Source organism: Heterodontus francisci, unplaced genomic scaffold (assembly GCF_036365525.1).
Source record: "Heterodontus francisci isolate sHetFra1 unplaced genomic scaffold, sHetFra1.hap1 HAP1_SCAFFOLD_500, whole genome shotgun sequence".
In the NCBI taxonomy this organism is placed as follows: domain Eukaryota; kingdom Metazoa; phylum Chordata; class Chondrichthyes; order Heterodontiformes; family Heterodontidae; genus Heterodontus; species Heterodontus francisci.
This window is the reverse complement of record NW_027142279.1, coordinates 752,951-1,041,308: the sequence shown is the minus strand read 5'-3', so window position 1 is coordinate 1,041,308 and position 288,358 is coordinate 752,951. Positions and strand designations below refer to the sequence as shown.

The window sequence follows — 288,358 nt, the reverse complement described above, 5'->3', positions numbered from 1 at the left end:
TCACTAACGCTGCACATTTCCACCTCTGTAAGATCACCCGAACGCGCCCCAATTTCAGCTGAAATGTGGCTGAAACCCTCATTCAAGACATTGTCAGCTCTGGACTTGACAATGTCAAGGCAGTCCTGATGCTCACCCAATTTCTGTAAACCTGAGGTCATCTAAAACTCTTCTGCCTGTGTCTTAAGTTGCTCCAAGTCCTGATCCCCTGTCACTCCTGCTCTCACTGCCCTACATTGTCTCCCAGTCAAGCAACATCCACATTTTAAGTTTCTCGTCCTTGTCCTCAAATCCCCCATGGCCCTTCCCCTCCCTATCGCGTTGACCTTCTACAGCCCTCCCTATCTCTGTAACCTGCACCAGTCTCTACAACCCTCCCTATTGCGTTAACCTCCTCAGCTCCTACAGCCCTCCCTATCTCTGTAACATCCACCAGCTCCTACAGCCCTCCCTATCTCTGTAACCTGCACCAGTCTCTACAACCCTCCCTATCGCGTTAACCTCCTCCAGCTCCTACAGCCCTCCCAATCTCTGTAACCTCCACCAGCTCCAACAATCCTCCCTATCTCTGTAGCCTCCACCAGTCTCTACAACCCTTCCAATCGCGTTAACCTCCTCCAGCTCCTACAGCCCTCCCTATCTCTGTAACCTCCACCAGCTCCAACAATCCTCCTTATCTCTGTAATCACCACCAGTCTCTACAACTCTCCCTATCTCTGTAACCTCCACCAGTCTCTACAACCCTCCCTATCTCTGTAACCTCCACCAGCTCGTACAGCTCTCCCTATCTCTGTAACCTCCACCAGTCTCTACAACCCTCCCTATCGCGTTAACCTCCTCCAGCTCCAACAACCCACCCTATCTCTGTAACATCCACCAGCTCGTACAGCTCTCCCTATCTCTGTAACCTCCACCAGTCTCTACAACACTCCCTATCGCGTTAACCTCCTCCAGCTCCTACAACCCTCCCTATCTCTGTAACCTCCACCAGTCTCCACAACCCTCCCTATCTCTGTAACCTCCACCATCTCCAACAACCCTCCCTATCTCTGTAATCTCCACCAGTCTCTACAACCCTCCCTATCTCTGTAATATCCAACAGCTCCTACAGCACTCCCTATCTCTGTAACCTCCACCAGCTCCAACAGCACTCCCTATCTCTTTAACCTCCACCAGCTCCTACAACCCTCCCTATCTCTGTAACATCCACCAGCTCCGACAGCCATCCCTCTCTCTGTAACCTTCACCAGCACCTACAGCCCTCCCTATCGCTGTAACGTCCTCCAGCCTCTACAACCTTCCGGAATCTCTGCACTCCTCTAATTCTGGCCCTTTAAGCATCCCCGACCTTAATTGTTCAACCATTGATGGTCACACCTTCAGTTGCCTGCGGCCTAAGCTCTGGAATTGCTTCACTACACCTCTCCGCCTCTCCACCTCACTTTTCAATTTAAAATTCTCCTTAAAACTTACCTCTTTGACTGAGATTTTGATTGTCTGACCGAATCTTTCCTTATGTCACTCAGTTTCATACTGTGTTTATAATGCTCCTGTGAAGAGCCTTGGCAGGTTTTATTACGTTAAAGGTGCGAGAGTATTATAAATTGCTGTTTTGTCCCTTTCCCTGCCTCTGTACTTTATTAACATCTGTACCATCTCTCACCATTGCCGTTCTGAAGAAGGCTGACCAAGCTGAAACGTTAACTCTGTTTCTCTCTCCACAAATGCTGCCAGACCTACTCAATATTCTGTTTGTGTTTCAGAGTTCCAGCATCTGCAGTATTTTCCCATTGGTGCAATGTGTCAGTCGTGGGCGAGGGTTCTCTCAATAACTCCCTCAAGTGGGCAGAATTCATTCATCTTTCTGCAATGTAATCTGGGCAATGCTTGACTGTAAATGCAAATTCATTGCAGTCCCAATGTCAGGGGCACAGCAGCAGGGACATTGATATCTGCTCAGGGGCCTCACAATGTCGCGTGTCCTGCCTACAAAAGCCTTCTCCCAGCTCTCTGGCTTTGCTCATTGTTGTTTGCATATGTTGCTGAATGTGTACCTGTGGCCTGTGGGAGATCTTGTCTGTGCCTCTGATATGAACAGTCCACTGTTCTCCGACTGTGAGCATCTTCTGAAAAACATTTTTACTTTGCAGGTATTTTATCAGCTGCCATAGAGCAGGAAGGACATGGAGGAGCAGAGCTGTAAAGAAATAACTGAGGGGTGAAAAAAATTATGTGATGATTTGAGACTTTAACGACCCTGATATTGAATTGGGCAGTCAGTAAGGTTATAAGAAATGGGAGCAAGGAGTAGGCCTTTCGGCCCCTCGAGCCTGCTCAGCCATTCTATAAGTTCATGACTGATCTGATTGCAGCTTTAACTCCACTTTCCTTTCTGCCCTCTATAACCATGACACCCTTGTAGAATCAAAATCTGTCAAACTCAGGCTTGAATATATTCAATGACCCAGCCTCCGTTGCTCTCCAGAGAACGGAGTTCCACAGACTCACAAATCCTCTGAGAGAAAAATATCCTCCGCATCTCCGTCTTAAATGGGAGACCCCCTTATTCTGAAATTGTTACGCCTCGTTCTAGATTCCCAAACGAGAAGGAACATCCACTCAGCATCTACCCAGTCAAGCCCCCTCAGAATCTTACGTGGCTCATTTTTCTAAACTCCAATGAGTATCTGCCCAACCTCTTCAAACATTCCTCATAATAATCAAAGAATCACAGAATTGTGACCACGCAGAAGGAGGCCATTCGGCCCATCGTGTCTGCACCGGCTCTCTGAAAGTGCAACTCCCTCAGTTCCACTCCCCCGGCCTCTTCCTGTAACCCTGCAAATTCTTCCATTTCATGTAACTGTCTAATTTTATTTTAAATGTTTCAGTTGAATCTGCCTCCACCATGTTCCCAGGCAGCGCATTCCAGACCTTAACCACTCGCTGCATGAAAACTTGTTTCCCCATGTCACTTTTGCTTCTCTTACCAAATACTTTAAATCTGTGCCCTCTCGTTCTCGATAATTTCACGAGTGGGAACAGTGTCTACTCTGTCCAGGCCCCTCATGATTTTGAATAGCTCTCTCAAATCACCTCCCAGCCTTCTCTTCTCCAAGGAAAACAGTCCAAACTTCTCCAATCTATCTTCATAACTGAAATTCCTCATACCTGGAACCATTCTTGTGAATCTCGTCTGTACTCTCTCAAATGCCCTCACATCTTTTCTCAAGTGCAACACCTAGAATTGGAGGCAATACTCCAGCTGAGGACAAACTAGTGTCTTATACGGGTTCAACATAACTTCCTTGCTCTTGTAATCTATGCCCCTATTAATATAGCCCAGGATACTGTATGCTTTATCAACCACTCTCTCAACCTGTCCTGCCATCTTCAATGACTTATGCACTGATACACACAGGTCTCTCTGCTCCTTCACCCCCTTTAGAATTGTAACCTCGATTCTATATTGTCTCTCCATGTTCTTCCTACCAAAATTAATCACTTCAAATTTCTCCACATTGAACCTCATCTGTCACTTGTCCGCCCATTCCACCAACTTGTCTATGTCCTTTTGAAGTTCTACACTATCCTCCTCACAGTTCACAATGCTTCCAAGTTTCGTCTCATCTGCATATTTTGAAATTGTGCCCTGTACACCGAGGTCTAGGACATTAATATATATCAGGAAAAGCAAGGGTCCCAACACTGATCCCTGGGGAAGTCCACTACAAACCTTTCTCCAGCCCGAAAAACATCCATTATCCACTATTCTCTGTTTCCTGTCACTCAGCCAATTTCGTAATCCATGTTGCTACCGTCCTATGCATTCCAAGAGCTACATGTTTGCTCACAAGTCTGATGTGTGGAACTGTATCAAATGCCTTTTGAAAGGTCAGGATTTCTCATTTTGATCTGACAGGCCTTGAATGAGCTGGATTATCCAGGGTGGAAGCACAGACCAGAATAGAATGGAGTAGCACAAGGTTTGGGGAATGCTGGGCAGTCCCACCACGTACAGTCACATCCCTTCTGATCTCAGCACTCAGCAATCATTTAACAGTGAGTATTCCCTCCCAGAACAAAAAAAAAACTGGATTTCCATGATCAGATGGTAAAGCCATTCCAGCAAAATCAATCAGCTTCTTGAGACGGTCAGGTTCAATATTCATAGATATATTTAGCAGACAGAGAATGCAATAAAACTTTAAACACACAGTTTACAATCAGATTTGCAATCACACTGGGTGGTCAGGAAGTCAAACACGTTAAAAAGCCTTTCCATGCTGCAGCTCTCCTTGTTTGAATGTCCATCAATGGAAGATACACAGCCATGTTCACTTATTGCAGACGTTTTACATTGTTACACTAGAGAGCTGTGACCAATGAATCATTTCACAACAGTTCAACAGACTGGTCAGGATGTTAATATTGGGAAATTGGAGAGGAGCAGGGAGTCAGTGAATGGCAATAGTTCCAGGGGTTATGGGTGAACAGGGTTCGGAGTGAGTTAAGACACAGGCAGCAAATGTTTGTATGAGGATCTGATCAGGAAGTGTGAAGGATGTGCGGTTGGCCAGGAGAGTATCGGAATGGTCCAGTCTGGAGGTAACAGAGGCACGGATTAGGGTTTCAGCAGCAGATGAGCTGAAGCAGGGGCGGAGTCGAGAGATGGTATGGAGGTGCAAAATGGACTGTCTTGGTGATGGTGTGGATATGTGGTCGAAAACTCATCTCGGGGTCAAACACAACAACAAAGGCTGAAAACTGTCTTGATCAGTTTCAGACAGGTACCAGAGATGGTGTCAGTGGTCCAAGAATGACATTTGTGTCGGGGACCACAGACAATGGCTTCAGTCTTCCCAATATTTAGTAGGAGAAAATATCTGCTCATCCAGTATTGGATGTTAGACAAGCAGTGTGGCAGAGCAGAGACAATGGAAGCATTCACAGAGGTGTTATTGAGATGGAGTGTTGTCAGCATTAGGTTCCTGAGCTCAGTACAACTCCCTTCCTTTGTTATTAAACATTTGACATATGCCACACATAAATGCTTTGTACTCAATGAAAGCTTTCCTTTTCAATATATTTTGATTCTGCAAAGTTCAGCATCAACCGATCCCCCATTCTGCATGAACCCTCAATTTAAAAGATGTTATCTACCCTGAGGTTCTCCTTGGACAAGGACGAACTGTTTTCCTTGCCCCTATTCTCAGTGCTGACAGCTCCATGAAGCTTAGGGACCTCTACTCAATGGTAGATCTTTAAAGAAACTCCCTCATTAAACCTGAGATCACTTCATCCTGAAAGTGGCCAGAGCTGTCAGGTTAGTCTGGGTTCAGCTGACCAGTGGTCACTGTATACAAATGGGATCGTACTTCTCTATTTAACAAAGCAATAGCTTAAAGCTCCCACACCCCTGCGGTATAAAGAAACACCAATTACAGTATAACATTAGCATACTTCTAGTCGGAGATTAACCCTTTGCTGACAATTTCCTTGAGTTAAACAAGGTGAAGATAAGATGGTACAGTGATTGAGTGAGGATGTAAAACACACAGAGACTGGATCACACGTGTCGGGTGCTTGTTGACATGTCCAAACACCTTCACACTTCCACAGGCTCACTAGCCGAGCACTGAACGTCTTCTGGATCCAATTCGAGCTTCGTGTGTGGACACTGATCCTGGAACATGTGCTTCATCTGCATCGCAGAGAGGAGAAACGATGAGTATTACTGCAAGGGGAGGAGTGAATAGAAATAGACAGAGAGCATACAGACAGAGATCGGGAGAGAGGGTGGGGGCAAGACAGTGAGATACAGGGAGAGGCAAAGATACTCAGATAGAGGGAGAGATGGTGAGGGAGGGTGGGAGAGCTACAGGGATTGAGACAGAGGTAGAGAAACAGAGGGTGTGAGAGCGAGAGGTCGTCAGAGATGCAGTGAGGGACAGACAGAGACAGAAAGCAAGACACAGAAAGAGAAATACAGATTGGGTGAGCGAGGCAGAGAAAGAGACAGAGATAGAAAGGACATAAAGAGAGAATGGGGAGAGTGAGAGGGAAGATCAGAGAGAGGTTACCGTACAACGAGGAGGCCATTCATCCCCTCGAGTCTGTTACACAGGAACAGGAGGAGGCCATTCAGCCCCTCGTTCGAGTTATTACACAGGAACAGGAGAAGGCCATTCAGCCCCCTCACCCCCTCTCCAGCCTTTCACACAGGCTCAGGAGGAAGCCCATTCAACCCCTCACAAGCCTGATCTGGGGGACCAGAAGATAAGCAGAGGGGGAATTAGAGCTGTTTAAATAATGACCTGGAGTTCCCATTCAGTGAATACAGACAGTGAGAGGGAGGATCTGTTGTCTCCCGTGTTTCTCCTCAGTCCAGTGCAGTCTCTCACCCTCTCCACAACGATTCTCTTTGCAGTTTCATCATCCAGATCAGTCATTGAAGTGATCTTCACATTAATCCTCTTGTATTTAGTATCTAAACACAACAGTCACAACATCAACAGGTTGAACACACCCAGAGTTTAGCACAGGGCACGGGACGTATTTCGAATGATCTCTCCTCTCTAATTTAAACTCTCTTTCCTCCAGTTTGTCATCCACTCGTTTGTTCATCTGTCTCTGTTATTCTCTCTATCTCAACTCGTCTTGTCTATAATCTGACCTCTCTGTGTTATCATCCTCTATCCTGCACTCTCTTCTCTGTTGCCTCCTTGTTCCATCTCCCCAGATCATTTGCATTCCGTGTTTACTCCGGTCTCACTGCCCTTTTCTCTGTCTCTGTCTATCACTCTCACTCTCTCTCTCTCTCTCTCTGATGCTCTCTGTCCCTCTGACAAAGACAAAGACAGAGAGACAGACAAAGAGCATCTGTGAGAGAGACAGAGAGAGAGAAAGTGAGAGTCAGAGAGACAGACAGGGAGACAGAACATCAGAGAGAGTGGGAGACAGAGTGAGGTGAAAGAGGGAGCTGGAGAAACTGAGAACCACATAGGAGAGAGGCGGTTACAGAAATGAAATATATTTATATATGCGTGTGAAAGGCAGATAAAGGAGAAACAGAGAGACAGAGATAAAACTGAGAGTTACAGAGAGAGGGATGTGAGATAGAAGCTCAAAGATATTTCTGAAGGAATTTTTGGACGTTTACGTTTCTGTGTTTCCCAATGTATCCAGTCATACTGAACACAAGCGACTGCAATTCTTGTCTGACAGCACAGACAAGACAGAGAGAGAGACAGAGAGAGAGTGAGAACGATGGGTTTCCCTACACAGAACGATCACACAGCTGTTTGGAGGCCCTCGGTCCTGATATATTTGTGCCAGACTGAGACAGGAGGAGGGATTTAATATTCCTGAAATGTGGAGAATCTGAAATGTTCCCACCATCATCAGAAACAGGCTGGGAGTCGGGAGGTTCCTCGGGAGTAGACGGAATCCCCGAGTCTGTGAGGGTCAAATAAAGACAAGAGGAATTTCACTGGGATTCAGAACGCTGGATGAGTGGACAGAAGTGTTTCAACACAGAACCTCCTCTCGTATGTAATCTAACTCCCTCGACACACTGAATCAATGTATACCAGCCTTTACTGAGGGGGGACACAAGATATCATCGGCTGCAGAATCAGTTACTACTCCAACAAGAAACAAAAACTAACAGAGAAAACTCAGGAGATTATCAAAATGATCAGCGAAACGACAGGGGGAAAGTGGAGTCAGAGAACAACAGAGAGCAGGAGTGAGAGAAAAGGAGGGAAGGCGACAGGTGTGAGACAGAAAAGAGTAAGGGAGATCTGGAATGAGTGTGAACAAGAGTGAGAAAAGAAAACAGCACTGTAATGTTCCCCTTAATCAATACTGATACCCCTCCTCCTTTCCTTCCTCCCCTCTCTTTCCTGAACACCTTGTAGTCAGGAATATTCACTACCCAGTCCTGCCCCTCTTCGAGCCAGGACCCTGTAATTGCCACAACATCATATTTCCACGTGGCTATCTGCGCCTGAAGTTAAACAACCTTATTTACCACTCTCATTGCATTCACATACACACACATTAAACTGAATTTACAGCTCATCACCTTTCCTCTTACACTGTCCCCGTCTCATACGATACTCTTATCGACTCCTTTGTTATCTGTCCCTCCTAATTCTCTGTGCATCTATGTTTTGCTCTCTAATAATGCTCAGACCACTGTTGTTCCTGATGTAAATTAATGACATCGACTGGGGCGTACAGGGCACACTTTCAAAATCTGCAGATGACACAAAACCTGGAAGTATTGTGAACTGTGAGGAGGATAGCAATAGACGTCAGGAGGTTATAGACAGGCTGGTGGGATGGGCAGACACTGGCAAATGAAATTTATCACAGAGAATTGTGAAGTGATTCATTTTTGGTCAGACGAACGAGAGGCAATATAAAATAAAGGATACAATTCTAAAGGAGATGCAGGGGCAGAGGGACCTGGGGGGGACATGTGCACAAATCATTGAAGGTGGCAAGACAGGTCGAGAGAGCGGTCAATACTTAGGAGGGATGTTAAGGTATTCGAGAGGGTGCAGAGAAAATTTACCAGAATGGTTCCCGGGATGAGGGACGTCAGTGACATGAATAGATCGGAGAAGCTGGGGCTGTTCTCCCTGGAGAAGAGACGATGAAGAGGAGATTTGAGCAAGTTGTTCATAATCAAGAGGGAACTAGACAGAGTAGTCAGGGAAAAACTGTTCCTCTTGGTGGGAGGATCCAGAACTAGAGAGCAACGGTTTTAGGTGAGTGGTAAAAGTCACAACAGAGGCAGGGAAACCTTTTCACACAGTGAGTGGTTAGGATCTGAAATGCACTGCATGAGAGTGTGCTGGAGGCAGGTTCAATTGAGGCTTTCAAAAGGGAATTGGATAATTGTCCTGGCAGAAAATATCTGCAGGGCGACAGGAAAATGGCAGGAGTGGGAGTAGGTGAGTTGCACTGCCAGAGAGCTGGCACGGTGAAGATGGGCTGAACAGAAACTTTCTGTGCCGTAACCAGTCTTTGATTCCATGATTCTGCGATGATAACCCCACAAAGCAGATACCTTAGCTTCCAGAGCCCGGTGGGTAGTGGATGAAACCTCAGTAGATTCTCTAGTCGATTGTTCCTCGGATTCCTGAGTTTGAGCATCATGCTGCCCTCAGTCTCTATCACACTCCCCTCAGTCACTGCATTACACTCACCTCAGTCACTTTATCACATTCCCCTCAGTCACTGTATCACACTCCCCTCAGTCGCTGTATCCCACTCCCGTCAGTCGCTGTATCACACTGTCCTCAGTCGCTGCATCGCACTCCCTTCAGCTCACTGTATCACAATCCCCTCAGTCACTGCATTATATTCCCTTCAGTCACTGCATTCCACTCCCCTCAGACAGTGTATCACACTCTACTCAGTCACTGTATCACACTCCCCCAGTCACTGTATCACACACCCTTCAGTTCACCGTATCCCACTCCCCTCAGACAGTGTCTCACACTCCCCTCAGACAGTGTCTCACACTCCCCTCAGACACTGTATCGCAGTCCCCTCAGTCACTGTATCACACTCCCTTCAGTCACTATATCCCACTCCCCTCAGTCAGTGTATCACACTCCCCTCAGACACTGTATCGCACTCCCCTCACTCACTATATCACACTACCCTCATTCGCTGCATCCCACTCCCCTCACTGACTGTATCCTACTCCCCTCAGTCACTGCATCCCACACCCCTCAGTCACTGTATCACACTCCCTTCAGTCACTGTATCCCACTCCCCTCAGTCAGTGTATCACACTCCCCTCCGTAACTGTATCACACTCCCCTCAGTCACTGTATCACACTCCCTGAGTGACTGTATCACACACCCCTCAGTCACTGTATCATGCTCCCCTCAGTCACTGCATCACACTCCCCTCACACACTGCATCACACTCCCCTCTGTCACTGTATCACACTTCCTCTGTCATTGTATCACACTACCCTCAGTCACTGTATCACATCCCCCTCAGACTCTGTATCACACTACGCTCAGTCACTGTATCACATCCCCCTCAGACTCTGTATCACACTACCCTCAGTCGCTGCATCACATCCCCTCAGTGACTGTATCATACTAACCCCAGACACTGTATCACACTCCCCTCAGTGACTGTATCATACTACCCTCAGTCACTGTATCACACTCCCTTCAGTCACTGTGTCCCACTCACCTCAGTCAGTGCATCACTCTCCCCTCCGTAACTGTATCACACTCCCCTCAGTCACTGTATCACACTCCCTGAGTCACTGTATCACACTACCCTCTGTCACTGTATCACATCCCCCTCAGACACTGCATCACACTACCCTCAGTCGCTGCATCACACTCCCCTCAGTGACTGCATCATACTACCCTCAGACACTGTATCACACTCCCCTCAGTCACTGTATCACACTCCCTGAGTGACTGTATCACACACCCCTCAGTGACTGCATCATACTACCCTCAGACACTGTATCACACTCCCCTCAGTCACTGTATCACACTCCCTGAGTGAATGTATCACACACCCCTCAGTCACTGTCTCATACTACCCGCAGTCGCTGTTTCCCACTCCCCTCAGTCACCTCATCCCACTCCTCTCAGTCTCTACATCTCACTCCCCTCGGTCACGGCATCCAACTCCCCTCAGTCTCTACATCGCACTCCCCTCAGTCTCTACATCCCATTCCCCTCATTCACGGCATTCAACTCCCCTCATTCACGACATCCCACTCCTCTCAGTCCCTACATCCCACTCCCCTCAGTCACGGCATCCAACTCCCATCAGTCACTACATCCCACTCCCCTCAGCCACTACATCCCACTCCCCTCAGTCTCCACACCGCACTCCCCTCAGTTTCTACATCCCACTCCCCTCAGTCTCAACATCGCACTCCCCTCAGTCATTACATCCCACTCCCCTCAGTCACTGCATCCCACTCCCCTCAGTCTCTACATCCCACTCCCCTCAGTCACTACATGCCACTCCCCTCAGTCACGGCATCCAACTCCCCTCAGTCACTACATCCCACTCCCCTCAGCCACTACATCCCACTCCCCTCAGTCTCTACATCGCACTCCCCTCAGTTTCTACATCCCACTCCCCTCAGTCTCAACATCGCACTCCCCTCAGTCATTACATCCCACTCCCCTCAGTCACTACATCCCACTCCCCTCAGCCACTACATCCCACTCCCCTCAGTCTCTACATCGCACTCCCCTCAGTTTCTACATCCCACTCCCCTCAGTCTCAACATCGCACTCCCCTCAGTCATTACATCCCACTCCCCTCACTCACTACATCCCACTCCCCTCAGTCTCTACATCCCACTGCCCTCACTCACTACATGCCACTCCCCTAATCACTTCTTCCCACTGCCCTCAATCATTACTTCCCAGTCCCCTTAGTCAATGCATCGCACTCCCCTCAGTCACTTAATCCCACTCCCCTTAATTACATCATCCCACTCCCCTCAGTCACTGCATCTAACTCCCCTCAGTCACTGCATCCCACTCCCCTCAGTCACTACATCCCACTCCCCTCAGTCTCTACATCCCACTCCCCTCAGTCACTGCATCCCACTACCCTCAGTCACCCCATCCCACTCCCCTCAGTCACCACATTCAACTCCCCTCAGTCTCTACATCCCACTCCCCTAGGTCTCTACATCCCACACCCCTCAGTCACTGCATCCCACTTCCCTCAGTCACTACATCCCACTCCACTCAGTCCATGCATCGCACTGCCCATGTCACGACATCCCACACCACTCAATTACATCATCCCACTCCCCTCAATCACTGCATCCCACTCCCCTCAATTACATCATGCCACTCCCCTCAGTCCCTCCATCCCATTCCTCTCAGTCACTGCATCCCACTCTCCTCAGTCACCACATCCCACTCCCCTCAGTCACCCCATCCCACTCCCCTCAGTCACTGCAACCCACACCCCTCAGCCACTGCATCCTACTCCTCTCAGTCACTGCATCCCACTCCCCTCAATCAGTGCATCCCACTCCTCTCAGTCACTGCAACCCGCTCCCCTCAGCCACAGCATCCCACTCCTCTCAGTCACTGCATCCCACTCCCCTCAATCGGTGCATCCCACACCCCTCAATCAGTGCATTCCACTCCCCTCAGTCTCTACATCCCACTTCCCTCAATTACTGCATCCCACTCCGCTCAATTACATCATCCCACTCCCCTCAGTCACTGCATCCCACTCCCCTCAGCCACTGCATCCCACTCCCCTCAATCACCACATCCCACTCCCCTCAGTCACCAAATCCCACTCCCCTCAGCCACTGCATCCCACTCCTCTCAGTCACTGCATCCCACTCCCCTCAATCAGTGCATCCCACTCCCCTCAGTCACTGCATCCCACTCCCCTCAGTCACTGCATCCCACACCCCTCAATCAGTGCATTCCACTCCCCAGTCACTGCATCCCAATCCCCTCAGCCTCTGCATCCCACTCCCTTCCGTCACTACATCCCACTCCCTTCAATTACTGCATCCCACTGCCCTCAGTCACTGCATCCCGTTCCCCTCCGTCACTGCATCCCACTCCCCTCAGTCAGTGCATCCCACTCCTCTCAGTCACTATATCCCACTCCCCTCAGTCACTACATCCCAGTCCCCTCAGTCTATGTATTCCACTCCCCTCAATTACATCATCCCACTCTCCTTAGTCACTGCATCCCAGTCCCCTCAGTCACCACATCCCTCTCCCCTCAGTCACCCCATCCCACTCACCTCAGTCACTCCATCCCACTTCCCTCAGTCACCCCATCCCACACCCCTCAGTCACTCCATCCAACTTCCCTCATTCACGCCCTTCCACTTCCCGCAGTCACTCCATCCCACTTCCCTCAGTAAGAGACTGGATGATCTCGAGGACTGATCTTCTATGGTGTAACATTGGGTGTGGAATCTGTTTCGAATGCAACCCACAAGGGGGATACCTGATGTTCCAGACACCGCTGGGGTAGACAATGATCCCCTAGTGGATTCTCGAGTTGTTTGTTCCTCGGGTTCCTCAGTTGCGACAGTCTCTGGATCTGTAATAAAGGAAGAGGGCAGAGTGGAGAAAACCCGAAGAGCTCGTTTATATAGTTCTCTAGTCCAGACAGTGTCAGATTTTCATCTTTATCAAACCCTCGAAGATCCTATCCAACTCCTCGCGAACATTGCTTCTGGGAGAGGGAGTGTGAGGTGCCCAGCACTGCAGTGGGGACCTGACGTGAGCCATGAACACTGCAGGGATCAGAGTGCCTGATAGACAGAGACAGCAGAGTCTGGTTCAGTTCCCTCGAGTTTCAGTGAAGTACACTTTGTGTTTCAGATCCTTTATTCACTGTGTCCCTTACAATAAGGAGGGGAGTGAGTAAACCGTCTCATTTCTGTGGGTGACACGGGACATCCCAGAATCACCCTCTGGATGATATAGAAGCATGAATGTACCTGTACAATACGCAGCGCAATAAAACAGGGACTTCAACTCATAAACGAAGTAACTGCTGCAGTTTTTGATCTTTATCTCATGGACCTTGTCGCAGTGTTTTCTACCCCAGGATAAACAAACTGTCCGTGTTACTTCCCCCTGTCCCACGCTAGGATGGGAACCTGAAATGAGAGTTTATAAATATTGAAGACTGTAACCCATGTGAACAGTGCTGGACAGTGAATGTAAATCTGATATTCTCAAGGCTGAAATTACCATTTAACCAGCCTGTAACATGTGTGGAGCAGTGAAAATCTGGGACAGCAGTCTCCGGAATCTTCCATCCACCAGAACTGAAACAAAAATCACTGAGTCAGTCCCTGAACTGATGGCAAATATTAACTGTTAGAGAGACTGGTACCAGCAGATAGTACCAGAAACTGGGGGAAATCCCTTACTCTGCCCATATTGACTAGATTACCCTGAAATTGTTCCTTTACATTACCTTTTAAATCTGTACCATCCTTGAGCAAGATTATCATCACACTTCTCCTGACCGGAGCACCCAGTGACATCACAATCGCTGCTCCTCCAGGGCTGGTCCAGGACTGTGTGATTTACACACGGGTCAGTGAGTGCAGAGTCTGTGACTGAGTGACAGAAAGATGTTTAATGTTAATATGTGACCTTACATCAGAACTGGGAAAAGTTCTAGTGACAAGTGAAACCGGGGAGAATGTGATGATAAATGGAAGGGATCACACTCCCCTCAGTTACCGTATCACACTCTCCTCAGTCACTGTACCCCACTCCCCTCAGTCACTGTATCCCAATCCCCACAGTCACTGATTCACACTCCCCTGAGTCACTGCATGCCACTCCCCTCAGTCACTACACCCACTTCCCTCAATTACAGCATCCCACTCCCCTCACTCACTGCACCCACTCCCCTCAGTCAGTGCACCCACTCCCATCAGTCGCTACATCCCACTCCCCACAGTCACTACATCCCACTCCCCTCAGTCACTACATCTCACTGCCCTCAGTCACTGCATCCCTCTCCCCTTAGTCGCTGCATCCCACTCCCCTCAATTACTGCATCCCACTCCCCTCAATCACTGCATCCCACTTCTCTATGTCACTTTACCCACTCCACCGAATCACTCTATACCATTCCCTTCAGTCACTGCACCTCACTCCCCGCTTCTCTACATCCTACTCCCCTCAGTTACCACATCACACTCAGTAGTCACTACATCCCACTTCCCTCAATTACAGCATCCCACTCCCCTTAGTCACTACATCCCACTCCCGTCAGTCACTGTATCCCACTCCCCTCAGTCTCTGTATCCCACTCCCCTCAGTCGCTACTTCCCACTCCCCTGTCACTACACCCCACTCTCCTCAGTCACTACACCCCACTCTCCTCAGTCACTACATCCCACTCCCCTCAGTCACTACATCCCACTCCCCTCAGTCACTACATCCCACTCCCCACATTCACTGTATCCTACTCCACCTAGTCACCGCATCTCATTCGCTCAGTCACTGTATCCCACTCCCCTCAGTCTCTGTATCCCACTCCCCTCAGTCGCTACTTCCCACTCCGCTCAATCACTGCATCCCACACCCCTCAGTCACTACCTCCCACTCCCCTGTCACTCCACCCCACTCCCCTCAGTCACTACATCCCACTCCCCACATTCACTGTATCCTACTCCACCTAGTCACCGCATCTCATTCGCTCAGTCACTACATCCCACTCCCCTCAGTCTCTGCAGACCACTCCTCTCAGTCACTGCAGCCCACTCCTTACCGAGCTAGCCGTGTCCTAAAAGACAAAGCTGCTAGTCTGGGACTGCGGTAGGTGATGACAGAACCAACAAGAGGAGAAAATATACTTGACTTCATCCTCACCAATCTGCCTGCCACATATCCATCTGTCCATGACAGTCTTGGTGGGCGTGACCACCGCACAGTCCTTGTGGAGCCAAAGTCCCACCTTCACATTGAGGATACCGTCCATCGTGTTGTGTGGCACTATCACCATGCTAAATGGGATAGATTCAAACAAGTCTAGCAATACAACAATGGGCATCCATGAGGTGCTGTGGGAACAACAGCAGCAGCAGAATTGTACTCAACTACAATCTGTAACCTCATGGTCCGGTATATCCCCCACTCGATCATGACCATCAAGCCAGGAGACCAAACCTGGTTCCATGAAGAGTGCAGGAGGGCATGCAAAGTGCAGCACAAGGCATACCTCAAAATGAGGTGTCAGCCTGGTGAAGCTACAACACAGGACTATCTGCATGCCAAACAGCATAATTAGCATGCGATGGACAGAGCTAAGCGATCCCATAACCAACGGATCAAATGAGTTCCGAAGAAGGGTCGCTGACCCGAAACGTTAACTTTGCTTCTCTTTCCACAGATGCTGCCAGACCCGCTGAGTGATTCCAGTATTTCTTGTCCTGCCACATCCAGTCGTGAATGGCAGTAGACAATTAAACAACTAACTGGAGGAGGTGGCCCCACAAATATCCCCATCCTCAATGATCAGGGAGCCCAGCACATCAGTGCAAAAGATAAGGCTGAAGCATTTGCAAAAATCTTCAGCCAGAAGTGCTGAGTTGATGATCCATCTCGGCCTTCTCCTGCAATCCCCAGCATCACAGATGCCAGTCTTCAGCCAATTCGATTCACTCCGCTTGATATCAAGAAATGACTGAAGGCACTGGATACTGCAAAGGCTATGGGCCCTGACAATATCCCGGAAGTAGTACTGAAGACCTGTGCTCCAGAACTTGTTGCATCCTTAGCCAAGCTGTTCGTGTACAGCTACAACACTGGCATCTACCCTGCAATGTGGAAAACTGCCCAGGCATGTCCTGTGCATAAAAAGCAGGACAAGTCAAAGCAGGGCAAGTTCAACCCACCCAATTACCGTCCCATCAGTCTACTCTGTATCATCAGTAAAATGATGGAAGGTGTTGTTGACAGTGCTATCAAGTGGTACTTACTCAGCAGTTACCTGTTCAGTGATGGTCAGTTTGGGTTCCGCCAGGGTCACTTAGCTCCTGACCTCATTACAGTGTGGTTCAAACATGGACAAAAGAGCTGAACTCAAGAGGTGAGGTGAGAGTGACTGCCCTTCACATAGAGTCTGTCAGGATCCTGCTGCTGTGTCTGACACTCACCAGAAAACCTGAATCTCCTCAATTGCAGACCTGACAGAATACTGCCCAGACATGCCAGCCCTCTCTCCAGACAGCGAGCGTCTGTTTCAGTTCCCTAGAGTTTTAGTGAAGAGTTCACTCTGTTTTACAGATCCTTTATTCACTGTGTCCCTTACAAAAAGGAGGGCAGTGAGTAAACTGTCTCATTCCCATGGGTGACACGGGACATCCCAGAATCACCCATCTGCACCATATACAAACAGCAATCTACCTGTGCAATAAACAGCGTTACAGTCGGGTGGAGGCTTCAACTCATAAACAAAATAACTGCTGCAGTTTATGATCTTTATTTCCTGGGTCCAGTGACAGCGATTTCCAGCCTTGTTAAAACAAACTGTCCTCGTTACTTCCCCCTGTCCCACACTGGGATGGGAACCTGAAATGAGAGTTTATAAATATTGAAGAAGGTAACCCACGTGAACAGTGCTGGACAGTGAATGTAAATCTGATATTTTTAAGACGGAAATTACCCTGTAACCAGCCTGTGGCACGTGTGGAGCAGTGAAAATCTGGGACAACAGTGTCCGGAATCTTCCATCCACCAGAACTGAAACAGTTAATCACAGAGTCAGTCCCTGAACTGATGGTAAATATTAACTGTTAGAGAGACTGGTAACAACAGATAGTGCCAGAAACTGGGGGAAATCCATTACTCCTCCCTCATTAACTGATTTACCCAGAATTTGTTCCTTTACATTACCTTTTAAATCTGTACCATCCTTGAGCAAGATTATCATCACACTTCTCCTGACCGGAGCCCACAGTGACATCACAATCGATGCTCCTCCAGGGCTGGTCCAGGACTGTGTGATTTACACACGGGTCAGTGAGTGTGGAGTCTGTGACTGAGTGACAGAAAGATGTTTAATGTTAATATAAAGTACAGTTAATGTTAAACAGCGCCTTGTACCCTCCCAAAATACCAATAATCTCAGTTTCACCCTCCGCCCTGGTCAAAACCCCCCAGATTAAAGCTGGAAAATGTCCTCCTTCTCTAAATTGGGTTTCCATCTGTCTCCCAGCTCAGCCTCCCCCTCTAACTCACTGCTCACAGACAGTCCTCCCTATTCTAGATTAACCACCAGCTCTCAGGTAGCAGAAAGCAGTAAATATCTCAGCTTCACTTCATCCCAGTTGGAAAGATGTAAAGTGGAGGAGGAGCGAGAACTGCCAGGTGGAGCACAAGCGACCCAGTGTGACTGGTGGGTCCTGGAGAGGGAACGTGTAGTCTCAAAACCAACAACAACCTGCATTTATGTACTGCCTTTGATGTAATAAAATGTCCCAAAGCACTTCATCGGTGTGTTACCATCCCGAACTGACACCGATCCACAGAAGCAGCTGGTCGGGCAGGTGGCCAAATGCTATGTCAAAGAGGTAGGTTTTAAGGAGTGTCTGAAAGGATGAAAGAGAGGTGGAGAGACGGAGAAGTTGAGGGAGAGAATTCCCTTGCGTTAAGCCTCGGCAGGTGAAGGCACAGCTGCCAATAGTGGAAGGGATTCGAATCGGGAATACTCAAGAGGCCTGAATTAGAGGAGCACAGAGATCTCCGAGGGTTGTGGGGCTGGAGATGATTTCAGCGGTAGGGAACGGCGAGGTGATAGAAGGATCTGGAAACGATTGTGAGAATATTGAAATCCAGGCCTTGCTGAACCGGGAGCCAGTGCAGGTCAGTGAGCACAGAGATGAAAGGTGAACGGGACTTGGGCAGTATCATACTGGATGACCAAGATGTACAGAAGGTGGAATGTGAGAGATCAGCCAGGAGATCTTTGGAATAGTCAAGTCTAGAGGTACCAAAGAACTGGTAAAGGGTTTGAGCAGCAGTGAAGCTGCAAGAGCCAAGTCAGGAATACCGTTTCTGATCATCCTTCTCGAATTGTCGGCAGTCTTTGACACAATTCACCACACTATCCATCGCCAACACCTCTCCTTCCATGTCCAGCTGGGTGGAACTGCTCTGGCCTATTTCCACTCAACCCAGTCTAGTCTCAGCCAGAGAACCTCCTGCAATGTCTTCCCTACGCACTCCAGCACTGTTACCTCTAGCGTACCCCGAGAATCTATCTTGTCCCTCTCCAATTTCTCATCAGCTTCTGACTGTGCCCAGCTTCCTTCCCTGTAGCCTCCTCATCACAAGGACATCCAATTACAACCTCCGTAATATCCACCATCACTGATTTTGCCTCAGCCAATCCTCTACCAAAAACCCTCTACCTTCTAGAGAATCAAATCTTCTAATCCACTCCTGGCCAGCCTCCCAGCTTCCACTTTCCAGAAGTCAGGTCTCCTCCAACACACTGCTGTTGCATGTTATCTTGCAGAAAGTTTAAGTCACACATCACCCCTGTGCTCTCTGACCCACATTGGTTCACAGCTGCAAACGCCTTTGATGTACAACTTCCATCTTCCTGTTCAAATTCTTTCATGACCTCTCCACCCTCTCCCACCTCATTTCTGTAATCTTCACCAACTCTCTGTTTCTCTGACCCAAGCCTCCTGTAGAACTTCCCTCCACTCCCTTTCCTCCAGCAGTGTCTGATGTGGCTTCAAGATGTCCAGCCTCCTAAACCTTTCTGCCTCTCCACCTCCGTCTGCTCTTTTAAACTAACAGTTAGCCCTCCAATCATCTCCTTCCCTGCCCTGTCAGACATTTCTTCCATCAGATTTCTGTGCAACATCTTGGGAGATTATTCTATATAACGGTTTGAATAAACACAGCTTGTTCCAGTTGTACTGGGGGTCAACTTTGTCGAGAATGAAAGTTACTCACTCAGGTAACCCAGAATGATCAGCAGAGTCCACATCTTACTGGTGAGATCCTGGAAAGGGAAACACAAGACAAACATTTGAGAGAACTAAAGGAATCGTGCAATTGGAGGGAATATTAAATAAGGAGTTGAAGAGGAGTTTGTCAGTATATCTGTTCAGAGAGGTGAGCTCCATCTATCTCTCTCTCTCTCACTGTGGCTCCTACAGACAGAGGTGAGCTCAACTACATGTTCTTGATAAACATCAGGAACTTGACTCCAATCCTTCACCCTTTCCACTCTCCAAAACTTTTATGAACAAACCACATGTGTTCCTGACTCTCTCCTCCAGGTCTGTCTCCTGCATTCCTGTAACGAACCTCTTTGAATTTCTGACAAAGGTTATTACTGAGGATGGTGTTGTTTCAGGAAAAGCAGGACACATTCCCCCTGGGTCAACACCTAGCAAATGACAAACTCCTGTGCTTTTTCGAGCAGTCCTCCCATACCCGACTGCTTACCAGAGTCTCCAAAGTAGATGTCGCTGGGTGGGAGATGTTGTCGGTTCAGTTCCAGCTGCTTGCTCCTCAGTCTCGGGTCCACTCTGCTGTGAACAGTATCAGTCTCAGTGACAGCTCCAACCCCTATATACACCACGACGGATTGACCAGTGACTGACCGCAGTGCTGGTTGGCTGAAATATTTACATTCAGTAATAATTAATAATATGACATAATCTATGCAAACGAAGGCCTTTCGGTGAAAGGAGCTGCCATAATAAAGCAAGTTAATATTTCTCCTGGGCCTTTGCTAACCAACTGGACTTTGCTGTTGTAACATAACTTGTCGTCACTTACCCAACAGGAAGGGTGTAGGGAGATTGGAGCCTGGGGCTGGGTCTCTGAAAATTATAGTCAGTATTGTGTCGGTATTTTCAAATTGGCTGTGTATATTTGATCTTTCATAGGGACTGAATGTTAGGGAGAGAATATTCCCAGGAGACATGCCTCTCTTATCAGTAGTGGGTCAGTATTGGGGGGATGATGAGAGGGCCAGAGAAACAAGATGCTCCACAGAGACAAATGACATGACATCCATTTTCTTCCTTGAGGTCGTTGGGGTTAAAGTAAATGATTCTGTTTTTCAGAATGTAGTCACAGAATGAGAACAATGAAATCCTCACATCAGCGACAGTGATACCATCTCCTAAATAGCACAGATACAGCGTTAGTAACACATACAAACCAGAATGAGGAGGACATAAATTTCTCAGTGAGAGAGTGTTTGAGTATTCAGGACATGGGATATTGTGAGGGGTCCCTGACCAAATGTTAATGTCTCAGTCACTGACTGCTCCACACCTGCTAACATTAGGATAGCAGTGGGCTTTCGGTATAAACTTCAATACAAGAATCACCGAGAATATTGTTTTATGGAAGGAAAAGTGTTGTATGTAAACTTTATAGAGTTACTGGCAGACCATTGTCCATGACTGACTGAATAATAATAAGCGGGTAATTTGTCCCAGATAGGGGTGGGATTAGTCTTTGATATGTTTGATTTTGACTGCAAGAATGAGGAGAGATGAAACAATACAATTTGTGAAGTGGTGCAAGAACAGAGAGACCTGGGGGATGCTTGTGCAGGAATATTTAAAGGTGACAGGGTAGGTTGAGAAAGCGATCAATAAATCAGATTGGCGTCTGGGCTTTGTAAATAGAGACGTCGAGTACAAAAGTCCGGGAGTCATGCCAAACCTGTATAAACCACCAGTTCGGCCCCTGTTGGAATATTGTGCCCAGTTCTGGGCACCACACTTTCGGAAAGACCTGCAGGCTTTGGAGAGGGTGCAGAAGAGATTTGCTCGGATGGTTCAGTTGGTGAGGAATTTCAGTCAAGTAAAAAGACTGGGCTAGAAAGGGACGTTCTCCTTAGAGCAGAGAAGGTTAAGGGGAGATTCGATAGATCACCAGAGGGCACATCTTTAATGTGATGGGCAAAGGTACCAGAGGTGACATGAGGATAAATGTTTTTTAATATCATGAGTGGTTTGGATTTGGAGGGCAATGTCTGATAGGGTGGTGGAAATTCAATGGTATTATTCAAAAAGGGAATTGACTCAATATTTGAAGGGGAATTAATTGAGGGAAACGGTGAAAGAGAGCGGAGTTGGATGAACTGGGTTGATTTTCGAAAGAGATGACAAACCCTCGATGGGCCGAATGGCCTCCCTCTGTTGTACTATTCTAGGATTTGTTTCTGATGGGGTGGGATTCGTCTGTCCCCACATTTCTCTGTTAGATCATTAGCACATTGGGCAGTGCAGTCAGTCCAGGGTTCTAGATAATATTCCTGTGACAGAATCACAATGTCACTGTCCCCTCAGTAATCACAATCACCTTGCAGCACATTGTTACTCAATGTTACACTGCCTGTGAAAAGGGGCGTCTGAATGTGCATCTCAGTTCCAACCAGCCCATGTCCAACGCCTAGTCCTTGATAGTTTCCACTGTCTCCATTCTCACTGGATTGCTGATTCTGTCAGTGCCCCTGTGTCCATGCCAGGTTCTCAGATATTCATTCAGTCCCACAATGGACCCATTAACACTTCTGAGCCGGCTTTGATATTTGCATTCCCTGGGACTAACAGATTTGAATGTTGTGCCGTGTGTCACTGATAGGAAAATATCAACCTTTACAAAGCAGGAAGCTGTTGTGTTTGTCAAGGACTGAGAACAATAGACTCTTCACATCATAGGCACAGGTAAGATCAGCTGAAGGGCAAAGGTGCACAACTAACAACATAGTCAAACAAACTGAGGAGAGAGAGAGAGAGAGGGAGTGAGAGTTGGGAGTGTGTGTGTGCATGCATCCAGTCATGCATTATTGAACGTGTGATTAATGAAAGAGTCTAAAATACAAAGGGTTTGGAGGTAATGCCACAGTTGTAGGAGGCTCTGGTTAGACTATGTCCGGAATATTGCACTCAGTCTGGACACCTTACCTCAGCAAGCAGCTGTTGGCCACCGACCAGATACAGCTGAGATTCACCAGAATGATACTGGGGTTGACAGTGAATACATTCCATGATCAGTGAGAGATATCACTCTCTCTGTAACCTCCTGCAGCTCCTACAGCCCTCCCTATCACAGCAATCTCCTCAAGGTAATGCAACCCTCCCTATCTCTGCTACCTCCATAAGATAATGCAACCCTTCCGACATCTGTAACCTCCTCCAAACTCCGACAACCTTCCCTGTTTCTGTAACTTCCTCTAGCCCCGACAACCATCCCGATCTCTGTAATGACCTCCAGCCCCGAAAACCAACGCTATGTCTGTAACCTCCCCCAGTCTACAACCGTCCCGATCTCTGTAACCTCGTCCATCCCGTACAACCCTCCCTATCTCTGTAACCTCCTCCAGCCTACAATGCTCCCTATCTCTGTAACCTCCACCATCCCCTACAACCCTCCCTATCTCTGTAGCTTCCTCCAGCCCGACTACCATCCCTATCTCTGTCACTTCCTTCAGCACCAACAACCATCCCTATCTCTGTAACCTCTTTCAGCCGCTACAACCCTCCCTATCTCTGTAGCTTCCTCCAGCCCGACAACCATCCCCATCTCTGTAGCCTCCTGCAGACCCTGCCACCCTCCTTAACACTGTAACCTCCTCCAGCCCCTACAACCCTCCCTATCTCTGTAGCTTCCTCCATCCCGACAACTCTCCCTATCTCTGTAACTTCCTTCAGAACCAACAAGCCTCCCTATCTCTGTAACCTCCTTCGGCCCCTACAAGCCCCTTATCTCTGTAACAGCCTCCAGCCCCAACAACGTCCCTATCTCTGTAACCATCTCCAGCCCCTACAAACCTTCCTATCACTGTAACCTCCTCCAGCCCCAACAACCCTCCCTATCACTGTAATCTCCTCCAGCCCAACAACCCTCCCTATCTCTGTAACCTCCTCCAGCCCCTACAACCCTCCCTATCTCTGTAACTGCCTCCAGCCCCAACATCCCTCCCTATCTCTGTAACCTCCTCCAGCCCCTCAACCCTTCCTATCTGTGTAACCTCCTCTCGCCCGACAACCCTCCCTTTCTCTGTAACCTCCTCCAGCCCCAACATCCCTCCCTATCTCTGTAACCTCCTCCAGCCCCTACAACCCTTCCTATCTGTGTAACCTCCTCCTGCCCGACAACCCTCCCTTTCTCTGTAACCTCCTCCAGACCCAAGAAGCCTCCCTCTCTCTGTAACCTCCTCCAGACCCCTACAACCCTTCCTATCTCTGTAACCTCCTCCCGCCTGACAACCCTCCCTTTCTCTGTAACCTCCTCCAGCCCCAACATTCCTCCCTATCTCTGTAACCTCCTCCGGGCAATACGACAAATGCAACAAAAACCTCAGCACGAAAATCATTAACAAATTCAACAACAACCTCAGCAGGGGAAAACACCAACAATTTGAGAAGCAACGTTGGCAAAAAAAAAGCTCACCAACAAATACAACAACGTCAGGAGGAGAAAGAACATCAACAGAATTCAACAAGTGCTTCAGGAGGAGAAAAGTAATAAATACAACTTCAGCAGGCGAAACACAGCAACAGATGCAACAACATGTCGAACCTGCAAAATCCTCCTTACCAACATTTAGGGGCTTGTGCCAAAGTTGGGAGAGCTGTCAAGCAACAGCCTGACATCGTCATACTCAGGGAATTATGCCTTACAGACAATGTCACACACCTCGTCATCCCCATCCCCGGGTATGTCCTGTCCCACAATCTTCAACTGCTTCATCAATGAACTCCCTTCAATCAAAAGATCAGAAGTGGGGATGTTCACTGATGATTGCACAATGTTCAGCATCATTCGTGACACCTCAGATTCTGATGCAGCCCGTGTTCAGATGTCGCAGGACCTGGACAACATCCAGGTTTGAGCTGATAATTGGCAAGAAACATTCGTGTCACATAAGTGCCAGGCAATGACCATCTCAATTAAAAGAGAATCTAACCATCTCCCCTTGACATTCAATGGAATTAACATCGCTGAATCCCCCACTATCAACATCCTAAAGGGTTACCATTGACCAGAAACTGAACTGGGATAGCCATATAAATATTGTGGCTTCAAGAGCAGGACAGAGGCTAGAAATCCTGTGACAAGCAACTCACCTCCTGACTCCCCAAAGCCTGTCCACCATCTACAAGGTACAAGTCAGGAGTGTGATGGAATACTCTCCACTTGCCTGGATGGGTGCAGCTCCAACAAAACTCAAGAAGCTCGACACCATGCAGGACAAAGCAGTCCGCTTGATTGGCAAACCATCAACAAACTTTCACTCCCTCCACCCATCCACAACTTTCACTCCCTCCACCACCGATGCTCAGTGGCAGCAATGTGTACCATCTACAAGATGCACTGCAGCAATGCACCAAGGCTCCCTCGTCAGCACCTTCCAAACCCTGGACCTCTACCACCTAGAAGGACAAGGGCAGCAGATCCTTGGGAACACCATCACTTGCAGGTTCCCCTCCAAGTCACACACCATCCTGACTTGGAACTATATCGCCGTTCCTTCACTGTCGCTGGGTCAAAATCCTGGAATTCCCTTCCTAACAGCACTGTGGGTGTACTTACCCCACATGGACTGCAGCAGTTCAAGAAGGCAGCTCACCACCACCTTCTCAAGGGGCGAAAAGGATGGACAATAAATGCTGGCCTCCAGCAGCATCGCCCAAAATCTCAAGAATGAATTCAAAAAGAGAAAATAACCTCAGCAGGGAATATAAACGCAAAAAGAAACAACAACAACCACAACATTAAAAAATGCAACAACAAGTTAAGCAGGGAAGGAAACAACAACCTCAACAAAAACCTCAGAAGGGAAAACACCAACCAACACAACAATTACCTCAGCAGGAGAACAACGCCAACAAATTCAACAACAGATCAGCAGGAGATTCAAACACCAACAAATTCAACAACCTCAGTCGGAGAAAAACACCAGCAAATACAGCAACAAATACACCAACAACTTCAGCAGCAGAATGATACCAACAAATTCAACAGCAACGAGTGGAAGCCAATGGTAGAGAAAGGGGCGTGTGTTTCCCATCAGGGAGGGAGGTGTTGTGCAAATTTGAATCACTTCCTTGAGTTTTCATGTGGCTGCACACAAGACTCAACTCTCTTCTTTCCACTGATTTCCCAATTGCAGGATCAGCTTCCAGTGGAAGATGTATCTGTTACTGAGTCTCATGGTCTTATTTCAAAGTAAGGGATCTTTCTCACCACCACCCCACACCCCCATTGTTTGTGCTAACAGCTCTCTTTCTTATTGTCTTTCTCTCTATCTTTCTCTCCTTCCTTCATTCCTCACATTCCAGATTGTCCCTGTTCACTGATCTTCTGCTCTCCCTGTCTCTTCCCCCAGGCACGATCTCAGCGAGGGTCCGTCAGCTTCCACCGCCATCTCCAGACTTCCTAGGGAGGGAGTAGGACTGGAGTGTCGTGTGGAGGGTGAGGGTAACGGTTCCATGTTCTGGTACAGACAGGACAGGCGAAGGAGCCGCGGCTGATGTTTTACTCCTGGGATAATGGGGTTGTCTTCTGAGGAATGGTTGAACAGGTTGGGCCTGTACTCATTGGGATTCAGAAGAATGAGAGGTGATCTTATTGAAATATACAAAATACATAAAGGGATAGACAGGTTCGATGCAGGTAAGATGTCTCCTTTGGTTCGGGAGTCTAGAACCAGGGGACACAATTTCAAAATAAGGGGGAAGCCACTTAGGACGGAGATGAGGAGAAATGTCTTTACTCAGAGGGTTGTGAATCTTTGGAATTCTCTACCCCAGAGGGCTGTTGAAGCTCAGTCATTGAGTATGTCTAAAGCAGAGATTGACAGATTTCTAAATACCAATGACATAAAGGGATATGAGGATAGTCTGGGGAAAAGGCATTGAAATGGATGATCAGCCATGATAGTATTGGATGGTGGAGCAGGCTCGATGGGCTGAATGGCCTACTCCTGTTCCTATGTTCCCATGCTGCTGAAATACTTTATCCAAAACTACCCCATCAGTTCCCCTTAATATCTCAACAACTTTGAACAAATCACCTTGATCCTCCTAACTTTCAGGGAATAAATCCCCAGTTTGTGTAATATCACCTCGTAATTTATCCCTTTGAGTCCAGTTATCATTCTGGTAAATCTACACTGCACTCAAATGGACATGGACCCCCCAAGTCTCTTTGGACCACCAGTGTTTCTTGTTTTTCAGCATTTGTAAAGTACTCTGCTCTAGTATTTTTTACCGACATTGAAATCTATCTACCACAGTTTTGCCCATTTATTTAAGATATTATTATCTCTTTGTAATTTGATGCTTCCAGCTACACTGCTTACAACGCTGCCTATTTTTGTGTCATTGGTGTCATTCTACCCCATCATCTTAAATCGTTCATGAATGCAGCAAAATTGAGACACACACGGGCTTTGCACTAGTAGACAGGAGTGAATCATTCCATCCGAGAGGTTTTTTAATTCCAGATTGATGTTTCTTTTTGAAAAAACAGAATTCAAATTCACAACAGCCCAGTGTGGGATTTGAACTCCTGCTTTTTCAATCATCAGTTCAGGCCTTCAAATTAAAACACATAAAAAGCGATTCATTTTCCTACTGCTGTTGTCTGACTGTCTCAGGTTTTGTATATTGTTCCCTTCTCCTCTTCTTCCATGTGTCTGAATTCTTTGAAGTTTGTCAGACATTGGTAAACTACTTCATGTGGTGTTCTGTAAATACCTTAAATTCTGTGGATCTGCAAGGGAAACAATTCAAATTCTCACCTTATTGCATCAACCAAAACCTGCTGGTCCATTCAAACACCCCTATTTCCTGTCTCTGCAAAGATAGCTCAAACGTCCACAATGCAGGAATGTCTGAATGGAAACAGCTTTTGACACATTTCCCAACACGTTTGTTAACACTTTTCGGGATGAAGCTAGATTCAACTTACAGATTGCAAGCCCCAAATTGAATCTTTAAGATATAAAAAGTGACACAAGTGAAATCCCAGATCTCTTTGTCCCTGCACCCATTTTAACATGATACCATTTAGTTTATATCGCTTCTTCTCAGCCTTCCTTCCAAAATGCATCATTTTACATTTCTCAGCATTGAAGTTAACCTGCCATGAGTCTCACCATTTCACCAGACTGCCTCTATCCAACTGAAGTCTACTACTATTCCCTTCCCTGTTTGTTCCATTGCAGATGGCACAATGTTGAAGTTATGCCCTGTAAACCCAAGTCCAAGTCATTAATATATATCAAAACGATCAGTTGTCCTAATCCAAACCACTGGGGAATACCCCTGTACCACAATGTACACTGTATACAGTGAGTACAAAAGCAGGGAGGTTATGCTGAACATTTATAAAGCTCTGGTTAGGCCCCAATTGGAGAATTGTGTCCAGTTCTGGTCACCACACTTTAGGAAGGAGGGGATAGTCCTTGAGAGGTTGCAGAGGAGATTTAGCAGAATGGTTACTGGGATGAGGGATTTTAGCGACAAAGTTAGGTTGGAAAAGCTGGGTTTGGTCTCCATAGAGCAAAGGAGATTGTGGGAAGAGTGAATAGAAGTGCATAAGATTATTTCAGGGATAGATTCGGACCTCCAGTCTGAACCAACCATTCACCACTACTCTCTGTGTTCTGTCCCTTATCCAATGTTGTATACACTCTGTCCCTCTACAGAACACTCCAGAAGCTCGACACCATCCAGGACAAAGCAGCCCACTTGATTGGCACCCCATGCACCACTTCAAACATTGATCAGATCACCCCTTAACCTTCTAAATTGCAGGGATACAGAGTAAAGCTCCATCTACACTGTCCCATCAAATGCTGCCAAGCTATTAGTTAGCTATTGAGTCAATCTCTGCCTTCTCTGTTCTATCAAACACTCCCAGGGCAGGTACAGTGTGGGGTTAGATACAGAGTAAAGCTATATATGCCTCTCCTTCTCCTCCTCCATCCAGATGGAGAGAGTAACAGTGCGAAAGACAGGGATGGGTATAGAGATAGAAAAGAACAAAGAGAGAGGGAAGGATAGCACTGGGGAGAGAGTACCAGAGAGAAAGAGGAAGAGATTGGGAAGGACAGTGTCGGTCAGTGTTTCCGCAAAACTGTGTGCAGCATCGTTGAAGGTATGAAACGGCTAGAGATTGGGATTGAGAGGGTACAGAGGGAGATCGAGATAGAGAGAGAAGAGGGGAGAGATAAACATGGACAGATTAGCAGAGAGGGGAACTAGTGATTGAGTGAGTAAGAGAGAGGGGAAGACAGAGATGGAGAGAGATTACCAGTAAGAGTAGCTCTCCACTTCTCTCTCCATGCCTATCTCTCCCTTTCTCACTGGTGCCCTCTCTCCATCTGTATTTATCCCTCTCTCCTGATGTTTCTCACTCTAAGCCTATTTCTTGTACATCTGTGTACACAGGATTACATCAAACTATGAATATATTTGACATTTGCCCTTTCGATCTAGCCTAACAACGTGACTGTTCTCCAACATTGTCTCTTTGTCTGTGAACCCCGGGGGGCCTTGAAGTGAATGTTCACTGATTCCTGAGGCTGACAGGACAGGTGGGTAAGCTGGTTAGGAAGGGATAAGGGAGGCTTTCATTTCCCGAGCAGCGGTAACAATCTCTCAGTGTCGATCCTATCCAGTCCCTTTAGAATCTGATATGTTTCAATAGGATCACCTCTCATTCTTCTAAACTCCAGAGAATACAGGTCCAATTTACTCAGCCTCTCATCAGAGGACAAAGGCAGAGAAACTAAACAAATACTTTGTGTCTTTCTACATGTTCTCAGTCATGCTCTGCCATCTTCCTCCAATCATTAAACACTGCAGTTTATGGATATTTCACTGTTTGCTGTAGAGCTGATGAATTTGTTTGATTGGCAGTGATAATATTTTTGGACCATTGTATCGAGTCCAATGGGTTGCAACCAGGATTACTGGGTGACTTCTCTCTGCAACTTTTAATCTTTAATAAAGCTTATCTGGGCCTTAACCTGCAATCTGTTTTTTATATGTCTGACTCCACTCATTCACCCGGGAATAAAGTTACTTTTGTCTGGTTGTGCACCCAATTAAATGACTGATTAACACGGCGAGTCTTTCTATACTATGAACGTGTGCTGATCTCTCTCTCTCTCTCTCTCTCACGCACACACACACTATCTGCCTCTCTCTCTGCCCACATCTATCCCGGAATTCCCCTCTCTCTCTGACGGACACTCATTCATTTTTCGCTCTTTCTGTACACCCTGTGTCTACTCGTTTCCTCTGATTTCTCATTTTCCTTCCCACTCTCTCTCTCTCTTTCACTCTGTTACTCTTTCCTCACCTTTATCTCTCCATTTGTCTGTTTCCTCACTCTCAAACTCTACCAGTCCCTCACTCTCCACCTTCCTTTCTCTTTGATCGCTCTTTACATCTCTCTATCACTCTCTCTCCATCTCTATCCAATTGAGGAAATTCTCCCTCCATTTCTCACCATCTCTTGCTCTCTCACTCTCTCCCCATCACCTATTTTCTCTCAGTCTCTCCATCTCTCTATTATTCTTTCAAGCTCATTTCTCTCTCTCTCTCCCCCATCACTCTCTCTTTTCTATTTCCCTCTCTGTCACTTGCTCTCTCAGTCTCTTGCTCTGTCTGTCCACGTTGGGTCCCTTTAAGAGTTTGGGACAGTTCTGGCGGTGCAGTTTGGTGCTGGCCCCTCCCCCCACATGCGTGCTCACATGTCGCCGAAACCGCGGTTGCGCGGAAGCTGGAGGCAGCTTTTGACCCCTTTGACCTCCAAACATGTGGGGCGCTGCAGCCAATCAGATACTATGTCCCCCCGTGAACGATTTCCTGTCCCTCCAACAGCTTGTGCCATTGCCCAATTTATCGGTGTGTTTTCCCCTTCTGCTGATGTTGAATTTGTTTGTGATTATCAGCTACTGAAGTTGTTGTATTTGTTAGATTTTTTTTGTCCTCACAAAGCTGTTCTTTTCCGGTTGAAATTGTTGAATTTGTTGGTATTTTATCCTGTTGAGGTTGTTTTTGTATTTGTTGGGGTGTTTCTCTGGCTGACGTCGTTGCTGTTGAATTTGTTTGTGTTTTTCTGCCGAAATTACTTTTGAATTTGTTGGTGCTTTTCGCTTGCTGAACTTGTTGTTGAAGTTAACTGTTTTTGCTTCTGCCAAGGGTGGTGTTGTATCTGTTGGTGTTTTTCTCTTGAAGTTGTTGCTGTATCTGTCGGTGTTTTTCACTCGATGTTGCTCGATTTCTTGGTGCTTTTCTCCACCTGCAGTTGTTTTTGAATTTGCTGTGTTTCTCCTGCTGACCGTGTTTTGGAACTTGTCGGTGTTTTTCTCCTCTTGAAATTGATGCTGCAGTTGTTGGTGTTTCTGCCCTGTTGAGGAGGTTTTTGTATTTGTTGGTGTTTTTCTCCTGTTGAGATTGTTGTTGAGTTTGTTGGTTTCTCTGCTGCTGAGGTTGTTGTTCTTTGTTGTTGTTTCCCTCCTGTTGAGGTTGTTGTAGAATTTGTTGGTGCTCGTTCTCTGTTCAAGTTGTTGTTGCATTTGTTAGTGTTTCTCTCCTGGTGAGGTTGTTGTTGAATTTGTTGGTGCTCTTTCCCTGTTCAAGATGCTGTTGAATTTGTTGGTGTTTCTCTCCTGTTGAGGTTGTTGTTGAATTTGTTGCTGCTCGTTCCCTGTTCGACTTGTTGTGGCATTTGTTTATTTCCCTCCTGAAGTTATTGCTGTATTTGTTCGTGTATTTTTGCTCCAGAAGTTATTGTATTTGTTGTTCTTTTTCCCCCTCCTGAAATTACTGTTGAATTCCCCTGTTCCTCCTAAACATGTTACACTCACCACCCCTCATGACTCAGCTTACACTAAAACTGTATCTCTGAGTGAAATCTCTCGAATGTACATGTAATAATTGCTTCCAGCATCTCCCTGGAAGCCTGTTCCATGGAGTGACCTCCCGCTCGCTGAAATAACCTTTCTGCAGATTTGTTTCCAGGTCAAATAATTAAAATGAAGTAACTACTACAACAAAGAATGTTGTCCTTTTTCCATCAAGGAGGCTGGAATAGAAAGCGCTGGATGTTGTGTTACTGTTGTATGAAGCTCTGATTCGACCCCATCTGGAGGAATTCTGTTCAGTTCTGTGCACCTGCACCGCAGCTCAGGAAGGATATCTCAGCCTTGGAGGCAGTGACATCGGGTTTAAAAGGGTTAAATTAGCTTCACAGTTTGTATGGTCATGTGTCATATTCCCTTGAGTATAGGAATTTAAAGGGTGATGTCATTGAGGTAGTCGTTTGGAAGTACAGAACTTGAGTATTGCCGAAAATAGCGACATGTTGTCAAAGCTCTTCATCTTGCACTCACCAGGACAATCCGCAAGAATGCCAATTTTAAATTTTTTGTCAGTGTAATTCTTAGCACATGATTATTTAGCAAATGTTGTCCATTTGCAGAATCACATCTCATGTTGGAAACTGTGTATTTAGTTTTGCAAGCATGGGCTGGTGAGATACGGCCCGTACCTTGCCTGTTGCAAACAGTGGAAGGGATATGTGGGGATTATCCTATAAGCAGAGGTTGAGAAGTCTGCTCTGTGTATGAACAGTGAGGGGGTTCAGTGACAGAGCCATTCCTGATATCAGCAATTAACTCAACAGGAGTTGAACTGATATCATTGCGTGTTTGTTGGCCCCTCGAGCCTGCTCAGCCATTCTATAAGATCATGGCTGATCTGATTGTAGCTTTAACTCCACTTTCCTGTCTTCCCCCTATAACCCTGACTCCCTTGTAGATCAAAAATCTGTCCAACTCAAGCTTGAATATATTCAATGGCCCAGCCTCCGATGCTCTCCGGGGAACCGAGTTCCACAGACTCAACCTTTGAGTTGAGTCGATTTGGCCAAACTCTTCAACCTTTCCTCATAACAATCATAGAATTGTGATAATGCAGAAGGAGGCCATTCAGCCCATCATGTCCACTGGCTCTCTGAAAGAGCAACTTCTTCAGGTCCATTCCCCCGGCTTCCTCCTTTCACCATGCACATTCTTCCTTTTCATATAACTGTCTAATTCCCTTTTGAATGCTTCAATTGAACCTGCCTCCACCACGTTCTCAGGTAGCGCATTCCAGACTCGCTGTGTGAAAAGTCTTTCCTCATGTCACTTTTGCTTCTCTTACCAAATATTGTAAATCTGTGTCCTCTCGTTTAATATTTATTAGAGATACAGCATTGAAACAGACCCTTCGGCCCACCCAGTCATGCCGAACTTCTTCTTTGGCCTCCTTGTCTCGAAGACAATGGGTAAGCGCCTGAAGGTGGTCAGTGGTTTGTGGAACAGCGCCTGGAGTGGCTATAAAGGCCAATTCTAGAGTAACAGACTCTTCCACAGGTGCTACATATAAAATTGGTTGTCGGGGCTGTTACACAGTTGGCTCTCTCCTTGCGCTTCTGTCTTTTTTCCTGCCAACTGCTAAGTCTCTCCAACTCGCCACTCTTCAGACCCACCTTTATGGTTGTCTGCCAGCTCTGGTGATCGCTGGCAACTGACTCCCACGACTTGTGATCAATGTCACAGGACTTCATGTCGCATTTGCAGACGTCTTTAAAGTGGAGACATGGACATCTGGTGGGTCTGATACCAGTGACGAGCTCGCTGTACAATGTGTCCTTGGGGATCCTGCCATCTTCCATGCGGCTCACATGGCCAAGCCATCTGATGCTCCGCTGGCTTATATGCTGGGGATGTTGGTCGTCTCGAGAACGTCTGTGTTGGAGATACGGTCCTGATGCCAAGCATTCTCCGGAGGCAGTGAAGATGGAATGAATTGAGGCGTCGCTCTTGGCTGACATACGTTGTCCAGGCTTTGCTGCCATGCAGGAAGGTACTGAGGACACAGGCATGATACACTTGGACTTTTGTGTTCTGTGTCAGTGCGCCATTTTCCCACACCCTCTTGGCCAGTCTGGGCATAGCAGCGGAAGCCTTTCCCATGCGCTTGTTGATTTCTGCATCGAGAGACAGGTTAATGGTGATAGTTGAGCCTAGGTCGGTGAACTCTTGAAGCACTTCCAAAGCGTGGTCGCCGATATTGATGGATGGAACATTTCTGACATCCTGTCCCATGATGCTCGTTTTCTTGAGGATGATGGTGAGGTCAAATTCGTTGCAGGCAGCCGCAATCCTGTCGATGTGTCTCTGCAGACACTCTTCAGTGTGAGATGTTAATGCTGCATCGTCAGCAAAGAGGAGTTCCCTGATGAGGACTTTCCGTACTTTGGTCTTCGGTCTTAGACGGGCAAGGTTGAACAACCTGCCCCCTGATCTTGTGTGGAGGAAAGTTCCTTCTTCTGAAGACTTGAACGCATGTGTGAGCAGCAGGGAGAAGAAGATCCCAAACAGTGTAGGTGCGAGAACACAGCCCTGTTTCACGCCACTCAGGATAGGAAAGGGGTCTGATGAGGCGCCGCTGTGCTGAATTGTGCCTTTCATATTGTCATGGAATGAGGTGATGATACTTAGTAGCTTTGGTGGACATCCAATCTTTTCTAGTAGTCTGAAGAGACCACGTCTGCTGACGAGGTCAAAGGCTTTGGTGAGATCAATGAAAGAAATGTAGAGGGACATCTGTTGTTCACAGCATTTCTCCTGTAGCTGGCGAAGGGAGAACAGCATGTCAATAGTAGATCTCTCTGCTCGAAAGCCTCACTGTGCCTCAGGGTAGACATGCTCAGCCAGCTTCTGGAGCATGTTTAATTCGACTCGAGCGAAGACTTTCCCTGCTATGCTGAGCAGAGAGATTCCACGGTAGTTGTTGCAGTCACCGTGGTCACCCTTGTTCATATAGAGGGTGATGATATTGGCATCGCGCATGTCCTGTGGTACTGCTCCCTCGTCCCAGCACAGGCAAAGCACTTCGTTCAGTGCTGACAGTATAGCAGGCTTGGCACTCTTGACTATTTCAGGGGTAATGCTATCCTTTCCCAGGGGCTTTTCCACTGGCGAGAGAATCAATGGCATCACCAAGTTCCGATTTTGTTAGCTGTACGTCCAGCTCATCCATGACTGGCAGAGACTGGGCTGCATTGAGGGTGGTATCAGTGACAACATTTTCCCTGGAGTACAGTTCTAGGTAGTGTTCCACCCAGCGGTCCATTTGCTTGCGTTGGTCAGTAATTGTGTCCCCTGATTCAGATTTGAGAGGGGTGATCTTCTTGATGGTTGGCCCAAAAGTTCTCTTCATGCCATCATACATTCCTCTGATATTTCCAGTGTCGGAGGCCAGCTGAATATGACTGCATAGGTGTTGCCAGTAGTCATTTGCGCAGCGCTTCTGGCTGCTTTAAGTGCTGCGGATGTTAACTCGCTGGGGACTTTCTTGGAGTTCAGCAGTGTAATGCGCTTAGTGGCTATGACAGGTTCCAGCTCTTCAATGTGAGATTGAAACCAGCCTGCATTCCGCTTCACACATTTGCCATAGGTGGTCATTGCTGAGTCATAGATGGCGTCTCTGATGTGGACCCTTTTGGTCTCTGCATCCCCTGTGGGAGTGTTTTGAAGGGCTTTTTCAAGTGAATTTAGAAACTTATGTAACCGCTGTGGATGAGAAATTCTGCCAGTGTGATGCGCGGGCAGCCCTTCTGCTTGGAGTGATGCAGCTTCTTTGGTTTGAGTCCAACCTTGCTGCACACCAGGGGCTGGTCGGTGTCGCAGTCCATGACAACAACCCATTAAGACTAACCCTGCATACTCCCTATCACCGACCTACACTCGGGGCAATTTCCAATGGCCAATTTACCTATCAACCTGCAAGTCATTGCTGTGGGAGGAAAACAGAGCAGCCAGCAGAAACCCACACGGTCACAGGGAGAACTTGCAAACTCCGCACAGGCAGTACCCAGAATCGAACCCGGGTCGCTGGAGCTGTGAGGCTGCAGTGCTAACCACTGCATCACTGTGCGCCCTGGTCTTGATCCTTTCACGAGTGGGAACAGTTTCTCTCTATCTACTCTGTCCAGACCCCTCATGATTTTGAATATCTCTCTCAAATCACCTCTCTGCCTTCTCTTCTCCAAGGAAAACAGCCCTAACTTCTCGAATCTATCTTCATAACTGAAATTCCTCATCCCTGGAACCATTCTTGTGAATCTCGTCTGTACTCTCTCCAATGCCCTCACATCTTTTCTCAAGTGCAGCACCCAAAACTGGAGGCAATACTCCAGCTGAGGACGAACTAGTGCCTTGCACAAGTTCAAAATAACTTCGTTGCTCTTATAATCTGTGCCACTATTAATAAAGCCCAGGATACTGTATACTTTATGAACCACTCTCTCAACCTGTCCTGCCACCTTCAATGACTTATGCACAAATGCATCCAGGTCTTTCTGCTCCTGCACCCTCTTTAGAATCGTAACCTCTATTCTATATTGTCTCTCCATGGTCTTCCTCCCAAAATTAATCACTTCACATTTCCTCACATTGAACCTCATCTGTCACTTGTCCGCCCATTCCACCAATTTGTCTCTGTCCTTTTGAAGTTTTACGCTATCCACCTCACACTTCACAATGCTTCCAGGTTTCGTATCATTTGCAAATTTTGAAGTTGTGCCCTGTACACCGAGGTCTAGGACATTAATATATATCAGGAAATGCCAGGGTCCCACCACTGATCCCTGGGGAACTCCACCACAAACCTTCTTCCAGCCCGAAAACATCCATTAATCACTATTCTCAGTTTTTTTGTCACTCAGCCAATTTTATATGCATGTTGTTACCATCCCTTTTATTCAATGAACTACATGTTTGCTCACAAGTCTGTTGTGTGGAACTGTATCAAATGGCTTTTGAAGGGCCAGGTTCATCACGTCAACAGCAAGCTCGAATGGGCCGAATGGTCCACTCCTGTTGCCAGGATTTCTCATTTTCCTCTGTGAGTCCTCAAGTGAGCTGGATTATCCAGGGTGGAAGCACAGACCAGAATAGAATGGAGCAGCATGAGGTTTGGGGAATGCTGGGCAGACCCACTACGTACAGTCACATCCCTTCTGATCCCAGCCCTCAGCAATCATTTAACAGTGCGTGTTCCCTCCCAGAACAAGAAAACATTGGATTTCCATGATCAGATGGGAAAGTCATTCCAGCAACATCAATAATCTTCTTGAGACGGTCAGGTTTAGCGTTCATAGATATATTGAGCAGACAGAGAATGCAATAAAACTTTAAACACACAGTTTACAATCAGATTTACAATCACACTGGGTGGTCAGGGAGTCAAACACGTTAAAAGCCCTTTCCAAGCTGCAGCTCTCCTTGTCTGAATGTCCATCAATGGAAGATACGCAGCCATGTTCACTTATTGCAGACGTTTTACATCGTTACACTAGAGAGTTGTGACCAATGAGTCATTTCACAACAGTTCAACTGACTGATCTGGATGTTAATATTGGGAAATTGGAGAGTAGCTGGGAGTCACTGAATGACAATCATTTCAGGGGGATGGGTGAACAAGGTTCTGAGTGAGTTAAGACACAGCAAATGTTTGTATGAGGATAAGATCAGGAAGTGTGAAAGATGTGAGCTTGGCCAGGAGAGCATTGGAATAGTCCAGGCTCGAGGTAACAGAGACACGGATTAGTGTTTCAGCAGCAGATGAGCTGAGGCAGGGTCGGAGTCGAGAGATGGTATGGAGGTGGAAATGGACAGTCTTGGTGATGGTGTGGATATGTGGTCGGAAACTCATCTCGGGGTCAAACACAACAACAAAGGCTAAAAACTGTCTTGATCAGTTTCAGACAGGTACCAGAGATGGTGTCGGTGGTCCAAGAATGACATTTGTGTCGAGGATCACAGACAATGGCTTCAGTCTTCCCAATATTTAGTAGGAGAAAATATCTGCTCATCCAGTATTGGATGTTAGACAAGCAGTGTGGCAGAGCAGAGACAATGGAAGCGTTCACAGAGGTGTTATTGAGATGGAGTGTTGTCAGCATTAGGTTCCTGAGCTCAGTATAACTCCCTTCCTTTGTTATTAAACATTTGACATATGCCACACATAAATGCTTTGTACTCAATGAAAGCTTTCCTTTTCAATATATTTTGATTCTGCAAAGTTCAGCATCAACCGATCCCCCATTCTGCATGAACCCTCAATTTAAAAGATGTTATCTACCCTGAGGTTCTCCTTGGACAAGGACGAACTGTTTTCCTTGCCCCAATTCTCAGTGCTGACAGCTCCATGAAGCTTAGGGACCTCTACTCAATGGTAGATCTTTAAAGAAACTCCCTCATTAAACCTGAGATCACTTCATCCTGTAACTGGCCAGAGCTGTCAGGTTAGTCTGGGTTCAGCTGACCAGTGGTCACTGGATACAAATGGGATCGTACTTCTCTATTTAACAAAGCAATAGCTTAAAGCTCCCACACCCCTGCAGTATAAAGACACACCAATTACAGTATAACATTAGCATACTTCTAGTCGGAGATTAACCCTTTGCTGACAATTTCCTTGAGTTAAACAAGGTGAAGATAAGATGGCACAGTGATTGAGTGAGGATGCAAAACACACAGAGACTGGATCACACGTGTTGGATGCTTGTTGACATGTCCAAACTCCTTCACACTTCCACAGGCGCACTAGCCGAGCACTGAACGTCTTCTGGATCCAATTCGAGCTTCGTGTGTGGACACTGATCCTGGAACATCTGCTTCATCTGCATCGCAGAGAGGAGAAACGATGAGTATTACTGCAAGGGGAGGAGTGAATAGAAAGAGACAGAGAGGATACAGACAGAGATCGGGAGAAAGGGTGGGGACAAGACAGTGAGAGACAGGGTGAGGCAAAGATACTCAGATAGAGGGAGAGATGGAGAGGGAGGGTGGGAGAGCTACAGGGATTGAGACAGAGGTAGAGAAACAGATGGCGTGAGAGCGAGAGGTCGTCAGAGATGCAGTGAGGGAGAGACAGACACAGACAGAAAGAAAGACAAAGAAAGAGAAATACAGAGTGGGTGAGCGAGGCAGAGAAAGAGACAGAGATAGAAAGGACATAAAGAGAGAATGGGGAGAGTGAGAGGGAAGATCAGAGAGAGGTTACCGTACAACGAGGAGGCCATTCATCCCCTCGAATCTGTTACACAGGAACAGGAGGAGGCCATTGAGCCCCTCTTTCGAGTTCTTACACAGGAACAGGAGAAGGCCATTCAGCCCCCTCACCCGCTCTCGAGCCTTTCACACAGGCTCAGGAGGAAGCCCATTCAACCCCTCACAAGCCTGATCTGGGGGACCAGAAGATAAGCAGAGGGGAATTAGAGCTGTTTAAATAATGACCTGGAGTTCCCATTCAGTGAATACAGACAGTGAGATGGAGGATCTGTTGTCTCCCGTGTTTCTCCTCAGTACAGTGCAGTCTCTTACCCTCTCCACAACGATTCTCTTTGCAGTTTCATCATCCAGATCAGTCATTGAAGTGATCTTCACATTAATCCTCTTGTATTTGGTATCTAAACACAACAGTCACAACATCAACAGGTTGAACACACCCAGAGTTTAGCACAGGGCACGGGACGTATTTCGAATGATCTCGCCTCTCTAATTTAAACTCTCTTTCCTCCAGTTTGTCATCCACTCGTTTGTTCATCTGTCTCTGTTATTCTCTCTATCTCAACTCGTCTTGTCTCTAATCTGCCCTCCCTGTGTTATCATCCTCTATCCTGCACTCTCTTCTCCGTTGCCTCTTGTTCCATCTCCCGAGATCATTTGCATTCCGTGTTTACTCCGGTCTCACTGCCCTTTTCTCTGTCTCTGTCGATCACTCTCACTCTCTCTCTCTCTCTGATGCTCTCTGTCCCTCTGACAAAGACAAAGACAGAGAGACAGACAAAGAGCATCTGTGAGAGAGACAGAGAGAGAAAGTGAGAGTCAGAGAGACAGACAGGGAGACAGAACATCAGAGAGAGTGGGAGACAGAGTGAGGCGAAAGAGGGAGCTGGAGAAACTGAGACCCGCATCGGAGAGAGGCGGTTACAGAAATGAAATATATTTATATATGCGTGTGAAAGGCAGATAAAGGAGAGACAGAGATAAAACTGAGAGTAAGAGAGAGAGGGATGTGAGATAGAAGCTCAAAGATATTTCTGAAGGAATTTCTGAACGTTTACGTTTCTGTGTTTCCCAATGATTCCACTCAGACTGAACACAAGCGACTGCAACTCTTGTCTGACAGCACAGACAAGGCAGAGAGAGAGAGTGAGAACGATGGGTTTCCCTACACAGAACGATCACACAGCTGTTTGGAGGCCCTCGGTCCTGATATATTTGTGCCAGACTGAGACAGGAGGAGGGATTTAATATTCCTGAAATGTGGAGAATCTGAAATGTTCCCACCATCATCAGAAACAGGCTGGGAGTCGGGAGGTTCCTCGGGAGTAGACGGAATCCCCGAGTCTGAGAGGATCAAATAAAGACAAGAGGAATTTCACTGGGATTCAGAACGCTGGATGAGTGGACAGAAGTGTTTTAACACAGAACCTCCTCTCGTATGTAATCTAACTCCCTCGACACACTGAATCAATGTATACCAGCCTTTACCGAGGGGAGACACCAGACATCATCGGCTGCAGAATCAGTTACGACTCCGACAAGGAAAAAAAACTAACAGAGAAAATTCAGGAGATTATCAAAGTGATCAGCGAAACGACAGGGGGAAAGTGGAGTCAGAGAACAACAGAGAGCAGGAATGAGAGAAAAGGAGGGAAGGCGACAGGAGTGAGACAGAAAAGAGTAAGGGAGATCTGGAATGAGTGAGAACAAGAGAGAGAAAAGAAAACAGCACTGCAATGTTCCCCTTAATCAATACTGATACCCCTCCTCCTTTCCTTCCTCCCCTCTCTTTCCTGAACACCTTGTAGTCAGGAATATTCACTACCCAGTCCTGCCCCACTTAGAGCCAGGACCCTGTTATTGCCACAACATCATATTTCCACGTGGCTATCTGCGCCTGAAGCTCAACAACCTTATTTACCACTCTCCGTGCATCCATATACACACACATTAAACTGAATTTACAGCTTATCTCCTTTCCTCTTCCACTGCCCCCGTCTAATACGATACTCTTATCGACTCCAGTGTTATCTGTCCCTCCTAATTCTCTGTGCATCTGTGCTTTGCTCTCTAATATTGCTCAGACCACTGTTTTTCCTGATGTATATATTAATGACATAGACTGGGGCGTACAGGGCACACTTTCAAATTCTGCAGATGACACAAAACCTGGTTGTATTGTGAACTGTGAGGAGGACAGTGATAGACGTCAGGAGGTCATAGACAGGCTGGTGGGATGGGCAGACACTGGCAAATGAAATTTATCACAGAGAATTGTGAAGTGATTCATTTTGGTCGGACGAACGAGAGGCAATATAAAATAAAGGCTACAATTCTAAAGGAGGTGCAGGGGCAGAGGGACCTGGGGGGACATGTGCACAAATCATTGAAGGTGGCAAGACAGGTCGAGAGAGCGGTCAATGCCTCACAAGCCTGATTGAATTCTTTGAGCAGGTGACCAAGCAAGTGGATGAGGGTAAACCAGTGGATGTGGTGTACATGGATTTTAGTAAGGCATTTGATAAGGTCCCCCATGGTAGACTTATGGAGAAAGTCAGGAGGCATGGGATAGTGGGGAATGTGGCCAGTTGGATTAAGAATTGGCTAACTGATAGAAGGCAGAGAGTGGTCTTAGATGGTAAATACTCAGCCTGGAGCCCAGTTACCAGTGGCGTGCCGCAGGGATCAGTTCTGGGTCCTCTCCTGTTTGTGATTTTTATTAACGACTTGGATGAGGAAGTCGAAGGGTGGGTCAGTAAATTTGCAGATGATACAAAGGTTGGTGGAGTTGTGGATACCGAGGAGGGCTATTGTCGTCTGCAAAGGGACTTGGATAGGTTGCAGTGCTGGGCTGAAAAGTGGCAGATGGAGTTTAACCCTGAAAAGTGTGAGGTCGTCCATTTTGGAAGGACAAACATGAATGCAAAATACTGGGTTAACGGTAGGGTTCTTGGGCATGTGGAGGAGCAGAGAGACCTTGGGGTCTATGTGCATAGATCATTGAAAGTTGCAACTCAAGTGGATAGGGCTGTGAAGAAGGCATATGGGGTGTTAGCGTTCATTAGCAGAGGGATTGAATTTAAGAGCCGTGAGGTGATGATGCAGCTGTACAGGACCTTGGTAAGGCCTCATTTGGAGTACTGTGTGCAGTTCTGGTCGCCTCATTTTAGGAAGGATGTGGAAGCCTTGGAGAGGGTGCAGAGGAGATTTACCAGGATGTTGCCTGGAATGGAGAATAAGTCTTACGAGGAAAGGCTGAACATTCTAGGCCTCTTCTCATTAGAAAGGAGAAGGATGAGGGGTGACATGATAGAGGTTTATAAGATGATCAGGGGAATAGATAGGGTAGACAGTCAGAAACTTTTTCCCCGGGTGGAGCAAAGCGTTACAAGGGGTCATAAATTTAAGGTGAAGGGTGGGAGATATAAGGGGGATGTCAGGGGAAGGTTCTTTACCCAGAGAGTGGTCGAGGCATGGAATGCCTTGCCCGGGGAAGTTGTTGAGTCAGAAACTTTAGGGACTTTCAAAAGGCTTTTGGATAGGTATATGGATAAAGGAGAATGATGGGGTATAGATTAAATTGTCCTTGACAGAGGACAAAGGATCGGCACAACATTGTGGGCCGAAGGGCCTGTTCTGTGCTGTATGTTCTATGTTCTAATACTTAGGAAGGATGTTAAGGTATTCGAGAGGGTGCAGAGAAGATTTACCAGAATGGTTCCCGGGATGAGGGACGTCAGTGACATGAATAGATCGGAGAAGCTGGGGCTGTTCTCCGTGGAGAAGAGACGATTAAGACGAGATTTGAGCAAGATGTTCATAATCAAGAGGGAACTGGACAGAGTAGTCAGGGAAAAACTGTTCCTCTTGGTGGGAGGATCCAGAACTAGAGAGCAACGCATTTAGGTGAGTGGTAAAAGTCACAACAGAGGCAGGGAAACCTTTTCACACAGCGAGTGGTTAGGATCTGAAATGCACTGCATGAGAGTGTGCTGGAGGCAGGTTTAATTGAGGCTTTCAAAAGGGAATTGGATAATTGTCATGGCAGAAAAAATCTGCAGGGCGACAGGAAAATGGCAGGAGTGGGAGTAGGTGAGTTGCACTGCCAGAGAGCTGGCTCAGTGAAGATGGGCTGAACAGAAACTTTCTGTGCCGTAACCAGTCTTTGATTCCATGATTCTGCGATGATAACCCCACAAAGCAGATACCTTAGCTTCCAGAGCCCGCTCGGGTAGTGGATGAAACCTCAGTAGATTCTCTAGTCAATTGTTCCTCGGATTCCTGAGTTTGAGCATCATGCTGCCCTCAGTCTCTATCACACTCCCCTCAGTCACTGCATTACACTCACCTCAGTCACTTTATCACATTCCCCTCAGTCACTGTATCACACTCCCCTCAGTCGCTGTATCACACTCCCCTCAGCCACTGCAACACACGCCCCTCAGGCACTGTATCACACTCCCCTCAGTCACTGCATTATATTCCCTTCAGTCACTGCACTCCACTCCCCTCAGACAGTGTATCACACTCTCCTCAGTCACTGTATCACACTCCCCCAGTCACAGTATCACACTCCCTTCAGTTCACTGTATCCCACTCCCCTCAGACAGAGTCTCACACTCCCCTCATTCAATGTATCACACTCCACTCAGTCACTGCATTATATTCGCTTCAGTCACTGCATCCCACTCTACTCAGACAGAGTATCACACTCCCCTCAGTCAATGTACCACACTCCCCCAGTCACTGTATCACACTCTATCAGTCACTGTATCGCACTCCCCGCTGTCGCAGTATCACACTCCCCCAGTCACTGTATCACACTCTATCAGTCACTGTATCCCACACATTCAGTCACTGTATCCCACTTCCCTCTGTCACTGTATCACACTCTCTCAGTCGCTGTATCACACTCCCCTCAGTCACTGTATCACTCTCCCCCAGTCACTGTATCACACTCTATCAGTCACTGTATCGCACTCCCCGCTGTCGCAGTATCACACACCCCTCAGTCACTGTATCCCACACATTCAGTCACTGTATCCCATTTCCCTCTGTCACTGTATCACACTCTCTCAGTCACTGTATCCCACTTCCCTCTTTCACTGTATCACGCTCACCTCAGTCACTGTATCCCACTCCCCTCAGTCACTCTATCACACTCCCCTCAGCCACTGAATTCCACTCTCCTCAGTGACTGGATCATACTCCCCTCAGTCACTGCATCACACTATGCTCAGTCGCTGATCCCACTCCCCGCAGTGACTGTATCCTACTCCCCTCAGTCACTGCATCCCACACCCCTCAGTCACTGTATCACACTCCCTTCAGTCACTGTATCCCACTCCCCTCAGTCACTGCATTCCCCTCTCCTCAGTGACTGTATCATACTCCCCTCAGACACTGCATCACACTACCCTCAGTCACTGCATCGCACTCCCCTCAGTGACTGTATCATACTACCCTCAGACACTGTATCACACTCCCCTCAGTCACTGTATCACACTCCTCCAGTCACTGGATCACACTCCCTTCAGTCACTGTATCCCAATCCCCTCAGACAGTGTATAACACTACCCTCCGTAACTTTATCGCACTCCACTCAATCACTGTATCACACTCCCTGAGTCACTGTATCACACTCCCCTCAGTCACTGTATAATTCTCCCCTCAGTCACTGCATCACACTACCCTCAGTCGCTGCATCCCACTCCCCTCAGTGACTGTATCCTACTACCCTCAGTCACTGCATCCCACACCCCTCAGTCTCTGAATCACACTCCCTTCGGTCACTGTATCCCAATCCCCTCAGACAGTGTATAACACTACCCTCCGTAACTTTATCGCACTCCACTCAATCACTGTATCACACTCCCTGAGTCACTGTATCACACTCCCCTCAGTCACTGTATAATGCTCCCCTTAGTCACTGTATCACACTCCACTCACCCATTGTATCACACTCCCCTCTGTCACTGTATCACTCTTCCTCTGTCATTGTATCACTCTCCCCTCTGTCACTGTATCACATCCCCCTCAGACACTGTATCACACTACCCTCAGTCGCTGCATCGCACTCCCCTCAGTGACTGTATCATACTACCCTCAGACACTGTATCACACTCCCCTCAGTCACTGTATCACACTCCCCCAGTCACTGTATCACACTCCCTTCAGTTCACTGTATCCTACACCACTCAGACACTGCATCACACTCCCCTCAGTCACTGCATCCCACTCTCCTCAGACAGTGTATCACACTCCCCACAGTCACTGTATCACTCTCCCCCAGTCACCGTATCACACTCTCTCAGCCACTGTATAATGCTCCCCTTAGTCACTGTATCACACTCCCCTCAGTCACTCTATCACACTCCCCTCAGTCGCTGCATTCCACTCTCCTCAGTGACTGTATCATACTCCCCTCAGTCACTGTAACACACTACCCTCAGTGGCTGCATCCCACTCCCCTCAGTGACTGTTTCCTACTCCCCTCAGTCACTGCATCCCACACCCCTCAGTCACTGTATCACACTCCCTTCAGTCACTGTACCCCACTCCCCTCAGTCGCTGCATTCCCCTCTCCTCAGTGACTGTATCACACTCCCCTCAGTCACTGTATCACACTCCCCTCAGTCACTGTATCACACTACCCTCAGTCGCTGCATCCCACTCCCCTCAGTGTCTGTATCCTACTCCCCTCAGTCACTGCATCCCACAGCCCTCAGTCACTGTATCACACTCCCTTCAGTCACTGTATCCCAATCCCCTCAGTTAGTGTATAACACTCCACTCCGTAACTTTATCGCACTCCCCTCAATCACTGTATCACACTCCCGGAGTCACTGTATCACACTCCCCTCAGTCACTGTATAATGCTCCCCTTAGTCACTGCATCACACTCCCCTCACCCACTGTATCCCACTCCCCTCAGTCACTCTATCACACTCCCCTCAGCCACTGAATTCCACTCTCCTCAGTGACTGGATCATACTCCCCTCAGTCACTGCATCACACTATGCTCAGTCGCTGATCCCACTCCCCGCAGTGACTGTATCCTACTCCCCTCAGTCACTGCATCCCACACCCCTCAGTCACTGTATCACACTCCCTTCAGTCACTGTATCCCACTCCCCTCAGTCACTGCATTCCCCTCTCCTCAGTGACTGTATCATACTCCCCTCAGACACTGCATCACACTACCCTCAGTCACTGCATCGCACTCCCCTCAGTGACTGTATCATACTACCCTCAGACACTGTATCACACTCCCCTCAGTCACTGTATCACACTCCTCCAGTCACTGGATCACACTCCCTTCAGTCACTGTATCCCAATCCCCTCAGACAGTGTATAACACTACCCTCCGTAACTTTATCGCACTCCACTCAATCACTGTATCACACTCCCTGAGTCACTGTATCACACTCCCCTCAGTCACTGTATAATTCTCCCCTCAGTCACTGCATCACACTACCCTCAGTCGCTGCATCCCACTCCCCTCAGTGACTGTATCCTACTACCCTCAGTCACTGCATCCCACACCCCTCAGTCTCTGAATCACACTCCCTTCGGTCACTGTATCCCAATCCCCTCAGACAGTGTATAACACTACCCTCCGTAACTTTATCGCACTCCACTCAATCACTGTATCACACTCCCTGAGTCACTGTATCACACTCCCCTCAGTCACTGTATAATGCTCCCCTTAGTCACTGTATCACACTCCACTCACCCATTGTATCACACTCCCCTCTGTCACTGTATCACTCTTCCTCTGTCATTGTATCACTCTCCCCTCTGTCACTGTATCACATCCCCCTCAGACACTGTATCACACTACCCTCAGTCGCTGCATCGCACTCCCCTCAGTGACTGTATCATACTACCCTCAGACACTGTATCACACTCCCCTCAGTCACTGTATCACACTCCCCCAGTCACTGTATCACACTCCCTTCAGTTCACTGTATCCTACACCACTCAGACACTGCATCACACTCCCCTCAGTCACTGCATCCCACTCTCCTCAGACAGTGTATCACACTCCCCACAGTCACTGTATCACTCTCCCCCAGTCACCGTATCACACTCTCTCAGCCACTGTATAATGCTCCCCTTAGTCACTGTATCACACTCCCCTCAGTCACTCTATCACACTCCCCTCAGTCGCTGCATTCCACTCTCCTCAGTGACTGTATCATACTCCCCTCAGTCACTGTAACACACTACCCTCAGTGGCTGCATCCCACTCCCCTCAGTGACTGTTTCCTACTCCCCTCAGTCACTGCATCCCACACCCCTCAGTCACTGTATCACACTCCCTTCAGTCACTGTACCCCACTCCCCTCAGTCGCTGCATTCCCCTCTCCTCAGTGACTGTATCACACTCCCCTCAGTCACTGTATCACACTACCCTCAGTCGCTGCATCCCACTCCCCTCAGTGTCTGTATCCTACTCCCCTCAGTCACTGCATCCCACAGCCCTCAGTCACTGTATCACACTCCCTTCCGGCACTGTATCCCAATCCCCTCAGTTAGTGTATAACACTCCACTCCGTAACTTTATCGCACTCCCCTCAATCACTGTATCACACTCCCGGAGTCACTGTATCACACTCCCCTCAGTCACTGTATAATGCTCCCCTTAGTCACTGCATCACACTCCCCTCACCCACTGTATCACACTCCCCTCTGTCACTGTATCACTCTTCCTCTGTCATTGTATCACTCTACCCTCTGTCACTGTATCACATCCCCCTCAGACACTGCATCTCACTACCCTCAGTCGCTGCATCGCACTCCCCTCAGTGACTGTATCATCCTACCCTCAGACACAGTATCACACTCCCCTCAGTCACTGTATCACACTCCTCCAGTCACTGGATCACACTCCCTTCAGTCACTGTATCCCAATCCCCTCAGTCAGTGTATAACACTCCCCTCCGTAACTTTATTGTACTCACCTCAATCACTGTATCACACTCCCGGAGTCACTGTATCACACTCCCCTCAGTCACTGTATAATGCTCCCCTCAGTCACTGCATCACACTCCCCTCACCCACTGTATCACACTCCCCTCTGTCACTGTATCACTCTTCCTCTGTCATTGTATCACTCTACCCTCTGTCACTGTATCACATCCCCCTCAGACACTGTATCACACTACCCTCAGTCGCTGCATCGCACTCCCCTCAGTGACTGTATCATACTACCCTCAGACACTGTATCACACTCCCCTCAGTCACTGTGTCACACTCCTCCAGTCACTGTATCACACTCCCTTCAGTCACTGTATCCCAATCCCCTCAGTCAGTGTATAACACTCCCCTCCGTAACTTTATCGCACTCCCCTCAATCACTGTATCACACTCCCGGAGTCACTGTATCACACTCCCCTCAGTCACTGTATAATGCTCCCCTTAGTCACTGCATCACACTCCCCTCACCCACTGTATCACACTCCCCTCTGTCACTGTATCACTCTTCCTCTGTCATTGTATCACTCTACCCTCTGTCACTGTATCACATCCCCCTCAGACACTGTATCACACTACCCTCAGTCGCTGCATCGCACTCCCCTCAGTGACTGTATCATACTACCCTCAGACACTGTATCACACTCCCCTCAGTCACTGTATCACACTCCTCCAGTCACTGGATCACACTCCCTTCAGTTCACTTTATCCTACACCCCTCAGACACTGCATCACACTCCCCTCAGTCACTGCATCCCACTCTCCTCAGACAGTGTATCACACTCCCGGAGTCACTGTATCACTCTACCCCAGTCACCGTATCACACTCTCTCAGTCACTGTATCACACTCCCCGCTGTCACAGTATCACAATCCCCTCAGTCACTGTATCCCACACATTCAGTCACTGTATCCCACTTCCCTCTGTCACTGTGTCACACTCTCTCAGTCACTGTATCACACTCTCTCAGTCACTGTATCACACTTCCTCTGTCATTGTATCACACTACCCTCAGTCACTATGTCCCACTGCCCTCAGTCACTATATCCCACTCCCCTCGGTCAGTGCAACCTTCTCCCCTCAGTCACTGCATCACTCTCCCCTCAGTAACTATGTCCCACTCCCCTCAGTCCCATTGGTGGGAGGATCCAGAACTAGAGGGCACCGGTTTTAGGTGAGTGATGTAAGTCACAACAGAGACAGGAAAATCTTTTCACACAGCGAGTGGTTAGGATCTGAAATGCACTGCCTGAGAGTGTGCTGGAGGCAGGTTCAATTGAGGCCTTCAAAAGGGAATTGGAAAATTGTCATCGGAGAATCAATCTGCTGGGAGATGGGGAATTGGCAGGACTGGGAGTAGGTGCGTTGCACAGGCATACAGCTGTCACGGTGACGATGGGCTCAATGGCCTCTTTCTGTGTTGTAACCAGTCTCTGATTCCATGATTCTGCGATGATAACACCACAAGGCAGGTACCTGAGCTTCCAGAGCCCGCTGGGGTGGAGGATGAAACCTCAGTAGATTCTCTAGTCGATTGTTCCTCGGATTCCTGCGTTTGGGAAGTCACGGGTTCTGTATTAAAGGGAGGGAGACATTGCAAAGTGAGACATGGAGAAAAACACATCAGGTCAACAGGATGGTGCTCGTGTCAGGAGAATGACAGATAACAATCTTTATAAAACCATTATCTTCCATCCTGTTCACGACATTACTGCGTCACACACCCCTCAGTCACTGTATCACACTCCCAGCAGTCACTGCATCACACTCACCTCAGTCACTGCATCACAATATCTCAGTCACTGTATCAACTCCTCTCAGTCACTGTATCCCACTGCCCTCAGTCACTGTATCACACTCACCTCAGTCACTGTATCCCACTCACCTCAGTCACTGCATCCCACACTCCGCAGTTACCACATCCCACTCTGCACAGTGAATACATACCACTGCCCTCAATCACTATAACCCACTGCCCTCAGTCACTACGACCCACTCTGCTCAGTGACTATCTCCCACTGCCCTCAATCACTGCATCCATATCCCATCAGTCACTATATCCCACTCACCTCAGTGACTATGTCCCACTGCCCTCAGTCACTATGTCCCACTGCCCACAATGACTATATCCCACTCCCCTGAATGACTATATCCCACTCCCCTCAGTCACTATGTTCCGCACCCCTCGATGACTATATCCCACTGCCCTCAATCACTATGTCCTACTGCCCTCAGTAACTATATCCCACTCCCCTCAGTCACTATATCCCTCTCCCCTCACTCACTATATCCCACTCCCCTCATTCACTATGTCTCACTCCCCTCTGTCACGACATCCCACTGCCCTCAATCACTATGTCCAGCTGCCCTCAGTAACTACATCCCACTCCCCTCAGTCACTACATCCCTCTCCCCTCACTCACTATAACCCACTACCCTAAGTCACTCTGTCCCACTCCCCTCAGTCACTACATCCCTCTCCCCTCACTCACTATATCCCACTGCCCTCAGTCACTATGCCCCACTGCCCTCAGTCACTATATCCCACTCACCTCGGTCAGTGCAACCTTCTCCCCTCAGTCACTACATCCATCTCCCCCACTAACTATGCCCCACTCCCCTAAGTCCCATTGGTGGGAGGATCCAGAACTGGAGGGCACCGGATATAGGTGAGTGGTAAAAGTCACAACAGAGACAGGAAAACCTTTTCACACAGCGAGTGGTTAGGATCTGAAATGCACTTCCTGAGAGTGTGCTGGAGGCAGGTTCAATTGAGGCTTTCAAAAGGGAATTGGAAAATTGTCATTGGAGAAATAATCTGCAGTGCGACGGGGAAATTGCAGGAGTGGGAGTAGATGAGTTGCACAGGCATAGAGCTGTCAAGGTGACGATGGGCTCAATGGCCTCTTCCTGTGCTGTAACCAGTCACTGATACCATGATTCTGCGATGATGACCCCACATGACAGGTACCTGAGCTTCCAGAGCCCGCTGGGGTGGAGGATGAAACCTCAGTAGATTCTCTAGTCGATTGTTCCTCGGATTCCTGAGTTTGGGAAGTCACGGGTTCTGTAACAAAGGGAGGGAGACATTGCAAAGTGAGACATGGAGAAAAACACATCAGGTCAACAGGATGGTGCTCGTGTCAGGAGAATGACAGATAACAATCTTTATAAAACCATTATCTTCCATCCTGTTCACTACATTACTGCGTCACACTCCCCTCAGTCACTGTATCACACTCCCAGCAGTCACTGCATCACACTCCCAGCGGTCACTGCATCACACTCACCTCAGTCACTATCTCATACTCCCCTCACTCACTGTATCCCACTCCCAGCAGTCACTGCATCACACTCCCAGCGGTCACTGCATCACACTCACCTCAGTCACTATATCATACTCCCCTCACTCACTGTATCCCACTCACCTCAGTCACTGTATCACACTCACCTCAGTCACTGCATCACACTCCCCTCAGTCACTGCATCACACTCTCTCAGTCACTGTATCACACTTCCCTCAGTCACTATATCACATTCCTCTCAGTCAATGTATTCCACTCCCCACAGTCACTCGATCACACTACCCTCATTCGCTGCATCCCACTCCCCTCAGTGACTGTATCATACTCCCCTCAGTCACGGTGTCACAGTACACTCAGTCGCTGCATCCCACTCCCCTCAGTGACCGTATCCTACTCCCCTCAGACACTGTATCACAGTCCTTGAGTCACTCCATCACACTCCCCTCAGTCACTGTGTCACACTCGTTCAGTCACAGTATCACACTTCCCTCTGTCACTGCATCACACTCCCCTTAGTCACTGTATCACACTCCCCTCACTCACTGTGTCAGACTCCACTCTGTCACTGTATCACACTTCCTCTGTCATTGTATCACACTCCCCTCAGTCACTGTATCACATTCCCCTCAGTCACTGCATCACACTCCCCTCACTCACTGTATCACATTCCCCTCTGTCACTGTATCACACTCCCTCTGTCACTGCATCACACTAACCTCAGTCACTGTAACAAGTTCCCCTCAGACACTGTATCATACTACCCTCAGTCGCTGCATCACACTCCCCTCAGTGACTGTTTCATACTCCCCTCAGACTCTGTATCACACTCCCCTCAGTCATGTATCACATTCCCCTCAGTCACTGTATCGCACTCCCCTCAGACACTGTATCACACTCCCCTCAGACACTGTATCACACTCCCCTCAGTCACTGTGTCACACTCGCTCAGTCACAGTATCACACTTCCCTCTGTACTGCATCACACTCCCCTCAGTCACTGTATCACACTCCCCTCACTCACTGTGTCAGACTCCACTCTGTCACTGTATCACACTTCCTCTGTCATTGTATCACACTCCCCTCAGTCACTGTATCACATTCCCCTCAGTCACTGTATCACACTCCCCTCACTCACTGTATCACACCCCCTCTGTCACTGCATCACACTACCCTCAGTCACTGTATCAAGTTCCCCTCAGACACTGTATCTCACTACCCTCAGTCGCTGCATCACACTCCCCTCAGTGACTGTTTCATACTCCCCTCAGACACTGTATCACACTACCCTCAGTGACTGCATCACACTCCCCTCAGTTGCTGTATTCCACTCCCCTCAGACACTGCATCATACTACCCTCAGTCTCTGTATCCCACTCCCCTCAGTCACTGTATCCCACTCACCTCAGTCACTACATCCCACTCTCCGCAGTTACCACATCCCACTCCGCAAAGTCAATACATCCCACTGCCCTAAGTCACTATATCCCACGGCCCTCAGTCACTACGTCCCACTCCGCTCAGTTACTACATCCCAGTGCCCTCAATCACTATATCCCACTGCCTTCAGTCACTATGTCCCACTGCCCTCAATGACTATATCCCACTCCCCTCAGTCACTATGTCCCACTCCCCTCAGTCACTACATCCTTCTCCCCTCACTCACTATATCCCACTACCCTAAGTCACTATGTCCCACTCCCCTCAGTCACTACATCCTTCTCCCCTCACTCACTATATCCCACTACCCTAAGTCACTCTGTCCCACTCCCCTCAGTCACTACATCCCTCTCCCCTCACTCACTATATCCCACTGCCCTCAGTCACAATGTCCCACTGCCCTCAGTCACTATATCCCACTCACCTCGGTCAGTGCAACCTTCTCCCCTCAGTCACTACATCCCTCTCCCCCAGTAACTATGCCCCACACCCCTAAGTCCCATTGGTGGGAGGATCCAGAACCAGAGGGCACCGGTTTTAGGTGAGTGGTAAAAATTACAACAGAGACAGTAAAACCTTTTCACACAGCGTGTGGTTAGGATCTGAAATGCACTGCCTGAGAGTGTGCTGGAGGTAGGTTCAATTGAGGCTTTCAAAAGGGAATTGGAAAATTGTCATTGGCGAAACAATCTGCAGTGCGACGGGGAAATAGCAGGAGTAGGAGTAGGTTAGTTGCACAGGCATCGAGCTGTCATAGTGACGATGGGCTCAACGGGCTCTTTCTGTGCTGTAACCAGTCTCTGATTCCATGATTCTGCGATGATAACCGCACAAGGCAGGTACCTGAGCTTCCAGAGCCCGCTGGGGTGGAGGATGAAACCTCAGTAGATTCTCTAGTCGATTGTTCCTCGGATTCCTAAGTTTGGGAAGTCACGGGTTCTGTCATAATGGGAGGGAGACATTGCCAAGTGAGACATGGAGAAACACACATCAGGTCAACAGGATGGTGCTCGTGTCAGGAGAATGACAGATAACAATCTTTATAAAACCATAATCTTCCATCCTGTTCAATACATTACTGTGTCACACTCCCCTCAGTCACGGCGTCACGCTCCCCTCAGTCACTGCATCACACTCACCTCAGTCACTATATCACACTCCCCTCAGTCACTGTATCACATTCCCCTCAGTCACTCAATCACAATCACCTCAGTCCCTATATCACACTCCCCTCACTCACTGTATCACACTCACCTCAGTCACTGTATCACACACACGCCAGTCGCTGTATCTCACTCCCCTCTGTCGCTGTATCAGACTCTCCTCAGTCGCTGTATTACACTCCCCTCAGTCACTGCATCACACGCCCCTCAGTCACTGCATCACACTCTCTCAGTCACTGTATCACACTCCTCTCAGTCACTGTATCCCACTCCCCACAGTCACACTATCAAACAGCCCTCAGTCGCAGCATCCCACTCCCCTCAGTGACTGTATCATACTCCCCTCAGTCACTTTATCACAGTACCCTCAATCACTATGTCCCACTGCCCACAGTCACTATATCCAACTCCCCTCAGTCACGATGTCCCATTCCCCTCAGTCACTGCATCCCTCTCCCCTCACTCACTATATCCCACTGCCCACAGTCACTATATCCCTCTCCCCTCAGTCATTACATCCCTCACCCCTCAGACAGTACATCCCACTCCCCTCGGTCATTATATCCCACTGCCCTCTGTCATTTCCCCACACTCCATCAGTAAGAGACTGGATGGGTCACTGAGACTGAGCACGTCAGGTATCACACTATGTGTGTCTATAATATGATTCCAGTTTATTTGGGTCAGATCTGTTCTCACTCTACTGAGATTGGTTCTCCCTCAATGAATTATCTTTCCTCCGGATTTCTCATTGTCCTTTTCCATTGCCAACCTAAACCACATGATATGATGGTCACTGTCCCCTAAATGTTCCCCGACTGACCCATAATTCACTTATCCAACCACATTTCCCAGAACCAGATCCAGCAATGCCTCCTTCCTCGTTGGACTGGAAACAAACTGACGGAGGGAATCCTTCTGGACACACTCTAGAAATTCTTGTCCCTCTCTGCCCTTTACACTATTACTATCCCAGTCTATATTCAGATAACTAAAGCCCAACGATATATCTACACTTTAACTCTTGCACTTCTTGGTTGCTCCATGCAAATCTGTTCCTCTATATCTTTCCCACTACTTGTTGGCCTATAGAATACACCCAGAAAGGTAATGGTATTTCTTTCCTTGTTTCATTCTAATCTGATGGATTCTATCCTTGGTTCCTCTCCGACATCATCTCTTTCCAGCACTGTAATGTTCCTCTTTATCAATACTGATACCCCTCCTCCTTTCCTTCCATCCCTCCCTTTCCTGAGCACATTGTAGTCAGGAATATTCACTACCAGGTCCTGCCCCTCTTAGAGCCAGGACTCTGTTATTGACACAACATCATATTTCCACATGGCTATCTGCGCCTGCAGCTCAACAACCTTTTTTACCACTCTCATTGCATTCTCATATACACACACATTGAACTGAATTTACAGCTCATCACCTTCCCTCTTACACTGTCCCTGTCTAATACGTTACTCTTTTCTACTCCAGTGTTATCTGTCCCTCCTAATTCTCTGTGCATCTGTGTTTTGATCTGTAATATTGCTCGGACCCCTGTTTTCCCTGGTGTATATTAATGACATAGACTGGGGCGTACATGCCACAATTTCAAAATTTGCAGATGACACAAAACCTGGAAGTATTGTAAACTGTGAGGAGGATAGTGATAGACGTCAGGAGGTTATAGACAGGCTGGTGGGATTGGCAGACAGTGGCAGATGAAACTTAACGCAGAGAATTGTGAAGTGATTCATTTTGGTGGGACGAACGAGGAGAGGCAATATAAAATAAAGGATACAATTGCAAAGGGGGTGCAGGGGCAGAGGGACCTGGGAGTACGTGTGCACAAATCATTGAAGGTGGCAAGACAGGTCCAGAGAGCGGTTAATACGTTCGGAAGGATGTGAAGGTATTCGAGAGGGTGCGGAAATGATTTACGAGAATGGTTCCTGGGATGAGGGACGTCAGTTACATGGATACATTGGAGAAGCTGGGGCTCTTGTCCCTGGAGAAGAGAAGATTAAGAAGAGATTTAATCGAGATGTTCAAAATCACGAGGGATGTGGACAGAGTAGACAGGGAGAAATTGTTCCCATTGGTGGGAGGATCCAGAACCAGAGGGCACCGGCTTTAAGTGAGTGGTCAAAGTAGCAACAGAGACAGGAAAACCTTTTCACACAGCGAGTGGTTAGGATCTGGAATGCACTGCCTGAGACTGTGCTGGAGGCAGGTTCAATTGAGGCTTTCAAAAGGGAATTGGATAATTATCACAGGAGAAACAATCTGCAGGGAGATGGGGAAATTGCAGGAGTGGGAGCAGTTGAGTTGCTCAGGCAGAGAGCTGGCACGGTGACGATTGTCTGAACGGCCTCTTTCTGTGCTGTAACCGGTTTATGATTCCATGATTCTGCGATGATAACCCCACAAGGCAGATACCTGAGCTTCCAGAGCCCGCTGGGATAGAGGATGGACCCTCAGTGGATTCTGCAGTCGATTGTTCCTCGGATTCCTGAGTTTGGTAAGTCACGGGTTCTGTAATAAAGGGAGGGAGACATTGCAGAGTGAGACATGGAGGATAACACAATAGGTCAACAGGATGGTACTCGTGTCAGGAGAATGTCAGATATCAATCTTTATAAAACCATAGTCTTCCATCTGTTCACTACATTATTGTGTCAAACTCCCCTCAGTCACGGCGTCACACTCCCCTCAGTCACTGCATCACACTCATCTCAGTCAGTGTATCACACTCATCTCAGTCACCCGATCCCACTCCCCTCAGTCACTGTATCGCTCTCCCCTCAGTCAATGTATCACACTCCCCTCAGTCACTGTTTCACACTCCCCTCAGTCACTGATTCACTCTCCCCTCAGTCGCTGTATCACACTCTCCTCAGTCGCTGTATCACACTCCCCTCAGTAACTGTGTCCCATCCCCTCAGTCACTGTATCACACTCCCTTCAGTCACTTCATCCCACTCCCCTCTGTCACTGTTTTCCAACTGCCCTCTATCATTGCCCCACACTCCATCATTAAGAGACTGGATGCGTCTCTTGGAATGAGCACTTCAGGCGTCACAGTGTGGGAATCTGTAATATGATTCCAGATTATTTGGGTCAGATCTGTTCTCACTCTATTGAGATTGGTTCTCCCTCACTGAATTATCTTTCCTCCGCATTTCTCCTTGTCCTTTTCCATTACCAACCTAAACCACATGATACGCTGGTCACTGTCCCCAAATGTTCCCCGGCTGACCCTTAATTCACTTGTCCAACCTCATTTCCCAGAACCAGATCCAGCAATGCCTCCTTCCTCGTTGGACTTGAAACAAACTGACGTAGGAAATTCTCCTGAACACACTCGAGAAACTCTTGTCCCTCTCTGCCGTTTACACTATTACTATTCCAGAGTATATTCAGATAATTATAGCCCAATGATATATCTACACTTTAACTCTTGCATCTCTTGGTTGCTCTATGCAAATCTGTTCATCTATATCTTTCCCACTAGTTGTTGGCCTATAACATACACCCAGAAAGGTCATGGTATTTCTTTCGTTGTTTCACTTTAATCTGATGGATTCTATCCTTGGTTCCTCTCCGACATCATCTTCTTCCAGCACTGTAATTCTCCCCTTAAACAATACTGATGCCCCTCCTCCTTTCCTTCCTTCCCTCTCTTTCCTGAACACCTTGTCAGGAATATTCACTACCCAGTCCTGCCTCTCTTGGAACCAGGACTCGGTTATTGCCACAACAGCATATTTCCACGTGGCTATCTGCGCCTGCAGCTCAACAACCTTATTTACCACTCTCCGTGCATCCATATACACACATTAAACTGAATTTTCAGCTCATCACCATCCCTCTTGCACTGTCCCCGTCCAATACGTTACTCTTTTCTACTCCAGTGTTATCTGTCCCTCCTAATTCTCTGTGCATCTGTGTTTTACTCTTTAATATTGATCGAACCCTGTTTTTCTTGATGTATATTAATGTGTTGCATTTGTGTGTACAGGGCAGAATTTCAAAAGTTGTGGAGGGCACAAGACCTGGAAGTATTGTGAACAGTGAGAAGGATAGTGATGGACTTCAAGTGGACATAGACAGACCTGTGGAATGGGCAGGCAAGTGACAGATGAAATTTAATGCAGAGAATTGTGAAGTGATTCATTTTGGTCGGACGAACGAGGAGAGGCAATATAAAATAAAGGATACAATTGTAAAGGGGGTGCAGGGGCAGAGGGACCTGGGCGTACGTGTGCACAAATCATTGAAGGTGGCAAGACAGAGAGCGGTGAATACTTAGGAAGGACGTTAAGGTATTCGAGAGGGTGCGGAGATGATTTACAAGAATGGTTCCCAGGATGAGGGACGTCAGTTACTTGGATAGATTGGAGAAGATGGGGCTGTTCTCCCTGGAGAAGAGAAGATTAAGAGAAGATTTGATCGAGGTGTTCAAAATCACGAGGGATGTGGACAGAGCTGACAGGGAGAAACTGTTCCCATTGGTGGTAGAATCCAGAACCAGAGGACACCGGTTTTAGGTGAGTGGTAAAAGTCGCAACAGAGACAGGAAAACCTTTTCACACAGCGAGTGGTTAGGGTCTGGAATGCACTGCCTGTGAGTGCGCTGGAGGCAGGTTCAATTGAGGCTTTCAAAAGGGAATTGGAAAATTATCATAGGAGAAACAATCTGCTGGGTGATGGGGAAATGGCAGGAGTGCGAGTAGGTGGATTGCTCTGGCAGAGAGCTGGCACGGTGACGATGGGCTGAATGGCCTCTTTCTGTGCTGTAACCAGTCTCTGATTCCATCTTTCTGTAATTATAATCCGGCACGGCAGATACCTGGGGTTCCAGAGCCCACTGGGATAGAGGATGAAACCTCAGTGGATTCTCCAGTCGATTGTTCCTCGGATTCCTGAGTTTGGGAAGTCATGGGCTCTGTAATAAAGGGAGGGAAACATTGCAGAGTGAGAGATGGAGAAAAACACAACATTTCAACAGGATGGTACTATTGTCAGGAGAAAGTGAGATATCAATCTTTATAAATCCATCATCTTCCATCCTGATCACGACATTACTGTATCCCACTCCACTCAGTCACTGTATCCCACTCCCCTCAGTCGCTGTGTCCCATGCCCCTCCGTCGCTGTATCCCACTCCCCTCAGTCGCTGTATCCCACTCCCCTCTTTCGCTGTATCCCACTCCCCTCAGTCACTGTATCCCACTCCCCTCAGTCACTGTATCACTCTCCCCTCAGTCACTGTGTTACACTCCCCTCAGCCTGTGTAACCCACAACCCTCGGTCTCTACATTCCACTCCCCTCAGTCACCGCATCCCACTCCCATAGGTCACTACATCCCACTCAGCTCCGTTAGTCCATCCCACTCCCCTCAGTCACTGCATCCCACCTCCCTCTGTCACTACATCCCACTACTCTCAGGCTCTAACTCGCACTCCCACTTCCCTCAGTCACAACATCCCACTCCCTCAGTCAGGCCATCGCACTGCCCTCAGTCACGGCATCCCAAGCCCCTCCGTCACTGCCTCCCACTCTCCCTCACTCTCTGGATCTAATATCAGTCACAGTATTCCACTCCCCTCATTCACTACAACTCACTCCCCTCAAACCTTTCACACAACTCCGCTCAGCCACTCCATCCCAGTCCCCTCAGTCATTGCATTCCATTCACCTCCATCAGTCTATCCCACTCTTCTCAGTCATTACACCCCACCATCCTCTGCCATTACATTGCACTCCCCTTAGTCACTACATCCCACTCCCCTCAGTCAATGCATCCCACTCCCCTCAGTCAATGCATCCCACTGCCCTCAGTCACTGTGAGTGAGAGATAACGTGTGAGAGTTAGAGACAGTGAGAGTGGGAGACAGAGTGAAAGAGGGCAACAGAGGGAGAGAAAAATGAGAAGAAAGAGAGCGATAGAAAATGTGAGAGATCAAGAAAGAGTCCGAGAGTGAGAGCAACAGATACAGACAGCGAGAGAAGAAGCGAAATGGGGAGAGCAGTGAGTTACAGAGATAAAGAGAGAGACAGAGGGAAAACGAAATTGTCAGATAGAGATAGACAGAGACTAAGTGAAAATGGCAGACAGAGAGAGAGAGCAAATATAGAGATATAAAGAGAAAGATACACAGAAAGCAAAAGAGATACTGACAGGAAGTGCAGAAAGAGGCAGTGGGAGAGGAGGGTGGAGAGAGAGGGATAGAAAATAAAACAGTCACAAGTAAATCCAGTGGTGATTTCAGAGGAAGCCTCTTTACTGAAAAGTGCGTCACAGCCCTAGACTCATACAATTATACAGCATGGAAACAGGCCCTTCGGCCCATCGTGTCCATGCCGATCATCAAGCACGTAGCAATTCTAATCCCATTTTCCAGCACTTGGCCCGTAATCATGTATGCTGCGGCGTTTCAAGTGCTTATCTACATACTTATTAAATGTTGTGAGGGTTCCTGCCTCTACCACCTCTTCAGACAGTGTGTTCCAGATTCCAACCACCCTCAGGGTGAAAATCTGTTTCCTCAAATCGCCTATAAACCTCTTGCCTTTTATCTTAAGTCTATTCCCCCTGGTTACTGACCCCTCCGCTAAGGGAAATAGTTTCTTCCAATCTAACCGATCAATGCCCTTTATAATTTTGTATACCTCAATCAGGTCCCCCCTCAGCCTTCTCTGCTCTAAGGAAAACAACCATAGCCTAGCCAGCCTCTCTTAACAGCTGAAATGCTCCAGCCCAGGCAACCTCCTGGTGAATCTCCTCTGCACCCTCTCCAGTGCAATCACATCCTTCCTATAGTGTGGTGCCCAGAACTGTTCTCAGTACTCCAGCTGTGGCCTAACTAGTGTTTTGTACAGCTCCATCATAACCGCCCTGCTCTTATATTCTGTGCCTCGGCTAAGACAGGCAAGTATCCCATATACCTTCCAAACCACATGATCTACCTGTGCTGCTGCCTTCAGTGAACTATGGACAAGTACACCAAGGTGTAGTGAGAATGTAGAATTAATCCTGAATTGTCCAGGGCAATGAAATTTGAGGTAAATCTGGTTAAACACCTGAAGGAGAAAGGAAAAGAGGGATAAGGTTGGATAAAGAGGAGTAGCAAGAGGGGCCGAGTGGCCTCTTACTGTGCGGTAGATTCCATTCACCCAAATCAGGCAGTCAGTGTAAGAATCTACCCGTCCTGCTTGATCAACAAAAAACTGACACCTGAGGTGAAAGTATCGATTGGGTTAGATGGTGATTTCTCAATGGAGTGTGGAGTTGTTTGCTCCTTGGTTCTTGAGGTTGTTGAAGTCTCTGGATGTGTAATAAAGGGAAAGAAACATGGGGGAGAGCAGGAGTGAGAGGAAGCTCGAACTGGATAGATTAGAGTACAGTAAATCACAGATGCTAGTCTATATGAAAACCATTGTGAGACAATCCACTGTCCACACTCACCGCATCCCAGTTGGCACAGGAACTGCATTACATTTTCCCCAGTCATAAAATGTCACTGCCCTCAGTCATTGCATCCCACTCCCCGCAATCACATCTTCTCAATCCCCTTAGTCACTAAATCCCACTCCCCTCAATTACATCATCCCACTCCCCTCCGTCACTGCATCCCACTCCCCTCTGTCACTGCATCCCACTCCCCTCAATTACTTCATCCCACTCCCCTCCTTCACTACATCCCAATCCCCTCAATTACATCATCCCACTCCCCTTAATCACTGCATGCCACTCCCCGCAGTCTCTACATCCCACTCCCCTCAGTCACTACATCCCACTCCCCTCAATCACTACATCCCACTCCCCCTCAGTCACCCCATCCCACTCCCCTCAGTCACCCCATTCCACTCCCCTCAGTCGCCCCATCCACTCCCCTCAGTCACTACATTCCACTCCCCTCAGTCACTCCATCCCACTTCCCTCAGTAAGAGACTGGATGATCTCCAGGACTGATCTTCTATGATGTAACATTGGGTGTGGAATCTGTTTCGAATGGGCCCACAAGGGGGGTACCTGATGTTCCAGACACCGCTGGGGTAGACGATGATCCCCTCGTGGATTCTCGAGTTGATTGTTCCTCGGGTTCCTCAGTTGTGGCAGTCTCTGGATCTGTAATAAAGGAAGAGGGCGGAGAGGAGGAAACCCGAAGAGCTCATGTATTTAGTACTCGAGTCCAGACAGTGTCAGATTTTCATCTTTATCAAACCCTCGACTATCCAATCTGACTCCTCGTGAACATTGTTTCCTGGAGAGGGAGTGTGAGGTATCCAGCACTGCAGTGGGGACCTGACGTGAGCCATGAACACTGCAGGGATCAGAGTGCCTGATAGACAGGGACAGCAGAGTTCAGTTCCCTAGAGTTTCAGTGAAGTACACTTTGTGTTTCAGACACTTTATTCACTGTGTCCCTTTCAATAAGGAGGGGAGCGAGTAAACTGTCTCATTTCGGTGAGTGACAAAGGATATCCCAGAATCAGCCTCTGAATGATATAGAAACATCAATGTACCTGTACAATACGCAGCACAACGAAACAACGACTTCAACTCATAAACGAAGTAACTGCTGCAGTTTTTGATCTTTATCTCATGGACCTTGTAGCAGTGATTTGTACCCCAGTGTAAACAAACTGTCCGTGTTACTTCCCCCTCTCCCACGCTGGGATGGGAACCTGAAATGAGAATTTAGAAATATTGAAGAATGTAACCCATGTGAACAGTGCTGGACAGTGAATGTAAATCTGATATTATAAAGGCTGACAGTACCCTGTAACCAGCTTGTAACATGTGTGGAGCAGTGATGATGTGGGACAGCAGTCTCCGGAATCTTCCATCCACCAGAACTGAAATAACAATCACAGAGTCAGTCCCTGAACTGATGGTAAATATTAACTGTTAGAGAGACTGGTACCATCAGATAGTACCAGAAGGTAGGGGAAATCCCTTATTCTGCCCATATTGACGAGATTACCCTGAAATTGTTCCTTTACATTACCTTTTAAATCGGTACCATCCGAAGTGAAGACCATCATCACACTTCACCTGGCTGGAGCACCGAGTGTCATCACAATCGCTGCTCCTCCAGGGCTGGTCCAGGACTGTGTGATTTACACACGGGTCAGTGAGTGCAGAGTCTGTGACTGAGTAACAGAAAGATGTTTAATGTTAATATGTGACCTTACATCAGAACTGGGAAAAGTTCAAGTGACAAGTGAAAGCGAGGAGGATGTGAAGATAAATGGAAGGGATCACACACCCCTCAGTCACTGTATCCCATTCCCCTCAGTCACTGTATCCCAGTCCCCTCTGTCACTGTATCCCACTCCCCTCTGTCACTGTATCACACTCCCCTCAGCCACAGTATCACACTCCCCTCAGCCACTGTATCACACACCCCTCAGTCACTGTATCCCATTCCCCACAGTCACTGTATCACACTCCCCTCAGTCACTGTATCCCATTCCCCTCAGTCACTGCATCCCACTTCCTTCAGTCTCTGTATCCCACGCCCCTCAATCACTGTATCACACTCCCCTCAGTCACTGTATCCTACTCCCCTCAGTCACTGCATCCCACTCCCCTCAGCCACAGTATCACACACCCCTCAGTCACTGTATCACACTCCCCTCAGTCACTGTATCCCATTCCCCACAGTCACTGTATCACACGCCCCTCAGTCACTGTATCCCACTCCCCTCAGTCACTGCATCCCCCTCCCCTCAGTCACTGCATCCCACTCCCCTCAGTCACTGTATCACACTCCCCTCAGCCACAGTATCACACACCCCTCAGTCACTGTATCACACTCCCCTCAGTCACTGTATCCCATTCCCCACAGTCACTGTATCACACGCCCCTCAGTCACTGTATCCCACTCCCCTCAGTCACTGCATCCCCCTCCCCTCAGTCACTGCATCCCACTCCCCTCAGTCACTGCATCACACTCCCCTCAGTCACTGGATCCCACTCCACTCAGTCACTGGATGCCACTCCCACTCAGTCACTGGATGCCACTCCCCTCAGTCACTGCTTCCCACTCCCCTCAGTCACTGTATCACACTCCCCTCAGTCACTGTATCCCACTCCCCCCAGTCACTGTATCCCATTCCCCATAGTCACTGTATCACACTCCCCTCAGTCACTGTATCACACTCCCCTCAGTCACTGTATCCCACTCCCCTCAGTCACTGCATCCCACTACCCTCAGTCACTGTATCCCACTCCCCTCAGTCACTGCTCCTACTACCCTCAATCACTGCATCCCACTTCTCTATGTCACCACACCCAGTCCACCGAATCACTCTATAACATGCCCTTCATTCACTGCACCTCACTCCCCGCATCTCTACATCCTACACCCCTCAGTTACCACATCCTACTCATCAGTCACTGTATCCCACTCCCATCAGTCACTACATCCTACTCCCCTCAGTCTCGTCATCCCACTCCCCTCAGTCACTGTACCCCACTCCCCTCAGTTACCACATCCTACTCATCAGTCACTGCATCCCACTTCCCTCAATTACAGCATCCCACTCCCTTCAGTCACTACATCCCACTCCCCTCAGTCACTGTACCCCACTACCCTCAGTCACTACATCCCACTCCCCTCAGTCACTACATCCTACTCCCCTCAGTCTCGTCATCCCACTCCCCTCAGTCACTGTACCCCACTCCCCTCAGTTACCACATCCTACTCATCAGTCACTGCATCCCACTTCCCTCAATTACAGCATCCCACTCCCTTCAGTCACTACATCCCACTCCCCTCAGTCACTGTATCCCACTCCCTTCAGTCACTACATCCCACTCCCCTCAGTCACTGTATCCCACTCCCTTCAGTCACTACATCCCACTCCCCTCAGTCACTGTACCCCACTCCCCTCAGTCACTACATCCCACTACCCTCAGTCACTGTACCCCACTCCCTTCAGTCACTACATCCCACTACCCTCAGTCACTGTATCCCACTCCCTTCAGTCACTACATCCCACTACCCTCAGTCACTGTATCCCACTCCCTTCAGTCACTACATCCCACTCCCCTCAGTCACTGTACCCCACTCCCCTCAGTCACTACATCCCACTACCCTCAGTCACTGTATCCCACTCCCTTCAGTCACTACATCCCACTCCCCTCAGTCACTGTACCCCACTCCCCTCAGTCACTACATCCCACTACCCTCAGTCACTGTATCCCACTCCCTTCAGTCACTACATCCCACTCCCCTCAGTCACTGTACCCCACTCCCCTCAGTCACTACATCCCACTACCCTCAGTCACTGTATCCCACTCCCATCAGTCACTACATCCTACTCCCCTCAGTCTCGTCATCCCACTCCCCTCAGTCACTGTACCCCACTACCCTCAGTCACTGTATCCCACTCCCATCAGTCACTACATCCTACTCCCCTCAGTCTCGTCATCCCACTCCCCTCAGTCACTGTACCCCACTCCCCTCAGTTACCACATCCTACTCATCAGTCACTGCATCCCACTTCCCTCAATTACAGCATCCCACTCCCTTCAGTCACTACATCCCACTCCCCTCAGTCACTGTATCCCACTCCCTTCAGTCACTACATCCCACTCCCCTCAGTCACTATACCCCACTCCCCTCAGTCACTACATCCCACTACCCTCAGTCACTGTATCCCACTCCCCTCAGTCACTGTATCCCCCTCCCCTCAGTCGCTACATCCCACTCCCCACATTCACTGCATCCCACTCTCCTCAGTCACTACATCTCATTCCCCTCAGTCACTACATCCCACTGCCCTCAGTCGCTGCAGCCCACTCCTGACCGAGCTGCTAGTCTGGGACTGCGGCAGGTGATGACAGAACCAACAAGGGGAGAAAATATACTTGACGTCATCCTCACCAATCTGCCTGCCACATAACCATCTGCTGATGACAGTATTGGTGGGAGTGACCACCGCACAGTCTTTGTGGAGACGAAGTCCCGCCTTCACATTGAGGATACCGTCCATCGTGTTGTGTGGCACTATCACCGTGCTGAATGGGATAGATTCAAACAAGTCTAGCAAAGCAACAATGGGCATCCATGAGGTGCTGTGGGAACAACAGCAGCAGCAGAAATGTACTCAACCACAATCTGTAACCTCATGGTCCGGTATATCCCCCACTCTATCATGACCATCAAGCCAGGAGACCAAACGTGGTTCAATGAAGAGTGCATGCAAAGTGCAGCACAAGGCATACCTCAAAATGAGGTGTCAGCCTGGTGAAGCTACAACCCAGGACTATCTGCATGCCAAACAGCAGAAGCAGCATGTGATCGACAGAACTAAGCGATCCGATAACCAACGGATCAGATCTAAGCTCTGCAGTCCTGCGACATCCAGTCGTGAATGGCAGTAGACAATTAAACAACTAACTGGAGGAGGTGGCCCCACAAACATCCCCATCCTCAATGATCAGGGAGCCCAGCACATCAGTGCGAAAGATAAGGCTGAAGCATTTGCAAAATTCTTCAGCCAGAAGTGCCGAGTTGATGAGACATCTCGGCCTTCTCCTGCAGTCCCAAGCATCACAGATGCCAGTCTTCAGCCAATTCGATTCACTCCTCTTGATATCAAGAAATGACTGAAGGCACTGGATACTGCAAAGGCTATGGGCCCTGACAATATCGCGGAAGTACCTGTGCTCCAGAACTTGTTGCATCCTTAGCCAAGCTGTTCCAGTGCAGCTACAACACTGGCATCTCCCCTGCAATGTGGAAAACTGCCCAGGCATGTCCTGTACATAAAAAGCAGGACAAGTCAAAGCAGGGCAAGTTCAACCCACCCAATTACCGTCCCATCAGTCTACTCTCTATCATCAGTAAAATGATGGAAGGTCTCATCGACAGTGCTATCAAGTGGTACTTGCTCAGCAATCGCCTGTTCAGTGATGGTCAGTTTGGGTTCCGCCGGGGTCACTCAGCACCTGACCTCATTACAGTGTGGTTCAAACATGGACAAAAGAGTGGAACTCAAGAGGTGAGGTGAGAGTGACTGCCCTTCACATAGAGTCTGTCAGGATCCTGCTGCTGTGTCTGATACTCACCAGAAAACCTGAATCTCCTCAATTGTAGACCTGACAGAATACTACCCAGACATGCCAGCCCTCTCTCCAGACAGCGAGCGTCTGGTTCAGTTCCCTAGAGTTTTAGTGAAGAGTTCACTCTGTTTTACAGATCCTTTATTCACTGTGTCCCTTACAAAAAGGAGGGCAGTGAGTAAACTGTCTCATTTCTATGGGTGACACGGGACATCCCAGAATCACCCATCTGCACCATGAACAGCAATCTACCTGTACAATAAACAGCTTCACAGTCAGGTGGAGGCTTCAACTCATAAACAAAATAACTGCTGCAGTTTTTGATCTTTATTTCCTGGGTCCAGTGACAGCGATTTCCAGCCTTGTTAAAACAAACTGTCCTCGTTACTTCCCCCTGTCCCACACTGGGATGGGAACCTGAAATGAGAGTTTATAAATATTGAAGAATGTAACCCATGTGAACAGTGCTGGACAGTGAATGAAAATCTGATATTTTTAAGACGGAAATTACCCTGTAACCAGCCTGAGGCACGTGTGGAGCAGTGGCTATCTGGGACAACAGTGTCCGGAATCTTCCATCCACCAGAACTGAAACAGTTAATCACAGAGTCAGTCCCTGAACTGATGGTAAATATTAACTGTTAGAGAGACTGGTAACAGCAGATAGTACCTGAAACTGGGGGAAATCCCTTACTCCTCCCTCATTAACTGATTTACCCAGAATTTGTTCCTTTACATTACCTTTTAAATCTGTACCATCCTTGAGCAAGATTCTGATCACACTTCACCTGATCAGAGCACTCAGTCCCAGTACAATCGATGCTCCTCCAGGGCTGGTCCAGGACTGTGTGATTTACACACGGGTCAGTGAGTGTGGAGTCTGTGACTGAGTGACAGAAAGATGTTTAATGTTAATATAAAGTACAGTTAATGTTAAACAGCGCCTTGTACCCTCCCAAAATACCAATAATCTCAGTTTCACCCTCCGCCCTGGTCAAAACCCCCCAGATTAAAGCTGGAAAATGTCCTCCTTCTCTAAACTGGGTTTCCATCTGTCTCCCAGCTCAGCCTCCCCCTCTAACTCACTGCTCACAGACAGTCCTCCCTATTCTAGATTAACCACCAGCTCTCAGGTAGCAGAAAGCAGTAAATATCTCAGCTTCACTTCATCCCAGTTGGAAAGATGTAAAGTGGAGGAGGAGCGAGAACTGCCAGGTGGAGCACAAGCGACCCAGTGTGACTGGTGGGTCCTGGAGAGGGAACGTGTAGTCTCAAAACCAACAACAACCTGCATTTATGTACTGCCTTTGATGTAATAAAATGTCCCAAAGCACTTCATCGGTGTGTTACCATCCCGAACTGACACCGATCCACAGAAGCAGCTGGTCGGGCAGGTGGCCAAATGCTATGTCAAAGAGGTAGGTTTTAAGGAGTGTCTGAAAGGATGAAAGAGAGGTGGAGAGACGGAGAAGTTGAGGGAGAGAATTCCCTTGCGTTAAGCCTCGGCAGGTGAAGGCACAGCTGCCAATAGTGGAAGGGATTCGAATCGGGAATACTCAAGAGGCCTGAATTAGAGGAGCGCAGAGATCTCCGAGGGTTGTGGGGCTGGAGATGATTTCAGCGGTAGGGAACGGCGAGGTGATAGAAGGATCTGGAAACGATTGTGAGAATATTGAAATCCAGGCCTTGCTGAACCGGGAGCCAGTGCAGGTCAGTGAGCACAGAGATGAAAGGTGAACGGGACTTGGGCAGTATCATACTGGATGACCAAGATGTACAGAAGGTGGAATGTGAGAGATCAGCCAGGAGATCTTTGGAATAGTCAAGTCTAGAGGTACCAAAGAACTGGTAAAGGGTTTGAGCAGCAGTGAAGCTGCAAGAGCCAAGTCAGGAATACCGTTTCTGATCATCCTTCTCGAATTGTCGGCAGTCTTTGACACAATTCACCACACTATCCATCGCCAACACCTCTCCTTCCATGTCCAGCTGGGTGGAACTGCTCTGGCCTATTTCCACTCAACCCAGTCTAGTCTCAGCCAGAGAATCTCCTGCAATGTCTTCCCTACCCACTCCAGCACTGTTACCTCTAGGGTACCCCGAGAATCTATCTTGTCCCCCTCCAATTTCTCATCAGCTTCCGACTGTGCCCAGCTTCCTTCCCTGTAGCCTCCTCATCACAAGGACATCCAATTACAACCTCCGTAATATCCACCATCACTGATTTTGCCTCAGCCAATCCTCTACCAAAAACCCTCTACCTTCTAGAGAATCAAATCTTCTAATCCACTCCTGGCCAGCCTCCCAGCTTCCACTTTCCAGAAGTCAGGTCTCCTCCAACACACTGCTGTTGCATGTTATCTTGCAGAAAGTTTAAGTCACACATCACCCCTGTGCTCTCTGACCCACATTGGTTCACAGCTGCAAACGCCTTTGATGTACAACTTCCATCTTCCTGTTCAAATTCTTTCATGACCTCTCCACCCTCTCCCACCTCATTTCTGTAATCTTCACCAACTCTCTGTTTCTCTGACCCAAGCCTCCTGTAGAACTTCCCTCCACTCCCTTTCCTCCAGCAGTGTCTGATGTGGCTTCAAGATGTCCAGCCTCCTAAACCTTTCTGCCTCTCCACCTCCGTCTGCTCTTTTAAACTAACAGTTAGCCCTCCAATCATCTCCTTCCCTGCCCTGTCAGACATTTCTTCCATCAGATTTCTGTGCAACATCTTGGGAGATTATTCTATATAACGGTTTGAATAAACACAGCTTGTTCCAGTTGTACTGGGGGTCAACTTTGTCGAGAATGAAAGTTACTCACTCAGGTAACCCAGAATGATCAGCAGAGTCCACATCTTACTGGTGAGATCCTGGAAAGGGAAACACAAGACAAACATTTGAGAGAACTAAAGGAATCGTGCAATTGGAGGGAATATTAAATAAGGAGTTGAAGAGGAGTTTGTCAGTATATCTGTTCAGAGAGGTGAGCTCCATCTATCTCTCTCTCTCTCACTGTGGCTCCTACAGACAGAGGTGAGCTCAACTACATGTTCTTGATAAACATCAGTAACTTGACTCCAATCCTTCACCCTTTCCACTCTCCAAAACTTTTATGAACAAACCACATGTGTTCCTGACTCTCTCCTCCAGGTCTGTCTCCTGCATTCCTGTAACGAACCTCTTTGAATTTCTGACAAAGGTTATTACTGAGGATGGTGTTGTTTCAGGAAAAGCAGGACACATTCCCCCTGGGTCAACACCTAGCAAATGACAAACTCCTGTGCTTTTTCGAGCAGTCCTCCCATACCCGACTGCTTACCAGAGTCTCCAAAGTAGATGTCGCTGGGTGGGAGATGTTGTCGGTTCAGTTCCAGCTGCTTGCTCCTCAGTCTCGGGTCCACTCTGCTGTGAACAGTATCAGTCTCAGTGACAGCTCCAACCCCTATATACACCACGACGGATTGACCAGTGACTGACCGCAGTGCTGGTTGGCTGAAATATTTACATTCAGTAATAATTAATAATATGACATAATCTATGCAAACGAAGGCCTTTCGGTGAAAGGAGCTGCCATAATAAAGCAAGTTAATATTTCTCCTGGGCCTTTGCTAACCAACTGGACTTTGCTGTTGTAACATAACTTGTCGTCACTTACCCAACAGGAAGGGTGTAGGGAGATTGGAGCCTGGGGCTGGGTCTCTGAAAATTATAGTCAGTATTGTGTCGGTATTTTCAAATTGGCTGTGTATATTTGATCTTTCATAGGGACTGAATGTTAGGGAGAGAATATTCCCAGGAGACATGCCTCTCTTATCAGTAGTGGGTCAGTATTGGGGGGATGATGAGAGGGCCAGAGAAACAAGATGCTCCACAGAGACAAATGACATGACATCCATTTTCTTCCTTGAGGTCGTTGGGGTTAAAGTAAATGATTCTGTTTTTCAGAATATAGTCACAGAATGAGAACAATGAAATCCTCACATCAGCGACAGTGATACCATCTCCTAAATAGCACAGATACAGCGTTAGTAACACATACAAACCAGAATGAGGAGGACATAAATTTCTCAGTGAGAGAGTGTTTGAGTATTCAGGACATGGGATATTGTGAGGGGTCCCTGACCAAATGTTAATGTCTCAGTCACTGACTGCTCCACACCTGCTAACATTAGGATAGCAGTGGGCTTTCGGTATAAACTTCAATACAAGAATCACCGAGAATATTGTTTTATGGAAGGAAAAGTGTTGTATGTAAACTTTATAGAGTTACTGGCAGACCATTGTCCATGACTGACTGAATAATAATAAGCGGGTAATTTGTCCCAGATAGGGGTGGGATTAGTCTTTGATATGTTTGATTTTGACTGCAAGAATGAGGAGAGATGAAACAATACAATTTGTGAAGTGGTGCAAGAACAGAGAGACCTGGGGGATGCTTGTGCAGGAATATTTAAAGGTGACAGGGTAGGTTGAGAAAGCGATCAATAAATCAGATTGGCGTCTGGGCTTTGTAAATAGAGACGTCGAGTACAAAAGTCCGGGAGTCATGCCAAACCTGTATAAACCACCAGTTCGGCCCCTGTTGGAATATTGTGCCCAGTTCTGGGCACCACACTTTCGGAAAGACCTGCAGGCTTTGGAGAGGGTGCAGAAGAGATTTGCTCGGATGGTTCAGTTGGTGAGGAATTTCAGTCAAGTAAAAAGACTGGGCTAGAAAGGGACGTTCTCCTTAGAGCAGAGAAGGTTAAGGGGAGATTCGATAGATCACCAGAGGGCACATCTTTAATGTGATGGGCAAAGGTACCAGAGGTGACATGAGGATAAATGTTTTTTAATATCATGAGTGGTTTGGATTTGGAGGGCAATGTCTGATAGGGTGGTGGAAATTCAATGGTATTATTCAAAAAGGGAATTGACTCAATATTTGAAGGGGAATTAATTGAGGGAAACGGTGAAAGAGAGCGGAGTTGGATGAACTGGGTTGATTTTCGAAAGAGATGACAAACCCTCGATGGGCCGAATGGCCTCCCTCTGTTGTACTATTCTAGGATTTGTTTCTGATGGGGTGGGATTCGTCTGTCCCCACATTTCTCTGTTAGATCATTAGCACATTGGGCAGTGCAGTCAGTCCAGGGTTCTAGATAATATTCCTGTGACAGAATCACAATGTCACTGTCCCCTCAGTAATCACAATCACCTTGCAGCACATTGTTACTCAATGTTACACTGCCTGTGAAAAGGGGCGTCTGAATGTGCATCTCAGTTCCAACCAGCCCATGTCCAACGCCTAGTCCTTGATAGTTTCCACTGTCTCCATTCTCACTGGATTGCTGATTCTGTCAGTGCCCCTGTGTCCATGCCAGGTTCTCAGATATTCATTCAGTCCCACAATGGACCCATTAGCACTTCTGAGCCGGCTTTGATATTTGCATTCCCTGGGACTAACAGATTTGAATGTTGTGCCGTGTGTCACTGATAGGAAAATATCAACCTTTACAAAGCAGGAAGCTGTTGTGTTTGTCAAGGACTGAGAACAATAGACTCTTCACATCATAGGCACAGGTAAGATCAGCTGAAGGGCAAAGGTGCACAACTAACAACATAGTCAAACAAACTGAGGAGAGAGAGAGAGAGAGGGAGTGAGAGTTGGGAGTGTGTGTGTGCATGCATCCAGTCATGCATTATTGAACGTGTGATTGATGAAAGAGTCTAAAATACAAAGGGTTTGGAGGTAATGCCACAGTTGTAGGAGGCTCTGGTTAGACTATGTCCGGAATATTGCACTCAGTCTGGACACCTTACCTCAGCAAGCAGCTGTTGGCCACCGACCAGATACAGCTGAGATTCACCAGAATGATACTGGGGTTGACAGTGAATACATTCCATGATCAGTGAGAGATATCACTCTCTCTGTAACCTCCTGCAGCTCCTACAGCCCTCCCTATCACAGCAATCTCCTCAAGGTAATGCAACCCTCCCTATCTCTGCTACCTCCATAAGATAATGCAACCCTTCCGACATCTGTAACCTCCTCCAAACTCCGACAACCTTCCCTGTTTCTGTAACTTCCTCTAGCCCCGACAACCATCCCGATCTCTGTAATGACCTCCAGCCCCGAAAACCAACGCTATGTCTGTAACCTCCCCCAGTCTACAACCGTCCCGATCTCTGTAACCTCGTCCATCCCGTACAACCCTCCCTATCTCTGTAACCTCCTCCAGCCTACAATGCTCCCTATCTCTGTAACCTCCACCATCCCCTACAACCCTCCCTATCTCTGTAGCTTCCTCCAGCCCGACTACCATCCCTATCTCTGTCACTTCCTTCAGCACCAACAACCATCCCTATCTCTGTAACCTCTTTCAGCCGCTACAACCCTCCCTATCTCTGTAGCTTCCTCCAGCCCGACAACCATCCCCATCTCTGTAGCCTCCTGCAGACCCTGCCACCCTCCTTAACACTGTAACCTCCTCCAGCCCCTACAACCCTCCCTATCTCTGTAGCTTCCTCCATCCCGACAACTCTCCCTATCTCTGTAACTTCCTTCAGAACCAACAAGCCTCCCTATCTCTGTAACCTCCTTCGGCCCCTACAAGCCCCTTATCTCTGTAACAGCCTCCAGCCCCAACAACGTCCCTATCTCTGTAACCATCTCCAGCCCCTACAAACCTTCCTATCACTGTAACCTCCTCCAGCCCCAACAACCCTCCCTATCACTGTAATCTCCTCCAGCCCAACAACCCTCCCTATCTCTGTAACCTCCTCCAGCCCCTACAACCCTCCCTATCTCTGTAACTGCCTCCAGCCCCAACATCCCTCCCTATCTCTGTAACCTCCTCCAGCCCCTCAACCCTTCCTATCTGTGTAACCTCCTCTCGCCCGACAACCCTCCCTTTCTCTGTAACCTCCTCCAGCCCCAACATCCCTCCCTATCTCTGTAACCTCCTCCAGCCCCTACAACCCTTCCTATCTGTGTAACCTCCTCCTGCCCGACAACCCTCCCTTTCTCTGTAACCTCCTCCAGACCCAAGAAGCCTCCCTCTCTCTGTAACCTCCTCCAGACCCCTACAACCCTTCCTATCTCTGTAACCTCCTCCCGCCTGACAACCCTCCCTTTCTCTGTAACCTCCTCCAGCCCCAACATTCCTCCCTATCTCTGTAACCTCCTCCGGGCAATACGACAAATGCAACAAAAACCTCAGCACGAAAATCATTAACAAATTCAACAACAACCTCAGCAGGGGAAAACACCAACAATTTGAGAAGCAACGTTGGCAAAAAAAAAGCTCACCAACAAATACAACAACGTCAGGAGGAGAAAGAACATCAACAGAATTCAACAAGTGCTTCAGGAGGAGAAAAGTAATAAATACAACTTCAGCAGGCGAAACACAGCAACAGATGCAACAACATGTCGAACCTGCAAAATCCTCCTTACCAACATTTAGGGGCTTGTGCCAAAGTTGGGAGAGCTGTCAAGCAACAGCCTGACATCGTCATACTCAGGGAATTATGCCTTACAGACAATGTCACACACCTCGTCATCCCCATCCCCGGGTATGTCCTGTCCCACAATCTTCAACTGCTTCATCAATGAACTCCCTTCAATCAAACGATCAGAAGTGGGGATGTTCACTGATGATTGCACAATGTTTAGCATCATTCGTGACACCTCAGATTCTGATGCAGCCCGTGTTCAGATGTCGCAGGACCTGGACAACATCCAGGTTTGAGCTGATAATTGGCAAGAAACATTCGTGTCACATAAGTGCCAGGCAATGACCATCTCAAATAAAAGAGAATCTAACCATCTCCCCTTGACATTCAATGGCATTAACATCGCTGAATCCCCCACTATCAACATCCTAAAGGGTTACCATTGACCAGAAACTGAACTGGGATAGCCATATAAATATTGTGGCTTCAAGAGCAGGACAGAGGCTAGAAATCCTGTGACAAGCAACTCACCTCCTGACTCCCCAAAGCCTGTCCACCATCTACAAGGTACAAGTCAGGAGTGTGATGGAATACTCTCCACTTGCCTGGATGGGTGCAGCTCCAACAAAACTCAAGAAGCTCGACACCATGCAGGACAAAGCAGTCCGCTTGATTGGCAAACCATCAACAAACTTTCACTCCCTCCACCCATCCACAACTTTCACTCCCTCCACCACCGATGCTCAGTGGCAGCAATGTGTACCATCTACAAGATGCACTGCAGCAATGCACCAAGGCTCCCTCGTCAGCACCTTCCAAACCCTGGACCTCTACCACCTAGAAGGACAAGGGCAGCAGATCCTTGGGAACACCATCACTTGCAGGTTCCCCTCCAAGTCACACACCATCCTGACTTGGAACTATATCGCCGTTCCTTCACTGTCGCTGGGTCAAAATCCTGGAATTCCCTTCCTAACAGCACTGTGGGTGTACTTACCCCACATGGACTGCAGCAGTTCAAGAAGGCAGCTCACCACCACCTTCTCAAGGGGCGAAAAGGATGGACAATAAATGCTGGCCTCCAGCAGCATCGCCCAAAATCTCAAGAATGAATTCAAAAAGAGAAAATAACCTCAGCAAGGAATATAAACGCAAAAAGAAACAACAACAACCACAACATTAAAAAATGCAACAACAAGTTAAGCAGGGAAGGAAACAACAACCTCAACAAAAACCTCAGAAGGGAAAACACCAACCAACACAACAATTACCTCAGCAGGAGAACAACGCCAACAAATTCAACAACAGATCAGCAGGAGATTCAAACACCAACAAATTCAACAACCTCAGTCGGAGAAAAACACCAGCAAATACAGCAACAAATACACCAACAACTTCAGCAGCAGAATGATACCAACAAATTCAACAGCAACGAGTGGAAGCCAATGGTAGAGAAAGGGGCGTGTGTTTCCCATCAGGGAGGGAGGTGTTGTGCAAACTTGAATCACTTCCTTGAGTTTTCATGTGGCTGCACACAAGACTCAACTCTCTTCTTTCCACTGATTTCCCAATTGCAGGATCAGCTTCCAGTGGAAGATGTATCTGTTACTGAGTCTCATGGTCTTATTTCAAAGTAAGGGATCTTTCTCACCACCACCCCACACCCCCATTGTTTGTGCTAACAGCTCTCTTTCTTATTGTCTTTCTCTCTATCTTTCTCTCCTTCCTTCATTCCTCACATTCCAGATTGTCCCTGTTCACTGATCTTCTTCTCTCCCTGTCTCTTCCCCCAGGCACGATCTCAGCGAGGGTCCGTCAGCTTCCACCGCCATCTCCAGACTTCCTAGGGAGGGAGTAGGACTGGAGTGTCGTGTGGAGGGTGAGGGTAACGGTTCCATGTTCTGGTACAGACAGGACAGGCGAAGGAGCCGCGGCTGATGTTTTACTCCTGGGATAATGGGGTTGTCTTCTGAGGAATGGTTGAACAGGTTGGGCCTGTACTCATTGGGATTCAGAAGAATGAGAGGTGATCTTATTGAAATATACAAAATACATAAAGGGATAGACAGGTTCGATGCAGGTAAGATGTCTCCTTTGGTTCGGGAGTCTGGAACCAGGGGACACAATTTCAAAATAAGGGGGAAGCCACTTAGGACGGAGATGAGGAGAAATGTCTTTACTCAGAGGGTTGTGAATCTTTGGAATTCTCTACCCCAGAGGGCTGTGGAAGCTCAGTCATTGAGTATGTCTAAAGCAGAGATTGACAGATTTCTAAATACCAATGTCATAAAGGGATATGAGGATAGTCTGGGGAAAAGGCATTGAAATGGATGATCAGCCATGATAGTATTGGATGGTGGAGCAGGCTCGATGGGCTGAATGGCCTACTCCTGTTCCTATGTTCCCATGCTGCTGAAATACTTTATCCAAAACTACCCCATCAGTTCCCCTTAATATCTCAACAACTTTGAACAAATCACCTTGATCCTCCTAACTTTCAGGGAATAAATCCCCAGTTTGTGTAATATCACCTCGTAATTTATCCCTTTGAGTCCAGTTATCATTCTGGTAAATCTACACTGCACTCAAATGGACATGGACCCCCCAAGTCTCTTTGGACCACCAGTGTTTCTTGTTTTTCAGCATTTGTAAAGTACTCTGCTCTAGTATTTTTTACCGACATTGAAATCTATCTACCACAGTTTTGCCCATTTATTTAAGATATTATTATCTCTTTGTAATTTGATGCTTCCAGCTACACTGCTTACAACGCTGCCTATTTTTGTGTCATTGGTGTCATTCTACCCCATCATCTTAAATCGTTCATGAATGCAGCAAAATTGAGACACACACGGGCTTTGCACTAGTAGACAGGAGTGAATCATTCCATCCGAGAGGTTTTTTAATTCCAGATTGATGTTTCTTTTTGAAAAAACAGAATTCAAATTCACAACAGCCCAGTGTGGGATTTGAACTCCTGCTTTTTCAATCATCAGTTCAGGCCTTCAAATTAAAACACATAAAAAGCGATTCATTTTCCTACTGCTGTTGTCTGACTGTCTCAGGTTTTGTATATTGTTCCCTTCTCCTCTTCTTCCATGTGTCTGAATTCTTTGAAGTTTGTCAGACATTGGTAAACTACTTCATGTGGTGTTCTGTAAATACCTTCAATTCTGTGGATCTGCAAGGGAAACAATTCAAATTCTCACCTTATTGCATCAACCAAAACCTGCTGGTCCATTCAAACACCCCTATTTCCTGTCTCTGCAAAGATAGCTCAAACGTCCACAATGCAGGAATGTCTGAATGGAAACAGCTTTTGACACATTTCCCAACACGTTTGTTAACACTTTTCGGGATGAAGCTAGATTCAACTTACAGATTGCAAGCCCCAAATTGAATCTTTAAGATATAAAAAGTGACACAAGTGAAATCCCAGATCTCTTTGTCCCTGCACCCATTTTAACATGATACCATTTAGTTTATATCGCTTCTTCTCAGCCTTCCTTCCAAAATGCATCATTTTACATTTCTCAGCATTGAAGTTAACCTGCCATGAGTCTCACCATTTCACCAGACTGCCTCTATCCAACTGAAGTCTACTACTATTCCCTTCCCTGTTTGTTCCATTGCAGATGGCACAATGTTGAAGTTATGCCCTGTAAACCCAAGTCCAAGTCATTAATATATATCAAAACGATCAGTTGTCCTAATCCAAACCACTGGGGAATACCCCTGTACCACAATGTACACTGTATACAGTGAGTACAAAAGCAGGGAGGTTATGCTGAACATTTATAAAGCTCTGGTTAGGCCCCAATTGGAGAATTGTGTCCAGTTCTGGTCACCACACTTTAGGAAGGAGGGGATAGTCCTTGAGAGGTTGCAGAGGAGATTTAGCAGAATGGTTACTGGGATGAGGGATTTTAGCGACAAAGTTAGGTTGGAAAAGCTGGGTTTGGTCTCCATAGAGCAAAGGAGATTGTGGGAAGAGTGAATAGAAGTGCATAAGATTATTTCAGGGATAGATTCGGACCTCCAGTCTGAACCAACCATTCACCACTACTCTCTGTGTTCTGTCCCTTATCCAATGTTGTATACACTCTGTCCCTCTACAGAACACTCCAGAAGCTCGACACCATCCAGGACAAAGCAGCCCACTTGATTGGCACCCCATGCACCACTTCAAACATTGATCAGATCACCCCTTAACCTTCTAAATTGCAGGGATACAGAGTAAAGCTCCATCTACACTGTCCCATCAAATGCTGCCAAGCTATTAGTTAGCTATTGAGTCAATCTCTGCCTTCTCTGTTCTATCAAACACTCCCAGGGCAGGTACAGTGTGGGGTTAGATACAGAGTAAAGCTATATATGCCTCTCCTTCTCCTCCTCCATCCAGATGGAGAGAGTAACAGTGCGAAAGACAGGGATGGGTATAGAGATAGAAAAGAACAAAGAGAGAGGGAAGGATAGCACTGGGGAGAGAGTACCAGAGAGAAAGAGGAAGAGATTGGGAAGGACAGTGTCGGTCAGTGTTTCCGCAAAACTGTGTGCAGCATCGTTGAAGGTATGAAACGGCTAGAGATTGGGATTGAGAGGGTACAGAGGGAGATCGAGATAGAGAGAGAAGAGGAGAGAGATAAACATGGACAGATTAGCAGAGAGGGGAACTAGTGATTGAGTGAGTAAGAGAGAGGGGAAGACAGAGATGGAGAGAGATTACCAGTAAGAGTAGCTCTCCACTTCTCTCTCCATGCCTATCTCTCCCTTTCTCACTGGTGCCCTCTCTCCATCTGTATTTATCCCTCTCTCCTGATGTTTCTCACTCTAAGCCTATTTCTTGTACATCTGTGTACACAGGATTACATCAAACTATGAATATATTTGACATTTGCCCTTTCGATCTAGCCTAACAACGTGACTGTTCTCCAACATTGTCTCTTTGTCTGTGAACCCCGGGGGGCCTTGAAGTGAATGTTCACTGATTCCTGAGGCTGACAGGACAGGTGGGTAAGCTGGTTAGGAAGGGATAAGGGAGGCTTTCATTTCCCGAGCAGCGGTAACAATCTCTCAGTGTCGATCCTATCCAGTCCCTTTAGAATCTGATATGTTTCAATAGGATCACCTCTCATTCTTCTAAACTCCAGAGAATACAGGTCCAATTTACTCAGCCTCTCATCAGAGGACAAAGGCAGAGAAACTAAACAAATACTTTGTGTCTTTCTACATGTTCTCAGTCATGCTCTGCCATCTTCCTCCAATCATTAAACACTGCAGTTTATGGATATTTCACTGTTTGCTGTTGAGCTGATGAATTTGTTTGATTGGCAGTGATAATATTTTTGGACCATTGTATCGAGTCCAATGGGTTGCAACCAGGATTACTGGGTGATTTCTCTCTGCAACTTTTAATCTTTAATAAAGCTTATCTGGGCCTTAACCTGCAATCTGTTTTTTATATGTCTGACTCCACTCATTCACCCGGGAATAAAGTTACTTTTGTCTGGTTGTGCACCCAATTAAATGACTGATTAACACGGCGAGTCTTTCTATACTATGAACGTGTGCTGATCTCTCTCTCTCTCTCTCTCTCACGCACACACACACTATCTGCCTCTCTCTCTGCCCACATCTATCCCGGAATTCCCCTCTCTCTCTGACGGACACTCATTCATTTTTCGCTCTTTCTGTACACCCTGTGTCTACTCGTTTCCTCTGATTTCTCATTTTCCTTCCCACTCTCTCTCTCTCTTTCACTCTGTTACTCTTTCCTCACCTTTATCTCTCCATTTGTCTGTTTCCTCACTCTCAAACTCTACCAGTCCCTCACTCTCCACCTTCCTTTCTCTTTGATCGCTCTTTACATCTCTCTATCACTCTCTCTCCATCTCTATCCAATTGAGGAAATTCTCCCTCCATTTCTCACCATCTCTTGCTCTCTCACTCTCTCCCCATCACCTATTTTCTCTCAGTCTCTCCATCTCTCTATTATTCATTCAATCTCATTTCGCTCTCTCCCCCCATCACTCTCTCTTTTCTATTTCCCTCTCTGTCACTTGCTCTCTCAGTCTCTTGCTCTCTCTGTCCACGTTGGGTCCCTTTAAGAGTTTGGGACAGTTCTGGCGTTGCAGTTTGGTGCTGGCCCCTCCCCCCACATGCGTGGTCACATGTCGCCGAAACCGCGGTTGCGCGGAAGCTGGAGGCAGCTTTTGACCCCTTTGACCTCCAAACATGTGGGTCGCTGCAGCCAATCAGATACTATGTCCCCCCGTGAACGATTTCCTGTCCCTCCAACAGCTTGTTCCATTGCCCAATTTATCGGTGTGTTTTCCCCTTCTGCTGATGTTGAATTTGTTTGTGATTATCACCTACTGAAGTTGTTGTATTTGTTAGATTTTTTTTGTCCTCACGAAGCTGTTCTTTTCCGGTTGAAATTGTTGAATTTGTTGGTATTTTATCCTGTTGAGGTTGTTTTTGTATTTGTTGGGGTGTTTCTCTGGCTGACGTCGTTGCTGTTGAATTTGTTTGTGTTTTTCTGCCGAAATTACTTTTGAATTTGTTGGTGCTTTTCGCTTGCTGAACTTGTTGTTGAAGTTAACTGTTTTTGCTTCTGCCAAGGGTGGTGTTGTATCTGTTGGTGTTTTTCTCTTGAAGTTGTTGCTGTATCTGTCGGTGTTTTTCACTCGATGTTGCTCGATTTCTTGGTGCTTTTCTCCACCTGCAGTTGTTTTTGAATTTGCTGTGTTTCTCCTGCTGACCGTGTTTTGGAACTTGTCGGTGTTTTTCTCCTCTTGAAATTGATGCTGCAGTTGTTGGTGTTTCTGCCCTGTTGAGGAGGTTTTTGTATTTGTTGGTGTTTTTCTCCTGTTGAGATTGTTGTTGAGTTTGTTGGTTTCTCTGCTGCTGAGGTTGTTGTTCTTTGTTGTTGTTTCCCTCCTGTTGAGGTTGTTGTAGAATTTGTTGGTGCTCGTTCTCTGTTCAAGTTGTTGTTGCATTTGTTAGTGTTTCTCTCCTGGTGAGGTTGTTGTTGAATTTGTTGGTGCTCTTTCCCTGTTCAAGATGCTGTTGAATTTCTTGGTGTTTCTCTCCTGTTGAGGTTGTTGTTGAATTTGTTGCTGCTCGTTCCCTGTTCGACTTGTTGTGGCATTTGTTTATTTCCCTCCTGAAGTTATTGCTGTATTTGTTCGTGTATTTTTGCTCCTGAAGTTATTGTATTTGTTGTTCTTTTTCCCCCTCCTGAAATTACTGTTGAATTCCCCTGTTCCTCCTAAACATGTTACACTCACCACCCCTCATGACTCAGCTTACACTAAAACTGTATCTCTGAGTGAAATCTCTCGAATGTACATGTAATAATTGCTTCCAGCATCTCCCTGGAAGCCTGTTCCATGGAGTGACCTCCCGCTCGCTGAAATAACCTTTCTGCAGATTTGTTTCCAGGTCAAATAATTAAAATGAAGTAACTACTACAACAAAGAATATTGTCCTTTTTCCATCAAGGAGGCTGGAATAGAAAGCGCTGGATGTTGTGTTACTGTTGTATGAAGCTCTGATTCGACCCCATCTGGAGGAATTCTGTTCAGTTCTGTGCACCTGCACCGCAGCTCAGGAAGGATATCTCAGCCTTGGAGGCAGTGACATCGGGTTTAAAAGGGTTAAATTAGCTTCACAGTTTGTATGGTCATGTGTCATATTCCCTTGAGTATAGGAATTTAAAGGGTGATGTCATTGAGGTAGTCGTTTGGAAGTACAGAACTTGAGTATTGCCGAAAATAGCGACATGTTGTCAAAGCTCTTCATCTTGCACTCACCAGGACAATCCGCAAGAATGCCAATTTTAAATTTTTTGTCAGTGTAATTCTTAGCATATGATTATTTAGCAAATGTTGTCCATTTGCAGAATCACATCTCATGTTGGAAACTGTGTATTTAGTTTTGCAAGCATGGGCTGGTGAGATACGGCCCGTACCTTGCCTGTTGCAAACAGTGGAAGGGATATGTGGGGATTATCCTATAAGCAGAGGTTGAGAAGTCTGCTCTGTGTATGAACAGTGAGGGGGTTCAGTGACAGAGCCATTCCTGATATCAGCAATTAACTCAACAGGAGTTGAACTGATATCATTGCGTGTTTGTTGGCCCCTCGAGCCTGCTCAGCCATTCTATAAGATCATGGCTGATCTGATTGTAGCTTTAACTCCACTTTCCTGTCTTCCCCCTATAACCCTGACTCCCTTGTAGATCAAAAATCTGTCCAACTCAAGCTTGAATATATTCAATGGCCCAGCCTCCGATGCTCTCCGGGGAACCGAGTTCCACAGACTCAACCTTTGAGTTGAGTCGATTTGGCCAAACTCTTCAACCTTTCCTCATAACAATCATAGAATTGTGATAATGCAGAAGGAGGCCATTCAGCCCATCATGTCCACTGGCTCTCTGAAAGAGCAACTTCTTCAGGTCCATTCCCCCGGCTTCCTCCTTTCACCATGCACATTCTTCCTTTTCATATAACTGTCTAATTCCCTTTTGAATGCTTCAATTGAACCTGCCTCCACCACGTTCTCAGGTAGCGCATTCCAGACTCGCTGTGTGAAAAGTCTTTCCTCATGTCACTTTTGCTTCTCTTACCAAATATTGTAAATCTGTGTCCTCTCGTTTAATATTTATTAGAGATACAGCATTGAAACAGACCCTTCGGCCCACCCAGTCATGCCGAACTTCTTCTTTGGCCTCCTTGTCTCGAAGACAATGGGTAAGCGCCTGAAGGTGGTCAGTGGTTTGTGGAACAGCGCCTGGAGTGGCTATAAAGGCCAATTCTAGAGTAACAGACTCTTCCACAGGTGCTACATATAAAATTGGTTGTCGGGGCTGTTACACAGTTGGCTCTCTCCTTGCGCTTCTGTCTTTTTTCCTGCCAACTGCTAAGTCTCTCCAACTCGCCACTCTTCAGACCCACCTTTATGGTTGTCTGCCAGCTCTGGCGATCGCTGGCAACTGACTCCCACGACTTGTGATCAATGTCACAGGACTTCATGTCGCATTTGCAGACGTCTTTAAAGTGGAGACATGGACATCTGGTGGGTCTGATACCAGTGACGAGCTCGCTGTACAATGTGTCCTTGGGGATCCTGCCATCTTCCATGCGGCTCACATGGCCAAGCCATCTGATGCTCCGCTGGCTTATATGCTGGGGATGTTGGTCGTCTCGAGAACGTCTGTGTTGGAGATACGGTCCTGATGCCAAGCATTCTCCGGAGGCAGTGAAGATGGAATGAATTGAGGCGTCGCTCTTGGCTGACATACGTTGTCCAGGCCTTGCTGCCATGCAGGAAGGTACTGAGGACACAGGCATGATACACTTGGACTTTTGTGTTCTGTGTCAGTGCGCCATTTTCCCACACCCTCTTGGCCAGTCTGGGCATAGCAGCGGAAGCCTTTCCCATGCGCTTGTTGATTTCTGCATCGAGAGACAGGTTAATGGTGATAGTTGAGCCTAGGTCGGTGAACTCTTGAAGCACTTCCAAAGCGTGGTCGCCGATATTGATGGATGGAACATTTCTGACATCCTGTCCCATGATGCTCGTTTTCTTGAGGATGATGGTGAGGTCAAATTCGTTGCAGGCAGCCGCAATCCTGTCGATGTGTCTCTGCAGACACTCTTCAGTGTGAGATGTTAATGCTGCATCGTCAGCAAAGAGGAGTTCCCTGATGAGGACTTTCCGTACTTTGGTCTTCGGTCTTAGACGGGCAAGGTTGAACAACCTGCCCCCTGATCTTGTGTGGAGGAAAGTTCCTTCTTCTGAAGACTTGAAAGCATGTGTGAGCAGCAGGGAGAAGAAGATCCCAAACAGTGTAGGTGCGAGAACACAGCCCTGTTTCACGCCACTCAGGATAGGAAAGGGGTCTGATGAGGCGCCGCTGTGCTGAATTGTGCCTTTCATATTGTCATGGAATGAGGTGATGATACTTAGTAGCTTTGGTGGACATCCAATCTTTTCTAGTAGTCTGAAGAGACCACGTCTGCTGACGAGGTCAAAGGCTTTGGTGAGATCAATGAAAGAAATGTAGAGGGACATCTGTTGTTCACAGCATTTCTCCTGTAGCTGGCGAAGGGAGAACAGCATGTCAATAGTAGATCTCTCTGCTCGAAAGCCTCACTGTGCCTCAGGGTAGACATGCTCAGCCAGCTTCTGGAGCATGTTTAATTCGACTCGAGCGAAGACTTTCCCTGCTATGCTGAGCAGAGAGATTCCACGGTAGTTGTTGCAGTCACCGTGGTCACCCTTGTTCATATAGAGGGTGATGATATTGGCATCGCGCATGTCCTGTGGTACTGCTCCCTCGTCCCAGCACAGGCAAAGCACTTCGTTCAGTGCTGACAGTATAGCAGGCTTGGCACTCTTGACTATTTCAGGGGTAATGCTATCCTTTCCCAGGGGCTTTTCCACTGGCGAGAGAATCAATGGCATCACCAAGTTCCGATTTTGTTAGCTGTACGTCCAGCTCATCCATGACTGGCAGAGACTGGGCTGCATTGAGGGTGGTATCAGTGACAACATTTTCCCTGGAGTACAGTTCTAGGTAGTGTTCCACCCAGCGGTCCATTTGCTTGCGTTGGTCAGTAATTGTGTCCCCTGATTCAGATTTGAGAGGGGTGATCTTCTTGATGGTTGGCCCAAAAGTTCTCTTCATGCCATCATACATTCCTCTGATATTTCCAGTGTCGGAGGCCAGCTGAATATGACTGCATAGGTGTTGCCAGTAGTCATTTGCGCAGCGCTTCTGGCTGCTTTAAGTGCTGCGGATGTTAACTCGCTGGGGACTTTCTTGGAGTTCAGCAGTGTAATGCGCTTAGTGGCTATGACAGGTTCCAGCTCTTCAATGTGAGATTGAAACCAGCCTGCATTCCGCTTCACACATTTGCCATAGGTGGTCATTGCTGAGTCATAGATGGCGTCTCTGATGTGGACCCTTTTGGTCTCTGCATCCCCTGTGGGAGTGTTTTGAAGGGCTTTTTCAAGTGAATTTAGAAACTTATGTAACCGCTGTGGATGAGAAATTCTGCCAGTGTGATGCGCGGGCAGCCCTTCTGCTTGGAGTGATGCAGCTTCTTTGGTTTGAGTCCAACCTTGCTGCACACCAGGGGCTGGTCGGTGTCGCAGTCCATGACAACAACCCATTAAGACTAACCCTGCATACTCCCTATCACCGACCTACACTCGGGGCAATTTCCAATGGCCAATTTACCTATCAACCTGCAAGTCATTGCTGTGGGAGGAAAACAGAGCAGCCAGCAGAAACCCACACGGTCACAGGGAGAACTTGCAAACTCCGCACAGGCAGTACCCAGAATCGAACCCGGGTCGCTGGAGCTGTGAGGCTGCAGTGCTAACCACTGCATCACTGTGCGCCCTGGTCTTGATCCTTTCACGAGTGGGAACAGTTTCTCTCTATCTACTCTGTCCAGACCCCTCATGATTTTGAATATCTCTCTCAAATCACCTCTCTGCCTTCTCTTCTCCAAGGAAAACAGCCCTAACTTCTCGAATCTATCTTCATAACTGAAATTCCTCATCCCTGGAACCATTCTTGTGAATCTCGTCTGTACTCTCTCCAATGCCCTCACATCTTTTCTCAAGTGCAGCACCCAAAACTGGAGGCAATACTCCAGCTGAGGACGAACTAGTGCCTTGCACAAGTTCAAAATAACTTCGTTGCTCTTATAATCTGTGCCACTATTAATAAAGCCCAGGATACTGTATACTTTATGAACCACTCTCTCAACCTGTCCTGCCACCTTCAATGACTTATGCACAAATGCATCCAGGTCTTTCTGCTCCTGCACCCTCTTTAGAATCGTAACCTCTATTCTATATTGTCTCTCCATGGTCTTCCTCCCAAAATTAATCACTTCACATTTCCTCACATTGAACCTCATCTGTCACTTGTCCGCCCATTCCACCAATTTGTCTATGTCCTTTTGAAGTTCTACACTATCCTCCTGACAGTTCACAATGCTTCCAGGTTTCGTATCATTTGCAAATTTTGAAGTTGTGCCCTGTACACCGAGGTCTAGGACATTAATATATATCAGGAAATGCCAGGGTCCCACCACTGATCCCTGGGGAACTCCACCACAAACCTTCTTCCAGCCCGAAAACATCCATTAATCACTATTCTCAGTTTTTTTGTCACTCAGCCAGTTTTATATGCATGTTGTTACCATCCCTTTTATTCAATGAACTACATGTTTGCTCACAAGTCTGTTGTGTGGAACTGTATCAAATGGCTTTTGAAGGGCCAGGTTCATCACGTCAACAGCAAGCTCGAATGGGCCGAATGGTCCACTCCTGTTGCCAGGATTTCTCATTTTCCTCTGTGAGTCCTCAAGTGAGCTGGATTATCCAGGGTGGAAGCACAGACCAGAATAGAATGGAGCAGCATGAGGTTTGGGGAATGCTGGGCAGACCCACTACGTACAGTCACATCCCTTCTGATCCCAGCCCTCAGCAATCATTTAACAGTGCGTGTTCCCTCCCAGAACAAGAAAACATTGGATTTCCATGATCAGATGGGAAAGTCATTCCAGCAACATCAATAATCTTCTTGAGACGGTCAGGTTTAGCGTTCATAGATATATTGAGCAGACAGAGAATGCAATAAAACTTTAAACACACAGTTTACAATCAGATTTACAATCACACTGGGTGGTCAGGGAGTCAAACACGTTAAAAGCCCTTTCCAAGCTGCAGCTCTCCTTGTCTGAATGTCCATCAATGGAAGATACGCAGCCATGTTCACTTATTGCAGACGTTTTACATCGTTACACTAGAGAGTTGTGACCAATGAGTCATTTCACAACAGTTCAACTGACTGATCTGGATGTTAATATTGGGAAATTGGAGAGTAGCTGGGAGTCACTGAATGACAATCATTTCAGGGGGATAGGTGAACAAGGTTCTGAGTGAGTTAAGACACAGCAAATGATTGCATGAGTATAAGATCAGGAAGTGTGAAAGATGTGAGCTTGGCCAGGAGAGCATTGGAATAGTCCAGGCTCGAGGTAACAGAGACACGGATTAGGGTTTCAGCAGCAGATGAGCTGAGGCAGGGTCGGAGTCGAGAGATGGTATGGAGGTGGAAATGGACAGTCTTGGTGATGGTGTGGATATGTGGTCGGAAACTCATCTCGGGGTCAAACACAACAACAAAGGCTAAAAACTGTCTTGATCAGTTTCAGACAGGTACCAGAGATGGTGTCGGTGGTCCAAGAATGACATTTGTGTCGGGGACCACAGACAATGGCTTCAGTCTTCCCAATATTTAGTAGGAGAAAATATCTGCTCATCCAGTATTGGATGTTAGACAAGCAGTGTGGCAGAGCAGAGACAATGGAAGCATTCACAGAGGTGTTATTGAGATGGAGTGTTGTCAGCATTAGGTTCCTGAGCTCAGTATAACTCCCTTCCTTTGTTATTAAACATTTGACATATGCCACACATAAATGCTTTGTACTCAATGAAAGCTTTCCTTTTCAATATATTTTGATTCTGCAAAGTTCAGCATCAACCGATCCCCCATTCTGCATGAACCCTCAATTTAAAAGATGTTATCTACCCTGAGGTTCTCCTTGGACAAGGACGAACTGTTTTCCTTGCCCCAATTCTCAGTGCTGACAGCTCCATGAAGCTTAGGGACCTCTACTCAATGGTAGATCTTTAAAGAAACTCCCTCATTAAACCTGAGATCACTTCATCCTGTAACTGGCCAGAGCTGTCAGGTTAGTCTGGGTTCAGCTGACCAGTGGTCACTGGATACAAATGGGATCGTACTTCTCTATTTAACAAAGCAATAGCTTAAAGCTCCCACACCCCTGCGGTATAAAGACACACCAATTACAGTATAACATTAGCATACTTCTAGTCGGAGATTAACCCTTTGCTGACAATTTCCTTGAGTTAAACAAGGTGAAGATAAGATGGCACAGTGATTGAGTGAGGATGCAAAACACACAGAGACTGGATCACACGTGTTGGATGCTTGTTGACATGTCCAAACTCCTTCACACTTCCACAGGCGCACTAGCCGAGCACTGAACGTCTTCTGGATCCAATTCGAGCTTCGTGTGTGGACACTGATCCTGGAACATGTGCTTCATCTGCATCGCAGAGAGGAGAAACGATGAGTATTACTGCAAGGGGAGGAGTGAATAGAAAGAGACAGAGAGGATACAGACAGAGATCGGGAGAAAGGGTGGGGACAAGACAGTGAGAGACAGGGTGAGGCAAAGATACTCAGATAGAGGGAGAGATGGAGAGGGAGGGTGGGAGAGCTACAGGGATTGAGACAGAGGTAGAGAAACAGATGGCGTGAGAGCGAGAGGTCGTCAGAGATGCAGTGAGGGAGAGACAGACACAGACAGAAAGAAAGACAAAGAAAGAGAAATACAGAGTGGGTGAGCGAGGCAGAGAAAGAGACAGAGGTAGAAAGGACATAAAGAGAGAATGGGGAGATTGAGAGGGAAGATCAGAGAGAGGTTACCATCCAACGAGGAGGCCATTCATCCCCTCGAGTCTGTTATACAGGAACAGGAGGAGGCCATTCAGCCCCTCGTTCGAGTTCTTACACGGGAACAGGAGAAGACCATTCAGCCCCCTCACCCCCTCTCGAGCCTTTCACACAGGATCAGGAGGAAGCCCATTCAACCCCTCACAAGCCTGATCTGGGGGACCAGAAGATAAGCAGAGGGGGAATTAGAGCTGTTTAAATAATGATCTGGAGTTCCCATTCAGTGAATACAGACAGTGAGAGGGAGGATCTGTTGTCTCCCGTGTTTCTCCTCAGTACAGTGCAGTCTCTCACCCTCTCCACAACGATTCTCTTTGCAGATTCTTCATCCAGATCAGTCATTGAAGTGATCTTCACATTAATCCTCTTGTATTTGGTACCTAAACACAACAGTCACAACATCAACAGGTTGAACACACCCAGAGTTTAGCACAGGGCACGGGACGTATTTCGAATGATCTCTCCTCTCTAATTTAAACTCTCTTTCCTCCAGTTTGTCATAAACTCGTTTGTTCATCTGTCTCTGTTATTCTCTCTATCTCAACTCGTCTTGTCTCTAATCTGCCCTCCCTGTGTTATCATCCTCTATCCTGCACTCTCTTCTCTGTTGCCTCTTGTTCCATCTCCCAAGATCATTTGCATTCCGTGTTTACTCCGGTCTCACTGCCCTTTTCTCTGTCTCTGTCGATCACTCTCACTCTCTCTCTCTCTCTGATGCTCTCTGTCCCTCTAACAAAGACAAAGACAGAGAGACAGACAAAGAGCATCTGTGAGAGAGACAGAGAGAGAGAAAGTGAGAGTCAGAGAGACAGACAGGGAGACAGAACATCAGAGAGAGTGGGAGACAGAGTGAGGTGAAAGAGGGAGCTGGAGAATCTGAGAGCCACAGAGGAGAGAGGCGGTTACAGAAATGAAATATATTTATATATGCGTGTGAAAGGCAGATAAAGGAGAAACAGAGAGACAGAGATAAAACTGAGAGTTACAGAGAGAGGGATGTGAGATAGAAGCTCAAAGATATTTCTGAAGGAATTTCTGGACGTTTACGTTTCTGTGTTTCCCAATGTATCCACTCAGACTGAACACAAGTGACTGCAACTCTTGTCTGACAGCACAGACTAGGCAGAGAGAGAGAGAGAGTGAGAACGATGGGTTTCCCTACACAGAACGATCACACAGCTGTTTGGAGGCCCTCGGTCCTGATATATTTGTGCTAGACTGAGACAGGAGGAGGGATTTAATATTCCTGAAATGTGGAGAATCTGAAATATTCCCACCGTCATCAGAAACAGGCTGGGAGTCGGGAGGTTCCTCGGGAGTAGACGGAATCCCCGAGTCTGAGAGGGTCAAATAAAGACAAGAGGAATTTCACTGGGATTCAGAACGCTGGATGAGTGGACGGAACTGTTTTCACACAGAACCTCCTCTCGTATGTAATCTAACTCCCTCGACAAACTGAATCAATGTGTACCAGCCTTTACCGAGGGGAGACACCAGACATCATCGGCTGCAGAATCAGTTACTACTCCGACAAGGAAAAAAAAACTAACAGAGAAAACTCAGGAGATTATCAAAGTGATCAGCGAAACGACAGGGGGAAAGTGGAGTCAGAGAACAACAGAGAGCAGGAGTGAGAGAAAAGGAGGGAAGGCGACAGGAGTGAGACACAAAAGAGTAAGGGAGATCTGGAATGAGTGAGAACAAGAGAGAGAAAAGAAAACAGCACTGCAATGTTCCCCGTAATCAATACTGATACCCCTCCTCCTTTCCTTCCTCCCCTCTCTTTCCTGAACACCTTGTAGTCAGGAATATTCACTACCCAGTCCTGCCCCACTTAGAGCCAGGACCCTGTTATTGCCACAACATCATATTTCCACGTGGCTATCTGCGCCTGAAGCTCAACAACCTTATTTACCACTCTCCGTGCATCCATATACACACACATTAAACTGAATTTACAGCTTATCTCCTTTCCTCTTCCACTGCCCCCGTCTAATACGATACTCTTATCGACTCCAGTGTTATCTGTCCCTCCTAATTCTCTGTGCATCTGTGCTTTGCTCTCTAATAATGCTCAGACCACTGTTTTTCCTGATGTATATTAATGACATAGACTGGGGCGTACAGGGCACACTTTCAAATTCTGCAGATGACACAAAACCTGGTTGTATTGTGAACTGTGAGGAGGACAGTGATAGACGTCAGGAGGTCATAGACAGGCTGGTGGGATGGGCAGACACTGGCAAATGAAATTTATCACAGAGAATTGTGAAGTGATTCATTTTTGGTCAGACGAACGAGAGGCAATATAAAATAAAGGATACAATTCTAAAGGAGATGCAGGGGCAGAGGGACCTGGGGGGAACATGTGCACAAATCATTGAAGGTGGCAAGACAGGTCGAGAGAGCGGTTAATACTTAGCAAGGATGTTAAGGTATTCAAGAGGGTGCAGAGAAGATTTACCGGAATGGTTCCCGGGATGAGGGACGTCAGTGACATGAATAGATCGGAGAAGCTGGGGCTGTTCTCCCTGGAGAAGAGAAGATTAAGAGGAGATTTGATCAAGATGTTCATAATCAAGAGGGAATGAGACAGAGTAGTCAGGGAAAAACTGTTCCTCTTGGTGGGAGGATCCAGAACTAGAGAGCAACGGTTTTAGGTGAGTGGTAAAAGTCACAACAGAGACAGGGAAACCTTTTCACACAGCGAGTGGTTAGGATCCGAAATGCACTGCATGAGAGCGTGCTGGAGGCAGGTTCAATTGAGGCTTTCAAAAGGGAATTGGATAATTGTCCTGGCAGAAACAATCTGCAGGGCGACAGGAAAATGGCAGGAGTGGGAGTAGGTGAGTTGCACTGCCAGAGAGCTGGCACGGTGAAGATGGGCTGAACAGAAACTTTCTGTGCCGTAACCAGTCTTTGATTCCATGATTCTGCGATGATAACCCCACAAAGCAGATACATTAGCTTCTAGAGCCCGCTGGGGTAGTGGATGAAACCTCAGTAGATTCTCTAGTCAATTGTTCCTCGGATTCCTGAGTTTGAGCATCATGCTGCCCTCAGTCTCTATCACAGTCACCTCAGTCACTGCATTACACTCACCTCAGTCACTTTATCACATTCCCCTCAGTCACTGTATCACACTCTCCTCAGTCGCTGTATCACACTCCCCTCAGTCACTGCAACACACGCCCCTCAGGCACTGTATCACACTCCCCTCAGTCACTGCATTATATTCCCTTCAGTCACTGCACTCCACTCCCCTCAGACAGTGTATCACACTCTCCTCAGTCACTGTATCACACTCCCCCAGTCACTGTATCACACTCCCTTCAGTTCACTGTATCCCACTCCCCTCAGACAGAGTCTCACACTCCCCTCATTCAATGTATCACACTCCACTCAGTCACTGCATTATATTCGCTTCAGTCACTGCACTCCACTCCCCTCAGACAGTGTATCACACTCTCCTCAGTCACTGTATCACACTCCCCCAGTCACAGTATCACACTCCCTTCAGTTCACTGTATCCCACTCCCCTCAGACAGAGTCTCACACTCCCCTCATTCAATGTATCACACTCCACTCAGTCACTGCATTATATTCGCTTCAGTCACTGCATCCCACTCTACTCAGACAGAGTATCACACTCCCCTCAGTCAATGTACCACACTCCCCCAGTCACTGTATCACACTCTATCAGTCACTGTATCGCACTCCCCGCTGTCGCAGTATCACACTCCCCCAGTCACTGTATCACACTCTATCAGTCACTGTATCCCACACATTCAGTCACTGTATCCCACTTCCCTCTGTCACTGTATCACACTCTCTCAGTCGCTGTATCACACTCCCCTCAGTCACTGTATCACTCTCCCCCAGTCACTGTATCACACTCTATCAGTCACTGTATCGCACTCCCCGCTGTCGCAGTATCACACACCCCTCAGTCACTGTATCCCACACATTCAGTCACTGTATCCCACTTCCCTCTGTCACTGTATCACACTCTCTCAGTCAATGTATCCCACTTCCCTCTTTCACTGTATCACGCTCACCTCAGTCACTGTATCCCACTCCCCTCAGTCACTCTATCACACTCCCCTCAGCCACTGAATTCCACTCTCCTCAGTGACTGGATCATACTCCCCTCAGTCACTGCATCACACTATGCTCAGTCGCTGATCCCACTCCCCTCAGTCACTGCATCCCACACCCCTCAGTCACTGTATCACACTCCCTTCAGTCACTGTATCACACTCCCCTCAGTCGCTGCATTCCCCTCTCCTCAGTGACTGGATCATACTCCCCTCAGTCACTGCATCACACTACCCTCTGTCACTGTATCACATCCCCCTCAGACACTGCATCACACTACCCTCAGTCGCTGCATCGCACTCCCCTCAGTGACTGTATCATACTACCCTCAGACACTGTATCACACTCCCCTCAGTCACTGTATCACACTCCTCCAGTCACTGGATCACACTCCCTTCAGTCACTGTATCCCAATCCCCTCAGTTAGTGTATAACACTCCACTCCGTAACTTTATCGCACTCCCCTCAATCACTGTATCACACTCCCGGAGTCACTGTATCACACTCCCCTCAGTCACTGTATAATGCTCCCCTCAGTCACTGCATCACACTCCCCTCACCCACTGTATCACACTCCCCTCAGTGACTGTATCCTACTACCCTCAGTCACTGCATCCCACACCCCTCAGTCTCTGAATCACACTCCCTTCGGTCACTGTATCCCAAACCCCTCAGACAGTGTATAACACTACCCTCCATAACTTTATCGCACTCCACTCAATCACTGTATCACACTCCCTGAGTCACTGTATCACATTCCCCTCAGTCACTGTATAATGCTCCCCTTAGTCACTGTATCACACTCCACTCACCCATTGTATCATACTCCCCTCTGTGACTGTATCACTCTTCCTCTGTCATTGTATCACTCTCCCCTCTGTCACTGTATCACATCCCCCTCAGACACTGTATCACACTACCCTCAGACACTGTATCACACTCCCCTCAGTCACTGCATCCCACTCTCCTCAGACAGTGTATCACACTCCCCACAGTCACTGTATCACTCTCCCCCAGTCACCGTATCACACTCTCTCAGCCACTGTATCACACTCCCCTTAGTCACTGTATCACACTCCCCTCAGTCACTCTATCACACTCCCCTCAGTCGCTGCATTCCACTCTCCTCAGTGACTGTATCATACTCCCCTCAGTCACTGTAACACAATACCCTCAGTGGCTGCATCCCACTCTCCTCAGTGACTGATTCCTACTCCCCTCAGTCACTGCATCCCACACCCCTCAGTCACTGTATCACACTCCCTTCAGTCACTGTACCCCACTCCCCTCAGTCGCTGCATTCCCCTCTCCTCAGTCACTGTATCACACTCCCCTCAGTCACTGTATCACACTACCCTCAGTCACTGTATCACACTCCCCTCAGTGTCTGTATCCTACTCTCCTCAGTCACTGTATCACACTCCCCTCAGTCACTGTATCACACTACCCTCAGTCACTGTATCACACTCCCCTCAGTGTTTGTATCCTACTCTCCTCAGTCACTGTATCACACTCCCCTCAGTCACTGTATCACACTACCCTCAGTCACTGTATCACACTCCCCTCAGTGTCTGTATCCTACTCTCCTCAGTCACTGTATCACACTCCCCTCAGTCACTGTATCACACTCCCCTCAGTAACTGTATCACACTCCTCTCAGTGTCTGTATCCTACTCTCCTCAGTCACTGTATCACACTCCCCTCAGTCACTGTATCACACTACCCTCAGTCACTGTATCACACTCCCCTCAGTGTTTGTATCCTACTCTCCTCAGTCACTGTATCACACTACCCTCAGTCGCTGCATCCCACTCCCCTCAGTGTCTGTATCACACTCCCCTCACCCACTGTATCACACTCCCCTCAGTCACTGTATCACACTCCCTTCAGTCACTGTATCCCAATCCCCTCAGTCAGTGTATAACACTCCCCTCCGTAACTTTATCGTACTCCCCTCAATAACTGTATCACACTCCCGGAGTCACTGTATCACACTCCCCTCAGTCACTGTATAATGCTCCCCTCAGTCACTGCATCACACTCCCCTCACCCACTGTATCACACTCCCCTCTGTCACTGTATCACACTTCCTCTGTCATTGTATCACTCTACCCTCTGTCACTGTATCACATCCCCCTCAGACACTGTATCACACTACCCTCAGTGACTGTATCATACTACCCTCAGACACTGTATCACACTCCCCTCAGTCACTGTATCACACTCCTCCAGTCACTGGATCACACTCCCTTCAGTTCACTTTATCCTACACCCCTCAGACACTGCATCACACTCCCCTCAGTCACTGCATCCCACTCTCCTCAGACAGTGTATCACACTCCCGGAGTCACTGTATCACTCTACCCCAGTCACCGTATCACACTCTCTCAGTCACTGTATCACACTCCCCGCTGTCACAGTATCACAATCCCCTCAGTCACTGTATCCCACACATTCAGTCACTGTATCCCACTTCCCTCTGTCACTGTGTCACACTCTCTCAGTCACTGTATCACACTCTCTCAGTCACTGTATCACACTTCCTCTGTCATTGTATCACACTACCCTCAGTCACTATGTCCCACTGCCCTCAGTCACTATATCCCACTCCCCTCGGTCAGTGCAACCTTCTCCCCTCAGTCACTGCATTACTCTCCCCTCAGTAACTATGTCCCACTCCCCTCAGTCCCATTGGTGGGAGGATCCAGAACTAGAGGGCACCGGTTTTAGGTGAGTGATGTAAGTCACAACAGAGACAGGAAAATCTTTTCACACAGCGAGTGGTTAGGATCTGAAATGCACTGCCTGAGAGTGTGCTGGAGGCAGGTTCAATTGAGGCCTTCAAAAGGGAATTGGAAAATTATCATCGGAGAAACAATCTGCAGGGAGATGGGGAAATGGCAGGAGTGGGAGTAGATGAGTTGCACAGGCATAGAGCTGTCAAGGTGACGATGGGCTCAATGGCCTCTTCCTGTGCTGTAACCAGTCACTTATACCATGATTCTGCGATGATGACCCCACATGACAGGTACCTGAGCTTCTAGAGCCCGCTGGGGTGGAGGATGAAACCTCAGTAGATTCTCTAGTCGATTGTTCCTCGGATTCCTGAGTTTGGGAAGTCACGGGTTCTGTATTAAAGGGAGGGAGACATTGCAAAGCGAGACATGGAGAAAAACACATCAGGTCAACAGGATGGTGCTCGTGTCAGGAGAATGACAGATAACAATCTTTATAAAACCATTATCTTCCATCCTGTTCACTACATTACTGCGTCACACTCCCCTCAGTCACTGTATCACACTCCCAGCGGTCACTGCATCACACTCCCAGCGGTCACTGCATCACACTCACCTCAGTCACTATATCATACTCCCCTCACTCACTGTATCCCACTCACCTCAGTCACTGTATCACACTCACCTCAGTCACTGCATCACACTCTCTCAGTCACTGTATCACACTTCCCTCAGTCACTATATCACATTCCTCTCAGTCAATGTATTCCACTCCCCACAGTCACTCGATCACACTACCCTCATTCGCTGCATCCCACTCCCCTCAGTGACTGTATCATACTCCCCTCAGTCACGGTGTCACAGTACACTCAGTCGCTGCATCCCACTCCCCTCAGTGACCGTATCCTACTCCCCTCAGTCACTGTATCACAGTCCTTGAGTCACTCCATCACACTCCCCTCAGTCACTGTGTCACACTCGTTCAGTCACAGTATCACACTTCCCTCTGTCACTGCATCACACTCCCCTTAGTCACTGTATCACACTCCCCTCACTCACTGTGTCAGACTCCACTCTGTCACTGTATCACACTTCCTCTGTCATTGTATCACACTCCCCTCAGTCACTGTATCACATTCCCCTCAGTCACTGCATCACACTCCCCTCACTCACTGTATCACACTCCCCTCTGTCACTGTATCACACTCCCCTCAGTCACTGTATCACAGTCCCCTCTGTCACTGTATCACAGTCCCCTCTGTCACTGTATCACACTCCCTCTGTCACTGTATCACACTCCCTCTGTCACTGCATCACACTCCCCTCAGTCACTGTATCACATTCCCCTCAGTCACTGTATCACACTCCCCTCACTCACTGTATCACACTCCCCTCAGTGACTGTATCACACTCCCTCTGTCACTGCATCACACTAACCTCAGTCACTGTAACAAGTTCCCCTCAGACACTGTATCATACTACCCTCAGTCGCTGCATCACACTCCCCTCAGTGACTGTTTCATACTCCCCTCAGACACTGTATCACACTCCCCTCAGTCACTGTGTCACACTCGCTCAGTCACAGTATCACACTTCCCTCTGTACTGCATCACACTCCCCTCAGTCACTGTATCACACTCCCCTCACTCACTGTGTCAGACTCCACTCTGTCACTGTATCACACTTCCTCTGTCATTGTATCACACTCCCCTCAGTCACTGTATAACATTCCCTTCAGTCACTGTATCACACTCCCCTCACTCACTGTATCACACTCCCCTCTGTCACTGTATCACACTCCCTCTGTCACTGCATCACACTACCCTCAGTCACTGTATCACACTCCCCTCACTCACTGTGTCAGACTCCACTCTGTCACTGTATCACACTTCCTCTGTCATTGTATCACACTCCCCTCAGTCACTGTATCACATTCCCCTCAGTCACTGTATCACACTCCCCTCACTCACTGTATCACACTCCCCTCTGTCACTGTATCACACTCCCTCTGTCACTGCATCACACTACCCTCAGTCACTGTATCAAGTTCCCCTCAGACACTGTATCACACTACCCTCAGTCGCTGCATCACACTCCCCTCAGTGACTGTTTCATACTCCCCTCTGTCACTGTATCACACTCCCTCTGTCACTGTATCACACTACCCTCAGTGACTGTATCACACTCCCCTCAGTTGCTGTATCCCACTCCCCTCAGACACTGTATCATACTACCCTCAGTCTCTGTATCCCACTCCCCTCAGTCACTGTATCCCACTCACCTCAGTCACTACATCCCACTCTCCGCAGTTACCACATCCCACTCCGCAAAGTCAATACATCCCACTGCCCTAAGTCACTATATCCCACGGCCCTCAGTCACTACGTCCCACTCCGCTCAGTTACTACATCCCACTGCCCTCAATCACTGCATCCCTCTCCCATCAGTCACTATATCCCACTCACCTCAGTGACTATGTCCCACTCCCCTCAATCACTATGTCCCACAGCCCTCAGTCACTATATCCCACTGCCTTCAGTCACTATGTCCTACTGCCCTCAGTAACTAAATCCAACTCCCCTCAGTCACTTTGTCCCACTCCCCACAGTCACTATATCCCTCTCCCCTCACTCACTGTATCCCACTGCCCTCAGTCACTATGTCCCACTGTCCTCAATGACTATATCCCACTCACCTCAGTGACTATGTCCCACTCACCTCAGTCACTATGTCCCTCTGCCCTCAGTCACTATGTACCATTGCCCTCAGTCACTGTGTCCCACTGCCCTGAATGACTATATCCCACTCCCCTCAGTCACTATATCCCTCGCCCCTCACTGACTATATCCCACTGCGCTCAATCACTATGTCCTACTGCCCTCAATAACTATATCCCACACCCCTCAGTCACTTTGTCCCACTCCCCACAGTCACTATATCCCTCTCCCCTCATTCCCTATGTCTCACTCCCCTCAGTCACTACATCCCACTGCCCTCAATCACTATGTCCAACTTCCCTCAGTCACTACATCCCACTCCCCTCAGTCACTATGTCCTCCTCCCCTCAGTCACTACATCACTCTCCCCTCACTCACTATATCCCACTCCCCTCAGTCACTATGTCCCACTCCCCTCAGTCACTACATCCCTCTCCCCTCACTCAGTTTATCCCACTGCCCTCAGTCACGATGTCCCACTTCCCTCAGTCACTATATCCCACTCCCCTCGGTCAGTGCAACCTTCTCCCCTCAGTCAATGCATCCCTCTCCCCTCAGTAACTATGTCCCACTCCCCTCAGTCCCATTGGTGCGAGGATCCAGAACTAGAGGGCACCGGTTTTAGGTTCGTGGTAAAAGTCACAACAGAGACAGGAAAATCTTTTCACACAGCGTGTGGTTAGGATCTGAAATGCACTGCCTGAGAGTGTGCTGGAGGCATGTTTAATTGAGGCTTTCAAAAGAGAATTGGAAAATTGTCATAGGAGAAACAATCTGCAGTGCGACGGGGAAATGGCCCGAGTGGGAGTAGGTTAGTTGCACAGGCATAGAGCTGTCACGGTGACGATGGGCTCAATGGCCTCTTCCTGTGCTGTAACCAGTCTCTGATACCATGATTCTGCGAAGATGACCCCACAAGACAGGTACCTGAGCTTCCAGAGCCCGCTGGGGTGGAGGATGAAACCTCAGTAGATTCTCTGGTCGATTGTTCCTCGGATTCCTGAGTTTGGGAAGTCACGGGTTCTGTTATAAATGGAGGGAGATATTGCAAAGTGAGACATGGAGAAAAACACATCAGGTCAACAGGATGGTGCTCGTGTGAGGAGAATGACAGATAACAATCTTTATAAAACCATTATCTTCCATCCTGTTCACTACATTATTGTGTCACACTCCCCTCAGTCACGGCGTCACGCTCCCCTCAGTCTCCATCACACTCCCCTCAGTCACTGCATCACACTCCCCTCTGTCACTGTTTCACACTCCCTCTGTCACTGGATCACACTACCCTCAGTCGCTGCATCACACTCCCCTCAGTGACTGTATCATACTCCCCTCAGACACTGTGTCACACTCCCCTCAGTCACTGTATCATACTACCCTCAGTCGCTGTATCCCACTCCCCTCAGTCACTGTATCCCACTCTCCGCAGCTACCACATCCCACTCCGTGCAGTGAATACATACCACTGCCCTCAATCACTATGTCCCACTCCCCTCATTCACTATGTCTCACTCCCCTCAGTCACGACATCCCACTGCCCTCAATCACTATGTCCAGCTGCCCTCAGTAACTACATCCCACTCCCCTCAGTCACTACGTCCCACTCCCCTCAGTCACTACATCCTTCTCCCCTCACTCACTATATCCCACTACCCTAAATCACTGCATACCTATCCCATCAGTCACTATATCACACTCACCTCAGTGACTATGTCCCACTGCCCTCAATGACTATATCCCACTCCCCTCAGTAACTACATCCCACTCCCCTCAGTCATTATGTCCCACTCCCCTCACTCACTATATCCCACTCCCCTCATTCACTATGTCTCACTCCCCTCAGTCACGACATCCCACTGCCCTCAATCACTATGTCCCACTCCCCTCATTCATTATGTCTCACTCCCCTCAGTCACGACATCCCACTGCCCTCAATCACTATGTCCAGCTGCCCTCAGTAACTACATCCCACTCCCCTCAGTCACTATGTCCCACTCCCCTCAGTCACTACATCCTTCTCCCCTCACTCACTATATCCCACTACCCTAAATCACTATGTCCCACTCCCCTCAGTCACTACATCCCTCTCCCCTCACTCACTATATCCCACTGCCCTCAGTCACAATGTCCCACTGCCCTCAGTCACTATGTCCAACTGCCCTCAGTAACTACATCCCACTCCCCTCAGTCACTATGTCCCACTCCCCTCAGTCACTACATCCTTCTCCCCTCACTCACTATATCCCACTACCCTAAGTCACTATGTCCCACTCCCCTCAGTCACTACATCCCTCTCCCCTCACTCACTATATCCCACTGCCCTCAGTCACAATGTCCCACTGCCCTCAGTCACTATATCCCACTCACCTCGGTCAGTGCAATCTTCTCCCCTCAGTCACTATATCCCTCTCCCCTCACTCACTATATCCCACTGCCCTCAGTCACAATGTCCCACTGCCCTCAGTCATTATGTCCCACTCCCCTCAGTCACTATATCACTCTCCCCTCACTCACTATATCCCTCTCCCCTCACTCACTATATCCCACTCCCCTCATTCACTATGTCTCACTCCCCTCAGTCACGACATCCCACTCCCCTCAGTCACTATGTCCCACTCCCCTCAGTCACTACATCCTTCTCCCCTCACTCACTATATCCCACTACCCTAAGTCACTACATCCTTCTCCCCTCACTCACTATATCCCACTACCCTAAGTCACTATGTCCCACTCCCCTCAGTCACGACATCCCACTGCCCTCAATCACTATGTCCAGCTGCCCTCAGTAACTACATCCCACTCCCCTCAGTCACTACGTCCCACTCCCCTCAGTCACTACATCCTTCTCCCCTCACTCACTATATCCCACTACCCTAAGTCACTATGTCCCACTCCCCTCAGTCACTACATCCCTCTCCCCTCACTCACTATATCCCACTGCCCTCAGTCACAATGTCCCACTGCCCTCAGTCACTATATCCCACTCACCTCGGTCAGTGCAACCTTCTCCCCTCAGTCACTACATCCCTCTCCCCCAGTAACTATGCCCCACACCCCTATGTCCCATTGGTGGGAGGATCCAGAACTAGAGGGCACCGGTTTTAGGTGAGTGGTAAAAATTACAACAGAGACAGTAAAACCTTTTCACACAGCATGTGGTTAGGATCTGAAATGCACTGCCTGAGAGTGTGCTGGAGGTAGGTTCAATTGAGGCTTTCAAAAGGGAATTGGAAAATTGTCATTGGAGAAACAATCGGCAGTGCGACGGGGAAATAGCAGGAGTGGGAGTAGGTGAGTTGCACAGGCATGGAGCTGTCACAGTGACGATGGGCTCAACGGGCTCTTTCTGTGCTGTAACCAGTCTCTGATTCCATGATTCTGCGATGATGACCCCACAAGACAGGTACCTGAGCTTCCAGAGCCCGCTGGGGTGGAGGATGAAACCTCAGTAGATTCTCGAGTCGATTGTTCCTCGGATTCCTGAGTTTGGGAAGTCACGGGTTCTGTAATAAAGGGAGGGAGACATTGCCAAGTGAGACATGGAGAAAAACACAACAGGTCAACAGGATGGTGCTCGTGTCAGGAGAATGACAGATAACAATCTATATAAAACCATTATCTTCCATCCTGTTCAATATATTGCTGCGTCACACTCCCCTCAGTCACTGTATCACACTCACCTCAGTCACTGTATCACGCACACGCCAGTCGCTGTATCTCACTCCCCTCAGTCGCTGTCTCAGACTCTCCTCAGTCGCTGTATTACACTCCCCTCAGTCACTGCATCACACGCCCCTCAGTCACTGCATCACACTCTCAGTCACTGTATCACACTCCTCTCAGTCACTGTATCCCACTCCCCACAGTCACACTATCACACAACCCTCAGTCGCTGCATCCCACTCCCCTCAGTGACTGTATCATACTCCCCTCAGTCACTTTATCACAGTACCCTCAATCACTATGTCCCACTGCCCACAGTCACTATATCCAACTCCCCTCAGTCACGATGTCCCATTCCCCTCAGTCACTGCATCCCTCTCCCCTCACTCACTATATCCCACTGCCCACAGTCACTATATCCCTCTCCCCTCAGTCATTACATCCCTCACCCCTCAGACAGTACATCCCACTCCCCTCGGTCATTATATCCCACTGCCCTCTGTCATTTCCCCACACTCCATCAGTAAGAGACTGGATGGGTCACTGAGACTGAGCACGTCAGGTATCACACTATGTGTGTCTATAATATGATTCCAGTTTATTTGGGTCAGATCTGTTCTCACTCTACTGAGATTGGTTCTCCCTCAATGAATTATCTTTCCTCCGGATTTCTCATTGTCCTTTTCCATTGCCAACCTAAACCACATGATATGATGGTCACTGTCCCCTAAATGTTCCCCGACTGACCCATAATTCACTTATCCAACCACATTTCCCAGAACCAGATCCAGCAATGCCTCCTTCCTCGTTGGACTGGAAACAAACTGACGGAGGGAATCCTTCTGGACACACTCTAGAAATTCTTGTCCCTCTCTGCCCTTTACACTATTACTATCCCAGTCTATATTCAGATAACTAAAGCCCAACGATATATCTACACTTTAACTCTTGCACTTCTTGGTTGCTCCATGCAAATCTGTTCCTCTATATCTTTCCCACTACTTGTTGGCCTATAGAATACACCCAGAAAGGTAATGGTATTTCTTTCCTTGTTTCATTCTAATCTGATGGATTCTATCCTTGGTTCCTCTCCGACATCATCTCTTTCCAGCACTGTAATGTTCCTCTTTATCAATACTGATACCCCTCCTCCTTTCCTTCCATCCCTCCCTTTCCTGAGCACATTGTAGTCAGGAATATTCACTACCAGGTCCTGCCCCTCTTAGAGCCCAGACTCTGTTATTGCCACAACATCATATTTCCACATGGCTATCTGCGCCTGCAGCTCAACAACCTTTTTTACCACTCTCCGTGCATTCATATATACACACACATTGAACTGAAATTACAGCTCATCACCTTCCCTCTTACACTGTCCCTGTCTAATACGTTACTCTTTTCTACTCCAGTGTTATCTGTTCCTCCTAATTCTCTGTGCATCTGTGTTTTGATCTGTAATATTGCTCGGACCCCTGTTTTCCCTGATGTATATTAATGACATAGACTGGGGTGTACATGCCACAATTTCAAAATTTGCAGATGACACAAAACCTGGAAGTATTGTAAACTGTGAGGAGGATAGTGATAGACGTCAGGAGGTTATAGACAGGCTGGTGGGATTGGCAGACAGTGGCAGATGAAACTTAACGCAGAGAATTGTGAAGTGATTCATTTTGGTCGGACGAACGAGGAGAGGCAATAGAAAATAAAGGATACAATTGTAAAGGGGGTGCAGGGGCAGAGGGACCTGGGCGTACGTGTGCACAAATCATTGAAGGTGGCAAGACAGGTCCAGAGAGCGGTTAATACATTCGGAAGGATGTGAAGGTATTCGAGAGGGTGCGGAAATGATTTACGAGAATGGTTCCCAGGATGAGGGACGTCAGTTACATGGATAAATTGGAGAATCTGGGGCTCTTGTTCCTGGAGAAGAGAAGATTAAGAGGAGATTTGATCGAGGTGTTCAAAATCACGAGGGATGTGGACAGAGTAGACAGGGAGAAATTGTTCCCATTGGTGGGAGGATCCAGAACCAGAGGACACCAGCTTTAAGTGAGTGGCAGAAGTAGCAACAGAGACAGGAAAACCTTTTCACACAGCGAGTGGTTAGGATCTGGAATGCACTGTCTGAGAGTGTGCTGGAGGCAGGTTTAATTGAGGCTTTCAAAAGGGAATTGGATAATTATCATCGGAGAAACAATCTGCAGGGAGATGGGGAAATGGCAGGAGTGGGAGTAGGTGAGTTGCTCAGGCAGAGAGCTGGCACAGTGACGATGGGCAGAACGGCCTCTTTCTGTGCTGTAACCAGTTTATGATTCCATGATTCTGCGATGATCACCCCACAAGGCAGGTACCTGAGCTTCCAGAGCCCGCTGGGATAGAGGATGGACCCTCAGTGGATTCTGCAGTCGATTGTTCCTCGTATTCCTGAGATTGGGAAGTCACGGGTTCTGTAATAAAGGGAGGCAGACATTGCAGAGTGAGACATGGAGAAAAACACAACAGGTCAGCAGGATGGTACTAGTGTCAGGAGAATGTCAGATACCAGTCTTTATAAAACCAAAATCGTCCATCCTGTTCACCACATTACTGTATCACACTCCCTTCAGTCACTGTATCACATTCCCCTCAGTCACTGTGTCACACTCCCTTCAGTCACTGTATCACACTCCCCTCAGTCTCTGTTTCACACTCCCTTCCTTCACTCTATCCCACTCTCCTCAGTCACTGTATCCCACTCTCCTCAGTCACTGTATCCCACTCCGCTCAGTCAATACATCCCACTCCCTTCAGTCACTACATCCCTCTCCCCTCAGTCACTATATCCCACTGCCCTCATTCACTACGTCTCACTCCCCTCAGTGACAACATCCCACTCCCCTCGGTCACTGCATCCCTCTCCTCTCAGTCACTGGATACCACTCCCCTCAGTCATTACAACCCACTCCCCTCAGTCACTATGTCCGTCTCCCTCAGTCACTACATCCCTCTCCCCTCAGTCACTACTGCCCACTCTCCTCAGTCACTAAATCCCACTCCCCTAAGTCAATAAATCCCACTGCCCTCAGTCACTCCGTCCCACCCACCTCAGTGACTACATCCCACTGGCCTCAGTCACTGCAACCCACTCCCTTCAGTCACTATGTCCCTCTGCCCTCAGTCACTGTATTCCACTCCCCACAGTCACTGTATCACATTCTCCTCAGTCTCTGTATCACACTCCCCTCAGTCACTGTATCACATTCTCCTCAGTCTCTGTATCACATTCTCCTCAGTCTCTGTATCACACTCCCCTCAGTCACTGTATCACACTTCCCTCAGTCACTGTATCACACTCCCCTCAGTCCCTGCATCCCACTCCCCTCAGTTACCACATCCCACTCCACTCAGTCAATACATCCCACTCCCTTCAGTCACTAAATTGTACTCCCCTGAGTCACTAAATCGCACTTCCCTCAGTTACTACGTCCCACCCCCCTCAGTCACTACATCCCACTGCCCTCAGTCACTGCATCCATCTCCCTTCAGTCACTATATCCCACTGCCTTCAGTCGCTATGTTCCACTGCCCTCAGTCACTATATCCCACTCCCCTCGGTAACTGCATCCCTCTCCCCTCAGTCACTACATCCGTCTCCCCTCAGTCACTACATCCCACTCCCCTCAGTCACTATGTCCCAATGCCCTCAGTCACTACATCACTCTCCCCTCAGTCACTGAATCCCACTCCCCTCAGTCAATACATCCCACTCCCCTCAGTCACTATGTCCCACTGCCCTCAGTCACTACATCACTCTCCCCTCAGTCACTGAATCCCACTCCCCTCAATAAATACATCACACTCCCCTCAGTCAATACATCCCACTGCCCTCAGTCACTATATCCCACTGCCCTCTATCATTGCCCCACACTCCAGTAAGAGACTGGATGGGTCTCTGAGACTGAGCACTTCAGGCGTCACAGTGTGTGCGTCTATAATATGATCCCAGTTTATTTGAGCCAGATCTGTTCTCATTCTATTGAGATTGGTTCTCCCTCAATGAATTATCTTTCATCCGGATTTCTCTTTGTCCTTTTCCATTGTCAACCTAAACCACATGATATGATGGTCACTGCCCCCTAAATGTTCCCGACTGACCCTTAATTCACTTGTCCAACCTCATTTCCCAGAACCAGATCCAGCAATGCCTCCTTCCTCGTTGGACTGGAAACAAACTGACGTCGGGAATTGTCCTGGACACACTCTAGAAACTCTTGTCCCTCTCTGTCCTTTACACTATTACTATCCCAGTCTATATTCAGATAATTAAAGCCCAAAGATATATCTACACTTTAACTCTTGCACCTCTTGGGTGCTCTATGTAAATCTGTTCCTCTATATCTTTCCCACTAGTTGTTGGCCTATAGAATATACCCAGCAATGTCATGGTATTTCTTTCGTTGTTTCACTCTAATCTGATGGATTCTATCCTTGGTTCGTCTCCGACATCATCTCTTTCCAGCATTGTAATGTTCCCCTTAATCAATACTGATACCCCTCCTCCATTCCTTCCTTCCCTTTCTTTCCTGAACAGCTTGTAGTCAGGAATATTCACTACCCAGTCCTGCCCCTCTTAGAGCCAGGACTCTGTTATTGCCACAACAACATATTTCCACATGGCTATCTGCGTCTGCAGCTCACCAACCTTATTTACCACTCTCTGCGCATTCATGTACACACACACTAATCTGAATTTGCAGCTTATCACCATCCCTCTTACACTGTCTTACATCCCCGCCCAATATGTTGGTCTTTTCTTTTCCAGTGTTATCTGTCCCTCCTAATTCTCTGTGCATCTGTATTTTGTTCTCTAATATTATGCGGACACCTGTTTCTCTTGATGTATATTAATGACATAGACTGGGGCGGACAGGCCACAATTTCAAAATCTGTAGAAGACACAAAGCATGGAAGTATTGTGAACTGTGAGGAGGATAGTGATAGACGTCAGGAGGTCATAGACAGGCTGGGGGGATGGGCAGACAGTGGCAGATGAAATTTAACGCAGAAAATTGAGAGGTGATTCATTTTGGTCGGCCGAACCAGAGGCAATATAAAATGAAGGATACAATTCCAAAGGAAGTGCAGGGGCAGAGGGCCTTGGGGGTACATGTGCACAAATCATTGAAGGCTGCAAGACAGGTCGAGAGAGCGGTTCATACGTTCAGAAGGATGTTAAGCTATTCGAGAGGGTGCGGAAATGATTTACGAGAATGGTTCCCGGGATAAGGGACGTCAGTTCCATGGATTGATCAGAGAAGCTGGGGCTGTTCTCCCTGGAGAAGCGAAGATTAAGAGGAGATTTGATCAAGGTGTTCAAAATCACGAGGGATCTGGACAGAGTAGACAGGGAGAAACTGTTCCCATTGGTGGGAGGATCCAGAACCAGAGGACACCGGTTTTAGGTGAGTGGTAAAAGTAGCAAAAGAGACAGGAAAACCTTTTCACACAGCGAGTGGTTAGGGTCTGGAATGCACTGCCTGAGAGTGTGCTTGAGGCAGGTTCAATTGAGGCTTTCAAAAGGGAATTGGATAATTATCAGAGGAGAAACAATCTGCAGGGCGACGGGGAAATGGCAGGAGTTGCTCTGGCAGAGAGCTGGCACGGTGACGAGTGGCTGATTGGCTTCTTTCTGTGCTGTAACCAGTCTATGATTCCATGATTCTGCGATGATAACCCCACAAGGCAGATACCTGAGCTTCCAGAGCCCGCTGGGGTAGAGGATGGACCCTCAGTGGATTCTGCAGTCGATTGTTCCTCGGATTCCTGAGTTTTGGACATCACGGATTCTGTAATAAAGGGAGGGAGACATTGAAGAGTGAGACATGGTGAAACTCACAACAGGTTAACTGGATGGTACTTGTGTCAGGAGAATGTCAGATAGCAGTCTTTATAAAACCATAATCTTCCATCCTGTTCGCGATATCACTGTATCACACTCCCCTCATTCACTGTATCACAGTCCCCTCAGTCACTGCATCACACTCCCCTCAGTCACTGTATCACACTCCCATCACTCACTGTAGCCCACTTCCCTCAGTCACTGAATCCCACTCTGCTCAGTCACTGAATCCTACTACCCTCAGTCACTACATCCCACTCCCTTCAGTCACTACATCCCTCAGTCAATACATGGGGCGGCACTGTGGCACAGTGGTTAGCACCGCAGACTCACAAGTCCATCAACCCGGGCTCAGTTCTGGGTACTGTCTGTGTGGAGTTTGCAAGTTCACCCCGGGACCACGTGGGTTTCCGCTGGGTGCTGCAGTTTCCTCCCACAGCCTAAGACTTGCAGGTTGATAGGCAAATTGGCCATTGTAAATTGCCCCGAGTGTAAGTAGGTGGTCGGAAAATGATGGGGATGTGGTAGGGAATATGGGGTTAATGTAGGATTAGTATAAAATGGGTTGTTGGTCAGCACAGACTTGGTGGGCTGAAGGGCCTGTTTCAGTGCTGCGTCTCGAAATAACAAATAAAATGTCTCGCCTCTCAGTCAATACATACCACATCCCTCAGTCGCAATGTCGCTCTCCCCTCAGTCACCACATTCCACTTCTCTCAGTCACTGCACCACTCTCCCCTCCGTCTCTACATTCCATCTCCCTCAGTCTCAACATCCCACTCCCCTCTGTCAATACATCCCACCTCCCTCAGTCACTCTGTATTAATTGCCTCTGTCACGACATCCCACTCATCTCAGTCACGGCGTCCCTCTCCCCTCATTCACTGCATCCCACTCCCTCAGTAAGAGAATGGATGATTCCCAGGACTGATCCGTTATGGAGTCACATTGTGTGAAGACTTTGTTTCGAATGGACCCCACAAGGGGGATACCTGATGTTCCAGACACCGCTGGGGTAGACGATGATCCTCTAGCGGATTCTCGAGTTGATTGTTCCTCGGGTTCCTCAGTTGCGACAGTCTCTGGATCTGTAATAAAGGAAGAGGGCAGAGTGGAGAAAACCCGAAGAGCTCATGTGTTTAGTACTCGAGTCCAGACAGTGCCAAATTTTCATCTTTATCAAACCCTCGACGATCCAATCCTACTCCTCGTGAACATTGCTTCCTGGAGAGGGAGTGTGAGGTGCCCAGCACTGCAGTGGGGACCTGACGTGAGCCATGAACACTGCAGGGATCAGAGTGCCTGATAGACAGGGACAGCAGAGTTTGGTTCAGTTCCCTAGAGTTTCAGTGAAGTACACTTTGTGTTTCAGATCCTTTATTCACTGTGTCCCTGACAATAAGGAGGGGAGCGAGTAAACTGTCTCATTTCTGTGGGTGACACGGGACATCCCAGAATCGCCCTCTGGATGACATAGAAGCAGCAACGTACCAGTACAATAAGCAATGCAGTAAAATAACGACTTCAACTCATAAACGAAGTAACTGCTGCAGTTTTTGATCCTAATCTCATGGGTCCAGTAGCAGTGATTTCCACCCCAGTTAAAACAAACCGTCCTCGTTACGACCCCCTGTCCCACACTGGGATGGGAACCTGAAATGAGAGTTTATAAATATTGAAGAATGTAACTGATGTGAACAGTGCTGGACAGTGAATATAAATCTGATATGATAAAGCCTAACAATACCTTGTAACCAGCCTGGGCTTGCTGTGGAGCAGTGATACACTGGTACGCTAGTTTCTGGAATCTTCCATCCACCAGAACTGAAACAACAATCACAGAGTCAGCCACTGATCTGACGGTAATTATTAACTGTTCGAGAGACTGGTACCGGTAGAGAATACCAGAAACTGGGGACAATTCCTCACTCCTCTCTTATTGACTAGTTTATCCTGAACTTGTTCCTTTACATTACCTTTTAAATCTGTACCATCCGAAGTGAAGACCATCATCACACTTCCACTGAGTTTCAGTAGAATCGATGCTCCTCCAGGGCTGGTCCAGGACTGTGTGATGTACACACGGGTCAGTGAGTGCGGAGTCTGTGACTGAGTGACAGAAAGATGTTTAATGTTAATATGTGATATTACATCTGAACTGGGAAACGTTTGAAATGTAATAGGTTTTGAGCAGGTGAAAGTGGGAAGGATGTGAAGAAGAACCAAAGGAAAGGTCTGTGATAGGATCGAGTGCAGGTGAGAATAAATTACAAAATATCAGATGGTGCAAGGCTATATCGAGTGTCCAGTCAAAAGATCAAACACGATCGGGACCCATTTATCCTCACCTTTCACCCCACCAGCCTTCTTAATCAATGGAACATCCTCCCCCAATTCAGTAACCTCCAACTTGATGGCACCAAACACATCCCCCCTCCCGTTTCTGCATTCCAAAGGGCCCATTCCCTCCGAGACTCCCTGCTTCACATCTCAGTCTCTGTCAACAGCCTTCCCCTTTCTGAATGCAGAATTCCATGCAAGCAGAGGAGATTCAGCACTTTTACCTCCTCTCTCTCCATATTGTTCAGGCCACAAAAATCCCTTCCATTACTTTGGACTTCCTTTAATTTAGTCTTGTTTTGACCAAGGCGGTGGTAATGCACTGTTAATTTAGTCCTGCTACTCCACAGGTCACAACATATTGTTAAAAGTTCCCACCAGCCAGAAAGTAGCCAAATTAAACACGCTATTTGTCCCCCAGAATAAAACACACCAAACCAGGTTTCTTGAATGAATAAAAATCAACTATTTATTAATATACCAAGTCTTAAACAATAATGAGATAATTGCGTGTGAAAGGACACCCGTGTCTCACTGCACCTCCCCTTTCCCAACCTATCACCGTTCAGATAATAATCTGCCTTTCTGTTTTTGCCACCAACTTCTCATTCTTCCTAACATTCATGCACACACACATACATTCAAAAAGTTAACTGGGGAGATTTACAGCTGTTTCTTCAGAATAAAAAGGAGAAAATAAAGTGATTGAGTTTATTCCATTCTGATAGGATGCTTCCAGTATGGTGAGCTGTCCCAGAGTCAAATAGCCAGATGCCACTCGAAGTCTCTCCAGGCGAGTTTGTTGAGCAGTCTATGATGGATAGGCGTTCAAAGCAATTTGTCTGCAGCAGGCGTCACACAGGTCTTTCAGAAAAGGGTGCAGCAACACGTGCACTTGGGTTTTGAAGTATCAGTCCAGCAATGGATTCTTTCTTGCGATTTCAGGATCTCCCAAAACACAGGGTGCATCAGGAATCGCTCTTGAGGCAGGGATTCATCATAGAAATATAGAAAGCTGGAGCAGGAGTAGTCCATTCAGCCCTTCGAGGCTGCACCGCCATTTAATACGATCATGGCTGATTATCCAAATCAGTAGTCTGTTCCCGCTTTCTCCCCATATTCCTTGATTCCTTTAGCCCGAAGTACTATATCTAGCTCTTTTTTGAATATATTTAATGATTTGGCCTCAACTGCTTTCTGTGGCAGAGAATTCCTCAGGTCACCACCCTCCACATCTCATTCCTAAATGGGTTTGCCCTTTATCCTTAGACTGTGACCCCTGGTCCTGGACTCCCCCCGCCATTGGGAACATCCTTCCTGCATCTAGTCTGTACAGTCCTGTTAGAATTTTGTAGGCTTCTATTGATACCCCCTCTCGTTCTTCTAAACTCTAGTGAATACAAGCCTAATCGACCTAATCTCTCTTTCTACGTCAGTCCTGCCATCCCAGGAATCATTCTGGTGAACCTTCGCTGCACTCCCTTATAGCAAGAACATCCTTCCCAAGATAAGGGGACCAAAACTGGATAAAATACTCCGGATGTGGTCTCACCATGGCACTGTATAACTGCAGCAATACATCCTTGCTCCTGTACACGAATCCTCTCGCTGTGAAGGCCAACATACCATTTGTCTTCTTAACTGCCTGCTGCACCTGCATGCTTACTTTCAGCGACTGGTGCACTAGGACACCCAGGTCTCGCTGCACCTCCCCCTTTCCCAGTCTATCACCGTTCAGATAATAATCTGCATTTCTGTTTTTGACACCAAAGTGGATAACCTCACATTTATCCACATTATACTGCATCTGCCATTATTTGCCCACTGACTCAACCTGTCCAAATCTGCTCACATCATCCTCACAGCTCGTACTCCCACCCAGCTCTGTGTCATCTGCAAACTTGGATATAGTGCATTTAATTCCCTCATCTATATAATTAATATATATTGTGAATAGCTGGGATCTCCAGAGACTAGAGGCAATAGGAATCTACCACCTTTTGAATGCAATGGCTTCCTTTCATCAAAATAGTCTTCCTCCACAGATAGTAACAACTCCTCTTTTCCTGGGTCATATATACCCAAAAACCTCATGATTTCACGCTTAGTTTTAGGGATAGGGAACTCCACTAATGCTTGCACATTTGCAGTTCTTGGCAGCACAACTACTATATGTCCAAGGTCGGTCACTCATACTTTGCGAATTCACTTTTTGCCAGACTTACCACCAAATCAGCGGCTTTTAATTTTTTAAACAGCGTTTTAAGTGTTCCTTCCTAGGGTTACTGTATGGTTACTGTAATGGCATTTCTCAGCACTGATAAACACCATCTGGTGTGACAAAAGCTGACATTTCTTTTGCTCGAGGTGTCAAAGGAACTTGGTAGTATCCCTTTAACTGATCTATCTTTATAAGAAATATGGCACTGCCCATTCTGTCAATACAGTCTTCGAAGTTAGGATTGGGTAGAAGTCTGCCTTTGTTACTGCACTGACTTTTCTGTAGTCTATGCAAAGTCTGATCGACCCATTAGGTTTCGGCACTAATACCATTGGTGAACTCCAGCTGCTTTGACTAGATTCAAGTAAGTTGTTCTCCAACATGTATTAGATTTTAGATTAGAGATACAGCACTGAAACAGGCCCTTCGGCCCACCGAGTCTGTGCCGAACATCAACCACCCATTTATATGAATCCTATATTCCTACCAAACATCCCCACCTGTCCCTATATTTCCCTACCACCTACCTATACTAGTGACAATTTATAATGGCCAATTTACCTATCAACCTGCAAGTCTTTTGGCTTGTGGGAGGAAACCGGAGCACCCGGAGAAAACCCACGCAGACACAGGGAGAACTTGCAAACTCCACACAGGCAGTACCCGGAATTGAACCCGGGTCCCTGGAGCTGTGAGGCTGCGGTGCTAACCACTGCGCCACTGTGCTGTTTTTACTTAGGCCTGTTTGCCTGGACTTACGCAGTATGGATACTGTTTTAAAGGAACTGATGAGCATCCACATCATCTGTGGCTAAGGTTATATATCCTGGCTTATCCCTACAGACTCTTTTAAATGTTGTGAGTAGCCTCGTTGTTCTGCATGTAAGTACGAAAGCATGTTGTCCAATTTTCGTAGACATTCTGTATTATCTAACCGGATAGTAGGAGGTTCAATCTGAGAATTCTCGAGGCCTCCTTCTGCCTCATCGTCTCTATTCTTTTCCTTCTCAACATTCCCCATTACCTGACATATCTGTACTCTTACAGGAGAAAGAGGTCTAGGGTTCCCTATTAACCTTCACCTTGACTTTCTGTAACAGGTTTACTTTTAAAAAAACACTATGTTTTCAGCTCCCCCTTGGTGAATAATTTTTCACTGCTTTCCAATTATAAGGCAAATAAACCTGCACAACAGGTTTTCTCAGCTTTAAAGAAGAAAAGTGAAATTGTATTAAACTGAAACTTAACCTCTAATTCGGTTAATGCCATGGGATACTGGACGCGCCCATACTAACACACACATGCAATACCCACATGCAGAGAGAGACAGAAAGAGAGTGAATAAAGTGGAAAAGTTTGAGGCAAAATCTGAAGAAGTTTTTTGTGTTATGGTTCTGCGAGCTCACTGTAGAGTCCTTGATTGTTGGCAGGTCTTGCTTTTTGTTGGGGCCAAGTATTCTTCTTAAACCTTGTTCGCTGTAGGAGACTTTTCTCTCTTGTCGTTCATGCATCTTCAGTGGATTTGGAGTTCTGTGAGAAAGAGATGGGAGCAGGCAGACAGGAGAGGCTGTGGCAAGCCAGCCAGGAGCGATCTTCTCACACCAGTGGCAAACGGACATGCTCGCTGAGTTCAAACTGGTTGTACAATTCAGAAAAATCCCGGTTGCCAAGCTGGTTAGTCATGTGATTAATTGATCTGACCACGTCTTGGATTGCAGCAGCCTCTGGAATGCTCCTCTTACACACAATACCTGGTGATCAAGGACCATTGTGGGTTGAATGTGTTAGGGAATGGCCCTTTGTCCTTCCAATCACCACCTGTTAATATGCAAATGTCTTTTCCAGGCACGGCCGATCTGCTGAACAAGTCCTTTCTTCACTCCAGTAACAGTTTAAAATCAATGTTCATGACAACATTAATGTGCCTCATTTATAGCAGGTGGGGGCCTAGGATGACAACTGGTTTATCCTCCTCCCTGTGATAATTTTGTTTTCATATATTGATATGACACAAGCCCTTTTTCTGGTGGTCACGGATGTCAATCAAGCAATTTACCTTAATTATTATTTTGACCACTTTATACAGATCACTGAACCGAGCTTTTAATACTTCGCCCTGCAATGGTAATAATATTAATATTTCAGCCCTGGGTTGAAAATTTCGGATCTAAACGTTTTGTCGTATTGGCTTGGGATGCTTTAAGGTGTTCCTGAGCCACATTGCAAGATCTGTGAGCTTTTCCCAGAACACAGATACATGGTCTAGTATTGAAGATTCATCCCTTCACTCTGAGAACCTGTCTTTGATGTGTTTTAGAGGATCTCTTATTTCATGTCCATAAACCAATTCGAAAAGGCTGAAATCTGTAGACCCATTTGGTGAATCTCTCCTGGCAAATTAAAGTAATCCAAATCATGGCGAATTCATGACAGTATGCTCGAATTATTGTTTGGAGAGTTTGATGGTACCTTTCTGGAGCTCCCTGTGTCTGTGGGTGATATGCTGAAGATTTTAACTGTTTGATGTCCAAATTAACCATGACTTCTTGAAATATCTTCGACATGAAATTAGAACCTTGATTCGATTGAACTTCAAGTTGTAATCCATATCTCGTAAAGAATTGGGTTAACTTTCCTACTACTACTTTAGGAGTAATTGTCCTCAAGGGAATGGCCTCTTGGATTGAGTAGCCATATCCATGATAGTAAGTATATATTGCTGTCCTGATTTTGTTTTTGGCAATGGCCCTACAAAATCTACCAATACCCTACTCAATAACTGATAGGGGAATTAGGAGTGCCGGTTTTATGATAGGTTACAGTTTTCCCACCATTTGTCACGTCTGGCATGTCCTAAAAAACTGTCTTACGTCCTTTTCAAGGCCTGACCAGTAGTAATGTTGCCTTTTTTGTGATTTGGTCTTGCAGATGCCATGTGTCATGCTCGTAAAATGTCTTTTGCCAACCCTAATAATTCCTGGCGATATTTAGGTGGCACCACTACCTTTTGAACAACCTTCCAGTTTTCCACAAGTCCATGAGGTGGTCTCCATTTCCTCCTAAGAACCCTGTCTTCAGCATAATAGCCTTCTGGAACTCATTTTGTCTCTGATTCTGTCAGAGCCGACTCTGTTATTCCATGTAACTCTGGATCAGCTTGCTGTGCTGCCTTTATAGATGATTTGTTAAACATCTCAGTTGAATTATCTAAATCCCCAAGGAAAGTTTCAGATACCCAGCTATCTGTTTGTGGTGCCAATGTTATCTCCGACAATGGAACTTGCTCGGGTTACTACTCACGCAGGAAATATTCCTAGAACTTGTTCCTGTAATTGATATGTTTCTCTAACTTCACATGGTTTCCCTTTGACTATGGAAGAAGCTGATATTCCTTCTCCGGCCAAACCATTCCCCAGGGGTAGGTCAATTCCGTCTCCCAGCAATCTATGGACAAGTACGACAGTTACCTTCCCCAACATTAGCTTGCACCCCAGGTGCACATGATACAACGGAAGGGTATATGCTCCCCGCCAATACCATTAACTAAAGCTTTAGCATTCAGTGCGCTCTCTGGTGGAAAGGTTATACCATCCCCCAGCAAAAGAGTTTGGGTTGCTCCTGTAACCCGAAGTATAACGATAGGTTTGCCTTCCTCACTTGAGGGGTATAGAGTTGCTTTTCCTTCAGACAAGTATTTATAATAACTTCCAGGTACCTATTCTCAACCCCCACACTCACTTTTTTTTGCATCTGCTTTTTACAGCTGCCGTTAAAGCTACAGCCTGCTCTGCTGTACTCTCAGTCCGAGCCCCTGTCTCTGCATTAGCTTTGTTTACCCCAACAAGTCCTTTGGGTTTACATCGCAACTTCCAGCATTCTAAGCGAAGCTGTCCCACCCTGTGGCAATGATAACACTTCGGCTTGTGGACTTCACTCCTACCCTCAGCACCTTCCTTTCTGGCCTGAAGAGGGGATCCTGGGGCGTTACCAGCTGTTCCTTCTTGTCCCCGAATACTTCCTCCCTTTCACTCTTGCACCCTCTATGCTTCTCGGGTCTGTGGTGCTGACAGACAAAGGGTATTAGCTTATTCACAAGCTGAAAATCATCAGCACTTTCCACTGTTTGCCTGGCTTTTAAAACTTTCAGGTTATCTACATGAGTTCTCACGACTGGAGTGAGTGAACATTAAATTCTTCCAGGAGAATTAGTTCACTTAGGTTCTCATACGTGGCTTCTATCTTTACTGCCCGTATCCAATGATACAAATTAATTTTCTTTGCCCTATAAAATTTTATATAAGTCTGCCCAGCCAATCTCTGGAGGTAACAAAACTTCTGTCAGGAAGCTCCAGGGACTAACTCAGACGCATCGAGAATAGCATTTTTTGTCATCTCATAACCTGCAGAAGCCTCTTCAGGAAACATGGCATAAAGCTCATGAGCTCTGCCCATTAACCTGTTTTGCACAAGCAGTATCCAGCTTTCCTTTGGCCATTTCATTCGTTTGGCTATTTAAAAAAAAATGCCTCTACTTCCCTTTCCTCAAACTTAGGGAGAGCTTGTATAAATTTAAACAGCTTTTCACTGGGTCCTGCGCTGGATTAAGATTCTTCCTGGCCATAATGTTCCCTTGAGTCAAGACTACCCTCTTGTACTCGTTCCATCTCTCTTAATTTGAATTCCCTTCCTCTCTTTCACTTTCTCTCTGAAATGCTCTATTATATCTCACACTCCTGCTTTCCCTATTCATGTTTTCGTACTCTTCTCACGATCAATGGGCACGGGAAAGGGAGCATACAGGTACAGCCCTGCACCCTGGAACCTTCACGATCCATGGGCACCGGAGAGGGAGTTTGGTGTGCAAAGATCTCTCCCTGTTCCTGCTCCAGCTCCAGTCCATCAGGACCCTGCTGCTATGTCCGACACTCATCTGAGAACCTAAAGTACAATCCTGACGGAAAAATCCCGAGACATTCCAGCCCTCTCTCCAGACAGCATCATCTGATTCAGTTCCCGAGAGCTTCAGTGAAAAGTTCACATTGTGCTACAGATCCTTTATTCACTGTGTCCCTTACAATAAGGAGAGCAAGTCAACAGTCTTATTTCTGTGGGTGACACGGGACATACTAGAATCACCCAACTGGGCCATATAGAAACAGCAATCTACCTGTACAATAAGCAGCGTCACAGCCGGGTGGAGGCTTCAGCTCATAAACGAAATAACTGCTGCAGTTTTTGATGCTTATCTCCTGTGTCCAATGGCAGCGATTTTCATTCCAGTTAAAACAAATGGTCCCCATTACTTCCCCTTGTCCCACACTGGGATGGGAACCTGAAATGAGAGTTTATAAATATTGAAGAATGTAACCGATGTGAGCAGTGCTGGACAGTGAATGTAAATCTGATATGATAAAATCTGACAATACCCTGTAACCAGCCTGTGCCATATGTGGAGCACTGGCGCGCTGGAACAACAGTCTCTGGAATCTTCCATCCACCAGAACTGCAACAACAATCACAGAGTCAGTCCCTGAACGGATGGTAATTATTAACTGTTAGAGAGACTGGTAGCGGCAGAGAGTACCAGAAACTGGGGCAAATCACTTACTCCTCCCTATTGATCATTTCACCTGAAATTACACCTGTAATCACAGAATCACAGAATCGTTACAATGCAGAAGGAGGCCATTCGGCCTATCGTGTCCGCACAGGCTCTCTGAATGAACAATTTGTTCTGTTCCATCCCGCCTTCTCCCCGTAACCCTGCACATTCTTCCTTTCCATATAACTGTCTAATTCCCTTTTGAATACTTCAATTGAACCTGCCTCCACCACTTCCCAGGTAGCCCATTCCAGACCTTAACCACTCGCTACGTGAAAAGGTTTTTTGTCTCTTACCAAATACTTTAAATCTGTGCCCTCTCGTTCTCGATCCTTTCACGAGTGGGAACAGTTTCACTGTATCTACTCTGTCCAGACCCCTCATGATTTTGAGTGCCTCCACCAAATCACCCCTCAGCCTTCTTTTCCCTCAGGGCAAAAGTCCTAACTTCTCCAATCTATCTTCATAACTGAAGTTTCTCATCCCTGGAACCATTCTTGTGAATTTTTTCCATACTCTCTCCAATGCCCCCGCGTCTTTCCCAAATTGCGGTGCCCAGAATTGGACGCAATATTCCAGCTGAGACCAAACTAGTGTCTTATGCATGTTCAACTTAACCTCCTTGCTCTTGTACTCTAAGCCCCTGTTCATAAAGCCCAGGATTCTGCAGGCTTTATTTAACCACGCTCTCAACCTGTCTCGCCAACTTCATTGATTTATGCACATATACACCCAGGTCCCTCTGCTTATGCACCCCCTTTAGAATTGTACCCTTCATTTTTCATTGTATCTCCATGTTTCTCCTACTAAAATGAATCTTCGCTGCATTGAACTTCATGTGCCACTTGTCCCCCATTCCACCTATCTATGCCCTTTTGAAGTTCTACACTATCCTCCTCATATTTCACGATCCTTCCAAGTTTCGTATCACCCACAAATATTGAAATGGTGCCCTGCACACCAAGGTCTAAGTCTTTAGTATATAGCAAGGAAAGCAAGGGTCCAATACTGATCCCTGGGGAACTTCACGACAAACCTTCCTCCAGCCTGAAAAACAATCATTAATCACTAATCATAATAGAAAATGCAGGAAATACTCAGTAGATCTGGCAGCATCTGTGGAGAGAAAGCAGAGTTAATGTTTCAGGTCAAAGAACAAAGAACAAATAAAAGTACAGCACAGGAACAGGCCCATCGGCCCTCCAAGCCTGCGCCAATCCAGATCCTCCATCTAAACATGTCGCCTATTTTCTAAGGGTCTGTATCTCTTTGCTTCCTGCCCATTCATGTATCTGTCTAGATACATCTTTAAAGATGCTATCGTGCCCGCGTCTACCACCTCCGCTGGCAACGCATTCCAGGCACCCACCACTCTCTGCGTAAAGAACGTTCCACGCATTTTCCTTCCTAAACTTTTCCTCTCTCACTTTGAACTCGTGACCCCTAGTAATTGAGTCCCCCACGCTGGGAAAAAGCTTCTTGCTATCCATCCTGTCTATACCTCTCATGCTTTTGTACACCTCAATCAGGTCCCCCCTCAACCTCCGTCTTTCAAATGAAAATAATCCTAATCTACTCAACCTCTCTTCATAGCTTGCGCCCTCTATACCAGGCAACATCCTGGTGAACCTCCTCTGCACCCTCTCCAAAGCATCTACATCCTTTTGGTAATGTGGCGACCAGATCTGCACGCAGTATTCCAAATGTGGCCGAACCAAAGTCTTATACAACTGTAACATGACCTGCCAATCCTTGTACTCAATACCCTGTCCGATGAAGGAAAGCATGCCGTATGCCTTCTTGACCACTCTATTGACCTGCGTTGCCACCTTCAGGGACCAATGGACCTGAACACCCAAATCTCTCTGTACATCAATTTTCCCCAGGACTTTTCCATTTACTGTATAGTTCACTCTTGAAATGGATCTTCCAAAATGCATCACCTCGCATTTGCCCTGATTGAACTCCATCTGCCATTTCTCTGCCCAACTCTCCAATCTATCTATATTCTGCTGTATTCTCTGACAGTCCCCTTCACTATCTGCTACTCCACCAATCTTAGTGTCGTCTGCAAACTTGCTAATCAGACCACCTATACTTTCCTCCAAATCATTTATGTATATCACAAACAACAGTGGTCCCAGCACGGATCCCTGTGGAACACCACTGGTCACACGTCTCCATTTTGAGAAACTCCCTTCCACTGCTACTCTCTGTCTCCTGTTGCCCAGCCAGTTCTTTATCCATCTAGCTAGTACACCCTGGACCCCATGCGACGTCACGTTCTCCATCAGCCTACCATGGGGAACCTTATCAAACGCCTTACTGAAGTCCATGTATATGACATCGACAGCCCTTCCCTCATCAATCAACTTTGTCACTTCCTCAAAGAATTCTATTAAGTTGGTAAGACATGATCTTCCCTGCACAAAACCATGTTGCCTATCACTGATAAGACCATTTTCTTCCAGATGGGAATAGATCCTATCCCTCAGTATCTTCTCCAGCAGCTTCCCTACCACTGACTTCAGGCTCACCGGCCTATAATTACCTGGATTATCCCTGCTACCCTTCTTAAACAAGGGGACAACATTAGCAGTTCCCCTGTCCTCTGGGACCTCACCTGTGTTTAAGGATGCTGCAAAGATATCTGTTAAGGCCCCAGCTATTTCCTCTCTCGCTTCCCTCACTAACCTGGGATAGATCCTATACGGACCTGGGGACTTGTCCACCTTAATGCCTTTTAGAATACCCAACACTTCCACCCTCCTTATACCAACTTGACCTAGAGTAATTAAACATCTGTCCCTAACATCAACATCTGTCATGTCCCTCTCCTCGGTGAATACCGATGCAAAGTACTCGTTTAGAATCTCACCCATTTTCTCTGACTCCACGCATAACTTTCCTGCTTTGTCCTTGAGTGGACCAATCCTTTCTCTAGTTACCCTCTTGCTCCTTATATATGAATAAAAGGCTTTGGGATTTTCCTTAACCCTGCTTGCTAAAGATATTTCATGACCCCTTTTAGCCCTCTTAATTCCTCGTTTCAGATTGGTCCTACATTCCCGATATTCTTTCAAAGCTTCGTCTTTCTTCAGCCTCCTAGACCTTATGGATGCTTCCTTTTTCCTCTTAGCTAGTCTCACAATTTCACCTGTCATCCATGGTTCCCTAATCTTGCCATTTCTATCCCTCATTTTCACAGGAACATGTCTCTCCTGCACGCTAATCAACCTCCCTTTAAAAGACTCCCACATATCAAGTGTGGATTTACCTTCAAACAGCTGCTCCCAATCTACATTCCCCAGCTCCTGCCGAATTTTGGTATAGTTGGCCTTCCCCCAATTTAGCACTCTTCCTTTTGGACCACTCTCGTCTTTGTCCATGAGTATTCTAAAACTTACGGAATTGTGATCACTAATCCCAAAGTAGTCCCCTACTGAAACTTCAACCACCTGGCCGGGCTCATTCCCCAACACCAGGTCCAGTATGGCCCCTTCCCGAGTTGGACTATTTACATACTGCTCTAGACAACCCTCCTGGATGCTTCTTACAAATTCTGCTCCATCTAGAATTCTAACACTAAGTGAATCCCAGTCAATGTAGGGAAAATTAAAATCTCCCATCACAACCACCCTGTTGCTCCGACATCTTTCCATAATCTGTTTACATATTTGTACCTCTATCTCACGCTCGCTGTTGGAAGGCCTGGAGCACAGCCCCAACATTGTTACCGCACCCTTCCTATTTCTGAGTTCTGCCCATATTGCCTCACTGCTCGAGTCCTCCATGGTGCCCTCCTTCAGCACAGCTGACATCCTCTTTGACCAGTAATGCAACTCCTCCACCCCTTTTATCTCCCTCTCTATCCCGCCTGAAGCATCGATATCCTGGGATATTTAGTTGCCAATCATGCCCTTCCCTCAACCAAGACTCAGTAATAGTCAGTGACCTTCCATCATATGCCTGTTTTTTATGTAGACAGAGCTGCTCATTATTCTGCCACTCTCTCTGGACTAATGCTTTGTATTTCACCACAAACATTAACACACTCTTTGCCTATGTCCCATGACAGCTTTGTTGTTTAACCTCTCCTGCCCTCTGTCCTATCACACACCTTCCTTTTTGTTCTTATCCCCGTCATCCCCCGCCCCGCCCTTCACTTGCTTAAAACCGAATTCTTTTGTCACCTTTGCCAGTTCTGATGAACGGTCACTGACCTGAAACGTTAACTTTGCTTGTCTCTCCACAGATGCTGCCAGACCTGCTGAGTATTTCCAGCACTTTCTGTTTTTAGTTCAGATTTCCAGCATCTGCAGTATATTGTTTTTATCCATTAACCACTACTCTCTGTTTTTGGCCATGCAACCAACTCTTTATCCATGTTGCTACCGTCCCTTTTATTCCATGAGCTACAAGTTGGCTCACAAGTCTGCTGCGTGGCACTGTATCAAATGCCTTTTGAAAGTCCATGTGCACTACATCAACAGCATTGCCCTCATCAACCCTTTGTGTTACATCTTCAAAAAAGCTCCAGAATATTAGTTAAACATAATGTTTCCTGAACAAGTTTGTGCTGGCTTTCCGGAATTAACCTGCATTTGTCCATGTGACTATTAATTGCGTCCCGAATTATTTTTGATAGAAGTTAAACTGACTGGCATGTAGTTGCTGGGCTTATCTTTACACCCTTTTTTGAACAAGGATACAATATTTGCAATTATCCAGTCCTCTGGCAACACTCCTGAGTCTTAGGAAGACTGAAAGGTTGTGGCCAGTGCCTTCGGAATTTCCACCCTCACTTCCCTCAGGATCCTTGGATCCATCCCATCCTGTCCTGGTGCTTTATCAGCTTTAAGTGCAGAAACCCTATCTAATATCTCCTGCTCATCAAGTCTGAATGATTCTATTTTTAAAAATTACCTCCTGTTTCACTATGGCCTGGGTAACATCTTCTTCCTTGGTAGCAACAGGTGCAAAGTATTTATTTAATACCTCAGCTATTCTCCCTTCCTCCATGTTTAAAACCCCTTTCTACGGCCCTACTCCTCTTTTTACCAACCGTTTACTATTTATATGCATATGGAAGACTTTGGAATTCCCTTTTGTGTTCGCTTCCAGTCTCTTTTCATACTCCATTCTTGCTTCTCCATTTTATTTTTCACTTCCCCTCTGAGCCTTCCATATTCAGCCTGGTTCTCCATTGTGTTATCTGCCTGACATCCATCAGAAGCACGCTTTTTCTTCTTCATCGTCATCTCTATCACTTTCGTCACCCAGAGAGCTCTCGATTTTTTTACCGTATCGATCCCCTTCGAGGGAACATACCTTGACTGTGCCCGAACTATCTCTTCTTGGAAAGTAGCTAATTGTTCAGCAACCGGTTTTCCTGCCAACCTTTGATTCCAGTTTATTTGCCCCAGCTTCATGCTTATCGAATTTAAGTTGTCTTCCCCCTAGTAATTAGTTTCAGTCTAGATTGTTCTTTGTCCTTTTCCACAGCCAAACTAAACATGATGAAACAATGATCTCTGTCCCCTAAATGTTGTCCTACTGATATTTGATCTACTTGGTCCACCTCATTCCCAAGAACCAGGTCCAGCAGTGCCTCGCCGGTCCTTGGACTGGAAACATAGTGTTGAAGAACATTTTCCAGAACACACTCTAGGAACTCTTGCCCCTCACTGCCTTTTATGCGACTATTGTCCCAGCCAATATTCCAGATAATGAAAGTCCCCCATGATAACTATTCGATAATCCTTGAACCTCTCTGCAATTTCCTTGAAAATTAGTTCCTTTCCACTAATTGGTAGCCCATACACTACACTGAGCAACGTAATTGCACCTTTTTTTGTTCTGTACCTCTAGCCAAATAGATTCTGTCCTTGACCCCTTGAGACATCCTCTCTCTCCAACACCGCAATACTCTCCTTAATCAATACTGCCACTCCTGCCCCTTTTCTTCATCTCATATCTATCTTCAACACCTTGTACCCAGGAATATTTAACATTTAGTTCTGTCCTCTTAGAGCCAGGACTCTGTTACAGCTACAGCATCATATTTCCACAAGTCAGACTGCGCCTGTAACATGCCAATCTTATTAACCACATTCTGTGCATTCACATACAGTCAAATTAACACTGATTTAGACTTTGTTACTTTCTCCCTCACTCTGACCCCACCTAATAACTAACTATTCCCTACTCTATGGCTATATATCTCTCTCAGTATTCTGTGCACTGTGGTATTCCTCTCTGATAATTCCTCCTGGTTCCCATACCCCTGCCAAGCGAGTTTAAACCGTCGCCGATAGCACGAGCAAATCGGCCTGCAAGGAAATCAGTCCCAGCTCTATTTAGGTGCAATTCATACCTGCTGTACACTTCCCATCTCCCCCAGAGCAGGTCCCAGTGTCTAGGGATCTAAAGCCCTCCATCCTGCACCATCTTTCCAGCCACACATTCATCTGCACTATCCTCCTATTTCTAAACTCACTTGTGTATGGTACTGGGAGTAATCAAGAGATGACTAATTTTGAGGTCCTTCTCGCTCATATCGTACCCAGCTCCCTGAATATTGACTGCAGGACCACATCCCACTTCCTAGCTATTTCATTGGTGCCAATGCAGACCACGACTGCTAGCTGTTCACCCTTCCCTCTCAGGGGGCTCTGTCACCGCTCAGTGACATCTTTGACCCTGGCACCAGGAAGATAAAACAACATCCTGGATTCACACCTGCAGCCGAAATGCTTGCCAATTCCCCCAACGATGGCATCTCCTATCACTGTTGCTCTTCCAGTCTTCGCTGTAATCCCGAAACAGCTGGGTCACCCGTGGAGCCATGGCCTTGGGTCTGGCTGCACTCCCCACGTCACTCATTTCTCTCATCAGTAATCGGACCTTATTGACTGCCACTCTTTCTGAGTGAATCCTCACCCGCCCCGCTCTGTTTTTAAGCCCCGCTCTACTCTTGTTGTTTACCACCCTTCTCAGAGTTACCTTTTAAATCTGTACCACCCTTGAACAAGATTTGTATCACACTTCTTCTGCCCGGAGCACTCAGTCTCAGTACAATCGATGCTCCTCCAGGGCTGGTCCAGGACTGTGTGATTTACACACGGGTCAGTGTTTGCGGAGTCTGTGACTGAGTGACAGAAATATGTTGAAAGTTAATAAAAAGTACAGGTAATGTTACACAGCGGCTTGTACCCAACCAAAATACCAATAAACTCAGTTTCACACTCCTACCCTGACAGAAAATCTCCCAGATTAAAGCTGGAAAATTTCCAACTTCTCTAAACCAGGTTCCCAGCTCAACCTCCCCCCTCCACTCACTGCTCAAAGACAGTCCTCTCTATTCTAGCTTAACCATAAGCTCTCAGGTAACAGGAAGCAGCAAATATCTCAGTTTAACTTCATCCCAGCAGCAAAGCTGCATAGAAAAGCAAAACACTGCGGATGCTGGAAATCTGAAACAAAAACAAGAAATGCTGGATTCACTCAGCAGCTCTGGCAGCATCTGTGGAAAGAGAAGCAGAGTTAACGTTTCGGGTCAGTGACCCGAAGAAGGGTCACTGACCCGAAACGTTAACTCTGCTTCTCTTTCCACAGATGCTGCCAGACCTGCTGAGTGAATCCAGCATTTCTTGTTTTTGTTGCAAAGCTGCAAATGTTCAGTGTGAGATAACATGTGGTACCTCAATTCCCGGGTGAACACTGAGTAGAGACAGTGAGAGACACTCGATGGTCAGTGTGAGATATCAGGGGTATCTCAGTCCCCAGGTGAACACTGAGTACAGACAGTGAGAGACACTCGATGGTCAGTGTGAGATATCAGGGGTATCTCAGTCCCCAGGTGAACACTGAGTACAAACAGTGAGAGACACTCGATGGTCAGTGTGAGATATCCTGTGGTATCTCAGTGCCTGGGTGAACACTGAGTACAGACAGTGAGAGACAGTCGATGGTCAGTGTGAGATATCATGGGGTATCTCAGTCTCCAGGTGAAGAATGAGTACTGGCAGTGAGAGACAGTCTATGGTCAGAGTGAGATATCATGGGGTATCTGAGTCCCCGGGTGAACACTGAGTACTGACAGTGAGAGACACTCGAAGGTCAGTGTGAGATATCACGGGGTATCTCAGTCCCCGTGTGAACACAGAGTACAGAGAGTGAGAGGCACTCGATGGTCAGTGTGAAATATCTGGGGTATCTCAGTCCCCAGGTGAACACTGAGTACAGACAGTGAGAACCACTTGACGATCAGAGTGAGATGTCAGGAGTATCTCAGTCCCCAGGTGAACACTGAGCACAGACATTGAGAGATAATCGATGGTCAGCGTGAGATATCATGGGGTCTCTCAGTCCCCAGGTGAGCACTGATTACAGACAGTGAGAGACACTCAATGGTCAGTGTAAGATATCATGGGGTATCAGCGACTCCGAGTGAACACTGAGTATAGACAGTGAGGGACACTCGATGGTCAGTGTGAGATATTATGGAGTATCTCAGTCGCAGGAGAACACTGAATACAGACAGTGAGAGGCACTCGTTGGGCTGTGTGAGATATCATGGGGTATGTCAGTCCCCAAGAGAACAATGAGTACAGACATTGAGTGACACTCGATGGTCTGTGTGAGATATCACGGGGGATCCCAGTCCACGGGTGAACACTGAGTACAGACAGTGAGAGACACTGTGGGCAGTGTGAGAAATCATTTGCGATCTCAGTGTCCGGGTGAACACTGAGTATGGACAGTGGACGATGTTGGATGGTCATTGTGAGATATCAGGGGTATCTCAGTCCCAAGGTGAACACTGAGCACAGACAGTGAGAGATAATCGATTGTCAGCGTGAGATATCATGAAGTCTCTCAGTCCCCAGGTGAACTCTGATTACAGACAGTGAGAGACACTCGAAGGTCAGTGTGAGATATCATGGTTTATCTGAGTCTCTGAGTGAACACTGAGTACAGACAGTGAGAGACACTCGATGGTCAGTGTGAGATATCATGGGGTATCTCAGTCCCCGGGTGAACACTGAGTACAGACAGCGAGAGACACTCGATGGTCAGTGTGAGATATCATGGGGTATCTCAGTCCCAGGTGAACACTGAGTACAGACAGCGAGAGACACTGGATGGTCAGTGTGAGATATCATGGGGTATCTCAGTCCCAGGTGAACACTGATTACAGACAGTGAGCGGCACTCATTGGGCAGTGTCAGACATCATGGGGTACCTCAATCCCCAGGTGAACACTGAGTACAGTGAGTGAGAGATGTTCGAATGTCAGTGTAAGATATCACGCGGTATCTCAGTCCCCAAGACAACACAGAGTACAGACATTGAGATATATTCGATGGGCAGTGTGAGATATCATGGGGTATCTCATTCCCCAGTTTAACACTGAGTACAGACACTGAGAGGCAATCTATGGTCAGTGAGAGATATCAAGGGTTATCTCAGTGGACAAGAGAACACTGACTACAGACAGTGAGAGACACTCGATGGGCAGTGTCAGACATCATGGGGTACCTCAATCCCCAGGTGAACACTGAATACAGACAGTGAGAGACACTCGATGGTCTGTGTGAGATATCCCGGGGTACCTCAGTCTCGAGGTGAACACTGAGTACAGACAGTGAGAGACACGCGATGGTCAGTGTGAGATATCATGGGGCATCTCAGTTCCCGTGTTAACACTGAGTACAGACAGTGAGAGACACTCGATGGTCAGTGTGAGATATCACGGGGTATCTCAGTCCCCAAGTGAACAATGAGTACGGACAGTGAGAGGCACTCTATGGTTAGGGTGTGATATCATGGGGCATCTCAGTCCGCAGGTGAACACTGAGTAAAGACAGTGAGATATGTTCGATTGTCTGTGTGAGATGTCACGGGGTATCTCAGTGGACAAGAGAACACTGAGTACAGACAGTGAGAGACACTCGATGGTCAGTGTGAGATATCATGGTGTATCTCAGTTATCGTGTAAGCACTGAGTACAGACAGTGAGAGATGTTCGATGGTCAGTGTGAGACATCATGGGTATCTCAGTCCCCAAGAGAACACTGAGTACAGACATTGAGAGACACTCGATGGTCAGTCTGAGATATCATGGGGTATCACAGTCCCCGGGTGAACACTGAGTACAGACAGTGGGAGATGTTCAATGGTCAGTGTGAGATATCATGGGGTATCTCAGTCCACTGGTAAACACTGAGTACAGACAGTGAGAGACAATCGATGGTCAGTCTGAGATATCATGGGGTAGCTCAGTCCCCAGGGGAACTCTGTGTACAGACAGTGAGATATGTTCGATGGTCTGTCCGAGATATCAAGGGGAATCGCAGTCCACAAGAGAACACTGAGTTCAGACAGTGAGAGACACTCGATGGTCAGCGTGAGATATCATGGGTATTTCAGTCCCCGGTGAACACTGAGTACAGACAGTGAGAGACACTCGATGGTCAATGTGAGATAGCAGGGGTATCTCAGACCCCAGGTTAACACCGATTGCAGACTGTGAGTGACACTCGATGGACAACGTGAAATATCATGGGGACTCTCAGTCCCCAGGTGAACACTGATTACAGACAGTGAGAGACAGTCGATGGTCTGTGTGAGATATCACGGGGATCTCAGTCCACAAGGCAACACTGAGTACAGACAGTGAGAGACAATCGATGGTCAGTGTGAGATATCATGGTGTATCTCAGTCTCTAGGTTAACACTGAGTACAGACAGTGAGAGGCATTCTATGGTCAGAGTGAGATATCATGGAGTATCTCAGTCCGCAGGTGAACACTGATTACAGACAGTGCGATATGTTCGATGATCTGTGTGCGATATCATGGGGTATCTCAGTCCCCGGGTGAAAACTGAGTACTGACAGTGAGAGACACTCGATGGTCAGTGTGAGATATCATGGGGTATCTCAGTCCACGGCTGAACACGAAGTAAAGACAGTGAGAGTCACTCGATTGTATGTGAGAGATATCATGGGGTATTTCAGTCCGCAGGTGAACTCTGAGTACAGACAGTGAGAGACATTCGATGGTCATTGTGAGATATCATGCGGTATCTCAGTCCACGGCTGAACACGAAGTAAAGACAGTGAGAGTCACTCGATGGTCAGTATGAGATATCATGGGGCATCTCAGTCCCAGGTGAACACTGATTACAGGCAGTGAGAGGCACTCGTTGGGTATTTTGAGATATCATGGGTTATCTCAGTTCCGAGGGGAACACTGAGTACGGAGAGTGAGAGACACTCGATGGTCAGTGTGAGATATCACGGAGTATCTCAGTCACCAGGTGAACACTGAGTACAGACAGTGAGAGACACTCGACGGTGAGTGTGAGATATCAGGGGTATCTCAGTCCCCAGGTGAACACTGATTACAGACAGTGAGAGACACTCGATGGACAGTGTGAGATATCACGGAGTATCTCAGTCACCAGGTGAACACTGAGCACAGACAGTGAGAGACACACGATTGTCAATGTGAGATATCATGTGGTATCTCATTCCCTGGTGAACACTGAGTACAGACAATGAGAGACACTCGACGGTCAGTGTGAGATATCAGGGGTATCTCAGTCCCCAGGTGAACACTGATTACAGACAGTGAGAAATGTTCGATGGTCTGCGTTGCATATCAAGGTGTATCTCAGTCTACAAGGGAACACTGAGTACGGAGAGTGAGAGAAGTTCGAATGTCAGTGTGAGATATCACGGAGTATCTCAGTCACCAGGTGAACACTGAGCACAGACAGTGAGAGACACACGATTGTCAATGTGAGATATCATGTGGTATCTCAGTCCCCGGTGAACACTGATTACAGACAGTGAGAAATGGTCAATGTGAGATATCATGGGGTATCTCAATCCACTGGTGAACACTGTGCACAAACAGTGAGAGACAGTCGATGGTCAGTATGAGATATCATGGGGTATCTCAGTCCCCAGGTGCACACAGTGCACAGACAGTGAGAAATGTTCGATGGTCTGCGTTGCATATCAAGCTGTATCTCAGTCTACAAGGGAACACTGAGTACAGAAAGTGAGAGACACTCGATGGTCAGTGTGAGATATCAGGGGGTATCTCATTCCCCGCGTGAACACTGAGTACTGACAGTGAGAGACACTCGAAGGTCGGTGTGAGATATCACTGGGTGTCTCAGTCCCAGGTTGACACTGAGTACAGACAGTGAGACACACTCGATGGTCAGTGTGAGATATCAGGGGTATCTCAGTCACCAGGTGAACACTGAGCACAGGCAGTGAGAGACACACGATGGTCAAAGTGGGATATCAGGGGTATCTCATTCCCCAGGTTAACACTGATTGCAGACAGTGAGGGACACTCGATGGACGACGTGAGATATCATGAGGACGCTCAGTCCCCAGGTGAACACTGAGTACAGACAGTGAGAGACACTCGATAGTCAGTATGAGATATCATGGGGAATCTCAGTCTAGAGGTGAACACTGAGTACAGACATTGAGAAACACTCGATTTTCAATGTGATATATTAGGGGTATCTCAGTCCCCAGGTGATCACTGAGGACAGTCAGTGAGAGACACACGATTGTCAATGTGAGATATCATGTGGTATCTCATTCCCAGGTGAACGCTGAGTACAGACAGTGAGAGACAGTCGATGCTCAGTGTGAGTTATCACGGGGTATCTCAGTCCACGGGTGAACCTTGAATGCAGATAATGAGAGACACTGGATGGGCAGTGAGAGAGATCATGGGCGATTTCAGTCTCCAGGTGTACACTGAGTACAGACAGAGAGAGACAGTCCATGGTCAATGTGAGATATCATGGGGTATGTCAGTCCACTGCAGAACACTGAATACAGACAGTGAGAGATGTTCGATGATCAGTTTGAGATATCATGGGGTATCTCAGTCCCCAGGTGAACACTGAGTGCAGACAGTGAGAGAAAGTTGATGGTCAGCGCCAGATATCATGGGGTCTATCAGTCCCCAAGTGAACACTGAGCACAGACAGTGAGAGGAACTCGATGGTCAGTATGAGATATCATGAGGTACCTCTGTCCCCAGGTGAACACTGAGTACAGACAGTGAGAGGAACTCGATGGTCAGTGTGAGGTATCGTGGGGTATCTCAGTCCACGGGTGAACACTGAATACAGATAATGAGAGACACTCGATGGGCAGTCTGAGAGATCATGGGGCATCTCAGTCCCCAGGTGAACACTGAGTACAGACAATGAGAGGCACTCGATGGTCAGTGTGAGATATCAGGGGGTATCTCAGTCTCCAGGGAAACACTGAGTACAGACAGTGAGAGATGTTCACTGGTCAGTGTGAGATATCATGCGGTATCTCAGTCCACTGGTGAACACTGAGTACAGACAGTGAGACACAGTCGATGGTCAGTGTGGGATAATATGGGGAATCTCAGTCCCCAGGTGAACACTGTATACAGAAAGCGAGATATGTTCGATGGTCTGAGTGAGATATCAAAGGGTATCTCAGTCTACAAGAGAACACTGAGTACAGACAGTGAGAGACACTCGATGGTCAGTGTGAGATATAATGGGGCATCTCATTCCCCAGGTGAACACTGAGTACAGACAGTGAGAGACACTCGATGGTCAGTGTGAGATATCATTTGCTATCTCAGTCCCAAGGTGAACACTGAGTACGGACAGTAGACGATGTTGGATGGTCAGTGTGAGATATCACAGGGTATCTCAGTCACCGTGTGAACACTGAGTACAGACTGTGAGAGACACTCGATTTTCAAACTGATATATCAGGGGTATCTCAGTCCCCAGATGAACACTGAGCACAGACGGTGAGAGACACACGATGGTCAATATGAGATATCATGAGGTATCTCAGTCCCAGGTTAACACTGATTGCAGACAGTGAGTGACACTCGATGAACAGCGTGAGATATCATGGGCACTCTCAGTCCCCAGGTGAACACTGATTACAGACAGTGAGAGACAGTCGATGGCCAGTGTGAGATATCATGGGGTATTTCAGTCTCCAGGAGAACAATGAGTACAGACAGTGATTAGCACTCTATGGTCAGTGAGAGATATCATGGGGTATCTCAGTCCACTGGTGAACACTGAGTGCAGACATTAAGAGACACTCGATGGGCACTGTGAGATATCATGGGGTATCTCAGATCCCAGTTTAACACTCAGTGCAGACAGAGAGAGACAGTCGATGGTCAGCATGAGATATCATGGGGTCTCTAAGTCCCCAAGTGAACACTGAGTACAGATAGTGAGAGAAACTCGTTGGTCAGTGTGAGCTATTAAGGGGTATCTCAGTCCACGGGTGAACATTGAATACAGATAATGAGAGACACTCGATGGGCTGTCTGAGAGATCATGGGCTATCTCAGTCTTCAGGTGAACACTGAGTACAGACAGTGAGAGATGTTCGATGGTCAGTGTGAGATATCATGGGCTGTCTCAGTCCCCAGGTTAACACTGAGTACAGACAGTGTGGGACATTCGATGGTCAGTGTGAGAGATCATGGGGTATTTCATTCCCGGGTGAACACTGAAAACAGATAATGAGAGACACTCGATGGTCAGTGTGAGAGATCATGGGGTATCTCAGTCTCCAGTTGAACACTGAGTACAGACAGTGAGGGACACTCGATGGTCAGTGTGAGATATCATGGGGTATCTCAGTCCCCTGGTGAACAATGAGTACAGACAGTGAGAGACACTCGATGGTCAGTGTGTGATATCATGGGGTATCTCAGTCCACTGGTGAACACTGAGTACAGACATTAAGAGACAGTCGATGGTCAGTGTGAGGTATCATGGGGTGTCTCAGACCACTGGTGAACACTGAGTACAGACATTAAGAGACAGTCGATTGTCAGTGTGAGATGTCATGGTGTCTCTCAGACCCCAGGTTAACACTGATTACAGACAGTGAGAGACACTCGATGGTCAGTGTGAGATATCAGGTGTTTCTCAGACCCCTGTTTAACACTCAGTGCAGACTGAGAGAGAGACACACGATGGTCAATGTGAGATATCATGAGGTATCTCAGTCCCAGGTGAACACTGAGGACAGACAGTGAGAGACACTCGATGGTCAATGTGAGATATCAGGGGTATCTTATACCCCAGGTTAACACTGATTGCAGACAGTGAGTGACACTCGATGGACAGCGTGAGATATCATGGCGACTTTCAGTTCCCAGGTGAACACTGATGACAGACAGTGAGAGACAGTCGATGGTCAGTGTGAGATATCATGGGGTATCTCAGTCCCCAGGTGAACACTGAGCACAGACAGTGAGAGACACTCGATGGTCAATGTGAGATATCATGGGGTATCTCAGTCCACGGGTGAACACTGAATACAGATAATGAGAGACACTCGACGGGCAGTGTGAGAGGTCATGGGCTATCACAGTCTCCTGGTGAACTCTCAGTCCAGACAGTGAGAGATGTTCGATGGTCTGTGTGAGATATCGTAAGAACATAGAACATAGAACAGTACAGCACAGTACAGGCCCTTAGGCCCACGTTGTTGTGCCGAACATTTAACCTACTCTAAGATCAAACTAACTGCCCACTCTTCATTCTACTATCATCGATGTACCTATCCAAGAGTCGCTTAAATGCCCCTAATGTATCTGCTTCTACTACCACCGCTGGCAGTGCATTCCACGCACCCACCACTATCTGTGTAAAGATCCCACCTCTGACATCTACAAAACCTCCTCCAATGACCTTAAAATTATGCCCCCTGGTGGTAGCCCTTTCCACCCTGGGAAAATGTCTTTGACTATCCGTCTATCTATGCCTCGCATCATCTTCTACCCCTCTATCAAGTCAACTCTCATCCTTCTTCGCTCCAACGAGAAAAGCCCTAGATCCCTCAATCTTTCTTCGTAGGACATGCCCTCCAGTCCAGGCAGCATCCTGGTAAATCTCCTCTGCACCCTCTCTAAAGCATCCACATCCTTCCTCTAATGAGGCAACCAGAACGGAATACAATTTTCCAAGTGTGGTCGAACCAGGGCCTTATATAGCTGCAGCATAACCTCGTGGCTCTTAAACTCAATCCCCCTGTTAATGAAAGCCAACACACCATACGCCTTCTTAACAACTACATCAACTTGGGTGGCAACTTTGAGCTATCTATGGACATGGACACCAAGATCCCTCTGTTCCTCCACACTACCAAGCATCCTGTCTTTAAGCCTGTATTCTGCATTCAAATTCGAGCTTCCAAAATGAATCACTTCACACTTTTCCATGTTGAACTCCATCTGCCACTTCTCAGCCCAGCTCTGCATCCTGTCAATGTCCCGTTGCAACCTACAACAGCCTTCCACACTATCCACAACTCCAGCAACCTTCGTGTCATCGGCAAACTTGCTAACCCAGCCTTCCACTTCCTCATCCAAGTCATTTATAAAAATCACAAAGAGCAGAGGTCCCAGAACAGATCCTTGTGGAACACCACTGGTCAGCGAGCTCCATGCTGAATACTTTCCATCTACTACTACACTCTGACTTCGATGGGCCAGCCAATTTTGTATCCAGAGAGCCAACATTCCCTGAATCCCATACCTCCTTACTTTCCGAATGAGCCTCCCATGGGAAACCTTAACAAACGCCTTGCTAAAATCCATATACACCACATCCACTACTCTTCCTTCATCAGTGTGTTTTGTCACATCTTCAAAGAGTTCAATAAGGCTGGTGAGGCATGACCTGCCCCTCACAAAGCCATGCTGACTGTCTCTAATCAAACCATGCTTTTCCAAATAATCATAAATCCTGTCTCTCAGAATCCTCTCCAATGATTGTCCATGACCGATGGAAGACTGACTGGTCAATAATTCCCAGGGTTATCCCTATTCCCTTTCTTGAACAAGGGAACAACATTTGCCACCCTCCAATCATCCGGTACTCCTCCAGTGGACAGTGGATCACGGGATATTTCAGTCCCCAGATGAACACTGAGAACAGACAGTGAGAGACATTCGATGGTCAGTGTGAGATATCATGGGGTATCTCAGTCCCCAGATAAGCAGTGAGCAAAGACAGTGAGAGACACTCGATGGTCAGTGCGATATATCATGGGGTATCTCAGTCCCCGGGTGAACACTGAGTACAGATAGTGAGAGACACTCAATTGTCAGTGTGTGAAATCAGGGATATCTCAGTCCCCAGGTGAACACTGAGTACAGAGAGTGAGGGACACTCGATGGTCAGTGTGAGATATCATGGGGTATATCAGTCCACTGGTGAACACTGGTTACAGACAGTGGGAGGCACTCGATGGTCAGTGTGGGATATCATGGGGTAACTCAATCTCCAGGTTAGCACTGAGTACAGACAGTGAGAGATGTTCGATGGTCAGTGTGAGAAATCCTATGGTATCTCAGTCCCCAGGTGAACACTGAGTACAGACAGTGAGAGACATTCGATGGTCAGTGTGAGATATCATGGGGTAACTCAATCTCCAGGCGAACACTAAGTACAGACAATGAGAGACATTCGATGGTCAGTGTGAGAGTTCACGGGGTATCTCAGTCCCCAGATGAACACTGAATAAAGACAGTGAGCGGCACTCAATGGGCAGTGTGAGATATCATGGGGTATCTCACTCCCCAGGTGGACACTGATTAAACGCAGTCAGAGACACTTGATGGTCAGTGTGAGGTGTCATGGGGTATCTCAATCTCCAGGTGAACACTGAGTACAGACAGTGAGAGACACACGATTGTCAGTGTGAGATATCATGGGGTGTCTCTGTCCCCTGGTTAAAACTGAGTTCAGGCAGTGAGAGACACTCGATGGGCATTGTGATATGTCATGGGGTATCTCAATCTCCAGGTGAACACTGAGTACAGACAGTGAGAGACACTCGATGGTCAGTGTGAGAAATCAGGACTATCTGAGTCCCCAGGTGAACGCTGACTGCAGACAGTGAGAGACACTCGATGGTCAGTGTGAGATATCGGGTGTATCTCAGTCCCCTGGTGTACACTGAGTACAGACAGTGAGAGGCGCTCGATCGTCAGTGTGAGATATCACGGGGTATCTCAGTCGCCAGGTGAACACTGAGTACAGACAGTGAGAGACACTCGGTGGTCAGTGTGAGATATCATGGGGTATTTCAGTTCCCAGGTGAACACTGATTAAAGACAGTGAGAGACACTCGATGAACAGCGTGAGATATCATGGGCACTCTCAGTCCCCAGGTGAACACTGATTACAGACAGTGAGAGACAGTCGATGGCCAGTGTGAGATATCATGGGGTATTTCAGTCTCCAGGAGAACAATGAGTACAGACAGTGATTAGCACTCTATGGTCAGTGAGAGATATCATGGGGTATCTCAGTCCACTGGTGAACACTGAGTGCAGACATTAAGAGACACTCGATGGGCACTGTGAGATATCATGGGGTATCTCAGATCCCAGTTTAACACTCAGTGCAGACAGAGAGAGACAGTCGATGGTCAGCATGAGATATCATGGGGTCTCTAAGTCCCCAAGTGAACACTGAGTACAGATAGTGAGAGAAACTCGTTGGTCAGTGTGAGCTATTAAGGGGTATCTCAGTCCACGGGTGAACATTGAATACAGATAATGAGAGACACTCGATGGGCTGTCTGAGAGATCATGGGCTATCTCAGTCTTCAGGTGAACACTGAGTACAGACAGTGAGAGATGTTCGATGGTCAGTGTGAGATATCATGGGCTGTCTCAGTCCCCAGGTTAACACTGAGTACAGACAGTGTGGGACATTCGATGGTCAGTGTAAGAGATCATGGGGTATTTCATTCCCGGGTGAACACTGAAAACAGATAATGAGAGACACTCGATGGTCAGTGTGAGAGATCATGGGGTATCTCAGTCTCCAGTTGAACACTGAGTACAGACAGTGAGGGACACTCGATGGTCAGTGTGAGATATCATGGGGTATCTCAGTCCCCTGGTGAACAATGAGTACAGACAGTGAGAGACACTCGATGGTCAGTGTGTGATATCATGGGGTATCTCAGTCCACTGGTGAACACTGAGTACAGACATTAAGAGACAGTCGATTGTCAGTGTGAGATGTCATGGTGTCTCTCAGACCCCAGGTTAACACTGATTACAGACAGTGAGAGACACTCGATGGTCAGTGTGAGATATCAGGTGTTTCTCAGACCCCTGTTTAACACTCAGTGCAGACTGAGAGAGAGACACACGATGGTCAATGTGAGATATCATGAGGTATCTCAGTCCCAGGTGAACACTGAGGACAGACAGTGAGAGACACTCGATGGTCAATGTGAGATATCAGGGGTATCTTATACCCCAGGTTAACACTGATTGCAGACAGTGAGTGACACTCGATGGACAGCGTGAGATATCATGGCGACTTTCAGTTCCCAGGTGAACACTGATGACAGACAGTGAGAGACAGTCGATGGTCAGTGTGAGATATCATGGGGTATCTCAGTCCCCAGGTGAACACTGAGCACAGACAGTGAGAGACACTCGATGGTCAATGTGAGATATCATGGGGTATCTCAGTCCACGGGTGAACACTGAATACAGATAATGAGAGACACTCGACGGGCAGTGTGAGAGGTCATGGGCTATCACAGTCTCCTGGTGAACTCTCAGTCCAGACAGTGAGAGATGTTCGATGGTCTGTGTGAGATATCGTAAGAACATAGAACATAGAACAGTACAGCACAGTACAGGCCCTTAGGCCCACGTTGTTGTGCCGAACATTTAACCTACTCTAAGATCAAACTAACTGCCCACTCTTCATTCTACTATCATCGATGTACCTATCCAAGAGTCGCTTAAATGCCCCTAATGTATCTGCTTCTACTACCACCGCTGGCAGTGCATTCCACGCACCCACCACTATCTGTGTAAAGATCCCACCTCTGACATCTACAAAACCTCCTCCAATGACCTTAAAATTATGCCCCCTGGTGATAGCCCTTTCCACCCTGGGAAAATGTCTTTGACTATCCGTCTATCTATGCCTCGCATCATCTTCTACCCCTCTATCAAGTCAACTCTCATCCTTCTTCGCTCCAACGAGAAAAGCCCTAGATCCCTCAATCTTTCTTCGTAGGACATGCCCTCCAGTCCAGGCAGCATCCTGGTAAATCTCCTCTGCACCCTCTCTAAAGCATCCACATCCTTCCTCTAATGAGGCAACCAGAACGGAATACAATTTTCCAAGTGTGGTCGAACCAGGGCCTTATATAGCTGCAGCATAACCTCGTGGCTCTTAAACTCAATCCCCCTGTTAATGAAAGCCAACACACCATACGCCTTCTTAACAACTACATCAACTTGGGTGGCAACTTTGAGCTATCTATGGACATGGACACCAAGATCCCTCTGTTCCTCCACACTACCAAGCATCCTGTCTTTAAGCCTGTATTCTGCATTCAAATTCGAGCTTCCAAAATGAATCACTTCACACTTTTCCATGTTGAACTCCATCTGCCACTTCTCAGCCCAGCTCTGCATCCTGTCAATGTCCCGTTGCAACCTACAACAGCCTTCCACACTATCCACAACTCCAGCAACCTTCGTGTCATCGGCAAACTTGCTAACCCAGCCTTCCACTTCCTCATCCAAGTCATTTATAAAAATCACAAAGAGCAGAGGTCCCAGAACAGATCCTTGTGGAACACCACTGGTCAGCGAGCTCCATGCTGAATACTTTCCATCTACTACTACACTCTGACTTCGATGGGCCAGCCAATTTTGTATCCAGAGAGCCAACATTCCCTGAATCCCATACCTCCTTACTTTCCGAATGAGCCTCCCATGGGAAACCTTAACAAACGCCTTGCTAAAATCCATATACACCACATCCACTACTCTTCCTTCATCAGTGTGTTTTGTCACATCTTCAAAGAGTTCAATAAGGCTGGTGAGGCATGACCTGCCCCTCACAAAGCCATGCTGACTGTCTCTAATCAAACCATGCTTTTCCAAATAATCATAAATCCTGTCTCTCAGAATCCTCTCCAATGATTGTCCATGACCGATGGAAGACTGACTGGTCAATAATTCCCAGGGTTATCCCTATTCCCTTTCTTGAACAAGGGAACAACATTTGCCACCCTCCAATCATCCGGTACTCCTCCAGTGGACAGTGGATCACGGGATATTTCAGTCCCCAGATGAACACTGAGAACAGACAGTGAGAGACATTCGATGGTCAGTGTGAGATATCATGGGGTATCTCAGTCCCCAGATAAGCAGTGAGCAAAGACAGTGAGAGACACTCGATGGTCAGTGCGATATATCATGGGGTATCTCAGTCCCCGGGTGAACACTGAGTACAGATAGTGAGAGACACTCAATTGTCAGTGTGTGAAATCAGGGATATCTCAGTCCCCAGGTGAACACTGAGTACAGAGAGTGAGGGACACTCGATGGTCAGTGTGAGATATCATGGGGTATATCAGTCCACTGGTGAACACTGGTTACAGACAGTGGGAGGCACTCGATGGTCAGTGTGGGATATCATGGGGTAACTCAATCTCCAGGTTAGCACTGAGTACAGACAGTGAGAGATGTTCGATGGTCAGTGTGAGAAATCCTATGGTATCTCAGTCCCCAGGTGAACACTGAGTACAGACAGTGAGAGACATTCGATGGTCAGTGTGAGATATCATGGGGTAACTCAATCTCCAGGCGAACACTAAGTACAGACAATGAGAGACATTCGATGGTCAGTGTGAGAGTTCACGGGGTATCTCAGTCCCCAGATGAACACTGAATAAAGACAGTGAGCGGCACTCAATGGGCAGTGTGAGATATCATGGGGTATCTCACTCCCCAGGTGGACACTGATTAAACGCAGTCAGAGACACTTGATGTCCAGTGTGAGGTGTCATGGGGTATCTCAATCTCCAGGTGAACACTGAGTACAGACAGTGAGAGACACACGATTGTCAGTGTGAGATATCATGGGGTGTCTCTGTCCCCTGGTTAAAACTGAGTTCAGGCAGTGAGAGACACTAGATGGGCATTGTGATATGTCATGGGGTATCTCAATCTCCAGGTGAACACTGAGTACAGACAGTGAGAGACACTCGATGGTCAGTGTGAGAAATCAGGACTATCTGAGTCCCCAGGTGAACGCTGACTGCAGACAGTGAGAGACACTCGATGGTCAGTGTGAGATATCGGGTGTATCTCAGTCCCCTGGTGTACACTGAGTACAGACAGTGAGAGGCGCTCGATCGTCAGTGTGAGATATCACGGGGTATCTCAGTCGCCAGGTGAACACTGAGTACAGACAGTGAGAAACACTCGGTGGTCAGTGTGAGATATCATGGGGTATTTCAGTCCCCAGGTGAACACTGATTAAAGACAGTGAGAGACACTCGATGAACAGCGTGAGATATCATGGGCACTCTCAGTCCCCAGGTGAACACTGATTACAGACAGTGAGAGACAGTCGATGGCCAGTGTGAGATATCATGGGGTATTTCAGTCTCCAGGAGAACAATGAGTACAGACAGTGATTAGCACTCTATGGTCAGTGAGAGATATCATGGGGTATCTCAGTCCACTGGTGAACACTGAGTGCAGACATTAAGAGACACTCGATGGGCACTGTGAGATATCATGGGGTATCTCAGATCCCAGTTTAACACTCAGTGCAGACAGAGAGAGACAGTCGATGGTCAGCATGAGATATCATGGGGTCTCTAAGTCCCCAAGTGAACACTGAGTACAGATAGTGAGAGAAACTCGTTGGTCAGTGTGAGCTATTAAGGGGTATCTCAGTCCACGGGTGAACATTGAATACAGATAATGAGAGACACTCGATGGGCTGTCTGAGAGATCATGGGCTATCTCAGTCTTCAGGTGAACACTGAGTACAGACAGTGAGAGATGTTCGATGGTCAGTGTGAGATATCATGGGCTGTCTCAGTCCCCATGTTAACACTGAGTACAGACAGTGTGGGACATTCGATGGTCAGTGTAAGAGATCATGGGGTATTTCATTCCCGGGTGAACACTGAAAACAGATAATGAGAGACACTCGATGGTCAGTGTGAGAGATCATGGGGTATCTCAGTCTCCAGTTGAACACTGAGTACAGACAGTGAGGGACACTCGATGGTCAGTGTGAGATATCATGGGGTATCTCAGTCCCCTGGTGAACAATGAGTACAGACAGTGAGAGACACTCGATGGTCAGTGTGTGATATCATGGGGTATCTCAGTCCACTGGTGAACACTGAGTACAGACATTAAGAGACAGTCGATGGTCAGTGTGAGATATCATGGGGTGTCTCAGACCCCAGGTTAACACTGAGTACAGACATTAAGAGACAGTCGATTGTCAGTGTGAGATGTCATGGTGTCTCTCAGACCCCAGGTTAACACTGATTACAGACAGTGAGAGACACTCGATGGTCAGTGTGAGATATCAGGTGTTTCTCAGACCCCTGTTTAACACTCAGTGCAGACTGAGAGAGAGACACACGATGGTCAATGTGAGATATCATGAGGTATCTCAGTCCCAGGTGAACACTGAGGACAGACAGTGAGAGACACTCGATGGTCAATGTGAGATATCAGGGGTATCTTATACCCCAGGTTAACACTGATTGCAGACAGTGAGTGACACTCGATGGACAGCGTGAGATATCATGGCGACTTTCAGTTCCCAGGTGAACACTGATGACAGACAGTGAGAGACAGTCGATGGTCAGTGTGAGATATCATGGGGTATCTCAGTCCCCAGGTGAACACTGAGCACAGACAGTGAGAGACACTCGATGGTCAATGTGAGATATCATGGGGTATCTCAGTCCACGGGTGAACACTGAATACAGATAATGAGAGACACTCGACGGGCAGTGTGAGAGGTCATGGGCTATCACAGTCTCCTGGTGAACTCTCAGTCCAGACAGTGAGAGATGTTCGATGGTCTGTGTGAGATATCGTAAGAACATAGAACATAGAACAGTACAGCACAGTACAGGCCCTTAGGCCCACGTTGTTGTGCCGAACATTTAACCTACTCTAAGATCAAACTAACTGCCCACTCTTCATTCTACTATCATCGATGTACCTATCCAAGAGTCGCTTAAATGCCCCTAATGTATCTGCTTCTACTACCACCGCTGGCAGTGCATTCCACGCACCCACCACTATCTGTGTAAAGATCCCACCTCTGACATCTACAAAACCTCCTCCAATGACCTTAAAATTATGCCCCCTGGTGGTAGCCCTTTCCACCCTGGGAAAATGTCTTTGACTATCCGTCTATCTATGCCTCGCATCATCTTCTACCCCTCTATCAAGTCAACTCTCATCCTTCTTCGCTCCAACGAGAAAAGCCCTAGATCCCTCAATCTTTCTTCGTAGGACATGCCCTCCAGTCCAGGCAGCATCCTGGTAAATCTCCTCTGCACCCTCTCTAAAGCATCCACATCCTTCCTCTAATGAGGCAACCAGAACGGAATACAATTTTCCAAGTGTGGTCGAACCAGGGCCTTATATAGCTGCAGCATAACCTCGTGGCTCTTAAACTCAATCCCCCTGTTAATGAAAGCCAACACACCATACGCCTTCTTAACAACTACATCAACTTGGGTGGCAACTTTGAGCTATCTATGGACATGGACACCAAGATCCCTCTGTTCCTCCACACTACCAAGCATCCTGTCTTTAAGCCTGTATTCTGCATTCAAATTCGAGCTTCCAAAATGAATCACTTCACACTTTTCCATGTTGAACTCCATCTGCCACTTCTCAGCCCAGCTCTGCATCCTGTCAATGTCCCGTTGCAACCTACAACAGCCTTCCACACTATCCACAACTCCAGCAACCTTCGTGTCATCGGCAAACTTGCTAACCCAGCCTTCCACTTCCTCATCCAAGTCATTTATAAAAATCACAAAGAGCAGAGGTCCCAGAACAGATCCTTGTGGAACACCACTGGTCAGCGAGCTCCATGCTGAATACTTTCCATCTACTACTACACTCTGACTTCGATGGGCCAGCCAATTTTGTATCCAGAGAGCCAACATTCCCTGAATCCCATACCTCCTTACTTTCCGAATGAGCCTCCCATGGGAAACCTTAACAAACGCCTTGCTAAAATCCATATACACCACATCCACTACTCTTCCTTCATCAGTGTGTTTTGTCACATCTTCAAAGAGTTCAATAAGGCTGGTGAGGCATGACCTGCCCCTCACAAAGCCATGCTGACTGTCTCTAATCAAACCATGCTTTTCCAAATAATCATAAATCCTGTCTCTCAGAATCCTCTCCAATGATTGTCCATGACCGATGGAAGACTGACTGGTCAATAATTCCCAGGGTTATCCCTATTCCCTTTCTTGAACAAGGGAACAACATTTGCCACCCTCCAATCATCCGGTACTCCTCCAGTGGACAGTGGATCACGGGATATTTCAGTCCCCAGATGAACACTGAGAACAGACAGTGAGAGACATTCGATGGTCAGTGTGAGATATCATGGGGTATCTCAGTCCCCAGATAAGCAGTGAGCAAAGACAGTGAGAGACACTCGATGGTCAGTGCGATATATCATGGGGTATCTCAGTCCCCGGGTGAACACTGAGTACAGATAGTGAGAGACACTCAATTGTCAGTGTGTGAAATCAGGGATATCTCAGTCCCCAGGTGAACACTGAGTACAGAGAGTGAGGGACACTCGATGGTCAGTGTGAGATATCATGGGGTATATCAGTCCACTGGTGAACACTGGTTACAGACAGTGGGAGGCACTCGATGGTCAGTGTGGGATATCATGGGGTAACTCAATCTCCAGGTTAGCACTGAATACAGACAGTGAGAGATGTTCGATGGTCAGTGTGAGAAATCCTATGGTATCTCAGTCCCCAGGTGAACACTGAGTACAGACAGTGAGAGACATTCGATGGTCAGTGTGAGATATCATGGGGTAACTCAATCTCCAGGCGAACACTAAGTACAGACAATGAGAGACATTCGATGGTCAGTGTGAGAGTTCACGGGGTATCTCAGTCCCCAGATGAACACTGAATAAAGACAGTGAGCGGCACTCAATGGGCAGTGTGAGATATCATGGGGTATCTCACTCCCCAGGTGGACACTGATTAAACGCAGTCAGAGACACTTGATGGTCAGTGTGAGGTGTCATGGGGTATCTCAATCTCCAGGTGAACACTGAGTACAGACAGTGAGAGACACACGATTGTCAGTGTGAGATATCATGGGGTGTCTCTGTCCCCTGGTTAAAACTGAGTTCAGGCAGTGAGAGACACTCGATGGGCATTGTGATATGTCATGGGGTATCTCAATCTCCAGGTGAACACTGAGTACAGACAGTGAGAGACACTCGATGGTCAGTGTGAGAAATCAGGACTATCTGAGTCCCCAGGTGAACGCTGACTGCAGACAGTGAGAGACACTCGATGGTCAGTGTGAGATATCGGGTGTATCTCAGTCCCCTGGTGTACACTGAGTACAGACAGTGAGAGGCGCTCGATCGTCAGTGTGAGATATCACGGGGTATCTCAGTCGCCAGGTGAACACTGAGTACAGACAGTGAGAGACACTCGGTGGTCAGTGTGAGATATCATGGGGTATTTCAGTCCCCAGGTGAACACTGATTAAAGACAGTGAGAGACACTCAATGGTCAGTGCGAGATATCATGAGGTATCTCACTCCCCAGGTGAATACTGAATACTGACAGTGGGAGATGTTCGTTGCTCAGTGAGAGATTTCATGTTTTTTTGCCAATGTGACAGACTTCTCGAGGACTTGAGCAGCCGTTATAATGGTTCAGCAAAGGACAGATGGAGCTTCGTGCAGATCAGTGTGAAGTGATGCATTTTGGAAGGAATGAGGAGGAGAGTTAATTGAAATGAAGTTGTATCATTTTAAAAAGATTTCAGGATGAAAGAGACCTGGGGTGGAATGGACACAGGTCACTGAATTGGCAGGAGAAAGTGAGAACCTTATTAAAAAGCAAACAGGATCCTTGATTTTAAGTAACAGAGGAGTGGAATACAAAAGCAAGGAAGTTATGCTGAACCTTTATAATTCACTGGTTAGCCCTCAGCTGGAGTCATGGAATCATAGAGTTATACCACACGAAAACATGCCCTTCGGCCCACCGTGTGCATGCCGGCCATCAATCACCTATTTATTCTGATCGCATTCTCCAGCACTTGGCCCGTAGTCTTGTATGCTATGGCGTTTCCAGGGCTCATCTAAATACTTCTTAAATGTTTTGAGGGTTCCTGCTCTACCACCTCTTCAGGCAGTGCGTTCCAGATTCCACCCACCCTCAGGGTGAAAAAGTCTTTGCTCACATCCCCTCGAAACTTCCTGCCCCTCACCATAAATCTGTGCCCCCTGGTTATTGACCCCTCCACGAAGGGAAAAAGTTTCTTCCTATCTAACCTATCAATGCCCTCATTAGTTTATGTATCTCAATCATGTTCCCCCTTCGCCTTCTCTCCTCCAAGGGAAACAACCCTAGCCTTTTCAGTCTCTCTTCATAGCTGAAATGCTCCAGCCCAGGCAACATCCTGGTGAATCTCCTCTGCACCCTCTCCAGTACAATCACATCCTTCCTGTAGTGTGGTGACCAGAACTGTACACAGTACTCCAGCTGTGGCTGAACTAGCGTTTTATACAGCTTCCATCATAACCTCCCTGCTCTTATAGTCTGTGCGTTGGATAATAAAGGCAAGTATCCCATACGCCTTCCTAACCACCTTAGCTACCTGTGCTGCTGCCTTCAGTGATCTATGGACAAGTACACAAAGATCCCTCTGACACCCTGTCCGTCCTAGGGTCCTACCATCCATTGTATATTCCCTTGCCTTGTTAGTCCTCCCAAAATGCATCACCTCACACTTCTCAGGATTAAATTCCATTTGCCACTGCTCTGCCCATCTTACCAGCCCATTTATATCATCCTGTAATCTGAGGCTTTCCTTCTCACTATTTACGACACCAACAATTTTCGTGTCATCTGCCAACTTACTGATCATACCTCCTATATTCACCTCTGAATCAGTAAAGTACACTACAAACAGTAAGGGTCCCAGCACCGATCCCTGCAGTACACCACTGGTCACAGGCTTCCAATTTCAAAAACAACCCTCGACCATTACCCTCTGCCTCCTGCCACTAAGCCAATTTTTGATCCAATTTGCCAAATTGCCCTGGATCCCATGGGCTCTTATCTTCTTGACCAATCTCTCCTGCGGGACCTTATAAAAAACCTTACTGAAGTCCATGTAGACTACATCAACTGTTTTACCCTCATCTACACATCTAGTCATCTTCTCAAAAAATGGAATATTGCGTCCAATTCTGTGCACCACACTTTCAGAAAGATATCCATGATCTAGAGAGGGAGGGTTGGAGATGGACTGGTTTGGAATTCGGGATGTGGGAATTCAGGGATGTGGATGGACGACAGAGGTTGGGGTCAGAACAGGGAAGTTGAAGTGGGGGCCTGTTGGAGGCGATCAATATTATGAGGAGTTTTGATAGAGTCGTTGGGGAGAAATTGTTTCCAATGCATAAGGTTTAAGGGGATTGACAAACGAACCAGCGAGTACAAACTATTTTGTGCAGAGAGTTGACACGGTCTGGAAAAAATGGAGATGGGGGCATTGCAGTGATATCACTGAACTAGTAATCCAGAGGCTCAGGCTAATGCCCTGGGGAAACGAGTTCAAACGCTACCACGGCAGCTTCTGGAATTTAAATTCAATTGCTTCATAAAAAAATCGGGAATTGAAAGCTTGTCTCGGTAATGGTGCCATGCAACCATCATCGATTGCCGTAAAAACCCATCTGGTTCCCTAATGCCCTTTAGGGAAGGAAATCTGCCATCCTTACCCGGTCTGGCCTACATGTGACTCCAGACCCACAGCAATGTGATCGCCTTAACTGCCCTCTGAAATCGCCTAGCAAGACATTCAGCCATCAAGGGCAATTGGGGATGGGCAGCAAATGATGGCCTGATCAGTGATGCCCACATCCCATGAAAGAATAAAAGAAATACTGTTTGAAGCAGATGTCGCAGTAACTTTGAAAATGGAATTGGATAGATATTTGAAAAGGAAACATCTGCGGGGCTATGGAAAAACAGCTGGAGCTATTGGGAACAATTGGGCAGCTCTTTGTCAGAGCCAGTACAGGCACGAAGGGCCGAATGGCCTCTTTATGTCCTGTACGATTCTACGATCTCAGTTCCCAAGTGGAATTAGATCAAGAATAACGTTCTGCTTATGGTGTTCATTGAACAAACCATTCAATGATATATTCATGAATAATGAACATTTTAATATTGAGCCTATAAACAAGTTGGAGGCTGAATTAAAATAGCATTTAATACCACATTTTATAAACACGATGATAAGAATACTGAGAGTATGTACAAGAAATATAAACATTAAGGAATAAAGAACTTAATTGAATCATAATTAAATTAAAACAAGAAATCGAAGCTAAAAATTGAATGAAACCTAAATGTATAAATCTATAAAAGTAAATATTAAATTTATCGAGCAAACACATTTCGCTAAATATTGGAGAGAAATATATAAATATAACTGGAATATATACAGTATTATCAGCTTATTTGTGTAAATAAAGAACAATAATTTCAGGGCATCCCAAGGATTACAATCTACCTCAATTCTCTTGAGGTGAAAATAGATTCCAAAAATAGGAAAAGTAATAATATTAATTACTAATGCAAATATTGAAGATTGATTAGAAATGCAGACATTTGAAATGATCAAAAGTATAAACGATAGGAATTGAAGCACTTAAATGTAAATTCCATTTTGAAGCTTTTCAAGCTGGTTTCCACCCCTGTCACAGCTCCTGAATAAAATCCTTATAAAAGAGGCAAATGATATCCTCTGTGTCCGTGGTCTGTTCCTGATCATCCTACTCGAACTGTCAACAGTCTTTGACACAGTCCAATACATTACCCTCCGCCAACACCTCTCCTTCCTTGTCCAGCTGGGTAGGACTCCTCTCGCCTGCTTCCACTCAACGCAATCCCGTCTCAGCCAGAGAATCTCCTGCAGTGTCTTCCCGACCCACACGAGGGTATCCCAAGGATCTATCCGTGTCCCCCTCTTATTTCTCATCAGCACACGGCCCTGCTGCTGACTGAGTCCAGCTTCCTTCCCTGTAGCCTCTTCACCACAAAGGCTGTCAATTTCACCTTCCTTAATATCCACCATCACTGATTTTGCCTCAGCCAATCTTCTACCTAAAACCCTCAACCTTCTAGAGAATCAAATCTTCTAATCCTCTCCTGGCCAGCCTCCCAGCTTCCACTTTCCAGAGGTCAGGACTCCCCCAACACTGTATGTTATGTATGTTATGCTGCTGTATGTTATCTTGCTGAAAGTTGAAGTCACATATCACCCCTATGCTCTCTGACCCACATTGTTTCACAGCTGCAAATGCCTTTGGCCTACAATTTTCATCTTCTTGTTCAAATTCTTTCATGACCTCTCCCGACATCTACCAGCTCATTTCTGTAATCTTCACCAACTCTCTGTTTCTCTGACCCAAGCCTCCTGTATAACTTCCCTCCACTCCCTTTCCTCCAACATTGCCTGATGTGGCTTCAAGATGTCCAGCCTCCTAAACCTTTCTGCCTCTCCACCTCTGTCTGTTCTTTTAAACTAACAGTCAGCCCTCCAATCATCTCCTTCCCTGCCCTGTCAGACATTTCTTCAATCAGATTACTGTGGAACATCTTGGGAGATTATTCTGTGTAACGGTTTGAATAAACACAGCTTGTTCTGGTTGTACTGGGGGTGAACTTTATGAAAGTTACTCACTCAGGTAACTCAGAATGATCAGCAGAGTCCACATCTTACTGGTGAGATTCTGGAAAGGGAAACACAAGACAAACATTTGAGAGAGATTACCGAGTAGGGAATTGGAGGGAATATTAAATAGGGAGTTGCCGAGGAGTTCGTCAGTATATCTGTTTTAGATAGGTGAGCTCCATCTAATTATCTCTCTCTCACTGGGGCTCTGACAGACAGAGGTGAGCTCAGCTACATGTTCTTGTTAAACATCAGGAACTTGACTCCAATCCTTCACCCTTTCCACTCTCCAAAGCTTTTATGAATAAACCACATGTGTTCCTGACTCTCTCCTCCAGGTCTGTCTCCTGCATCCCTGAAACAAACCTCTTTGAATTTCTGACTAAGGTTATGACTCAAGATGATGTTGTTTCAGGAGAAGCAGGACACACACCCCCTGGGTCAACACCTAGCAAGTGACAAACTCCTTTGCTTTTTCTAACAGTCCTCCCATACCCGACTGCTTACCAAAGTCTCCAAAGTAGATGTCGCTGGGTGAGAGATGTTGTCGGTTCAGTTCCAGCTGCTTGCTCCTCAGTCTTGGGTCCACTCTGCTGTGAACAGTGTCAGTCTCAGTGACAGCTCCAACCCCTATATACACCACGGCGGATTGACTGCAGTGCTGGTTGGCTGAAATATTAACATTTAGTAATGATGAATGACATGACATAATCTATGCAAACGAAGGCCTTTTGGTGAAACTATCTGCCATAATAAACAACATTAATATTTCTCCTGGGCCCATGCTAACCCACGGAGCTTTGCTGTTGCAACATAACTTGTCTTCAGTTACCCAACAGGGAGGGTGTAGGGAGATTGGAGCCTGGGGCTGGGACTCTGAATATTAAAGTTAGTATTTGCCAGTTGGCTGTGTATATTTGATATTTCATAGACACTAAGTATTAGGGAGAGAATATTCACAGGAGACATGCCTCTCTTATCAGTAGTGGGTCAGTATTGGGGGGATGATGAGAGGGGGCAGAGAAACAAGATGTTCCAGAGAGACAAATGATCAGACATCCATTTTCATCCCTGAGGTCGTTGGGGTTAAAGTAAATGATTCTGTTTTTCAGAATATAGTCACAGAATGAGAACAATGAAATCCTCACATCAGCGACAGTGATACCATCTCCGAAATAGCACAGATACAGCGTTAGTAACACATACAAACCAGAATGAGGAGGACATAAATTTCTCAGTGAGAGAGTGTTTGAGGATTCAGGACATGGGATATTGTGAGGGGTCCCTGACCAGATGTTAATGTCTCAGTCACTGACTGCTCCTCAACTGCCAACATTGAGATAGCAGTGGGCTTCAGGTATAAACTCCAATACAAGAACCACCGAGGATGTTGTTTTTTGGAAGGAAAAGTGTTGTATGTAAACTTTATAGAGTTACTGGCAGACCATTGTCCATGACTGACCGAATAATAATAAGCAGGTAATTTGTCCCAGATATGGGTGGGATTAGTCTTTGATATGTTTGATTTTGACTGCAAGAATGAGGAGAGATGAAACAAAACAATTTGTGAAGTGGTGCAAGAACAGAGAGACCTGGGGGTGCTTGTGCAGGAATATTTAAAGGTGGCAGAGGAGGTTGAGAAAGCGATTAATAAATCATATTCCAGTCTGGGCTTTGGAAATAGAGAGGTCGAGTACAAAAGTCCGGGAGTCATGCCAAACCTGTATAAAACACCAGTTCGGTCCCTGTTGGAACATTGTGCCCAATTCTGGGCACCACACTTTGGGAAAGCCTGTAGGCTTTGGAGAGGATGCAGAAGAAAATTTCTCGGATGGTTCAGTTGGTGAGGAATTTCAGTCAAGTAAAAAGACTGGGCTAGAAAGGGGAGTTCTCCTTAGAGTAGAGAAGGTTAAGGGGAGATTCGATAGATCACCAGAGGGCACAGCTTTAATGTGATGGGCAAAGGTACCAGAGGTGACATGAGGATAAATGTTTTTTAATATCATGAGTGGTTTGGATTTGGAGGGCAATGTCTGATAGGGTGGTGGAAATTCAATGGTATTATTCAAAAAGGGAATTGGCTCAATACTTGAAGGGGAATTAAATGAGGGAATTATGTGTGAAAGTGTGGGGAGTTGGATTAACTGGGTTGATTTTCGAAAGAGATGACAAACCCTCGATGGGCCGAATGGCCTCCCTCTGTTGGACTATTCGAGGATTTGTTTCTGATGGGGTGGGATTCGTCTGTCCCCACATTTCTCTGTTAGATCATTAGCACATTGGGCAGTGCAGTCAGTCCAGGGCTCCAGATAATATTCCTGTGACAGAATCACAATGTCACTGTCCCCTCAGTAATCACAATCACCTTGCAGCACATTGTTACTCAATGTTACACTGCCTGTGAAAAGGGGCGTCTGAATGTGCATCTCAGTTCCAACCAGCCCATGTCCAACGCCTAGTCCTTGATAGTTTCCACAGTTTCCATTCTCTCTGGATTGCTGATTCTGTCAGTGCCCCTGAGTCCATGCCAGGTTGTCAGATATTCATTCAGTCCCACAATGGACTCATTAACACTTCTGAGCCGGCTTTGATATTTGCATTCCCTGGGACTAACAGATTTGAATGTTGTGCCGTGTGTCAACTAGGATAATGTGAACTTTTACAAAGCAGGAAGCTATTGTGTTTGTCAAGGACTGAGAACAATAGACTCTTCATATCAGAGGCACAGATACGATCAGCTGAAGGACAAAGATGCACAACTAACAACATAGTCAAACAAACTGAGGAGAGAGAGGGGGTGGGGGAGAGAGAGTTGGGAGTGTGTGTTTGGTGTATGCGTGCATCCAGTCATGCATTATGGAACGTGTGATTAATGGAAGAAGCTACAATACAAAGGGTTTGGAGGTAATGCCACAGTTGTAGGAGGCTCTGGTTCGACTACATCTGGAATATTGCACACAGTCTGGGCACCTTCCTCAACAAGCAGCTGTTTGCCTTAGACCAGATACAGCTGAGATTCACCAGAATGATACTGGGGTTAACACTGAGTACACTCGATGAACAGTGACAATTATCCCTGTCTCTGTAACCCCCTCCAGCCCCCGACAAGCTTCCCTATTTCTGTAACCTCCTCCAGCCCCGACAATGCTCTCTATCTCTGAAACTTCCTCGAGCCCTACATCCCTCCCTCTCTCTGTCACTTCCTCCAGCCCCTACAATACTCCCTATCACTGTAACCTCCTCCAGCCCCTACAATACTCCCTATCACTGTAACCTCCTCCAGCCCAACAACCCTCCTTATCTCTGTAACCTCCTCTGGGCAATACAACAAATGCAACAAAAACCTCAGCACGAAAAGCATCAACAAATGCAACAACAGCCTCAGCGAGGGAAAACACCAACAAATTCAGAAGCAACGTTGGCAAAAAAAAGCTCACCAACCAATGTCAGGAGGAGAAAAAAACACCAACAGAATTCAAGAAGTGCGTCAGGAGGAGAAAAGCAACAAAGACAACTTCAGCAGGTGAAACACAGCAGCAGATGCAACAACATGTTGAATCTGCACGGTCCTCCTTACCAACATTTCGGGCCTTGTGCCAAGGTTGGGAGAGCTGTCAAGCAACAACCTGACATAGTCATACTCAGGGAATCATGCCTTACAGACAATGTCACAGACCTCGCTATCGCCATCCCCGGGTACGTCCTGTTCCACCATCTCCAACGGCTTCATAAATGAAATTCCCTTCAATCATTAGGTCAGAGTGGGGATGTTCACTGATGACTTCACAATGTTCAGCATCATTCGTGACAGCTCAGATTCTGAAGCAGCCTGTGTTCAGATGTAGCAAGACCTGGACAACATCCAGGCTTGGGCTGATAAGTGGCAAGTAACATTCGTGCCACACAAGTGCCACGCATTGACCATCTACAACAAGAGAGAATATAACCATCTCCCTTTGACATTCAATGGCATTACCATCGCTGAATCCCCCACTATCAACATCCTGGGGATTGCCATTGAACAGAATCTGAACTGGAGTAGCCATATAAATACTGTGGCTACAAGAGCAGGTCAGAGGCTAGGAATCCTGCAGCCAGTAACTCACCTCCTGACTCCCCAAAGCCTGTTAACCATCTACAAGGCACAAGTCAGGAGTGTGATGGAATACTGTCCATTTGCCTGGATGGGTGCAGCTCCAACAACACTCAAGAAGCTCGACACCGTCCAGGACAAAGCAGCCCGCTTGATTGGCACCCCATCTACAAACATTCACTCCCTCCACCACTGATGCTCAGTGTCAGCAGTGTGTACCATCTGCAAGATGCACTGCAGCAATTTCCAAGGCTCCCTCCGTCAACACCTTCCAAACCCGCAACCTCTACCACCTCGAAGGACAAGGGCAGCAGATGCATGGGAACACCACCACTTGCAGGTTCTCCTCCAAGTCACACACCATCGTGACTTGGAACTATATCGGCTGTTCCTTCACTAACTGTGGGTCAAAATCCTGAAACTCCCTTCCTAACAGCACTGTGGGTGTACCTACACTACATGGACTGCAGTGGTTCAAGAAGGCAGCTCACCACCACCTTCTGAAGGGGCAATTAGGGATGGACAATAAATGCTGACCTCAACCAGCATCGCCCAAAATCCCATGAATGAATTAAAAAAGAGAAAATAACCTCAGCAGGGAAAGAAAAACACCAAAAATACAACAACAACCTCAGCATGCAAAAACCGAATTGAACAACAATTTAAGCAGGGAAGAAAACAACAAGTACAACAAAAACCTCAGCAGGGAAAACACCAACCAACACAACAACTACCTCAGCAGGAGAACAAGGCCAACAAATTCAACAACAGATCAGCAGGAGATTCAAACACCAACAAATTCAACAACCTCAGCCGGAGGAAAACACCAGCAAATACAACAACAACCTCAGCAGCAGAATGATACCAACATTTGCAACAGCAACTACTGGCAGCCAATGGTAGAGAGAGGGGCGTGGGTTCCCCATCAGGGAGGGAGGCGTTGTGCAAACCTGAATCACTTGCTTGAGTCGACAAGTCAGTGCCGACCACCAACCACCCATTTATACTAATCCTACACTCATTCCATATTCCTACCACATCCCCACCTGTCCCTGTATTTCCCTCCCACCTACCTATACCACGGGCAATTTATAATGGCATGTGGGAGGAAACCGGAGCACCCAGAGGAAAGTACGCAGACACAGGAAGAACTTGCAAACTCCACACAGGCAGTACCCAGAATTGAACCTGGGTCGCTGGAGCTGTGAGGCTGCGGTGGTAACAACTGGGCCACTGTACCGCCCTTTTCATTGGTGCTTTTATTTTTACTGTTGAAGTTATTGTTGAATTTGTTAGTGTTTTTTTCTGCTGCAGTTGTTTTTGTATTTTTGGGGGGTTTTCTCCTCCAGGGGGACAGCAGTGGGCGAGCAAGCACCAGGAAACACATCAGACTTCACCAATATTGATTATAAAAAACATCGTTTACATTGTTCTGTAAAATTGTTTCCTTACTCTCTCTCGTCATGTCTGTTTCTCTGTCTCTGTTGGTCTTGTTATCTTTCCTCTCTCACACACACTCACTCTCATTCTCTTTCTTTATCCCTGTCTCTCTTTCCTTCTCTCATTTCCTCTCAGCTCTGATGCTTTTTCTGTCTCTCACACACACACCCATTCTCATTCTCTCTCTTTATCTCACTCTCTTCTTTCCTTCCCCTCTCTTTCTCGCCTCTCATTTCCTCGCTTACTCTTGCTGTCTGTCTCTATTCCTCTCTCACACGCACTCAGTCTCATTCTGTCTCTCTGTCTCTAATTAATTCTGCCTATCTCCTCTCATTTACTGTCTCTGTGTCGCTCTGTCTCTGTCTCTCCCTGTCTGTCTCTGCACCTCCTATTGCCTCAATCTCTCCATCTGTCACTAGTTCTCTCAATCTCTCTCTCTCTTTCCAACTAATTTTCCCTGAATCATTCCATCTCTCAGTGGCTGTGTTGATCAGTCTGTCTGTCTCTCTCTGCCTTTGCCTCACTCTACCTCTCCCTTGCTCCCTCTCAGTTGTTCTCTCTCTCTCATTCTCTCTTTATTTCTCCCTATGTGGGGTTCCCCGGGATGGCCTCTGCCTGTCCGGCTCTGTTCCCCTCTAAGGTTTTGTTGGTATGATGTGGTCAGAGGGTGCTCTGCAAGGAATACAACGCCAGTGACACTGGTTATTTGACCTATCTGCAGTTTCCACAGCAGCAGGGGCGGTTTGATCACACTGCTTATAACGAGCCTCCTCCTCTGAAAAGAATCTCAATGTAGTTTGAGATCTGCTTTCCATATTCCTGCTTTCCAGCTTTAAGACAGGAAACACCACTGTCCCCATTTAGTCCCATTGTTGATGAAATTAATGTTCGTAATAGTTACTTTATGCATTGCTATACATAATCTCCTCGTCAACCAAATTGAAATAATTTACTGTTCCTTGATGTGAACAGCAGTTAGGATTATTCTGACAGAGTATCATCATTAAACATTACCAATTTTCTTTTTTCTCAGATGCAGACTGAATTGGTTTGTATTCATCCTTCCGAGTTTGGTGCATTTATAGTTTTATCAATGTAATAAATCTGATTTATAATTGGGCTTAACCTGTGGAGCAAATATAAGTATGAATGTAGCAGCGTGACTCTAGAAGAATAATTTGTCTCCTTCTTATTCCCTCTCTTCCTCTTTTGCCTCTGTCCCTCCCTGTAACCCTGTATCATTCTCTCCCCATTGATCTGCCATCCTGTGTGAAGAATCTTGTTAGATGTTAGATGGTTCTCCAGTCCCCAGTGGTCAATGCTCTGGTTCCCGTGGAGGAACCCACGTTCCACAGACGCATTGGGCAGGGCAACATGACTGAGTGTTGTTTGGACTGGTAATTGCAGTTTGGTGACTGCCTGGAATTGATCAGATAGAGTGTACTTTCTGCATCGAACTACAGGAAAAGGATTGAAACCCAGCACAAGACTCAGGCCAACACTTTCACTCTGTCCTGGAAAAGCTCCCGAGTCCAAGACAACAGCACTTACTACTGCGGGGCTCACAAGGATACACACAGTGTACCTAGAATGCAAGGAAACACGGCAAAAACTTGGGAATTGTGTAATACACCTTACCCCAGTCTCTGGGGGTACGGTAGCATTACTGTTATGTTACTGGGACTAGTAATCCTGAGGCTTCGGCCGAATGATCCAGAGCACAAGAGTTCAAATCCCAGCACAGCAGCTGGGGGAATCTAACTAAACAAACACCACCTTAAATATTCACTCCCTCCACCACCAACGTACAGTGGCAGCAGTGTGTACCAGCTACGCAATGCACTGCAGTAACGCACCAAGGCTCCTTCGACAGCACCTTCCAAACCCGCGACCTCAATCTAGAAGGACAAGTGCAGCAAACGCATGGGAACACCACCACCTGCAAGTTCCCCTCCAAGTCACACACCATCCTGACTTGGAACTGTATCGGCCACACCTTCACTGTCGCTGGGTCAAAATCCTGGAACTCCCTTCCTAACAGCACAGTGGGTGTACCCACCTCACATGGACTGCAGTGGTTCAAGAAGGCAGCTCACCACCACCTTCTCAAGGGCGATTAGGGATGGGAAATAATTGCTGGCCTGGCCAGTGACTCCCACATCCAATGAAATAATAAAAGAATGTTTGCAGATGTCACTAAAATCTTTGCACGAGTTAAGACAGTAGAGGGGTCCTGTGGAATCCAAAGTGATTTACCTGTGGCAGGGGATTAGGCCACACAATGGCAACTGGCATTAAATTTAGGCAGATGTTGTGTTATGTACGTTGATGGGGCCAGAAATGAATCCAATTGCAGGGAAGACACTGAAAGAGGCCAGCAGAGAATTATTCTGGTCTGATCAGTGAAGGGTGAAGACTGATGTAAAGAGCCTGCAGTTAAAGTTAACGGGTTTTTAGATTGTGTTAATGGAATCATCATGAATCAAATGACTAGATTTCAGAATAACATGAGAAATCGGAGCAGGAGTAGACCATTCGGCCCGTCGATCCTGCTCTGTCATTCAATACCATCATGACAGATCCTCTAACTCAACTCCACTTTTCCACCCGCTCCCCATATCCCTTCAGTCCCTGAGTGACCACATATCTGTCTATCCCAGCCTTAAATATATTCAATGATGGAGCATCCACCACCCCCGGGGGTAGGGAATTCCAAAGATTTACCACCCTTTGAGTGAAGAAACCTCTCCTTATCTCAGTCCTAAATGCTTGGCCCCTTATCCTGAGGCTGAAATAGATTCCCCAGCCAGGGGAAACAACTTCTCAGTGTCTACCCAGTCAAGCCCCTTCAGAATCTTGCATGTTTCACTGAGATCACCTTTCATTCTTCTAAACTCCATAGACTACAGGCTCTCTCATCATAGGACAAACCTTTCATCCCAGGAACCAATGGAGTGACCCTTCGCTGTACTGCCACCAAGGCAAGTGTAGCCTTCCTCGGATGTGGAGACCAAAACTGTGTACAGTAAAGCAGGTGTGATCTTACCAAAGCGCTGGCCAATTGTAACAAGACTTCCTTATTCCTGTACTCCAATCCCACTTGCAATAAAGGCCAACAGGCCATTTGCCTTGCGAATTTCTTGCTGCACCTGCATGTGAACTTACTGAGTCTCATGTACTGAGAAACCCAAGCCTCTCTGAACATCAACATTGAGAAGATTGACGCCTTATAAAAAACTATATTCTTTCAACCAAAGTGAAGAACCTCATTCTTCCCCACATTATACTCCATCTGCCAATCACTTATTTTGAAATTATGCTGCCTAGTTCTAGATTCGCCCACCAGGGGGAAACATCCTCTCGGCTTCCACGCTGTCAATCCCCCTTAAAATATGACATGTTTCGATAAGATCACCTCTCATTCTTCTGAACTCCAGTGGGCATCGGCTCAAACTGCTCAACATTTCCTCATAAGACAATTATGCAGACCAAAACAGTCCACATTACTCCAGATGTGGTCTAACTAAGGCCCTGTACAGCTGTAGCAACACTTCCCTACTTTTGAATTCGATTCCCCTTGCAATAAACAACAACATTTCATTTGCCTTCCTAATCACGCGCTGTACCTACATGCTGACTTTTTGTGATTCACGTACCAGGACACCCAGATCCCTCTGTACTGTGGAGTCCTGCAGTCTCTCTCTATTTAAATAATATTCTGAATTCCCATTCTTCCTGCCAAATTGGGCAATCTCACATTTGCCCACAGTATACTCCATCTGCCAATTTTTTGCCCAACTCACTTAACCTATCTATAACCCTCTGCAGACTCTTTGTGCCCTCCTCACAATTTGTTTTCCTACCTAACTTTCGCATGGTCAGCACGTTCCTGGCCAATCAAAAAATAAGGCAATATTCCATCGAAGGAAAGGTGGGAATGTTGGGAAGGGAAGAGGGAAAGTCGGGCTAAGGGGCTTGCAGCAATCTGCATAAATAACAGCAATGTTGCCGAGGGAAGTGCTCCTCATTTGTTCACTCTGCTGACAGGCGTGGTCGAGGTACAGGATGGGCGGCCAATCGTTCCACTCTCTGAATCACAACCGGTGGCATTTCCATTTACCAGGCGCTGGCTTGTTGCTCAGTAAGGGCTGCCTCTCTGCTTCTGAGAAGGGCGATGGCAGTCTCAGCTAAAAACATCTCAATCTTGGTCAGCTTATTGCTTGGACATTGGATTTGGTGTAAGTGGTATCCCTTCAGCAGGAGGAAGTAGATTCAATAGTAATCTCCCAAATGGCTATTGGATCAGGGCTTGGAGCGGGGAAATTGGGAGGGCAATGGGGTAGGAGCGGGGGCAAGTGAGACTAACTCGACAGCTCTTTCAAACAGCAGATACGATGGGCAGAACGGCCTCTTTCTATTCTGTTAGATTTTATGATTTATGCTACCATTTTCCTTCCATGATTCTGAATTACTTTCTTTTATGGAATGTGTTCCAGGGGTTCAGTCTGCACCCACTGTGATCCAGACTCCAGCCGCGGCTTCTATTCGACCGGGGAAGCCCCTCGCCCTTGGCTGCAGCTTGAAGGGAGCCAGCATGGGCAGCTACACCATGCACTGGTACAGGCAGGAGGGGAAGGCAGTAAAGTGGATGTGCAATGAGCACGGCAGCTGTGGGCCAGGCTTTGAGAAGCGGTTCACTGTGCAACACGACGCTGCAAGCAACCGATTCTCCCTGCAGCTGTTCGACCCCCAGCCGACAGACACTGCGACCTACTACTGTGCAGCGAGTATGGGCACAGCGATACAACCCTGCGGCAGAGTGAGACAAAAACATCCTCACTCTCCCAACCTGCCCCTAAAACACCCACCTGTGAGCAGCATCGTCTGGAAAGCTCAGCAAACCATCGAGCCCCTGTGTATCCCTATTGGTGACCTTTGCAACACCATGTCATCTGAAAACACTTTACAGCCAGTTAGCCAGAAAGTCATACAGCCTGTATGGTACAGAAGGAGGCCATTCTTCCCATCGAGTCCATGCAATCCAGTCAGTCCCATTCCCCCTCTCTATCCCTGCGGCCCAGCAAGATTATCTCCTTCAGGTATCCATTCAATTTCCTTTTGAAATCATTCATTGTCTCCACTTCCACCACCCTGGTAGGCAGTGAATTCCCGGTTATTACCACTCACTGTGTATAGAGGTTCTTCCTCAAATACCCCAGTATCTATTGTCCAGAATCATCAATCTGTGACCAATAGTCCTTGCACCATCCACTAATGGGAACAGGTTTACTCTGTCTACCTTAACTAACACTGTCACAATCTTGTTTCCTCTATCAGATCTCCCCTCAATTGCCTTTGCACCAAGGTAAACAACCCCAGATTCTCCAAAATAACCATGTAACATCACTGGAACCATTCTGGTAAAATCTCCTCTGCACCCTGTCATGGACACTCACATCCTTCCTGAAGTGTGGTGACCAGAACTGAACGCAAACTTCCAGTTACAGCCTAACCAGAGCTTTGGAAATGTTCATCATAGCTTCCCAGCGCTTGTGCTCCATGCTTCCATTTATAAAGCCCAAGAACCCGAGTGCTTTACTAATCCCATATTCGTTGCTAGTACTTCTTCAAAGTGCAGCCACTGCTGCAAGATAGGAACAGTGGCAGCCAGTTTCTACAAAGCAAGATCCATCAAACAGGCAATAATGTCCAGATCATCTGTGGTTATTGTCGGAGCAATTTTGATTGGAGGATAATCATTGCTGAGGATTGCCCCCTCTGACTGTGCAGTTCTGCCCTTCTGGACATCAGAGGTTGTTCTCTGCACAGTCCCAGGATGTCACCAAAACAAAACCCAATACTAGCCAATGAAATGTTTCTCATTTGTTCAACACATTGACCTGTGTAGTCTAAGCACATGCTTTGTTGTTGGATCATTATGCATAGTTCCTTACATCCGGTGGCATCTGTGCCGAGGAGGACAATATTATTGGTAGCAAATTGGCCCCCTCTAACACTGCATCGCAGGAGTAAAACAGCAACAAATTCAAGAAAAACACAAACAAATTCAACAACAACTTCAACAGGTGAAAAGCACCAACAAATTCAACAACTTCAGCAGGAAAAAAAAAATCAACGATTACAACAACAACTTCAGCAGGAGAAAAACACACAAATTCAACAACAAAGTCAGCAGGGATTAAAGAACACGAACAAATTCAACAACAACTACAGCAGGGAAAAAAATATCAATGAATACAACAACAACTTCAGCAGGAGAAAAACACCAAAAAATTCAACAACAAAGTCAGCAGGCAGTAAAGAACACCAACAGATTCAACAACAACATCAGCAGGAAAAAACATCAACGAATACAACAACAACTTCAGCAACAGTTAAAAAGCCCCACAATTCAACAACAACTTCAGCAGTAGAAAAACACCAACAAATTCAACAATAACTTCAGCAGGAGAAAAACACCAACAAATACAACAACAACTTCAGCTGCAGTAAAACAAAACCCAACAAATCCAACAATAACTTCAGCAGGAGAGAAAAACACCAAAAATCCAACAACAACTTCAGTCGGAAGAAAGCACCAACAAATTCAACAACAACTTCAGTCAGAAGAAGGCACCAACTAATTCAACAACAACTTCAGTCAGAAGAAGGCACCAAGAAGTTCACCAACAACTTCAGTCGGAAGAAGACACCAACAAATTCAACAACATCTTCAGCAGGAGAACAACACCAACATTTAGGGGTGTTGAAAGGGATTGGTGAAGTAGGTGGAAATAACACAGCCGGCACATGAGCATTTTGTGGGAGTTTAGGATGGAGGGTTGCTGGGGAGTGTTAATGAGGGTTGCTGGATGGGAGCTCAGCCAAGTAACTGTGCATGTATCGCTTGCATGGAGGAGGCTGGGGTTAGCTACAGAGCAGTGAGGGGAAAGATTGAAACAGACCAGATGATGTGTCTGGGGGTGAGGACAGGCCATGCAGTGTACACACACCCGTGTTGAGGTCTCTATTCAATTATATTTCTCAATCTCTCTATCTGCTTTCATTCACAGGATGTGGTTGTGACACTGTTATGCAGAATTCAGTGCCCACCACCTCACCGTCCTTGAGAAGATGGCGATGAGCCAACCCCCATTGCTGTCTGTTCCCGTCACAGCTTTTGTACGACCGACTGTCTTGCCCGGCCAATGCAGAGGGCCTTTTAAGAATCAACCATATTGTTGTGGGACTGGAGTCACCTCTTAGGCCAGACCGGATAAGGATGGCAGGTTTCTTTATCTCAGTGACGATGAGTTTTTTGTCCAATACTGTAGGTTATGACTGAGAGCAGCTTTTCATCAATTCCAGCTTTATCTAATGAAGGAAATTGAAATAATCCAGCATGCTGGGATTTGAATTCACATCTCCAGGTTATTAGCCCAGGCCTTTACATTAATAGCCCAGGAACATAACACTTTGCTACCTTACCCTTTAACCTACTGTTTTGCCTCAGGCCCAGGAGTGGAAAAATACAAATGTGTGCAGGGCAAACCCACAAAACAGGCTGTTTTTTTTTCTTGCTGCATCCGTGAACATGTTGAAACATTTACAGCTGCACTCTGATAACCACACATACTAACGGTGCCTTCCCTGTCTCTGTGTCTCTCTGTACAATGCGATTCTGTTGCTGTGTTGTGCTGACAAAGTCCTTCCACAAGAGCATGCGAAGGAAACAGCGCAGAGGAATTTGCAGGTGGTTATGGCGACAAATTGAATTGACAGGAGAGATAGGAGGAGTTGCACTAGCTGGGTTGATCTTGCAGAGAGCTGGCATGGACTCGATGGGCCGAATGGCCTCCTTCTGTACTGTAACCAGTCTCTGATTCTCTGATCGATTTCCTGTGTTCGGAGTTTCTGAAAATATCTTTGATCAGTTAATCAAGTGTGAAGGAAATGCAGCACCCAACATGTTTACATTGCTTGTTCTTTATTCCCTCGGGTAGAGAAGATTAAATGGTGATTTGACTGAGGTGTTTAAAATGATTGAATGGGTTGATCGGCGAGATGGAGATAAACTGCTTCCTCTTGTTGGGGGCGGGGCACGGGGGTAGAACAAGGTGGTCTAAACCCAAAATTCGAGCCAGGCTATTCAGGAGTGATGTCAGGAAGTACTCCTTCACACAAAGGGGCGGGGGAATCTGTTTCCTGTGTGCAGATTAGTGTTTGGAAGGTAAATAAAATGTATTCATTTTGTACAAATGGTTTGATAGTGAATCCTTCAGAACAACAGTACTTTATTTTTAAGACTGGCAGCTAAACTATAAAAGCACGTGTTAGAGTGATATTTACCCCATACATGACAGTATTGTTGTTCATTACACCTCTGGATTTATCAGAATGTCTATTGCACCATCTATCTCTCAGTATCTCCCTTTCTCTGAATCTATCTATCTATGAATCTGCATATCTAACTTTATATCTATCTATCTCTCCGTCTATTTATCTGTCTCTCCATCCATCACTCTATCTATCTGTCTATCTATGTTATCTAATTATCTGTATATCTGCCTATTTCACTATCTATCTATATAGAATCTCTATCTATCAATATTTATTTACATATCTCTTTCTCTCTGTCTAACGATATATGTACCTCTATGTCTGTCCCTCCCACTCTCCCTTTCTCTCTGTCTCTCTTTCTCTCTCTCCCTGTCCTCTGAGCTCCTTCACGTCTGTTGTCCATGTATAGATTGTTCCGAAGAAGGGTCACTGACCCGAAACGTTAACTCTGCTTCTCTTTCTACAGATGCTGCCAGACCTGCTGAGTGAATCCAGCATTTCTTGTTTTTGTTATAGATTGTTGTTGTTTTTCTCCCTCTGTCTGTGTGCTTCCCTCTCTCTCTTACTCTCTCTCTCTGTCTCTGCTTCTCTCCTTTTCTCTCACTCTATATCATTCTATGTCTTTCTCTGAGTCTCTCTCTCTCTGTGCATCTCTCCCTCTCCCACCTCTCCCTTTTTACAATGAAACACGGGACATTTTCTGTAGCATTCACTGTGGTAATGGAGAGGGATAGGTATGTGCAACAGGGCAAGGTTTACAATTGGGGGAAGGGTAGATATGATGCTGTCAGGCAGGAACTGAGGAGCATAAGTTGGGAGCATATGCTGGCAGGGAAGGGCACGGTCGAAATGTGGAACTTTTTCAAGGAGCAGATAGTAGGGGCCATTGATAAGCATGTCCCTGTCAGACAGGGAAGGGATGGTCATGTGAGGGAACCGTGGTTGACAAGAGAGGTTGAGAGTCTTGTTAGGAAGAAGAAGGATGCGTATATAAAGTTGAGGAAAAAGGGCACAGGCATAGCTCTGGAGGGATACAAGATGGCCAGGAAGGATCTGAAGAAAGGGATTAGGAGAGCTAAGAGAGGGCATGAAAAATGCTTGGCGGGTAGGATAAAAGAAAACCCCAAGGCCTTTTACGCGTATGTCAGAAATATGAGGATGACTAGGGGGACCGTAGGTCCGGTCAAGGACAATAGCGGGAGACTGTGTGTTGAGCCGGAAGAGATAAGTGAGGTTTTGAATGAGTATTTCTCTTCGGTATTTACGAATGAGAAGGGGTGTATTACTGAAGAGGACGGTGGGAAGCAGACTGGTAAGCTCGAGGAAGTGCTCGTTAGGAGGGAAGATGTGTTGGGGTTTTTGAATAACTTGAAGATAGACAAGTCTCCCGGGCCTGACGGGGTATATCCAAGGATGTTATGGGAAGCAAGGGATGAAATTGCAGAGCCGCTGGCAATGATCTTTTCATCTTCTCTGCTGACGGGGGTGGTACCAGGTGATTGGAGGGTGGCAAATGTTGTGCCCCTGTTCAAGAAAGGGAATAGGAACAACCCTGGGAATTACAGGCCAGTTAGTCTTACTTCGGTGGTAGGCAAGTTGATGGAAAAGGTGCTGAGGGATAGGATTTCTGAGCATCTGGAAAGACACTGCTTGATTCGGGACAGTCAGCACGGTTTTGTGAGGGGTAGGTCTTGCCTCACAAGCCTGATTGAATTCTTTGAGCAGGTGACCAAGCAAGTGGATGAGGGTAAACCAGTGGATGTGGTGTACATGGATTTTAGTAAGGCATTTGATAAGGTCCCCCATGGTAGACTTATGGAGAAAGTCAGGAGGCATGGGATAGTGGGGAATGTGGCCAGTTGGATTAAGAATTGGCTAACTGATAGAAGGCAGAGAGTGGTCTTAGATGGTAAATACTCAGCCTGGAGCCCAGTTACCAGTGGCGTGCCGCAGGGATCAGTTCTGGGTCCTCTCCTGTTTGTGATTTTTATTAACGACTTGGATGAGGAAGTCGAAGGGTGGGTCAGTAAATTTGCAGATGATACAAAGGTTGGTGGAGTTGTGGATACCGAGGAGGGCTATTGTCGTCTGCAAAGGGACTTGGATAGGTTGCAGTGCTGGGCTGAAAAGTGGCAGATGGAGTTTAACCCTGAAAAGTGTGAGGTCGTCCATTTTGGAAGGACAAACATGAATGCAAAATACTGGGTTAACGGTAGGGTTCTTGGGCATGTGGAGGAGCAGAGAGACCTTGGGGTCTATGTGCATAGATCATTGAAAGTTGCAACTCAAGTGGATAGGGCTGTGAAGAAGGCATATGGGGTGTTAGCGTTCATTAGCAGAGGGATTGAATTTAAGAGCCGTGAGGTGATGATGCAGCTGTACAGGACCTTGGTAAGGCCTCATTTGGAGTACTGTGTGCAGTTCTGGTCGCCTCATTTTAGGAAGGATGTGGAAGCCTTGGAGAGGGTGCAGAGGAGATTTACCAGGATGTTGCCTGGAATGGAGAATAAGTCTTACGAGGAAAGGCTGAACATTCTAGGCCTCTTCTCATTAGAAAGGAGAAGGATGAGGGGTGACATGATAGAGGTTTATAAGATGATCAGGGGAATAGATAGGGTAGACAGTCAGAAACTTTTTCCCCGGGTGGAGCAAAGCGTTACAAGGGGTCATAAATTTAAGGTGAAGGGTGGGAGATATAAGGGGGATGTCAGGGGAAGGTTCTTTACCCAGAGAGTGGTCGAGGCATGGAATGCCTTGCCCGGGGAAGTTGTTGAGTCAGAAACTTTAGGGACTTTCAAAAGGCTTTTGGATAGGTATATGGATAAAGGAGAATGATGGGGTATAGATTAAATTGTCCTTGACAGAGGACAAAGGATCGGCACAACATTGTGGGCCGAAGGGCCTGTTCTGTGCTGTATGTTCTATGTTCTATGTTCTATTTCGGGCACACAGGAGATCGTTCGGCCCATCGTGCCTGTCCCCTCATCGTGGCCGATGTCCAATTTAAATCTTGTCCCTGGGTGTATCTCTATCTTTCTCTCTCTCTCTCTCTCTCTGTTTTACAGATGTAGGGGCCGTGCTGAACCAACAGTCTCCCGCTTCCATATCCCATTCCCCAGGCTGTCCAGTCAATATCCAGTGTATTTACACAGAAGCAGTAGCTGACTCCGCATTCTACCGGTACTGGTGGTATCTGGACCATAAGCCCGAGAACCTTTTCTATTCCACCTCTGCCGGAACGGTCATTCACTCCGGTGAGGTGGACGGTTTCACCGCCAGGAGACCCGACAACACCCATTTTCACCTGGAGTCCTCCAGCCTGTGGGCGAATCAATCAGCCGTGTATTACTGTGCCTGGAGTCGGCACAGTGACTCAGAAAGGCGCCGGAGTTCAGCAAAAACTCTAAAGGAGGAGGAAAGCACTTGTGGGACATAAACCTGTCTGTCTATCTCAGTGTCTTTCTGTCTCTCGGACTATCTGCGAGTTTCTGTGTCTCTTTGTGCGTCTCTGCATCTATCTATCTGTCTATCTGTCTATCGATCTGTATCTATCGATGTCTATCTATCTTTCTATCTATCTATGTGTCTATCAATCTATCTATAAATCTATCTGTGTCTATCTATCTTTGTGTTTGCCTGTCTGTCTCTCTGTCTCTCACAGTTTCATCTTCTTGCTCTCCTTCGACTCAGAGTACATCAATACATTATGAATTATTAAAAATGCTGCAGCAATGTGCTCAGATCCTTCTCGTTCAGGCAGCCTCTACCTGTAAAGAACAGATTCCGAGGTGGGGTACATGGGTTCATGGTCCTGTTGAATGAGCTGTCGGTGGTATGTGACAAGAGTTACACATAGCTCCCTGTTGTACATGTCCCCAATGATTCATACAATGCAAAAGCGAGACACCTCCCCAGATAGGTCTCTCACTGGAACACCTGCCTCCTGACGGCGGTTTGAGCATCTGTTTAAAACAGTTAACCCACTTCTTCATGACACTGTCGCTTTTCAAAGTATCTAACATTTCACCCCAATGTAAAACATAGCCCTTGAATTGTCGTTTAGCAAAGGGGAAATAAATCTTTATCTGCCTAATATAAACAAGCCACTTGATGTGTCTTATATATTTATAGACTCCTACAGCTGAGCCGAGGCCATACAGCCCATCGAGCCTGGCCTGGCTGTTCGCAAGAGCCACGCTATACAACACCAATCAGACACAACCAACGAGAGCCAGATACAGACGGGAAGCAGTTCCTTATTCAAGCTCCTTCCGACCAGGGGGTGTTATTATTCTGTCATACCCAGAAGTGAGGGGTCAGAAGGAAACCCTGTTTCCAGTGCTGTCATTTCCACTCTCTGCTTTATCTTCAGCCGCCTGATATTGGTTCATGAACAGATTCAGCCCCCAGTCTGCAGGATGCAGTTAGTCAAACTCTTCCTAATCGTCTGTTCACTTCTTCCATGTAGGTATTCATTGTTCATAAAGATACCTCTGCTAAATACTTGCTGTGTTTTCATTCACTACTAACTTCTATCAAACTAGATTGATAAAACATCATTGCAGTCGATTTTCTGTCATTTCTTAAACTACATACTTTACTTCCACTGTAAATAATATTGGCTTAATGAAATTTTTGACTGAATAAAAGTTACTTATATTTTCGTGACGCTACTACAGCTATCTTTAACCGATAAGTTTGCCCTAATTCTGGGTTAATTTGTCTGTCTCATATCACTTGCTACATTATTTTTCAATCTCTATATCTATCTGTTTATTATCTATATATCTACCAATATATCATTTAACTATATATTGTCTGCCTATATAGTTATCTAGTATTATCTACCTATCTTTTTGGATAGTTATAGTTGGTTATCATATGTCACAATATGTTCTAAACCTTTTTTAACTATTCTCCTTATTTCTCAAGGCAAAACTCTAGCAGAGGTGATACACCAGTGGCCAACTCTGGTCGTGATGAAGAGAGGTGAACCAGCAGAATTAAATTGTTACCAGAATGATAGTAGAAAGAGCATTATGCTGTGGTATCGGCAGTATGCCGGGCAGGGGCTCACCCTAATGGGTCATTCTTACACTGGAAGGGCACCCATTTACGAAGGAAAATTTGAAGAGGAGGTGAAGATTTTAAGGCCCGAGGAGAGACGATGCAGCCTGAGGGTCCTCAAGGTTAAGGTTGCGGATGCGGCGGTGTATTACTGTGCAGCCAGTGAGCACAGCGCTGCAGACTGCCTTAGTGCCAGTACAAAAACCAACAGGGTGACCAACACAACTGACTGACATACAGGAGCAGTGACAATGGTTAATGTCTCTCCCTGCCACACCGGCCGTTTTCCAAGCTGGTGATTCCCGGATTCCACAACCTTCATCAAGGGCTGAATGACAGGGAATAGCAGAAGTTACGAGGAAGAGACAGAAGGAAAGAGAGAGAGCTGTGTCTCAGATTCTCAGCAAAATTTCAAAGTCCTCGTCTACACCGTTTAATTTCTGGCACTGAGTATGTTAAAACTGAGTCACAGTCACTGTCTCATACTTGATTAATTAGAAGGTTAATTAATGATCTAAATACGACAGATAGTTAACATCACCATTGTGAAGTGATGTATAGAGTATCAATCATCTACAAGGCACAAGTCAGGAGTGTGATGGAATACTCTCCACTTGCCTGGATGGGTGCAGCTCCAACAACACTCAGGAAGCTCAACATCATACAGGACAAAGCAGCCCTCTTGATCAGCACCCCATCTACCACCTTCAACACTCACTTCCTACACCACAGTGGCAGCAGTGTTTATCATCGACAAGATGCACTGCAGCAACGCACCAAGGCTACTCAGACAGCACCTTCCAAACCCACCAACTCTACCACCTAGAAGGACAAGGGCAGTAGAATCATGGGAACACCACCACCTGCAAGTTCCCCTCCAAGTCACACACCATCCTGACTTGGAACTATATCGCCGTTTCTTCACTGTCACTGGGTCAAAATCCTGGAACTCCCTTCCTAACCGCACTGTGGGTGTACCTACCCCACATGGATTGCAGTGGTTCAAGAGGGCAGCTCACCACCACCTTCTCAAGGGCAATCAGTATTGTGAAATAATTGCTGGTCTTGCAAAAGAAATACACGTCCCATGAACGAATAAGAAAAACAAATTATATCAGGTCTTCCACGACTTCACGACGCCCCAAAACAGTTAACAGCCAATTAAGAACTGGAAATTGATGGTCAGATCCTCTGAAACTTCTTCCCTTGCTTTGATTTTTAAAAAATTCATTCTGGGGGCCTGGGTCTGAGAAGGTCAGTAGTTATTCATCGTCACTTATTGCCCTGGAGAAGGTGTGTGTTGCCTTGTAGATAACTGAAGGGTTTGCTAGGTCATTCCAGAGAGCAGTGTACTTAAAACACGGAAGCCAATTGGTTCACAGCACCATGTCACAGGCAGCATAGACAGGCAGATAGATAGATAGGTAGTTAGATAGATAGATAGATAGATAGACAGATAGATAGATAGATAGATAGATAGATAGATAGATAGATAGATAGATAGATAGATAGATAGGTTGGAAGGCAGACAGACAGACATTAGATAGGTAGATAGACAGGCAGACAGGCAGACACATAATCAAATAGATAGAGAGACAGACGGACATGCAGATAGGTAGATATAAAGACAGACAGACAGACAGACAAATAATCAAATAGATAGAGAGACAGACAGACATGCAGATAGGTAGATATGAAGACAGACAGACAGACAGACAAATAATCAAATAGATAGAGAGACAGACAGACATGCAGATAGGTAGATATGAAGACAGACAGACGAATTCATACAGATAGAGAGACAAATTGACACAGATAGACAGACAGACACACAGCCATGCAGCTAGATAGATAGAGAGAAAGATAGACAGATAGCTACAGAGATAGATAGATAGCTATATCGATAAACAGACAGAGATCCTTGCGTTGTCTGCATACATTTGGATTATGCCCCCCTACATTTACAACCAAATCGTTAATAAATACCACAAAAAGCAGGGAACCCAGTGCTGAGCCCTGTGCAACGCCACTGGCAACAGCCCTCGAGTCGCTAAAACACCCATCAACAATTACCCTTTGTTTCCTGCCACTGAGCCAATTTTGCATTCACCTTGCTGCATTTCCCTGAATCCGATGGGATTTTCTTTTTTTGAACCAGTCTGCCATGTGCAGCCTTTTCAAAAGCCTTGCAAAAATCCAGGTCGACCACGTCAACTGCACTACCCTCATCTATCTTCCTTGTTACTTCTTCAAAAAATTCGATCAAGTTGATCAAACAAGATCGTCCCTTAACAAATCTATGCTGACTATCCTGGATTAATCTGTGCCTTTCTAAGTGACAGTTTATCCTGTCTCCCAGAATAGATTGCAATAATTTGCTCATTACTGAGGTCAGACTGACTGGACTGGAAGTAGTCAGTCTATCCTTCTCTCCCTTTTTAAATGGAGGCACAAAGTTAACAATTCTCCAATCCTCCGGCACCACACCTGTAATCAGTGAGGACTGCAAAAAGATGGTCAGACCCTCTGCTATTTCTTCTCTTGCTTCTTTTTGCAGCCTAGGATTCATTTCATCCTGCCCTGGTGATTTATTAACTTTCAAGGATGCTAATCCCATTAATGTTTCCTCCCTCAGCTTCGCTCCCTTAAACCCAGAGCAACCAGCAGAAAGTGTCTTAGATCCACCGCAAACATGCCATTCAATTTCATCGACGTTTGCTATTTTCCTTCTGTCACTGAGTATGTTTAAATTCTGTCACAATCACTGTTTTACATTTGATCAACTGATTAATGATTGCAACAAGACTGTGCGGCGGTGACTTGTGAAATCAGCAATCAATTATTGAATATAAGATAGTGAACTCATTAATCTGTTCCCCTTTTTTGGCAACAAAAGTGTTAAGAATATACTGTTAACCATATAACATCGACACCCACTTTTACTCATGTAGATTTCACTCTTCTGCTTTACATCTGTACAGATACTGGCAGGAAATTAGGACAAAGACTGAATTTGTATCGTTAATTCTGCGGGTAATAATCCTCTGCAGGAGAGGATGAAACACTGAGAAGGAGGATGAATTTCAGGAAGTGACTTGAAGAAGCCCATAGCATGGGTTTCACTGGGAAAGTAACAAACACAGCTTGTTGCAGTTGCACCATGCTGCCACTGGTCGGCGCAGTGGCTCCACTATATTTCGCGCCACCACAGGCTTTGGCGCCGCTGATCAATGAGTCAATTCCTCTGCTTCTGCAATCTTTTCACTTTAAAGGCTAAACGCACTTAGATTGCCACTTTACAGTGATGTTATATGAGCCGCCTCCGCTGCCATCGAACTATTCCCCTTCTCTTCCTCCACTACTGATTTTAATTTCCAAAAGGATGTTAATAATCGCCTGTTCTGCACCGTTACCTCTGGAGTCACCCAAAGCAGCTATCGTTGCACCGCACCTTGTTTTTTTCACCTACCCTCTCCAACACCTCGCTACCTTCAGAATTCCCCTCGCCTCGGCATGACAGCAAGCTCACAAAGGGAAGAGAGTGAAGACATTTGCAGCAGAGTAGAAAGTGGGGTGGAAGGAGGGAAATGGAGACAAGAAACAAGTGGAAAGGGGAGGAAGGAAACAAACAAAAGAATGGGGGAACAACTTAAAAAGTAGGGGCGGGGACCATCTCAATGACGTTCTGCACCAGGTGAACTACAACTGCCTCTCACCCTTAAACCAGCGGAACCAACTGAAAGTGCCTCAGATCCGCACCAAACATGCCTTTCAGTTTCATCGTCTTTGCTATTTCCCTTCTGGCGCTGAGTAGGTTAAAATTCTGTCCCAATCACTCTTCTACATTTGTTTAACTGAAAAGGATGATTAATGATCTCAATAAAACTGAGTGGCGGTGACTTGTGAAATCAGTAATCGATTGTTTAATAGAAGACAGTGAACTCATTCATCTGTCCCCTAGTTTGGGAAGACAAGTGTTATTAATATGATGTTAACTCTTTAATGTTTGCACCCACTTGCAAACTTGTGGATTCCACAATTCTATTTTACATTTGTAAAGATCCAGGTGCTTGTAGGAAATTAGGACACAGACCGAATTTCCGTCGTTAATTCGGTGCAACACCGACACCCATCGTCTCAATTGTAACTCCATCGATACTAGTTCATTCCCTCTAATTTCTCTTTCTAGGTGTTTGCCGGGGTGATGTGATACATCAATGGCCTCAGTCACTGGCTGTTAAACAACCAGGACCAGTGGAAATGAACTGTCTGCAGAAAGGAACAGTTCGCAGCTACATGTACTGGTATCGTCAGTCCCCCTACAGAGGATTCCTGTTAATCGGGTTTACCTATACAGCAGGTGAACCTCAGTATGAAGAGGGTTTTAAGAGCGGGTTTGTTATTACCAGGACTCTGGACAATAAGAAATCCACTCTGACGATCGAGAGTGTGAACGCCACGGACGAGGCGGTGTATTTCTGTGCAGCTGGTGATGGGACACAGCGGTTCAGAGTCATTGGCCGCCTTGACAAAAACCCTCACACGTCTCCCTTCTAACGGGGGCATTTAACCCATCATTCGGTGAAGAGCAGCCCTGGGTGATCGGATGCGGAACTGCATCTGTTCAGTGCCCGTTCGAGTCGCAGAACTCCCATGTTCTAACTCTCCACAGCCTCCAGACAGGCATCACACACTGTCTGTGCCCACACCTGAATAATGGTTCATAGAACGGCTCTTCAACACGTACCTCGGTTCGACCACACCTGGTGCACTGTGCACAATTCTCAGCTCTATATGCCTTGTGTAGACGACACCTGAAGTGCTGGGGACAGTTCTGACTTCCAAATACCTTACTTAGAGCGCTTCTGGAGCCCTGTGTACAGTTCTGGTCTCCATCAATCTTAGTTGGACCAAATCCGCAGTGCTGTGTAGAGTGCCCTACCTGCTGAGTGGTTCCAGCATTTCTTGTTTTTATTTCAGATTTCCTGCATCCGCAGTATTTTGCTTTTATTATAGTGCTGTGCAGAGTGCTGGTCTCCATATTACACAGAGTGGTACGAGCAGAAGTGCAAAAACGATTTACAAGAATGATACCAGAGCACAAAAGGTTATAACTATCAGGAAAGATTGAAAAGTCTGGGATTCTTTTCCCCAGTCAAGAGAAGGCTGAGGGGTGACCTGATAGAGGTGCTCAAGATTATGAAGGAATATAATAGGGGAGAGGTAGAGAAGATGCCTGCACTTGCAGGGAAGGTCATGAATACATCATACTCACTAATAACTCCAAGAAATGAATTTACACAGAGTGGTAAGAATGTGGAATTCGCTAGCACACAGAAAAAATGATGTGTATAACCAGATATATGTAAATGGATGCTGGATAAAAACATTAGGGAGCAGGAAATAGCACGTCATACTGATAGGGCTGGTTGAAGACATTGTTCATGTTCTTTCATCGGATGTGGGAATAAAATGTGAGAATATGCTAAGCGGAAATCTCAAAACAGATGGTCGGAGCTATTAGATTAAAAGCAAGAGAGTAGCTCAAGCTGACGTTGGTTCCTTAGAGGTAAAGGCAGGTGAAATCATCATGGGGAATGGGGCAATAGCAGGGGAATTGAACTAATATTTTGTGCCTGTCTTCACAGTTGAATACACAAGTTCCATCCCAGAAATAGGCAGTTATCTGGGGCCTAAAAAGAGTGAGGAAATTAAGGATATTCATATCAATTGAGAAAAACCGTTGGAGAAACCTGAGGGATTAAAATCTGACAAGTCCCCTGGAACAGATGGATTATATACCAGAGTTCTAAAAGAGATAGCTGCAGAGAGAGTGGGGGCGCTGGTTATGATTTTCCAGAATTCCTTAGATTCAGGAATGGTCCCATCGGATTGAAAGCTAACAAATGTTCCACGGCTTTTTAAGAAAAGAGGCAGTGAGAAATCTCAGGATAAGGGATCAGTCATTCCGGACTGAGATGAGGAGAAATGACTTCACTCAAAGGGTTGTGAAACTTTGGATTTCTCTACCCCAGAGTGTTGTGGATGCTCCTTCACTGAATACATTTAAGGCTGGGATTTTTGATCCCTCAGGAAATGAAGGGATATGGGGAGCAGGCAGGAAAGTGAAATTGAAACCCAAGATCCGCCATGATTGTATTGAATGATGTAGCAAGCTCGATGGGATATATGGTCTGCACCTGCTCCTATTTCTTGTGTTCTGTGGGTCTGGAGTCACATGCAAGCCAGACCAGGTAAGTGCGGCGGATTCCCTTCCCTAAAAGACATGAGTGAGCCAGCTGGGTGTCAGGGCGCCTTAACTGAGACCAGCATTCAATTGCAGATTTTCCAATGAAATAATTGTATTCATTCATTAATTGAATTTAAATTCCACCATCTGACCTGGTGGGTTTCGAACGCATTTCACCTGGAGATTCTCCCCAGCCTCTGGTTTACTGGCACAGTGATATGCCAACTACACTGCCATCTGCCCCAGCCTAGTCTGGAACATGGACCCATCGGGCCGAATAGCCTGAATCTGTGCTGCAAATTCTATCTAATTCGATGTCACCAGCGTCACCAACTGCAGCAATGGATAAAAAATGGGAAGACGGAGCAATTTCAAAGCATGTCTTCATAATGCCTATTTTATCAATTGCACTGTGCAAATCTCAGGTGCCTGTAGTTACACATTGCAGCCACGAGATGGGGATGGAGCTCCACCGCAGCCTGAGTCCCACTCGCTTCTGGAAAGACTGAGCAAGCAAAGCAGCAGTGACTTGACCAATCTACCAAATAGTCAATTCCACTAACACTGAAACAGATTAGAATCATAACCATTCCACACAAAATAGACAACTGGATTTCCCCAAGTCTGCACGTTCATAGTGACTGGTTTGAGCAAACACTTGTGATATACTAAAACAGATGATCTGAAGGAAGTAAAGAGGGGAAGCAAAGTCAGTAAACAGTGAAAGAAAAATGGAGAAGGAGGAATTTCATATAAAGAAACACATTCAGGGATGTGCACATCACTGACAAGGTCAGCATTCATTACCTGTGCCGAATTGCCCTTAACTTGCTCGCCCATTTCAGAGGCAGTTAACAGTGAACTACATTGCTATCAGGTGATGCATTTTGGAAGAAGGGAGACAGAGAGGAAATACAGACTTAATGACACAGGCCTGAAGAGTGTTCAAGGGCAGAGGGACCTGGGGGTTAATGTGCATAGATCTTTGAAGGTGGCAGGACATATGGAGAGAGAGGTTCACGAAGCTTATGGGATCTTGGGATTCATGAACAGAGGTATAAAGTACAAAAGCAGGGTGGTTGTGCTCAACATATATGAGGTTCTGGTTAGGCCCCAACTTGAGTACTGAGCCAGGTTCTGGTCACCACACTTTAGGAAGTATGTAGGGTCCTTGAAAGGGTGCAGAGGAGATTTACCGGGATGGTTCCAGGGATGAGAGATTTTAGCTACATGGTTAGTTTGGTGAAGCTGGGGTTGTTCTCCTTGGAGCAAAGGAAATTGAGGGGAGATTTGACAGAAGTGTACAAAATGAAGAGAGGTTTAGATAAAGTAGACAAAGAAAAACTGTTCCCATTAGCTGATTGTACAAAGACTAGGGGACGAAGAGGATAGGAATAAAACAGAGAATAAACGCTGAGAAAAACTGAAATCCGATAAGGAGTTGAGGAGAATTCTTTACCCAAAATACAGAATTCAATGCCAGCAGAAACTGCTAAGACAAAGGCAGGAACAGGAAGGGGCCATTCAGGCCCTCAATTCTGTACCACCATTCAATGAGACCATGGCTGATCTATGATCTAACTCCATATTCCCGCCTTTGCCCCATATCCCTTAATATTTATTTTGGATCACAAAAACCTATCCATCTCCGATTTCAAATTAACAATTGATTCAGCATCAATTTCCGTTAGCAGAAGAGAGTTCAAACCTCTCCACCCATTGTGTGTAAAAGTGTTTCCTAATTTCACTCCTGAAAGGTCTGGCTCTAATTTTTAGTCTTGGCCTCTTAGTCCTAGATTCCCAAACCAGCGGAAATAGTTTTTCTCTATCTACTCCCAAAGACTAAATAAATACGACTTCAAACTGGAGACCTCCAGCCTGCGGGATAATCACTCAGCCGTGTATTTCTGTGCCTGGAGAGATCACAGTGACTCAGAGAGATGGAGCCGTTCAACAACAACCCCAAAGGCAGCAGGAAACACCTGTTTCAGATAAAATTGCTCAGTGCCTCGACCTACTGTTCCCTCATGCAGAGTGACAGTGTTTATTGCAATAAAAAGAGTTGAGTTATGATTGTAGTGACACACTAGATTTACAGGTGCTGCCGAGGGTGCAATGAACGATTAATAAGGATGTCACGAGATCTCAGAATGTAACTATCAGGAATCAATGACAATAATCTGGGTTTTTATGACCCTGTGTTTACCTTCTCCACAGGGACAGCAGAGGGGGATCCAGGACCATGGAACGGACAATAGCTTTGAGAAGAATTTAGTGAGAAAATTGAAAGAGCAGGAGATCCATGTAGATCCAGCTTGACATACATCAACAGGACAAGGACACCCACTTCATTAGAGAGAGAAAGAGTGCGTGTGTGAGAGAGAGATCTAGTGAGAGAGAGGAAAAACGGCAGACAGTGTTAAAGAGACTGAGACAAAGAGGGAGACAGAGCTGGAGTCAAAGACAGCGAGACAGCAAGAGACACATAATGAGAGACAGAGGGAGAGAGGGACAGAGAGAGAGAGAGAGAGAAAGAGAGACTGAGATAAAGAGCCTGCGGCAGATAGGGAAATAGATCTCGAGAGAGACAGAGAAAGAACTAAAGAGATAGTAAGAGTAAGAGAGAAGGAGAGTCAGAGAGAATGAGAGAGTGGGAGACATGACCCGAGATACATGAGTGGAGAGGGAGAGTCAGAGAGAGAAAGTGAGTGAAGATAGACTGAGATAGAGAGGGAGAGAGAGTCTGAGAAAGGAAGAGAGTGGGAGACATAACCCGAGACACATGAGGAGAGACAGAGAGAGAGCGCAAGAGAGCGGAAGGTAAACTGAGATAGAGAGAGAGAGAGACAGAGAGAGAGAAGGAGATTGGCAACCAATTCAATTCTGATTTGTTGACCTGGGGGAATGGGCGTCACCAACATTGTATCACTTCCTAATGCTCTTCATGTTCCTCCGAATGATTTGTCAAGAGTGGATTTGGACCCTCACAAGACTCTAAGCTCCTGCTCTCACTCCTGTGTCTATTAAGAGAACAGGTTATAGTGAAAGATGTATCAGTTACTGGGTCTGATAATCCTGTTTCACTGTAAGTGAGTGTGAAATACAAAAACTATCTTTAATAACCTTCCTCTCCTCTCCCTGTCTCCCTTTCATTCCTAGAAGTTCCCTGTTTACTGATCTCCTCCTCTCTCCATCTCTCTCCCAGATGTGAACTCACAGACGATCCACCAGATTCCAGCCGCTGTCTCCAGATTGCGTGGAGAGGCAGTGGAACTGAGGTGCACTGTGGAGGGCACCAGTACTGCTAGAATGTACTGGTACAGACAATACCCGGGGAAGGAGCCACTGTTGATGTTTTATTCCAATACTGCTAACTATGTGGATCCAGAGGGGATGGTGGACGGTTTCACAGCCGAGAGACCGACTGACTACCAGTTCAACCTGGAGTCTTCCAGCCTGCAGGAGAATCACTCTGCGGTGTATTTCTGTGCCTGGAGTCCTAACAGTGACTCAGAGAGATGGAGCAGTTCAATAAAAACCCCAAAGGCAACAGGAAACACCTGTTTCAGATAAAACCAGGCGGTGCTGCACCCTGTTGGGTGTTTTTATCAATGGGAACATGTTTTTCACAAGAAGACAGAGCGGATTGAAATAGAAAGAAATTAGATTCAGAGACAGTGGAAAATTGTGAGATACAATTTAGAGGAATGATACCGGTACTGAGAAGTTATAACGATCAAGGAAGTCTGAACAGGCTGGGGGATCGTTTCTCCAGAAACGAGAAGACTTCAGGATGAAACTTTAGAGTTCATAGAGAGATTATGAAAGGGTTTCATGAGTGAAGAGCTGATTAGGTACATAGATAGATAGATAGATAGATAGATAGATAGATAGATAGATAGATAGATAGATAGATAGATAGATAGATAGATAGATAGATAGATAGATAGATAGATAGATAGATGGATAGATGGATAGGTAGATGGATAGATCGATAGATAGATGGATAGATAGATAGATAGATAGATAGATAGATAGATAGATAGATAGATAGATAGATGGATAGATAGATAGATAGATATGTAGGTAGACAGATATGTAGATAGGTAGATAGGTAGTTAGGTCGATAGGTAGGTAGGTAGGTCGTTAGGTAGGTAGATAGATAGATAGATAGATAGATAGATAGATAGACAGATAGATAGATAGATAGATAGATAGATAGATAGATAGATAGATAGATAGATAGATAGATAGATAGATAGATAGGCATGCAGGCAGGCAGGCAGGCAGACAAGTAGGTCGATCGGAACAGAGACAGATAGGTAAATAGATATACAGACACTGTTGTGTTTTATTCACTGACTGTGTTGTCTTTATCCAAAGGGACAGCAGAGGGCGGTGTAGGACCGTGAAAAGTATCAGATTATTGATGATGTTTCAATAGGGACTTTGAAACTTGTCTATGAACCTCTCCTGATAATTAAAGAACTACATCCCGGTTACAGTCTGGTGAACTGAACACAAGATACCGCAGATGCTGGATGGTTTAGGTTCTTGGGGCTCTGTCACTATATTGGTGCTCATTGCGTTTCTGGGTTATAAATAAATAAGGATGGAAATACTAATCAGGTCAGACAGCCTCTGTGGAGGGGGAAAAATTAACATATCAGGTCCTAGATCATTCAGCAGAACTGGAAGGATTTAGAGGTCTATCAACTTTTAAGCAGCACAAAGCCAGGGAGAGGGAGAATCGGAGGAATGCAGGAGAGATTTAATAACAAAACTAAGGCTGGTGCAAGACAAAGGGGATGTTAATGGGTCAAGTAAAGAACAAGAGATGGGTCTAGTGGAGATGGAAATGGCAGAAACACAATCATTACCAACAAACCTCTGCCCATATAAACTGGAGCAGTGGTTATGATCAGAAATTGTTTAACTCACTGTTGAGCCCAGAAAGCTGTAAAGAATCCAATTGAAAGATGAGGTGCTTTTCTTCGAGTTTCTGTTGAGCTTCACTGGAGCAGAGAAGGAGGTCGAGGACAGAGAGGTCAGGGTGGGAGTGGGAATGAGAATTAAAAGTATCCGCTAACCAGAATCTCAGGGTCACACTTGCAGCCTGAATGCAGGATGTTCCACAATGCTGTTAGCCTGTTGCTGTATTTGGTCTCTGCAGCTGGTCCCACTCCCCCTGCCCTTTCTACATAACACTGCACATTTTCCTTACACATAATTATTCAAAATTCCTTTTGAAAGCCACGATTGAATCTGCCTCCCCCGCACTCTCAGGTAGTGCATTCCAGATCCTAACCATTCACTGTGTCAAAACGTTTCCTCAGTTCACCTTTGGATCTTCTGCCAATTACCTTCAATAAATGACCTCTGGTTCTCAATCAATCCGGTGATGAAACATAGAGACAGAGAGGGTGAATCAGGGAGACGTCGTGAGGAAAAGCTCAGTGGAAATGAACGGGACAGAGGGAGACAGAGACAGAAAGATGCACACACACACAAACACACACAGATACAGAGAGAGAAAGAGAGTGAAAGAGTTGTAGACATAAAGCTGGATATATGCAAATAGAGAGAGAGAGAGAGACATTGTCAACCTACTCCACTCTGACTTGTTTACCTGGGCGTCACCATCTCTGCATCACTTCCTAATGCCCTTCCTGTTCCTCCCAATGATTTGTAAAGAGTGGGTTGGTTATTGACAACACTCATCGCTCCTGCTCTCTCCCCTTTGCTGATTCAGAGGGCAGCTTAAAGTAAATGATGTATCCGTTACTGACTCTGATCAACCTGTTTCACCGTAAGGCATTTTATTGAAACAATAATTCTACTTAACATTTCTTTAGGTGATGTTTTTATTTATTTATTTCTCTCTTTCTCTCTCCCACTGGACTGAAGTTCCCTGTTTACTGATCTCCTCCTCTCCATGTCTCTTTCCCAGATGTGAACACACAGACTATCCACCAGACTCCCGCCGCTGTCTCCAAATTTTCTGAGCAGCAGGTGAAGCTGAAATGCACCGTGCAGGGCAGCAGTAACCCTGACATGTTCTGGTACAGACAATACCCGGGGAAGGAGCCACAGTTTATGTTTTACTCCACAGGTACTGATCACATAAATCCGGAGAAGGCGGTGGACGGTTTCACCGCCGAGAGACTGACTAGCTCCCAGTTCAATCTGGAGCCCTCCAGCCTGCGGAAGAATCACACGGCAGTGTATTTCTGTACCTGGAGAGATTACAGTGACTCAGAGAGTTGGAGCAGTTCAACAAAAACCCCAAAGGCAGCAGGAAACACCTGTGGAGGGTAAAACTGCCCGAAGCCTCGAATTTCTTTTGTTTTGCAGAGCGAAAGTGTTTATGATAACAAGAAGAGATGGGTCAGAGTGGTAGTGAGAGATTAGATATACAGGTAGTAGAGAATGTGCTAAGAACAATTGACAAGGATAACACGAGATCTGAGGTTCTAACTATCAGGAAAGATCAATTATAAAACGACTTGAGTTCTTCTGCATTGACACTGAGTTTTCCTCCTCTGTAGGGTTAACAGAGGGTGCTCTAGGACCATGAATACACAATGGCCTGGCAAACATTTAATAGGAAAACAGAAAGAGGCAGAGATCATACAGCCCTCGAGCTTCATACACATTGACAGGAGAAGCACATTCATCACCTTCGAGAGGGATACACACACACTCAACGAGAGAGACAAAGAGAAGGAGACCGAGTGTGTGAGAGAGGGATAGAACAAGATTGAGAGGAAAACTGACAGCGACAGAGAGACTGAGACAGAGAGACAGAGACTGGGACAGATAGACTGAGACAAAGAGACAGAGAGACTGAGCCTGAGACAGAGAGAGACTGAGAGAGAGACTGAGAAAGAGAGATTGAGACAGAGAGGAGAAGAGAGAGGAGAGCGAGGAGGACAGAGAGGGGGAACAAGAAAGAGCGAGAGGGAAAACAAAAAACACAGAGGAAGAGACTGAGACAGAGACACTGAGACAGAGAGACAGAGAGAGAGACTGAGAGACAGAGCGAGACAGAGAGTGAGAGAGGGACAGAGAGAGAGAGCGTTAGAGAGACTGAGAGAGAGAGACTGAGAGAGAGAGACTGAGAGAAAGCGACTGAGGGAAAGCGACTGAGACATAGAGACAGACAGAGGAGAGAGAGGAGGACAGAGAGGGGGAAGAAGGAAGTGCGAGAGAAAAGCAAAAAAAACACAGAGGAAGAGAGTGAGACAGATTGGGTGACAGACACACACACACACAGAATGAGACAGGGAGAGAAAGACAGTAAGCACTAAAACAGAGGGAGACAGTGAACTAAAGACAGAGCGAGTGAAAAACACACGCACACACATGCACAGCTTTGTATCCGTGCCCATTCATCTTCCAACTCATTGAATAAGAATATCCCGTGATCTCAGGATTGTAACTATCAGGAAAGAATAACAATAAAAGGACTGGGGCCGTTATAGACTGACACTGTTTATGTTTTGACCACAGGGACAGCTGAGGAAGCTCTAGGACCATGTGATGTACAATGGCTTTTGAGAAGGAGTTCACAGGAAAACTGAAACAGTGAGAGAACATACAGTCCTCCAGGTTGATATACATGACCAGGAGAAGGAAATCCACATCCTTAGAGAGAGAGAAGAGAGAGAGAGACACACACACAGCGAGAGAGACAGAGAGACAAACAAAGAGAGAGAGAGAGACCTAATGTGTGTGTATCTGTGAGAGAGAGACTGAAATAAACAGACTGAGACATATAGGGAGGCATAGAAGAGAGACAGAGAGGAAGAAAGGAGCATCACAAGTAAAGGACAGGGAGAGACAGAGAGAGAGAGAGAAAGTGGGACATTGGCAACCAACTCGATTCTCATTTGTTGATGTGGGAAATGAACGTCACCATCTCTGCATCACTTCATAATGCTCTCCCTGTTCCTCCCAATGATTTGTAAAGAGTGGGTTGGTTATTGAAAACACTCATCACTCCTGCTCTCTCCCCTTTGCAGATTCAGAAGGCAGCTTCAAGTAAAAGATGTATCTGTTACTGACTCTGATCACCCTGTTTCACCGTAAGGGATTTTATTGAAACAATAATTCTACTTAACATTTCTTTAGGATATGGTTTTATTTATTTCGTTCTCTCCTACTCTCTCTTTCTCTCTACCCACTGGACTGAATTTCCCTGTTTATTGATCTCCTCCTCTCCCTGTCTCTTTCCCAGATGTGAACTCACAGACTATCCACCAGACTCCCGCCTCTGTCTCCAAATTTTCTGAGGAGCAGGTGAAGCTGAAATGCACCGTGGATGGCACCAGTAACCCTTACATGTACTGGTACAGACAATACCCGGGGAAGGAGCCACAGCTGATGTTTTACTCCCTAACTGCACAAAGGGTGAACTCAGAGGGGACACTGGATGGTTTCACCGCCGAGAGACCGACTGACTCCGAGTTCAACCTGCAGTCCTCCAGCCTGCGGGAGAATCACTCGGCCGTGTATTTCTGTGCCTGGAGAGATCACAGTGACTCAGAGAGATGGAGCAGTTCAACAAAAACCCTAAAGGCAGCAGGAAACACCTGTGGAGGGTAAAACCGTTTGGTGCCTCTACCTGTTGTTTCCTTATGCAGAGTGAAAGTGTTTGTTACAATAAAAAGAGTTGAGTTATGATTGGAGTGACACACTAGATTTACAGGTACTGCCGAGGGTGCAATGAACGATTAATAAGGATGTAACGAGATCTCAGAATGTAACTATCAGGAATCAATCATTTAATCTCGTCAGTAATTTGCTGAATTAGTAACCCTACAACCATCATATTAATCATTCACTGTAAAAAACACAGCTGTGCAACAGTTGGGACCTAAAAAGCTTTGCAGGATTTCTGCCACTATTAGTGCCTAATTGCTTAAAAAATAAGCAGATTGGCAGCCAATTCAATTCTCATTTGTTGAATTGGGGGAATGGGCGTCTCCATCATTGTATCACTTCCTAATGCTCTTCATGTTCCTCCCAATGATTTGTAAAGAGTGGATTTGGACCTTCACAAGACTCTAAGCTCCTGCTGTCACTCCTGTGTCCATTAACAGAACAAGTTGAAGTGAAAGATGTATCTGTTACTGTGTCTGATAATCCTGTTTCATTGTAAGTGAGTGTGAAATACAAAGATTATCGTTAATAACCTTCCTCTCCTCTCCCTGTCTCCCTTTCATTCCCAGATGCTCCCTGTTTACTGATCTCCTCCTCTCTCCATCTCTCTCCCAGATGTGAACTCACAGACTATCCACCAGACTCCCGCCGCTGTCTCCAGATTTCCCGGGAAAGGAGTGGAACTGAGGTGCACTGTGGAGGGGAGCAGCAGTAACATCTACATGTACTGGTACAGACAAGAGCCGGGGAAGGAGCCGCTGTTGATGTTTTACTCCAGTATTGCTAACTATGTGGATCCAGAGGGGACGGTGGATGGTTTCACCGCTGAGAGACTGAATGAGTACGAGTTCAACCTGGAGACCTCCAGCCTGTGGGAGAATCACTCGGCCGTGTATTTCTGTGCCTGGAGTCTTCACAGTGACTCAGAGCGATGGAGCATTTCAACAAAACCCCCAAAGGCAGCAGGAAATACATGTTTCAGATAAAACCAGGCGGTGTTGCGTCCTGTTGGGTGTTTTTATCATTGGGAACATGTTTTTCACAAGAAGACAGGGCGGATTTAAATAGAAATTGAGAGGTTAAATATAGAAACACAGGGGAATTGTGAAACAGACTTGACAGGAATGATATCAGAACACAGAGGTTAAAGTTATCAAGAAAGTTTGAACATCGGGGGATTATTTCTCCAGAAAGGAGAAGACAAGAGTAAACTTTCAGCGGTCTTAGAGAGATTATTAAAGATTTCAATATCTGAAATGAAGATCAGATAAAAACAGACAGGCAGACAGTCAGATAGACAGAAAGATAGATACGGTGTGGTTTTATTTCACTGCGTTTTCTTTCTCCAAAGGGACAGCAGAGTGCGCTGTTGGACCATGATAAACATCAGAGTCTGGAACACAGTTTAACAGTGACCTGGGAACACAAGGAGAACTTTCATCACCTCGAAAACACTCCGCCCTTCAATGAGTTCGTGACTTATCAATAACTTTCTGTCGCTCCCTCTCTCCATCCCTCTCTCTCCATCCCTCTCTTTCCATCCCTCTCTCTCCATCCCTCTCTCTCCATCTCTCTCGCTCCCTCTCTCTCTCTATTCCCCACTCTACCACTAGTTCCAAAGCCGGCGTAAAATGGTCGAATGCGAATTAACATTCCTGTCTTTTACAGGGGCAGTGACTGTCTCTCTATGTAGCTCGCTATTTCTCTACCTGTCTGACTTTCCCTCCAACTCTCTATTTCTCTACCTCTCTCTCTATAAATCTATCTCTCTACCTGGTGATCTATCTCTCTGTCTCTCTATCTATCCAACTCTATCTTCAGGTGATTACACTTTGTATGAACTAATTAAACATGCTGCACTAATATAATGAATGACCATCATTTCCGGGATTTTCTATACATTGACCAGTAGATGATGTGTTTTGTCATCAATTATCTATCAAAATCTTTTATCATCTTCAATATCTGTATCACATCAACCATTAAACGTCTCTGCTCTCAGGAGAGAAACCCCCAGCTTCTCCAGTCTCTCCAAAGTAATTGAACTCCCTCATCCCTGGTACCAGTCTTGTTAATCTCCCTCTAACCTTCACTACACAGAGGCGAACAACCCATCAATGAACAGGAACTAACTCAGCTCGATACCCTTAACCATCTGAGCGCTGTTTCACACTGTTCAAAGGCGAGATCCCTCTCCAGATAACTTCATCTCTGGGACACCTGCCTCCTGACAGCGAGTTCAGAAGAGCACAAGTGTCCTTCTAGAATAATGGTACCACATTCGCTGTCCTCCAGTCCTCTGAGACCACTCCTGTGGCCAGAGGGGAATTGAAAATTTGTGTCAGAGGCCCTGAAATCTCCTCCCTTGCCTCACATAACAGCCTGGGATATGTCTCATCCGGGCTGCGGTCTTATCCACTTTTAAGTCTTCTAAAACAGCTGATACTCCTCCCTTTAAAAGCAAATATGTTCAAGTATATCACAACCCCCCTCCCTGATATCTACACCTACATCATCCTTCTCCATAGTGAACATAGTGAAATATGCCGTTCTTACACGGTCTGGCCTATATGTGCCTCCAGACCAACAGCAATGTTGTTGACTATTAACTGCCCAGCAGGTATTCCCGAAGATGGTTCACCACCACCTTCTCAAGGGCAATAAGGGATGGGCACACTCTTTGGGTCCAGAGGGTTGTTTCCCTGAATTGTACTCTATCAAATCCCTTTCTGAAATGTGAACACCTCTATTCAATCTCCCCCTATCCTCCTGTGTTGTATCATTCTACAACATTGCTACGGAAAGTAATGGGGTGGAGCAGAGTGTCGCAGTAAGTGACTGCCAATCACAATGACAACCGGATGCTGGGTATTTAATTGGATACAATATAGAAACTGCCTGCAAGTGTGTTGTTGAAAACTCCACACGTTCACACATCGAGTTCGTATCGAATGAAGAAATCATGTTGCATGAAGTTCTCAGTCTAATCTTGATGGCTGCACTCTTCCCACGTAAGTCAAAGTCAGAAACTGTGTCGAATAATGTATTGTAATGTCAGCGGTGATTCTGTTCCATAACACTGCTGTGTCAGAGTCTCACTCCAGAACACTTGAGCTCAAAGTCAAAACTAACACCCCAGGTGTCAGGGCTGAGGGAGTGCTGGACTGTCGCAGAGGCAGTACTGCGGGTGTGCTGCACTGCCGCAGAGGCAGTACTGCGGGTGTGCCGCACTGTCGCAGAGGCAGTCCTGAGGGAGTTACTACATTGGTTGCAAAGCCCTTTCTGATGCCCTGAGGTCCTGAACGGCGATATATTAATGTAAGCCCTCTCTTTCTTGTAATGCAGCCTCTGCTCCAATCCATTGTTGACTGAAATAATAATCTAATCGATGTTCCGTCCAACAGGAATACTCGCCTCCTATGTGGAACAGTCACCCTCTATCCTATCACTTTCCGCAGGAGAGTCGACAACACTCAGATGCACGCTGAAGAATACTGGCTACACATTAATGTCCTGGTACAGACAACAACCAGACAGGGCACTGGAAGCTCTGTTCTATTCTGCTGGAACAGGGTCTGTCACCAATTACACGTCCGAGTCATTTAAGGCAGACAGAGCCAGCAATACACTGTTTACTTTGGCACTGAGAGACGCCGCTCCATCTCACACCGCTGTCTATTTCTGCGCTTGTAGTATCGCACAGTGTTTGAGAAAGCGGATCAGCAGCTGCAAAAACCTGCAGCGGATGAACGGGAGTTCAGTGCTCATCTTCAACTGGCAGGGGTCAGCAGTAGATTGAAGCTTATTGTTCATATCTATCTGTCCACCTGATTGTTTATCTCTCTGTCTCTCTATCTATCTATCACTTTACCTGGTTATCTATCTCTCTGTCTCTCTGTCTATCTAAATCTATCTTTAGGTAATTAAAGTTTGTATGAACTAATTAAACATACTGCAGTAATGTAATGAATGACCATCTTTTCATAGATTTTCTATATATTGACCAGTAGAAGATGTGATTTGTCATCAATTATCTATCAAAATCCTCTATGATCTTCAATATCTGTATCACATCTACCATTAACCTTCTCTGTTCTAAGGGCAGAAACCCCCAGCTTCTCCAGTCTCTCCACAGTAAATGAAGTCCCTCATCCCTGATACAAGTCTGGTTAATCTCCCTCTAACCTTCACTACACAGAGGTGAACAACTCCCCAATGCACAGAAACTAACTCAGCGCAGAACCCTGAACCATCTGAGCGCTGTTTCACACTGTTCAAAGTCGAAACCCCTCTCCAGATACCTTCATCTCTGGGACACCTGCCTCCTGACAGCGAGTTCAGAAGCTGCTGAAAACTCTTTACCCACTTTCACCTCAGACTCGAGTCACATTTAATGTGTTCTTCAAAGAAACTAGCAGTTCAGACCAGTGAACAATTTAACCATTTAACTCCCATTCACCACGGAGGTTCGGCAGCAGAGCAGTTATGTTACTGGGCTAGTAATCCAGAGGCCTGGACTAATGATCCCCAGACTTGAGTTCAATTCCCACCGGGGCAGAAATGCAATTTAAATTCAATTAATTAAATAAATAAAAATCTGTCATGGAAAGTATGAGTAATCCTGAACATGGAGTGTCTTAAAAACCCAGCGTCTTCATTGATTACCTTCAGGGAAGGAAATCCGCCATTCCTACCCGGTCTGGCCTATATGTGACTCCAGACCCACAGCAATGTGGTTGACTATTAACTGCCCTCTGATATGGCCCAGCAGGTATTCCCGAAGATGGTTCACCATCACCTTCTCAGGGGCAATAAGGGATGGGCACATTCTCTGGGTGTAGAGGGGCGTTTCCCTGAATTCTACTCTATCAAAGCCCTTTCTGAAATGTGAACACCTCTATTCAATCTCCCCCTATCCTCCTGTGTTGTATCATTCTACAACATTGCTATGCAAAGTAATGGGGTGGAGCAGAGTGTCACAGTAAGTGACTGCCAATAACAATGACAACCGGATGCTGGGTATTTGATTGGATACAATAAAGAAACCGCCTGCAAGTGTGTTGTTGAAAACTCCACACGTTCACACATCTGTCTAATCTTGATGCCTGCCCTGTTCCCACGTAAGTCAAAGTCAGAAACAGTGTCGAATAATGTATTGTAATGTTAGGGGTGATTCTGTCCGGAACACTCCTGTGTCTGAGTCTCACTCCAGAACATTTGAGCTCAATGTCAAGGCTGACAAACCACGTGTCAGGACTGAGGGAGTGCTGCACTGTCGCAGAGGCAGTACTGGGGAAGTGCTGCACTGTCGCAGAGGCAGTACTGAGGGAGTGCTGCACTGTCGCAAAGGCTGTACTGAGGGTGTGCTGCACTGTCGCAGAGGCAGTACTGAGGGAGTGCAGCACTGTCACAGAGGCAGTACTGAGGGTGTGCTGCACTGTCGCAGAGGCAGTACTGAGGGAGTGCAGCACTGTCACAGAGGCAGTACTTAGTGGGTGCTGCACTGTCGCAGAGGCTGTACTGAGGGAGTAACTACATTGGTTGCAAAGCCCTTTCTGATGTCCTGAGGTCCTGAATGGCGCTATATCAATGTAAGCCCTTTTTTTCTTGCAATGCAACCCCTGCTCCATTCCATTATTGACTGAAATGATAATCTAATCGATGTTCCATCCAAAGGAATACTCTCCTCCTATGTGGAACAGTCGCCCTCTATCCTATCGATTGCAGCAGGAGAGTCGACAACACTCAGATGCACGCTGACCAATACTGCCTATTCCTTTCTGTACTGGTACAGACAACAACCAGACAGGGCACTGGAAGCTCTGTTCTTTTCTGCTCCAGAAGGGTCTGTTACCAATTACACGTCCGAGTCATTTAAGGCAGACAGAGCCAGCAATACACTGTTTACTTTGGCACTGAGAGACGCCACTCCATCTCACACCGCTGTCTATTTCTGCGCTTGCAGTGTCGCACAGTGTTTGAGAAAGCGGATCCGCAGCTGCAAAAACCTGCAGCGGATGAACGGGAGTTCAGTGCTCATCTTCCACCGACAGGGGGCAGCAGTAGATTGAATCTCTGTGCTCATCCTCCCCCGGCAGGGGGCAGCAGAGAATGAATCTCAGTGCTCATTTGTCGCCAGCAGGTGGCAGCAGTAGATTGAATCTCAGTGCTCATTTTCCGCCAGCAGGTGGCAGCAGTAGATTTGAGCCACCCTGATGGTTATGGGCCCAGTAATGAGCACAGACCGAGCTGTCGAATAGATCAGCAGCCCAGTGTGACCCAGATATTGTTGAACCTACTTCCCTTTGGCCAGTGTTGCAGGAAATGATTGCCAGGACTCCCAGCTGACTATTTGTGAATCAACATCGGCCTGTTTTTCTTAATTCGTTCATGAGATGTGGGCCTCGCCAGCGAGGCCAGCATTTATTGCCCATTCCTAATAGCCCTTGAACTGGATGACTTGCTTGGTCATTGCAGAGGGCTTTTAAGAGTCAACCACAATGTGTGGATCTGGAGTCACAAGTAGGCCAGACCAGGTGAAGGAGGCAGATTTCCATCCCTAATGGACATCAGTGAACTAAATGGATTGCTGCAATTTCATGATCTGTATTGGTGGGATTCACCCTCACGTTACGAAAACACTAGCTGAGGCTGTGGATGAGGAGTCTAGTTAAATTAGCAACACACGAATACATCCTCCACAGGAGCAGATCATTTGGAATCCAGATGTCTATCATTGGGAATCTACATGTGGCTAATTTGGGAATGCCGATGAGGTTCATTTGGAATCTGGATATGAACAGTTGGAGATTTCTAATCAATAAGTTAGGAACTGAACAACAGACACCCTTGTTGAGGATGTTAACAACACTTAATCCAGTCACTCAGCCATCATAAGCAACCACGTCCATTCTGATTGGTTGGGTGGTGGAAGGGGGCGTGTCCAACACTGCATCACGTCTTCATGCCCTTCATGTCTTACTCAATGATTTGTCAGGAGCGGATTGGTTAGCCACAGAACTGATCTCATCTGTTCCACTGCCTTTGCTGTTTGACAGGGCAGTGTCAAGTGGGAGATGTATCTGTTCCTGGCTCTGATAATCCTGGTTCAACGTAAGTGCCAAATACAAAGATTATCAGTCAGAACCTTCCTCTCCTCTCCCTGTCTTTCTTTCATTCCCAGAAATTCCCTGTTTACTGATCTCCTCCTCTCTCCATCTCTCTCCCAGATGTGAACTCACAGACTATCCACCAGATTCCCGCCGCTGTCTCCAGATTTCCCGGGAAAGGAGTGGAACTGATGTGCACTGTGGAGGGGAGCAGCAGTAACCTCAACATGTACTGGTACAGACAATACCCGGGGAACGAGCCGCTGTTGATGTTTTACTCCAATACTGCTAACTATGTGGATCCAGAGGGGACAGTGGATGGTTTCACCGCCGAGAGACAGACTGATTCCCAGTTCAACCTGGAGTCCTCCAGCCTTCGGGAGAATCACTCGGCCGTGTATTTCTGTGCCTGGAGTCTTCAGACTGACTCAGAGAGATGGTGCAGTTCAACAAAAACCCCAAAGGCAGCAGGAAATACCTGTTTCAGATAAAATCAGGCGGTGCTGCATCCTGTTGGGTGTTTTTATCATTGGGAACATGTTTTTCACAAGAAGACAGGCGGATTTCAATAGAAAGTAACAGGTTAGATATGGAAACACATGAGAATTGTGAAATCGACTTCACAGGAATGATATCAGAACACAGAGGTTAAAGTTATCAAGATAGTTTGAACATCAGGGGATCTTTGCTCCAGAAAGGAGAAACTGAAGGGTAAACATTCAGCGTTCTTAGAGAGATTATTAAAGATTTTAATATGTGAAATGAAGATCAGATAAATACAGATAGATAGAGAGATCGATAGATAGAGAGATAGATACATACGTTGTCGTTTTATGTCACTGTGTTTTTTTTCTCCAAAGGGACAGCGGAGTGCGCTGTAGGACCATGATAAACATCAGAGTCTGGAACACACTTTAACAGTGACCTGGGAACACAAGGAGAACATTCATCACCTCGGAAACACACCGCCCTTCAAGGAGATCATGACTGATCAATAACTTCCTGTCGCTCCCTCTCTCCATCCCTCTCTCTCCCTCTCTCCATCTCTCTCTCTCCCTCTCTCCAACAGTCTCCCTCCATTCCTCTCTCTCCCTCCCTCTCTTTCCCTCTCCCTCCATCCCTCTACCTCATTCTAGTTACCAAGCTGGTGTAAAATGAGAGAATGCCAATTAACATCCCTGTCTTTTGCAGGGGCAGTGACTGTCTCTCTGTCTGGCTCGTTATTTCTCTACCTCTCTGAATTTCCCTCTATCTCTCTATTTCTCAACCTCTCTCTATATCTATCTGTCTACCTGACTGTCTCTCTATCCAGCTTGCTATTTCTCTACCTATCTGAGTTTCCCTCGATCTACCTCTCTCTCTCTGTATCTACCTGTCTACCTGACTGTCTCTCTATCTATCCATCTCTCTAACTGGTTATCTATCTCTCTGTCTCTCTATCTATATATCTCTCTAACTGGTTATCTATCTCTCTGTCTCTCTATCTATATATCTCTCTACCTGGTTATCTATCTCTCTGTCTCTCTATCTATATATCTCTCTAACTGGTTATCTATCTCTCTGTCTCTCTATCTATATATCTCTCTACCTGGTTATCTATCTCTCTGTCTCTCTATCGAAATATCTCTCTAACTGGTTATCTATCACTCTGTCTCTCGATCTATATATCTCTCTAACTGGTTATCTATCACTCTGTCTCTCTATCTATATATCTCTCTAACTGGTTATCTATCTCTCTGTCTCTCTATCTATATATCTCTCTACCTGGTTATCTATCACTCTGTCTCTCTATCTATATATCTCTCTACCTGGTTACCTATCTCTCTGTCTCTCTATCTATATATCTCTCTAACTGGTTACCTATCACTCTGTCTCTCTATCTATATATCTCTCTAACTGGTTATCTATCACTCTGTCTCTCTATCTATCTATCTCTCTACCTGGTTACCTATCACTCTGTCTCTGGATCTATCTATCTCTTACCTGGTTATCTATCTCTCTGTCTCTCTATATGTATATCTCTCTAACTGGTTATCTATCCCCGGAACAGGATCCTATCTAAATACCCCCCCCAGGAACAGACTCCTATCTAAATACCTCCCCCCCCGGGAACAGACCCCCATCTAAATACCCCCCCCCCCGCCCAGGAACAGCCTCCTATCTAAATACCCCACCACCCCCGAGGAACAGACTCCTATCTAAATACCCCACAACAGACTCCTATGTAAATACCCCACCGGGAACAGACTCCTATCTAAATAACCCCCCCCCCCCGGGAACAGACTCCTATCTAAATACCCCCCCCCCCGGGCCCCGGGAACAGACCCCCATCTAAATACCCCCCCCCAGGAACAGACTCCTATCTAAATACCCCACCACGCCCGAGGAACAGACTCCCATCTAAATACCTCCCCCAGGAACAGACTCCCATCTAAATACCTCCCCCAGGAACAGACTCCTATCTAAATACCTCCCCCAGGAACAGCCTCCTATCTAAATACCCCACCACCCCCGAGGAACAGACTCCTATCTAAATACCCCACAACAGACTCCTATCTAAATACCCCCCCCGGGAACCGACTCCTATCTAAATACCCCACCGGGAACAGACTCCTATCTAAATACCCCCCCCGGGAACAGACTCCTATCTAAATACCACCCCGCCCCCCGGGCCCCGGGAACAGACCCCCATCTAAATACCCCCCCCAGGAACAGACTCCTATCTAAATACCGCCCCCCCCACCCCCGGAACAGACTCCTATCTAAATACCCCCCCCCCCGGGAACAGACTCCTATCTAAATACCACCCCGCCCCCCGGGCCCCGGGAACAGACCCCCATCTAAATACCCCCCCCAGGAACAGACTCCTATCTAAATACCGCCCCCCCCCACCCCCGGAACAGGATCCTATCTAAATACCCCACAGGGAACAGACTCCTATCTAAATACCACCCCCCCGGGCCCCGGGAACGGACCCCCATCTAAATACCCCCCCCAGGAACAGACTCCTATCTAAATACCCCCCCCGGGCCCCGGGAACAGACCCCCATCTAAATACCCCCCCAGGAACAGACTCCTACCTAAATACCCCCCCCCCCGGGCCCCGGGAACAGACCCCCATCTAAATACCCCCCCCCCCCCAGGAACAGACTCCTATCTAAATACCCCACAACAGACTCCTATCTAAATACCCCACCGGGAACAGACTCCTATCTAAATACCCGCCCCGGGAACAGACTCCTATCCAAATACCCCCCCGGGCCCCGGGAACAGACCCCCATCTAAATACCCCCCCCAGGAACAGCCTCCTATCTAAATACCCCACCACCCCCGAGGAACAGCCTCCTATCTAAATACCCCACCACCCCCGAGGAACAGACTCCCATCTAAATACCTCCCCCAGGAACAGACTCCTATCTAAATACCCCCCCCCAGGAACAGACTCCTATCTAAATACCCCCCCACCCCCGGAACAGGATCCTATCTAAATACCCCACAGGGAACAGACTCCTATCTAAATACCCCCCCCGGGCCACGGGAACAGACCCCCATATAAATACCCGCCCAGGAACAGACTCCTATCTAAATACCCCCCCCGTGCCCCGGGAACAGACCCCCATCTAAATACCCCCCCAGGAACAGACTCCTTTCTAAATACCCCCCCGGGCCCCGGGAACAGACCCCCATCTAAATACCCCCCTCCCCCAGGAACAGACTCCTATCTAAATACCCCACCACCCCCGAGGAACAGACTCCTATCTAAATACCCCACAACAGACTCCTATCTAAATACCCCACCGGGAACAGACTCCTATCTAAATACCCCCCCACCGGGCCCCGGGAACAGACCCCCATCTAAATACCCACCCCCAGGAACAGCCTCCTATCTAAATACCCCACCACCCCCGAGGAACAGCCTCCTATCTAAATACCCCACCACCCCCGAGGAACAGACTCCCATCTAAATACCTCCCCCAGGAACAGTCTCCTATCTAAATACCTCCCCAGGAACAGCCTCCTATCTAAATACCCCACCACCCCCGAGGAACAGACTCCTATCTAAATACCCCACAACAGACTCCTATCTAAATACCCCCCCCCCCGGGAACAGACTCCTATCTAAATACCCCACCGGGAACAGACACCTATCTAAATACCCCCCCCCCCCCCGGGAACAGACTCCTATCTAAATACCACCCCCACCCCCGGGCCCTGGGAACAGACCCCCATCTAAATACCCCCCCCAGGAACAGACTCCTATCTGAATACCCCCCCGGGCCCCGGGAACAGACCCCCATCTAAATACCCCCCCCAGGAACAGCCTCCTATCTAAATACCCCACAACAGACTCCTATCTAAATACCCCACCGGGAACAGACTCCTATCTAAATACCCCCCCCCCCGGGAACAGACTCCTATCTAAATACCCCCCCCCCGGGCCCCGGGAACAGACCCCCATCTAAATACCCTCCCCCCAGGAACAGCCTCCTATCTAAATACCCCACCACCCCCGAGGAACAGACTCCTATCTAAATACCCCACAACAGACTCCTATCTAAATACCCCAAGGGGAACAGACTCCTATCTAAATACTCCCCCCCCGGGAACAGACTCCTATCTAAATACCCCACCGGGAACAGACTCCTATCTAAATACCCCCCCGGGAACAGACTCCTATCTAAATACCCCACCGGGAACAGACTCCTATCTAACTTCCCCCCCCCCCGGGCCCCGGGAACAGACCCCATCCAAATACCCCCCCCAGGAACAGACTCCTATCTAAATACCCCACCACGCCCGAGGAACAGACTCCCATCTAAATACCTCCCCCAGGAACAGACTCCCATCTAAATACCTCCCCCAGGAACAGACTCCTAACTAAATACCTCGCCCAGGAACAGCCTCCTATCTAAATACCCCACCACCCCCGAGGAACAGACTCCTATCTAAATACCCCACAACAGACTCCTATCTAAATACCCCCCCCCCCCGGGAACAGACTCCTATCTAAATACCCCACCGGGAACAGACTCCTATCTAAATACCCCCCCCCGGGAACAGACTCCTATCTAAATACCACCCCCCCCCGGGCCCCGGGAACAGACCCCCATCTAAATACCCCCCCCCCCCAGGAACAGACTCCTATCTAAATACCGCCCCCCCTCCCCCGGAACAGACTCCTATCTAAATACCCCCCCCCCGGGAACAGACTCCTATCTAAATACCCCCCCCCCCACCCCCGGAACAGGATCCTATCTAAATACCCCACAGGGAACAGACTCCTATCTAAATACCCCCCCCCCCCCGGAACAGACTCCTATCGAAACACCCCCCCCCCGGGAACAGACTCCTGTCTAAATACCCCCCCAGGAACAGCCTCCTATCTAAATACCCCACCACCCCCGAGGATCAGACTCCTATCTAAATACCCCACAACAGACTCCTATCTAAATACCCCCCCCAGGAACAGACTCCTATCTAAATACCTCCCCCCCCGGGAACAGACCCCCATCTAAATACCCCCCCCGCCCAGGAACAGCCTCCTATCTAAATACCCCACCACCCCCGAGGAACAGACTCCTATCTAAATACCCCACAACAGACTCCTATGTAAATACCCCACCGGGAACAGACTCCTATCTAAATAACCCCCCCCCCGGGAACAGACTCCTATCTAAATACCCCCCCCCCCGGGCCCCGGGAACAGACCCCCATCTAAATACCCCCCCCAGGAACAGACTCCTATCTAAATACCCCACCACGCCCGAGGAACAGACTCCCATCTAAATACCTCCCCCAGGAACAGACTCCCATCTAAATACCTCCCCCAGGAACAGACTCCTATCTAAATACCTCCCCCAGGAACAGCCTCCTATCTAAATACCCCACCACCCCCGAGGAACAGACTCCTATCTAAATACCCCACAACAGACTCCTATCTAAATACCCCCCCCGGGAACCGACTCCTATCTAAATACCCCACCGGGAACAGACTCCTATCTAAATACCCCCCCCGGGAACAGACTCCTATCTAAATACCACCCCGCCCCCCGGGCCCCGGGAACAGACCCCCATCTAAATACCCCCCCCAGGAACAGACTCCTATCTAAATACCGCCCCCCCCACCCCCGGAACAGACTCCTATCTAAATACCCCCCCCCCCGGGAACAGACTCCTATCTAAATACCCCCCCCCACCCCCGGAACAGGATCCTATCTAAATACCCCACAGGGAACAGACTCCTATCTAAATACCACCCCCCCGGGCCCCGGGAACGGACCCCCATCTAAATACCCCCCCCAGGAACAGACTCCTATCTAAATACCCCCCCGGGCCCCGGGAACAGACCCCCATCTAAATACCCCCCCAGGAACAGACTCCTACCTAAATACCCCGCCCCCCGGGCCCCGGGAACAGACCCCCATCTAAATACCCCCCCCCCCCCAGGAACAGACTCCTATCTAAATACCCCACAACAGACTCCTATCTAAATACCCCACCGGGAACAGACTCCTATCTAAATACCCGCCCCGGGAACAGACTCCTATCCAAATACCCCCCCGGGCCCTGGGAACAGACCCCCATCTAAATACCCCCCCCAGGAACAGCCTCCTATCTAAATACCCCACCACCCCCGAGGAACAGCCTCCTATCTAAATACCCCACCACCCCCGAGGAACAGACTCCCATCTAAATACCTTCCCCAGGAACAGACTCCTATCTAAATACCCCCCCCCAGGAACAGACTCCTATCTAAATACCCCCCCACCCCCGGAACAGGATCCTATCTAAATACCCCACAGGGAACAGACTCCTATCTAAATACCCCCCCCGGGCCACGGGAACAGACCCCCATATAAATACCCCCCCAGGAACAGACTCCTATCTAAATACCCCCCCCGTGCCCCGGGAACAGACCCCCATCTAAATACCCCCCCAGGAACAGACTCCTTTCTAAATACCCCCCCGGGCCCCGGGAACAGACCCCCATCTAAATACCCCCCTCCCCCAGGAACAGACTCCTATCTAAATACCCCACCACCCCCGAGGAACAGACTCCTATCTAAATACCCCACAACAGACTCCTATCTAAATACCCCACCGGGAACAGACTCCTATCTAAATACCCCCCCACCGGGCCCCGGGAACAGACCCCCATCTAAATACCCACCCCCAGGAACAGCCTCCTATCTAAATACCCCACCACCCCCGAGGAACAGCCTCCTATCTAAATACCCCACCACCCCCGAGGAACAGACTCCCATCTAAATACCTCCCCCAGGAACAGACTCCTATCTAAATACCTCCCCAGGAACAGCCTCCTATCTAAATACCCCACCACCCCCGAGGAACAGACTCCTATCTAAATACCCCACAACAGACTCCTATCTAAATACCCCCCCCCCCCCCGGGAACAGACTCCTATCTAAATACCCCACCGGGAACAGACACCTATCTAAATACCCCCCCCCCCCGGGAACAGACTCCTATCTAAATACCACCCCCACCCCCGGGCCCCGGGAACAGACCCCCATCTAAATACCCCCCCCAGGAACAGACTCCTATCTGAATACCCCCCCGGGCCCCGGGAACAGACCCCCATCTAAATACCCCCCCCAGGAACAGCCTCCTATCTAAATACCCCACAACAGACTCCTATCTAAATACCCCACCGGGAACAGACTCCTATCTAAATACCCCCCCCCCCCGGGAACAGACTCCTATCTAAATACCCCCCCCCGGGCCCCGGGAACAGACCCCCATCTAAATACCCTCCCCCCAGGAACAGCCTCCTATCTAAATACCCCACCACCCCCGAGGAACAGACTCCTATCTAAATACCCCACAACAGACTCCTATCTAAATACCCCAAGGGGAACAGACTCCTATCTAAATACTCCCCCCCCCGGGAACAGACTCCTATCTAAATACCCCACCGGGAACAGACTCCTATCTAAATACCCCCCCGGGAACAGACTCCTATCTAAATACCCCACCGGGAACAGACTCCTATCTAACTTCCCCCCCCCCCGGGCCCCGGGAACAGACCCCATCCAAATACCCCCCCCAGGAACAGACTCCTATCTAAATACCCCACCACGCCCGAGGAACAGACTCCCATCTAAATACCTCCCCCAGGAACAGACTCCCATCTAAATACCTCCCCCAGGAACAGACTCCTAACTAAATACCTCCCCCAGGAACAGCCTCCTATCTAAATACCCCACCACCCCCGAGGAACAGACTCCTATCTAAATACCCCACAACAGACTCCTATCTAAATACCCCCCCCCCCGGGAACAGACTCCTATCTAAATACCCCACCGGGAACAGACTCCTATCTAAATACCCCCCCCCGGGAACAGACTCCTATCTAAATACCACCCCCCCCCCCGGGCCCCGGGAACAGACCCCCATCTAAATACCCCCCCCCCCAGGAACAGACTCCTATCTAAATACCGCCCCCCCTCCCCCGGAACAGACTCCTATCTAAATACCCCCCCCCCCGGGAACAGACTCCTATCTAAATACCCCCCCCCCCACCCCCGGAACAGGATCCTATCTAAATACCCCACAGGGAACAGACTCCTATCTAAATACCCCCCCCCCCCCCGGAACAGACTCCTATCGAAACACCCCCCCCCCCGGGAACAGACTCCTGTCTAAATACCCCCCAGGAACAGCCTCCTATCTAAATACCCCACCACCCCCGAGGATCAGACTCCTATCTAAATACCCCACAACAGACTCCTATCTAAATACCCCACAGGGAACAGACTCCTATCTAAATACCCCCCCGGGATCAGACTCCTATCTAAATACCCCCCCGGGCCCCGGGAACAGACCCCCATCTAAATACCCCCCCCAGGAACAGACTCCCATCTAAATACCCCACCACGCCCGAGGAACAGACTCCCATCTAAATACCCCACCACGCCCGAGGAACAGACTCCTATCTAAATACCCCACAACAGACTCCTATCTAAATACCCCACTGGGAACAGACTCCTATCTAAATACCCCACCACGCCCGAGGAACAGACTCCTATCTAAATACCCCACAACAGACTCCTATCTAAATACCCCCCCCGGGAACAGACTCCTATCTAAATACCCCCCCGGGAACAGACTCCTATCTAAATACCCCACAACAGACTCCTATCTAAATACCCCCCCCCCGAGGAACAGACTCCTATCTAAATACCCCACAACAGACTCCTATCTAAATACCCCCACCCGGGAACAGACTCCTATCTAAATACCCCCACCGGGAACAGACTCCTATCTAAATACCCCCCCGGGAACAGACTCCTATCTAAATACCACCCCCCCCCCGGGCCCCGGGAACAGACCCCCATCTAAATACCCCCCCCGGGAACAGAGTCCTATCTAAATACCGCCCCCCCCACCCCCGGAACAGACTCCTATCTAAATACCCCCCCCCCCGGGAACAGACTCCTATCTAAATACCCCACCGGGAACAGACTCCTATCTAAATACCGCCCCCCCCCCACCCCCGGAACAGACTCCTATCTAAACACCCCCCCCCCCCCCCGGGAACAGACTCCTATCTAAATACCCCACAGGGAACAGACTCCGATCTAACAGACACTCTTGTTGGGGATGTTAACAACACTTAATCCAGTCACTCAACCATCATAAGCAACCACGTCCATTCTGATTGGTTGGGTGCTGGAAGGGGGCGTGTCCAACACTGCATGACTTCCTCATGCCCTTCATGTTTTACTCAATGACTTGTAAAGAGCGGATTGGTTAGTCACAGAACTGATTTCCTCTGTTCCACTTCCTTTGCTGTTTGAGAGGGCAGTGTCAAGTGGGAGATGTATCTGTTCCTGGCTCTGATAATCCTGGTTCAAGGATACAAAGATTATCCTTCAGAACCTTCCTGTCTTCTCCCTGTCTCCCTTCCATTCCCAGAAGTTCCCTGTTTACTGATCTCCTCCTCTCTCCATCTCTCTCCCAGATGTCAACTCACAGACTATCCACCAGACTCCCGCCGCAGTCTCCAGGTTTCCCGAGAAATGAGTGGAACTGAGGTGCACCGTGGAGGGGAGCAGCAGTAACCTCTCCATGTACTGGTACAGACAATACCCGGGGAAGGAGCCGCTGTTGATGTTTTACTCCAGTACTGTTAACTATGTGGATCCAGAGGGGACAGTGGGCGGTTTCACCGCCGAGAGACCGACTGACTCCCAGTTCAATCTGGAGACCTCCAGCCTGCGGGAGAATCACTCGGCCGTGTATTTCTGAGCCTGGAGACTTCACACTGACTCAGAGAATTGGAACAGTTCAATAAAAACCCCAAAGGCAGCAGGAAACACCTGTTTTAGATAAAACCAGGCGGTGCTGCGTCCTGTTGGGTGTTTTTATCATTGGGATCATGTTTTCCGCAAGAAGACAGGGTGGATTTAAATAGAAGGTCGCAGGTTAGAAAGAAGAACAGGGAAATTGCGAAATACACTTAACATGAACACAGAGGTTAAAGTTATGAAGATTAATTTGAACATTGGGGGATCTTTGCTCCAGAAAGGAGAAGACTGAAGGATAAACACGATAGACAGACAGACACAGATAGATAGATAGATAGATAGATAGATAGATAGATAGACAGACAGACAGATAGATAGATAGATAGACAGACAGACAGACAGATACGGTGTGGTGTCATGTCACGTGTTTCCTTTCTCCAAAGGGACAGCAGAGTGCACTGTAGGACCATGATAAACATCAGAGTCTGCAACACACTTTAACAGTGACCTGGGAACACAAGGAGACCATTCATCACCTCGGAAAAACTCCGACCTTCAATGAGATCAGGAATGATCAATAACTTCCTGTCGCTCCCTCTCTCCATTGCTCTTTCTCCATCCCTCTCTCCATCCCCCTCTTTCCCCCTCTCGCCATCCCTCTTTCTCCATCCCCACTCTCCCTCTCTCTCCCTCCCTCTCTCTCCCACTCGCTACAAAGCCGGTGTAAAATGAGAGAATGCCAATTAACATCCCTGTCTTTTACATGGGCAGTGACTGCCTCTCTATCTAGCTCGCTAAATCTCTACCTATCTGACTTTCCCTCTATCTCTGTATTTCTCTACCTCTCTATATATCTATCTGTGTACCTGACTGTCTATCTATCTATCTCTCTACCTGATTATCTATCGCTCTTTCTCGCTATCTATCTAACTCTATCTTTAGCTGATTACAGTTTGTATGAACTGATTAAACATACTGTAATAATGTAATGAATGACCATCTTTTCAGAGATTTTCTATATATTGACCAGTCGATGATGTGGTTTGTCATCAATTATCTATCAAAATCCTCTATGATCTTCAATGTCTGTATCACATCTACCATTAACCTTCTGTGCTGCAAGTAGAGAAACCCCCACATTCTCCAGTCTCTCCACAGTAACTGAAGTCCCTCATCCCTGGCACCAGTCTGGTTAATATCCCTCTCACCTTCACTGCACAGAGGGGAACAACCCCCAATGCACAGGGACTCAATACATCCGGTGATGAAACACAGAGACAGAGAGGGTGAATCAGGGAGACATAGAGAGGAAAAACTCAGCGTAAATGAACGGGACAGAGGGAGACAGAGAGAGAACGACACACACACACACACACACACTCACACACACACACACAGACACAGATACAGAGTGAGAAAGAGATTGAAAGAGTTGGAGACATAAAGCTCGATACATGCAGAGAGAGAGAGAGAGAGAGAGATAGAAACAAAGTGTAAGAAAGAGAGAGGAAGGCGGATTGAGATAGATAGAGAGAGAGACGTTGTCAACCTACTCCACTCTAATTTGTTGACCTGGGCGTCACCATCTCTGCATCACTTCCTAATGCTCTCCCTGTTCCTCCCAATGATTTGCAAAGAGTGGGTTGGTTATTGACAACACTCATCACTCCTGCTCTCTTCTCTTTGCTGATTCAGAGGGCAGCATAAAGTAAAAGATGTATCTGTTACTGACTCTGATCACCCTGTTTCACCGTAAGGGATTATATTGAAACAATAATTCTACTTAACATTTCTTTCGTTGTATTTATTTTTGATTCTCTCTCTCTCTTCTCTCTCCCCAAGGCACTGAATGTCCCTGTTTACTGATCTCTCTGTCTCTTTCCCAGATGTGAACTCACAGACTATCCACCAGACTCCCACCGCTGTCTCTAAATTGCCTGGTGAGAGAGTGGAACTGAACTGCACCGTGCAGCGCAGCAGCACCAGTATCCTATACATGTACTGGTACAGACAATACCCGGGGAAGGAGCCGCAGATGATGTTTTACTCTATCGCTGCACAAAACGTGAAATCAGAGGGGATGGTGGACGGTTTCACCGCCGAGAGACCGAGTAACTTCGACTTCAACCTGGAGTCCTCCAGCCTGCGGGAGGATCACTCGGCCGTGTATTTCTGTGCCTGGAGTCTTCACAGTGACTCAGAGAGATGGAGCAGTTCAACAAAAACCCCAAAGGCAGCAGGAAACACCTGTGGACTTTAAAACTGCTCGGAGCCGAGAACTTCTTTCGTTTAGCAGAGCGAAACAATACTGAGATTCAGGCTACTCGGCTAGATGGGATTGAGGTTCACAAGGAGGAGGTGTTAGCAATTTTGGAAAGTGTGAAAATAGATAAGTCCCCTGGGCCAGATGGGATTTATCCTAGGATTCTCTGGGAAGCCAGGGAGGAGATTGCAGAGACTTTGTCCTTGATCTTTATGTCATCATTGTCGACAGGAATAGTGCTGGAAGACTGGAGGATAGCAAATGTTGTCCCCTTGTTCAAGAAGGGGAGTAGAGACAGCCCTGGTAATTATAGACCTGTGAGCCTTACTTCGGTTGTGGGTAAAATGTTGGAAAAGGTTATAAGAGACAGGATTTATAATCATCTTGATAAGAATAAGTTCATTAGAGATAGTCAGCACGGTTTTGTGACGGGTAAGTCGTGCCTCACAAACCTTATTGAGTTTTTCGAGAAGGTGACCAAACAGGTGGATGAGGGTAAAGCCGTGGATGTGGTCTATATGGATTTCAGTAAGGCGTTTGATAAGGTTCCCCACGGTAGGCTATTGCAGAAAATACGGAAGTATGGGGTTGAAGGGGATTTCGAGCTTTGGATCAGAAATTGGCTCGCTGAAAGAAGACAGAGGGTGGTGGTTGATGGCAAATGTTCATCCTGGAGTTTAGTTACTAGTGGTGTACCGCAAGGTTCTGTTTTGGGGCCACTGCTGTTTGTCATTTTTATAAATGACCTGGAAGAGGGTGTAGAAGGGTGGGTTAGTAAATTTGCAGATGACACTAAGGTCGGTGGAGTTGTGGATAGTGCCGAAGGATGTTGTAGGGTACAGCGGGACATAGATAGGCTGCAGAGCTGGGCTGAGAGATGGCAAATGGAGTTTAATGCGGAAAAGTGCGAGGTGATTCACTTTGGAAGGAGTAACAGGAATGCAGAGTACTGGGCTAATGGAAGATTCTTGGTAGTGTAGATGAACAGAGAGATCTTGGTGTCCAGGTGCATAAATCCCTGAAGGTTGCTACCCAGGTTAATAGGGCTGTTAAGAAGGCATATGGTGTGTTAGCTTTTATTAGTAGGGGGATCGAGTTTCGGAGCCACGAGGTCATGCTGCAGCTGTACAAAACTCTGGTGAGACTGCACCTGGAGTATTGCGTGCAGTTCTGGTCACCGCATTAGAAGAAGGATGTGGAAGCTTTGGAAAGGGTGCAGAGGAGATTTACTAGGATGTTGCCTGGTATGGAGGGAAGGTCCTACGAGGAAATGTTGAGGGACTTGAGGTTGCTTTCGTTGGAGAGAAGGAGGAGGAGAGGTGACTTAATAGAGACATATAAGATAATCAGAGGGTTAGATAGGGTGGATAGTGAGAGTATTTTTCCTCGGATGGTGATGGCAAACACGAGGGAACATAGCTTTAAGTTGAGGGGTGATAGATATAGGACAGATGTCAGAGGTAGTTTCTTTACTCAGAGAGTAGTAGGGGCGTGGAACGCCCTGCCTGCAACAGAAGTAGACTCGCCAACTTTAAGGGCATTTAAGTGGTCATTGGATAGACATATGGATGAAAATGGAATAGTGTAGGTCAGATGGTTTCACAGGTCGGTGCAACATCGAGGGCCGAAGGGCCTGTACTGCGCTGTAATGTTCTAATTCTAATTCTAATAACAAAAACACCAAAGGCAGCAGGAAAGATTTGTAAAGAGTGGATTTGGACCTTCACAAGACTCTAAGCTCCTACTGTCACTCCTGTGTCTATTAAGAGAACAAGTTACAGTGAAAGATGTATCTGTTACTGGGTCTGATAATCCTGTTTCACTGTAAGTGAGTATGAATTGCAAAGATTATTGTTAATAACCTTCCTCTCCTCTCCCTGTCTCCCTTTCATTCCCAGAAATTCCCTGCTTACTGATCTCCTCCTCTGTCCATCTCTGTCCCAGATGTGAACTCACAGACTATCCACCAGACTCCCGCCGCTGTCTCCAGATTTCCCGGGAAAGGAGTAGAACTGATGTGCACTGTCAAGGGGAGCAGCAGTAGCATCTCCATGTACTGATACAGACAACACCCGGGGAAGGAGCCGCTGTTGATGTTTTACTCCAGTACTGCTAACTATGTGGATCCAGAGGGGACGGGGAAAGGTTTTACCGCCGAGAAAATTAATAAGTACGAGTTCAAACTGGAGTCCTCCAGCCTGCGTGAGAATCACTCGGCCGTGTATTTCTGTGCCTGGAGTCTTCACAGTGAGAGATGGAGCAGTTCAACAAAAACCCCAAAGGCAGCAGGAAACACCTGTTTCAGATAAAACCAGGCTGTGCTGCGTCCTGTTGGTTGTTTTTGGCATTGGAAAAGTGTTTTTCACAAGAAGACAGGGCGGATTTAAACAGAAAGTGAGAGGTTAGATATAGAAGCACAGGGGAATTGTGAAATAGACTTGACAGGAATGATATCGGAACAAAGATAGTTTGAACATCTTTGCTCCAGAAAGGAGAAGTCTGAAGGCTGAACATTCATAGTTCTTAGAAAGATTATGAAAGGGTTTAATGTGTGAAGTGAAGATCAGATAGCTAGGGAGATAGGTCGATAGATAGCTGGCAGGCAGACAGACACTGTTGTGTTTTATTCACCGACTGTGTTGTCTTTATCCAAAGGGACAGCAGAGGGCGGTGTAGGACCGTGATAAGTATCAGATTATTGATGATGTTTCAATAGGGACTTTGAAACTTGTCTATGAACCTCTCCTGATAATTATAGAAATACATCCCGGTTACAGTCTGGTGAACTGAACACAAGATACCGCAGATGCTGGATGGTTTAGGTTCTTGGGGCTCTGTCACTATATTGGTGCTCATTGCGTTTCTGGGTTATAAATAAATAAGGATGGAAATACTAATCAGGTCAGACAGCCTCTGTGGAGGGGGAAAAATTAACATATCAGGTCCTAGATCATTCAGCAGAACTGGAAGGATTTAGAGGTCTATCAACTTTTAAGCAGCACAAAGCCAGGGAGAGGGAGAATCGGAGGAATGCAGGAGAGATTTAATAACAAAACTAAGGCTGGTGCAAGACAAAGGGGATGTTAATGGGTCAAGTAAAGAACAAGAGATGGGTCTAGTGGAGATGGAAATGGCAGAAACACAATCATTACCAACAAACCTCTGCCCATATAAACCGGAGCAGTGGTTACGATCAGAAATTGTTTAACTCACTGTTGAGCCCAGAAAGCTGTAAAGAATCCAATTGAAAGATGAGGTGCTTTTCTTCGAGTTTCTGTTGAGCTTCACTGGAGCAGAGAAGGAGGTCGAGGACAGAGAGGTCAGGGTGGGAGTGGGAATGAGAATTAAAAGTATCCGCTAACCGGAATCTCAGGGTCACACTTGCAGCCTGAATGCAGGATGTTCCACAATGCTGTTAGCCTGTTGCTGTATTTGGTCTCTGCAGCTGGTCCCACTCCCCCTGCCCTTTCTACATAACACTGCACATTTTCCTTACACATAATTATTCAAAATTCCTTTTGAAAGCCACGATTGAATCTGCCTCCCCCGCACTCTCAGGTAGTGCATTCCAGATCCTAACCATTCACTGTGTCAAAACGTTTCCTCAGTTCACCTTTGGATCTTCTGCCAATTACCTTCAATAAATGACCTCTGGTTCTCAATCAATCCGGTGATGAAACATAGAGACAGAGAGGGTGAATCAGGGAGACGTCGTGAGGAAAAGCTCAGTGGAAATGAACGGGACAGAGGGAGACAGAGACAGAAAGATGCACACACACACAAACACACACAGATACAGAGAGAGAAAGAGAGTGAAAGAGTTGTAGACATAAAGCTGGATATATGCAAATAGAGAGAGAGAGAGAGACATTGTCAACCTACTCCACTCTGACTTGTTTACCTGGGCGTCACCATCTCTGCATCACTTCCTAATGCCCTTCCTGTTCCTCCCAATGATTTGTAAAGAGTGGGTTGGTTATTGACAACACTCATCGCTCCTGCTCTCTCCCCTTTGCTGATTCAGAGGGCAGCTTAAAGTAAATGATGTATCCGTTACTGACTCTGATCAACCTGTTTCACCGTAAGGCATTTTATTGAAACAATAATTCTACTTAACATTTCTTTAGGTGATGTTTTTATTTATTTATTTCTCTCTTTCTCTCTCCCACTGGACTGAAGTTCCCTGTTTACTGATCTCCTCCTCTCCATGTCTCTTTCCCAGATGTGAACACACAGACTATCCACCAGACTCCCGCCGCTGTCTCCAAATTTTCTGAGCAGCAGGTGAAGCTGAAATGCACCGTGCAGGGCAGCAGTAACCCTGACATGTTCTGGTACAGACAATACCCGGGGAAGGAGCCACAGTTTATGTTTTACTCCACAGGTACTGATCACATAAATCCGGAGAAGGCGGTGGACGGTTTCACCGCCGAGAGACTGACTAGCTCCCAGTTCAATCTGGAGCCCTCCAGCCTGCGGAAGAATCACACGGCAGTGTATTTCTGTACCTGGAGAGATTACAGTGACTCAGAGAGTTGGAGCAGTTCAACAAAAACCCCAAAGGCAGCAGGAAACACCTGTGGAGGGTAAAACTGCCCGAAGCCTCGAATTTCTTTTGTTTTGCAGAGCGAAAGTGTTTATGATAACAAGAAGAGATGGGTCAGAGTGGTAGTGAGAGATTAGATATACAGGTAGTAGAGAATGTGCTAAGAACAATTGACAAGGATAACACGAGATCTGAGGTTCTAACTATCAGGAAAGATCAATTATAAAACGACTTGAGTTCTTCTGCATTGACACTGAGTTTTCCTCCTCTGTAGGGTTAACAGAGGGTGCTCTAGGACCATGAATACACAATGGCCTGGCAAACATTTAATAGGAAAACAGAAAGAGGCAGAGATCATACAGCCCTCGAGCTTCATACACATTGACAGGAGAAGCACATTCATCACCTTCGAGAGGGATACACACACACTCAACGAGAGAGACAAAGAGAAGGAGACCGAGTGTGTGAGAGAGGGATAGAACAAGATTGAGAGGAAAACTGACAGCGACAGAGAGACTGAGACAGAGAGACAGAGACTGGGACAGATAGACTGAGACAAAGAGACAGAGAGACTGAGCCTGAGACAGAGAGAGACTGAGAGAGAGACTGAGAAAGAGAGATTGAGACAGAGAGGAGAAGAGAGAGGAGAGCGAGGAGGACAGAGAGGGGGAACAAGAAAGAGCGAGAGGGAAAACAAAAAACACAGAGGAAGAGACTGAGACAGAGACACTGAGACAGAGAGACAGAGAGAGAGACTGAGCGACAGAGCGAGACAGAGAGTGAGAGAGGGACAGAGAGAGAGAGCGTTAGAGAGACTGAGAGAGAGAGACTGAGAGAGAGAGACTGAGAGAAAGCGACTGAGGGAAAGCGACTGAGACATAGAGACAGACAGAGGAGAGAGAGGAGGACAGAGAGGGGGAAGAAGGAAGTGCGAGAGAAAAGCAAAAAAAACACAGAGGAAGAGAGTGAGACAGATTGGGTGACAGACACACACACACACAGAATGAGACAGGGAGAGAAAGACAGTAAGCACTAAAACAGAGGGAGACAGTGAACTAAAGACAGAGCGAGTGAAAAACACACGCACACACATGCACAGCTTTGTATCCGTGCCCATTCATCTTCCAACTCATTGAATAAGAATATCCCGTGATCTCAGGATTGTAACTATCAGGAAAGAATAACAATAAAAGGACTGGGGCCGTTATAGACTGACACTGTTTATGTTTTGACCACAGGGACAGCTGAGGAAGCTCTAGGACCATGTGATGTACAATGGTTTTTGAGAAGGAGTTCACAGGAAAACTGAAACAGTGAGAGAACATACAGTCCTCCAGGTTGATATACATGACCAGGAGAAGGAAATCCACATCCTTAGAGAGACAAAGAGAGAGAGAGAGAGACACACACACAGCGAGAGAGACAAACAAAGACAGAGAGAGAGACCTAATGTGTGTGTATCTGTGAGAGAGAGTCTGAAATAAACAGACTGAGACATATAGGGAGGCATAGAAGAGAGACAGAGAGGAAGAAAGGAGCACCACAAGTAAAGGACAGGGAGAGACAGAGAGAGAGAGAGAAAGTGGGACATTGGCAACCAACTCGATTCTCATTTGTTGATGTGGGAAATGAACGTCACCATCTCTGCATCACTTCCTAATGCTCTCCCTGTTCCTCCCAATGATTTGTAAAGAGTGGGTTGGTTATTGACAACACTCATCACTCCTGCTGTCTCCCCTTTGCAGATTCAGAAGGCAGCTTAAAGTAAAAGATGTATCTGTTACTGACTCTGATCACCCTGTTTCACCGTAAGGGATTTTATTGAAACAATAATTCTACTTAACATTTCTTTAGGATATGTTTTTATTTATTTCGTTCTCTCCTTCTCTCTCTTTCTCTCTCCCCACTGGACTGAATTTCCCTGTATACTGATCTCCTCCTTTCCCTGTCTCTTTCCCAGATGTGAACTCACAGACTATCCTCCAGACTCCCGCCACTGTCTCCAGATGTTCTGAGGAGCAGGTGAAGCTGAAATGCACCGTGGATGGCACCAGGAACCCTTACATGTACTGGTACAGACAATACCCGGGGAAGGAGCTGCAACTGATGTTTTACTCCCTAACTGCACAAAGGGTGGACTCAGAGGGGACGGTGGAGGGTTTCACCGCCGAGTGACCGACTGACTCCAAGTTCAACCTGGAGTCCTCCAGCCTGTGGGAGAATCACTCGGCCGTGTATTTCTGTGCCTGGAAAGACCACAGTGACTCAGAGAGATGGAGCAGTTCAACAAAAATCCCAAAGGCAGCAGGAAACACCTGTGGGGGATAAAACCGTTCGGTGCCTCTACCTGTTGTTTCCTTATGCAGAGTGAAAGTGTTTGTTACAAAAAAAAGAGTTGAGTTATGATTGTAGTGACACACTAGATTAACAGGTACTGCTGAGGGTGCAATGAATGATTAATGAGGATGTCACGAGATCTCAGAATGTAACTATCAGGAATCAATGGCAATAATCTGGGTTTTTATGCACTGACCCTGTGTTTACCTTCTCCACAGGGACAGCAGAGGGGGATCCAGGACCATGGACCAGACAATGGCTTTGAGAAGGATTTAGTGAGACAACTAAGATAGCAGGAGATCATGTCGATCCAGCTTGATACACATTAGCAGGACAAGGACACCCACTCCTTTAGAGAGAGAACGAGAGTGCATGTGTGTGAAAGAGAGAGCGAGGTTCAGTGAGTGAGAGGAAAAACGACAGACAGAGTTAAAGTGACTGAGACAGAGAGGGAGACGGAGATAGAGGCAAAGACAGTGAGACAGCAAGAGACACATAATGAGAGAGAGACGGAGAGAAAGAGAGACTGTGATAAAGAGCCTGCGATGGATAGGGAGATAGATCTAGAGAGAGGCAGAGAAAGGGAAATAACTAAAGAGATAACAAGAGTATGAGAGAGGGAGAGTCAGAGAGAAGGAGAGAATGGGAGACATAACCTTAGATATATGAGGAGAGAGGGAGAGTCAGAGAGAGAAAGTGAGTGAAGATAGACTGAGATAGAGAGGGAGAGAGAGTCTAAGAAAGGAAGAGAGTGGGAGACATATCCCGAGACACATGAGGTGAGAGAGAGAGAGAGACAGAGAGGGAGTGCAAGAGAGCGGAAGGTAAACTCTGATAGAGATAGATAGATAGATAGAGAGAGAGAGAGAGAGAGAGAGAGAGAGAAGCAGATTGGCAGCCAATTCAATTCTGATTTGTTGACCTGGGGGAATGGGCGTCTCCAACATTGTATCACTTCCTAATGCTCTTCATGTTCCTCCCAATGATTTGTAAAGAGTGGATTTGGACCCTCACAAGAGTCTAAGCTCCTGATCTCACTCCTGTGTCTATTAAGAGAACAAGTTGAAGTGAAAGATGTATCAGTTACTGTGTCTGATAATCCTATTTCATTGTAAGTGAGTATGAAATACAAAGATTATCGTTAATAACCTTCCTCTCCTCTCCCTGTCTCCCTTTCATTCCCAGATGTTCCCTGTTTACTGATCTCCTCCTCTCTCCATCTCTCTCCCAGATGTGAACTCACAGACTATCCGCCAGACTCCCGCCGCTGTCTCCAGATTTCCCGGGAAAGGAGTGGAACTGAGGTGCACTGTGGAGGGGAGCCGCAGTAACTTCAACATGTACTGGTACAGACAAGAGCCGGGGAAGGAGCCGCTGTTGATGTTTTACTCCAATACTGCTAACTATGTGGATCCAGAGGGGACGGTGGATGGTTTCACCGCTGAGAGACCGAATGAGTACGAGTTCAACCTGGAGACCTCCAGCCTGTCGGAGAATCACTCGGCCGTGTATTTCTGTGCCTGGAGTCTTCACAGTGACTCAGAGCGATGGAGCAGTTCAAGAAAAACCCCAAAGGCAGCAGGAAATACCTGTTTCAGATAAAACCAGGCGGTGCTGCGTCCTGTTGGGTGTTTTTATCATTGGGAACATGTTTTTCACAAGAAGACAGGGCGGATTTAAATAGAAATTGAGTGGTTAGATATTGAAACACAGGGGAATTGTGAAATAGACTTTACAGGAATGATATCAGAACACAGAGGTTAAAGTTATCAAGAAAGTTTGAACATCGGGGGATTATTTCTCCAGAAAGGAGAAGACAAGAGTAAACTTTAAGCGGTCTAAGGGAGATTATTAAAGATTTTAATATCTGAAATGAAGATCAGATAAAAACAGACAGACAGACAGACAGTCAGATAGACAGATAGATAGATACGGTGTGGTTTTATTTCACTGCGTTTTCTTTCTCCAAAGGGACAGCAGAGTGCGCTGTTGGACCATGATAAACATCAGAGTCTGGAACACAGTTTAACAGTGACCTGGGAACACAAGGAGAACATTCATCACCTCGAAAACACTCCGCCCTTCAATGAGTTCGTGACTTATCAATAACTTTCTGTCGCTCCCTCTCTCCATCCCTCTCGCTCCATCCCTCTCTCTCCATCCCTCTCTCTCCATTCCTCTCTAACCATCCCTCTGTCTCCATCCCTCTCTCTCCATCCCACTCTCTCCATCTCTCTCGCTCCCTCTCTCTCTATTCCCCACTCTACCACTGGCTGCAAAGCTGGCGTAAAATGGTAGAATGCGAATTAACATTCCTGTCTTTTACAGGGGCAGTGACTGTCTCTCCATGTAGCTCGCTATTTCTCTACCTGTCTGACTTTCCTTCCAACTCTCTATTTCTCTACCTCTCTCGATACCAATCTATCTCTCTACCTGGTGATCTATCTCTCTGTCTCTCTATCTATTCAACTCTATCTTTAGGTGATTACACTTTGTATGAACTAATTAAACATGCTGCACTAATATAATGAATGACCATCATTTCCGGGATTTTCTATACATTGACCAGTAGATGATGTGGTTTGTCATCAATTATCTATCAAAATCTTTTATCATCTTCAATATCTGTATCACATCTACCATTAACCTTCTCTGCTCTCAGGAGAGAAACCCCCAGCTTCTCCAGTCTCTCCACAGTAATTGAACTCCCTCATCCCTGGTACCAGTCTGGTTAATCTCCCTCTAACCTTCACTACACAGAGGCGAACAACCCCCCAATGAACAGGAACTAACTCAGCTCGGAACCCTTAACCATCTGAGCGCTGTTTCACACTGTTCAAAGGCGAGATCCCTCTCCAGATAACTTCATCTCTGGGACACCTGCCTCCTGACAGCGAGTTCAGAAGAGCACAAGTGTCCTTCTTGAATAATGGTACAACATTCGCTGTCCTCCAGTCCTCTGAGACCACTCCTGTGGCCAGAGAGAATTGAAAATTTGTGTCAGAGGCCCTGAAATCTCCTCCCTTGCCTCACATAACAGCCTGGGATATGTCTCATCCGGGCTGCGGTCTTATCCACTTTTAAGACTGCGAAAACAGCTAATACTCCTCCCTTTAAAAGCTAATATGTTCAAGTATATCACAACCCCCCTCCCTGATATCTACACCTACATCATCCTTCTCCATAGTGAACATAGTGAAATATCCCGTTCTTACACGGTCTGGCCTATATGTGCCTCCAGACCAACAGCAATGTTGTTGACTATTAACTGCCCAGCAGGTATTCCCGAAGATGGTTCACCACCACCAACTCAAGGGCAATAAGGGATGGGCACACTCTCCGGGTACAGAGGGTTGTTTCCCTGAATTCTACTCTATCAAATCCCTTTCTGAAATGTGAACACCTCTATTCAATCTCCCCCTATCCTCCTGTGTTGTATCATTCAACAACATTGCTACACAATGTAATGGGGTGGAGCAGAGTGTGCAGTAAGTGACTGCCAATCACAATGACAACCGGATGCTGGGTTTTTAATTGGATACAATATAGAAACCGCCTGCAAGTGCGTTGTTGAAAACTCCACACGTTCACACATCGAGTTAGTATCGAATGAAGAAACCATGTTGCATGAAGTTCTCAGTCTAATCTTGATGGCTGCACTCTTCCCACGTAAGTCAAAGTCAGAAACTGTGTCGAATAATGTATTGTAATGTCAGCGGTGATTCTGTTCCATAACACTGCTGTGTCAGAGTCTCACTCCAGAACACTTGAGCTCAAAGTCAAAACTAACACCCCAGGTGTCAGGGCTGAGGGAGTGCTGGACTGTCGCAGAGGCAGTACTGCGGGTGTGCTGCACTGTCGCAGAGGCAGTACTGAGGGTGTGCTGCACTGTCGCAGAGGCAGTACTGAGGGAGTGCAGCACTGTCACAGAGGCAGTACTGAGGGAGTGCAGCACTGTCGCAGAGGCAGTACTGAGGGAGTGCCGCACTGTTGCAGAGGCAGTACTGAAGGAGTGCTGCACTGTCGCTGAGGCAGTACTGAGGGAGTAACTACATTGGTTGCAAAGCCCTTTCTGATGCCCTAAGGTCCTGAACGGCGATATATTAATGTAAGCCCTCTCTTTCTTGTAATGCAGCCCCTGCTCCAGTCCATTATTGACTGAAATAATAATTTAATCGATGTTCCGTCCCACAGGAATACTCGCCTCCAATGTGGAACAGACACCCTCTATCCTATCGCTTTCCGCAGGAGAGTCGACAACACTCAGATGCACGCTGAAGAATACTGGCTATCCTACAATGTCCTGGTACAGACAACAGCCAGACAGGGCACTGGAAGCTCTGTTCAATTCTGCTGGAACAGGGTCTGTCACCAATTACACGTCCGAGTCATTTAAGGCAGACAGACCCAGCAATACACTGTTTACTTTGGCACTGAGAGACGCCGCTCCATCTCACACCGCTGTCTATTTCTGCGCTTGTAGTATCGCACAGTGTTTGAGAAAGCGGATCCTCAGCTGCAAAAACCTGCAGCGGATGAACGGGAGTTCAGTGCTCATCTTCAACTGGCAGGGGGCAGCAGTAGATTGAAGCTTATTGTTCATATCTATCTGTCCACCTGATTGTTTATCTCTCTGTCTCTCTATCTATCTATCTCTTTACCTGGTTATCTATCTCTCTGTCTCTCTATCTATCTAACTCTATCTTTAGGTAATTACAGTTTGTTTGAACTAATTAAACATACTGCAGTAATGTAATGAATGACCATCTTTTCATAGATTTTCTATATATTGACCAGTAGAAGATGTGATTTGTCATCAATTATCTATCAAAATCCTCTATGATCTTCAATATCTGTATCACATCTAATTAACCTTCTCTGCTCTAAGGGCAGAAACCCCCAGCTTCTCCAGTCTCTCCACAGTAACTGAAGTCCCTCATCCCTGATACCAGTCTGGTTAATCTCCCTCTAACCTTCACAAAACAGAGGCGAACAACCCCCCAATGCACAGGAACTAACTCAGCACAGAACCATTAACCATCTGAGCGCTGTTTCACACTGTTCAAAGGCGAAACCCCTCTCCAGATAACTTCATCTCTGGGACACCTGCCTCCTGACAGCGAGTTCAGAAGATGCTGAAAACTCTTTACCCACTTTCACCTCAGACTCGAGTCACATTTAATCTGTTCTTCAAAGAAGCCAGCAGTTCAGACCAGTGAACAATTTAACCATTTAACTCCCATTCACCACAGAGGTTCGGCAGCAGGGCAGTAATGTTACTGGGCTAGTAATCCAGAGGCCTGGACTGATGATCCCCAGACTTGAGTTCAATTCCCACCGGGGCAGAAATGCAATTTAAATTCAATTAATTAAATAAATAAAAAATTGTCATGGAAAGTATGAGTAATCCTGAACATGGAGTGTCTTAAAAACCCAACGTCTTCATTGATGACCTTCAGGGAAGGAAATCCGCCATTCCTACCCGGTCTGGCCTATATGTGACTGCAGACCCACAGCAATGTGGTTGACTGTTAACTGCGCCCTGATATGGCCCAGCAGGTATTCCCGAAGATGGTTCACCACCACCTTCTCAGGGGCAATAAGGGATGGGCACACTCTCTGGGTATAGAGGGTTGCTTCCCTGAATTGTACTCTATCAAATCCCTTTCTGAAATGTGAACACCTCTATTCAATCTCCCCCTATCCTCCTGTGTTGTCTCATTCTACAACATTGCTATACAATGTAATGGGGTGGAGCAGAGTGTCGCAGTAAGTGACTGCCAATAACAATGACAACCGGATGCTGGGTATTTAATTGGATACAATATAGAAACCGCCTGCAAGTGTGTTGTTGAAAACTCCACACGTTCACACATCGAGTTAGTATCGAATGAAGAAATCATGTTGCACGAAGTTCTCTGTCTAATCTTGATGCCTGCCCTGTTCCCACGTAAGTCAAAGTCAGAAACAGAGTCGAATAATGTATTGTAATGTTAGGGGTGATTCTGTCCGGAACACTCCTGTGTCTGAGTCTCACTCCAGAACATTTGAGCTCAATGTCAAGGCTGACAAACCACGTGTCAGGACTGAGGGAGTGCTGCACTGTCGCAGAGGCAGTACTGAGGGAGTGCTGCACTTTCACAGAAGCAGTACTGAGGGAGTGCTGCACTGTCACAGAGGCAGTACTGAGGGAGTGCTGCACTGTCGCAGAGGCAGTACAGAGTGAGTTCTGCACTGTCGCAGAGGCAGTACTGAGGGACTGCTGCACTGTCGCAGAGGCAGTACTGAGGGACTGCCGCACTGTCGCAGAGGCAGTACTGAGTGAGTTCTGCACTGTCGCAGAGGCAGTACTGAGGGACTGCTGCACTGTCGCAGAGGCAGTACTGAGGGACTGCTGCACTGTCGAATAGGCAGTACTGATGGAGTAACTGCATTTGTTGCAAAGCACTTTCTGATGTCCGGAGGTCCTGAACGGCGCTATATTAATGTAAGCCCTTTCTTTCTTGCAATGCAGCCCCTGCTCCAATCCATTATTGACTGAAATAATAATCTAATCGATGTTCCATTCCACAGGAATACTCTCCTCCTATGTGGAACAGTCACCCTCGATCCTATCGATTGCAGCAGGAGGGTCGACAACACTCAGATGCACGCTGACCAATACTGCCAATTCCTATATGTACTGGTACAGACAACAACCAGACAGGGCACTGGAAGCTCTGTTCTATTCTGCTACAGAAGGGTCTGTTACCAATTACACGTCCGAGTCATTTAAGGCAGTCAGAGCCAGCGATACGCTGTTTACTTTGGCACTGAGAGACGCCGCTCCATCTCACACCGCTGTCTATTTCTGCGCTTGTAGTATTGCACAGTGTTTGAGAAAGCGGATACTCAGCTGCAAAAACCTGCAGCGGATGAACAGGAGTTCAGTGCTCATCTTCCACCGGCAGGGGGCAGCAGCAGATTGTATATCAATGCTCATTTTCCACCAGCAGGCGGCAGCAGTGGATTGAATCTCAGTGCTCATCCTCCACCGGCAGGAGGCAGCAGTAGATTGAATCTCAGTGCTCATCTTCCCCCGGCAGGAGGCAGCAGTAGATTGAATCTCAGTGCTCATCCTCCACTGGCAGGGAGCAGCAGTTGATTGAATCTCAGTGCTCATCTTCCACCGGCAGGGGGCAGCAGTAGATTGAATCTCAGTGCTCATCTTCCACCGGCAGGGGGCAGCAGTAGATTGAATCTCAGTGCTCATCTTCCACCGGCAGGGGGCAGCAGTAGATTGAATCTCAGTGCTCATCTTCCACCGGCAGGGGGCAGCAGTAGACTGACTGCTCATTTTCTGCAACCAGTTCATGGAATCATCTTGGATAACAGAACAGAAGGAGACCATTCGGCCCATCTCCCCCGTACTGGCTTATTTGAAAGAACTGTCCAGTTTATGCTCTTCCCCCCTGCTACTTCCCCATAGCCATGCACATTGATTCCATTCACGTGTGCAATCCATTGCCTTTTGAATGTTCATGTTCAAGGTGCTTCCAACACCCTTTCAGACAGTGCTAGCCACATCATAACAACTCGCTGCTTAAACAAATCATCACATCTCCCCCCTCCCCCCACTTATTCATCTGCCAGTTACATTTAATCAATGTCTCCTGGTTGCCTTCTGCCGAAAGAAGCAGCTTCTGTTCATTTATAGTTTTAAAATAATTATTTATTGAGATGTGAGCATCGCTGACCAGTCCAACATTTGCTATCCATCCCAAGTTGCCCTTGAGAAGGTGGTGGTGAGCTGCCTTCTTGAACCACTGCAGTCCATGTGGGGTAGGTCCACCCACGGTCCTGTTAGGAATGGAGTTCCAGGATTTTGACCCAGCGACAGTGAAGGAACGGCGATATAGTTCCAAGTCAGGATGGCATGTGGCTTGAAGGAGAACCTGCAGTTGGTGATGTTCCCGTGCATCTGCTGTCCTTGTCCTTCTAGGTGTTGGAGGTCGTGGTTTTGGAAGGTGTTGTCGAAGGAGCCTTGGTGCATTGCTGCAGTGCATTTTCTATATAGTACACACTGCTGCCACTGTGCGTCGGTGGTGGAGGGGTGAAAGTTTGTGAATGGGGTGCCAATCAAGCGGGCTGTTTTGTCCTGGATGGTATCGAGCTTCTTCAGTGTTGTTGGAGCCACACTCTAGTGGAGAGTATTCCAACACACTCCTGACTTGTACCTTATAGATGGTGGACAGGCTTTGGGGAGTCAGGAGGTGAGGTACTCAAGACTCAACGTGCGCTGCCTGAGTGGGTAGAACTGTCCTCTCTGAGTTAGAAGGACCCACTCCACAGACTGGAGCCAAGAAAAAGGCTGGCACTTTAGTGCCAAAAAACTGCAGGTAAGTCAAAACAAATCCACCGAGCAAAAATGTCGTACCGAAATGCATGTTTCATACTATTTTCCCTGATTAAGCAGAATTAACGCACACAATTTTGAATGCAACACAAACGCAACAAATTGATGCTAAACCCTTTATAAAAAGCCTGTTTTGGCTTCAACCGGTGTGCTACGTCCACTTCTGTACATGACATTGTTGGGAGGATGCAGAGGGTGCAAAGGAGATTTACAAGGAGGTGACCGGGCGTGAGGGATTTCAGCTATGTGGAGGTGTGGGAGAAGCTGTTCATTGTAACACACAAGGTTCCAAAAAGTCCCAGAACCCTATCCAGAAGGTTAGGGGTGCGATGCTGGACCACACCACTGCTCATTCAATCCACACACATTGGAATGTTTCCCATTCCATCCATGGTCTCCTCACTTCATGTCAAGTGCATCTATGGAATAGTTAACTTGTCACCCCACTCCTGGTCTAACCTTTAACATTTCCATTGTTACCGAGTCCTGATGGATATTTAAGAAAGAAAGTGAACATTTACTCTTGTAACATCTCAGCTTTTCTGAAATGACCCTCCCAGCAATGCACACATCCCATCACTGAATACATTCAGATACAATTGGAAGAGAACAAGCTTGATAATGATGGTGGAGTGAGCATCTTTTCATGGTTATGAGGCTGCTGAGGGTGAGGCTGACACAGATGCTGGCGGTCGGGAGGAGGGTGACAATGTGGCCTCAGATGGTAATGATGAGTGTGAGGATGGTGTCAGGATGAATGTGGTTATGATCAGGGGAGTATTGAAGGTATTGATGATCCCAACACACCCGCTCATTTAATCACCTCTCCACCACAGAAGATAGTTTACATCACATTTACTCCCTTCCTTTCTGCAACTTTCAAAGACATGAAACAGAACTGCAGGCCCAGAAACCGATGAGCTGGGGCTCAAACATTGGTCCCTCCCCAGAAATGACGAGTCCTCGGTGAGCCCATGAGCAAAGATAGAAAGCTTGGCTCCGCCTAGGAAAATGATGAAGATGATGGAGAGAGAAGCTGCAAATTCCAGTCAGTGCCCAGAACTTTGAGATACTCTACAATAAAAGTTCTCAGTCATTTCATATAAAACCACACGGATCCTTCACCCTCCAGAGATGGCTGTGTCTCAGCTCTGGGTTGTGTTGTTGGTGTTAACGGGTAAGGAGGTGCCTGAACTGTGAGGTTACAATGATGTACATGTGTCTCTGCTTCTCAGTCTCTGGCTGTCTTTGTCTCTCTCCTTCTCCCTCCATATTTCGTTCTCTGTCTCTCATCTCTCTCTCTCTGCCTCTCTGCCTCTAACTGGTCCCCACCGCTCTCTCTATCTCTGTCTGTCTGCCCACTTCTACCTCTTCTTGTTGGTAACGATTTGGACATTGTCCCTGGGTTTATCTCTCTATTTCTCTCTCTCTCTCTCTCCCTCTCTGTTTTACAGATGTGGGGGCTGTGTTGATCCAACAGACTCCCGCTTCCATATCCCATTCCCCAGGCTCTCCAGTCAGGATCCAATGTATTTACACAGAAGCAACAGCTAGCTCTGTTTTCTACTGGTACCGATGGCATCTGGACCGTGAGCCTCAGGACCTTTTCTATTCCAGCTACGCCGGAACGGTCAACCCCTCAGGTGAGGTGGACGGTTTCACCGCCAGGAGAACCGAAAACACCCATTTTTACCTGGAGTCCTCCAGCCTGTGGGTGAATCAATCAGCCGTGTCTTACTGTGCCTGGAGTCAGCACAGTGATTCAGAAAGGCGCCGGAGTTCAGCAAAAACTCTAGACATTGTCAGAGCTCACTTATGGGAGATAGACCTGTCTATCTGGGGTGTCATTCTAACACACTGACGATCTGTCAGTTTCTATGTCTACTGTCGAATGAACTGGCTCTTTGACAGAGTTGTCTGACCAGTTCCCATTCACTGACTAGTTCTCCATTGCACTAATAAATCTCCCCATCATCTGCTTCTCCAATTGACATCTGGAAGTTACTATTGGATCGTCTTCCACCGCCCTTTCAGTCAGTGCCCTCCACATGATAACAATTCACTGAGGAGAAAGATTCCACTCATCTCCCACTCTGGTTCCTTTCCCAATTACCTTCAATTCTTGGTCCCTGGTTTATCGACCCTCCTGACAGTAGATACGACCCTCTGGATACAGTTTCTCTTTCAAGACCCTTCTGACAACATCTTTAAAATCTCCCCTTACCCTCATTACTCCAATGGACACAAGTCCATACAAATAGGAAATGGTTGATCTTGGAACCTTTAATCATGTCTCTGATGATTCATACAGTGCAAAGGCGAGAAACCTCTCCAGATCCGTCTCTGACTGGAACACCTGCCTCCAGACGGCGGCTTCAGCATCTGTTCAAAACTGTTAACCCACTTGTCTCTCAGTCTCTCGGTGTCTTTTGAAGAATTTTCACAATGACTGGAGTTCAGTGCGGTGAAGAACTTAACCCTTTAGCTCCCGTTTAGTACAAGTGGGGGAAGGGGGTGGGGGAGGTGTGGGTGGGGAATGAAACTGTCTTGGCCCTGAAACAAGGCAGCAGGTTGATGGGTCTTATTGGATCATAGAATAATGCAGGACAAATCCAGGCCATTCAGCCCATCGATCCTGGCCTGGCTGTTCGAAAGAGCGACCTCCTCCCATCTCTCTTCATCCTACCCTATCAACAGATTCTCCTATTCCTTTCTCACTCATGTATTTATTGAGCTCCCCCCTTAACAGTATTGTCTCTATTCGACCTCAACCCATTCCAGTTGGTCGCGAATTCCACATTCTGACCGCTCCCTGGGTTAAAGAACCTCCTTCTGAATTCCCAATTGGATTTATTAAGGACAACCTTACATTTATGATCCCTCGTTTTCATCTTCCCTGTCCAATTACTCCCACTCCCTGTTCTTTCTGAATATCCCTGCACTTGATCTTGCAGCTTGTCTGCCTCCTTCCCGACATTACAACAGTGACTGCACTTCAAAATGTATTTGACTGGTTGCGGCTTGAGTGAAGCAGAGAGCTGTCTGGCCGAATGGCGCGGAAGAGTGCATTAACTTCCATCTGGTTCTATGCCACAAGCGCAAACGGGAGTCGAGTAGGATAACAAAGCCAATGACTGATACAATTTTAGAGTCTGAGACTGAAACGCCTGCAGAATCGGTGCTTGCAGTTGCACGTGAAGCCACTAGGTGCCAGTGTTACTCTAGTGTCGCCGCTGCCCAGAACATGCTCAGACAGAGTGAGCTTTACCCACAGCAGCTCTGCAGGTCAACTTGGCTGCTTCTGAAATGTTTCACTTCTCAACTATTTCACACAAAATATTCTGGCAATGTCAAACAAATCAATGATTTGATATCAGGTAGATGATCTTTAAATCTGATCCTTTTGGGGTCATTAAGTGACATTAATATCAGTCCAACCTTGAAATAGTTGCAGCCAGATGCCAGTTTGTAGATTTCCAGTTTCTATTTTACAATTACATAGTCCCAGGTGTTTGTAGGAAACTAGGAGAGAGCCTGAATGTCCATCCTGACTTTAGCACAACTCCCACATGTATCGTGCCAAGTGTAAAGTAACATTTGCCCCCCATGTTCCCTGTTTCCTGGTGGAAAACGGGAGATCTGGTGCTCACTTCATGTGATCAAGTGAGGGACAGTTTTCAGAACAGAAGGCTTCACAATGACATGTTGTGATATCCTCACACCGCTGGTGGAGGTGCTGTATTAATCAGGTCTGTTCTTTGAGGAGGTGAAACTCAGTATGTTGAGGTTTTAACAGCGGGTTTGCTTTTGCAGAATGGTGCAAAATAATAAATTAACCCGGAAGCTGGAGAGAGTTCACCTTCTTAGGCAGTTCCCCCTGGATTGAGGATGACTTGCTTCCACTCCGGTTCAATGGGTTCTGAGATGGCTGATGAGTCCAGTGTATGATCTGCAGACTCTGTCACATGATGGGCAGGTGGTGCTTTGAGGATCAGACAGGTGAGTAGTTTGCAGGTTTGTGCGCTCCCTCCGATGCCTCGGCCTTGCCTCTGCATGTTCCTTAAGTTCCTCGAGGTGTCCAATGCCTTCCCGTATGTCCTTTCTCCAACTGGGATGTTCAGGAGCCATGTTCTCCCAGGAGTCAATGCGGATGTTTCATCTCTCCAGGGATGCTGTGAGGACATCTCTAAAACGTTTCCGCTGTCCTCCTGGGAGTCTCCTGACACGGCTAAGTTCTGAGTAGAACTGCTTCTTTGGGGAGTCTGGTGGCAGGAATGTGAATGACATGTCCCAGCCAGTGGAGCTGGTTATGGGTGACTCGAACCCTGACACTAGACAGATTGGTTTGGGAGAGGACGATGCTGTTGGACTACCTGTTTTGCCACTGGATTTGGAGGTTAATGTGGAGGCTCCTCTGGTGTTACTTCTCCTGTGCTTTGAAGTGTCGACTGTAGGTTCTCCAAGGTAAGGTCAATGTGGAGGTGCATTTATTTACAGTGACTGACAGGACAAAGCAGTTCAGAGTTATCCACTGTCGAGACAAAGAACCACATACAGACTGACCTCAAACTCACGTAATTTTTCCACGAACTCAAAGAGCAGGGCCTGATCCACAGTTTTATCATCATGTACCTGGGTTCCAAAATTGGAATTTGCACATGTTTGGCCTCCAACCTCCTTGGTTAAAACACACTGGGTGCACTGTGAACATCTCAGGACTCCTCATTCCTTGGTTAGACTTCATTTGGAGAACTGTGCACTGTTCCATTCTCATTATACATTGGTTAGATCACAACTGGAGCACTGAGCACAGTTCTGGCGTCTATATACATTGGTTAGACCACATTTAGATCACGGTATAATTATACATAACAGTAGAGATCGAACAGGCAGGGGTCCTTCTCTAGAAATGAGGGGTGCCCAGATAAGAAGTCTTTAATATTATTAATAGGTTTGATAGGATAGTCGTAGAGAAGATATTTTCACTTGAGGCCCAAGACCAGAACTATAAGGTATAAAATACTCAGTACAAATCCAGACGTGAATTCAGGACAAACTTCATTACCCAGAGATTGGTGAGAATGGGGAACGAACCACCAAAGGCAGTGGTGGAGGCAAATAGTATTCAGTGGGATACTAGTAGACATACGAGGCAGAAAGGATTGACAGGAGATGCTGAGAAGATGAGATAAAGAGGGATGAAAGGATGTATCTGTGGAACATCAACACCTGTATAGATCCGTTCACCTGATTCTGTGTTCTATATTGTCTGCAATTCTATATAGTCAACGTCAGTATCTGAAAGAGGGGAGAAAGTTGGAAAGCCGATCTGGAACTTCCCAAGGAGTTCGACAGCCAATGAAGTGATTCTGTTGAATTACAGGCATGTTGGTCTTTGTTGCATGGGGGATGGGAGAACAAGAATAAGGAAGTCGTGTTACACTTGCATTGGGTTTTGGTGAGAACACACCTGGAATACTGTGTGCACAGATTTGGACAGGGCCCCGAATGATCGGGCTGCAGATGTCAATGACACTGAACTGCAATTCCAGAAAGCGATTAACAGGCGTCAAACATTGGTCCCTACCCGGAAATGAAAGAAAACTGGGTCCCGCCTATCTGAATGATAAAGTGATGGAGAAGGAAGCTGTGAATTTCAGTCAGTGCCGAGAACTTTGAGATACTCTACAATAAAAGTGCTCAGTCATTTCATCTAAAACCACACGGATCCTTCACCCTCCAGTGATGTCTGTGTCTCAGCTCTGGGTTGTGTTGTTGGTGTTAAGGGGCAAGGAGGTGTCTGAACTGTGAGGTTACAATGATGTACATGTGTCTCTGCTTCTCAGTCTCTGTCTCTCTTTGTCTCTCTGCTTCTCCCTTTATATTTCTTTCTCTGTCTCTCATTCTCTCTCTCTATCTCTGCCTTTATCTCTGTCTCTATTTCTAACTGGTCCCCACCGCTCTCTCTCTCTCTCTGTCTGCCCACTTCTACCTCTTCTTGTTGATAACAATATAGACATTGTCCCTGGTTTTATCTCTCTCTTTCTCTCTCTCTCTCCCTCTCTGTTTTACAGATGTGGTGGCCGTGTTGATCCAACAGACTCCCACTTCCATATCTCATTCCCCAGGCACTCGAGTCAGGATCGAGTGTATTTACACTGAAGCAGCAGCTAGCTCTGTTTTCTACTGGTACCAATGGCATCGAGACCGTGAGCCCGAGAACCTTTTCTATTCCTACCCCGCCGGAACGGTCACCCCCTCCGGTGAGGTGGACGGTTTCACCGCCAGGAGACCCGACAACACCCATTTTTACCTGGAGTCCTCCAGCCTGTTGGCGAATCAATCAGCCGTGTATTACTGTGCATGGAGTCAGCACAGTGACTCCGAAAGGCGCCGGATTCAGCAAAAACTCTAAACATTGACAGAGCTCACTTGTGGGAGATAGACCTGTCTATCTGGGATGTCATTCTATCACTCTGACTATCTGTCAGTTTTTATGTCTACTGTTGAATGAACTGGCTCTTTGACAGAGTTGTCGAACTCGTTCCCATTCACTGACTAGTTCTTCATTGCACTAATAAATCTCCCCTACATCTACTTCTCCAATTGACATCTGGAAGTTACTATTGGATGGTCTTCCACCGCCCTTTCAGTCAATGCCCTCCACATGATAACAATTCACTGAGGAGAAAGATTCCACTCATCTCCCACTCTGGTTCCTTTCCCAATTACCTTCAATTCTTGGTTCCTGGTTTATCGACCCTCCTGACAGTAGATACGACCCTCTGGATACAGTTTCTCTATCAAGACACATCTGACCACGTCTTTCAAATCTCCGCTTACCCTCATTACTCTAATGGACACAAGTCCATACAAATAGGAAATGGTTGATCTTGGAACCTTTAATCATGTCTCTGATGATTCATACAGTGCAAAGGCGAGAAACCTCTCCAGATCCGTCTCTGACTGGAACACCTGCCTCCAGACGGCGGCTTCAGCATCTGTTCAAAACTGTTAACACACTTGTCTCTCAGTCTTTCGGTATCTTTTGAAGAATTTTCACATTGACTGCAGTTCAGTGTGGTGAAGAACTTAACCCTTTAACTCCCGTTTAGCACAAGGGGGGGAAATGAAACTGTCTTGACCCTGAAACAAGGCAGCAGGTTGACGGGTCTTATTGGGTCATAGAATCATGCAGGACAAATCCAGGCTATTCAGTCCATCGATACTGGCCTCGCTGTTCGAAAGAGCGACCTCCTCCCATCTTTCTTCGTCTTACCCTATCAACAGTTTCTTCTATTCCTTTCTCACTCATGTATTTATTCAGCTCCCCACTAAACTGCATCGTCTCTATTCGACCTCAACCCATTCTATTGGTCGCTAATTCCACATTCTCACCGCTCCCTGGGTTAAAGAACCTCCTCCTGAATTCCCAATTGGATTTATTAAGGACTACCTTACATTTATGATCCCTGGTTTTCATCTTCCCTGTCCAATTACTCCCACTCCCTGTTCTTTCTGATTAACCATGCACTTGATCTTGCAGCTTGTCTGCCTCCTTCCCTGCATTACAACAGTGACTGCACTTCAAAATGTATTTGACTGGTTGAGGCTGGAGTGAAGCAGAGAGCTGTCGGGCCGAATGGCGCCGATCTGTGCATTAGCTTCCATCTCGTTCTGTGCCACAAGCACCAACACGAGTCGAGTAGAAGATTATAACTAATGGCTGAAACAGGTTCAGGGTCTGACACTGAAACGCCTGATGAATCGGTGCTTGCAGTTACACCTGGAGCCACTAGGTGCCAGTGTTACTCCACTGTCGCCGCTGCCGAGAACATGCTCAGACAGAGTGAGCTTTCCCCACAGCAGCTCCACAGGTCAACTTGGCTGCTTCTGAAATGTTTCACTTCTCAACTATTTCACACAAAAATTCCGACAATGGAAAAAAGTAAATGATTTGATATAAGGTAGATTGAGCTTTTAATCTGATCATTTTGGGAGCATTTAGAGACATTAATATCATTCCGACCTTGAAATATTTGCACCCAAATGACAGTTTGTAGATTTCCAGGTTCTATTTTACAATTACATTCTCCCAGGTGTTTGTAGGAAACTAGGAGAGAGCCTGAATTTCCATCGTTACTTTAGCACAACTCCCACATCTATCGTGCCAAGTCTAAAGTAACATTTTCCCCATGCTCCCTGTTTCCAGGTGGAATAACGGGAGATCTGGTGCTCACTTCATGTGATCAAGTGAGAGACAGTTTTCAGAACAGAAGGCTTCACACTGACATGTTGTGATATCCACAATCCGCCAGTGGAGGGGCTGTATTAATCAGGTCTGTTCATTGATGAGGTGAAACTCAGTATGTTGAGGTTTTAAGAGCGGGTTCGCTTTTGCAGAACATTGCAAAATAATAAATTAACACGGAAGCTGGAGAGAGTTCACCTTCTTAGGCAGTTCCCCGGGGTTGAGGTTGACTTGCTTCCACTCCGGTTCAATGGGTTCTGAGATGGCTGATGAGTCCAGTGCATGATCTGCAGACTCTGCCACATGAGGGGCAGGTGGTGCTTGTAGGATCAGGTAGGTGATTAGTTTGCAGGTGTGTGCGCTCCCTCCGATGCCTCGGCCTTACCTCTGCATGTTCCTTAAGTTCCTCGAGGTGTCCAATGCCTTCCTGTATGTCCTTTCTCCATCTGGGATGGTCTGGAGCCTGGGTCCCCCAGGAGTCGATGCGGATGTTTCATCTCTCCAGGGATGCTGTGAGGACACCTCTAAAGCCTTTCCGCTATCCTCCTGGGAGTCTCCTGCCACGACCAAGTTCTGAGTAGAACAGTTGCTTTGGGGAGTCTGGTGGCAGGAATGTGAATGACATGTCCCAGCCAGTGGAGCTGGTGTGGGGTGTTTCGCGCCCTGACACGAGGCAGGTTGGTTTGGGAGAGCACGATGCTGTTGGACCACCTGTCTTGCCACTGGAGTTGGAGGATAATGCGGAGGCACCTCTGGTGTTACTTCTCCTGCGCTTTGAGGTGTCTACTGTCGGTTCTCCAAGGTAAGGTCAATGTGGAGATGTATTTATGAGCAGTGACTGACGGGACAAAGCAGTTCAGAGTTATCCACTGTCGAGACAAAGAACCACACACAGACTGACCTCAAACTCACGTAATTTTCCCAAGAACTCAAAGAGCAGGGCCTGATCCACAGTTTTATCATCAAGAACCTGGGTTCCAAAATTGGAATTTGCACATTTTTGGTCTCCAACCTCCTTGGTTAAAACACACTGGGTGCACTGTCAACATTTCAGGTCTCCTCATACCTTGGTTCGACTTCATTTGGAGAACTGTGCACTGTTCCGCTCTCATTATACATTGGATAGATCACAACTGGAGCACTATGCACAGTTCTGGCATCTATATACATTGGTTAGACCACATTTAGATCACGGTATAAATATACATAGCAGTAAAGATCGAACAGGCTGGGGTCCTTCTCTGGAAATGAGGGGTGCCCAGATAAGAAGTCTTTAATATTATTAATAGGTTTGATAGGATAGACGTAGAGAAGATATTTTCACTTGAGGCTAAAGACCAGAATTATAAGGCATAAGATACTCACTAAAAATCCAAACGTGAATTCAGGACAAACTTCATTCACCAGAGATTGGTGAGAATGGGGAACTCACCACCACAGGCAGTGGTGGCGGTAAATATTATTCAGTGGGAAACCAGTAGACATACGAGGCAGAAAGGACTGACAGGAGATGCTGAGAGGATGAGATAAAGAGGGATGAAAGGATGGATCTGTGGAACATCAACACCTGTATAGATCCGTTCACCTGATGCTGTGTTCTATATTGTCTGCAGTTCTATATAGTCAACGTCAGTATCTGAAAGAGGGGAGAAAGTTGGAAAGCCGATCTGGAACTTCCCAAGGAGTTCTACAGCCAATGAAGTGCTTCTGTTGAATTACAGGCATGTTGGTCTTTGTTTCATGGGGGATGGGAGTACAAGAATAAGGAAGTCGTATTACAATTGTATTGGGTCTTGGTGAGGACACACCTGGAGTACTGTGTGCACATATTTGGAGAGAGCTCCGAATGATCGGGCTGCAGATGCCAATGACAGAGAACTGCAGTTCCAGAAAGCGATTACCAGGAGTCTAACATTGGTCCCTCCCCGGAAATGAAAGAAAACTGGGTCCCGCCTATCTGAATGATAAAGTGATGGAGAGGAAAGCTGTGAATTTCAGTCAGTGCCGAGAACTTTGAGATATTCGACAATAAAAGTGCTCAGTCATTTCATATAAAACCACACGGATCCTTTGCCCTCCAGAGATGTCTGTGTCTCAGCTCTGGATTGTGTTGTGGGTATTAACGGGTAAGGAGGTGTCTGAACTGTGAGGTTACAATGTTGTACATGTGTCTCTGCTTCTCAGTCTCTGTCTGTCTTTGTCTCTCTCCTTCTCCCTCTATATTTATTTCTCTGTCTCTCATTCTCTCTCTCTCTCTCTCTCTGCCTTTATCTCTGCCTCTCTGCCTCTAACTGGTCCCCAGCGCTCTCTCTCTCTCACTCTCTGCCCACTTCTACCTCTTCTTTTTTGTAACGATATAGACAATGTCACAGGGTAAATCTCTTTCTCTCTCTCTCTGTTTTACAGATGTGGGGGCCGTGTTGATCCAACAGACTCCTGCTTCCATATCCCATTCCCCAGGCTCTCCAGTCAGTATCCAGTGCGTTTACACAAAGGCAGATGCTAGCTCTGTTTTCTACTGGTACCGGTGGCATCCGGACCATGATCCCGAGAACCTTTTCTATTCCAACCTCGCTGGAACGGTCATTCCCTCCGGTGAGGTGGACGGTTTCACCGCCAGGAGACCCGACAACACCCATTTTTACCTGGAGTCCTCCAGCCTGTGGGCGAATCAATCAGCCGTGTATTACTGTGCCTGGAGACTGCACAGTGACTCAGAAAGGCGCCGGAGTTCAGCAACAACTGTAAAGGGGGAGGATAGCACTTGTGGGAGATAAACCCGTCTGTCTATCTCAGTGTCTTTCGGTCTCTCGGACTATCTGCGAGTTTCTGTGTCTCTTTGTGCGTCTCTGCATCCATCCATCTATCTATCGATCTATCTATCTATCTATCTATCTATCTATCTATCTATCTATCTATCTATCTATCTATCTATCTATCTATCTATCTGTCTCTCTGTCCAGTTTTGGTTATATTGCACTATTTATCTATCTATTTATCTTGATCATATATATATATTTGTCATCGATTTATCTACCTGTCTCTCACCTCTCTAAATATGCATCCACCATATATCTGACGTTTATCATCTATCTAACACCATTATTTACACCATACCAGTTTAATTATTGATATATCATGATTTGCATTTTACTGATAGTTTCATCTTCTTGCTCTCCTTCGACTCAGAGTACATCAATACATTATGAATTATTAAAAATGCTGCAGCAATGTGCTCAGATCCTTCTCGTTAAGGCAGCCACTACCTGTAAAGAACAGATTCTGAGGTGGGGTAAATGGGCTCATGGTCCTGTTGAATGAGCTGTCGGTGGTATGTGACAAGAGTTACACATAGCTCCCTGTTGTACATGTCCCCAATGATTCATACAATGCAAACGTGAGACACCTCCCCAGATAGGTCTCTCACTGGAACACCTGCCTCCTGACGGCGGTTTGAGCATCTGTTTAAAACAGTTAACCCACTTCTTCATGACACTGTCGCTTTTCAAAGTATCTAAGATTTCACCCCAATGTAAAACATAACCCTTGAATTGTCGTTTAGCACAGGGAAAATAAATTTTGATCTGCCTAATACAAACAAGCAACTTGATGTGTCTTATATATTTATAAAATCATACAGCAGAGCCGAGGCCGTTCAGCCTATCGAGCCTGGCCCGTCTGTTCGAAAGAGCTACCCTATACAACACCAATCAGACACAAGCAACGAGAGCCAGATACAGACGGGAAGCAGTTCCTTATTCAAGCTCCTTTCGACCAGGGGGTGTTATTATTCTGTCATACCAGAAGTGAGGGGTCAGAAGGAAACCCTGTTTCCAGTGCTGTCATTTCCGCTCTCTGCTTTATCTTCAGCCGCCTGATATTGATTCATGAACAGATTCAGCCCCCAGTCTGCAGGATGCAGTTAGTCAAACTCTTCCTAATCGTCCGTTCTCTTCTTCCATGTAGGTATTCATTGTTCATAAAGATACCTCTGCTAAAATACATGCTGTGTTTTCATTCACTACTAACTTCTATCAAACTAGATTGATAAAACATCATTGCAGTCGATTTTCTGTCATTTCTTAAACTACATACTTTACTTTCACTGTAAATAATATTTACTTAATGAAATTATTGACTGAATGAAAGTTACTTATATATTCGTGACGCTACTATACCTATCTTTAACCGATAAGTTTTCCCTAATTCTGGGTTAATTTGTCTCTCTCATTTCACTTGCTACATTATTTTTCAATCTCTATATCTATCTGTTTATTATCTATATATCTACAGATATATCATTTAACTTTATATTGTTTGCCTATATAGTTATCTAGTATTATCTAATTATCTATTTGGATCGTTTAGTTGCTTATCATATGTCACAATATGTTCTAAACTTTTTTAACTATTCTCCTAATTTCTCAAGGCAAAACTCTAGCAGAGGTGATACACCAGTGGCCAACTCTGGTGGCAGTGAAGGGAGGCGAACCAGCAGAATTAAACTGTTACCAGAATGACAGTAGTAAGAACGTTATGCTGTGGTATCGGCAGTATGCCGGGCAGGGGCTCACCCTAATGGGCTATTCTTTCACTGGAAGCTCACCCACGTACGAAGGAAAATTTGAAGAGGAGGTGAAGATTATAAGGCCCGAGGACAAACGATGCAGCCTGAGTGTCCTCAAGGTTCAGGCTGCGGATGCGGCGGTGTATTACTGTGCAGCCAGGGAGCACAGCGCTGCAGACTGCCTTAGTGCCAGTACAAAAACCAACAGGGTGAACAACACAACTGACTGACATACAGGAGCAGTGACAATGGTTAATGTCTCTCCCTGCCTCACCGGCCGTTTTCCAAGCTGGTGATTCCCGGATTCCTGAACCTTCATCAAGGGCTGAATGACTGGGAATAGCAGAAGGGACGAGGAAGAGAGAGAAGGAAAGAAAGAGATGTGCCTCAGATCCCCTGCAAAATTTCAAAGTCCTCGTCCACACTGTTTAATTTCTGGCACTGTGTATGTTAAAACTAAATCACAGTCGCTGTCTCATACTTGATTAAATAATAGGTTAATTAATGATCTAAATAAGACAGATAGTTAACATCACCATTGTGAAGTGATGGACAGAGTATCAATCATCTACAAGGCACAAGTCAGGAGTGTGATGGAATACTCTCCACTTGCCTGGATGGGTGCAGCTCCAACAACACTCAGGGAGCTCAACACCATCCAGGAAAAAGCAGTCCTCTTGATCAGCAACCCATCTACCACCTTCAACACTCATTCCCTTCACCACAGTGACAGCAGTGTGTACCATCGACAAGATGCACTGCAGCAAAGCATCGAGTGTCCTTAGACAGCACCTTCCAAACCAACCAACTCTACCAACTAGAAGGACAAGGGCAGCAAATACATGGGGGCACCACCACCTGCAAGTTCCCCTCCAAGTCACACACCATCCTGACTTGGAACTATATCGCCGTTTCTTCACTGACACTGGGTCAAAATCCTGGAACTCCCTTCCCAACAGCACTGTGGGTGTACCTACCCCCCATGGTTCAAGAAGGCAGCTCACCACCACCTTCTCAAGGGTAATCAATGTTGTGAAATAATTGCTGGCCTTGTGAAAAAACTCACGTCCCATGAACGAATAAGAAAAAAAAATTATAAAATGTCTTCCACGACTTCCAGTCGCCCTGAAACAGTTAACAGCCAATTAAGAACTGGAAAATGATGGTCAGATCCTCTGCAACTTCTTCCCTTGTTTTGATTTTTTAAAAATTCATTCTGGGGACCTGGGTCCCTCTGAGAAGGCCAGTAGTTATTCAACATCGCTAATTGCCCTGGAGAAGGTGTGTGCTGCCTTGTAGATAACTGAAGAGTTTGCTAGGTCATTTCAGAGAGCAGTGTACTTAAAACACGGAAGCCAATTGGTGTACAGCACCATGCCATAGGCAGCATAGACAGGCAGATAGATAGCTAGGAAGGCAGACAGGCAGATGATAGATAGATAGATAGATAGATAGATAGATAGATAGATAGATAGATAGATAGATAGATAGATAGATAGATAGACAGATAGATAGACAGACAGACAGTCAGACAGATAGATAGAAAGACAGATGGGTAGACAGATTGATAGATAGACAGACAGATAGGTAGACAGATAGATAGACAAATAGTCAAATAGATTGTTAGATAGACAGACAGATATGCAGATAGGTAGATATGAAGACAGACAGACGGATTCATACAGATAGAGAGACAAATTGACACAGATAGACAGACAGACACACAGCCATGCATATATATAGATAGAGAGAAAGGTGGACAGATAGCTACAGAGATAGATAGATAGCAGTATAGATAAACAGACAGAGATCTTTTTCTCCCTTTCTCCATCTATCTCTATCACTGCCTCTCTTTTACTCTAACTGTTTTTCACCATATCATCCTCTCTGACTCTGTCTCGCACTATGTCTCTCTCTCATTCCTTGGCACTTTCACATACACTCTATCACTCCAATAGAATCGTAGAAAGTTTAAGGCACAGCAAGATGCCAATTGGCCCATCGTGTCTGTGGCGGCTGAAAAACAATCCACCTATTCAAATCACACCTTCCAGCATTTGGTCCATCGCCCTGCAGATTACGGCACTTGAGGTGCATATCCAGACTCCTTTGAATGAGTTGAGAGTGTCTGCCTCAACAACCCTTTCAGGCAGCGAGTACCTGACCCCCACCACTTCTAAGGTTTTCCTTTTCTCCCCTCCAATTCTTCTAACAATCACATAAAATCTCTTCCCCCTCGTCACTGATCTCTCTGCCAAGATGAATAGACCTTTCACCTCCACTCTATCCAGGCCCCTTCAATATTTTTTACATTTCTAACAGACCTCCCCTCAGCTTTCTCTGTTCCAAGGAGAACAACCCCAGCCTATCCAATCTTTCCGCATAGCTGCATTTTCCAGTTCTGGCAACATCCTCGTAAATCCCCTCTGTACCCTCTCTAGTGCAATTACCATCTTTCTGCAATGAGGTGACCAGAACTGCACACAGTACTCAAGTTGTGGCCTAACCAATGAGTTATACAGTTCCAGCATAACTTCCCTGCTCTTGTATTCCATACCTCAGCTAATAAAGGAACGGATTCCATATGCCTTCTTAACCAACTTATCGACCTGTCCTGCTACCTTCAGTGATATGTAGACATTCACTCCAAGGTCCCTCACTTCCTCTGCACTTCTCAGTATTTTCCCATTAACCGTATGCTCCTTTGCCTTGTTTGACCTCCCCAAATGCATCACCTCACACCTCTCCAAGTTTAATTCCATTTGCCACTCTTCTGCCCATCTGACAAGACCATCAATATCTTCCTGCAGCCTACAGCTATCCTCCTCGTGATCGACCACGCGGTTAATCCTTGTGTTGTCTGCATACATCTTGAAAATGCCCCCTTACATTTACATCCAAATCGTTAATATATACCACAAAAAGCAGGGAATCCAGTGCTGAGCCCTGTGGAACGCCACTGGAAACAGCCCTCCAGTCGCTAAAACACCCATCAACAATTACCCTTTGTATCCTGCCACTGAGCCAATTTTGTATCCACCTTGCTGCATTTCCCTTGATCCCATGGGATTTTGTTTTTTTTTAACCAGTCTGCCATGTGCAGCCTTTTCAAAAGCCTTGCTAAAATCCAGGTAGACCACGTCAACTGCACTACCCTCATCTATCTTCCTTGTTACTTCTTCAAAAAATTCGATCAAATTGATCAAATAAGTTCATCCCTTAACAAATCTATGCTGACTATCCTGGATTAATCTCTGCCTTTCTAAGTGACAGTTTATCCTGTCTCCCAGTATAGATTGCAATAATTTGCTCATTACTGAGGTCAGACTGACTGGCCTGTAAGTAGTCAGTCTATCCTTCTCTCTCTTTTTAAACGGAGGCAGAACGTTAACAATTCTCCAATCCTCTGGCACCACATCTGCAATCAATGAGGACTGCAAAAAGATGCTCTGCTATATCTTCTCTTGTTTCTTTTTGCAGCCGAGGATTCATTTCATCTGGCCCTGATGATTTATCAACTTTCAAGGATGCTAATCCCATTAATGTTTCCTCCCTCAGCTTCGCTCCCTTAAATCCAGAGCAACCAGCAGAAAGTGTCTTCGATCCACCGCAAACATGCCATTCAATTTCATCGACATGTACTATTTTCCTTCTGTCGCTGAGTATGTTTAAATTCTGGCACAATCACTGTTTTACATTTGATCAATTGCTCAATGAGCTCAACAAGACTGTGCGGCGGTGACTTGTGAAATCAGCAATCAATTATTGAATATAAGATAGTGAACTCATTAATCTGTTCAACCTTTTTTGGCAACAAAAGTGTTAAGAATATGCTGTTAACCATATAACATCTACACCCACTTTTACTCATGTAGATTTCACTATTCTGCTTTCCATCTGTACAGATACCGGGAGGAAATTAGGACAAAGACTGAATTTGTATCGTTAATTCTGCGGGTAATAATCCTCTGCAGGAGAGGATGAAACACTGAGAAGGAGGATGAATTTCGGGAAGTGACTTGAAGAAGCCCACAGCATGGGTTTCACTGGGAAAGTAACACACAGCTTGTTGCAGTTGCACCATGCTGCCACTGGTCGGCGCAGTGGCTCCACTATATTTCGCGCCACCACAGGCTTTGGCGCCGCTGATCGATGAGTCAATTCCTCTGCTTCTGCAATCTTTTCACTTTAAAGGCTAAACGCAGTTAGATTGCCACTTTACAGTGATGTTATATGAGCCGCCTCCGCTGCCATCGAACTATCCACCTTCTTTTCCTCCACTACTGATTTTAATTTGCAAAAGGATGTTAATAATCGCCTGTTCTGCACCATAACCTCTGGAGTCACCCAAAACAGCTATTGTTGCACCGCCCATTGTTTTTTTCACCTACCCTCTCCAACACCTCGCTACCTTCAGAAAGCCCCTCGCCTCGGCATGAAAGCAAGCTCACAAAGGCTTGTGAAGATATTTGCAGCAGAGCAGAAAGTGGAGTGCAAGGGGGGAAAATGGAGAGAAGAAACAAGTGGAAAGGGGCGGAAGGAAGCAAACAAAAGAATGGGGGACAACTTAAAAAGTAGGGGCGGGGACCATCTCAATGACGTTCTGCACTAGGGGAACTACAACTGCCTCTTACCCTTAAACCAGAGTAACCAGCAGAAAGTGTCTCAGATCTGCACCAAACATGCCTTTCAACTTCATCACCTTTGCTATTTTCCTTCTGGCGCTGAGTAGGTTAAAATTCTGTCCCAATCACTCTTCTACATTTGATCAACTGATTAATGATCTCAGTAAAACTGTGCAATAAGTAATCAATCATTTAATATCAGATAGTGAAGTCTTTAACCTGTTCCCTAGTTTGGGTGCCCAAGTGTTACTAATAAGATGTTAACACTTTAATTATTCCACCCACTTGCAAGCATGTAGATTCCATTAGTTTATTTTACAGTTTTATAGATCCAGGTTCTTGTAGGAAATTCGGTCAAAGACCCAATTTCCTAAATTTCCTAAAACAAAAACCCTCACAACAGGCTGGGCTCAGACTGGGCGAATGTGACAGGGGGAAGCAGAGAGACACACTTAGAATACTATAAAATGATGGAACTGATTGATAGGGTAGATTTACAGAGGATGTTTCCACAAAGTCAATCCCATCACATACCGATTCGATACAGCATTAAGCCTATCACGCATTGGATAGGTACAGAGGCAAACCCATCACCCAGCAATAAGGTGCAGAGTAAAATCTCCCATTCACTGGTTAGATCGGGATGTCAGACAAACAGTGTAACTCCCCTTTCCTCCCCTCACATCACTGCTATCTCAGAGGGATCCTCTGAGTTGCAGCAGTGTTAAAGTAACTCCAGACCCCGCCATCAATGGGAGGACACAGCCCGGCCGATTACTCAGGTCCTGGTTTAACCCCGCCCCAGAAAAGTACAGTCCCCTTGTGGGAGACAATGAACAAGTACAAAGAGATTTGCTCCTCCCATACGGCCATTTAACAGTGGGGAGGAGGGGACAGTAAATCCCACTCAGAACATTGAGATATTCTGCAATAAAACAGCTCAGTGATTTCACACAATGAACACATGGATCTGTCTCCCTCCAGAGATGATTGTGTCTCACCTCTGGGTTGTGTTGCTGGTGTTAAGGGGTAAGGTGGAACTGAACTGGGAGATGTCAGTGATCCTCACTGATCCTTCCCCGAATGTCCCCTTTGGGGTTTAACCCACCCCTCGGTTTATTAACACCGTTTGGCTGTGTAGATTCTCTCTGCATCGGTTTATATATCACTCGGTCTATCTCTCTCTTTTTCTTCCTATCTTTTTCACACTTTCTCTCTCCCTATCCTCTTTTTTCTTTCTTTTTCTAGTCTGACTCTCCTTTTGTCCGTTTCTCATTCTCCCTGTCCCTGTCTGCTTTCCTCTCTCTCTCTCTTTCTCTCACTCTTTCCCTTTCTTTGTTCGATCGATTACCCTTGGTTTTACCTTTAACTTTCTGTCATGCTCTCTCTCACTCTCTCTCTCTCTCTTTCTGCATGTCTCATTTTCTCTCACTCACTCTTTCTCCCTCTCTATTTTTCTGTCTTTATAGCACGAATCTCTCTCTCTCTGTCTCTCTCTCACACACACTCCCACCTCTCCATTCATTTGCCCCTTCATGGTGTATCATTCTTAACACCTCTCTGCTCACTTTGTGTTTTACAGATGTTAGAGCCGTGCTGATCCAACAGATTCCCCATTCTATATCCCATTCCCCGGGATCTCCAGTCAGCATCGAGTGCATTTGCACTGAAGCAGCAGCTGACTCGTATTTCTACTGGTACCGATGGCACCCTGACAGTGAGCTTCAGGACCTTTTCTATTCTAAATACATCGACATGGTCACCCCCTCCGGTGAGGTGGACGGTTTCACCGCCAGGAGACCTGACAGCACTCACTTTTACCTGGAGTCCTCCGGCCTGTGGGAGAATCACTCAGCCGTGTATTACTGTGCCTGGAGTTTACACAGTGACTCAGAGAAATACAGCAGTTCAACAAAAACCCCAAAGGAGACAGGAATTAACTGTGGCAGAGTGATCTGTCTCTCTGTCTGCCTGTGAGTCTGTCTGTCTCCTTGTATGTCTCTTTATCAATCTGTCTATCTAAACACACAACTGTCTGTCTGCACCTGTACATACATTTCACTCATCCACCTGTCTGCAACCTGTCTATCGATCTATCATCCACTAACCTACCTGCCTCTATTCTTTACTTCATGACGTTAAATAAATGATATACCATTCACATCGATTAGTCGACCTACTCTCTGTAAATGTAGAAGAGTTCAACTCATTTTGAGTTATCAATAATGCCATGTCAATGATTGTCTCGCCTCTCTCTTCACTGTTGCCTCTATATATTAACAAGTACATGAGGAGAGGGGTGAAAAGGGGGTTTAAAGGGCAGAGCTGAAAGGGTGGAAGGAGGAGTGTGGGGAGCCGTTATGCTGTCTGAGGGAAAGGATTGGGACAAATCCCCTTCTCCAACACCTCGCTACCTTCAGAGATCCCCTGGCTTCGGTGTGAAAGCAAGCTCACAAAGAGATAAGAATGAGGATATTTACAGTGGAGCAGAAAGTGACGAGGGGGGAGGCAAGGGGAGAGAACAAAGAGGGAAACGGGGGCATAAGGAAGCAAACAAAGGAATGGGGGACAACTTAAAGGTAGGGGCGGGGATCATTGCCTTGAGATAACTTCCTCTTATGACGATCCGCTCTGCCAACACCTCAGCTCTCTCCCTCCCTTAAAACCCAGAGTAACCAGCAGAAAGTCTCTCAGATCCACCGCAAACATGCTTTTCAGTTTCATCCTCTTTGCTATTTCCATTCTGGCGCTGAGTAGGTTAAAATTCTGTCCCAATCACTCTTCTACATTTGATCAACTGAAAGGGATGATTAATGATCTTAATAAAACTGAGTGGCGGTGACTTGTTAAATCAGTAATCGATTATTTCATATAAGACAGTGAACTCATTAATCTGTCCCCTAGTTCGGGAAGACAAGTGTTATTAATATGATGTTAACACTTTAATGATTGCACCCACTTGCAAGCTTGTCGATTCCACAATTCTATTTTACAGTTGTAAAGATCCAGGTTCTTGTCGGAAATTAGGACACAGACCGAATTTCCGTCGTTAATTCGGTGCAACACCGACGTCCATCGTCGCAATTGTAACTCCATCGATACCAGTTCATTCACTCTAATTTCTCTTTCTAGGTGTTTGCCGGGGTGATGTGATACATCAATGGCCTCAGTCACTGGCTGTTAAACAACCAGGACCCGTGGAAATGAACTGTCTGCAGGAAGGAGCAGTTCGCAACAACATGTACTGGTATCGTCAGTCCCCCGGCAGAGGATTCCTGTTAATCGGGTTTACATTAGCAGCAGGTGAACCTCAATATGAAGATGGATTTAAGAGCGGATTTGCAATCACGAGGACTCTGGAAAATAAGAAATCCACTCTGACGATCGAGAGTGTGAACGCCAAAGACGAGGCGGTGTATTTCTGTGCAGCTGCTGATGGGACACAGCGGTTCAGAGTCATTGGCTGCCTTGACAAAAACCCTCACATGTCTCCCTTCAAACAGATGCATTTAACCCAGCATTCGGTGAAGAGCAGCCCTGGGTGATCGGATGCGGATCTGCATCTGTTCAGTGCCCGTTCGAATCGCAGAACTCCCATGTTCTAACTCCCCACAACCAGATATATGTAAATGGATGCTGGATAAAAACATTAGGCAGCAGGAAATAGCACCTCATACTGATAGGGCTGGATGAAGACATTGTTTATGTTCTTTCATCGGATGTTGGAATAAAATATGAGAATAAACTAACCAGCAATATAAAAACAGATGGTAGGAGCTTTTACATAAAAAGCAAGAGAGTAGCTAAAGTTGACGTTGGTTCCTTAGAGGTAAAGACAGGAATAATTATCATGGGGAATGGGGAAATGGCAGGGGCATTGAACTAATATTTTGTGCCTGTCTTCACAGTAGAAGACACAAGTTCCATCCCAGAAATAGACAGTAATGTGGGGGCTAAGAAGAGTGAGGAAATTAAGGATATTCATATCAATTGAGAAAAAGTCTTGGAGAAACTTCAGGGCTTAAAATCTGACAAGTCCCCTGGAACAGATGGATTTCATACTTGAGTTCGAAAAGAGATAGCTGCAGAGAGAGTGGAGGCGCTGGCTATGATTTTCCAGAATTCCTTAGATTCAGAATTTAAATTCTGCCATCTGACCTGGTGGGATTCGAACGCATGTCCCCTGGAGAATCCGCCTCCCCCCACCCCCTCCACCACCCCCCACCCCCCCCCGGCCTCTGGATTTCTAGCTCAGTGACATCACAACTACACTGCCATCTGCCCCAGACTAGTCTGAAACATGGGCCCATCGGGCCGACTAGCCTGAATATGTGCTGTAAATTCTATCTAATACGATGTCACCAGCGTCACTAGCTGAAGCAATGGATAAAAATTAGGAAGATGGAGCAATTGCAAAGCATGTCTTCATGATGCCTATTTTATCAATTGCAATGTGCAAATCGCAGGTGCCTGTAGTTACACGTTACAGCCAGGAGGTGGGGATGGAGTTCCACCGCAGCCTGAGTCCCACTTGCTTCTGAAAAGCCTGAGCATCTACCGAATAGTGCCGGCCATCAAGCACCTAAATATTCTCGCCCCATTTTCCAGCATTTGGCCCGTAGTCTTGTATGCTATGGCGTTTCAAGTGCTCATCTAAATATTTCTTAAATGTTGTGATGCTTCCTGCCTCTACCACCTCTTTTGGCAGAGCGTTCCAGATTCCAACCACCCTCTGGTTGAAAATTTTTTTCCTCAAATTCCCTCTAAACCTCCTGCCTCTTACCTTAAATCTATGCCCTGGTTATTGCCCCTCCTATAAAGGGAAAAAAATCTTCCTATCTGACCTATCAGTGCACCTCACAATTTTGTATACCTCAATCAGGTCCCCCCTCAGCCTCCTCTGCTGGGTATAAAACAACCCTAGCCTTTTCAGTCTCTCATCATAGCTGAAATGTTCCATCCCATGCAACATCCTGGTGAATCTCCTCTAGACCCTCTCCAGTGCAATCACATCTTTCCTTTCGTGTGGTGCCCAGAACTGTACATCCATATCGTCCTGAAATCTAAGGCTTCCCTCTTCACTATTTACAACGTCAACAATTTTCATGTTGTCAGCGAACTTATATTTAATACCTGCTATATTCACATCAAAATCATTAATTTGCACCAGAAACAGCAAGGGCCCAGCACAGATCCCTGTGGTACACCATTGGTCACAGATTATTAGATTAGATTTGATTAGAGTTACAGCACCGAAACAGGCCCTTCGGCCCACTGAGTCTGCGCCGACCATCAACCACCCAGGCTCCCACTCGCAAAAACAACCCTCGACCTTTACCCTCTGCCTCCTGCCAATAAGCCAATTTTGAATCCAATTTACCAAATTGCCCTGGATCCCATGTGCTCTTAGCTTCTTAACCAATCTCTCTTGTGGGGCTTTATCAAAAGCCTTACTGAATTCCATGTAGACGACATCAACTACTTACCCCTCATCTACACATCAAGTCACCTCCTCGAAAAATACAATCAAGTTGGTATATATGTCAATCATTCCAATCTTTATGAACATCCCCAAACCCTGCAATAGATGGGACTTTGCAAGTCAATCTTGTGTCATTCTAATTCCTACACCCACACAGGTGAAAGAACCACCTTCTTTGTTGGATACACAAGGGAAGTTCTATTGGTTGACATTGCAATGGAGTCACTTCCACACTGCATCACAAAAGCAGGCTGTGCACCAATAGGACTGCAGTGTGTGTGAGAGCTGGACCAAGCTGGAAGGTTGAAAGAAGGGTTCACATTCCTGCATCATGCTGTGTACTGTTTACCTCCATCTACTGTTTCTGCTGCTCCCAGGTTACTGCTCCTACTTGGAGGGAAATTCAGGCCCCAGTTAATCAGCTTTGAGACACAATTCCTGCTGATATCGAAGGGCTCCAATCAGTTAGAGATTTACTGGTTTGGTTTTGCTGTTGAGGACAAGTGTCGTTATTTAGCGCCGCTGCAGTTGTGCTCAGCGATTCTGGGTATTAGCACATGAGCCTGTGCTGGGGCGTCAGCGGGCTGATCGACTGTAGTGTGCATTGGGAGGTTTACCATTAAAGCTCTGTCTCTCTCCTCATTGTGTCTGTTCTCTTTGACCCGATCTGTTTCTCTTGTTCCTCCACAGCCCGGTCCAGGAGCGCTCTCATTACCCAGTGGGGGGACCGGCTGACGGTCGCAGAGGGGAAAACGGCGGAAATGCACTGTTTCCAGAATGACACCGACTATAACTACATGTACTGGTATCGCCAGCACAGCGGAGCAGGGTTGCAGCTCATAGTGACCTCGGTTGGTACCTCTGATTCAACGCCTGAAGACGGTTTCAAGGAGAGATTTAAAGCCACCAGACCCGATCTTAAAACCTGCAGCCTGAAAATACTGAGGGTGGATCAGACTGACAGGGCGGTGTATTACTGTGCTGCTAGTGATCACAGTGATTCAAACAGGAGCAGGGCTGCGTCAAAAACATACCACCCTCTTATACTGTGAGTGTTAGAGAGGAAAACTCAAGGAAGCAGAGTTCATAAAGTCAGCTGTTCATTGATGAAACTTTGCAGAGTTTTCCATCAACTTTCAGAGTGTTGAAATAATCCAATAGTTTCTCAGTGCTCCCAGAGAGACAGCTCAAAATCCAGTTCCACACTTCAGTACTTTCCAAAGCGGATGAAATAATCTGCAAAGAATTGGACAATCATACAGGACAGAGGAGGCAATTCGGCCCATCGTTCCTGTGCCATCACTTCGGAAGATCTACTTATTTCATCCCACTCTCCTGCTCTTTCCTCAATGGGCGGCAGATATTTCCTGTTCAAATATATTTCCCAATCTCCTTTCCAAGTTACTGCTGAATCTGCTTCCTCCATCCTTTCAGGCATCGCATTCCTGATCAAAATAACTCAACAAGTTAAAAGAAAAATCTCTTCAGCTGTGCTGGTATTGTCTGTGTGAGTCTGCATCTCTATCTTTCAGCTTGCAAGCAGCTCTTAAAGTGATAAATAGATGGCTTGGTTCTGCTGAAAGACAGAACTATCAAAGTTCCGATGGATAGATACATGTTATTGTCTTAGAATATCACCCTGTACCGTTTAAACTGACCATTGTTGTGTTTATCACAAATTTTACCCAATTTTGATCATCTGGTTAGCAATCAAGTTACTGCCACTTATCATCGACATTCCTCATCACAGAATCAGAGAATTGGTACAGTACAGGAGGCCATTCGGCCCATCGTGTCAGAACTGGCCCTCCGAATGAGCAATTCACTTTGTCCCATTCCCCCGCCTTCTTCCCGTAACCCTGCACAGTCTTCCTTTTTCATAAGTCCCTTTTGAATGCCCCGATTGAACGTGCCCTCATCATACTCTCTGGGCCTGCACTCCAGACATTAACCACTCGCTGTGTGAAACAATTTTTTCCTCATGTCACTTTTACTTCTTTTTCCAATTAGTTTAAATCTGTGCCCTCTCATTCTCCATCCTTTCACGAGTGGGAGCAGTTTCTCTCTATCTGTTCTGTCCCGACACCTCATGATTTTGAATCCCTCTATCAAATCACCTCTCAGCCTTCTCTCCTCCAAGGAAAACAATCCCAACTTCTCCAATCTATCATCATAACTGAGGTCCCTCACCCGTGGAACCATTCTCCTGAATCTTTCCCTCACTCTCTCCAATTCTTTCATTTCTTTCCTCAAGTGCCAGAACTGGACACAATACTCCAGCTGAGGCTGAACTAGTGTCTTGTACAAGTTCAACTTACTTCCATGCTCTTGTACTCTCTGCCCCTTTTAATAAAGCCCAGGATACTGTATGCTTTATTAACTGCTCTCTCAACCTGTCCAGCGCCAACCATGAATAATGCTTGTGGTTAATCTGCGTATCAGTATCTTTTTTATTGACAAACCGCTAACTTATCCATCTCATTTTCAGAAATTATATTCCGATATCCCCAGGTAGAGCAATCACCACCTTCCTGGAGTGCACTGTCTCATAACTGCATTCAATTCACGTACTTTGGTCTAACGAATTCGCAGCAGGAACTCCCAGGCGCTGGCGCCGGGCTTTCAGCTGAAACACGGTCCAACTGGTGGAGGGTCCATCGAGCTGACTGAGACTGTCACTGGTGTCACAGTGAATCTCAAGAATAAGGTTTATCCGGCATCTCTCAGATCTGTACTCTCTGAATTAAACGGTGTTGGGTTTTATCACTAAGCTAAACAGGGCACTGGTATGGAAGGCTGCATTCTGAAGAGGCAGGCTTCGGAACGCAGCCTTTGCCAGATGCCAAAATAGCCAGGACACCTCGTTCACCTTCTGACATCCTTGTCGACCAATAATTTCGTTGTTGATGATGGCAGCCTTTGTAACAGTAGTTGTATTCCAGCAATGATGCTCAGCATAAAGCTGCTGGATTGGCGGAAAGAGCCACCTGGTTCAGTGATATCCTTTAGGGAAGGAATGTTGCCTCCCTCACCCAGTCTGAACTCTCAGTGACTCCAGACCCCGGCAGCAGTGCTGTTCACCCTTAACTGCCCTGAGGAATGGGCCTAGTCAGCCACGGAGTTGCATTCAAGAAGAAGTCTGCTTCAGAGCTTTTAGACCTGGGAATAAACGTAGCCCTCGCCAGCCCTCATCCCGTAAATGAACAGAAATAAACCAATTGCGGTGACTTGATCCACAACAGGGCCCAGACATGAGGCGGGGAATGCACCAAAATGCCAGGCCCAAAGTTCCTGTTCCTCCCAAGCTGGCAGCTCTTGTCACATGTCATGTCTCCACTTAATCATCGACTGCATCCCAAAACGGTTCCTCACTGAAGCAAATCTATCAAATCTGGATATGGATGGATCAATACCAGGGGCGAAGACAGTCTTCGGGCCCCTATTGAAAAAAGAATGACCGGTGTCTCATTGACATACTTCCACATGTCATGTTAAACCTCTTCAACACTGACCTGTTGAGATGATAACCAGCCTGCTCTTGACAGAATTCCCTGGTGTACCGGGAGGAATTTGTCCCAGGGCAGTTCCTACTCCAACACAGCCATATAAGTAGGGTTTGCTTGACTGGAACCCTGTCTGCAGTGAGAATGCACCCATAGAGATAACAGATAAGGTTCACAGACTCCCAATATCTTTGTTGTCACGTTTCATATGCCAAAGGGTGGAGAATAGTTTTACTTTTCTTAAATAAAGGCAATGATGTCAAGTTGTTCCTTTCTGATCTGTCCACATTTTAGCATCACAGAAAGATTCAACAGAAAGGAGATCTTCCCGCCTCTGCTTGCTTTTGTGAAAATATCTATCCAGTTAGTCCCACTCTCCTGCCCTTTTGCCCTTGCCCTGGAAATCGTCTGCTCCAAGGATCTATCCAATTCCCTTTTGAAAGCTGAATCCCATTCCACTGCCCTTTCAGGTGATGTGTTCCAGATCATTAATACCCGTCCCAGTCAGAATCTTTCTCCTCGTCCTGCTTCTGCTTCTTTTGCCACTGACCCTAAATCAGCGCCTCCCTGGTTAGCGACCTTCCTGCCACAGAAAACAGCTTCGCTCTGTTCAATTTATCAAAACCCTTCCTGATTTCCAACACCACCTTCCTCTGGGTCCCTTAACTTTCTCTGCTCTGATTATAATTCATTCCGATTGCCTGGAAATTGCACTGAAATCTACAAACTTCCCTTATCAAGATCTGTTGGCCTGTAACTGGCTTCAGGGTTTGCCATGACGAGACTTCATGGTCAAGTGAAACACGGGATAGACCGGAAGAGAAAGATAATATTTTAGACCGTATGTGCTGTGATGACACAATGACCTGACACTGCAAACGCGCAGGAACCACTTACATCAGAACATGAGAAAATAGGAGCAGGAGTAAGCCATTCGGCCCGCCGTGTCTGCTCCTCCACGTAATGAAGATCTTGAGGATCTGCTACCTTCACTCCACTTCCCCGCCATATTCCTACATCCCTGGATTCCCTTGGTGCCTAAAATCTATGGATCTCATGTCTTCAATATTTTCATTGACTGAGAATCCAAAGCTCTCCGAATTCCAAAGAGTCATAACCCTCTGAGTGAAGACATTCCTCCTCATCTAAGTACGATAGACGACCCCTTATCCTGAAGCTTCGACCCCTTATTTCTAGGTTCTCCAGCCAGGGGGGAAACAGCCTCTCAGTGTGTCCCCTGTCAAACCCTCTCATCATCTTGTACGTTTCAAATGGATCACCTCTGATTCTTCCAGCGAGTAACAGCCCATTCGACTCAATTTCTCCTCATTGGGCAGCCTTCTCCTCCGAGGAACCAATTGAGTGAACCTTCGTTGCAACCTCCGCTGAGGCAAATACATGCTTCAGTAGATAAGGAAAGCAACACTCTATACAACACTATAGGTGTGTTGTTACCAAAGTCCTAACTAGCTGCAGAAGAATTTTCTTACTCTTATGTTTCAAACGCCTTATAATAAAAGCTAACATGTTACTCGCCTTCCTAATTCCTTGCTGTACATTGATGTAAAATTATTCTGGTTCATATACACGAGTCCCTCTTGCAGTATCAATAATGAGAAGAATGTTGCTATTGAAATTACTCACCCTGTTGCTCGACCACTTTTGCTACAGCCCCAGATATTTTCAGATTGGACTGGAGTTCCCGAAATCTACAACATGCCGTCATTTCTTTTTCTTGGCTTTTATTAAGTGGAAGACTTTTAATGGGCTCCCGGCGCTAAGATTTCCCCCAGTCTTTACGGATTAGTGATGCTGTTCACATTTCCAACCTGCATTATGCGAGTGAAGTCGAAAGTGAGTTCCTGAGCTAATGTGCTCTCTAATTATTGAAGCAAAATTGCAGGGATGCAGATCAGAAGTCTTTTCCACGTGCCAACAAGATAGTAACCCTTTACTTGCAGGCTCCAAGATCAAGCAGCGTTATAAAACTCCCGGTCGGCACCCTGTCTCGAAATACCAATGTGAGGTGAATTCACATAACCAGGAATGAATTCCAACTGATGCATCTTAGATCCAATATTGGTAGCGGAGGGGTGGGTGGAGGGAGGGGGGGAGTTTTGCTCCACTTGTCACCATCTGGTTATCTTTGCACATGGCAATAAATAATCCTACGTCTCACTGGAAGTAGGTAGCATTGATCATACTCCGGCTGCGACTCGGTAACGCCAGATGAATGATCCAAATGGTAAATGGTGATGAAAATCATTCAGGCTCCATCGTATTGCCTCTGCGGCCGCCAGAGGGCGCGATCACTCGCTGAATGGAAATTCATTGTCTGACATCTGATCGAACTCGATTTGCAGCCCCGGGTTCTGCGTAGTACTGCGCCAACTGAGAATGACCAGATAATATGTTTTAGTAAAGTTGGTTGAGGGATGACTATTGTGCCTGGAAACCCTGGAGAATGCCCCTGTTATTCTCCGAAATAGTGGCTATGGAATCCTACCCGTCTGCAGTGGGGGCCTCGTTTTAACATCTCAGCCAAAATAAAGAGAGTAACTCGGTGCGACACCTCCACACGGTGCAGCACTTTCTCTGTCCTGCACTGGGGGTGTCAGCCTAGATTTTGTGCTTAAATCTCTGTACAGGGTCTTCAACCCACAAACCTCCGACTCAGTGCCGAGGTGCTCCCCACTAAACTACGGCTGATATATACAGACACATCAGAGGAAGTGGTCAGTCACACAGGATACTTTGAGGTTCTCCCATCTGCAGAGATGATGAATACTACACGGCCTTTTGAAACAGCCAGCACTCTGTAGACGAATCAGAAAACCAAGAGTCGGATACACATTTTTTGATGAGGTAACAGAGAGGGTTAATGAGGGTAATGCGGTTGATGTGGGGCACATGAACTTCAAAAAAAGCGTTTGTTAAAGTACTACATAACAGGCTTGTCAGCAAAGATAAAGCCCATGGAATAAAAGGGGCATTAGCAACATGGATACAAAGTGACAGGGAGCAGAGTAGTGGTAAACAGTTGTTGTTCAGACTGGAGGAAGGTATATAGTGCGGTTCTCCAGGGGCCACTGTTTTTCTTGATCGATATTAATGACCTAGACTTGGGTGGGCAGGGCACAATTTCAAACTTTGCAGATGACACAAAACGTGGAAGTATTATGAACCGTGAGGAGGATGGTGATAGATTTTAAGAGGATGTAGAATGGCTGGTGGAATGGGCGGGCAAATAGCAAATGCAGTTTATTACATAAAAGTGTGAAGTGTTTCATTTTGGTGGTGAAAACGAGGAGAGACAATCTCAAATAAAGGATACAATTCTAAAGGTGGTGCAGGAACAGAGAGACCTGGGGGGTATATCAATGTAAATTACTCAAGATGACAGGGCAAGTTGAGGAAGTGGTTAATAAGGCCGACTGAATCCTGGGCTTTATCAATCGAGGCATCAAATTAAAAAGAAAAACAAAGAGGTTATGGCGAACTTCTACATAACACGGGTTCTACCTCAACTGGAATATTACACCCAATTCTGGACACCACACTTTAAGAAGGATGTAAAGGGTGCAGAAATGTTTTAAGAGATTGGTTCCAGAGATGAGGGGGCTTCAGTTACGTGGATAGATTGGAGAAGCTGGGGTGGTTCTCCATAGAGAAGAGAAACTTGAGATTAGACTTGATAGGGTTGTTCCAAATCATGAGGGGTGCGGACAGAGTAGATAGAGAGAATCTGTTCTCATTGGCAGAAGTCTGGAGAACCAGGGGACACCAGTTTAAGGTAAACGGCAAAAAAACCCAAACAAACAAACGTGACAGGGGAAAACCCTTTTCAACACAGTGAGTGTTATGATCTGCGATGCACTGCCTGACAGTGCGATGGAGATAGAGTCAATCGAGGTCCAGGATAATTACCTGAAGAGAAACAAAAATTTACAGGACTACAGGGAAAAGGCCGGGGAATGGGACAAGCTGAGTTGTTAGACTGGTGGTGATATTACTGGACCAGTAAGCCAACAGCCCGGGCTGGCGCTTTGGTAGTCGCGAGTTCAAACCCCACTGCAGCCTTCAGAAGAGTTGAAGTTCAATTGATTGAGATAAAGTACCAGTGACATGAATTATGACCATGAAACTACCTGATTGTTGTTGGTTCTCTAATGTCCCACAGGAAAACATTTGCCCTACTTACCCCCTTCTACCTGACTCCTGGTCCACATCAATGTAGTTATCACTTAACTGTTCTCCCAGTGCCACTCAGTTGCATCAAGTGACGACAGGCAAGTGCTGAAAATTGGAGCAACAAAACGCGAAATCCCGGTCGTGACAAATTCCAGTTACTTTTTCTGTGACCAGTTTAGTTCGTGTCTACCCGTAGAAGGAACATAAAGCGAAACTGCCGGCAGAATCAGTTTCTGGAGGACATGCTCCAAGTCCTGGACCTCCTGTTCACAAATGTGACTTGCATTTATACAGCGACTTCAGCGTCCGTAGAGAAAACGTCCCGAAAACGGTCCGGTTTGGAGGAGAGGGTGGTGGAGAGGGTTAGGGAGGGAATTGCAGAGCTGATGTCGCTGTCAGAGGAAGGAACGGCCGAGAAATGAAGAAGCGATCAGGGTTAGTGGAGCAATATCACCACCTACCGCCCATCGATCGCCAATGCAGCCAACTTGGTCAATTCAGTACTGAGGGGGTGTTGCACTGTTGGAGGGTCAGTACCGAGGGAGTGCTGCACTGTCAGAGGGTTAGTACAGAGGGAGTGCTGCACTGTTGGAGGGTCAGTACCGAGGGAGTGCTGCACTGTCAGAGAGTCAGTACTGAAGGAGTGCTGCATTGTTGGAGGGTCAGTACTGAGGGAGTGCTGCACTGTCAGAGGGTCAGTACTGTGGGAGTGCTGCACTGTTGGAGGGTCAGTACTGCGGGAGCACTGCACTTTCAGAGGATCAGTACTGAGGAAGTGCTGCACTGTCAGAGGGTCATTACTGAGGGAGCACTGCACTGTCAGAGGGTCATTACTGAGGGAGCACTGCACTGTCAGAGGGTCAGTACTAAGGGAGTGCTGCATTTTCACCTGAGATGTTAAACCAGCGGCTGGTTTGCCTTCTCAGGTGAGATGCACTATATCCCTTGGTCTGTGCCGTGAGGCAAATAGCAAAGAAGCAGCCCATTCGGCCCAACACATTCATGCTGGTGTTCATCCTCCACTCGAGCTTCCTCGCTCCCGTCTTCATCTCTTCCCATCAATAGATCCTTCTAAATCTCCTTCCCCCTATTTATGTACCTAGCTTCCCTCTTGGATACATCTCCGCTATTCGCCTTATCCCACTCCCTACATCCTCCCACTCTCTGGGTAAAGAATTTTCTCCTGAATTCCCGATTTTATTTATTAGTGACTATCTTCTGTTGATGTTTCGGAGTTCCTGACTCCCCCACCAGTGAAAACATCTTTTTCACGTCTACCCTATCCAAAGCCCTTTCATAATCTTAAAGCCCTCCATCAGATCACCCCCTCAGCCTTCTCTTTCCAGCTCTTCCTGATAACTATAACCTCTCAGTTCTGATATCATCCTTGTCATTACTTTTTTGCCCCTTCTCCTGTATCTCTATATCTCTTAAAATGAATAACAGAACTGTGAAAAGTGCTCTAACTGTGGTCTAAGGAAGATTCTATACAAGTTGAACATGACTTCTCATCGCTCTATAATGTCGAGGGAACTTTTAGAATCAGCAATGGATTCCTACTTTGTGCCATGTTTGCAAAAGGACAAAGGGAAATGTACTTACTTTGATGACTCCATAATGGCCTTTCTTTGAAAATGTTTTGTGCCCATATCCCAATCCTTCATTCAACGTCCACCTTTATTGTTAGACATTTTTGGAACCTCTTCAACCCAGAAACTCGCGTCACTTTCATCTGAAGAGCAAGCAGCAGAAGAACAGAACAAAAGAGTAAAACCCTCAATGTTGTGGCTGAGGACCAGGTGCATGGGCGATGGGTGTTGGTGTGCAGACAAATCAGCTGAAATGATAACAGCACTGCGCACATCAACAGAACACCTGGGAACTTGCACACCCCTAGTTTGGAAGACCTTGGACTCTCTGAGTGATAGGTGAAGAGACTGCAGTGTGCACAATTTACTGGATACAGTAAGTGCGTTCTATCTGAGGACCCGTAGCCGGTGCTTCTTGAGATCCTACAGGTTGTGGAGGGACAATGCAGGGAAAGAAAAGGGTAAGGGACGGAGGCAGGGATTTGGATAAGGGGTGCAACAGAGGGAGGGAATTGAGAGGGACAGAAAGAAAGTAAGAAAGAAAGTGAGATAGAAAGAAAGAAAGAAAGAAATAAAGAAAGAAAGAAAGAAAGAAAGAAAGAAAGAAAGAAAGAAAGAAAGAAAGAAGGAAAGAGAGAAAGGCTCGAGAGTGGCTGAATGGCCTCCTCCTGTTCCGGTGCAAGAGGTTCAAGAGGGGCTAAAGTGCCTCCTCCTGTTCCTGTGTAACAGGCTCTCGAGGGGCTGAATGTCTTCCTCCTGTTACTGTGTAAAAGATTGGAGAGGGGCTGAGTGTCCTCCTCCTGTTCCAGTGTAACAGACTGGAGAGTGGCTGAATGTCCGCCTCCTGTTCCTTTGCAACAGACCGGAGAGGGGCTGAATGTCCTAATCCTGTTCCTGTGTAACAGACTGGAGAGGGGCTGACTGTCCTCCTCCTGTTCCTGTATAACAGGCTCCAGAGGGGCTGAATGTCCACCTCCTGTTCCTGTGTAACAGACTGGAGAGGGGCTGAATGTCCTCCTCCTGTTCCTCTGTAACAGACTGGAGAGGGGCTGAATGTCCTCCTCCTGTTACTGTGTAACAGACTCTCGAGGGGCTGAATGTCCTCCTCCTGCTCCTGTCCAACAGAGCGGAGAGGGTTTGAATGTCCTCCTCCTGCTCCTGAGTAACAGACTCGAGTGGGGCTGAATTTCCTCCTCCTGCTCCTGTCTAACAGACTGGAGAGGGGCTGAATGTCCTCCTCCTGCTACTGTCTAACAGACTGGAGAGGGGCTGAATGTCCTCCTCCCGTTCCTGTATAACAGGCTCCAGAGGGGCTGAATGTCCTCCTCCTGTTCCAGTGTAACAGACTGGAGAGGGGCAGAATGTCTTCCTCCTCTTCCTGTGTAACAGCCTGGAGAGGGGCTGAAAGTCCTCCTCCTGTTTCTATGTAACAGACTGGAGAGGGGCTGAATGACCTCCTCCTGCTCCTGTCCAACAGATGGAGAGGGGCTGAATGTCCTCCTCCTGTTCCTGTATAACAGGCTCCAGAGGGGCTGAATGTCCCCCTCCTGCTCCTGTCTAACAGACTGGAGAGGGGCTGAATGTCTTCCTCCTGCTCCTGTGTAACAGACTCGAGTGGGGCTGAATGTCCTCCTCCTGCTCCTGTCCAACAGACTGGAGAGGGGCTGAATGTCCTCCTCCTGCTCCTGTCTAACAGACTGGAGAGGGGCTGAATGTCCTCCTCCTGTTCCTGTGTAACAGGCTCCAGAGGGGCTGAATGTCCTCCTCCTGCTCCTGTCTAACAGACTCGAGAGTGGCTGAATGTCCTTCTCCTGTTCCAGTGTAACAGACTCGAGAGGGGCTGAATGTCTTCCTCCTGTTCCTGTGTAACAGACTGGAGAGGGGCTGAATGTCCTCCTCCTGCTCCTGTCTAACAGACTGGAGAGGGGCTGAATGTCCTCCTCCTGTTCCTGTAGAACAGGCTCCAGAGGGGTTGAATGTCCTCCTCCTGCTCCTGTCCAACAGACTCGAGAGTGGCTGAATGTCCTCCTCCTGTTCCAGTGTAACAGACTCGAGAGGGGCTGAATGTCTTCCTCCTCTTCCTGTGTAACAGACTGGAGAGGGGCTGAATGTCCTCCTCCTGTTCCTGTATAACAGGCTCCAGAGGGTCTGAATGTCCTCCTCCTGCTCCTGTCCAACAGACTCGAGATTGGCTGAATGTCCTCCTCCTGTTCCAGTGTAACAAACAAGAGAGGGGCTGAATGTCTTCCTCCTCTTCCTGTGTAACAGACTGGAGAGGGGCTGAATGTCCTCCTCCTGTTCCTATGTAACAGACTGGAGAGGGACTGAATGTCCTCCTCCTGTTCCGGTGTAACAGACTAGAGAGGGGCTGAATGTCCTCCTCCTGTTCCTGTGTAACAGACTGGAGATGGGCTGAATGTCCTCCTCCTGTTCCTGTATAGCAGACAGGAGAGGGGCTGAATGTTAACCTCCTGTTCAAATGTAACAGACTGGAGAGGGGCTGAATGTCCTCCTCCTGTTCCTGTGTTTCAGACTGGAGAGGGGCTGAATGTCCTCCTCCTGTTCATATGTAACATACTGGAGAGGGGCTGAATGTCCTCCTCCTGTTCCTGTGTAGCAGACTGGAGAAGGGCTGAATGTCCTACTCCTGCTCCTGTCTAACAGAGCGGTGAGGGTTTGAATGTCCTCCTCCTGCTCCTGTGTAACAGACTCGAGTGGGGCTGAATGTCCTCCTCCTGCTCCTGTCTAACAGACTGGAGAGGGGCTGAATGTCCTCCTCCTGTTCCTGTATAACAGGCTCCAGAGGGGCTGAATGTCCTCCTCCTGCTCCAGTCTACAGACTGGAGAGTGACTGAATGTCCTCCTCCTGTTCCAGTGTAACAGACTGGAGAGGGACTGAATGTCTTCCTCCTCTTCCCGTGTAACAGACTGGAGAGGGGCTGAATGTCCTCCTCCTGATCCAATGTAACAGACTGGAGAGGGGCTGAATGTCCTCCTCCTGCTCCTGTATAACAGGCTCCAGAGGGTCTGAATGTCCTCCTCCTGCTCCTGTCCAACAGACTCGAGATTGGCTGAATGTCCTCCTCCTGTTCCAGTGTAACAAACACGAGAGGGGCTGAATGTCTTCCTCCTCTTCCTGTGTAACAGACTGGAGAGGGGCTGAATGTCCTCCTCCTGTTCCTATGTAACAGACTGGAGAGGGACTGAATGTCCTCCTCCTGTTCCTGTGTAACAGACTAGAGAGGGGCTGAATGTCCTCCTCCTGTTCCTGTGTAACAGACTGGAGATGGGCTGAATGTCCTCCTCCTGTTCCTGTATAGCAGACAGGAGAGGGGCTGAATGTTAACCTCCTGTTCAAATGTAACAGACTGGAGAGGGGCTGAATGTCCTCCTCCTGTTCCTGTGTTTCAGACTGGAGAGGGGCTGAATGTCCTCCTCCTGTTCATATGTAACATACTGGAGAGGGGCTGAATGTCCTCCTCCTGTTCCTGTGTAGCAGACTGGAGAAGGGCCGAATGTCCTACTCCTGCTCCTGTCTAACAGAGCGGTGAGGGTTTGAATGTCCTCCTCCTGCTCCTGTGTAACAGACTCGAGTGGGGCTGAATGTCCTCCTCCTGCTCTTGTCTAACAGACTGGAGAGGGGCTGAATGTCCTCCTCGTGCTACTGTCTAACAGACTGGAGAGGGGCTGAATGTCCTCCTCCTGTTCCTGTATAACAGGCTCCAGAGGGGCTGAATGTCCTCCTCCTGCTCCAGTCTACAGACTGGAGAGTGACTGAATGTCCTCCTCCTGTTCCAGTGTAACAGACTGGAGAGGGTCTGAATGTCTTCCTCCTCTTCCCGTGTAACAGACTGGAGAGGGGCTGAATGTCCTCCTCCTGATCCAATGTAACAGACTGGAGAGGGGCTGAATGTCCTCCTCCTGCTCCTGTCCAACAGACTGGAGAGGGGCTGAATGTCCTCCTCCTGTGCCTGTACAACAGGGTCCAGAGGGGCTGAATGTCCTCCTCCTGCTCCTGTCTAACAGACTCGAGAGTGGCTGAATGTCCTCCTCCTCTTCCTGTGTAACAGACTGGAGAGGGGCTGAATGTCCTCCTCCTGTTCCTATGTAACAGACTCGAGAGGGGCTGAATGTCCTCCTCCTGCTCCTGTGTAACAGACTCGAGTGGGGCTGAATGTCCTCCTCCTACTCCTGTCTAACAGACTGGAGAGGGGCTGAATGTCCTCCTCCTGCTCCTGCCTAACAGACTGGAGAGGTGCTGAATGTCCTCTTCCTGTTCCTGTATAACAGGCTCCAGAGGGGCTGAATGTCCTCCTCCTGCTCCTGTCTAACAGACTCGAGAGTGGCTGAATGTCCTCCTCCTGTTCCAGTGTAACAGACTCGAGAGGGGCTGAATGTCTTCCTCCGCTTCCTCTGTAACAGACTGGAGAGGGGCTGAATGTCCTCCTCCTGTTCCTATGTAACAGACTGGAGAGGGGCTGAATGTCCTCCTCCTGCTCCTGTCTAACAGACTGGAGAGGGGCTGAATGTCCTCCTCCTGTTCCTGTAGAACAGGCTCCAGAGGGGCTGAATGTCCTCCTCCTGCTCCTGTCCAACAGACTCGAGAGTGGCTGAATGTCCTCCTCCTGTTCCAGTGTAACAGACTCGAGAGGGGCTGAATGTCTTCCTCCTCTTCCTGTGTAACAGACTGGAGAGGGGCTGAATGTCCTCCTCCTGTTCCTATGTAACAGACTGGAGAGGGGCTGAATGTCCTCCTCCTGCTCCTGTCCAACAGACTCGAGAGTGGCTGAATGTCCTCCTCCTGTTCCAGTGTAACAGACTCGAGAGGGGCTGAATGTCTTCCTCCTCTTCCTGTGTAACAGACTGGAGAGGGGCTGAATGTCCTCCTCCTGTTCCTATGTAACAGACTGGAGAGGGGCTGAATGTCCTCCTCCTGTTCCTGTATAACAGGCTCCAGAGGGGCGGAATGTCCTCCTCCTGCTCCTGTCCAACAGACTCGAGAGTGGCTGAATGTCCTCCTCCTGTTCCAGTGTAACAAACACGAGAGGGGCTGAATGTCTTCCTCCTCTTCCTGTGTAACAGACTGGAGAGGGGCTGAATGTCCTCCTCCTGTTTTTGTGTAACAGACTGGAGAGGGACTGAATGTCCTCCTCCTGTTCCTGTGTAACAGACTAGAGAGGTGCTGAATGTCCTCCTCCTGTTCCTGTGTAACAGACTGGAGATGGGCTGAATGTCCTCCTCCTGTTCCCGTGTAGCAGACAGGAGAGGGGCTGAATGTTACCCTCCTGTTCAAATGTAACAGACTGGAGAGGGGCTGAATGTCCTCCTCCTGTTCCTGTGTTTCAGACTGGAGAGGGGCTGAATGTCCTCCTCCTGTTCATATGTAACATTCTGGAGAGGGGCTGAATGTCCTCCTCCTGTTCCTGTGTAGCAGACTGGAGACGGGCTGAATGTCCTCCTCCTGTTCCTGTGTTACAGACTGGAGAGGGGCTGAATGTCCTCCTCCTGTTCCTGTGTAACAGACTGGAGAGGGGCTGAATGTCCTCCTCCTGTTCCTGAGTAACAGACTGGAGAGGGGCTGAATGTCCTCCTCCTGTTCCTGTGTAACAGACTGGAGAGGGGCTGAATGTCCTCCTCCTGTTCCTGTGTAACAGACTGGAGAGGGGCTGAATCTCCTCCAGCTGTTCCTGTGAAGCAGACAGAAGAGGGGCTGAATGACCTCCTCCTGTTCCTGTGTAACAGACTAGTGAGGGGCTGAATGTCCTCCTCGTGTTCCTGTGTAACAGACTGGCGAGGGGCTGAATGTCTTCCTACTGTTCCTGTGTAACAGACTGGAGAGCGGCTGAATGTCCTCCTCCTGTTCCTGTGTAATAGACTGGAGAGGGGCTGAATGTCCTCCTCCTGTTGCTGTGTAACAGACTGGCGAGGGTCTGAATGCCCTCCTCCTGTTCCTGTGTAACAGACTGGAGAGCAGCTGAATGTCCTCCTCCTGTTCCTGTGTAGCAGACTGGAGAGGGGCTGAATGTCCTCCTCCTGTTCATATATAACATACTGGAGAGGGGCTGAATGTCCTCCTCCTGTTCCTGTGTAGCAGACTGGAGACGGGCTGAATGTCCTCCTCCTGTTCCTGTGTTACAGACTGGAGAGGGGCTGAATGTCCTCCTCCTGTTCCTGTGGAACAGACTGGAGCGGGGCTGAATGTCCTCCTCCTGTTCCTGAGTAACAGACTGGAGAGGGGCCGAATGTCCTCCTCCTGTTCCTGTGTAACAGACTGGAGAGGGGCTGAATGTCCTCCTCCTGTTCCTGTGTAAGAGACTGGAGAGGGGCTGAATCTCCTCCAACTGTTCCTGTGAAGCAGACAGAAGAGGGGCTGAATGACCTCCTCCTGTTCCTGTGTAACAGACTAGTGAGGGGCTGAATGTCCTCCTCGTGTTCCTGTGTAACAGACTGGCGAGGGGCTGAATGTCTTCCGACTGTTCCTGTGTAACAGACTGGAGAGCGGCTGAATGTCCTCCTCCTGTTCCTGTGTAATAGACTGGAGAGGGGCTGAATGTCCTCCTCCTGTTGCTGTGTAACAGACTGGCGAGGGTCTGAATGCCCTCCTCCTGTTCCTGTGTAACAGACTGGAGAGCAGCTGAATGTCCTCCTCCTGTTCCTGTGTAGCAGACTGGAGAGGGGCTGAATGTCCTCCTCCTGTTCCTGTGTAACAGACTGGAGAGGGACTGAATGTCCTCCTCCTGTTCCTTTGTAACAGACTGGAGAGGGGCTGAATCTCCTCCAGCTGTTCCTGTGAAGCAGACAGGAGAGGGGCTGAATGACCTCCTCCTGTTCCTGTGTAACAGACTGGTGAGGGGCTGAATGTCCTCCTCGTGTTGCTGTGTAACAGACTGGCGAGGGGCTGAATGTCTTCCTCCTGTTCCTGTGTAACAGACTGGAGAGCGGCTGAATGTCCTCCTCCTGTTCCTGTGTAACAGACTGGAGAGGGGCTGAATGTCCTCCAGCTGTTCCTGTGAAGCAGACAGGAGAGGGTCTGAATGTCCTCCTCCTGTTCCTGTGTAACAGACTGGTGAGGGGCTGAATGTCCTCCTCGTGTTCCTGTGTAACAGACTGGCGAGGTGCTGAATGTCTTCATCCTGTTCCTGTGTAACAGACTGGAGAGCGGCTGAATGTCCTCCTCCTGTTCCTGTGTAATAGACTGGAGAGGGGCTGAATGTCCTCCTCCTGTTGCTGTGTAACAGACTGGCGAGGGGCTGAATGTCCTCCTCCTGTTCCTGAGTAACAGACTGGAGAGGGGCTGAATGTCCTCCTCGTGCTAATGTCTAACAGACTGGAGAGGGGCTGAATGTCCTCCTCCTGTTCCTGTATAACAGGCTCCAGAGGGGCTGAATGTCCTCCTCCTGCTCCAGTCTACAGACTGGAGAGTGACTGAATGTCCTCCTCCTGTTCCAGTGTAACAGACTGGAGAGGGTCTGAATGTCTTCCTCCTCTTCCCGTGTAACAGACTGGAGAGGGGCTGAATGTCCTCCTCCTGATCCAATGTAACAAACTGGAGAGGGGCTGAATGTCCTCCTCCTGCTCCTGTCCAACAGACTGGAGAGGGGCTGAATGTCCTCCTCCTGTGCCTGTACAACAGGGTCCAGAGGGGCTGAATGTCCTCCTCCTGCTCCTGTCTAACAGACTCGAGAGTGGCTGAATGTCCTCCTCCTCTTCCTGTGTAACAGACTGGAGAGGGGCTGAATGTCCTCCTCCTGTTCCTATGTAACAGACTCGAGAGGGGCTGAATGTCCTCCTCCTGCTCCTGTGTAACAGACTCGAGTGGGGCTGAATGTCCTCCTCCTACTCCTGTCTAACAGACTGGAGAGGGGCTGAATGTCCTCCTCCTGCTCCTGCCTAACAGACTGGAGAGGTGCTGAATGTCCTCTTCCTGTTCCTGTATAACAGGCTCCAGAGGGGCTGAATGTCCTCCTCCTGCTCCTGTCTAACAGACTCGAGAGTGGCTGAATGTCCTCCTCCTGTTCCAGTGTAACAGACTCGAGAGGGGCTGAATGTCTTCCTCCGCTTCCTGTGTAACAGACTGGAGAGGGGCTGAATGTCCTCCTCCTGTTCCTATGTAACAGACTGGAGAGGGGCTGAATGTCCTCCTCCTGCTCCTGTCTAACAGACTGGAGAGGGGCTGAATGTCCTCCTCCTGTTCCTGTAGAACAGGCTCCAGAGGGGCTGAATGTCCTCCTCCTGCTCCTGTCCAACAGACTCGAGAGTGGCTGAATGTCCTCCTCCTGTTCCAGTGTAACAGACTCGAGAGGGGCTGAATGTCTTCCTCCTCTTCCTGTGTAACAGACTGGAGAGGGGCTGAATGTCCTCCTCCTGTTCCTATGTAACAGACTGGAGAGGGGCTGAATGTCCTCCTCCTGCTCCTGTCCAACAGACTCGAGAGTGGCTGAATGTCCTCCTCCTGTTCCAGTGTAACAGACTCGAGAGGGGCTGAATGTCTTCCTCCTCTTCCTGTGTAACAGACTGGAGAGGGGCTGAATGTCCTCCTCCTGTTCCTATGTAACAGACTGGAGAGGGGCTGAATGTCCTCCTCCTGTTCCTGTATAACAGGCTCCAGAGGGGCGGAATGTCCTCCTCCTGCTCCTGTCCAACAGACTCGAGAGTGGCTGAATGTCCTCCTCCTGTTCCAGTGTAACAAGCACGAGAGGGGCTGAATGTCTTCCTCCTCTTCCTGTGTAACAGACTGGAGAGGGGCTGAATGTCCTCCTCCTGTTTTTGTGTAACAGACTGGAGAGGGACTGAATGTCCTCCTCCTGTTCCTGTGTAACAGACTAGAGAGGTGCTGAATGTCCTCCTCCTGTTCCTGTGTAACAGACTGGAGATGGGCTGAATGTCCTCCTCCTGTTCCCGTGTAGCAGACAGGAGAGGGGCTGAATGTTACCCTCCTGTTCAAATGTAACAGACTGGAGAGGGGCTGAATGTCCTCCTCCTGTTCCTGTGTTTCAGACTGGAGAGGGGCTGAATGTCCTCCTCCTGTTCATATGTAACATACTGGAGAGGGGCTGAATGTCCTCCTCCTGTTCCTGTGTAGCAGACTGGAGACGGGCTGAATGTCCCCCTCCTGTTCCTGTGTTACAGACTGGAGAGGGGCTGAATGTCCTCCTCCTGTTCCTGTGTAACAGACTGGAGAGGGGCTGAATGTCCTCCTCCTGTTCCTGAGTAACAGACTGCAGAGGGGCTGAATGTCCTCCTCCTGTTCCTGTGTAACAGACTGGAGAGGGGCTGAATGTCCTCCTCCTGTTCCTGTGTAACAGACTGGAGAGGGGCTGAATCTCCTCCAGCTGTTCCTGTGAAGCAGACAGAAGAGGGGCTGAATGACCTCCTCCTGTTCCTGTGTAACAGACTAGTGAGGGGCTGAATGTCCTCCTCGTGTTCCTGTGTAACAGACTGGCGAGGGGCTGAATGTCTTCCTACTGTTCCTGTGTAACAGACTGGAGAGCGGCTGAATGTCCTCCTCCTGTTCCTGTGTAATAGACTGGAGAGGGGCTGAATGTCCTCCTCCTGTTGCTGTGTAACAGACTGGCGAGGGTCTGAATGCCCTCCTCCTGTTCCTGTGTAACAGACTGGAGAGCAGCTGAATGTCCTCCTCCTGTTCCTGTGTAGCAGACTGGAGAGGGGCTGAATGTCCTCCTCCTGTTCATATGTAACATACTGGAGAGGGGCTGAATGTCCTCCTCCTGTTCCTGTGTAGCAGACTGGAGACGGGCTGAATGTCCTCCTCCTGTTCCTGTGTTACAGACTGGAGAGGGGCTGAATGTCCTCCTCCTGTTCCTGTGTAACAGACTGGAGCGGGGCTGAATGTCCTCCTCCTGTTCCTGAGTAACAGACTGGAGAGGGGCCGAATGTCCTCCTCCTGTTCCTGTGTAACAGACTGGAGAGGGGCTGAATGTCCTCCTCCTCTTCCTGTGTAACAGACTGGAGAGTGGCTGAATCTCCTCCAACTGTTCCTGTGAAGCAGACAGAAGAGGGGCTGAATGACCTCCTCCTGTTCCTGTGTAACAGACTAGTGAGGGGCTGAATGTCCTCCTCGTGTTCCTGTGTAACAGACTGGCGAGGGGCTGAATGTCTTCCGACTGTTCCTGTGTAACAGACTGGAGAGCGGCTGAATGTCCTCCTCCTGTTCCTGTGTAATAGACTGGAGAGGGGCTGAATGTCCTCCTCCTGTTGCTGTGTAACAGACTGGCGAGTGTCTGAATGCCCTCCTCCTGTTCCTGTGTAACAGACTGGAGAGCAGCTGAATGTCCTCCTCCTGTTCCTGTGTAGCAGACTGGAGAGGGGCTGAATGTCCTCCTCCTGTTCCTGTGTAACAGACTGGAGAGGGACTGAATGTCCTCCTCCTGTTCCTTTGTAACAGACTGGAGAGGGGCTGAATCTCCTCCAGCTGTTCCTGTGAAGCAGACAGGAGAGGGGCTGAATGACCTCCTCCTGTTCCTGTGTAACAGACTGGTGAGGGGCTGAATGTCCTCCTCGTGTTGCTGTGTAACAGACTGGCGAGGGGCTGAATGTCTTCCTCCTGTTCCTGTGTAACAGACTGGAGAGCGGCTGAATGTCCTCCTCCTGTTCCTGTGTAACAGACTGGAGAGGGGCTGAATGTCCTCCAGCTGTTCCTGTGAAGCAGACAGGAGAGGGTCTGAATGTCCTCCTCCTGTTCCTGTGTAACAGACTGGTGAGGGGCTGAATGTCCTCCTCGTGTTCCTGTGTAACAGACTGGCGAGGTGCTGAATGTCTTCATCCTGTTCCTGTGTAACAGACTGGAGAGCGGCTGAATGTCCTCCTCCTGTTCCTGTGTAATAGACTGGAGAGGGGCTGAATGTCCTCCTCCTGTTGCTGTGTAACAGACTGGCGAGGGGCTGAATGTCCTCCTCCTGTTCCTGAGTAACAGACTGGAGAGGGGCTGAATGTCCTCCTCCTGTTCCTGTGTAATAGACTGGAGAGGGGCTGAATGTCCTCCAGCTGTTCCTGTGTAACAGGCTGGAGAGGGGCTGAATGTCCTCCTCCTGTTCCTGTGTAACAGACTGGAGAGAGGCTGAATGTCCTCCAGCTGTTCCTGTGAAGCAGACAGGAGAGGGGCTGAATGTCCTCCTCCTGTTCCTGTGTAACAGACTGGTGAGGGGCTGAATGTCCTCCTCGTGTTCCTGTGTAACAGACTGGCGAGGGGCTGAATGTCTTCCTCCTGTTCCTGTGTAACAGACTGGAGAGGGGTTTGAATTGGCTTTCTCTTGTTCTTGTGTAACAGACTGGAGAGGGGCTGAATGTTCTCCTCCTGTTCCTGTTTAATAGACTGGAGAGGGGCTGAATGTCCTCTAATTGTGCTGCAAAGGTCTAACTAAATTTCAGCACCTCAGTCTCAACTGCCGTCACCAGGTGAAGACCTCGGGAGCACTTCAAGTGGCGGCGACATGTAAGTTTTGCGTTCCTATTTTTTGTGTGAGTGTCTATCACTGTGGGAACAGCAGGGACACGGTGATAAAATCCAATGCAACCTCCGTACAAAAACCTTGCTCTACACACCTGGTGGAGGATCAGCAGAAGAGCAGTGACAACAGAGTAAACGAGTCAACATGGCCCTGGATTATAACGGGAACTGGGCCCTTTTCATCTTAAAGATGTCTCAGAGTGGTCCAGCCTGAAAACCTAGAACAATCCTGAGGAAAAGAGAAGAACTGTGTGTCATTTGTGTGGAAATGTGATTACATTTGTGTGGACGACGCTGGCCCTTCTTTCTGGTTTGCAAAGACCAGTCCAATATGACCCTGGCCTGTGAACCACCCCGCCCTGTCTCGTTCAGTTACAAGGGGAACATCTCCCGGGTCTGTTCATGACTGAGTTTGGAGCATCGTGCAAAAGACATAGCTTACTTCGGCGATGGGACCAAGTTGACAGTGTTGGGTAAGGTGACTCTGTATTTCTGTTCCTCCTATCGATCAGAATCTATATCTAGTTTAAAAATCACCAGGAGTAATGTTCAGATATTAGATACATTAAAGGGTTAACTCATGAGGACTGGTTACTCAGACTAAGCTGACAGTCCCTCGAATATAGAACATTAAGGGCTGATATAATGGAGGGGTTTGAGGTGTTGGATAGATAGAGAGAGAAGCTGCTTTCTCAGGTTGGGGGGTGTCCAGAACAATTTAAATTATCACCTTTCAGGGGTGATATCAGGAAGCACTTCTTCACACAAAGGGTAGTGGAAATCAGGAACTCTCTCCCCCCTCCTTCCCTCCCCAAAACAATCAGTTGAGACTGGGGGTCAATTGATAAATTCAAATCCAAGATTGATCGACCTGTGTAAAACAAAAGTATTGAGGGTTGCAGAACCAAGGAGGGATGATGGAGTTAAGAGTCAGATCAACCCTGAACTAACTGAATGGTGGAACAGGCTCGAAGGGCTGAATGGCCACCTCCTGTCCCCATGTTCCTACGACCTTTACGGTCATTTACATAATAGGAACTTCAATGGAACAGACTTAACAATCTAAGGGGATTGAAGGGGATTTTGTGACAGCCCCATACCAGTGTGCTCCAATACCGAAGCATATTTTGGAGATGGGACCAAACTGGTGGTTTTAGGTGAGTGAATGCATTCCTAATACTGGAAAAGTTGATTCAATTTGGGAATTCACGTGAGGTGGTCGAGGGGGTGAAAATATAGAAATTTGGTGAATTAATTACAATTCTTCAGCTTACAAATGGAGACCTACAACTGCCGAATTCGTTTCACTGTAGGGAAGGGGTTTGAGTGGATACATAAGGGAGGGTCTCTAAAATAAACAGAACAAACAGCAATGTAGATACAAATAGAATGATTGCGCTTGTAAGAGAAGAACAAGAGGACACAGACATAGAACGAAAAATGTCAGATTGCATCGTTCAGTATGCAGTTCTGGTCTGCATATTATAAAAGAAATGATGTAGAGGCTCTGGATAAGGTAAGTCAATACAGATTAACAGCTGTGCTGCCCAAACTGTTATAACTATTGGGGAAGGTCGGACAGACTGGGACTCCGTTCTCGAGAGCAGTGAAGTTTGAGGGGTGACCTGGTAGAGGTCTGTACGATTTTGAAAGGGGTTTCGATCGGGTAGACACACCGAAGTTTTTTCCACTTGTGGGGAGACCAGAACGGGGAGAGCATAAATGTCAGACAGTCAGTAATAAATTCAATAGGGAATTCAGGAGAAATTTCTTTACCCAGACAGTGGTGCGAATGTGGAACTCAATACTACAAGGAGTGGGTTTAAAAAAGTAGATTGGATAAAAAAAAATTGAATTGAACGAAGGGGATGAGAGGAATCTCAAGTGGAGTGTAAACACTGGCATGGAGCAGATGGGCTGAATGGCCTGTTTGTGTGTTGTAAATTCTGTATAATTCTATCTATTCCCTCTTAACCTCGAGCGGCAATGAATGAAACCGTTTTGAGACCCAGTATTTTCAAGTTACTAATCGAACTGGTGGGCTACCCATATCCAGTGGACAATGAGGTGTCAAGGGCCCCATGACCTTTCCTCATTCACCCAGGATAATAACGGAATTGAAAGAGTTTAATTTATGACGATGTGTTGTTTAAAGTAGGATTGCAGTAAATTGAGAATTTGAGATTCAGGGGTGATCCAATTGATGTGTTTAAGATAATGGTAGGATCTGATATTTCCTCTGGTGTGATGGGTCCAGAACAAGAGAGCAAAATCATACACTGATAGCTAGACCATTCAGGAGTGATGTCAAGAAGGACTTGTTTCCAAAATGCCCCGTGGAATCCAGAAATCTCTCCCACAGAAAGCTGAGGGGTCAACTGAAAATTTCAAATGTGTGGTTGATTATTTTTTGATCGGCAAAGATGCTAATGGTTATGGAACCAAGAAGGCAGGTCGATGGGGTTATGGTACAAATAATTTATAATCTAATTAAATGTCGGAATAAGCACGAAGGGCTGAATGGTCAACTCCTGTTCCCCAGTTGCTATGTTCCTATGGACAAATTTTCCTTATACTTGTCGGTTCTCCCTTATTATGAGGGGCTACTTCGGGAAAGGGCTCAAAGACAGGTGATGTTTTAATACATGAGTTTATCATTGTGCTCTGGTGACATTTATTATTTCGGAGCTGGGACTAAACTCACTGTTTTAGGTAAGATTATGTTTGCACATGTATATATTTATCTATGTAAATACATCTTTTCATCTGTAAGTCTATCTATTTATCTATCTATCTATCAATGTACCTATCTATTTGTTGGACTGTGGATCCATCTGTCTGTCTGTTTGTCCACCTATCTATCTATTTGTTTGTCTAGACATCTGTCTACCCATCGTTGTATTTTGGTATTGTTGTTTAGTGCAGTGCGGGCGGGTATACCAACCTGCTACATTTTGGGGACGTGTCCACGTTGACGATTTTGGGTGAGTTCAGTTTCTTTGTTTTCAGTGAAGCAAGGGTCACCTGTAAACATCTTGCAAGAAGGATTGAATGAATAATTGTGAGGGACTTAGAGAAAATCTCCTATTGTCAGGATTGCCACGGTGGATAACTGATGAACGGGTCCACATATAGACGGGGCAGACAGTCTTGGGAATTCTGTTAGTTATAACTGCAAACTGCCTGGTTAGTCCACGAGTTTACATTAACTTACAGTTAGCTTGCGTTAACCAGAGGCCACTATCAAATATTAAGGAATGGCCCAGTGAGTTTCTTTTCTTCCAGAAGAGAGTTGGGGAATGTTTTTGTGATGTGAGGTGATGATGTGGGAGCAGGGAGTATTCAACCTATGTATTTTGGAGATGGCACTAAATTAACTGTCCAGGGTAAGTGAGATGTTAGTCAAAATACGTCTCTTACTAGCATTGAAAACGTCGACTAGTTTACTCTCTTCAATTTAAAGAAAGGCGAGAGAATGTGAAAACAGGCAAAAGAGTAAGCATTGCATTGAAGAAGCAAGAATGTAAATAGCTAAATGTAGGAGATTGGAGGAGGGCTGGTGAGAGAGGAATTTGCAACCAGAGATCATGGCTGATCTGATGTTGGCCTCGATCCCTCTTTCCTACCTGTTCTCCATAATCCTTGGCTCCGCTCTCTATCTCAGTTTGAATGCATTCACGGGCTCAGTCTCCACAGCGCTCTGGAGGAGGGAATTCCAAAGATTCACGACTCCCTGATGGAAGACATTCCTTCTCCACTCCGTCCTAAATGAGCGACCCCTCATTCTGAAACTGTGCCCTTTAATTCTACATGGGAACATTCTCTCAGCCTTTACCCTGTCAAGCGCCCTCAGAATCTTAGAATTTCCCAGAAGATCATCTCCCATTCTTCTTAACTCCAGATGGAGAGCAAACAGCAGACAAAACTGGAGGGAGATGGGAAATTAGATTTAAAACAGTGAAAAAGAGACAGAGACAAGGAGATCAATTGTAACAGAATATAAGATAAAGAGCAATAGGGTGGAATAATGAATATAACACAAGGCAAAATGTTCCAACTATGTTCATTAACTATTGTGTATCGAGTTGAAGAAACGCGAGTTCTGATACAAAAGTGTAACATTGCGTCAGGCAACGATGGTTATACTTTTGGGGGTAATTCAAAACTCATGGTTTTAGGTAAGTGAGATAGAATCGAATTAGCTCTTTAAAGGAAAGTGGAATCAGAGGGATGTCTAGTTGAAATTTAAAATTATTCAAACCTAGTTGTGGATCTGAGGACCTTATATAGAAACATACACCTTGTATTTGTGTTCCGGCTTCATGCATTACTTCCGAGCCCCATATGGAATATTTCCTGAAACAAACTAGAGACGTATTGTGCATGTGGAAATCGACATGTGATAAGTACCTTGGATATCAGAGGTTGAATGGCCTAATCCAGTCCCTAATGTAGCTAAATCGGCGTAATGCGAGTTGATGATAGGAGTGAGGTACAGGGACAAATACGTGACAATCAAGAAATTTAGAATAAAGAGTTGAGGAAGCTGGAAAGTACCTTCGTTAAAGAAGGATTGACGAGGAGTTGAGCAAGGGAGTTAAGCTGAACCTCGATGAATCGCTGGTTAGGTCCCAGCTGGAGAATTGTGGGTGTCACATGTTAGGATGGATGTCAAGGCCTTAGAGTGGTTGCACGAATGATTTATTCGACTGGTTCCAGCGATGAGGGTCTTCAGTTGCGTCTAGAGACTAGAGCAGAGAAAGTTTAGGGGGGATTTGACAGAGGTGTCCAAAGCAATGAAGGCTTTGGACACAGTACATGCTCAGAAACAATTTCCAATGCTCGAAGCGTTGGTAAACAAAGGGCACAGAGTTAAGGTAATTGACAAAATAAACAGGGGTGATATGAAGAATAAAACAATTATGCGGTGTGTTGTTATCTGGAATGCGCTGCCTGAAAGGGTGGTGCAAACAGACTCAATAGTAACTTTCAAAAGGGGGACTGGACAATTACTTGAAGGGGAAATTATTTCTACTGGTGGATGGGTCAATAAACAAAGGTCAGATATTTAAAATCATTGACAAAAGATCTACAAGGACAATTACTAGATTCCTTTTCACTCAGAGTTGTCAGAATTTGGGACACTCTAACTGAAGCAGAATGCTGACTCTATGTTTAAATAGAAGTTACAGGAACATAGGATCATCGGTACACAGGAGCAGGAGTAGTCCATTCGGCCCCTCGAGTCTGTTCTGCCAATCAATGCGATCATGACTGATCAGTGACCTAACTCCATCTACCCCCATTGCCCCATAATCCCTTAATAGCTATGGTTAACAAAAATCTATCAATTTGAGATTTAAAATTGACAATTGTTCCAGCAGAAGAGAGTTCCAAACTTCTACCATCCTTTATGTGAAAAGATGTTTTCTAATTTCATGCCTGAAAAGTTCTGGCTCTAATTCTTAAACTCTGTCCCGGAGATCTAGACTGCACAACCAATGGAGATCGTTTCTCTCCATCTACATCATGCATTCCCCTTAATACCTTGAAAACTTTGCTCAAACCACCCTTTAACCTTCTCTTTTCCAAAGAATAGGAAATGTCGAATCTTTCCTTGCAATTTAACCCTTGGCGTCCAGGTATCAGTCTGTTTAATCTACATTACACTTCCCCCAAGACCAGCATATCCTTCCTAATGTCTGGTGCCCATAAATGCTCAGAGGAACTCCAGATGTGGTGTAACCAGGGCTTTGTATAGCTGAAACAAGACTTCTACCTCATTCTACCTATTAACTATTTTGCTTTACTCGTAACTGCTTTCTGAAATAGCCACGCAGTTGTCAAGGGCAACTAGGGATGGGTAACAAATGCTGGCCTTGTCATCGACGCCCACATCCCATGAAGGAGTTTTTTAAAAGCGCCTCAACCTCCTCCAGCACCCTACAACCCTCCCTATCCCTGTAACCTCCTCCAGTCCCTTACAACCCTCTCTATGTCTGTAACCACCTCCAGTCCCGACAACCCTCCCTATGTCTATAACCTCCTCCATGCCCCTACATCCCTCCCTATCTCTGTAACCTCCTCCAGCCCCGACAACCCTTCCTATCTCTGTAACCTCCTCCAGCCTCTACAACTCTCCGAGATCTTTGTGATCCTGAAATTCTGGACTGTCCGATTTCCATCAATCCACCATTGAGAGCTGTGCACTTAACCACTCAGCTCTGCACCTTTCTTTCCATCCACCTTGACGATACGAAGATACATGATCTTTTTGCATGTCGGATCCTACTCGAAGGGCTGAACGGTCAATTTATGCTCTCGTGCTGCTGTCAGCCAATATTCCTGTACTTGTCGGTTCTCCATTGTTGTGAAAGGCTCTCTTGGGATAGAACCACAGAGAGTTGAGAGGTTTTATTCAGGGATCTAGGTTTTGCTCTGCTGAATCGGAACTGGATCTAAGTTTTAGGTAATATCCCATCTACATAAATGTGCAAATATCCATTGTTCGATCGATCCACAATGTATCTGTGCATCCATCTTTGTGTTTAGATATAGATACATTACTTGTTTGAGACTGTACCTGTCTACCCAACGCTGTGTTTTGGTACTGTTGTTTAGTATAGTGTAGGCGGGAACATCCAGACTCTACATTTTGGGGAAGGCTGGACTCTAACAGTTTTGGGTGAGTTACATGTTTATTCGATTAAGCCAGGATGGCTGGTTTCATATTGCCTGTGTCATGCAGATGTTCTGTCCATGGCTCTGTGCTCCTTTTCTCCAGCAGGAGAGATGAGAATGACAAGGGAAAAAGGTAGGTAAGGCGGTTTCCCGTTACTTTCGTCAGAACAAGACGATAACTGAACCCCTGCTGTTGACCTTGCTCTGAATCACACGTGAACCATCTAGCTAACTGAACTAATAGGTCCCCATCCTACATGCACAACTTACTTAATAATTATGACGAACTCCAAGTAAAATTTTCCAATATTGTCAGAGCTGTTTCTGTGGACATCTGACGAACTGGTCCATACATTGATGCAGAGCCAGTATTGGGAATGTTGCTAGTTTTAATTGCCAAACACCCTGGTTAGTTTATGAGTTTACTTTGGCCTATGTCACTCAAAGGCCCATATCAAATATTAATGATCGGGACAATGCAAATAAGCAGGACACTGTTGAGGAATGTTGTGACATGGTGATGTGGGAGCAGGAAGTAACCATCCATCATATTTTGGAGATGCCACGAAGTTAACGGTCCTGGGTGAGTAGAATATTAGATTAGAGATACAGCACTGAAACAGGCCCTTCGGCCCACCGAGTCTGTGCCGAACATCAACCACCCATTTATACTAATCCTACACTAACCCATATTCCTACCAAACATCCCCACCTGTCCCTATATTTCCCTACCACCTACCTATACTAGTGACAATTTATAATGGCCAATTTACCTATCAACCTGCAAGTCTTTTGGCTTGTGGGAGGAAACCGGAGCACCCGGAGAAAACCCACGCAGACACAGGGAGAACTTGCAAACTCCACACAGGCAGTACCCGGAATCGAACCCGGGTCCCTGGAGCTGTGAGGCTGCGGTGCTAACCACTGCGCCACTGTGTCGAAATATATCAGTGGCCTCAATCAGCACTGAAACTGTTGGGCAGTTTGCTCCCTTCCGTTTGAAGAAAGGGGAGAGAACATGAAATTTGGAAAAATAAACAGTAAGCATTACAGTAAAGAAGCAAAGGTTAAAACAATTAAACATAGAGGAAAGGCGAGGTGGAGAGTGGAAGAAGGCTAGGGAGGCAACCATATGCAGAGAGGCACAGATTGGGAGCAAAATACAGACAAAAATGAACAGGAAAAGTCATTGTTAATTCGTGCTGGGATGCATTTATTGCCCACCCATAATTGCCTTCTGAGTGGTTTGTTAGGCCATGTTTTTATTCTTGTCATGGGATGTGGGCATCGATGGCAAGGCCAACATTTGTTGCCCATCCCTAATTGCCCTTGAACTGAGTGCTTTGCAATTTCAGAGGGCAGTTAACAGTCAACTGCATGCTGCAGGTTTGCAGTCCCATAGAAGATGGTAGATGGGTTTTTATGACAATCGACGACAGTTTCATGGCACCCTGACAGATTTTTATGAATCAGCTGAATTTAAATCCCATCTGCGGCCATTTGAATTCACACAACCAGAACACTAGCCCGGGCTGCAGGATTACTAGCCCAGCAACATTATCATTTTGCTGGCGTCACGCCTGCGTTCAATGTGTTTTAGGTATTTCCACAGTGTTGTTAAGGAAGGAGTTCCTTTTTTGACCCATTTTCTCAGAGGGCGGATTATTCATTTTCAAACATTGCTCGAATCCCCCCAGAAATGTGTCATCAAGCCAGTGGTGATACTGAACACGAGCCTCCTCTCCCCACCCCCACCCTACTCCATCTAAACTTCTATTCCTTTCTCCCTGATGTCAGGTGCATGGCGATGGGGGTTGGTGTGCAATGAGATCTGCAGGAATGATAACAGCACCGCACACATCAACACGACACCTGGGAAACTTGCACTAGTTTGGCAAACATGGGTCTCTCTGAGTGATAAGATAAGAGATAGCAGTGTGAACGATTTACTGTCTAGAGTAAGTGGCTTCTGTTTGAGGTCCCGTGGCCGGTATGTCCTGAGGTCCTGCACGTTGTACAAGAGAGAATGCGGATCATGAAGCGGGTAAGGGATGGGGGAGGGGGAAGGGGAGAAGGGGTGCAACAGAGAGATGGAATGGAGAGAGAGAAAGCAAGAGAGAAAGCAAGCAAGAAAAAAACCATGAAAGGAAGGAAGGGAGGAAGGACGGAAGGACGGAAGGGAAGGAAGGAAGGAAGGAAGTAGAGGAAAGGAAGGAGGCTTGAGTGGATGAATGGGCCTGTTACTGTGTAAGCAGCTCAAGAGGGGCTGAATGGGCCTCCTCTTCTTCCTGTGTAACAAGGTCTAGAGGGGCTGAATGGCCTCTTGCTGCACCTGTGTAGCAGGCTGAGAAGGGGCGGAATGGCCACCTCCAGTTCCTGCTAACAGTTTTGAGACGGAATGAACGGCCTTTAATTATGGTCCAAAGGACTAAAAAACTTTCAGCAGCTCAATCTAAACTGACTTCACCAAGTGAAGCCCTCGGGAGTCTTTGAAGAAGCAGGGCCTTGCAAAATTCGCGTTCTTTTTTGTATGAGTGTCTATCACCGTGGGGACAGGGGGGACACTGTGATAGAATCCAATGCAGCCTCCGTACAAAAACCTCGCTCTACACACCTCGAGGAAGATCAGCAGAAGAGCAGTGGCAACAGAGTAAACGAATAAACATCTCCTCTGGATTATGGCGGGAGCTGGGCCCTTTCAATCTTGTAGATGCCTCAGAATGGTCCAGCTTTATAACCTAGAGCATTCCTCTGGAAAAGAGAATAACTGTGTTATTTGTGTGAAAACTGGTTACTCTTTTACCCCTGAAACACCACCCCGGTGTCTTGGGACCAATATTGATCCCTCAACCAACATCACAATGATCTGCTCATTAATTTCACTGCTGTTTGATGGGACTTCCTTGGTCCAATATCAGTTGCTCTGTCTCCCTGTGGTGACCACTTCCTAAACAAACTGCTTCATTGGCTGTAAGCTGCTTTGTGTGTCCTGATTGTCTTGACCAGTGCTTCCTAAATGCTGAGCAGGTCACTTTTAGCAAACTGTTTTCGACCGGGTTCGTGTAACATGATTTGCTGATGTGCGACAACAGCACCACTCAATTTCGGGACCGGCACCAAACTGACGGTGTTAGGTAAGATAAAGGGGTCTTTTGTTCTCTCTACCTTCATGTCTAGCTGTGTGCATTCCAAGCTTACTGCCCCCCCCCCCCTCCTCCCCGGACAGTTTAACGAGTTAGGCAGCCGGTTAGATCTGTCTCATGACCGCCGAGAATTGCGCCTAATTTCCCTCCTGCCACAAGCATCCGTTTGTCACTTTGGCGCGGTGTTTCTCTCCCCGGGACGACACTGGCCCTTCCTTCTGGTTCGCAAAGACCAGTCCAACGGGACACCCGCTTGGTGATGTGTTCCACGGTAAACCGCCCGGCACAGACCCGTTCAGCTGCAAGGGTAACAGTTCCCGGGCCAGTTCATGACTGGGTTTAGGCCACTGTGCAGGAAACATAGCTTACTTCGGCGACGGGACCAAGTTAACAGTTTTCGGTAAGGGACTCTGTTCTTCCTATCAGATCAACATCTAGGTTTATATGCGGGGAGTAAGTTCAGATATTAGATGCAGAAAGGGGTTAAATCATGAGGACTTGGTTACTCAGACTAAGCTGACAGTCCCTTGAATCGAGATCATTAAAGGGCTGATATAATCGAGGTGCTTGAGGTGTTGGATCGATAGAGAGAAACTGCTTCTTCAGGTTGGGGGGAGTCCAGAACAATTTAAATTCGAGCCGTTCAGGGGTGATATCAGGAACTCTCCCCGCACCCCCCACAACAAAATAATATGCTGTTGAGGCTGGGCGTCGATTGATAAGTTCAAATTCAAGATTGTTAGATTTTTGTTAAACAGAAGTATTGACAGTTACAGAACCAAGGTGGGATGATGGAGTTAAGATTCAGAACAACCCTGATCTAACTGCATGGTGGAAGAGGCTCGAAGGGCTGAACAGCCACCTCCTGTCCCCCTGTTCCAACACCCTTTACGGGCCATTGAAACAGTCAGAACTTCAATGGAATAGACTTAACAATCTAGACTAGAGGGGGATTTTGCGACAGCCCCATACCATTGTGTAATGCTAGAGAAGCATATTTCGGAGATGGGACCAAACTGGTGGTTTTAGGTGAGTGAATGCATTCCTAATGCTGGAAAAGTTAATTCAATTTGGGAATTCACGTGGGGTGGTCCAGGGAGTGAAAATATGGGAATTTGGTGAATTGATTTCGACTCTTGAGCTGCCAAAGGGAGACCTACAACTGCTGAATTCACGTCACTGGATGGAAAGGGGTTTGAGTGGGGACATAAGGTAGGGTCTCTAAAATAAACAGTGTAAACAGCAATTGCAGCTGCAAATGAGAACAGAACAAGAGGACACAGGCACAGAACGAAAACTGTCAGATTCAATTCTTCAGTATGCCGTTATGGACTGCATATGATTAAAAAAGCAGAGGCTCTGGATAGAGCAAAACAAAACATATTTACAAGTGAGCTCCCAAAACTGAGAGGATATAACCACAGGAAAGAATGAAGAGGCTGGTGCTGTTTTCTCTAGAAAAGAGAAGGCTGAAGGGAATAACCTGATCGAGGTATTTAAAATTATGACAGAGGCAAGATGATTCTACTTGTTGGGGAGACCAGAACCAGGGGACCATCAATATAAGACAGTTACTAATAAATCCAATATGGAATTCAGGAGAAGCCTTTTCAACCAGAGAGTGGCGAGAATGTGGACCTCGCTACCACAGGGAGTGGGCTGAGGCGAATAGCAGAGATGTATTTAAGAGGGAAGCTGGATAAACATATGGGGGAGAAAGGAATAAAAGGACCTATTGATGGGGTGAGATGAAGAGGGTGTGAGAAGGATAATGTGTAGCATTTAATCGGCTAGGATGTAGTGGGCTGAATGGCCTGGTTCGGTGCTGAAGTGTCGATATGATTTGATGTATTCCCCATTAACCTGAAGCGTTTAAATGGATGAGAAATATCAAAAGGGATTTTTTAAATTTGTGAATGGAGACTGGGTGTAGAATGCACATTGAACGGCCTGGGAAACGTGAGCTGAAAGTCCAGGGCAGATTGCGAATGATCTTTCCTCATTTACCAGAATCATGCCGGAATTAAATTGTGGGGGCAGGTTGCTTAGAGATGTTGAGCATTGGAGATTAAGGATTGATCCAACTGATGTGTTTAAGATAATGAGAGGATTCGATAGGGCAGATAGAGCTGCAATTTACGCGGGTGTCAGAGCCCAGAACAAGGGTGAGGGTGGAGGGGAGCATTAGCTTAACATTAAAGCTTGGCCGTTCAGGGGTGATGCCAGAAAGGACATAACTGAACAAACGGTGGTGGAAATCTGGGCCTCTCTCCCCTATGAAACTGCTGAGGCCACAGGGTCAATTGTCACTTCCCAATCTGAGAATGATAGAGCCTTGTTAGGAAAAGGGTTTGGAACACAAACAGGCTGATGGGGTTACAATACAGATGAGTCATGACCTCACTGAATGTCGGAACAAGCTCGATGGGCTGAATGGCCTACTCCAGCGACAGCATTTCTATGTTCCTTTGTGCCAATACTCCGGGAGGTTCTTTCTAGTTGTGAAAGGCTCCTTCAGGACATGAATCAGAGAGAGGTGAGAGGTTTTGATGCAGGGATTTAGCTCTGTGCTCTTCTGATATTTACTACTTCGGAGCTGGTACCAAGTTAACTGTTTTAGGTACGTTACCGTCTATATAAACATCTATTGTTCCATCATCCATAATGTATCGGTCTGTGTATCCATCTTTATGTTTATCTATCGACGTAGCTACTTTTCTGTCGGTGTATATGTCTATCCAAAGGTGTGTTCTTTGGTACTGTTGTTTAGTATAGTGCAGGCGGGAGCTACCAGCCTTTACATTTTGGAGAACGTTCGGCTCTAACAGTATTGGGTGAGTTAGACTTTCATTCAATGAAGCTAGGGATGCTGGGTTCATCTTGTCTGTGCAGGCTGGTGGTCATCTGATGGACTGGCTCTCTGCTCCTTTTCACCAGCAGGAGAGAGGAGCATGAATGGGGAGGAGTGTCTATGAGGAGGCTTCCCCTTGCCTTCCCCAGACACGGTGAGAAATGAATCCGTTCTGTAAGCATTTTTCTAACTGGCACGTTCGGCACCTGAGCTATCTGGTCCCCAACTTGTGTGTAGAAGTTAATTAATAACTATGAACAACTCCATGTAAAATCTTCCAGTATTATAAGCACTGTATCTGTGGACATCTAACATATTCACAGATGGATGGATAGACGGTACTGTGAATGTTGCTGGCTTTAATGGTCAAGCCCCCTCTCCCCCACCTCCCCACCCGGTTATTTTATGCGTGTACTTTGTTGTATGGTCAGCTCATGTTAGTCAAAGGGCAATATCAAATATTAATGAGATGGACACTGAAAACTGGCAGGGCGCTATTGCGGAATGTTTTTGTGTTGTGACATGATGATGTGGGTGCAGGAAGTACCCAGCTATCATATTTTGGAGACGGCACTAAGTTAACAGTCCTGGGTGAGTGAGATATTTGTTGAAACATATCAGTGGTCTCAGTAAGTATTAAAACTGTCGGCCGGTTTGCTCCCATCAGTTTGAAGAAAGGGGAGAGAACGTAAACTTTAGAAAAAAACAAAGAGTAGCGAAGCAAGAGTTAAAACAAATAAACATAGGGGAATGGCGAGGTGGAAATGGAGGAAGGCTAGGGAGGCAAACCATATCTACAGAGAGACAGATTGGGAGCAAAATGCAGGCAAAAGGGGACAGAGAATTAGAGAGAAAAAGTTTGGAGAGGTAGAGACAAAGACAAAAGAAATGACAAACAGAGGTAAAGAGGGAAAGGGCGGGGTAATGAATGCCACCCAATACAAAATGATGCAACTGTGCTTAATTAACCGGCGTGTAGAGAGTTAAAGATTCCCTAGCTTTGTTACAACTGTGTAACATTGTGTCAGGGAACAATGACTACACATTTGGCGATGGCACAAACCTCGTGGTTTTAGGTAACTGATTAACGTGGCGTCAGTGAGAATCATTCCGCACGGTCTGATATGGTATAGTCTGATTGAAATTTACAAGATTAATATATGAAGATAACGCTAATCATATTTCCTATTCAGGTGACATCCGTTTCTTAACAATGACCGATTGTGTGTGTGGAAATCAACAAGTGATAGCTATCTGAAAAAGCAGACTCTGAATGGCCTACCACTGCCCCTAATGTTACTCTATCAGTTTAATGCGAGGAGTGAGATAGAGAGAGAGCTAGGTTAAAAAAAGAGACAAGATGTTTGAAATGACCAGTTGATGATTCTGGAACGCACCATCATTGATTAAAGATTCACGAGGAGTTGAGTAAGGAAGTGAGGATTAACATTTACAAATCACTGGTTCGGTCCCAGCTGGAGTATTGTGTTCAGTTCTCGGTACCACACTTTATGAAGGATGTCGAGGCCTTAGATTGGGAGCAGAAATGATTCACCAGAATTGTACCAGAGATGAGGGACCTCAGATAGTTGTAGAGACTGGATAACCTGGGCTTGTTCTCCTTTAAACAGAGAAGGTTAAAGGGAGATAGAATAGAGGTGTTCAAATTAATGAAGGTTTTGGATCGAGTTAATAATCAGAAACTGTCTCCATTGGTAGAAGGGTCGGTAACCAGAGGACACAGGTTTTGAGGCAATTAACAAAAAGGACCAGAGGCGGGATGAAGAGACATTCTCCCACAGAGGTAGTTACTGTGATCGGGAAGGCACATCTGAAATGGTGGTGGAAGTTGGTTCAGTCGTGACTTTCAAATGGGAATTGGATAGATACTCGAAGGGAAATATACTGGACTATGGGAAAACTCTTTCATAAAGTCAGCACAGGACCTTCGGGCCGAATGGTCTCCCCTTCTGCGCTGCATATTTCTATGATTCTATGAGCTTGTTCATTGAGCCACAAATATAAATTAGGAGATATATAAATTAAGGAGATGTGATCTACAAACCCTTTCGAGGACAGGGTCCAAGTGTGATATAGGCAAGACCTGCACCTCGCCTTCTGAGGTTTTGTTACAAGGGTCTCTCACTGTGTTCTGGCAATCAATATTACTTCGGAAGCGGTACCAAGTTAGTTGTGACAGGTGAGTCCAGGAATGTTAGGCCAATTCTGAGAATGCATGTTGTCTGAAATGGTCGGAAAGATGTTTAAGGCTCCGGGTTCATTGGTGAAAGACATTTTTCCAATGCATTTAAGACACAAACAGAGACAGAGAGAGAGAGAAGGAGAAAGACTGATTCTTGAACTGGATCTGTGTTTAAAGAAGGGAAAATTTCTCCCATTTAGCTGATCATGGACAAACAAACAAGAGCTGTATTATTCACTCAAATATTCGGCAACCTTTCAGGGACCAGTATAGTTTAGTAACAGGGCTGAAACACTGTGTTCTGGAAGCTACGAGTATTTCTTCGGTGACGGGACAAAACTGACTGTGTTGGGTGAGTTGGACGTTCTTTGAAAAAAAAATGATTGTAGCTCACGCTGTTTCTGAGTTTCAGTTTGCAACTGAAATGTTGCATTGACAAATAACAAAAAAATTTCAGGCAGCATTTCCAATGTGCATAAAAGGCAGAATAGATGGAAAATACTAAGATGCACAGGGAAATACATTTTTTTAATTCGTTCGTGGCATGTGGACCAGAATTTATTGCCCATCCATAATTGCCCTCTGAGTGGTCTGCTAGCTCATTTTTTTTCATCAGATATGGGCGTCGCTGGCAAGGCCAAGTTTTTCTGCCCAACCCTAATTGCTCTTGGACTGGGTGGTTTGCTGTTTCAGAAGGCAGTTGAGAGTCAACTGAAGTCTGAAGTCACTTATATGACAACAGGCGGGGTTTTCTGACAATTGACGATAGTTTCATGCAGTTAAACCAGACTTTCATTTATCAGTTGAAGTTTAATTCCTCTAGCTACCCCCGGGATTTGAACCAGAACATTACTAGCACAGTGACATTATCACTTTGCAACCATCGCCCCTGCACTCAATGGGGTGTAGGTCTTTCCGCAGTCCTGTCTGGGAGGGAGTTGCAGATTTGTGAACCGTTTTCTCAGAGGGCAGATTATTTGTTTCCAAAAAATGCTGTCATCGTTCTTCCCCCAGAATGAGTGAAATAAAACATCATAATTACATTTAATTATATAGAATTTACAGTGTGTCAGCAAGCCAGTGGTGAAACTGCACACGAGCCTCCTCTCACCCTTACATCATCTAATCTTCTATTACTTTCTCTCCCATGTCTTTTTCCAATTTACTCCTTGAAAGCATCTCCAAAATCCATCTCAACCCATTCCCTGTGGTAGTGCATTCCACATTATTACCACTATCTGAGTAACGAACTTCCCTTTCTATTCCTCACAATGATTTTCTAATTAACATTATAATGCCCTTAACATAAAGAGTCAAATCTCCAGTGCATTCTGTGTGAGGTTTTGCATCAGTGCACCAGCTTCATTGCTCTTCGACCTGTAGTTATACTATTGTCATGTAACATTGTGTACAGGAAATACTCTGTATTACTTCGGTGACGGGACAAAATTGATTGTTTTAGGTGAGCACAGAACTGAAGCTTTTGTTGTTTTCGTTAATGAGGATCCCTGAGATTCTCAGACGAAATTAGATGCTCTAAAATACATCATGTTCTCGGTCACAGGATCACCTCGCCGATTTATATTGGCAGCCGGACCTGCAATATCTTGGTTTAAACATCTTTCACCTTTGTTTTCAACTCACCCCAAGGCCTCGCTGTCTCCCTGTCCCTGCAACGTCCTCCGGCCCCTACAAACCTCCCTATCCCTGTAACCGCCTCCAGCCTCTATAACTCTCCTTATCCCTGTAACATCCTCCAATCCCGACAAATCTCGCTGTCTCTGTAACCTCCACCAGGCCCTATAACTAACCTTTTGTTCTCCTGTCCAATATCTAGGGTGCATTGCCGCTGTCTTTACATCACACATTAATAGTATGTAAATCTACAATTTGAGTACATCATTTCGAAGACGGTGCATTTTAGCATTTCTAACTTGATGGGAGTTTTAACACTGACAGGCATCACTGTGCTCAAATAACTACGATTATACTTTTGGCGATGGGACCAAGTTAGTAGTTTTCGGTAGGTGAACGGTTTCAGCATTGTATTCATTTTACAGTTTAATTGCTATTATGTTGCCTCCAATGGGGAGTGGCGAGGGTTTAGTTAATGATTTGACCCAATCTCCAGCCTGCCTTTAAAAGAGATTAATTTGCTTCTCTTTTAGAGTAACACTATTGTTAAATTGTTCCATTCACTATCTACTGGGATAGTCAAACTTGATAAAGCCATTTGTTGGTCTATTGTTATATTCTGTGATTGCCCACAACTCTCCATTATTCTAGTTATCAATGGGAATATTAAGAATCTCATTGTAGCTTTTTATGTGAAACTAAAGCCGTACTGGGATGTCGAACATCAGATATTTTGATGGAAAACCCTCTGATTTCACCTCTCGCAGAGGAATCCGTAGTAAAAGTACATGATAATAATTGATTGTAAAAGATCTCTGGAACTCCCTCTTCAACAAAAAGCTGTGAATCCTGGAGGGCGATTAGACCTGACAAAATTGAGATGGAAATAACTTTGTTTGGGGAGGTTATCGAGGGATATCGAGATCAGAATGGTAAATGAAGTGAGGTACAGATCAGCCTTTGAATAGAGGAGCAGGATAGAGGGGCTGAATGGCCGCCTCCTGGTGCAATAGGTTGTCTGGAGGGTAATAGTTTTGTAATGGGAGTGTAACACTGTGTTATGGAAAGACCGAACCATTATATTTTGGCCAAGGGACCAAGCTCACAGTTTTGGGTATGTAAATGTTAAAGACTTTGTTTGTCTAACTAGTCCTTGAAGCGGCCAACACTCCCAGCTTATACACACTACTGAGTCAGCGGCGCTTGAGATGGCTTGGCCATGTGAGCCGCATGGAAGATGGCAGGATCCCCAAAGACACATTGTACAGCGAGCTCGCCACTGGTATCAGACCCACTGGCTGTCCATGTCTCCGCTATAAAGACGTCTGCAAACGCGACATGAAATCGTGTGACATTGATCACAAGTCGTGGGAGTCAGTTGCCAGCGTTCGCCAGAGCTGGCGGGCAGCCATAAAGACAGGGCTAAATTGTGGCGAGTCGAAGAGACTTAGTAGTTGGCAGGAAAAAAGACAGAGGCGCAAGGGGACAGCCAACTGTGCAACAGCCCCGACAAACAAATTTCTCTGCAGCACCTGTGGAAGAGCCTGTCACTCCAGAATTGGCCTTTATAGCCACTCCAGGCGCTGCTTGACAAACCACTGACCACCTCCAGGCGCGTATCCATTGTCTCTCGAGATAAGTAGGCCCAAAAGAAAGAAAAGAAAGAAGAAGGGATAGTCTATCATCATATTCTGTAGTTTCCCATTAGTGTCCAGTTTTCGAATTATCAACCAGCACATCGACAATCTTATTATCCTTTCAAAAATATAGAAAATGCTGTGTGACATTAAACCGACAGAGAAGTGCATTGGGTTGTCCAACGTAGAATGTTATGTTGGAAATGCCTTCTTGTGATTGGCTGAATTGTTTTGGAATTGGGAGACATTCCTCAGGCTCTTTTCTCAGGAGGGTTATTGGGTGGAGTAGAATCCAGGATAGACATGGCTGGAAAGACATGACCCTAATACTTTTGTCAATCCATACTTTATGGGCTTGCAGCCAAAATTAAGTCAACAATTCTGAGCTGTTGCCGCATAAAATTGTTAACCTCACACTAATTAATAAAAATGACCGCTTCGATTTTGTTTTAGAAGATTGTGCTTTGCCTTCATCCGTATAAAATTCAATCCCATTCTGAAACAGAGTTTGTTCAGCTTGTTATGATTAACGTCCTGAAACAGTGATCTTCTGGAATGAATGCTCACTGTTGATAATGGGACAGACTTCTAAAAAAAACAGTTGATGGAAATAATTCGACAAGTATGCATGTTGGACACAAGAATACCACTCGGCCCATCTTACTCGAGTCGGCTGTTGGGAAATGTTCTCCAATTCGCCTCCCTCACCCCTTTTCTTTCTATACAGCCCTGCAATTTTCGCCTTTTTGAACTATGCTCCAATTCTTTTTTGAAGTTCAATATGCAATCAGTATCTATCACATTTTCAGGTAATGCATTCCATATCATAACAAGTCGTTGTGTAAAGAAATGGCCCCTCAATAAACATCTGGATCTTTTGCCAATTGCCTTAAATCTATGTTCTCTGGTTGTGAAATCTCCGGCCTGTGGAATCAGTCTCCCCCTACTGACTCTAACAAAGCCCTTCGTGGCTTTGAAATCAACTATTAAATCTCTCCTTCACCTTCTCTGGGAGAACAATCCCACCTTCTCCAGTCTGTCCACATAACTGAGTCCCTCATTTCTAGGACCATTCCAGTAAATCTCTCTCTGCACGCTCTCCAAGACCTTGACATCCTTCCAAAAGTGTGGTGCCCTGAATTGGGCACGAGACTCCAGCTCAGGCGTAACTGAGGGCCCTGGTAGTTTTACAACTGGCCTGTGATATTGTGTGCAGCTGGGACCTCGATCTCTTACTTTGGCTCTGGGATTACGTTCTAGGTAGGTGAACAAGAATAGATCTCAATATTCAAATTTAATTCCCTCTAAGTGTTCATTCATTGCTTCGTAATTCTGCCAAAACTCACAAACCTGGCCACATACTGGAAAACTTGAGTAAATTTGTATCCCAAGATGCACAATTTTGCAAAGACAACGTTACCAGACTTCTCTGTGTCTACCCTCTGGAACCCCCCAACCCTTTCATAATCTTAGACGCCTCTTTCAGGTCACCTCTAAGCCTTCTCTTATCTATCATAAAGGCTATTCAGTCTTTCCTGATAGGTAAATATGTATGAAGACGAGAACTGTGCACAGTGATCCAAGTGTGGTCTAACCGAGGGATATGGAGACCAGAACTGTGCACAGAGCTCCAAGAACGTCTAAGCAAATTTTACCATAATTTCTCTGCTTTAAAATGGAATGGTGGAGAAAAGGACAGACAAATCTACACATTGCAATTGGTTGAATTATAATTGTTCAAAGGTGTCAGAGCATTCGATGAAGTATCGTGTAATCATTGGTCCCCAGCAGTTTTAATACTGCTTTGTAACACTGTGTTCTGGAAACAGCACACCTCTCCGCTTTGGCGATGGGACAAGATTAACAGTTCTGGGTATGTAAAACCGAGCGATTTGTCCCCCCAGTGGTCAATGTAAAAGCATTAATCTTCACCAATGTAAAAGCAGAGAGGCAAGGCTCAACTAGTAGTGATTATCTTAAAGGCTGAACTCAGGAAGGGCCACTGTCGAGTTTATAACAGATGCAAACCCGAGTCAACGATTTTGAAAGGACTCCAATCAAACACAAGAAGCCACAAAGGACCATTCATCCCTTGAGCCTCTTACACCATTCACTTAAATCATGGCTGAGTTTTATCTTAGCTCCAGCTACCGTCTTTGGTTCCATAACCTTTAACACACTGACCCAACAAAAATGATTGAATGTAATAAACAAAGACTAGATCTAGTCAAGGTTGTAGAAGATTAGATACTAAATGGCAAACTCACCTGGTCTTCCTTCAAGAAAATAACTAAATTGAGTGCATAAGGAATTGACTTACATTTATGCTGAAACACTATTTCAAATCAGAATTCAAAGTGAGAGGTACTTGGCAATGTCCAAACAGTTTAACAATTTCACTACTTGCTTTCTTGGCATACTAAATAAATATAGGGAACAAGCTACTGCATTGGCAGTCTACGGGAACTGTTAGGCAATCCTAGTTTTCTGATAGGAATGTAGCATTGTGGATGTAACTACTAACTTTCATTTTGGCCCCGGTTCCAAATTAACAGTGTTGGGTAAGTTTTAAAAAATGTAACGTTTTGAGTGCGTCAATTAAGTTAGTTGCATATTTACCCATGGCATTGCACTCCAGTACATAACTGCACAGTGCTGTATGTCTGACCCTGCTACCCAGATTTCCCTCGTTGCCCCACTTATTACCAAATTATCGTAATAATTATTATATTTATTTCGCAATATTTCAGCAAGATGTATTCTGAAAACAAGTAGGATAAAGCAGAGAAGATTAAGTGGTGGTGGGAGGATTGATACCAGGGAGAAAGGATTTCAGCTTTGTAGAGAGACTGGAAAAGCTGAATATTGTTCTCCTTGGAGCAGAGAAGGTTAAAGAAGATTTGCCAGTGTGGTACCAGGGATGAATGACTTCAATTGTGTGGAGATACTGGAGAAACTGGGGTTGTTCTCCTTAGAGAAGAGAAGGTTAAGGTGAGAATTAATATCATATTCAAAATGTCCAAAATCATATGGTTTGTAATAGAGTAAATAAGAATAACTCATTTCTGCTGGGAGAAGAGTCGGTAAGCAAAGAGAACAGATTTGTGATTGGCAAAAGAAACAAAGAGGGAGATGAGTATTTGCTTTTACACAGCCAATTGTTGTGATGTGGAATGCACTGCCTGAAAATAGCTCAAACAATGCATTTGATGCATACTTGAAGGCGAACAAATGTAGGGTTATGGTGAAGCAGCAAGAAGCTCTGGGTGTTCGCAGAAGATTGAGCAACCTGAAGGCTTAATTCTAATTGGTATCCCCTGATGCAGTGCGACATAGTACTTGTCTGCATCTTTAATATTGACTAATATCCAATAATAACAGCAAGCAAAGCACAGGGCTTCCTTTGCAGGGGATTAGCTAGCATTCCAAAGCACAGAAGTTACATGAAACTTATATAGAACTTTGGTTAGATTGTTGCAATTTCAATGAATTTCGATGTAAAATCCCCAGCACCAACTCCATCCATCTGGAGGGGAGAGACACTCTTGTTAGTTTTAGTGTAGGGTTGTAGCATGGTGCTTCAGGATATGAACAGTATTCTGGAGGGGGCACGAAGCTAAGCGTTTCGGGTGAGTAGCTGACAGTACAAGAGGTCTCAGTTAATGATGGATGGACAGAAGTCTGCTGTTGTTATACGGATGCAGTTCTCTAATTGTGGGGAGGGATTTTAGCAGATGAACACGAGGATTCATTTCACGTGTAGGGGACATTTACGCGGGATTCGTGCATTGTTCTGTCAGTGAGGCGGTGGCTCCTTATTTCTGTAACTTCCTCTGGACCTAAAAGAAACCCTGATGATTTCTCTGTGCTCCTCCAATTCTGGCCTCTTGTGCATCCTGCCCTCCCTCGAACCCACCATTGGCGGCTGTGCCTTCAGCTGCCTGAGCCCTAAACCCTGGAATTCCCTCCTTATACACCTCTGCTTCTCTCCCTCTCTCCTTCTTTGAGAAGTATCTTAGAACCTACTTCTTTGACAGGTCACCTGTCCCTAATATCTACTTCGATAACACGGTATCAAGTTGCTGTCTGAGTTGCTCTGATGGTGTGATTTTTCACTGCATCAACGGTGCTAGTTAAATGCAATTTTTTGTTGTTATTAATCACCAGGTAGGCCTCGCCTGGAGTATTGTGACCAATTCGTGGCGAACACACTTTAGGAAGGATGTCAAGGCCATAGAGAGGGTGCAGAAGATGTTTACTAGAATGGTACCAGACATGGGGAGGTTTCACTTGTGTTTAGAAATGGGAGAAGCTGGGATTGTTCTCCTTGGAGCAGAGAAGGCGAAGGGGAGATCAGTGTTGTTTTATTAAACTTATTCTTAAAATAAAGACACATTCGCAAGTAACCAGGAAAAGCAGACAAAATATAAAGGGAAAATTAATTGAAGACAAACAACAGCGTGGTGAATCCCGGAGGGAGGAAGTCCCAATAAAAGTACAATTGTTAAGACCAAAATTAAACTTGCGTTCAGCCCCTTTGCAAACAGGCAGATTTTGGACAGCAACGTGCGCAAGGCACTTTCGTGTATTGCAGCAAAGGTACCAAACGAACGAGTTCTTGGTAAAGACGCACCATTGTCAAACTGCATCTGTCAATTGCAGCTCAACTGGTTGAGAAAGAGACCAGATCTCAAAATACAGCTTGGGTTTAAGTATTTCAGTGAAGTTACACAGTGGTGACACTCTTACCTCCGAGTCAAAAAAAAAAGCGAATTCCACATTCTCACTATTCTCTGGGTGAAGAGGAGTCTCCTGAAATCTCCATTGGTTCAATATTCAGAACAAAAATGTAACAAAATTAGGCATCAGTCATTATGTTAATGATTGTATCATTTTAATATTCATGGCATTCTCACAGAGTCTTGACTGTAAACCCAAACCTGTTCAGGTATTTCTTTCGCAATATTACGCTCATAGAGCTTTAGAGTTAAAGAACTGACTGTGGAGTGTAGTCACTGTTGTAATGTAGGGAAAGGTTTCAGCCAAAATGCGCACAGCAAGATCCCACAAGCATCATTGCACTAAATGACCAGATAACCGGAAATGGTGGATGTGAAGTGCTGAATGAGGGATAAATATTGGCTCGGACACACTCCCCTTATTTTCTTTGAGCCAATACATTGTTTCTCAAACGGTACAATTTTAAATTGGGTGCAGGAACAGAGAAACCAGGGGGATGTATGTTCATAAATCTATGAAGGTGGCAGGGCAGGTTCAAAAGGCTATCAAAATGCACACTGAATCCTTTTGGCTCTGTAAACAGAGGCACAGAGGGCAAAAGCAAAGCTGTTATCATGAACATTTATAAAACACTGTTTAGGCCTCAGTAGCAGCATTGTATTCCATCCTGGTGCCACCCTTTGGAAAACAGGTTAAGTCCCCAGAGAGAATGCAGAGTAGATTGACTGGAATGGTTCCAGAGTTGAGGCACTTCAGATATCGTGAAGAGATTGTAGAAGCTGGGATTGTTCTCCTTGGAGCAGAGAAGGTACAGGGAAAATTTTAATTGAGGTGCTGAAACTCAGGAAGGCTTTTGATAGAGTTAAAAGGGAGAAACCTTTTTTTCCAGTGGGAGGAGGTTCGGTAACCAGAAGGACACAGATTTAAGGTCGTTGGCAAAAAAAAGGGGGATGAGGAAATATTTTGTTTAAACAGCGAGTTGTTGTGATTTGGAATGTAATGCCTGACATGGTGCTGAAAGCAGATTCAATAGTAGCTTCACTTCAATAGTAGCTTTCAAAAGGGAAATAGAGAGAGTTTGAAGGTACATAGTTTACTGGGTTATGTGAGAAGAACAGGGTGGGGAGTAGGATTAATTGGCTAGTTCTACCAAAGAGCTGGAATTCACACAACAGGCCGAATGGTCCCCTCCTTTCATGTGTGAGTTTATGGTAGCACTAATTATTAAATATTACATTTGGGGGAAGAGACAAGAGTAGGATTAGAATCATAATGCAGCACACAGGGGGGCCATTCCGCCCATCGAGTCCATGCCAGCTCTCTGTCTGGCAATCCAATCAGTCCCACTCCCTCGCTCTATCCCTGTGGCCCTGCAAGTTAATTTGCCTCAAGTGTCCATCCAATTTCCTTCTGAAATCATTCATTGTCTCCGCTTCCACCACCCTTGTAGGCAGCGAGTTCCAGGTCATTACCACACGTGGCATAAAAGTGTCCCTCCTCACATCCCCCTGCATCTTTTGCACAGCACCAGAAATCTGTCTCTTCTGGTCCTTGCACCAACAACTAATAGGTGACGCATTTCTTTGTCTACCTTATCTAAATCCGTCATAATCTTGTACGCTGCCATCAAATCTCCCCTCAATCTCCTTTGTTCCAAGCAGAACAATCCCAGCTTCTCCAACCTAACCTTGTAGCTAAAATCCTTCATCCCTGGAACCATTCTGTTAAATATCCTCTGAACCCTTTCAAGGACACTCACAACCTTCCTCAAATGTGGTGATCAGAAGTGGCTGCAAAACTCTAGTTGTTTCCGAACCAGAGCTTTAGAAATGTTCCCCATAACTTCCCTGATAGGAAAGGGCTCTAGATAATGGGACAAGGTGAGTGATAGCCTGGTTATTGAGAACAGGCTGGCCCAGAGTTCAGGGTAACACTTTTCAGATAGACAGGAGAACCTCTTTCATAGTGAGACAGACTTGTACTTCACTCAATGACTAAGAGGTTGAGATGATCAGTTTCTGCCACTTTGGGTTAAAATGTACAAAAGCAGGTCGAGGTTGCAAACTGATTCTACGTTTTATGACTGATCGGTGTTCGGGAAACAGAGAGGTTTATTCTGGAGTTGGCACAAAATTAACTGCTCTGGCTAGAATTGAAAGGTTGATATTGTTTGGTGGTTTAAAATTCTCAAGACGGGTTTCATACTCATCCATATTCTCTCCATTTACTTTTCCTGCAGGCGAAAACGATACGATTAGGCCTGCCAAAGTTACTGTCTTTGAGCCCTCTCCCGAAGAGATTAGAGAAAAGAAAAAAGCCACTGTGGTCTGCCTCGTAAGCGACTTCTACCCCGACAACATCAAGATCCACTGGCTTGTCGATGGCAAGGAGAAAGATGCCAATGACACGAACATTCACACTGATCTCAATGCCATCCTATCAAAAGAAAATACATCTTACAGCATCAGCAGCCGGCTGAGATTCGACGCCCTAGATTGGGCTCGGTCCAAGAACGTTGAGTGCAGAGTAGATCTCTACACTAACGAATCAGTGCCTACAACAAGCAGTTCAACATTAGCTGTCAAAGCAGGTAAGCACACTAGTGAGACCAATACCATTTTATTTCAGCTTCAAAGAAATCAGAAAGTTGCATTTATATAGTACCTGTGCTCTTATGAAAGTACGAATAAGCAAGTAGATGTATCAGTAAGTCAATAAATAATTAAATAATTCATGAAATAGAACAATATTGTAGTGCAAAGGGGAAGATATGGTTAAACACTCAATTAAAATGACTCTCAATATATTAGAGTACAGTGCGGGACTCAATTGTGATAATCTACATTTACACAGTGATTTCATAAAATATTCTGATGCTGAATGTTTATTGATTTTTCTTTCTTTTCCCAGAAATGTGCGGTATAAGTAAAGGTGAATATCTATCTGCTTCTATCTGTATCTGGTCTCCACACTTTGTAAAGGAGGTGAAGGTCCTTGAGAGGGTGCAGAGGAGATTTACCACAATGGTTCCAGAGATGAGGAATTTTAGCTACAAAGTTACATTGGAGAACCTGGGTTGTTCTCCTTGGAGGAAAGGAGATTGAGGGGCTATTTGACAGAGTTGTACAAGATTATGACAGGTTTGCAATAGGTAGACAAAGAAAAGTTGTCCCCATGAGTTGCTGGCATAAGGACTGTGGGGGGGGGGTCACAGTTTTCAGGCTTTGGGAAAAAGATGCACTGGGGGGGGATGTGAGGCAGAAGTGTTTTATGCAGCGAGTGGTAATGACCTGGAAGTCACTGTCTACGAGGGTGGTGGAAATGGCGATAATGAATGATTTCATAAGGAAACTGGACGGACTGTTGAGGGTAATTAACTTGCAGGGCAATGGAGATGGAAGGGGAGAGCTGGACTGATTGGATTGCTCTGTAGAGATCCTGCATGGACTCGATGGGCCGAATGACCTCTTTCCGTGCTGTAATGACTCCATGACTCAAAAAATATTCACCAATAATTCTGGAATTATTACTGTGTCAGACATTTCATGTATATACTCATTTCAACATTTCCAAGCTGTAGTTTTACAGTTATACATACTATCATGCACAACGAGTTTATGAGAAAACTCCTCTGGGAGGGAAAGGCCGTTGGAATTTCGAGACCAGCCTAGTCGAATGATATAACCTCACGGTCCTCTTGGGTTCACGACCTCAGGGAAATATGTTGCCCTGTGATGAGGGAGAGGGGACGCCTGGGGATGGGAGGGGAGGGAGCTGTGTACACCTGTCTTAAAACGTACAATTCCTTGGGAGTTGATACTGTGAATCTGGCGTGGAGATAAGAGGGACAGTTCCACTTCCCAGAGGTTAAATTAGTTTAACACATCATCTCAAAGAAGGTTCCTCCAAAGTTGCAGTGCAGCACACACGCTGTCTGCTGGCACTGGGAGAGTCAGTCTGGATTATGGGGTTCATGTCTTTGGACTGGGGCATGAACCCACAATCGTACGACTCAGACAGGAGAGCGTTACCCACTCAGCTAGAGCTGATACATACGTGAGCCATAGCTGACACATAAGTTACAGCGGCCCCAATTCAGATCGGCCATATTGCTGAACTCCATTTGTAGTAAGGAATACCCCAGGGCTCCTTGCGTCAAAGGGAGATCAGTTCTGCTTTCGCAGCTCGACCCTTACATTGGGCTCCTTCACTGACACACATTACATTTTCACGCAGTAGCATTTCTTGCCTTGA

General features: G+C 46.7%; 1 protein-coding gene and 1 gene segment (V, D, J or C); one reads left to right on the top strand and one right to left on the bottom strand.

Moving 5' to 3' along the window:
• Positions 1-88,120: 88,120 nt before the first annotated feature.
• LOC137366907 (uncharacterized) lies at positions 88,121-248,337 on the bottom strand. The gene is made up of 17 exons (XM_068028462.1): positions 248,169-248,337; positions 245,612-246,358; positions 149,272-149,433; positions 148,774-148,822; positions 124,892-125,036; positions 117,711-117,787; positions 117,452-117,616; positions 109,700-109,832; positions 109,471-109,547; positions 109,215-109,376; positions 108,716-108,811; positions 107,611-107,670; positions 99,104-99,199; positions 95,721-95,852; positions 89,904-89,963; positions 88,921-89,006; positions 88,121-88,216 (listed from the first exon to the last, which is right to left on the bottom strand). Exons 4-17 carry the CDS (start codon positions 148,805-148,807, stop codon positions 88,121-88,123), a joined length of 1,419 nt encoding a protein of 472 aa, XP_067884563.1. The 5' UTR covers positions 148,808-148,822; positions 149,272-149,433; positions 245,612-246,358; positions 248,169-248,337.
• On the top strand, positions 235,941-238,182 carry LOC137366909 (T cell receptor beta variable 30-like). The segment is given in 3 exon segments: positions 235,941-236,011; positions 236,565-236,955; positions 238,115-238,182. Coding segments are annotated over 3 exon segments (450 nt in total).
• Positions 248,338-288,358: the final 40,021 nt, after the last annotated feature.

Excerpts from the sequence above, each read along its gene's own strand:
- LOC137366907 (XM_068028462.1), bottom strand. The coding sequence starts at position 148,807 with ATGTGGACTCTGCTGATCATTCTGAGTTACCTGA. Across the intron at positions 99,200-107,610 it reads GACTGCAGAATCCACTGAGG|AACCCGTGACTTCCCAAACT; the intron begins GTCCATCCTCTA and ends CATTTATAACAG. Across the intron at positions 89,007-89,903 it reads CCAGCCTGTTTCTGATGACG|GTACCAAATACAAGAGGATT; the intron begins GTGGGAATATTT and ends TGTTGTGTTTAG.